The sequence below is a fragment of the Lichenostomus cassidix genome, chromosome 7 (assembly GCF_008360975.1).
Source record: "Lichenostomus cassidix isolate B80296 chromosome 7, HeHo_3.0, whole genome shotgun sequence".
NCBI classification, from domain to species: Eukaryota; Metazoa; Chordata; class Aves; order Passeriformes; family Meliphagidae; genus Lichenostomus; species Lichenostomus cassidix.
This window is the reverse complement of record NC_139488.1, coordinates 26,190,481-26,476,064: the sequence shown is the minus strand read 5'-3', so window position 1 is coordinate 26,476,064 and position 285,584 is coordinate 26,190,481. Positions and strand designations below refer to the sequence as shown.

Here is a 285,584-nt window from a genome sequence, read left to right as displayed (position 1 = left end):
AAAAGATGAACACATGACTGTGTGCAGGTAGAAAATCCTGGCTGAGGATGCATGGCCAGAGCATCCTGGGAAAGGAAGCCCAGTGGAAAGGCATGGAGACCACAGATGCAGAGCCAAGTGCGTGCTGCTGCACAGCTGTCCTGAGGACAGAAACACTGTCCCAGACAAAATTCTTCCAGAGCCGCCCACAGTTTCCCTTTTCCATCAGATTTACCTCATTTCACGGCAGTCTTTACAAGGCCACAGCCCATGTTTCTCCAGCAGCCATAGTTATTTACTGAAATGAAGGAAGAAGTGTATCCCCAAATGAAAACGGGATTAATTTGGTGATTGTTGAAATGATTGCTGGGGGAAAAAAGGAGAGTAATTCTTCTTTGTTTTTTCTCAAGCTTTGGCTCCCTTTTGGCTCTTCCAGTCCCTGCTGCTGGCTTTGTACTTTTCAATTCTCACACAGTTGAATTTTCCATCTAATTGTTGTCATGATTGTGGTCACCTGCTGGCCAGCTACACTAGCAAAGTAATTGAGAAAATGAACCTTTGGATTCTTGGAGACACCCACTGTAAAACAATGAAACAATTTTTCCTCTCTCACCAACACCACCACGTGGTGTCAATCTGTCACCTTTCAGGTTCTCATGCCCACAGGTGATGATCCTCTCCGTGAAAATGTCCTAAAAATTATATTTTAGCGCAAAGCACCTGAGCCCCAGTAGTGCGAAGAGCAGTCCCAGGAGCCCAAACTCAGAACCTGGGCGAAAGAGATGGACATGTTTGGCAGGACTTCGGGCTGTGAAGAACTAGCCTGACACTTTTAAAATGAAATTCTCGTGACATTACAGCACTGTGGAACTCAGAAAACCCCAAACCACTGGACTCTTGCTATATTCCTGACTAGTGGCCACCAATCTGTTTGAACAAAGACAAGAATATGTGTGGAGGTGATTCCAGGCTGAATAAGGGAATAAATATAAGACACATACATTAAAAAAGGAAATGAGGTATTATGCACCTGCTAAGCACAGGAAGAATGGTAAGAACTTAAGCACCATGGCATCACTCTGCCAGATGTGTGTTGTCTGCAGTGTCAATTTAGGGCGTATCACTAAGGGGAAGACAATTTTTAACTTGATTCTTTCTGTAGAGATTTATAGCTGAAGCCTGGATATGACATTAAGTAAAATATTAACAGGCCATTTTGATAGTCAGAAATACAAGACATTAAGCCCCATCCCAGCAGTGTCAAAGACACACCTCTGGGGTTCTTTCTCTGGGGTTTTTCTTGTCACCTTCAGCAGGGTACCAGATGGGTAGATGGCAAGGAGGCCTCCCATCAGTAAGTGTTGCAGAAGAAAATGATGGCCCTTAATTGAGAATGACACTTTTTAACCTACACATTTGACATTTTGGGAAGTCTTAAAAGGGAGCAAGTGCTGGAAATCCTCTTTCTGCCAAAGCTGGGAGAACATCCTGGGAGGTGCAATTGAGCCAGCAGGTGTTCCTGGGAGCTTTAGTTTCCCAGTTTGGGCCATGGTGGGATCAGGCTTGCCAGCACAGAGACATGGAGCCCTCCCTGCACCTGGTCAGGAGGCCTGGCTTTAGCAACCAAATCGTTCTCTTCCTCAGTGATTGCAGGAGAGGCAGTGCTGGGGTGGGAGCAGAGGACTCATCCATGGGAAGTGGTTGAAGAGCCTGAACTTGGGTGTTGTTAACTGCTAGTGTGCACTGAGCTTCTTGCTGGATTTTATTATTAAATCACAGAATTGTTTGATTGGAAGGGACCTTTAAATGTTTTCTAGTCCAACCCCTCTGCAATGAGCAGGGACATCACACAGATCAGGTTGCTCAGAGAATATTTCCAGGAATGGGCTTCCATCCCCTCCCTGGGCAACCTGTTCCAGTGTCTTACCACCCTCCTTGTAAAAACTTCTTCCTTATCACCAATATAATTGACCCTCTTTTCGTTTAAAACCATTACCCCTTGCCCTAGTGCAATGAGCCTTGCTAAAATGCTTGTCCTTTAAGTACTGAAAGCTGCAGTAAAGCTCCTTAAAGGTCTGTATCAGGTCTCACAGGATGAAAATCCCTATTGCTTTCCCCTTTTCCCGACTTCTCTGTTCTCTCTCATTTCACCAAGGTCTGGGCTGTACATGGTCCATGCCAGCTGTGATGCAAGTCTTTGCTGTTACAGCACTGGGAATGAAGCTAATGGCAGAGTTTGGGGAAGTTTTGTGATGGGAACATTTAGTCATGGTCTTTTTTAGTAAGGGATGCTCTATCTGCTCTTTCTGCTGTGTTCCTTAAGGGTCTGTGTGACTTGAGGTTTTGCCTATTTGGTTGTGTAAATGAGACAAATCCTGAGCAATTCAGAGCAAAAGTCATCTCATCTGAGCTGTCCAGGAGATAAAAATGGTCACACAGGCAAGCGATTTTCTGTCCCCAAATCGTAGAGCCAAATTCTTGGTATAGACAGCAGTATCACCTGCAGCTGTGAACTGTGCTGATCCCTCCCAGTGGGGCTCACCTGTGGGTCTATAAGGAATTGCCAGTCCAGTTCTGGTTGTGCAGTGCTTGGCATGGGTGGGAGCTGTAGAAGGATGCAATTATATCAATTACAGGCTGGTGATTTTGCATTCAATGAAGTAATTACTCTTGAAAACTGGCAGAATGGATAAAACTCGCTCCCAGCCTTAATATCAGGTTTCACCATCTTGCCAGAAAGTGTGATTGATGTCAACCTGTGATTGTGACAAAGACTATAAACTCACAGGCTCATAAAATAATTTAGTGTGGAAGGAATCTTCAAAAGTCATCTGGCCCAGACCTTGCTCAAAGTGGGGCTAGGCCAAAGGCTGCTTGGTGTTGTGTAGGGTCAGCAGGGGGAAGCCTGTGGCCCGTGCTAGCCAAGAAATCCAACCAGAGATTATAATATCCCATTCTTGCCTCAGATATTTTATGAATCACTAAGAAAAGTTTCTTGTCTTTCCAGTGTTGGATGGGAGAAAAGTAAAACAACATAGGTGTGCCAAGCCATAATTATCTTTCTGTTCATCCCTTAAAAATGTCTATTTAAAAATTAAATTGGGTTGTATTTATTTACTTAATAATTTTCCCCAGTGAATAGAAAGAATATATGACTTGGCAACCACTTTCTACCAAGTCAGGCAGTGATGTGATGATGTGTTTGCCAGCTGACATGTAGCTAGCCCCAGTGCAGCTGGACACTACAAACTCAAGGTTTTATTTGCTAACAGTCCTGCTGCACAGTGATGGGTGGGATTGGCAGTGTGAGGGGTCTGTTGGGATTTAAATTGGGGTGAAACTTCAATGGATGAGTTTTCCACACTGTGGATGCCACCCTGCTCCACGTGTGCTGTGGTGCAAGGCAGAGCAGTCTGCATTTTGAGCAGCTTGGGGAGCCTGTGCTGTGGATGCATTGAATCTCAAAACTGGGCTCTTGTGCAATTGGTTTTGTGTGCTGCAGATTCCCAGCTCTGTTTGCTTCTTCTGGTGTCTCTAGATATGAGAGGTTGTATTAGCAAAGAATGCACAATCAAGAGCAGAAATGGCTCTGGAGTTGGTGGATAAGAGATCCTTATCCTTAAGTTACAGTCTTGAAGTAAACAAAGATGCAAGCTCTTTCCAGTGCTTTTAAATTTGGATGGAGATGCTGCAACTGGCAAGGCTTTCTACCCTGAAACCAAGATGTCTTACAAGCCGTGCCTGGATCATGGGCTATAAGTATAAGAAGAATTACATGGTGCCTTCAGGCCTTTTCTTTGAGGAAAAGCATCATTTTGTTCCTTCAAAAAAGGGGGAAATACTAGAGGGTACTTGATGATTTTCCAAAATCATCTGAGTTGTGATCATTGGCTTCACATTGAGGAGCCCAGTTCTGAGAGCAACATTCAGATGAACGTGAGATACATACTAGAAAGGATTTGACCTTTGAAAGACTTAAAATGTGGGAAATGGCCTAATCTGACGATGATAAACTTCCTTCAAACAGTCGACCTGTGCCTGATACAGATTCTGAGAAAGACTTCTTTTGTTTTACAGCTGGTAATATTTTTCCTTTGAGTAATCTATATTTAGGGTGAAAATACTAGATCAAAACTGTATTTAGGTTTTGCCATCCAGAATTACTCCTGCCTCATTTTCAAAATGGGATATTCTGACATAGACTTTTTTTTCCTTGGCAAAGTATTATTTAATTAATCGTTCACCTCAGTAAATTAAGGGCAGCAAAGCAGGGTAGAACACCAATTGCTTAAGGTACATTTTTATTTATCAAGTTATTTAGCCTGTACACTGTGTTCTCACTGCTTTGAGCATACAAACTGTTTTCTGAACAGGTACCTGACACGATGGCTTGGCCACAAGACCCACAGAATTATGTTGGATAGATCTGGATGCATCCTGACTATGGCTGCAGCATCCCTGGGAGCAGCTCAGTTGAGATCTGTAGGGTTAATAGGAACTTTCTTAGGATTTAAGCCCAGCCCTTACTAACTAATCTGTTACATGTTTTATTTCTTTATATATCCATAATGGAGTGCCTTTGAAAGAGCTTAGAAAGGGCTGCCTGAGCATTTTGATATTCCAAAGAATCCATGGGTTGATGAAATACTTTCCAGAACAAATTATGACTGAGCTATAGGGTTGGTTTCTCTGCAAAGCTGCAAAAATGGATGAGGTATGTGTTGTCCTGCATCTGAAACACTTGGATATTTGTATCAGCTTCCTTGAGAGTCACTGGAACAACACTTAGAGACACTTCTGAAGAGAAAGCCCTGCTGTAGCAAATAGTGGGTGAAATTATTCTAGAGTACTCATGCTCATAGCAATTCTGTCTTTAGATCTATTGATCTTTCTTTGTGTGCGCTCCTTTTCCACCTAATTTGGCACAGTTCTCTTGCCAGTTGGTTACTGATATTACAATGTAGGGCTTGATAAGCACTTGCCAGCATTCAGAAACTTTCCATTCCCACACTTTACAAGCCCTGGCCATTTTTCAAACCTGTCATTTGAAGCTGTTTGAATCATGGAAGAACAATGACAAGTGAGGGAGAAAGTGTTACTACTGATATTTATCTGGGAGCCTCCTTTGGTGCAATTACCAGCAGGGGAGATAAAAAGTGTGGTTCAAAGGGTGTGTTTGGATGAAAGTCAAAAAACAGAGGTTAGTGCACTCTAAGAGAAGCTGGAGAGTGCTGGATCAGTACCAAGCAGTCACAGTATCACACTGTACAGACTGGGTCCTGCCTGATGGGAAAACGTAGCCAGGGACACCCCTGGGACAAGGAGCAGAGCCCTGTCTCCACCTGTTCCAGTGCCACTGGAGCTTCAGAGCTCAGAGGTGGGACTCCCTGCCCTGAGCAGGCAAGAGCAATATTTGATCTTGCTGCACAGGTAAGGTAGGAGCCATGGACAGTCATCAGCTGGTGCCCTGACATTTCCAGCCTGTGCCCTCCATGTCTTCAGAGACTTTGTGATCCTGTGAACTAGCAAGAGGCAAAATCCTCATGTAAGCGTAGTGAACCTGCTCTTCACTGTTTAGCTGATCAGAGTAAACCTTTCCTCCTCACTGGCCTTGAACCCTACCTGGGCTAGGGTGCTGTCTGGCCAGGCAGCCCCAGGAACTGATGTGTGTTAATGACCACTCACTGCACAGTTGTTGGTAAGACCAGAAAACGTTTGCTGAGTTGCCTCCTCTTGTACAGTGTTTCCATTCCCTGCTCTCCCTTTTATTCTTCTCTCAGCTTTTCTGTGTGTAATTTGCCCAATTCTTACTGCTGATCCTGCACTGCTTGTCTTTGGAGGACCTGTCTGTGCTTGGGGCTGGGCTCCCACACCAGGAGGTGTCTGGCTGCTGCACTGACCCAAAAAAGATTGCTGCCCTGCATTCCACTCCTGCCTGGGCTGTGGTGTGAGCCCTGTGCCAGTGTCTACTGGAGTGACAACTCCAGGTTAGAAATAAATGACTGGTTGTGACTTGGGAGAATTTCTCAATTTGATTAATCTCATAGCTACAACAATGGATATATTGGTCCAAGACTGTGTGTTTGAGGCAGCTGAGGAAAGAAAATGCACATTCAAGTATGAAAGTAGCAGTCTCAAATGAAAAGTGTGTCTTGTCCTCCTTCAGACAATACCAGAGAGGTCAGCAACAAAGTTGTGCTGCACCCTGGGGGTCTGGTTTTGTTTTTCAGTGGAGTGTGAACGAGGGGCCACATCTCCAACCTTTGTGAGTAACACCTGTGATGGTTTAACTTCACTCCCTTCCTACCACACTGAAACCACAGAGCTGTGGCTGCCCTCTTAGTCCCCTCACCTCATCTTATCTCATCTCCCAGGGTCTCTGGCACAGGTGGTGGCAAACCTGGATTGTGAGCTGGGTGAAGACTTGAAGAAAAATGTTTTAAGCAGGGTCAGTTCCTTAACACTTCCATCCCAGGCTGCTGAAGCCCCTCAGCAGGAAGAGCTGGGGTGCATGGCTTGGCTGTGCCCTGCAAAGGCCAAGGCTAACCCCAACTCTTTGCTGTTCCATAGAGAAGATGAGCATGGGTGCATCAAGTGGTTTGTGTATTTGACTGAGGTCCTCAGCCAGGGATGAGGCAATTAACTAGTAAAAAACCACAGGCCCATAGAGAAACAGAACAAAAGTCTATTGAGGGAGCAGCCAGCAGTGTGGATCCAGAGTTGTGTGTTGCTTGCTGCTGCAAGTACTGTGCAGCCCCAGCTCCTTACACTTGCACTTTAAAAAGCAATGCCAGTACCATAATTACTTGATATGGGCTACTATTTCATCACCCAGTGGAGCTCTCCCTGTTTCCATGCTTCTACTAAGTACAGTTCCTTAAAAGACAAACAAATTCATGGTCTCTTTTTTTCCCCTGGAGACAAAGCTGTAAAACAGCCAAAGCCCTCAGTGTCTCTCAATGATTTTGCTAGCGCTCTCAAAATGTCTAACTATGTAAAGTTTTGGGATTGCTCAAGCCAGGAAACCTGACACAGCTCTCATTTTTATCTGCAGCAAAAGACATTGTGTCATGGACTTTTAGGAATAAAGCTGCAGAACAGCTTGATGTGGGTTTTTCTGTTAACCAAAACAATATGTTAAAGTATTCAAGATGTGTCAGTTTATTGAAGTTCACAGTGTGTAGAAGTCTTCAGATGATCTACCTGCAATGACACATAAATGCCAGCACCACTAATTTTGCTTAGCTTCTGATGTGGAACTTCTTCCATAAGGTTTGAATCAGAAATGCTCTTTTAAGATGAGTTATGGCAGCCTGAAGACAGCATGACCACAGTGGAGACTTGGTGCATGTGCTGGTTGATCATCACAGGTAGCCCTGCTGTGGCAAAACTACTTTCACATGGGATTTAGCAGTGCACAAATACAAACTGGGAGATGTGGTGGCTTGGCAAAAGGGAAACAGTTGATGCACAGACCAAATCCTTACACTGCAGTATTTTTTAAAGTATTAACTGGGAAAAAACCTTAAACCCAGAGCGCCTGTCATTCTGCAGGGGAGCATGGAATGAATGAACTAGTTTGCTTTACACTGCTCACAGACCTTTTCAAACCCAAATGATGACTGCAGAATTGCAGAGGCAGAAATTCTTCTTTGGAAATTCAGAATATGGGCCGTGGTAGAGAAATTGTAGATTTTCAGAAGTAAAGGAAAAGGCTGCTAGTAACACTGGACTTGGAAAATTGTCTTTCAGAACTGAAGACTTTATCCTGTTTTGGTTTTTTGGTGGGTTGTTTGTTTGTTTGTTGGTTGTTTTTTTTTTTGTTTTTGGTTTTTTGCGGGTTTTTTGTTGAGGGTTTTTTTTTTTTTTTTAGTATGAGTATTGCTTGCTGAATGCATTTAATATTTTTCTGGAGGGCTAAGGAATGAGAATCGATAAGAGATAATTTTTTTCCTAGAACAATATCATCAATATTTCTGGTAAAGAAAAGAGTGGTTTGTAGGTAATTGGGGCAAAGTTTGTGTGTATAGACATAGTCTTTTGTTGTTATATTTAGAAAAAGTCAGCAGGTTTTCAGGCATGAAAGAACATTTCCAGCAATATTGTCTTCTCCTCACAGACAGTGCCTTGCCTCTGCCTTAGACCATCACAACCACTGCTGTTTTCTCAAAACATTCATTCTTTTGGTTGTCTTCAAGCATCACCCAAAACACTTCTTGTGTTTCCTGGAGCTCAAAATACAAACATTACCAACTTTGGCTTGTGTTCAGCCAATAATTCTGATAAGATTTCTCAGGAACCTTAACAGATCAAGTTAAAAGTAATTTCATTGACGCAGTTCTGTGGTATACTGAAATACATCAAGATGTCATTTATGGCATACTTGTTTTCTTACTTTGTCTCAATCCAAAGACATAAATAATTTTAATGGATTATTCATGGTGTTTTAAGAAAAAAAATGTTCTAATCATATGTTTTAAGTTTCTTTCACTTTTGGCTGCAAGGTCTGGAAATATTAAACCTACTAGACTCAAAAAGAAATGCACACAGAATGAAAATAACTGGAGGTAGAACTTTAAATATATTAAAGGGAATGAGGAGGGAGTAAATAACATATCAAGGTGAACTAGCCTGGGGATCACTGGCTTTAGGTCCTGGTTTATAGGTTTTATTTCTAGGAAGAGACAGACCTGAGGTCTACAAGTGAATGAACCCGAAACTGGGGCAACAAAAATCTATTTTGAAACCATCTCTAACAAAGATATAGAGCAACTGAAGAGATGGTTTTAAAATATCCATGGGGTTAGTAACAAAGAGGATAAGTGTGGCATTAGTCTCCTTGAAATGCTGTGAATTAGGAATGTGGATAATGATGGTTGGAAATGGAATTGCATATGAATTAGTCTGCTGGTGTGGGGGAACAGAACTATGGTGTTATACACACAATTACTAGCTCCTGAGTGGCTTCCAAATAATATTGGGAGATAATTGTCTGTACAGCTGGATCTTCTCTATATGCTTTCAAACCTCTCTGCAACCATGTGGAGAAGATTTTATTATATTTTGAATCTGGGTATCTTCAGAATATTCCAATACCTTCTGAGCTTAGAGAAAAACCCTAATTATTGCATAGCTCCAAAAACTCTGGACTGGAAACATTTGTACATCTCCATGGAAGGAATATAATTCTTAAAACCTGAACCAGGTGCTTAAGAAATGAGAGTGTTTCCACTCTTAAGGCCCTCTAGCAAAGCCCAAGACAAGATATTTTTCACTCTTTTTTCTTTTTCTTTTTTTAAAATATTTTTATTCCTGGGTGCACACTTAGTGATCTGCCTGTATTATCTGAGAGCTGTTGAAATGACTCTGAGAATCAGGTTGTTATTTTGGTGGTGGATGAAACAATACTATAACTGTCATGAGAATGTTGGGGATTTTTTGATTAATTATAGAGTGAACAAGGTAGTGGCTTACATGCTTTGAGCAATGACTGTCTTGGTGGTTTTTTTAGTAACTGTCATTTTTAATGTACTCTGCCATACACAGATCCCTTCCATTGTAAGCCTTGGTCTGATAAAACATGGCCTTATTATAAAATGATCTTTTTCTTTCACAACATCAAGCTCTTAAGAAGAGGAGAACATAGTGGTGACATGCAGAATGTAGCATTTTTTTCTTGGCAGGGGTGGGCATTTCATGTCCCAAAAATCAAATCAAGATTTATAACAAAACAAACGTGTTTTATTGAAATGAATGGGAGGCAGGAGCTGCTCAGGATGAGTAACATGCTTATAACAACCCTTGAACTTCTGTCTGACTGGATCTGCCCAGAGAAAATTTCTTTGACTCCATCAACACACACAAAAACTTTTGTAACTGCAGAAGCACCAGTCATGCCAAGCATGAGAGGCAAAAGGATGAGAGTGGAAGTGACTGTTGGTGAAAAGGAGGATACCTGGAATTTCATCTAGTACTGGGGAAGCTGCCTTGATATTTTTGGGTGTGAAAAGAAGAATATGCAGAAGATGCTGTGCTAAAGTACTATTTTTTCTAGTTGCTCTGATGAGGAGCCCTGGGAAGCCCCCTTTCTTTGGCTGGACCCAAATCTCCTCTAGAACTTGCTCCTTTCCTTTGTGCTACTGTAGAGAAAGCAGCTACTGTAGAAACAGCAAGGCTGAGCAGGAGGAAGGACACTGGAGCAAGAGCTGGAGGCTGATAGCTGCTTTGGGACCTTCTTGCAGGCTTTGGTTACTACATTTCTTCTTTCTTATTGATTGTTTTCTTTCTTTCTTTTCTTTTTTTGTCATATTCCCCCCAGCCTGTGTCAAACTTTCTTCAATTACAAATGCCAAGGGCTAGTTTGACATAGGCACTCCCATTACATTTTCAACTCCTAAGCATTGCAGCCCATCCGCAATCTACCTCAGGACAAGTCTGTTCCTTTTCCCATAATGGGCCAAACTTGATATAGTTTGGCCCATTATGGAAAGGGATTTTTGAGATTGCATTGTTAAGGTCTGGGCAGAGGTGCAAACAGAGCCAACCAAGCCATTGCAGAGCAGTGCTGCAGTGCTACCCTTGTCCCCTCCCCTCTTTTGAGAGCCCAGTGCCTGCTGTTTAGCTCCTACCAGCAAGTTTTTGCAGGACAGACCCTTTACACCTGACTGTGGTCTGATGTCCTCAATGCTCATGTGCTTGGCTGGTGGGATGCTCAGGGAACAGCATCTTCCTCCTTGCACTTCTGTAGAAAAGTTGCATTTCTGAAATGAAGTATGTTGTTTGCATGTCAAATGGCACGGGGCATTTTCACAGCTCTCCTGGCAGCCACAGGCTTGGCATATTGCAGGCTGAAGTGCTGCCAAGGGCAAGCATTTAGAAAAAAAATCCCTTGCAGGCAACTGCCAGGTCAATCAGAACTCCCCATTGTCTCTCTGAGACAAATGTTCTGATTAAATCTATTGTTGTTGGGCTTGATGGGACAAAGTGTTACTGAGTTACATCATAGCTATAATGTGGAAACTGGAACACAGCACAATTTATGGTGGAATGTTCCCTGGTATTGTTCAGAAATATCACCACAGAAGAAGTTTGTGGGAATGATTATTTGAAAGCTGCTGGTCTAACAGTGGCTTGAGCCCAGCTCCAGGGTGTCTAACTAGGCTCTGCTCCATAGCTTAAGTAAACTACTTAACCTCCCTGTTTCTGCTTTGCCCTTTATGAGCAGTGGTGTTAAAGTGTTTGTCTGCCTTCCTGCAAGGATTTGTTCATGTTTCCAGCTGGCTCTGGTTTATGCACCCGCGCTGGTGCTTTTGCCATGTGTGTTGGACTGGGGCTTTCTGTTCTTTCTGTCCAACCTGGTCATGGTGTTCTCATCACTTCAGCATCTCAGAGATGCCTTAGAGTGACTCTGGGTCCTGCCTGCTGGGGCTAGCATGGCACAGAGGACCTGGCATCCACCTCTCCCACGGTTTCCTCCTGCAGGTCTGCAGTCCAGCGCCATGGGAAGAGCACTGGGACTGCCTGGTCCTTAAGCAGTGCTGGCTTAAGGATGGCTTTCAGCACTGTTCAAAGACTGATTGGTTTTTAAACATGGAAAAGAAGCAAGCAAAGTGTTGGTTGTGCAAGAGGCAGCACTGATGAGTCCTCAAAAAAGCTACTGCAGGACATGAAAGAGGTGGGGATCAGACTGTCTTGTCTAGCCACCTTATGTGGCTTAATAAAAGACATATATATCCATGAGACACGTAGTGCAGGAGATTGCATCCAGATTTCATGGCTCCCATCCATCCTCACACAGACTGTGTGCTGCCTGGTTCCTGGTTGTCCTTAGCTAATGGGGCTTACTGAGGTGACAAAGCACATCAGATAACCTGAGCAACCTTAGGGTCATCAGCATTAAGTGGAATGCTAAAATTTGGAGAAGAAGTTCAACTGTCTCTTTTTCACTGACTGTTTTGTGTAGCAAACAACAAGGTTTGCATGAGCACCTTCTGACATTTGATAATGTCATCTCTGCAAAGTGTCATTGTGTGGGAGAGCAGGAGACAGACTGGACTAAAGGCACAGGAGACTTAGGAAAACAATTAACAGAGCATACGGGGTCCTAAATGAAGTCTGGGTGGGATTTAGCTGCTCAGGTTTACCATGACAATGGATCATGATGTCCTCTTATGTCTGTAATTCTTTGAAGATACTCTAGGCTCCCAAACTCTGAGGAAAATCTTTTCATGATGCCAAAAATTCTCAGCCTTTGATGACACTTCCTGACCTGGCTGTCACCTGCCCAGATGCCTTTCTCCCTCTTGTACAGTTTGGGGTGGAGGAGAAACAACACTTTCCTTTCCCTCATCTCAGCTTGTCTTTGCCTTTATCTTTTTTCTCTCTGTTTTTTGTTTTGCTTTACCTGGGTTTGGGGAGGGGAGTAAGTTATAAACAAACAAAAAAAAAATTGCAGCCTGTGGCATCAGCAGGCAGCTTTCATGTTGTGATCACCTGGGTTGTGTTGTCATAGTTTTGCTGGTGTTTTGGCCATAAACACACCACTCTCACTTAAGGCACAAAGACCATGCTGTAAGTTAATTTTGCTTGGCAGGATGCATTTAGAAAATAAAAGGTTTCTTTTTGTCACATGTGTTTAACGGAGAAGCTAATTAGAAAGGAATGTTAACATATGGCATTAACCACCAGTTGCAACATAACAGTAAAGCTAAATTTGGTAATAGTGAAGGGACATAAGCCAAGTACCCAGACCAGCAGACAATGGTTAGTGTTACCAAAAAGAGTTTGTCAATGATATCGAAACAAGTGGGAACAGCTCAGCTGGCAGCCTGAAGACTGACATTAGGATCAGAGGTGTAGACAGAAATTAAAAAATAAAATAAAGTGATGGAACTGTTTTGAAAAGGGATGACTGCATGGATTAGTTGCTCCATCAGTTGATGAAGTTAGAGTACCAGCTGGTGAAGCTGTACCAATGATTTTCACAAGCCATGACAACTTATGGGTTATGAGCTACAATGGAGAAAAGTGCTGAAAATGTGTGCAGTGCTGTGAGGAATGGATTCAAGATGATGTGAACTAGGAGTATGTGGTGTGTTCTCATCCCTGGAGGGGTAGAATAAAATAGTCTAAAACTGTTTTAGGAATGGCATCTCAACATAGTCACAAGGACACCACAAGAAATAACAAAATATTAATTGGAGACCTTCCAAAGGTGGAAAACTATGGACCCAGAAACTCTGCTTCTTTCAAAGAACAATGAAATTAGAGAAGTTCATAAAGACACTAGGAATGGGGAAAGGAAATTCTGCCAGCAGTGAACCTGATTGTGGGACCTAAGCACTGAAACTAAATATGATAACAATGTATAACGAAGCAAAACAATGATCTGGGTTATTCATGTGACAATATCTAGTGATGTGATTTTTTTCATTGATGAAAATCAAAGAGAGAAAGTGGCTCAATATACAGAAGGAATGAAGTCTTCCTGAGGGGGAAATAAGGGGGGAAATTTTGACATGTGCAAAGGAAATAAGATGCCTCCTGACATTAAGGAAGACATTAGTGGCTGATGAGAGGAATGAGATGAGAGAGAAACACACGCCAATTTTTTGACTTGGGAATGCAGACATTGCTTTTGGTGGATGAAAATATCTGCAGGGATGTGACAGTGTAATGCTGTTACCAAACATGTTGAATTAACTGGGTATTTTTCTCAAAATCCAGATTTGTTAAATGTCCATAAGTCCTATTTTTTATGAGATTTACTATATGTACTCTGCCTTTTCTAGAGGACATTTATTAGGCAGAGACTGTCAGTGCTCAGAACAAACATTTTCTTGAAGATGAATTTATGATATTTTGGATGGAGTCAGATGATATCTTTAGCTAAGCTGAGCAGGACTAAAGAGTCACTCCAGGCAGATGTCATTGAAAGAAACCCTCAGTATTCAGCAATGCAGCTCCACACAACTCTGCCTTCCAGAAAAATGCCATCTCCCTTGCCTGAGAAACTGAAGTACTTAAAATAGGCAGTGACTCTGGAACAGCATGGGACCAAAAGTAGTTTTACTGTGACTGCCAGATCCAGTGCCTGATCCTGCTGTGTCCCAAGGCCTGGCAGAGACAAGCTCTTGACATGCACAGTCTGGTTTTCCATGTCAAGAAATCTGGATGCATTGGCCTGGAGGAAGCTATGGTATTAGCCAGTAAAGAAAGATGGGCCAGGTCTCAGTAGATCAGGAAGTGATCAGTCCTGTGCTGTCTGGTGCCAAAATCATTCCAGGTAAAACAGCAAACTGTGCTCAGGACTCATCTTTAGCCCTCCAAAAGTCAAGTATCTTGTCTAATCTGGCAGTTTCATATACCACCATGGTCATCTCACATGGACTAATTACTCCAGCCAGCTTCAGGTCTCCACACCCATTTGAAGTGAATCCTATTGATATGCAGAAGGAGCCTATGTGACCAGCTTACACTAGGGGTTATCTTTTAAATCCTGAAGATGTAATTAGCTGAGCCCAGTACTCCCTGAGTGTATCCCTCTCTTTTCTGGAAGGTGGAGAATTGCCTCCAATCTTCTCTTGATGTCTGCCCCGTGCAGAGCTGGAGTTTCTCAGGCTTGGCTGGATCAGTGTGATGCTGTTGAAGTGGGAGCATTCCTGCAGCCTCCTTTCAGGCAGGTTTCTTGTTAAGCTTGATGTTACCTGTTTCTTATTATGTTTACAAATCTTGGTTTCCTTTGGTCCTGTATTCTGCCATTCCAGGCATTTTTATTTTCAGCTTTCTGTTTCAAAAAATGTCTGCAGGTTTTAATGGAACTGAAATGTACCCTAGAAGGGCTAAACATGCACCAGTGAAAATCCTTCTAGGAGTTATTTCATTATTTAAAAAATGTTTTGAAGTGTCTTGTTGGGTTGCTAGTGGTGAGGCTAAGCAGTTATTTGCCTAAGCAACACCTTAAGGTCTTTAAAACCCAACAGATCTGTAACCTATGTGACTGCCACCCCCATGTCAGATGAACTTTGTCCAGCAAAAAATACACCTGACACAAAATCATTGCTTGGGCTGTGTTGTCTCCAGTTCAAGGAAATGAAAATTAAAAATGCAGATTAATTTCTCACTCAGTTTAAAGAACTGCACACGAATTGAGCTAGGAAGGGTACCTTTTCTTATTCCACCAGCATCAAGATTTTGCCTGTTCTGCCAGCTTGACCAATGTTGCCCATTGGTCTGAATGTCCCAGTGAGTCCCTGATTTCTAACTTCAGTTAGTGATGTTCTTGTAAACATGCACACAGATGAGATTCTCCCTTGGAAAAAGTCCTGGCAGCAGGACTACTGCCAGGCTTTGGGTTAGTCTGTGATTAGAGGTTGCTGAAAATGTCTGGCATGACATTTCAGTTGAGTCACCACCCCGGAGGTATTTAAAAGCCATGAAGATGTGGTGATTAGGGACATGGTTCAGTGGTGGACTTGGCAGTGTTGGGTTAATGGTTGGACTCAGTGATCTTAGAGGTCTTTTCCATCCTAAATGACTGATTCAGTGATTCAGCTTGTCACTGCAGCCTGCTGTACTCCCTGCCTGCTGCAAGGTTCAGCCATGCCCACTGTGTGGCTAAGAGAGGCCACTGCTGTGAGCACCTAAACCAGCATGGTGTCACTCCTTTATCTTTCTGAGTATGTGGAAACTGTCTAGAGTGACAAGTGACTGCGGGTTTTGTGTGCCCAGCTAGAGACACGTCATCAGAAACTCTCATTTTTATCTTATGGTTATTTTAAAGTAGCAACATATAAATCCATGTGTCACCTGTAGAAAAGTCCCTGTGATTTAGCAGTAGGAGAGACCACAGACACACAAATGCATCAGGAGGGAAAGCTGCATCACCACAATGCCTGAACCCCTTGACTGGCACCTTCCTCCACCTCCAGCTTTGTGAGAGGTTGTCAGTGCTGAGGTGAGCTAAGGACACATTTACAAGCACTCATACCTTCATATATGGGTCATCTGAGATGCAGTTTATATGTGTGAAAGTATAGTAACCCTGGACTGATGGTAATCAGTATTATTGGCAAAAAGTATCTACTTATTGTCACTGTTGGGAGTAGCGTAGCATTAGAAGGATTTTCACAGCCACCCAGAGTAGTGTGTCAAGGATCATTTCCCCTTGGCTTTCCTTGTAAGAGACTGATTGCTGATAGAAAGGACATAAATTTCCACCTGTTTGAGCTGGTTGTAGCCAGTTTTCCATAAACACATTACAGTTTTGAAACCGAGGAATGCTCTTTAGAACAGATGGTGAGAGGGGAATGACATCCATTCAAACCAACACGGCTTAGGAGATTTTATGTATGTTTTTGCATAATGAACATAATGTATGCATCCGTGTGTGTGCTTACATATAGGTATTATTTTCACTTACATAATTCTCAGTAAATAATCTTGACTCATTTTTCAGCTGTCAAATACCTACAGAAATGTCAACCATGTTTTACTGCTGTCTTGGTCATTTTCTCAGTATTATATAGAGTTTTGTTCTTCTATTGAAAACATGGAAGTTATTAACACAAATACGATAATTGGAAGTTTATTGCTGTAAATCTTCTGTTTTACTTTTTAGAGATAGGACATACAATGTGCTGATGCTGACACTGTCTGGAAAATATTGTCTTCTTTCCTTTATCATAGTGCTTGTTTTACAATGGGCTGCCAATCAGTTTTTAAAAAGTTCAAAGCATTTATATTTGAAAATCAATATATTCAACAATATACAATCCCTATCAGAGCATTGACACCCTGTATGAAACACAGATCTCTTCTGTCCTAGTTTGAAGTCTTTAAACACCTGAGAATAGAATTTTATATGTGCAATGCTTGAAGAGACTCTAAGTTGTTCTGAGAAAACATGAATAATAATTGACTATAGAGCTGGCCAGTTGTGTTTTCAGACATGATTTGCACACATGTTCACTCACACTCCTCCAGGCTCCTCCTTACATGGGCTGTATAAGATAACATCAGTTTCCCCAGTAAACATGGTCTGCAGTTTGAGTTGTCAACTTTGCCCCACTAGCTACACTGCTGGCAGCAATTTTTACACTGAGGGACAAATACAAACCTAGCTGAAGGTTGGTGCTTCTGCAGAGTGTCTGGAGTAGCAAGGAACACTCTTGTTCTTGCAGGAGCTTCGAGAAAACCCTTCCCTGTAATAAGATCAGATCATCTTGTTCATATTAACAAGTTGTCAGTCTGGTTGTTGCTCCTGCTCATCTTTAATTTCTAATCTAGCTACAAGCTGTGAGTTATTTGATTTGATTCTTATGGCAGATCCAGGGAAAAAATGCAATGCCTTTAGGATCACTGTGTAGCCGAGAGTGAAAAAGTATGTCCAGTTTGGAAGTCTGCTTTTTATGAACTCCTCAGTGGTGACACGAAGTGCAAACTTGAAATCCCTGCCAGGGCAGTCTGAGAAATACAGATTTTATGAGATACTTAAGGAATTTGCAAACATTTTTGAGGGGAGAACCAACAGTTGTTTCAAATATATTTATCTAAGACCTAAAAAAATTGTTCTTGTGGTTTTGTGTTCTAATGTGGCTTGTGCTATAGACGTCCATAGTGATTTTAATAACTGATTCATTACCAGTAGTCCAAAGCTACTGACCAAAGTCATCTTTAGCAGGCATATAAGCTCTCAGAGTGCACTTCAATTACATTACACAAACAAGATACTACCATGTATGAGAGAGCTGTACAACTTGTATTTTTACTTCAGTTAAAATATAACCAAAACATAATCTTTTGTACATGGCTGTACAAAAGACTGAATCACGTGCAGCAGCACAGGTAGAGTGGCACTACCATAAAATTAAGTGATTGTTAAGGGATTTAAGATATGGTCCTTAAAGACTGAAAAAGGCACTTCTTCAAAACGAGGGCATATTAATCTTCACAGTTCTAGTAATTACATTTTATTATACTGTGTCATATTTTATTTTGCTGTGCTTTTTGTCACAGCCAAAGAAACTGTCATGTATTTGAAGTGTAGTTTTAAAGCGCCAATAGTGCTTTTGGAAGCTGGCTGCATTTCAGTGGTGGTGAAGTGTCAAGTATGTGACTAAAATTTCAGTAGATTTGTAGCTTCTAATTCTATCATTCAGTTCAGCTAGATTATGCTGCTTTTATCAGGAATAGATGAAATTGACACTGGCATAGAGCCTTCACCTCTAGAGCTTTTAAAAGAAATTTTAAAAAATGCATGGGCTTTGGGAGAAGCCTCTTTTTTACAGTAAGAGGTGTAAGAAACTCTCTGTCTTTCACTCACAGCAGGGCAGGCTGACTTTATCACCCTGAGTGGCAGCAGCAGCAGCAAGAGCTGCATGCCATTTCTTCTGGAAAGAGCAGCAACATGAAGGGTTTGCAGCCAGCTGAAGAGAGATGCTGGAACTTAAAAATGAAGTATAACATTTAATGGGAGGGTGATTAACTAAACTACTGTGGGATGGTGTTGATTATTTGCCTCTTGGTAACTACGGAATGAGGTCCTTGCTGAAAGGTATGTTTTAGTCATACCAAAGTACTATGTTGAGCAGAAGGCTTTTCAGTAAATAGAAAGAGAACTGACAAGCAATATGGTTCCTTCTGGCTTTAATGTCTCTGAATTATCAAGGTATTGCTGGTCATTGCAGCCACGCCATTTTTGAAGTTCAGTCTACCTTCCTACAGCATGCAGTCCCGGGAAAAGACCCAGTTAATCCTAGGCCAAATGCTCAAAGATTGATGTTTGATGTTTAATGTTTATTCTTTTCTGCTGCATTCAGCAGGTTTTATGCCATTGTATACTTCATCCCTCTTAAGAGGTCTTTGGTCCTTTCTGGGAAGGTAGGTGCATGTGTGTGTTTTGTGTTGTTTTTCCCCTCTTTTGGAGAGGGATATGCCTTTCAGTGAGGCTGGGGATACATGACAGAGACCCATGCTGAGCTCTCTATGAGACATCAGCCCTGTGCAAATATTGGGCTGAGTATTTGTCAAAATCTGAGTCTTTGGGTAATAGTGTTGCAAATGTACAGTATTTTGTGCTCCACCTCTTGGCAAACACACTCACTAATTGTCCATTTGGTAGAAAATCCTCATATGTGCTGGTAGGAAAAAATTAGACAGGAAAACCTTTTGCTCAATTCTCAGAACATGGGAAAGAAACAAGAACATGTGAAAAGTGTTTTGGAAACATTTGGATGAGTCGTGTATGAGTGTGCATTAATTCATTACAATGAAAACTGCATCAGCCTACTTTCTGGAATTTTGGGGTTTACATATGATGCCTCCATGGCTACAAGGATCTTGTGTTCTCCTCAGCTGACTGTAGACAAGTTGGTGAGGAGCACTAATGTCAGCAAAATGTAGCAATGCTCCCCAGTGCGTGGTCCTCTTTGTGTCTGGCCTCCCATCTTGGTGCTATGCTCTCTGTGCACATGTTCTCATGACCATCTCTGGTTCCTATCATGGGGTGGAAAACCTTCCCTCAGCAAAAAGGTCCTCCCTTGACTGTCTTCCTCCATCTCAGTTATTTGTTCCTGGATGAGTTATTGATCTGGTGCTGGTAGCCTTGGGCATTGTTTCTAAACAGCAGAGACAGAAGCTGCTTGGAAAAGCAGTGATGAAACCAGAATGATAATTGCTGTTAGTTATGAAGCATTTCTGCAATCTAAACCAGGCAGGGACCAGTGGGTGGCCAAGGCATGGCTGAGGGACAGAACTGGACTCAAGACTGAGAAGTTTGCTCATTTAAAGGTGAGTCAGGCATCTGTGCAGTGCAGATGGATTTTTGGCAACAGATGTCCATCCACAGACCTGTGTTTTCTTCAGCATGAGAGAAATGGGGTGGTTTTTGAACTTGCAAGCTGCAGTCTGCCTGAAAATGGTCCTTCTTGACCACTGCCACGGGGACAACCTCTCTCCCTCTGCCTTGGCTCTCTGTGAGCTGCTTTTCAGCAGCCTCTACAGCAATCCCCCTTCTGAAATTTATTAGAAGAAAAAAATTGCTAATAATGGAAATGACCTGTTCACCTCCAGATGCCTGCATGCAGGCTGTGTCAGGGAATTTCATGTCTTCCTTTCAGTAATGAAGTAAGCTGGCTATGGAGAGTTTTCTTTGCAGGACATCATTAAACAGCCCCCGTGCTGTGCTGGCCATTACACGTGTGCCCTTTTGCCCTGTGCTGGAACCAGCAAAAGGTGTGTTGGAAGGACATTATTCCTATAGATGAATCAATTCACTAACCCATTTTCTAGCAGCAGCATTAGGTTTCTCTGTTCCTTGTCACCCTGAAGCGCTGGGTGGATGCTGTCTGTGGCTGGGTGATGTCTCTGAAGCCAAAATGACCCAATGACCAGCCAAGAAGACTTTTGTCTCCAACGAATGTGTGCAAGAAGCTGCCTTGCCAGCACGCGCATGGACTGCTCAGAAGGTGTTGCATTAGAGCCTTTTCCTAATGAGCTGTGGGATCTGGGAGTTGTGCATTAGGCTAATCTTTCTAGGAATTTGACTTGAAAGCTCACCACATTTCCAAGTACAGGACATGCCCATGCAAACGAACAGTTGGGTGTCTAAACTCCTATTTGACTGTATTTTTCTAGATATTTATTTGCCCTTATTCTTGCAGGGTTTTTAAAAGTCCAGTATCATGTCAGATGTGCTGCATGCTGTAAAAAAACCAACTCATCAATCTCAATGGATTTTTGTTTGGCACTTATAGGTAAGGCCAGGAGACACAGCCCTTTTATAAGCATGCTGTCTGCTTTTACACACATATATAAGGACGCTGAGGCATGAGGTTTGCATTTGCTTTGCACTGACCCATGCCTTCGAGTGAACCAGCTGTACAAAATGCATAGCAATACTGTATTTTCCTGCTCTCCGTGACGGTAGGACTCCCCCAACCTGCTGTGGCTGGTCACCACCAGCCCTGTGCCCCAAATCCCTGGAGCTTGGGGCTTACATGCTAACAGGAGGAGCAGCCCCCTGCTGCAGAAGGACAGCCCATCTCCTGCCAAGCCTTGCTGTGGCAGCAGCATCACCTGGAGCCCATCCTATCCTCGCTGTCAGACTGTTTTTGCCATTCCAGCCCGTCAGTGTACCGCAGCCATCAACATAGACATTCCAGGGGGAAGTTGTGCAACTGGCCCTGCTTAATCATTAACTGGGACGTTCTAGCTGTTAAATTTTTTTATTTCTGTCTAGATTTTTGCAAGGGGAGACACTTGTTGGACAGGGCGGGCTGAAACGCACACAGAGATCTGGCGCTCAGACGTGCTCTGCCCTGTGTGCATGAAGCCGAGCAGTGCAAGGCTGGCCAGAATTGAAAGCACGGCTTGCAGTGACGAAGTGAAGCAAAACCGGCTGTTACTCATAAGGAGCTCTGGCTTTGCTGCCTCAAGGTCCTGGCTAGGAGCTGCTCCATGCTGTGCATTGCAAGTGTCAGCATGAGGAGCCTGCCTGTGCAAGGGGCAAAGCCAAGGCATGGGGGTGACCCAGAGCCAGGACTTGGGCACCTGCATGTGGAGAGTTGGGTTGTCAGGGCAAGAACCAAACCCCTGTCACAGTGGGAGGATCCCTGGAGGATCACCAGGGCTGGGGTGGTGTGGGGAGGGCTGGAGGGAGTGCAGATGGGGTTTTCTTTCTCCAACACGTGTGGTTTGTGGCTCTTGCACTGAGGCTCAGAGCTCTTTTAGGCAATTCTGAGCCAGTCCTAGCTCACTCCTGGCTAGACGTGGTTGGTGGGGAGCTGATCCCTTCCTCTGTCTTCATTGCCCACCTGGAGCTGCATTTTACTATTCAGCTGGGGCATATCTTGGTTTGAGTCAGTGTTTTGGCTACACTGATTGATTTCAGAAATTTGTGCATTTGAAGCACTGAAACAGCATGACTTGATTGGCAGAGAAGCAGTCTGAGTCCCTGCTCCTTTTGCATTGGATCTACTATGTCCCCCCTAAGCGCCCCTCTCTGATTCACTATCCCAGGGGATATTTTGGAAGGTGTGAGTGATAGCAGCTACAGCAGACAGCACTTCAGAGTGTTCTTTCATGTCTAGCTTGCAAGGTCCTGCAGAGGCACAAGAACGGAGGAGCAAAGGTGAGAGCTGTCCCTGGGGCAGAGCCAGGAGGAGGGAATCTGTGTTCCCATCTCTTCTTCCCTGCGCCATTACCCCTGGGACCAGGAGCAGTGCAGCAAGGTTAAAGCAACTTATTTTGCACCCAAAACACACTGAGCAAGGAATCAATCTAGCAAACAATCTCATGGTCCACAGAGAAATGCTTGAGCTGTGTTTGCTGTTGTTTGCAGCCGTGCTGCACCATGGCTTCCCAGTGAAGTCACTGAGCCCAGCTGGGTGTAACTGAGGGTGGTGCTCACATTGTCTGGGCTAAATGTCAGCAAGGAACAGCAACAGATGAACAAAATGGATTTCCAAGCATTTCCCTTCTTCTGGTTGCACAGAGCCCTCATTCTTGGACAGCTGAGGCAAAAAGACAAGAGCAAAGTTATTTTAGATAGGAAAGTACCTAAATGTTTTGCTCTTTGTGCATAGAAATAAACAGAAATGAGCTCTGGGTCTTGTAAACATCAACACCCAGTTTTGTGTATATAGCCCAGGTGCTAGGAAAGCTTGATGCATTCTAATTCCAGTTTGAGTTTAGGGGATAAACAGGATCCATTGCTCAGCCAATAGGGTTCCTGACCATGCTTCTGAGGCTGCCCCGTCAAGATTTCAGTGTTACCTGTGCTGATGTGATTATGCCTTCTTTTACATTGGGCAGAACCAGCTGGGCAAACTCAGAGCTGCCACTGAGACTGTTAGATGTGAGTGGTCACAGTGGACCATGACATGCTCCTGGATGCTTGTGTTGGGTGCCCAAATTTTCTTGGCTACTGCATCCACTTGTGTGACTAACACAGGTGATGATAGGAAAATGTTGAGAAAAGCCCATGGTTCTAAGCCTTCCCAAAGGATGTGACCCTGAATTTGGACCATGTATGAAAATTGAGACCTTCTTTTATTCTGATACAAGCTGGAAAATGTCCTGGGTATGGCACTGACTCTTCAGGGATAGTGTAGAGGGTCCTGGGCCGTGCTCTAAGGGGAGCTGCTGTCAGATGAAGGTCTGCTGTAAGAGAGGTCTCTGAGCAGTTAAAGACTGCACATTTACATTGAATGTTTTGCTAATGTTGGTCTTCCAAGAAACCAGTTGTAAAACTTGCTGCAGGACTGCTTCTGCAACTGTGTTGTCAGACAGCAACCCGAGCCTTGTGTCCAGGACAGGGCCTCATGAACTGCTGTCTAGGAAACTCTTCTGCACAAGGCAAAACCTTGGTTTCCTGTGCTTACTGTTCTGTCTTATTGTGAAACCTGTTCTAAAATATTGTTTGAACTAGATATGATTTGAAACAGATTTGAAACTTGCGATCCTTTTCATGATGCTCAGTTAGGATTTGATTTTTCAATTCTTGACTGAAATTTTATAACAGGGACCAATATATCCAAGTCAGTAGGGAAGGGGAAATTTGGTCTTAACCTGATCTACCAATAAGCATAGATACAGTTTCACTTTTAGAAAAGTATGTGAAACTGGATTTGGTTTATATTCTCTTTATATAGGGTTGAACTCTTCTGGTGTACATGGTGTACATAAACAGAAAGTGTATCAGCAGTGGGAAAGGAAATGGACAACTTTACTGTTTTCATGGACTGGTGTGGTTGTAGGCATACAACTTGCACATGTAGAGAACTGCAAAGCTGCAATTTCCTAGGCTGAGAGGTGATGTTGGTGAGTGTGCTTAAACTTGCAGTTGTCACATCTCTTGGGAGCCTGGCTGCCACACACTGTCGGGACTGTCAGGACTGCACTGTCTGCGCAGGACAACCCTGTGCCCAGTGCCTGCATTCTGCAGGACTCTTCTGCAGGACTCTTCTGCTCCCTTCTGGCCAAGTCTTGAAATCCAAACCAGAGAAGATTTTCTTCCCATCTCAGCTGGATATCAGGATTAATCTTAGAAGCTCTGTGGTCAACATTGTCCTTGATGCTGGTGGTACAGGAAATGAGGGGTGGGGATGAGTGTGCCCCATCATCAAGTAAGTGGAATCATCCATGGGTTTCATTTCTCTTTCCTTTTAACCCATAAATCTTCATGGTAACAAGTTTCTTTTAGAGACTTTTGAGGTCCTCAGAGGATATGTGCTTGAGTCACAGTTATGCAGTACTGCAGTTACTTATTGATTTCCCCTGCTTGGGGCTTGCTTTTAATGCTGATTCCTATTCCTGGTGACTGTATTCCTAACATTTAAACTCAGGGACTTCCTCACCAACCTACAGCGCAGACTCTGTGGTAATGGCACAGAACTGTCCTGTTTTTCTTCAGGGTAGCTGATTTTGGTGTAAAGACAGGTTCTGTCTCACAAGGGTTGAGAACTTTGGAAGTGGCAAAGTACTGCTCATTATACCTGAGTGCCTTGGTGCTTGTCTACAAGTCAATTTGCTTTTTCTGGACCAAAATTCACTATACTGTTGAATTAAATTAAAGCAAATTTAAAACCATGCCTGAATTGTGTTTGCAGGTGAAACTCTCACCTTAACCTCTTTTGCATATTGTTCAGCTGCTCTGAAAAGTTAAGACAAGTGGGATTAGTGTCCTCTTTGAGGGACAGGGAACTTGGACATAAAGACGCATGACTAAGTTCATATGAGGTTGTATGAGGAGCCAAGGCCACATAAGCAGCTTTATGTTCTCACTAGAGTCATTGACCCAGGCACAGGAATCCCCTAATTGATTGAGAAACAGGGCTGTACCACATTCAGACTCAGGATCTCTGCTTTGTGTGGCCACTGTCCCCACCAGTGGCTGGACCTGGTGGGGTGGCTTGTCGAGCAGACTGCAGGTGCTGCCATGGGTTCACACTGCACTGCTGCTCTGCTCTGGGGATACAATGAGCTAATCTTTCACAACTTAGCTCTGGCTGCAGTTCCCACGATGAAAAACTCAGCTTTATTTGTAATCAAAGTTCTAACCTGTGCAGCTGACAACCCCAAACAAAAGGCAGTTAAAAAAAAAGCCCAATGTTTGTTACCTAACATGTTTTAAAAACCCCATCATGTTTAACCTAAACATACTGCTCTTAGGGGGTGTGGCTCATGTCTTTAATAACTAAGATTTGACAATAGCAGGTAAATTAGCAGGTTGCAATATGGGAAACCTTTCTTAGAATGTCACATTGCCAGTCCTGTTGCAGGGTTGGGACCTCAGGTGTATTTTCCAAGAACCTACCTCTGCTGCGGACCAGCAATGGTTAGATATGTCCAAATCCAGTGGAGCTGTGCTGGCAAAAGTTCCTGTGTAAAAAGCAAGAGGGTAAAAAAAGCCTTTTGTTTGGATGAGTTGTATCACTCAGGCTAACCTGTCCCAGCATGAGGGCTTTTGCAAGCTGTCTGCACATGTGTCTTCATGCTGGTGCAGTTACATCGGAGAAATTTTTAGAATAGACTTGTCTTATCTTCCTGCAGACACTCATGTCTCCAGCTGTCCATGGCATAGAATATAAATGGGTTATTCATCATCATGGACCAGCTACTGTTAAACTTTCCTGGGATTTAAAATACCATCTCATTGTTTTTCTACCATCTTTCTGGCTGTTAATTGACTGCATTTTCATTTATGTGACTCTCTTCTGCTACACACATATAACCTATGTCAACATTTTTGTTATTTTTATTATGTGGGAAGTGCTCTCCCATCTTTTTCTTATTTTTATCTTCCTTCTCAGCCTTCTGCTAGCTTTCCTGTTTTTCATCTAACTTCCCACAGACTACTGCTGCAAAAGGTATGGCCCCTGGATCACCACTAAGAAAATCTGCTGATTTATGATGATATTGTTATATCATTAGATATAACAATCATTAGAAGTGCATTAATGCACTTCTTTTTCATTATTACTTCTCTCTGTCTATCTGTACCAAGCATGAGAGTCTTGTCTTTCAGACCTTGTTTGCTTTTTTCCCCCTTCATTACCTGCCTCCTGCCCCCGAGTCACCTGTGCTGGACATTTTCCAGCATCCTCAATGTCCTTCAGTTCTTCTCATGCACTTATAGGAGCCTGTGTACAGCAGAGCTCAATGGCAGGCTTTCAAAGGAGACTGTAAGAGGTAGAGAACAAAACCAGGTATTTTTTCTCCAAGGTCTATGTCTGTAAAAAATACTAATGTAAAGAACCAGTAAACTAGCAACAGCTAATAAGGGGCAGCACAGATGGAGTTAATGCACAGGTACTAGTTAGCATACCCATAGATTTTCACACTGCAAACTGGTGTTGGATTATATATGTTTCTGTTTATATTCTTGCCTAGTTCCTCCTTTATTTGCTACTCATTTTTATAAATTGTAAACTCTTTAAGGCAGAGGTTTTTGCATAACACCTGGCAATCTTGATGAAGTACTGAGGACACAGGTATTTAATAAAGATAGTATTGTTAAATAGAAATGAGTGTGCTGCTCATGACTCCATCTACAGCTTCAGGATGATTTCTTGATGAAAATCTCCTTGGAAGCTGAGGAAACTGAAGCGTCTTGGACTTGGCATGTGACACCAAGAATCTGCAAACCTTAAAGGCTCCATTGAGAGTAGGTTAAGAGATTAACTATGTTTTTGAATTTGTGGGCTTCATGCTGTGCAGCTGGCTTCTTGTGAGAACCTGGCACTGTTAATAACATGACATGCCTCAAGCCTTGTGAGTTCTGCCTAAGGTAGCCCCACAGCATGGGTTGTTTTTTGGTATAGATCCATTGGCTTCCATCATCAGAACTGGAAAGATGATACTTTTAAGGTTTGTTGTTCCTTCATACTGGAACTGCTAAGACTGGGACGATGCTAATTTTGAGTGCTACTCACCACTGAGTTTTTCAGTTTTCTTCCTGGGCTTCATATTGGCTCACTTTAGTTAAGAGGCAACAGGTGGAATATGAGAGGCTTGGTCTCACCCAGCGAGGTTCAGCAGCTGATATGCCAGCAGCACAGAGACATTAGAGAGCCCTGGAGGTTCATGAGCCCAGATCCCTGGGGATGCTGGGTCTTGCTGAAGGTCTGGGCAGAGATGTCTTCTTGCAGGGGCTGATTGTATCCAGGCAAGGCTAGCAGCAGATTGTCTTCTCCACGTACTGGAACACACTGCCTTTTAGTCTTGAGAAATTACAAGAAGAGAGTTTAACATGTGAGGCTTTTGCCATGTTGTTTAGATTCTGATGTATCCTATCCAAGATTTTAATGGAAAGCTTTCTTCTCCATTTCTATGGGCCAGATACTCAGCTGGTGTAAACGCAAATGCCATCGCTGCAGCGTTCTTTGACGCAAGGTTGGGGCTGAGCTCATGGTGGTGTTGTGTCTGGGAATATTTTTATCCTTTAGAGATATTTGCCCCCTCTCCCCCTCTGTCTCCTCAAGGATTCTTTCTTCTCAGTAAATGTGCTCCTCTGTCTGGAACATATGGGGAAAGTATTTTCTTCCATTTCTTCACCACTCAAAAACGGTCAAATCAATTTGGCTAAAATTAAAACCTTTTGGGTTGAATCTAAGCCTAGAAAACCTCATCTCCCAACGGAATCCTTAAAGAAATTTGTGAGCAATTTCCAAAAAGGATGGAGCTGTCTTGTAAAACACAGCTGGGGCAGAAACCAATTGGAAAAGCCCTTTGGTAGTAGTTACACCCATGTCTTCAAGTGTCCAAATCTCCCTTTGACTGTCACATGAGAAGAAATGGTGGCTGTTGACTTCTGCAGCTCTATACAATCAGCAGGGTAAACAATTCCAGTGACCAGTGCATGCCCTTCTCTACCTTGTTTTTCATCTGTGTGAGTCTTTTCACTTCTGCTTTTGGCTGGAAATGTAAATGACTAAGTATTTGGTACCAGACATTGCAGACTTCAGAAGGTCAAATAGCTTGGAAAAGCTTTTTAAGTTTTGGATTGTTTAACCAAATCCTTTGAGATTCACCCAAAATCATATAAAAAGCTGTCGTCCTTGTGGATGAAATAATGAAGGGCACACTGGTGAAACAGCAAAAATACTAATTTCTTACAGTAAAACTTAGTTGGTTTTGTCCTAATTAAGTGAATATTGTCCTGATAACTGTTCTTCCAACCTGGGTTTTTCTTCTTTATTGATATTGAATTGAATCAGATTAAGCTCTACCCTTGACTTGCACCAGTTACAGTAGTGGGTGAATCACTGCTAGTTTGATGAATTCAGTGTGGGAAAGAGCTAGTCTGTGGTTGTAGCCACGTGAAGAACCTTATCTGATTTGGGGTGGGTGATTAGGACTTCTTGTTCAGAGTGGCTCATCCAAGAAGAGAACCTATCCAAGGAATAAAAGTTGTTCACACCAAATAAACTTCCAGGCCCTGTAGCACGCCTGACATCAGTGCTATTATAGACACATTTCTAGCACCTTATGCTGAGGAAACAGGACCTGCGCCTTGTGTGAAATGTCTGCTTTATCACAGCATTAGTTTCTTACTAGATCTAGTGCCTTTGTTCTATGCACTAGCACAGGTAGGACTGAAGTCTGGTTAAATCTGATTTTTTTTATATTCCTTCAAAGTCTACCCAGAAAATGCACAGTCATTATGACTAGAACAATTCTAGTCATTATGACTAGAACAAGTGTAGCATATCTGGCAGACACTTATCTAAAGAACATTGCTTGAGGCTGAAACAAGTACTCTATATGACTGTCTCTGTCGTGGTAGAATTCCTGTCAGAATACCTAAATGATAACTTCTGGTGTTTAAACATCTGACTTTACCTTTTTCAGATGTCCTTGCCCTTTTTAGCACTGGGAGCACGTTATAGTATGGCCCAATTTTTGTCATCACGTACTGTAGCACATTCTACAGTGTTAGGCATGATACCATTACAAAAGAAGGAAAAGAAGAATAGCTTTTTAGTAAATCCTAGTTGTTCCTCTAAATCCCATTGTTCCAGAGTACACATATCTTGAAGGTTGGCTTTACAGAGAAGGGGAGACCCTCTGGAGGTTATCCTTGCCCTCTTAACACCCATGCCCTGCTTTGCACTCAGTATGTCTTTGCACTCAGGGTGTTGATGAAAATGTCACTATCACAGGTGCTGGATACTCTGAACCACCTCTTTGCTGCTAAAGAACAGTTATCTTCAGATAGATATCAGTGCCTTGAAAAGGAAACTTCTCTAGATTAACTGAGGGATATTTGAAATGGCTGTGGACTGGAAGACTGAAGGATATGGGTAGAGCAGGACCTGGAATCTGAAGTCTCTCTCACAGCTCTGAGAAGTGTCCTGTGGGATGTCTGAGCTCGAGTGCCTCAAGGCAATCCTCCTTTGCTGTACAAGCTGCGAGTGACCCGTGCCTGAGGCATCATCCAGGGCAGGCATCATCTCCTCCACCCAGGCACACAGAGCAGCTTCTTGTGCCCCCAGGCAAAGCCAGCTGGGCTTTCTACAGGTAAGCACAGGAGAGCAGGCAGAAGGCTGCACTGCTCAAACCTGCTCTTTCAAACCAGGACAAGCATGACCTCGCCTTCTCATCTTTCCCCATCTGTCAACCAGGAATTGTGATCATGACTTCCTTTATTAGATACTTCGACATACACTGAAGGGCTTTTTTTTTAGGAATCTGTCAGGATTCCTAACCATGCAGAATGATCTGCTGGTCTGACAGCAAAGAAAATACTGTAGGGGAACAAAAGGTTGATCTGTCTATTCAAAAGCTTGCAATCTTAGTAGAAAGTAGGCATTATGGATAGATATTTTGGGGCAAACATGGAATAGCTGTTGTAGATTAGGTAATGCACCACAGAAGTGTATGGTCAGATTCTTCCTGTCCTAGTTTCACCCAAAAATGTTGCTGAGTGCTGTATATGAAGACTTACCTATCCATTACATCCATTACATCCATTACACTAAAATTGAGAAAGAGATTCTTCAGGTCCTTGCTTCCTTACAGTAGCTTGTAGCCTTAGTGCTTCTCGGATCATTGTTTCTGCTCACGCTTGTTTTCATAATGCCTGAGAATACTGAATTTCTGTTACAAACCTTGCAAAGAAAAAGAATGCTATAAGATTTTTAGCACAGCAGACTGATAAGGACAGAAGCTCCTAACTTCAGTGTAAACATACTACAGAGCAACATAAAGATGTCCCTGAGGACAAAGATCTGAACAGAAGTTGGATGTCAAAAAGATTAGTGAAGGTCTGGTGTTTGTTGTCTTATGTCCATGCTGGTGATAAATAATCCTTGGTTGTGCTTGTTGGTATTAACTTGCATTTAGAAAATTCCCCAAATTCTGTCAAAACATTCTAGCAGCTTTTGGTGTAATGAACTAGTTCCTGAATTTTGTACTTGCTCCCTTAGCTCAGCTTTTTGTTGGCTGACCCTTTTAATCCTGGTGATGGAAGAGTAGAACCTAGGTTAGCTTTTTATTTACAAGAAAGCTAGAAAATGTTCTTGGTTCATTGTAATTTAGGAAAAAGGCAGGGCATTTTCAGAAAGCTGGAGCTAAAGGTGAGAAAATTTCGTCACCAAGGAGAGCTGTAGGTGACTCATCATCAACTTGAGTTAAACTGCAGAAGGTGGCCACAGTCCAGAACAGGGCTGGTTCCAGCCACTGTGTGAACTGTTGCTGGACTGTTCAGGAAGAGAGGGAGCAGAATTAGGCTCTCAGCTCTCTGGAGTGTGTCAGTTTTCTTTTACATGAAAGTTGAGGAATGATTCCTGCTAAGAATAATGGAAATGAACGTTGTCCCAAAATGTCCACACAGTTGAATCTTGGTTGCTTTAAGATCAAATCCTGCCTGGATTCAGTCCATGAACTTGAGCATGTGGTGGAGAAGGGAGGAGACAACTGTGTGCTCAGGGCATTCACAGAGTTTGCCATATGTCTGCAAAAGTGGGGAAAAAGCAGAATTCTGTTGCTGTCCTCACCTTTGCTTGATGCAAAATACCAGGAGTAAGAGATGGACTTGTATGCTTAAGCCAGCAGATGGTCTTGGGCAGTGCAGCAGCTTGTTCTTCAGCTCAGTTTGCATGACACTTGGATGGAAACATACCTCCAGAAAAAATCAAATTAAGCTTTCTGCAGGTGAGGACTTTGTGCAGGAATCCAGATGTGGGAATCCAGATGCCTGGAATTTTCCCTGCATGAGCCACTGAAGTTAGATGCATCCACCACAACTGAGGGATGAGCCATCTGCACATAGGCTCAAAGGGTTATTTAGTACCATGCTTGGCTCAGCAGGTCTGAAAATTAGTAGTCAATTTGGATTACATTTCACAATGATATTTAGGTTCCTAAACAGACATTTGTGTGCACTCATAGGAATTAGGATGTTAAATGCTTTCAAGATCACATTGTGAATCTGTGATGCAACTGTGTCATGAAAATAGGAGGTTTCTTTACCCCATTGAGCAATTTGATAGGATCAACCATATTAAGAATTTAGATACGTTGAGGGAAGGAGATAACAAGTGGAAGATTTCTCATGGCTCAACCAAAAGCATCCAAGAAGTCTCTGCCTCTCACCCTCTTGATGCACCCAGATGGCCACATAGTAAATGCACTGTAAAAGGCTGAGCCACAGCCTCCCTTTGCTGATCTCAGCAAGGTCTGGCTTGTTTGCTGTTTGTTCTGGATTTCCTCAGGCAGAGCCAGTGTGCACAGCTCTGCTTTTGACCACTGCTGTGAACTGAAGTCATGTGGGATGTTTCACTTGCTGAGCCATCTCCAAATCCCAAACTCCTAACAATGCTCTGGCTGCAAATCTCCATCAGACATGGGTTGTGCTGGTTGAGAGCACATATAGAACAGGGAGGCTACTGCCAAACACGATGCAGTCCCAAGGAATATACTGAACTTGGTTCGATAAAGAGATGATATTATTGGGTCTCATCAGTTAATACCAGTTGAGGACTTGGTCTCTGTTCTTCAGGGAAAGCTTTTATACTGCATGTGGCTGGCTGGGTCAAAGGAATGCCTCTCCTCTTTGAAGGTGTATGGGAATGAGATCAGTCTGTGCTGTGCAGGGTTTTTGGAGGTACCCACACTAGCCTGGAGCAGATGGGTACATCCATGTCTGTTAGAGCAACATCTTGCAGAGATGTTGCTCAGGTGCCTGGAGTGGCATGAGAAGCACAGTTAATTATACAGAGTTTAATTAAGGATGTGCTGTCTGCATGACATGCCAATTAGGGATGTGTGGTGTTCCCAGACTGGGAAAGACTTGCTGCTCTAACGACAACAGTTCTTGCATAAAAATAGGTTTGGCATATACTGAGAGCTACATACATGTGTCCATGACTGCTGAGTGAGATCTCCTGAGGGTTTGCGCTGCAGAGCTGGAATTTGCTCAGGTCTGGAGTCGTTTAGCTAAAATGAAGGGCATTAAGGGAAATTTGCACCTTTTGTCCCTAATCATTGCAAGGTTTCTTGCAAACTTCATAGTGAATTTCAGTGAAAACTCATACTCAGAATAAGCAGGTCATCCACACTCAGATGACAAGCTGCTTCCCTGGGCTTTTAGATCAGGAAGGCTCCTGCTGCCTTTATGGGCTTTGTTTAAATCTCAGATCCTCTGAAAGCAGCAAGCTTACGTTGAACCTTTGACTGCTGAACATGGTATTTACATCTGCTTACATCCACAGAAAGCTGCACATGCCTGCACTTACTCAGCCAGAGAAAGACCTGAAAAGCTCCATTCCATTCAAAGGACAGAGATTTGCCTTTCATTCCTCTGCTAGGAATTCTTAGTCAAATCCTATGGAAAACAGTCCTATCTGAGTAGTAAATCTCAGATGCTTCTGCATGTTTATTTTCTATTTCCATCTCAATGGCCTGAGTTCATTTTTAACCTTTGATTAGGGCAGCTATGTAGTGGAGGCAGGCTGGGTGGGGTATGTACTTTTTTTCCTTTCTGGCTATGCCTTTTTTTTTTTTTTTTTAAAGTCATCTAGCAAAAGAGCAGGGCAGATGGTGATACAAAGATTGGCTTTGCTTAGCAGTGCAAATAAGTGGTCCCTCCTTCTTCCTCTCCCTTTGATAGGTTAGACTGGAACCAACTGACCTGGTTCTGCCTGAGCCAGCTCCAGAGGGATGGTAAGAGCCAAGGGTAAAAACAGATTAAATACCTGCATGGTATTTCAACGTTGCAAACGACAATGTTTGCAGCAAAGCTCTGTAACAGTTTGGGTCAAATCAAGAGCAGTCTGTTCCCCATCTGACCAAAGGAATTGATTGTATTTTATGCAGTACTTGCTCTTTGATCTCTTTAATATAAAGGCTGAATTTCTGGCACTCATTCAACTTCAGGTGGGTTCCTGAAATGCAACCTGATTTCAATTCAGTGCAATAACTAGACATGGGTAACTGCCATGGAGTGATGCCTTTAAAATTTCTGCAGTTTGCATTTTGGGCCTTGTGCTGGGGGCCCAGATCTGCCTTTACGACAACTTCTTGCTACCTCTGGGTATGAAGAATTAAAATTGTTCTCTACCTGGAACATAGTGGTCTTGGCAAAATATGGGATCAGCAGACGTACAGATGGGCAGCGCCTCTTGTCTGCACTTCAGACAGGCTGCATGTCCAGCTTTTAGGAGCTGATATGGACCCTTTATGAAACAATAGTAAGGTTTCTGTAAGACCTATACAAACGAGGTACTTTGCCATTCTGTGACCACAGCTGTATGGAGAAATAACTTAGCACAGTAAAGCAATCACTTTAATGTTGTGTATTTTCCAAGGAAAGTCTGCACAGGGGATGGCTGATCCCCTGTCCAAAAGCTGCTCTCCAGTCTAATTCAGAGATAGCATTTCAGGGGCAGGATCTGGTCCTTAATCACAAATTTGCATGTCATCACTTCAGTCAAATTTTATCTCCAGTACCCTAAAAGCTGTTGGTAAATAACTTGAACCCCAAAACACATTTGGCCCAAAGACAAGCACCCTAAAATCAACCTGGTTCTCACTCTAGTGACTTAAGGTGCACAAGTGCCTGGGACCTGATTAGACACATCTGCATATTCTGAGGGAATTGGTGGATCAAGTGGCTAAGTCACCATCCATCTTATTTGAGATATTGTTTGGCAGTTGGTGAATTACCTTCAGGAGGTGTCTCATACAGTTGAAGCAAATGCTGGATGCAGCTTCAGAGGAGGAGGGTGTGACCAGAGCCTCTCTGATCAGCTCATAAAATCCAGCTTTGTGAAAAAGCCTTCTCCTAGCTACTGAATATCATTCAAGTAGTGCATTTTTCAGCTGTAAGTTCTCACATCAAAATATCCTTTTCAGCATGGACTCATCTTCCAATTCTCTTTTGGGTTTAACAAAATGTTTGGGTTTTCCCTGCTCCCTTAAAACAATTGTTTGTCAGTTTGGTGAAGTTCCCACTGACTGCAAAAGGGGAAACATAACTCTTTATTTTTAAAAAAGGAAAAAGGAAGATCCAAGGAACTACAAGCAAATGAGTTTCACCTCTCTTCCTGGCAAGATCATGAGGCAGATCCACCAGGAAACTCAGCCAAGGCACACGGAATGTAAGGAGGTGATTTGTGACAGCCAACATCGCTTTGCTAAGGATAAATCAGGCCTGACAAATGCAGTAGCCTCTTACAACAGGGTTACAGTGTTGGTGGGTAAGGGAAGAGCAAAAAGGTAACCTAAAAGATGTAATATAGGTAAAATGAAGTGAAAACTGCAGTTCATGCTGGTGCTGTGATATATTATGATGATGCTCAATTTGGAGCATCTCATGTGGTGTGATGCTGAGCTGGGAAAAGAGGCAGCATGAAAATATGGAAATTCTGACAGTCAGTAGCCCCTGTGGAAGAAATGCCATGTACAAACAGCTTTATTTGCAAGGCATGATGCTGTCACCAGTAACTTCAGGGCAACCATGACTATTAGGGTAGTAAAGTCTGGCAACTGAGTGGACCATTCTTTAACTCAGCTGACGAGTTAAAATAAAGTTTAGGAGTTATTACCTCTCTAATTGTTTCTAACAACATTTCTCTGTACCTCCCTTAACCTCCTGCACAGAAATGTACTCATTGCTCAGTATGATCTTTCATCTCTCCTTCTGAGCACAAATTGAAGTCAGGACCTTTGACATGATGAAAGGTGAGTGTACCTGTGACAGCCTTTTCTTCCACCTGCATTTTCCTGCTGGGCTCCCTTTATCTCCCATCATGGTAATGTGGTGTCTGGGAGAGGGTCTGCCAGACACATTCATTCTGTCCATAACTTGCTGGTCTCCAGCTCTCACTTGCTTGGATGTGTCACTATGACTTCCAGATGTTGTGACAGACCAAGTAAACTATGTCTTTTAGCCAGCTCATTCTGTAGGCAGACAAGATGGAGAAGGGTTTTACAAGATTTTTTTTCCAATGCTGACAGAGAAATCCTGTGTGCTGTAAAAATGCTTAGAAATCTCATTCCTAGTAAATTTTCTGAAGCAGCTGGAGGTTGGCTGGTAAAGCAAATATGCACACGTTCTTCTTTTAGTTCACTCATTTCTGATGCTTCTAGTACAGGTGTAGTTTTCCTGGCAGATGATTGAAGCTTTACATGTGGCACTGCTGAAAAGGAGCCTTTTTTGCTAGCCAGGCATGTACGGGAAATACATAGCTTTCTGGGATTTATTAAAAACACTGTTTTTAATAACTTATCTAGAGTGACTGGTGGGAAGAAAAAACCCTATAGTCACACAGAAGAAGATTCCAAACTGTCTGTGTTTGGGGGAAATAGGAGATTTATGTAGTAGTTAACGTGCAGCTGTTTCAGCAACTGTTGTGAAAAACAATGATGAGCTTCAGTCAAGATTCAGAAGACATCAAGCAAGTCCGCCCTAGTATTCAAGGCACAGCCATCAAATAACGTAAAAAGCACTGAAAGTCAGGAGAAAAGTCTTCTGATGGAGAGGTTTGAATTTCCCCAGACTCCTGCATGACTGCAGGGCAGGGATGCTGTGGAAGACCATTAGAGCTTGGATTTTACCCTTTGAGCAGCTGTGGTATTACAGTGACACAGAGCTTTCAAACTCAATTTCATGGGACCTAAGTCAAAAGATAAATTTATGGGGTAATCTCAGGGAGATAAATACATTTCCATATATAGATAAGTGGCTAGTTCATCCTGTGATGTAAATGAGCATATATCCATTATCTCAATGGCTGTAGATATATTCCAATGCAGTGACCTGGCACATAAGATTTAGAAATGTACAAAATCTGCTTCTCAACTCAAGAATGGCACCCATGAGACTCAACTGGCCTTATTTGGCTCTGCTGGTATTAACCCCATTAAGTACTTTGCATTTAATCTGTAAACAGCTTTTGGTCTTTCATCAGTTCCTTTGCCATACATGGATTTTAGCATGTGACCTTCACATCATTAAAACAATGATGCAAACAAGAATCAGAAGAAAGAGAGAACCCAGGGATTGAATAAAGCTTGAGTGCTGCAACCATTTTACTTACCTGGGTCTTTGGGGGAACACTAATCTGCACGAAAAAAGCAAAACTGTGCAAAGAACATCACATCAATATTTGTGCTCACATAAAAAGAGAATGTGTTTTTAATACTGGAAGAACTGTAAGACATGTGCCAGATTCTCAGCTGGAGTAACTGAGCACAACTACACAGATTTACATCAGCTGAAGATCTGCCCAGATGTTTGGAGATGGGTGGATGGAGAAATCTTCCAGTTAAATGTTATTTAGATTGACAGTTAATTCCCAAGCTCAATAGTTCTTCAAAGATGCAGAAATATCTTGTAAAAAATCCAGATATAATTGTCAAATCCCCATTATTTTCCATGGATCCCAGGAAATAGAAAGGATTGTAGGCTCATTCTGCAATCCTGTGGCTGAACTGTAAGCCTAGTGAAATACATATACCCAAATCTGCAGATGGGTTCTGAGAAGGATCCGTGGGCAGGTGTGGGTCAGGCAGAGCTTTCTGGAGAAATGCGCTTTTGTTGTGTCTTGTTAAATTCTGGAACATAATGTGCAGGGGGGAAGGGAGGCAGAGCAGGGTCAGACTGGAGATTGATTTGTCTAACTGGGCTGAGGGATAGGAAGGGCAAGGCAGAATCATCACCTCAGGGAAAGGGAGAGAGAGAAAAACATGCTCTGCTTGGCAATATCCTCAGGGGAGCCTCCTCAGCCTCGCTGAATGGGAAATCGCCTGCAACCCTGGGAAATACAAAGGGCAAATGGAAAGAGTTAGCACATACCATTGCTGCTCTGTGGAAATGTTTGCCAAGAAAAGCTTGAGATTGTGGTAAGGCACTGAAGTGACAGAAGTGTAAGATCAGATAAAAGATGAAGCCTTGACTCTCACAACTTCAGCATTTTTTATGTCCCCTTATCAGCTATAGCTGAATGAGGACAGCACATGTCCCTTGCTGGATGGTGTCCTGTGGAAGTACCACCCTATCTGCTTGCCTCACTTGTACCCATGTCTCTCGAGTGTTGTGGGTACTGTGCTTCTCTCTGGACAGTACCTGCTTTAGCAAATGTCACTCGTGGTGCCTTTGCCCTCGAACAAGACCAGATTCCCAACAGCAGGTGCCTCTCTGCTTCAGCTCTCGCTTCATCTGAGGTCTTCTGCAATTCTCAGGGTAAAATATGAGTTCTGGGACCTCTGTGAAGCAACAGGGCTTTCCCTGCTTGTAGAGAATAGAGAGAGGGATGTCACAGTCTGTAAAGTTGTAACTTACATGCCTTAGAAGCTTTTCAGAGTTCCAAAAGCCCTGGGAGAATGAAAACAAGTGATGGCTTTGAGCTGAGGGTGTACAGCCCCTTGCAAGCTTTGACTTGCCAGTTCATCTTCTTTTGGGTGAACATTTGGGCTGCACAGCACATCTGGCAGGAGAAAGCACCTAATGAAGACAGCAAAAGTCATCATATTCTTAACCAATTTAACTGGTATTTCCAGGAACAATAGCTGTCTTCAACAGATTGCAAAGACTTGTGCACGTGATGAATCATAAGGTTGTGCTTAGAGATGTCATAGCTGATTTTATGTGGTGCACCCAATAACTATATGCTTGCTGGAGGACTTCTCCTTGGCTTGTAGGCTTCACCTCTTGACCTCATTTTAAAGCAGAAGTTAAACTATAACTGAATTTCTGTGCAGGTTGGTACGAACGGAGCCTGAGGCGCTCTCTGCATTTTTCTCAATTAAAACAGAGAGTAGAAGCACTTTGGACAGTGGACCAAACCTCAGAGAGACGTGGTGTGGCCAGAAAAGCAGCTCTGCCTATGGATCTCATGGACTAGAGATAAGGACTCTGCTCCATAGGAACTGGGGTAGCCCTCCAAGGCCTTTTTATGTTGGATAGCTTTTACCTCAAGTGTGGTCAGGAATTAGTTTGTGTTTCCACATTTCCATAGTACTGATCCCAGTGAGAACACTGCCTGTGGAGGACTCCTAGGTTCTAGCAAAATATGTAGAATAAATATGTGTTTTAATGACACATGAATATTTGTATTAGGATACTGTGTATAGGGCCTGACAGAGCTGTTGAAGAGGAGGAAGAAAGAAAAGCACAGAAAGACACAGTGACTTTCGGGTGTAGTGCATAGCTCTGGGTTCCCCAATGTTACTTGCCCACAAATCCAGCCAATCTTCTCTTTTTGTTTGTTTGCAAGACAGACTTAATTACAAAAAAGAAATAAAAGGCTTTCTTCTGCACTGGCTTGCTGTGAGGTTTCTTTCTTAGTTGGAAACTGTGGTAAAGTGACAATACAGGTTTGTACTGCTCAAAGCACATTTGTTTTTTTCTATGGCCACAGCCTCAGAGCTTTTGAAAACACTATGTTAATATGTGGCACTGAGATATAATTTTGCTTTCACTCTTTAATTACACCTCTTCAAGCACAGAGCTAAGCCCATTAGTACCTGGCCCTCCTTCCTCTGCACACCTCTTGAAACAAACTTGTTCAAATGACGTGGCAAAACACTGCACGTTCCTCGGAATGCTGAAGACCTGTTTAGAGGGGTCACTTTGGTCCTCTGACATTGTGTGGCTGGAGGGAAGTTTTTTGAGGTCTTGGCTTGGTTCAGCAAACACACTGATCTTGGCAAGCCTTTTTCGTGATGGAGAGGCAGGGTGTGAGAAAACAATATTAGCATTTGCAGAATGGCTTTGCTGCTGCAAGCACCTGGGATATAATGCCATGCAAAGGGCTCCCCTCCCTGGGCTTCCCAGCTGGATCCTGACTCCCAGCACCCCCACGGTATTTTCCCCTGGTATTTTCTGTGGGTCTCCCACTGCATTTGGAGACCAAGTGACTGCAGTCAGACAGGGAGGCCTAGGTGCAAGAGGCACCTAAGCCTGCCCTTCCTTTTTTTTTTTCTTATGAGGCTATTGATACAGCAGCAAAAATTACACGGACAAATAACTTCATTTATTATGGGAGGGACAGTAGAAAATCCAAGCTGCATGTAAAGAATTGGTGGGGAAGGATTCTGCTCTGCTCAGAAATAGCATCTGCATTTGTGCTCCTTATTGAAATAACACTTCTTACTGGAATGCTGGCAGCTTAGCTCAGGCTCCAGTTCTTCCTTTACTTCTGCGTTACTGTTGGCTCTGATGTTAACCATGGGAAAGCCTGCCCAGCTGCTGGTAACAGTCAGAATGTCCTGAAGGATTTTGGAAAGCATCTGTGCTTTTCTTCACTGAAGCTTCTCAAATGGTTGTGCAGTGAGTGTCACACAGATGTCGTTCTGCAGCCAGCCTGGAGCAGTAGTTAACGCACAGACAGACGTATGCATTTCATGTGCTGTGTGCAGACATTCACCCTGCTGGTGTGCAGCCACCTCTGGGGATCTGGGATTGCAGTTGTTAGATGCTGTGCAGCAGTATTAGGTAACGTTAGGAGAGGAGGAGAAGTAAACAGAGCCCTGAAGTTTGTATGAGCATGTAGTAAACAACTGTTGGCAGTCATAGAATATCCTGAGTTGGAAGGATCATTGAGTCCAAGTACTGTTACCTAGGTCCTGTTCTGTGATCCTTACTGAATCTCTTTGAATTTACTGGTGGGTCTTTCCTCTTGGAAGCAGTCCCTAATCCCTCTTTCAGCTGGAGCAAAATTGTTTGTCTCTGTCTGACTGTTCTCCTTTAGGCTCTGTTCTCCTATTACTCAGCCACCCAGGCCATCCCTTTTCTTCTTCTGGTATTTCCAATGCTGTTTTCCTGCATTCAGAAGTCTGTGTCACCACCCCACAATTCCAGTAGTTCAGTTTTCACCTCTGGTTGCTCCCTTCCCTTTCTGACATTTGCATGTGGGCAAAGAATCAATCTGATCCAATGCGCCTGATGCAGCTGATGGGAAAGCTGAAGCCTCAGTGGTGTGTGTGGGGAGAGGAGGCAGGCTCAGAGCCTTGCTGGCATGTGGCTCTGTGTCCTTTTACCTTTGCAGTCACTCTGAGCTACAAGGTGAGCATGCATTTGGGAACAAGAACATATCTGGGCCAAAACTCTCCCAAAGCTTAAAGTACTCTGAGCTGTTTAGGCAGAGGTAAAAGAACAATGTTATTGGTAGTTTGGCCTTAGGCAGAAGGCACTGTTTATCTGGTTGTGTTTGTTTGGAAGTGGAAATTATATTCAGCTTTGGAAGTGCTCAAGAAAGTTTGCAATACTTAATGTGATTTTAGTGAGCTGGAAATCTGGTGATTATGCTGATTTATTGGGTGCAGGGGAGTTGATTCAGGAGTTAAAGGCACTGGCTCGTGTGGGCTCCTTCTGTCACTTGAAACTGGTTACATGTAGTTTTTCCTCATATAGATTTTTCCCAAAGAAACACTGAAATCAGTGAACAAATCCAACTTAGCATGTCAAAATTGAAGTGAAGATTCTTGGTTTCTCTGTCTTTCAGTTTTACCACCTGTAAAATGGTGCTTGGAAAGGTGCTTGGAAAATACTTTGATAACGCAATTTGAAAGTATGCTGATAAATGAATCATGTGTAATCCCTACCTGTCTTGCTTTGAAAAGCATATTGAGCCATGAAGAGCTGTCAACAAAGCACCTGTTGGGCAGGGGCAGGATGGACACATGGTCCCTGGACAGGGACCTCCATGTCCCTGGGAGGTGTTCTGGTGCCTTCTTTAGAATAAGTTGTCACAGGTACAACATTCCTGAAAGATCTCTCTGTTTTTGAGGAGCTGAGCATGGCTGATGGGCCAGGAGGAATATGGGTACTGCTTTCTGTCCAGGAGCACCCACTCCAAATGGGTGTGTTGGAGTGCACATTGATGGATTAGGAGAGTGCCATTCCTGCACTCCGAGGGGTAGAGCAGCCATGGCTCATTGCTGGGCGCTCCACCTCATTTTAATGTTTCTTGAGGTGAGTGCTTCACACCTATGTGGTGTTGTGTGCTCAGCTTGCTGGCCTCCAAACCTGATGCTCCTCCTGGGAAGTGACAGAGGGAAGTTTTTGTGCTTGCTCGTAGCAAGATTTCTTATCTTTCCTTATGTATTTCCTGTCTTATGTTTATAATTCTCTATCCTGGGCTTGCTTTCCTTCTTATGTTAGACTCTCTTTCTTTATATTGTATTACTCAACCATCCCCATCAGACCTTGCTTTTGCCTAAAGCCTTCCTGGATGTAAACCAGCACACCAGCACTCAGCAAGCCATTATTTAAGTTACACATTAATTCAAAGCTATAGTAGGGCTCCATTACTTGTCTGTAACAGATTACTTATAAATAGTAAAATATTTAGTGGTTTTGATTTTGTTACTCCAAATTACTTAAATTACTTAAAGAGAGACTGTACTAACAATCCATGACCAAAAGGAGTTAAAAATAGTTATAGGGAACTGATTTCTCCTCCTACCTGATGATGTGCCCAACTTAGATACTATTCTATCTTCAGTAAAGTGTTTAAATGACAAATTCTGCTTTCTTCAGACTTGTTTGTGCTGATTTCAGGTCAAGTAAGCAAACACACAGGACAAATCCAAATACGAAACCCTCCTACCTTGTCATGATCAGCCTCATGATTTTGTAAAAAAAGAATAAGCTTTTTTGCAGTTTTTCACAAAAAAAAAAAAAAAAAGAGAGAAAAGAAAAAGCAGAATAGTGCTACCACTGGGAGCTTGACACACCTTGAGCCCCCTTGTGAAACTGCAGTTTACCTTCATAAGTCACAGCTCTCAAGCAGTAAAGCTGTCATATTTTTCCTGTTTCCCAGTTCCTTATTTATAATGCAAACAGTCATCCTTTTGGGAACCTGACCTTTTCCAGCATTTGTGCTTGATTATAATTGAACTATTTGCATAGGAGACCAATTTTCATTCTCTGCTCTTGTGGCAGGTACACTGTGTTTTCTATTAAAGGCGTCGGTTTTCTGATTACTGAGGAAATTAGGAAGGTTTACAGACAATAATGCCATAAAACATGCAAAGTTCTTAAAAGTACAGCCTATTCTTTCATTTTATGGGCAGACCAGGATGTTAGAGGAGTCTTTCTCCAGTCTCCCAATCCCTGCCTGCTTGTTTACCAAAGTGATCAAAGTTCCCAGGCTCAAAGTTCTGCTTTGCATCTTGAGGCTTCTGTATGAAGGGTTTAAATGTCTGTTCCCTCAGGCTTCAGCCTTGCAAACTTAACAGGGGTTCAGGAGTTAAGCCGTGGAATTTCTGCATCATCTTGGTCAATTGTAGCAAAATGTTTCTGGGCCATGTGGGTTTGTTCTAGTTTGGCACAAATGGAAGAAATCCTGGGAAGGCTGGGCTTGAGTCAGCTGTGATGCATGGGCCCTTCTAGATCCTGTGCCAGCTCAGGCAGTGATCTGAACCAGCTGAGCTGGCAGAAAGGATAAGTTAAATATCAGGAGAAATCTGCCTGCAGAGCCTCTGTGTCAAGGTTTGGAGCACCAAGTGGTTTAGCCTTTATGACAGTGCATAGGAAGAGGTAGTGGTGGCCTAGGATGACCTCATGTGGCACACAAAAGTAGCATTGCAGAGTAAATCAGGCTGGAAAGACCTCAGGAGGTCTCTGATCCAGCTCCCTGCTGTAATGAGTGCTGCTTTTGGGTCAGGTTGCTCGGGACCTTGCAGGGAAGTGTGCTGGAAGTGCAGGGGTTGGATGCTTACAGCTTGTGGAAGTGGGCAAGGCACTGTGAGACTCCCACTCTGAGAGTCCAAAAGGTTCCAGGCTGTTTTCCTTCAAGAAACTTTTTTTAAGCTCTCTTTCTTGGTGAGTGGGAGCGGAACTGGGGTGCAAAGGGACTGCCTGTCCCAGGGCAGATGGTACTGGGATACAGCAGGGTAGAAATCTCAAAGGATGAGCTTTGTAGGACATTGTGCTGCCTTTACCCAGGACACAGCTGGACATTCTGTCACACCCCATGAAGGGCTCAGGTGCCTCTACCCACCTTGTCTTGCTGCCCATCCCCATGGTGGGGCAGCCAGCACTGAGTCCCTTGTGTGTCTTGCCTTGCGTTAAAGCCTGTTTTGCAGGATACAATGTCACACGACACCAAGTCATCTGGGGACAGTGTCGCCCAGGCCAGATCTCAGAGGGTGTTATGCTTTGATCTTCTTTTCCCCCCGAATGCAAGAAACCACAAAGACTTCAACTCCCTCAGAAATTGCCACGAGATGAAAATCCTGTGTAAGAACAATAGCTGCAACATGGTTAGAGCATGCTTTTATTTTTGTTCCTACGTGTTTTGTGCAGTGTTAAGCTGTGGCTATGCTCGTGGAGAAAACAACCAGTTCCCTACTGTTAGTGTGTGGCAGAAGCACTCCAGAGATGTGAAAGCAAGAAGGAGCCATTGCAGTCATATTTTGGTTTGCATGTGCCCTGAGCCAAAATCTTCTCCCATTTCAGCTGCCCTGAGCCATAAATTAGATGATAATTAGGATGGCCTGGACCTGGCCTGGAGAACAACTTCATCCAAACTTGCCAGGGTGTGTAGGGCTGCTGTGATGGCTCAGGGTGGGACCCAGCCCTGTGCTGAGGCTCTGAGGATGGTGTGATAGCTCAGCACAGTGTGCATGTAACTGCACTGCAGTTAGTGGAGAACCAGTGAGTTAAATCTAACAGCGTGCAGACAGCTTGTCTTTAAACGGGCTTCTTTTAAAAATGGTTTAGGTATGCCTATGTCAGATGCTGCGGTGTCAGCCAGGCCTGCCCCAGAAATTGAGTTTGCCACCCCTGAAAAATCCCACAGGAGGACACAGATCTGATCCATTGAGGATGTCAAATCCATCCACTCTCCACAGATGTTTTGTTCTGCTGGTTGATTGTCACTCTTACAGTTAAAAATTAAGCTAAGGAGGGCTGTGTGCGAGCATATTACACTTCAGTTATTGCTTTATTCTTCTGTAAAATTTCTCACAACCGAAGGCAATGGTGTGTTGAGCATGTGGTTGGGGGATGAATGAATCTGTTGCAAGGTCAGCCTGGCCTTGCTTGCCCTGGCACACTTGCATCAGTTGTTCTTTTCACTCCTTCCTGTGACCCAAACACCATCAAAGAGCACTCCATATCTATAAAACTTCAGTTAATTGTAATCACTTGCTTTGTGAAGGAGTTTTATAACCTACCAAAGCAACGTGTCTAAAGAAGCACCTCTGAGGACATTGGAACACCCACTGTGGCCACAACCAGAGCTCTTTGTTCAAGGGGCTCAGAGCTGGCAGACTCTAACTATGCCCAGGGGGCCATCCCCAGGAATCCCCAAATTCCCTAAGTAAGCTGTGGCTCTACCTTTTGGTTACAAGCCAAAGAACATTTCTGACCTCTGAAAGCTTTTGCAGGAGCTGTTAGGATGGTGGGGATTCCAAGGACTGCCAGGGGAAGGGGGGAGCTAGGGGCTAGGATGCTCCAGAGTCCATTTCCTTGGCAATTACCCAAATTCCCTGGAAAACGGTGTCTCCATAAGGTATGTAGACAAGGCTGAAGATGAACTCTGTGGTGGCAGTGGGGCTGGGAGCTGAACACCACATCCCAACCTCAGAGCATCTGTCTTTTCTGCAGAAACCAACTGGTTCTGCCCTCTGCCAGCCTCCTTTTGAAACAAACATTTTCCTTTCTTTCTTTGTGACAAGAAAGAAGAGCTTCGAAAGGCCACATTGAGCTGAAACTTCCTATCTCTCCTGAAACCCCAAAGGTCTCTTCCCGCAGCCGGAGCTGTAGCGGGTCCCACTCGCGGTCGCGCAGCTCCATCTGCTGTCGCTGGGCGCATCCCGGAGCGGGGCTGAGGGGGTTTTCCTCCCTGAGACGAGGATTAGCCTTAGATTTGCTTGCTCACCACAAGGGGCTTAAGGAATTGTGAATAAAGATTCTTACTTCGGTTCTGCAGCAGGCAGAAAGGTTTTAGGTCTGATTCAGCTGGAAAGAGAAGCCCAAGTATTGCTCCCAGCCTGCCAAGATCCCTCCCGGCCCCACAGCAGGTTTTGGTGGCACCGGCAGTTTGTGGCTCCGAGAAAGGCTGGAGGTAAGGAGGTCCAGGGCACCACCAGAACCTGCAGCTGGCTGGTTACTGCCCTGGGAATTTGCCTGGGACCCAGGGATGCAGCATCTGGTCCATCCTGTCTGGGAAACCCACCCACCTGACCCCTTTTCTTCATGCGTGGCCCCAAAAGAGGGGCAGCAGGGGCTGGTGTAGAGGCTGGAACTTCTCCTAGTTTGCAGTCTTGTAGTTTTTAGTCAAGTAAACAAATCGCATGATTGTCAGGGTGATGGGAGTGATAATTTGGGAACAACGTGGAATTTTTGTTTTCCTCTGAGAAAAGGCCAACAGTCTTTGTAGCTGTGAACTGGAAAATGCTAATGGATTTTTTTTTTTTAATTCCATTTTTTACAAGCCCTTCTCCCACCAGCCTTTCAGATCACTTCCCTGCTAGATAGTGGGAAAATTACAGTAGTCTGTTTAATTCCCTATCTTTATTATTCATTACTTGAAAAGGTAATGTTAAAAAAGATTACAAATATACCCTTTAAACTTAACCCTCTCCATGTTCTGATCCAGATTTTGGAGTTACAACTTCTTAAAATACAGAAGGCCATCCATGCACCTTTTCCACACATGCTGAATAACTTCCTCTGTGCCAGTGCCTTTTGACACCTGAGCTCTCTCTGTCTCTGATTCCTTCCACTAAATGGGACTAATACCCCTAATCTGAAGAGAGTTTTGTCAGGATGAAAAAACGCCTAAAAACTATGTGGAGCTGCTCAGTTTTCACAGTAAGGGCACTCCCTTTTGCAAGCAGCTAAAAAGCAGTTTGCTGAACACTGCTTTTGTGTGAGCTTTGTGAGCTATCACAAATGTCTTTGGACAGCTACCAGAAATTACTATGCCTTTATGTTGAGAGCAACATGGGCAGAAGATATTCATACCTTGTAGTCTGCCACTCCCCTGGCTAATGTTTCCTGGTTTTCCCTGTACTTCAAAAGCTTGCCTCCCTCCAAAGCTGTATTATCTCAGCTGCTCCAGATGTTGAGGGTAACATCTGCCCACTGCTCCTCTCCTCTCTCTGCAGGCTCTTACTAGAGAGCACCCCCAGCAACTCTCTGGCTGGAGGGTGACATGAATATAAAGGTTCTAAAGCCCTAAAATCTTTCCATCTCCTAAAGCCTCTGTCAGTTCTGCCAGAGGTTAAGCCAAGCACTAATCCTGCAGGAGCTTTGAAGGTTTTAAGAAAACCCCAAACACAAAGCTTCTCAGAAACTTGAGGAACGTGGGAGTTGTCTTTTGGGCAATTGGGCACTGAGGAGCAGCACTGCACTGGAGTATGTTGAGTGTTTGGACTTGGCTTCACCTACTCAAATGCTGAACAAATGCCAAAATTGTTTGGCCAGAGAGTCAGAGAGAGGAAAGACTCTTACAGCTCTCTCCTGCACACAGATTTAATGATAATGACCAGGCTTTCCTCTGTCCCACCCTAAGATTCATCAGGACAATGAGCTGATTGGTTACTCATATGGTCAAACAGTAGGGCTTGTCTCCTGAGTAACTCTATGCTAACCCCCACCAATGTGGAAGAAATCCAGATAGTCTTTCTATATAGCTCTTTCACCTTTTGAGGACATTTCATGTTGATGTTTTTCTTGGTGTAAAGTTAATTGTCTTGTGGCTAGTAACGCCATCTGACACTGGAAGAGCTGTTTTTGTTGTTGTTCCAAATTTACCTATTGACTTTTTTCAAGTCTGCAAATAAAACTGAAAGCTTAACAAGTTCCTCAAAACTGTGTGTCTGTGGGAATGTCACTGGACAGCCCCTCCGAGCCACTCGGCATGACCCTGCTCTCTGGCCTTTCACCCCCAGCAAGTCCTCAGTGTTTTGTCTCAAGAAATTATTTGACTAATGAAGGGAAACTTAGGCAGAAATCTGTTGGAAGGCAGCCTTTCCTCCAGCAAATGTCTCCAAAGGCCATGGCAAGGAGCAGATTTTAGTAGCTGGCAAAACAGGAATGTATGCCCTGACATCTGCGGCGGGAATGGGGTTGGGACTGGGTGCAGCTACTGAGTGGTGCTGTAGCACAAGTCGCTGTGGCCTTGTTGCTGGTTCACCTGGTGTGGTGAGACAGGAGGGAGCTGACCTCCATGTTTTGTCAAGAATGGGCAGCTTTAACAGCTGTTGAAGGCTCCAGCCCAGTACAACCCATACGGAGGCGAGCCTCTTTATTGTGCATCAGGAGGGGGATCAGTTACCAGCTGGACATCCTGGGAGATGCCCATGAGATCCACAAGGCTGCTGTGTCCATGAAGGTTTCCACCTCTGCCCATCTCTAGTGGGCAGGACATGAAGCCCACACACTAGTGAGAAAAGTTAAAAACTTTTTCATGGGAGTGCCAGCATGAAGTGACAAGGTGATTTGTCTCTAGTGCTGGAGATTCATCCTGATGGATGCATCAGGCAGACAGGTACAAGCACATCAGGGATGAAAGAAGTCAGGGACTTCTGGAGCCGTGTCTCTGCAGTTCTGGGATGCAAATCTAAGGCAGCATTTAAAAATTTCTTTTTGCATCCAGACAGCTTGCCTTCTCAGCTCATCAGCTGAAGGATTTTCTGGGTCACCATGGACTCTGCATGGCCCACACCACGAGGCCCTGAGTCACAGGAGTGCAGGTGTGCTGGTCCCAGAGACAGGAGGATGTGGTGGGGGATGAAGGGTAACATCGTTGGGACCTGCTCCCTGAAACTGGGTCACCTCCTGTGACAGTAGAAGTGACTCTCAGCACAGATGGCAGGTGGGACCTGGGAATGACCTTGCCTCATGGTCATTTTCTCTTGCAGAGGCTTAGTTGGTGCTCTGCACTGCAGGCAGTTGTTGGGTGATATGTGCAGCAGGTGCTGAGCTCACCATGGCCAGGTGGTTTCTGCAGCCATGGGGATATCTGGGAAAGCCACTTTTGCTTTCTGTCATAGTATCTCCCTCTCCATAGCAAAGAGGTGTCCTGCCACAGCTCATCCCACAGAGAAGGCAGGTCCCTTTCCCTTCTTCCGCTCTTTCTCTTCTTTTCAGACATCGTGTTCTTGGGAATGGCATCTCTCAGGAGATGAAGGGTTGACACAGCCTGTTCCACTTCTTAGTCATCAAATTCAGATTAGCACTTTGAAGGACAGAGAAAGCAAACCATCACTTATTGCACAGAGACAGCTGGAAATGCTGCAAGGGCCTTTTAAAACTCACCAATTTTACTTGTGTCTAGTTATTGCTGGGAAAAGCTCAGATAATACAAATAATGTAGGTGCTTATCTCATCCAGCCTTAGTGGGCCATTTAAATGCCTTAACTGAGCTTAAAAGTGATGCTGTTTTCTCTCTCTTGAAAATATATGTTTAATAGACATTACATTCATTTGAGAACTTTGCTGATTGACTCTAGGTAAAAATAAGCACCATCTTGGATAACATTGTTATGCCACATAAGCACCTTGCATAATTACCTTAGCCCCAACATATTTTTAATTATGTTAGAATTAGTGCAAAGAATTTTATCTGAGACTCATATAAATATTTTGTGGTCTCAATACTTTGATGTGCCTAGAAAGAGATTAATGTTTGCTTTGATAATTAGTCTGTTGCATGTGGCCAAAAATTCATTACAAACACAATTAATTAAGTTGTCAACAAACCTTTGGTCTCTGGCTGGTGAGAATAATTCAGTAATTTTGTTTGGCTTGATGGGGGATTTTGTTTTTATTGCTATCAACCCCAGCTGTCTTTGGGGGCCCATGGCACACTGAGATTTTCCAGGAGGCCACACAGAGCTAGACAGGATGTGGTGCACATGGTTCTGCCCCAGAGCTGTAGTACAAGGAAGAGGAATGAAGTTCCACCTGAACATGAGCAAGAACTTCCTTGAAGTGACAGAGCACTGGAACAGGTTGCCCAGAGTGTGGAATCTCCCTCACTGGAGGTATTCCAGAGCTGTCTGGGCACGATTCTGTGCCAGGTGCTCTGGGGTGGCCTTGCTTGGGCAGGGAGGTTGGAGCAGGTGACCTGCTGTGGTCCCCTCCAGCCTCACCTGCCCTGCAGGGTGCCACTCCAGATGTGGCATCATGGCTCTGTACCACAGGGCAGAGGTGAACATAGGCTCTTGTTCTGAGATTGGGGAAGCAAGGGACATTACTGCTTATCCCCAAAAAGTTATCTGGTCCTTCTGAGGGATGAGGAGCCCCAGCATCAGTCCTGCTACTTGGAGCTCATAAAAATAGTATAGAGAGCATGGGGAGATGGTCTGGAGCTTGCTTACTAACCATTCATATTATGGGTCCAGAGAGGGGCCAAATGCCTCCACATGCTCTGGGAAATACAGCTCATGTCATAACAAATCAACATCTTTTCCCCAAATAACCTTTCTCTGTTGCAGGAACTCTTAAGGGGGACTGTAGCCTGGCAGGATCTCTCTGTACCCCTGCAGCCCCCTGTCCCAATGCTGTGATTACAGCGGGAGTACAGACCTCTCTGGTGCCGAAAACCTCTTAGCACCATGCTCACACTTTGAGCTGGTGTGGCATCCCCCATCCTTTTTGCCTGAGAACTGCAGCTGCTGCTGGACTTGGACTCACGTAGGTGACAGAGAGCCCCAGGAAGAGTGTGGGTTTGGGGCATCACTCAAGGACCAAATATTGAGTACCTCCAAGTGACTCATTTCCATTTCAAAGAGCCAATTTGTTTTATCTGGCAATTAGCTTGCATCCTCTGTAGAAAATGACTCCATGAATACCACCGAGCTCCCAGCCAATCTCCCCTTTTAAATATATTTTAAGTGCATGATTAATACACTTTCCCAGCCCTTGTCTGGGACTGTGTGGGGAGGTCAGGGAGCAGGTGAATGAAAGAAAATGGCTTCACTCGGCATTGACTGGGCTATTAATCACTGCCCATTTTCTATAAATCATGGCAGATGGCAGAAACAGGCTGGTACTCATGGGAAATGACACACTGTGCATGACACGAATCACGGATCGCAGCAGACACTGGGAAAAGAAGAGGTTGCTCCTCACCCTGCTGTTCCCAGCAGAGGGAGGCCGTGGCACTACACCTACAACTCACCTCCACGGGACTGCTCTCCCCATTGGACTAAGAATGGATGGAAAAGTTTGCAGGAGCCCTGGAAAATTCACAGCATCACAGCTGGGCTGGATGGGCCTGTCTGGGGATGGCTCTGCTTCTCATCAGGCACAGAGGCAGTGGAGGGGAGGATTTGCTGCATGTGGGTAGTGAGGGTTGGGGAGGATGAGCCCTGAGAATCAGTGTCTTTTAGCCACTGTGATACTTTTAATCAGATCAACAATTAAAAATTTTGTTCCTGACTCTGAATGCTCATGATTGCTTTGCCTCAGAGAGATGCAGGTGGGGAAGGTGCAGGAGGAACTTAGACATAAAGTGAGGAGAAAGGATGCATCCTAAAATCAGCATGCATTTGGCAGCAGCATTCATCTGGGCATTTTCTGTGCTGTGGTATTAGAGGGATCCCCTTTTCATGCCTGGGAAATGCAGGCTCTTCCCTCCTGTGGTGGGTGACCTTCTAATACTGCCTTGCAATGTTGTGCGAATTGTGCTTCCCTGTATTTCTAGTGTATCTACAGGTGGTGGAAAGAAGCTATGTTGGTGGAAAGAAGCTATGTTTTTTAGGAGGATAGACAATACTATATGTATAGAGGAATGAAAAGATAATTTTATATGGAGGCTGTATGAAAAATAAGGCAAATACAATTTATGGGTGCTCGCCTCCTGCACATTGCCAGTCCCAGTGAAACCACTTGAAATAATTTCCTGCTGCATTTGGTATTTCTTCCACAGCAAATGGGATTTTTCCTGTCACCTCTTTTCTACCAGAGAGGCAGAGGGATGTGTTTTTCCCTCCTTTGATGCAAGGAGAGTTTATGTTGAGCCAATCAGTTTTGCTTTCCCATAGCCTTGCACTCCCCTGCTTACCCAGCCAGACCTGCAGCTGAATACCATTGATGTTGCTTGGCAAGGAGAGCAGCATCACTGCCCACAGCACCTCCTGCACAGCTCTCACCTCCAGTCCTGGTGCACAACAGCAACACCTCCTGTTTTGCTGGCAAAATAGTTGGAAGAGCAAGCTAGGCTGGCTGCCAGGGACTCCCAGTTAAGCTACCACCAGCAGGGAGAAAATGGTCCAGAGCAAGGAAAAACAGGATCATCTGCCCCAGGCCAGAGTCTGTCCTGTCAGGAGGGAAAAGGATGGACAAAGGTGGGGGGGATAGACATAGTAAGCAGATTAAAGACTTGTGAAGGACAGCTTGTGTCCATCGATGTGAAGGTTAATATGGAGAATGGCTCCCTGAGGGATGTGGTGAGTAGTGGAGTGGGAGGTGAGCATGTGCAGCTGGGTGTGGTTATCACAGGGCCTTGCAGATGCAGAAAGTGAGCAGCAAAGTACTCCTTGAAGCATGTCCCCAGAAAAGGAAAAATGGCCTCAAAGAAGCCAAAAGGCTGTGCCATGATGGGCTTGGAAGGCCCTTTCCAGTGGCAGTGTGCTTGGAGCTGAAAACTCTTTATATCTCCCAAGCCTAACCCTAGCCACTAATCCAGGGCAGCTTGTTGCTGGGGCTGAGGTGCCCACCCCTGTGGGGGATAGAGATCAGAAATATGTATGAGCAAAAATGTTGGAGCCTTGCCACAATTGCCTTTGCATGCGTTTTCCAGCACCAGTGTTCCTGGAGTTCAAGGTTTTTCAGATCTCTCAACCCTAATCCTAGGTGGAATCCTAACCCTTTTCCAAGTTCTTAACTCAAATCCAGCACCATTGGTTTCCAGATCAGAAAAGTGCAGGAGGAGAAATGCTGGGGCCTTGCCGCAATCGTCTTGGCACGCGCTTTTCCAGCACCAGTGTGCCTGGAGCTCGAGGCAATTTAGGATCTCTCAAGCCTAACCCTAGCTCCTGATGCACAGGGCAGCTTGTCGCTGGGGCCGAGATGCCCACCTCTGTGTGGGGTACAGATAAAAAAAGTGTACTAGCAAAAATGTTGGGGCCTTGCCACGATCATGTTGGCGCCTTGCCACGATCATGTTGGCATGCCTTTTCCACTGCCAGTGTGCCACTGAGCTCAAGGCTCTTTAGATCTCTCAACCCTAACCCTAGGCAGAACCCTAAAAGTAGCCCTAGTTCTTAACCCAAACCAAACACCATGGGTTTCCAGCTCAGAAAGGTGTTGGTGCAGAAAGGTTGGGGCCCTGAAGTGATGGCCTTGGCAGGCCCTTTCCATCACCCGTGTGCCTGGAGCTCAAGGCTCTTTAGATCTCTCAACCCTAACCCAAGCCCCTGACCCCCAGGCAGACCTGTTGCAGGGTCCAAGGCGCCAATCCCTGTGGGGGGGGTCCATATCAGAAAAGTCCAGGGGCAGCAACATTGCGGCCTTGCCGTGTTTGTCTTGACATGCCTTTTCCAGTGCCAGTGTTCCTGGCTGACAGAGGACTCAAGGCTGACACTCAAGATGGTGGCAGTCATCAACAGCTTTTTATCCCTCCGGTACTCTCTTTTATACCATTTCTTCTCATGCAAAACAGGTGCTCCTTATTACATTACAATTAGTTAGCAAATCATCCACAGGCACCTTTTCTAATTAGTCATACACGTCCCCATTCTCTGGTTCTTTCTCTCACAAAGTTGTTTATCCCTCTTGTCTAGGCACACAGCTGTAACTTATCCAGGTCTAGGCAGCCCAAAGCCTGTTCCTATCATCCCACATTGGACACTCGAGGCTCTTTAAAACCCTCAACCCTAAACTAGGTGGAACTCTAACCCTAGTACTTGGCCCAAACACAACACCATGGGTTCCCAGCTCAGAAAGATGTAGTAGAAGAAATTTTGGAGCCCAGTAACAATGGCTTTGGCTGACGCTTCCCAGAACCAGTGTGCCTGGAGGTCAAAGCTCTTTTCACCTCTCAACCCTATCCCTAGCACCTGATTTCCAGGGAAGGCCTTGCTGAGGCCGAGGAGCAAACCTATGCAGGAGGCACAGATCAGAAAAGTGTAGGACCAGCAATGCTGAGGCCTTGCTGTATTGGTCTAGGAACACCATTTCCAGCACCAGTGCTCCATGAGATAAAGGCTCATTACATATCTCAAACCTAAAACCAGCTGTAACCCTAACCCTAGCCTATTACCAGACCCAAAGACTTGGGATCTCCTAGGTATAAAGATGAAGGAACAGCACATTTGGGGCCTTGCTGTGTCGGGCTAGGCAGTCCCAAACCAGTGCCAGTGTGCCTGGAGCTCCAGGCTCTTTAGATCTCTCAGCCCTAACCCTAAGTGTAACCCTAACCCTAGCCCTAGTTAATTACTTGAGCCGAGTGCCTGTGTTCGCCAGCAGAGAAAGGTGGAGGAGCAGCCATGTTAGAGCCTTCTTGCAATGTTCTTCTACAGTTGGGAGGCTCTTTCCAGCGGCAGTGTGCCTGGAGCTCAAGGCTCTTTAGATCTCTTAACCCTAACCCTAGCCTGACCCCTAATCCTAGCCCTAGTTCTTTACACACAAACAACACCATGCATTTTCTGCTCAGAAAGATGTAATAGCAGCAATGCTGGGGCCCTCTTGCAATGGCCTTAGGAGACCCTTTCAAGCACCCTTGTTCCTTGAGCTCAACACTCTTTAAATCTGTCCAGCCTTACCCTAGTCCCTGGCACCCATACTATCTTGACCCTTAGCCTGAGTTACCTACCCTTGTGGAGGATCCAGATCAGAACAGTGTAGGGCCACCAACTTTGGGGCCTTGCCACAATCATCTTGGCATGCCTTTTCCAGAGCCAGTGTTCCTGATGCTCAAGGCTCTTTAGGTATCTCAACCCTAACCCTAGGCCTAACCCTACCCCTCACCCTAGTGCTCAACCCAAATCCAACACTATGGGTTTTCAGCTCAGAAACATGTAGGAGCAGCAATTTTGGGGTCCTGGTATAGCCTTTGCAGGCCTTTTCCAGTGCCAGTGTGTCTGGAGCTCCAGGCTCTTTAGGTCTCTCACCCCTAACCCTGGCCTCTTACCCTCAGTGCAGCTTGTTGCTGGGGCCGAGATGCCCACCCCTGTGGGGAGGTTCATCCATAAAGACAGCAAGTGGGAGATGTGAAGTAGAAGATATATGAGCTCAGGAGAGGAGAGATTAATATCTTGCAGTCAAGAAAGCTTTGCATTACAGCAGCAGAGGTGGGGTGATGGAGAGGATGTCATTGGGACTTCAAACAGCATCTGGGTGACTTCGGTTGTTGCTGAAGTCATCTTCCCCAGCCCAGGAGCTGCGTGGGGATGTCGCGTGGCTCCTGCTGCTCCTACCAACACAGCTGGATCACATGAGGAAGAGGGCTGGTCACCTCCACAGGCATCTGTGTGCAGATGTTTCCCACTGAGGGAAGAGTGGGAAACATAGTTTGAAAGGAAAGGGAAAATCGTAGCAGGAGCTGGAGAAAAACTGCTGTTGAAGGAAACCTTGCTCTTGGGCTCTCTATAGCAATGCAGGGTGAAACCTCATTTTTTTGGCATTGAGGCTCTTCCTTCCACTCAATGTTATTTAAACCGGATGTTTCTTACCCCAAACAAGCTGTGTTTGGCTGCGCTGGGCTCCTCAGTCGCTCCACGTTCCCACTGCCCTGGCTCTGGCTAGGCTGGAGAATCTGTAAGGAGATTTGGGGGGAGGGCTGGGTCCCCCACCCCTTCCTGATCCCCTCCCCAGCTCCCCCGCAGGCCTCACAGGAGCCTAATATTTGTGCATGTGTGTTTTAACACGGCATATGGTCTTCATTACACGCAGACTTCTCGCTTCCATAATTACACCATGATGGGAGTTCCTGTCAAAGCCATAAAGCAAATTCTCTTCCCCCTGCTGTGTCCCTCTGCCCCCATGGGCCCTCCCCATAAAACTCGCAGGGGTCTCCAGTTTGCAAGGAGAATCATCCCTCACTGGTCCCACCGTTAACCATTTGCCTCTTCCCATTCGGCAGCTGCTGGAGGGAATCCGAGCTTTCCCCATGGGCGCTTGCTTACCAGAAAAGGGAAGGTGTTGTCCAGATTTTGGCTGTGTGAGAAAGAGCACAGAGAGCCTAAACCATGCTGGGGAGATGGGGAGGCAAGCAGCAGCCTAAGCCAGTACCCTTGTTGCTCTCTCACCACCCTTGAAGCGTGCCAAACCCACCCACTGCCGAAATGTAAGCCCCTCTGGGTAGCGCATGGCAGCTGTTAAACAACATGCTGCAACACTACCCTACAGTTCAGGACAGGAAATGAAGGCAGCTGCATCTGTAGGGGGAATTTAAGTGCACAGACTGCAATTACCTGCTCTGGAGTTTGGCCAGAGCCCCGCTCCTCTGAGCATCGCCACGGGGCCAGACGCTGACGGCTGGTGCTCAGGTGCTGTGGGGTCAAGCACAGCTCCAGTGGCTGCTCAGGACCTTGTGGGTCATGCCCATACCTTGTCTGGGGTGGATGGGGGCAGGAAAACATAGAGAATTTATGCAAAAGAGGAAAATTCAGCTGTATTCTTTTTGTGTATGTGGGTGCTGCATTGAGAGGCATTGAGATGATGCAAATTCAGGTGCCCTTATACTTGGTGATTGATTGGAAAATAGGCTTGGAGAGTCTGCAATTGCACTAGAAATAGCAAGTAATGGAGGGGACAGCTTCTCCCAACCACGTCTTTCTGGCCCTTAAGCCAGAGTGCTGCAGAGAGTCAGAGAAGAAACCATTGCTGGGGCTGCTCTACCCTTTGGGCTGTTTGGGATGTCCCCAGTGGGTATGTGCTGCAAAGGGCTTACTCAGGATCACGCCAGAGATACCGCTCAGTGCTGTGCTCATCCTAGCAGGAAAAATTCTGTTTCCCACTAGGTGGTAGAGAAGAGCTTGGCTGAAAATCCTCCTGCTTCTCACAGCTGAGCAAAAGGAAAAGGCGGGGGGGGGTCATACAAAATTGCAAACCTCTGTTTTAACCAAGACTCTAGCAGACCCAAATATAGGAGGGGTGCCACTGCAGAGGGCTGGGGGACAGGTGGGGAGGGGACATTATCCTGAGCAGGGCATGGGAGCCAGCCAGCAAATACTGGGTCCTGCTCATCACCAGCTACTGTCATTTCTGCCAGGCACCAGTGGCACATTTATTTTGACATCTGTGGGTATTTTATGGCCCTTTACTGATTGGTCTTGGGGAATATGGCCTGAAATTGGCTGCATCTAATAAAAAGGAAGAGGAGAGCAGGGGAAGTGTTCATGCTGATTGCATCTACCGCATGCTAGTCCAGCATCACCACATCCTGTCACACAGCTGGTGAGCTTTGCCCACAAGCCTGCACTACCTGCATAGCTGTGACAGCACCTTTAGTGTTTTCCACTGATGTTACCTCCCTGTATCTCCCTGATTTTTCCCTCCCACAAGTCAAAAAACCTTTTGATTGACAGCAGTTTTAGCCAGATGCAGGAGTTATTCCAAGGTAGATTCATGCCCAGCCTGGACAGAGGGCCAAGAATGTTGGCAAGAGGAGCCCTGACACCTCAAGAATGTGGTTTCCTATTAAGATCTCCAGTCCTCCCAGCGACAGCCCAGGCTGGGATTCACAGCTGCCCCAGGTGGCTGGTGTGCCTGAGCTCCTTTCACACACCCTGGAAGATCAGAGGAGTGGCAGTGGCTTAAAGAAGTCACACCTGAAGGCAGGATCAAAAACACCTGGCTCTTGCTAGACAGGTGTTTATTCATCTGACCAATTCTTACATAGCTCTAATGAAGTAATTCTGCAGCTTCCCCCCAGTCTGCATTATCCTTACCAAGATTTTCTTGCTGTCTAACTTGACTGGTTTTTTTTTTTTTTTTTGCTGCACTTGATGCCCCTGACTTCTTGGCCAATACACCCTGGGCAGGAAAAGTGTTTTTGCTTTTGACTATAGTTTATTGCATATCTGAAGCCCACTCCCACACCTGCACTCAGACACCAATATTTCCTGATCTTACCTCTACCCCTTGCACATATTCTGTGTGTTCTTCCCCATTATCCAAATCTTCCTTGAGGTTCAGGCTCAGCAGATCCAGGCAAAGTGGTGAATCAATCGCAGATCAGCACCCAGGACACCTGACTGCTGCTAGACCAAAGACTGTCTTGAATCTTCAGTACTTGCTTGCCTTAGTTCATGCTTTCCAGGCTTCTTTGTGGGAGCTGGACCTCCAGTGAGAGGATGAGGCAGGGAGTGAGGCACTAGCCTCAGTATTCCGTGCTCTTCCCTGGCTCTAGCATATCATGTTTCACTTTAGGAATTTCTTTCACTATCTAAAATAATAGTTAAAAGGATGAAGGGTGTGTTAGTTTGAAAACAAACCAGTGGGAGATCACGAGTCAGGATTATAATTTAATAGGAAAATTAAAAATAAGTGCAATAATACAAGATAAAGCACTGACAAAGTCACACACAACCTGACACTCTGTTAGGGTGGTGGTAGCAGTCCAAATGAAGAAGTTCAGTTGACGCGATGATCCTGTGAAGGTCTGGTCTCTACCTGAAGGCCCAGTGGTAGTTCTTGTTCTCTGGGAACCCAGTAGACAGAGCTAACTTAGGCAGTTCCAAAGCCAGGTTAGATCCAGGTGGGAATGCTTGGCTCCTCCCTCCTGGGTGGAGCATCTCACAATAGGATAAATCCATGAGTCATGTGGTTAGTTCTTGATGGCCCACTGACTGTTATCGGGGTGAGTCATAGCAGGAGATAACAGCTAATGCCCCACAGCTGGTGGTAATAGAGTACTGAAATACATCTATATTGTAACCTAGGACAAAGGGTGACAGGTGCTGCAGACTGGGGGTGTGTCAGGATTCCATCACTTAGACATCCTGCCTGGGTTTATATTTGCACACCTCTGTAATTCAGAGGAGGGTAGAAGCACTGGGTATGTTTCTTTGAATTATCTCAAGTCTAGATGGATGAGCTGCATGTGATGGCATGAAATCAGGGACTCTGATTCTTCTAGGCAAACTGGATGAATAGAAGCTGTGAAGCTCAGCAGTCAGGGCTGGTCTCACCCTGGAGTGCTTGTGATCCCAGCATTGAACTAGGATGCACAACACTGGCTTATAACATTTTCCTGAGCATGCCAGTCTTGACTGGGATGCGGTTTGACAAAAGGTCTGACTCAGCTAAAAGTACCAGTGATGCCTTTCAATCTGAAGGTACTTCCAATAACTTTGGATGGTTCCTGCAGTTCTGAGGTGGTTGTTTTCATGGCATGAGGATTCGGAGGCAGTGGGTGCTGTGCTGAGTTGTCCCAAATACTTGCTTAAATAGAAATAGCTCACTTTTCTTCAGATAGGCTTATGATAATGGTAAACAATTCCCAATAGAGTCAGAGAAATGTTGGACCTGAATTTTAGGTGCTTTTTTGTCAGTTGAAGGAGGCCTGAGTACAGAATATTAAATTTCCCGAAGGGTCCCCTTTAAGAAATATGCATCTCATATGGTCCAGAAGGAAAATAAACATGCAGCATGATGCTGCAGATTGAACTAGGGGGCGTTCAGCTCCCAGCTGGCTTCAAAATTCTAGAATAGTGGCTGCCTCATGGGAAAAGGAGAGGTCCTGGAAGCCCCCATTGTCCTATGTTAACATATGATACCACAGTCCCTATGTGATGTGACCCTGGCCAGTGCATATTGTGCCAAAACACACTTAGTGAGATTTCCTCCCAGACAGACAGGGATAGAAGCCTTCAGGTTTGAAGGATGCTCAAGTGGAACGAGGGAGGATTATGTGCTTTATGAGTGGGATTATAGAACACAGGGGTCTCTAACCCTAACCCTGCAGGAGGTTTGTGCCAGGAGGTGCCTGCTGTGTTTGAGGGGGCTCAACGTGAGCTACCCTGAAGCCACAACAGAGCAAAGCAGAGGAGGGACACATTTGGCACCTGGTGGATGAGCCCCCTCAGACTGTGTGGCTCCAGGCTTTGCATTTGTGTCAAAGAGCAGAGAAGTCTGCAGCCACCAGACTCTGCCCACGATGAGAACTCTGCTTGGTTGGCAGTATGGGCTCCTTGGGGAATTCAGTAGGTTTCACTTCTTCTTGACTGCAGTTTTCACAATAGTTTCCAAGCCTCTTGCTCCTGGGAGCACTCCTATATGCCCACATGCTGACCAATCCCCTCTGGAGCACAGGGAAAGATTCATTTGTTCTGCTTTAACTTGAACCTCCAGATCTCCCTCGGACAGGAACAATATGGGATAAACAAACCTTGTGTTGGAACACACTCCTCCTCAGCACTACACTGACCTTCTAATTCACTTTTCTGTGGAGAATCTTGATGCACTTTGATTTTAATGCATTAATCTCCACAAGATCCTAGGGAAACTGTGAAATACTGCCTCTTCTCTCTCCCTCTTGTTTTTATGGATAGGGAACTGAGATCCTAAGTATCCCACAATCAACAAAATGTTGTCCAAAGTTTTTGTTTTGTACATTTTCAGAAAACCCAAGCAGAGAGGGGTATGTGTGCTATGGTGATGGATTGGATCAGAATTGACTGGAGTGAAGAGCTTGTGTTGGCCAGAGGATATTTTTCCTGCAAGGGAAGATCTGAGGCTCCCACTGGATTTTTCTCACCTCCCAGCCCAAACCAAAGGCGGTGTCCCCTGGAAATGGAAATCAGCAGGTGGGTGATTTTGAGGTGTCCTTCTGCTCTTGGTGCATTGCCAGCAGTTTGGAGGTTCCTGCTGCATGGCCTTGAAGCACCCAGCAGCCCTGCAAGCCCTGCCTGCTCTGGAAGAGTGGGACTTCTTTTCTTCCCTTCCGTGTTTTGGAGTGAGGTGCTTTCCAGACAGATGTAATATTGAGTGTCAATGTTGGTGGTAAGGGGGTGAGAGGAGACCCTCTATCACTGTGGGTGCTACCAGAACCCCCAAAAGGCTGAGAGCTTGGAAAGCACCTACATAGTCGATCAGTTCCCTGAATTATCTGTGCTTCATGAGCCTCCAGCTCATGAATCTTGGAAGGACGGACCCTCTCAGATTTGTGGTGTGTCCAGTCCCAGCTAGAAATACCACAAGAAAAGCCTCACTTGGGGAGAGCCCAGTTCTAAGCAGGAAAGGCAGAGTGATGTGAGAGTGAGAAGAAATCCAGATGTGGCCACTATCTGCTTTGTTTTACTCTGGGAAACCACGTTCTCTTTTGTGGGGTATAGTTTTGTCAAGCATCATTCTCAAGCATATCTAGCCCTTGTGTTTGCCAGCTATGATTGAGTCAGACCCACGTATCAAAGCTCTGTGTGTGTGCGTGCCTGCCTGTCCTCATGCCTGTGTGTGGAGACAGTTCCCAGCAGATCACTTTCTGCTGTTTTTCTGCTCACAGACTGAACACAGCTACTCACTCCCACATACAGACAGAGCTCTGGCTCACACAGCTGTCTTGGGAGAAGCACTGGCTTTTCTCCTCTTGGGCCAGTGTTGCATTTTTTAATCTCTTTACCAAGAAGTGCTTAAATATTTGAGTTTTTCAAAGTGAAGCAGTTTCTCCACCACCAAGTCTTTGTTTCCTTGCACAGTTCAGGAGGTTTTTTTGCAGTGTTACTGTGTTTGCAGTCCCAGCCCAGCCTAGGAAACATGCAGCATAGCTCAGTGCTGAGGAAAGTAACTCTTTGCTTTTATAATGGACTACTTGGTGTGAGTGACAGCTACCCAGGGGTGGGAGATATTTGCTGGGTTTTGGAGGGGTTGGTGATGAGCTCAGGCTCTGGAGGGATATCTTCAGGGAAGGAAAACATCCTGGACTTGCCAGGTAAATGCAAGCCTGAAGACAAGTTTGGGAAGCGCGTTGTGACCTCAACTGATGTTGGTTCTTGCAGTGCTCCTGTGTGAGCTTTGCTCTCCTTGGCTGTTCTGTGGGGTCACTGTGATGTCCAGGCTCTTGTGGTGCCAGGGAGCAGGACAACATTATACACACACCCACGAGCAGCCAAATCTTTATTAAACCTTGAAAAGATCATTAACCTCACTCAAATATTTGCTGTTTCTTAAGTTTAGGTAAGGGGTAGGTACCCTAAGGTGTTTGGCAGCTCACACTTACAATTAAAACTAATAATAACAGGAGCAACAAAATGGAACTGCTGGTCATAGCTCCCCCAGCCCTCACACACTTTTTTGAGTGCATGCAGTTGGCCCCAAATCAGTACTATTCCCCAGCAGAAACTTTCCAGCATTTATTCATCATGTAAAGAGTTGACAAGTGCCTCCAATTCTCTAGCCACCAATGCACTAATGAACATCTGCTAGTCTTTCTTGCAAGTTCAAGGACTTGGGCAGGGAGTAGACCAGGGACTGAATTTCTCTGTGTGTCTGAATAAGGTAAAAAGTGGATTTTATGAGGCAGAACCTTACTCCTTTGGTTCCTCATGCTTCTCACATAATGGCTTCCAAAGCCCAAACCCTTTGGTTAACAGCTGCTTCTGAGAAATGGGGCTTTGAGTGAAGAAGTGAATGTGTCTCAAGCTCTCAGAAAAACAAATAATAGAGGTATTTTTTAGTTTGTAAGTAATTTAAACTATTCTAAGTATCCTTTGCTGTTGATAGTCCTGGAGAGCTTGAAAACTTCTGGCAACCAGGGAAGATCCTGCTTTGCTACCTCTTGTTAGTGGAAATGTCAAAATTGCCCAGCAATATATGCAGTCAAATCAGCCATCAGATCCCACAATGAGTATCTCTGAGAGACAGCTGATTACTTCTCCAAAACTTGGGAATATTTGCTCTGGAGAACCATCAAATAGCAAGATCTGTCCTGTACGACAAAAATTGCTCTTGAGGTTCTGCACTGTCACTTTAGTCCTATCACTGTTTTATTGCTGGATGTTAGGTACAGGAAGAAAATTCAGCTTTGAGTTAACCCCTTGGATTAACATTAGGTACAAATAGTGGTGGCATTTAACTCAGTCTTCTAGAAAGTCATGTGTTTGTGTTTAATTATTTCTGTTCCTTCCTTCTGTACACCAGACTTTTAACTCTCCTATTTTGTGCCTTGTCACCCATTACCACCCAGCATGTTATTTCCCAGTGTGAAGCTGGGATGTGGAAATCACTGGACACAGGTAATCCTGCTCAAAGAAGTGTGTGCTACCTGGTGGGTGTTGCTCAGCCATGCAGAGAAACCTAAGAGCTCTGAAAAATAAGAAAGGTACATGTGATGTATTTAACCACTGAGGCATCTCCTTTAGGAGGTTACTGTCAGCCCTTTTCTCAGAAGCTGGAGCTGCCTGTAGGTGGCTGCTTACAGGTGCCTGTGCAGGGCAGTGGTGTCAGCATGAACCACTGTGCAGCACACAAATCATTTCTGATGAAAATTAAATACCCAAAAAAGAAATTCCCCTACCAATGGAGTGAGCAAATCATGCACAAATGACTAATAAATAGCACCGCAATCTCTCCTTAAGCTGTGATTTATCTGTCTGGAGACTTATTAAAGAAATGTTCCTGCTGTTTGCACAGTTTTTATGATGGCGCTGCTTTTTGACCCTCTCAAGTGTCAAAGCCTCTTTCCCTGCTCTGGCAGCCTCAGCAAAAGCCCCACAGCTCCCCTCCACTTGCAATGCCTGTGAGCAAGTGCACTCACACCTGACACCCTGGCCTTGCACTCTGCCAGCCTCAGAGGGCTGCTCTGTGCTGCAGTGAGATGCCCTTCTTGTGGTCTGGGTCGGTGAAGGAGCTTTCTGTGTTTTGTCTCTTCCTGATCAAGCACAGGACTCGAGGACATGGAAGGATGTGGAAGGAAGCTGAGCCGGGGAGGTTTAGGTTGGGTATTAGAAAAAACGTTGTTCACCTGGAGGGTGTTTGGGCACTGGAACAGGCTCCCCAGGGAAGTTGCCACAGCACCAAGCCTGACAGAGTTCAAGAAGTGTTTGGACAATGCTCTCAGGCACATGGTGGAATTCTTGAGATATCCTGTGCAGAGCCAGGAGTTGCACTCGATGATCCTGATGTATCCCTTCTAACTCAGCATATTCTATGGTTCTATGATTCCCTTTTCCTGGGTCGCTGCATCACTGCTGGGGCAGCAGCTTATGCAAGTGCTCCCTCCTTCTCCCAGGCAAAACTCACCCAAGTCTGTTTGGACCAGTGACATTTGGAATGTGAGTGGGTCAGGCTGTTTCAGGCAAAGCTGTGGGAGCAATAGCCTGGCTGTTCCTGCCCTCTGGTCTGTCAAGGTCTTTCTCTGCATTCTGCAGTGCACTCAGAAATACTGAGCTGAGGCCAGATAGAGGAAAACCTGAAGCACACGACTTTAAAAAGAAATACCTTTTCCTTTCTTTTACCTAAAATATGCAATTTGCATAGGTGGCTCATGAGTTCCAGCACATTTAGGGTCAGCAATACTTTGAGGTGCCAGGGTCTTGCTGACATTATTGGATGATGGGGCTACAAATCCCTACATGTCTTTTTGATGTGTGGGACATGACAGAAGCAGCTAAAGCTGTTCTGACTCAGCCCTCAAGCATTTCTGACATCTAAGTGTAGACACAGGCAATGTTGACTGGTCAGGAGTTTGTGTTGAATCTTTTCTCACTGGTGTCTGGGAAAAAAAAATCTTTAGCTGTCAATGAGGTTGATTTTCACTCTGACAATAGTTCATCCTGTAGAATAGATAGTTTTAGATGACATGTAAAATTGAGGTGTGATGTAATTTAGAGGCTCCTGCCCTCTTTATTTGATTCACATCCAGTGCATAAGCCCCCCTTTTAATAATTAAAACAGTGGAGTATTTAGAAAATCTCAGTACTCAGAGTAGGAAATGGGAGGGAGAAAAAGGCACTAGAGGTGTCAGCTTTCACTGCCCTTTGCAGTGCAGGACAGGGAATATTTGCACTCATGGATGCCTTGTCCCCCTTCCATTGGTCAGAATTGTCTCCAACCTCGAGCCCCCTGCATGGCACCAGCTGAATAAGCAAGTCCAGCTTCCCATCCTCCTCCTCTCTCCCCATGGCTGAAGGACCGTCCCAGGAACTTGCCATGTACATTGGCTTCCCAGATGTTCCCAGGTCTGCACACAGGAGCCACACTGCACGTTGGACTGTCACATTCCTGACAGCAGGTACATCTGCAGAGGCTGAAACCTAGTGACAGCAAAGCTAGGATCAGATAGATCCAGCAGAAATTAAGTTTATTTCATGAAAAAAATAATGCAGGAGATGCTCTTCAATAAAGTCAGCAAACTTTCTAGATCAGCTGTATTTACTTTTTAAAAAATATTGTTTCAAAATCATAACTGTCTCTGTTAGGACCTTTAGGAGTACCATCATCCTCCCAGCATCAGGTGGGCAGGAGCCAGGGCTGTTGGAAACCATCATCTGGGCTGTGATCTGTGCTCTGGCTGCCCAGCTGTGGTCATCAGCCCCCAGTCCCCATGGGGTCCTGCCCTGGGGCACAGCACACACGCTCATGCCCTGACAAATACATGCAGCTGAGAAAGGTTGGAAGTCTCCTGCTTAGTGCCTGCTGTCAGAAAATGCTGCACTGCTAAAATTGAGCCATCCCATGGGAGTGTGTCAATTCGGACAAACTTAAGTTTAGGGGAAAAATCAGAATAACTCATTTCAATAAATTCACAGCACTCAGCAGTCAGCTGTCAGAATGGCACATTTCAAATTTTCAGTCTCAAATGCCTTCTCTTTGGCACCACTGTGCATTAATGTATACCAGAGTACAAATTCTTACATGAAATAATGCAAAATGAATTACAAAACAGAATAATACTGTACAAACCTAGACTGGAATAGAAACATGGATTATTCGAAGTATGAAATGTACATTAAATATAAACATAATGGAATGGAAAACAAAAGAAATAATCCAAAATAGCAAACAAACACTTCAGTTTACCTGAAAGGAAGTGTTTCCAGAATATTGTTTTGCAAGGGATTGTTGATGAACTCAAATTTCATCTTTCCTATTCAACTTTTAGTCTTTTGTCAGAAATCCTAATTGGAGGGAAATACAGGGCAATAGATGCATGAATGTTTTTATAAACATACACAGATATTACTACGCTTTTATCCTGTCTCTTTCCTTCTTTTTCCTACAGTATCTGTCCCGTTCTGAAAACTGAAGCTGTTTTTCTTCCTGTGGCAGAGTTAATTACAAAGCAATTCATTGACCCAGTTATTCATAAGAGGTTTTGGTCATCCCATGGGTGAAGGCACTTCAAGTTCCTTTTTTTTTTTTCCTGCATGTCACAGCCAGGGCAATCACAGAAAATCTAATGGTAGCATCCGTTTGCCCAGGAAGGTGGGGAAGGTTGACCTCTGTCCATTTCTTTGCTTCTGGAGGACTTTGGTGATCCACAGTCTGTGATTTGGTCTCTGTGGATGTTGGTGAATCTGACCTGCACTGCAGGCACTGAATTCAGCTCTGGCATCCCTGCATGTGGGCAGTGTGTGTGGGGGGGAGGTGCGTGCAGCTACTGAGGTTTTGGAACTTTTTTGCAAGGCTTAAGAGACACATGTTACCGGTTTTTTGGCCTAACAAGAGGTAATACTAATGTAAACAAATGTTAAGGACGGCCAAACCCTGCATCCAGCAGGGACTCTCCTGCATTCCCACAGGTCAAGGGCAGGGTGTCTATTTGAAGGTGGATGTTTCCTAATGTGCAGTCGTTGGTAACCTAAAGCAGGTTTATGACAGAGCCAAGATCAGGCATTAATGCAATAGACTGGTAATTCAATCACTTTATAGAAGTTGATCTGTCCTTTTTATTACAATTATTGTCAGCCCGGGTGTTTCGTTCCATCACTGAAAATAAACATCATTTATCATACTTGTAAAGATTAGCCCCTGACAGCTCCAGCTCTGCTTTGCATAAATGTGTATTAATGTCGGCTCTGTCTGAAGTGGAGAGAGAAGTCTATATTTCACAAGAATGATTAGACAGTGTCACCACTGCTTTAAGTAATGTCTTATCATGACGGATAATCAAACTGTGAAAAAAAACAACAAAAAAAGGCAATTTATTGCATATGCATTTTTTGCTTTATTGGGCTGAGAAATAGCAATAGTTTTGCTACTGCATTCCTGAGGTTTGTAATGTCCAGGTTCTGGGCTGGTGATGCTTCCCTGGGTTTCAGGGGGCACATGGTGTTTCAGCTCATCAGCAGAGCTGGGACCTCCCTCTCTCTGCAAGACTGTCTTGAGCCTTCCCATTTGAAGACCCAGGAGTCAACTTTGCCAGACTTTGAATAGTCCGTGCCTTGGGCTCAGCTAAATTTGGAAAGTTTCAAGCTAAAATGATGATGACATTGGGTAAGAGTGAGATTAAGGGAAAGTATGATGCCCAGGCTAAAATATTCTTCCAGACATTTTCCAGAGAAGCTCCAGGGCTCTGGGGCCTTGGAGCAAGACCTCAACCGTTGGCATGTGCCAACCCTCAGGGCAGGGCTGCACTTTTGCTGCTCTCATCAAAATGTACCCACATTAACTGTAGGAAAAGAAAAATCTGTTTGTCAGTGTGTACTTTAGAGATGTTAGAGCTCAACAGCTGAACTCTGTGTGTTTGGGGTCTCAGCTGACAGGAGGGAGGGAGCGCTGTTCCAGTGACTGTGTCTCCTGGCAGTCACCATGGAGGATGTCTCCCTGGCATCCAGAATGAAGAATAGCTAAGGACATGAGATGAAGTCTCGTTCTCTGCCCGTTAAGCTAGGGCAATGCCAAGAACATTCCCTTGTCACCTGAATCATTCATTCTCTGTGAGAGAAATGCACATGGGTGCCGATGTCCATCACACACTGACTGTAAGTCAGCTCTCTGCTGCAGTGCACAAAACCAGCTCTGTGACTTTTGTGAAGAACGTCTGAGCTTGAGAAAAGTCCTTAACATCAGTATCAGGGTTGATACTGGGCCTAGTTTAATCAGTTTTATAAACTGAAGAAGTGAAACCAAACCCCATGTGTGTTTTCAGGTGCCATTTTTGTTTTGCTGAAGTTTGAGCAGTGCACTGAAAAGCCTGTGATTTCTGGGCATGACATCTGGGTTTTGCAAAAGGGTGATTTTGTAAGAGTATCTGCTTTCATTCTTGCTTGTTTTAAAAGGTTTTTTCCAAAGTTTATGCCTTCATGGGGGGAAAAAAGCACACAACAACTTGGAGGAATGGATCCTCAAAAGAAAATGTCAAATAAAACCTTTTATTTATAATCTTATAATTTCTAAGCCAGCCACCCTATTTTTGAAGGCTTGTGTTTGAGATCAGTGTTAATTGAAGATGACACCTTAAAATTAGCCCACTGTGGAGGTATCTCATTGAATTAGATCCTAAAGGAGTAGTAATACATTAAGTACCATATATGAAAAGAAGAAAACCTCTTCTCTGCATAGCTAATAGCTGCTTCTCCTATTAAAACTGAAGCATTTAAAGCACAGGAACTATACTGAGTGCTTATACTGCTATTTTCTCTCTCTCTTTTTTTTTTTTTCCTTTTAATGACAGCCTCAGTTTATTCCCTTTCAGCCTACAGTTACCTCCAGTTTTACTTCCTCTTCTCTGATTTGGTGCTGGTGGTGATACACAAAACACTGTGGCACAGCTTTCCGTTTGCTAAAGAACCCGAAACCGAAACTTCACTCTGGAATACAGCTGAAAAAAAAATAAAAAAAGCAAAAGTAGTGCAGGTGAAGGAGCCAGTTGGTGGTGGTGGAGGGAAGGAGTGGGTGAGGATGGCACTGGGGCCATTAGTGATTGAAGAAATGCTGGGTTTAGCCAGTGGTATTAGCAACCGGCACTTTTTAAAGTGCTAAAAGCTTTGGACGCAGATTACCATGCGCATATTTCAATTTCCTTTAAATCCAGGGAGATTTCCTCTTAAAGCACACACTCTCTCTCTCTCTGACTCTCTTTTTTTTTTATTTTTATTCAGCTAGATTGTGCTTGATGGGCACTGTTAACTGAATGCAGCATATTATATATTACTTCAATAAATCACCGACAGCCGAAGTATTCAATATCATGCAGAGCAGTAATCAGGGGAAGTCTTAATCACACTTTAAATGGTTTGGATTTATGCTCCACTTTCCACAGGCTACTGCCACTGCTGGAAAGGCACAGAGGCACAGCTCCGTGGTGGCCTGCCAGGACCTGGTCCAGCTGGTGCCAGGGGCTGGGAGCACAGCCAGGGTGCAGGGTGTGTGCCAGGGGTGCAGTGCTTGGGCCAGAGAGGATGAGCAGCCTCCAGAGCTATTCCTGGAGCTGTTTGTACCTATGCAGGGGTCTCTTTAGATTGCCTGGATATTTTGGTGTAAAGAGATGTTACTTGGACAATGGACACAGCTGCTCTTATTGCAGCAAGGTTGTACAGATGTGTGGCAAGTCTTGGCTTTGTTTTGACTGAAAAAATCTATTTTAACATGGACATTATTTTTAAAGAAATCATCAGATAAGAGCAAAACCAGCTGCTATATTCCTTTGCCTTTTGCATTACGTCTAGGAGATTTGAAATGCCTCCTGGATTTTTTTCAGGGAGTGGGAGAAGTAAAGAGGAAGGGCTGGCTTAAAAAATACTAAACAAGCCACAAACCCCCTTAAACATAATCTTTAATTTATAATTGGTGACCCACTGGGGCTTTCCATGAAAGTAAAACTTTCCATCCACGGGCTGTGGGCGCAAGGTCCTTGTGGGTCTCACGGAGGTGGGTGCCAAGTGTCAGCCCACCGGCAGCTGCCGGCAGAGGATGAGAACCTTCCTTCCCAGCACCGTCACATGCCCGACCTTCACCTTCACCCTTTCAACGATATACAGATGTGCAGTGATGTCATCTGTCTTGGCCACAGTGAGGAATCCCAGCAGAAAACAATAGCCCCTTTTGGGGGGAAGTTAATAATTTTGGTTAACCCCATGGCCTGGAGCACGGCACAGACGTGAGCGCGGCCACTGGCCATCAGCACTCGCTGGGGACAGGGACATCGCACTGCCGGGTGCGAGGTTAACAGGCTTGTTAAGCACATCTGGCTGGGAGAGCTCTGGGCACATTGTGAGCAGCTTTCCCAGCTCAGAAATACTTTGCAGGCCTCCTCAGCTGGAGAGAGTGAGTCTCCCTTCCACCCCAGCATTAAAAATAGTCACACAGCCTCCACCATAAATTACTGCTCTAGCAGTGGAAATTTGAACAAGACCCAAGCAGAGCGGAGATCTCGGTGCACCAGCTGAGATGGTTAAACAATAGCCCTGCACCCAGGGAACTCTCCTATAATGGTGGATTTAAGTTACAAGGAGCTGTGGTATCTGACTGTTTGGTTCATCCCCTCCACCCTTCGTTTTGTTTTTCATTCAATTCCATGTTGTTCATGTCTCTTAATAGGGCATCCTTCATTATCATTATCCCTAATAGTGGTTTATTGTATTAGTTACAGTTAATTTAAATGTTACCGAAGCATTGAAAACAGATTGCAGATGTTTTGAAACAGATGTTATTTTAATGTTAAAACAAAATCATGAATATTTATGGATCATTATTGCCTGGGTTGAATTAAGCTCTTTAAATAGTAATGTAGGGGTTTAATGTCTTTTGAAGGAAATGCTCCAAAAAAAGGTGAATGGAAAAACACTGTCATATAAAGATGTATAAATCATTTCTTCTGGCAACACTGAGTTTTTCCTTTATGAACAGTCAGAATTAATTACTGCTATATTACTAAACCAGGTACTGTTCTTGTTTTCTAGCTGAAGTTAACCTAAGACAGTTTTTTGAGCTCAGAAATATCTATTCAGCTCTCTATTTCGTAGTGAAGGGGCCCACCTGCTCCCTGCAAGCAGACCTAAAGTTGCAGGAATACTTTGAGGTGGAGTCATCAGTTTTAAAGGAAAATAAGGTGAAGATGACGCAAGCACTCAACTCACTTGGTGTCAGTCTTTCCTACAGAAACACAAAGAGGGTTTGTTAATGCCACATGCAGGCTGTCTCTGCTTGAGTCATTTTTCTTTCTTTATGGAGATGGAGTTAGTCTTTAAGGCAGCAGCTCAAAATGGCCTTTCATTCATTACAAAGTTATTTAGTTACGGGTAGGTAACTCTGAATGACATTTCTACATCTTGCACTTTATTAGTTGATCCTAGCTGCTAAATGACACAGAGAGATCAGCGTATTATGGCCAGGGAGTTCAGTTGTTTTGGCCAATTTTAGATGGGGTCCAACCCTCTAGAGAAGAAAATTTGCCTTTGAGATGGTGAACTCAAGAGGCATTGATGATGATTAACTCAAGAGGAAGGGGCTTAAGATAATACAGTGGAAATTTAAAAATAATAAGTCTGTAAACATAGGGAAGATTTCCTCCTCCACAGACCAGCAACACTTCCACTGCCTTAAGATGAGTCAAGTTCTGTTTAGAAGAGGAAGAGCCCAAGCATTTATTTTGTCAGCACTGAGTCGGGGAATGATGCTGGGATAGGAATAGTGTAGGCAAGGGGACATGCAGCCACAACCCATCTCACTGTACTTTGCTTGTGTCCACTGGGACTATGTGCTCTAACCTGCAGTATTCAGCATTTGTCCCTTTTTCTTTTCCATTTCCCCCTCCAAATTTATATTTTGGAGGGAAGCCCGAGTTGTCCTGAAGCTGGCAGAACTCCTTGTCTCCAGTCACAAAACCCCAGAGCAGATGGGCACAGGTTTTGGCTAACCACAGTGGCAGTTGTTGAGCATTAAGGTCTGTAATCTCATCCAGGAACATCTGAGCATTCCACTTCTCCCTCGGCTGAGGGGAGCGAGCATCTCCCGTGCTGCTCAGGCTGACATCCAGCACAGACATCTCACTGCTGCCACAGGGCAGGGGTTTGCCCCAGGGGTCCAGGACCTGCATGGCCAGGAAAGGAAGCAGGAATGTACCAGCTTTTCAGTGCCCAGTGTGAAGTAGGAATAGAGGTCACAGAAAAAAGTGCTGAAGAGCTGCACATTGCATCTTACTACTGACCTGAGTGAAGGCAAAGAACAGATGTGACTGGAAATGTCAGACTTTTTTTTGCTTTCCAGAAGTTGGTCAAGCAAATTTTCCATTGTGGTCTAATCTCTTGATTTAAAAGCCACACTAAGAAATCACATACATCCAAGTGAGGAGGTGTTCCTTCAACAACTTGGACTTGCACTTTCACTGCTTTCATGTCTTGAGGATCATGAAAAGTCTGGTACAGTACATTATATTCAGTAGACTGCCAGAAAGGGAGTTCATTTAGTTTGATGACAGATTAATACTGATTCACAAATTAATTTTGTCTCTTTGTATATCAAGGGTGTCCGCAACTTATTTAATTTGTAATAAATATAATTATAGAAATGAATGAGCTATCAAGATTTTTAAAGTATGATCCATCAATGTTGGCATGACTTGTAATCCTGGTCATTATAAATAAAATGGGTCTTTTGCAATATGGAATGCAATTTTCCCTGTAGTTTGTCTCATTATTTTCTGACATGTGGGTTAATATTAAATTACAATGCCTTAATTTTCAAATCAGGGCTCAATTTGTAAATAAGAGGTTAATAAATAACCTTTCCAGCTGGAGGCCTTGTTGTGACTTCATAAAAATAAACTTTTAAATGAGATGAAGCCTCGGTGGTACCCACATTGTCTCATCCGGTACACTGCAAAATGAAAAAAAGGATCTCTTATGGCTGCCAAACAAAACCTGTCCAAAGTCATGGTGCTTCCAACACATTCATATGGTCTTTTAAATGTCCCCCATAAATGGGCTGTACCCTGCCTTGCTCCATCTCCTGCTTCCTGACACATGGAGCCCATACTGAGCTGTGCTTTGTGTGTGACCTTGAGCACGCTGTGAAGGCTCCAGGGGGTTGGTGTCACACCTTGTGCTGTTCATCTTCGTGGTCCTTCAGTGGGTGCAGCTTGTCATTTCTGTCACAAAGCTCATACATACTCCTGCTTCTTTGTCTGCTTTCTGTTGCATTTCATGTGAGGTTTCAACGGGATATTAGGAAAAATTTCTTCCCTGAAAGGGTTGTGAAGCGTTGGAATGGGCGTCCCAGGAAAGTGGTGGAACCACCAACCCTGGAAGTGTTCAAAAACCATCTAGATGGGGTGCTTTGGGAAATGGTTTAGTGGTGGACTTGGCCATGTTAATTTAATGGTTGGACTTTATGATCTTTGAGGTCTTTTCTAATCTAAATGATTCTCTCATTCTCTGATGCTCATGGTTGTGTCTCTCGCTACAGCTTCCAGTGGATAGACTTTTCTCAACAGGTGCCTCATTCTTCACAGGAATTTTGTGTTCTGAGCTGGATTTCCACAGTTCCAGAGGCAGAAAGAAAGTTCTGACTTCTCCATTGAAGGCACACACCTGTGACTGGCATTGTTTGGGTCGTGGACCTAAACTAAGTTGGTTTGCTCTTTTCCCATTGCTGGTTGACCAGCTCAGACAAAGGCTATTTTCCTTGTAAAGGGGAAGTTTCCCCTGAGAGAAAAGTAACATATGCAAGTTTATAAATAAAAAAACCCAAACACTCAACCCCAAAACACGAGCTCCAAGACATGGTAGGAGAGCTCAAAAAACCGCAGCCCACTCTTAAAGGAAGCAGCAGCCTTCTCTGTGAGACAGAGGTTGAACCTAGTTTTGCCCATGAGACCTGTTGCTCTGTGCTTTCTTTAACTGTGAGAAAAGGTAGGCTTAAAATTTGTTGTCTTAAGAAAATATAAATTACCAAAGTACCCAGGTAATTTGAGGATCTTTTTTGCCTAATTGGAGTAGTTTTCTTTTACTCTGATAGAGAACACTGAGGCATGCATACAAGACCAAGTTTACAATTGCAAGCACCTGATGGTTCTCCTGCTATTTTTACTTTTAAAAAGTCTCTTTTTTTTCAGTAGTACTAAAGGTATATGAAATATCTTAAAAAAATAAATGTCTTCCTTGCTATCATTGGGGTTTATTCTGAGGGGACAAAACACCCTTTTTTTTTCACCAGTTGTGCTCACAAAAAAGCCATTTCTAAGCCCTGCTGAATCTGTTGGAACATCTGTGGGCCAGTACTTTGCCTGAAGGATTTTGTGTCAGCACTGAAATAAGGGCTGGGAAAGATGTTTTACCTCAGGTAATCTAATTGCAACACAGTGCAATATTTTCTGTGTTACCTGGAATTATTTTAAACACCATTAAAAATGTGGTTTTTCCTGTTAAAAGGAGGGATTATGCTAATCTAAAAGCCCCTTAGCCCCTTACTTTATTTCATGCCTTTTTCTTTTGTGAGATCTGCTCAACCCCAACTTTCTGCAAGTGGAAAAACTCTGTAGAAAGAGGAGGAGTGGAAAACAACTCCATGTGAGCTCCTTAGAGACTTGACTTTTTCTGATACTGATTCACCTCTGATGAAACCAGCCCAGCTCATTTCATACTGAATTTTTCTTTTTTTTAAAACTTAAATGACAGCTAAAACACTATTACAGAAATGCGCAGATAATAGTTTAGCTGAAAATCTTTTTGATGTCACTTTTTAACAAGACTACTTGAGAAGTCATGTCTCAGCCCCATGCTCTTGTAAATTCAAGGTTTAGATTTGGGGTGTTTAGGATAAAGTTGTAGATGTATTTTTAGTATGTGTTAAATTTTGGGAAAGCTTTTGAATGGGTTCAGATTTTAAATTTCCTTTATAATTTAGGCAAATGCAGACCATTTTTTGGAAGTGTTCAGTGACCACAAAGCTGGCTCTGGTTTCTAAGAAACGCTTCTCAAATACATTGGTGTCATTGGTGCTTTCAACACATAGACCACTGCTGATCCATTCAAAATGCTCCCACTTATTTCCAGTTAATGATGGAAATGCTGGGACCTATTTTTTTTTTCTTCCAATTAAGTAGAAGCCTTCACCTGGCTCAGTCCCAGTTCCTATTCCCTGAAAACATTTTTCACATTCTCTGACAAATCTCCTGACATTGCTAAGACAAGCGATCATTTCCTCAGAGCTCCTCAAGCAAGGTGAGACCTGTTTGGTTCTTGGACTGCTGCTAACAAGGGAAATTCACTGGCCTGCAGGATGTGATTAGGATCACCATGTGGAGCACCCTCCTCAGCTGGGGCTGGTGCTACAGGGTGTTCAGCCTTTTGGACTGCAGAGCAAAACCCATTTTCTCACCCCTCCTTAAGATCTCCCAGATATGGTTACGCCGCCCTCTTTCAGTGTGCCTGGAGTGATGTTTAATCCTCTGTGCATTTCATCGAATTTCACTTATCGTCATTATTGATGAGTGACACAGAGGTTAAACGATTCGCATCAAGACATTTTGCTCAGAAAAAAAAAAAAAAAGAATACATCAGTTTTCAGTCAGTGGAGATACTTTGCTCAGATGCCAATCAGATGGGTAAGTGCAGCAGGCAGGTACCTTCTCAGAGGGCTGCTTTGCCAGTTGGGAATGGGGCCCAATGAAGCCACCTGGAGATTATTACCATTCCTTGCTATACAGTAACAGTGGCAGAACGGGAGAAGCACATTTGTTTCTTGCAGCTTTGCCGAGCCGCAGCGCCTGGGAGTGCCTTTGCTCTGAGCTCTACAGCCAAGGGCAGGATGCTGGTGCTGCCAAAGGGTGGGGCAGGCCACCTACAGACTCCAGGCCTGGGGCCGGAGTGCCTTTCCAAGCTCGCTGTGAACCATCCCAGCTGTGTTCCTCTGCTGCTTCACTGCCACGGTTGCTTCCATCGGAGCAGGTGGCTGAAGTTCTCCAAGTGCTGCACAGCTGCAGTGCCACCAGGCACACCACCTTCTCAGGGCACGGCTGCTTGCACCACTGCTCAACCGAGTAGTGGGAAAAAGAGGTAATGGAGTAAAAAATGGTGCTCTTGCTCTGGAAGTCCTTTATGTGAAGCTCTACAGATCTAAATTCTTCAAAAATGGATCTCTCTTGCACCCTCATAAGTGTCACTTCTTTGTTTTGTTTTGTCATGTTTGCCAGTTACACCTCATGGCCTATGGAATTATACAAGTGGAAGACACACTGGGAGACACAAAGCAATGAAGAAAATTAGCCCTAATTTGTCCAGAGTTTGCCTTGCTGCTCTCTTCATTTCATTTGACCTATTTTAACCACTACCACACTGTAGCACAAACCTTGGTGCTTTGGCCAACATCCAGCTGTGAAATGTGTGCTCTTCTTCTGCATGATTCACTCTGCAGGTGTCAGGAAAGCTGTTCCTCATGTTCCTGAGTCAAAAAATGCGACTGTCTGTCTGTCAAAGCCTGGCAGAGAAGGTGTTTGTATGGGCAGAGCACTCCAGGGTCCTTCCCAAAGAGGAACAGAAAAGGCAGAGTGACAGGGGAGAGAGGGTACATTTGTGAAGGTTGTCTTCATCTGTACTCTTTCAGTGAATGGACAAAGGGAAAGGGAAAGGGAGAGTCCTTTAGAAGACATTCATGGACCAAGCTTCTGCTTCAAAGTCCTTCCTTAAACATCCTTTCTCTATGAAGACTATCCTGGGCTGTACTAAGTAAGAGTTAAGGCTAGACAGAGGAATGTAGATCAGATTTATGTAGCCCCATTCCCTGTTTCCTGGTGCAGGAGCTGCCTTCTGTGGTGTACTGCCATGCTTTCTGCTCCCTGCTGATACCACCCTACACATGATGGTAAATATGTGAGGGCAAAACAGCCTCTGACAGACAGAGGTATCAGCCACAGTTTGCTTTTTGGTAAGCCATTGACACTTGGAGAGATGTTTCCAGCAAGTGCACTGTAGTCGTGTGCAGCAGCTCTTCCAAAGGTGACAGCAGGCATGCCACCATGCCCCCTACATATCTGCCTGACAGGTCAGTGTGGGGAAAATGGAAATAGAGAGACAAAGGGACTCATGAAATCAATCAGAAGTGCTGGTGCAATTGGAGGAAGCTCCACTAGTTTCAAGCCCTCAGCATATGTGAAAACATCGCTTTGTTCTTTTTTTTAATTTTATTTTTACACCAAACATATTTAATATGGCCATTTCAAGTTTTACATGAAGCATAAATCAAAGAAAAATAAGTGTACTGGCCACAACATAGGTTGTTTTGTAGCTTCTAAATTTCTTAAGTGTTAGGTCATTTTGCTTACAAGTTAAATGGCTGTCTGCAAGAGGCCTTGGTTGGTCATAAATTGTCCTTCCAATAATATAAAACACACCATTTGTTTACAACACGTATGTGCTTCCAAGTAGATCCAACAGCTCGTAAAGAACAAGAGCCCCTATGTCATCCCTACAGAGACCACTGCAATAAAGAGCTATTGGAATGACTCTGTACTCAGTAAGTGCAATCAGATCCAGCAACAGTAGCTTTTATGGGCTTTTTTCTCCCCTCCAGGAAAACCTGAGATATTAGTGTGATATTAAAGAGCTGTGATGGTTTTACCCAGAGTGGGATCTTACCCTTCCTATGCTCCCGCTGGTTTTGGGAGTGGAGTGAGGTTAACACTCACCAAAGAAGGTCAGAATCAGACCTGTAAGGATGGTTTGTTTTCATAAGGGATATGATTGATTAAAAAGAAGGTTAATTGAATATTATGCAGCTGCCACAGTAGTATAAACTCCAAGCTCTGGCTTATAAACAACATTTGTTACAGAAGGATTATTACCCGCTTACAACTGGAGCAATGAGCCTTTCGTTCCCTGTTTATTCCAGGATGGCGAAGCAGTAAAAATGCACATGCTGGTACATGACCTCAGGTGGGCTCCTAGGAAATCTTAGCCCAGTTTAAGTAATAAATATGTTCTCACACAGGCAGAGGTGTGCCCTGATTGAACTCTGAAGTGAAACACCAGCTAAAAGCAGCATTTGATCTAGATTAGAAACCTACTTTAAGTGTTTGAAGTAGAAAAGCAGTAGGACCTGATCTGAGTCTCCAAAGCTTTTGTCAGTAGAAAATATCTGAACAATTTCCTTTTAATAATATGAGTGCATTTTTATTGTGACTTCTGTAGTTCTTGGACAGTACAAAGGGGTGTGATATTTATCCAGTGGATTTACAGACTAACAGGATCATTAACACATTCACTGACTCAACCTCAAATCATGCTGAGGGTGACCAGATTGGTGTAAGAGATCCACAGGAAGATAGGATTGACCTCACCCCACTGGAGAAGGCATCTAAGCTGGCTACCTGGGGTATCTCTGCAATCAATGTGGCACATGTCTTTCAGAGGAAAGTCTGCCCCATTCTGTGTCTAAAAAAGGAAAGATTAATTTCCCAGGAGTTGTGTGCCAATCTCTTGCCATGGACTTTGAAGGAACCCTGAAGATAGGGTGAGGGTTTGTCCCATATGTACCAGATTCTATGTACCTGATTCTGCCAGTCAGCTCCAGAGGGATCCTGCAGAGAGGAAAAGGGAGTGCATCCCCTTCAGTTGCTTCTCCATGAAACTGCTGGTTCATTTGCACCAAGTGTAATTCACTGATTTACTGGCCAACTGCTTTGCTCAACAGCTTTCATTCCAAACTCGCTGCTGTGCCCAGGAGAATCACCTGTAAACAGCCTCCTCACCCTCCCTTAAGGCTCTAGCCCTGTCCACATCAACCCACCTCTACAAAAACAAGTAGAAAATCAGCCTCTTGGGTAGCTGAGCTAAGTCTTGCTGCAGCCAAATCAAATCTTTTTCATCAACGGGCTGGGTAAGACTCTAACTAGATCACAACTGATGTATCTATCAGTTGCTCACCCAATAATTGCTTCCTGTGGCTAGCACAGGTCTTTCCCATGAGAATTCCTTTTGTGTTTTATAAATAAAGATAAAGTTTGGATGTTATTAAAAACAGTGTCCCAAGATCTGGACGGTGCAGGCCTGGCCAATCAGGCCTAGGGGCAGGTTTCTGACTGACCAATCTGGGTGACCTTTGAAAACTCTATATATATGATGAAATCAAAACAATAAAGGTCTTTTCTTTCTTGCCACTGAGAACTGCGTTCTTTACTCTGCTAGCGGCTCAACAGCAACAGCTTCCTATCACATACATAATGCACAGATTAATTTCTCCTTTCTCCAAACCCAATATTCAATTTGCCACTGTCATGGCCCATCACAGCTCTGCTGATCTGTCCTACTTCTGTCTCCCTTTGGACAACGACCAAGTCAGTCAACAAGGTATTTTTACCATAAATCTTATGGTTGACAAATTTGTCCAGCCCTTGCTCTGAGACCCTCTCCTCTTCTGTCCCTCCTGTACTGCCACTGTCCTTCAAATCACCTCTGCCAAGAGGCAGTGAAAGACAGCTGGGCAGCAGGACTGCCCTTGCAGCATGGACTGCCCTTGCTGCCTCTCTTTTTGCCTTCTCCATCTCATTGCTAAGTGGAAGGTCTTCAAGGCAAGACCATTCCACATCTGTGCAGTTTCACACACCTGCCCTACCAGCTCCTCACCAGCTGCTCCTAAGCGCCAGCAGAGTCCAGCTGACTGTGTTGGTGTGGTAATGACAGACCAAGACCAACCATCATTTGCCAATAAAAAGAAATAACAACAGACACAATTAATTATGAAAAAAATTACTTTTTAATGTACAAAATGTTTATATACAGGTTCAGCATGTTACCTCCATTCTTATGATGTAGAAAACAGCTAAAAATGTTCTTAAGATATAAATTTGACAGAACAATTCACCTACAGTACTTTTAGTAATGATGTCTTCTATACATAATATATACAGTGCTGGAAAGATTATTATAATACTTTTTCAGTAAATGAAGGAAGACCACCACTGGAAAGTCCAAAAAATCTCAAGTCATTGGAGATTTGGTTTTGCTTTTGTATTTGAACTTTTGCTAATGAGATATCTGTGAGGAGGGACTCAGCAGCCATCGTTGCCCTATGCAGCTGTTAAAAAAAAATCAGATTAGCAGTTGAAGGACACACGAAAGCCTGATCCATCTCAGCACAAGGGATGCCCAGTTGTACTCCAAGTGTCCAGGACAACATACAATGTCCTAAAACATCTACTGCCCTCTTTTCATAAATGCAAAGGCAAGGGCAAGGTCAGTAACTGCAGGAGACTATATACAGCAGACTATAAAACAATCCCTTTAAACACAACTTTCCCAGGAGACACAAATAAACAGCCAGGCACCTTGCTTTGCTTCCCTGTCCTCATGCACCCTGGACATCAGCAGGAGTCATTGAGGGGTGAAGGGCAGGGCTGAGAGCACCCTGTGTGCACCCTTTGCTTTTGGGATGAGGATGGATGAGACTGCAGGATGCTGAGCAGCTCCTCCCTGCACCAGCTGTACCAGGGCTACCTGGCAGCACAGCTGTACCAATCCACCACTGCCAAGCACATCTCCTGGCTGATATCACAGAGTTTGCCCAGAGGTAACACGTGGCATTGCCGTGTCAGCTCCTGGTCACACTGGGAAGAGTGATCCTGACATCAGTTTGTGCAAAAGGAAAGCAGAGACACCAGAAAGCACCTTTACAGAGCTGTCCTGGTCCCGTGCAGGGGACAGAGTCAGGTGCAAATGAGAACATCACACTGATATAATGGGAAGTTGGGAAGGAAAGAGTGAAGCTCTACAGATGCTTACTCAGTCCAGCTGTAAGAACCTGGGGGAGATGTCACACTTGCTCCCTGCCCTTCAACATATGGGGTACAAAGTATTTGAGGCTATGAGAGCAGGATGAGAAGAGTTGTCCTTGTCCAACGCAGTCTGTAGTTAAGCAAGGCCTCCTCCCAAGTATATGCACCCCACTGCTTCTACTCTTTTGTCTAATGACAGCAAAAATAAATAATGCAACTAAGATTAACTTCAGTGCCAGGTGGGACTGTCCTGGAAACAGCTGATCACTATGATGAGCCACCAGTTATATTCTGGTGGAGCATTTGGCTTTGGGAGGCCCTGCTCCTTCCATCTCTTCCCTAATGATGCTTCCAAGAGATTTTCACTGTCCAAGCTACTTTTCTGACTCAAATACCTGTTTTGAGACTATCTGTGTTTGGTGCTGCAGGTGCAGTCTTCTAGTGCAGGTGCTGCAGGCTGCAGGTGCAGAAAGCTAGTCAAATGAACAACCCAGGTTTACCGTGATATATTTTTTGGATACAGAAGTTTTTTCATGCTCTTGGACACGTTAATGTAGCGCTGGGTGCATGCCAACAAGCCTGCTTGTGGGGTAAGGTGTATTGGCTTATGCTTGGCCCCACATCAGTGCAGCCAGGTGCCTGCTGTGCACATGGAGCCCAGGCAGAGCCCTGCATTGAGCACAACACACTGATGGACCCTGGCAGATAAACCTGCTCCCCCTGTGCTGCCACAGTGCGCATTGGGCTGGAACGATCATGAAACTCTCTCCATCACCATCACTTGTTGATGTAAGCACCTCAGCATGGAGAACCCACCAGAGAGCCAAGCTGCTGCAAAACTGTACAGGGATACAGTAATGTGTGCTCCAGCACTCTGACATTAAAGATGCATGTGGGGCACTCGCAGAAAGTCACTGTGTTCAGAAGGTGCAAAGTTATGCATGTGTGTCAGTCTGCATGCCAGAGCCTTCCTGCCATGGGGGATTATTTCCCAGTGATTGCTGTTCCCAGGCTTCTGCTGCACTCTGCACATGATATAAACCACGTTGTAAACACATCTGATCAAAGTGTGCATTCACCTTTTATGTGTCTCATCAATGTGTCTTTCCAATGTTTTCTCAGAAACACCACTATGTTTTTATAAATGTACATTTTATATACGCTTCTGACAATACACTATATTTGATTTTTAAAGGAAGAGAGGCCTTGGCTACTTAACAAGAAAGCATGGTAAGGCACTTTGCTGAGAAGCCGTTTGGAATCATTGCTCTTTGCAAGGTACAAAGGTATTTACGGTATAAAACAATACTGCTGGCAGAAGGCTTGTTTGGAGACGTAACTAAACCCTACTCTCATCAGAGCAGAATACATAGTATGGCTTTTATTCTAACCAAAACTGCATCCTCCCATTTCTTTCTGGGGCAGGTTGAAAACAGATTTTTTTTTTGCAAATGTAACTAACGGAAAATGATGGGGAGGGCTATTTACAGGGCTTCCCAGAAGGGACGGTTTCATCTCTAATCACCCTCATGCTGTCTCCTAGCTTGGTGGTGATACTGTTCAGTGCTCTGGGAAACCAAGCCAAAAAAATAATACTAGAGGTGCACCCTTGCGGTACTGAACTGCCTGCATGTAGTTTACATAATTCTGTACACAGACTTTTTAAAATTTTCATTTTGAAATCCTTTAATGTATTTAACACTTATAAAAAACCCTACTCTATTGAAACAGATTATTTTTGAAAAGCACATTCATACAGCTGCTTCACGCAGAGGCCCTTGGATAGCACCAAGGCCTTGTGCTTTACCGTTACGACATCATGTTTAGAAATTTACTCTCTTCCGCCAGCGTGGTTAGCATGGAGCTCATATCACCTATTGCCATATTGCTTATCCCTGCGGGTATGGTGGGCAGTGTCAGAGAGTTTCGTGGAGTCGTCAGGCGAGAGGAGTTCTGGGAGAGGTTCTGCAGGATGCTGGGGCTCAGGGTTCCTGACATCAGGCTCGAATGGTCCCCATCGTCCATGATGGCATCAAAATCTATCTGGGGTGGCTCAAGACCTTGAGAGTCCACTGTGCTGGACACCTGGTTTGTTCCTGGGGAAGGCAGAGTGGCTGGCTTGCTGTTTTGTGTGCACTGCTGCTGCCTGACCCGACAGTCCGCGTGATTATCGAAGCCGCTGTTCTGTTCGTACATGTGGATTTGGCCGTAATAGTACATCAAGTTGTTGTCCCTTGTGCCGTCTGTGCACTGCTGGGCTGGTGCCAGCAACATATCATTGGTTCTTTTATGCATGGCCTCTGTCGTCTCCTGGCCTGGGCTGATGGTGTTTGCAGGATGGGGAGTTCTCATGTAGCCCAGCTGCTGGGCAGTGCGGAGCCCTCGAGGTCTGCTGCCTGGGTTTGGCTCTGGCGGAGGACGAGGCTGCATCATGCTGGGCGGATACCCCTGTGCAGCTGAACCCATCACGCTCTGCTGAGGCTCAAAACTGGGCTGATTGGAGGCCATGATGGGCTGTGGAAAGGTCTCCTGAGCCATGGGGAAGTTGAGGTGGCTTGGCTGAGATGAGTAGTTCTGCTGACTCGGTTCATGCATGACCTGTCCCAGCACTGTGCGCTCACTGTTGCTTCTGACCATCAAAGAAGGGTCCGTCACCATGTCCATTTGCTGAGGGTGAAGGTGGGGTCCGGACTTTGCTGCCATGTTGCTACAATTAGGAGAGATCTGATTTGGGTTGCTACTGACTGCACTGGGGCTCAGCATCTGATGAGGTTGGTTATATCCTGTGTGCACGCCCATATCAGGGTTCATGCTGGCACCTAGGCTCATGGGCTGCTGCCGCAGCTGCATGCAGTTTAGCCTCTGCCCATCCATGCCCACGTTTCTCTGCATAAAGTTCTGCTGTGTTACATTCATACTGTTGTCTGGCAGCTGCATCTGCTGCTGGTTGTAGTTCTGGTACTGACCAAAGTTCTGCTTCTGCTGGACTACTGCTAAGTTCCCTTGTGAAAACTGCTGCTTCGACTGATTGGACATGATATCAACTGTGCCTGAGCTGACTTCATTCCACTGGACAGGCATGTTATTTTTATTCATGTCTGAAGAAGTATCAAAACTCATGGAACACTCTGACATCATGGGTCCCAAGTGGCTCATGTTTGCTTCAGCCACCGCCATCCTGCGCTGGCTGGGCAAGGCTGCAGGCTGCAGCTTCCCACTTCCTTGGAAGTTCTGCATCTCATTGCTGTACCCCATGGAAGTGCTCTCGGCTGCTGTCCCATTGCTCTGGGATTTGATGTACTGTACTACATCATCTGGCAGCATAATGTCGTCGTCTCCAATGGGCGCGTCTGTCTCCCCAGACATGGCTTCCATGGCGATGTTTTCACTGATGCTCAGTGGTCGAGGCGAGTAGGCATGCCGGGGCAGGTTCCCATCTGAGCGCCCATAGCTCTGGAGACCAAAATTCCTCCTGTCTGTGTGGTGTGGAGGATGGAAGGGGTTCACACTGTTGGTGCTGTTGAAGCGGTGAACTCGTGGGAGAGCCTGGGGGTCTCCGGGAGGTCTCCTCACTGGGTCACTTGCCCGTCTCGTGCAGTTACCCTGCACCTCATGGGGAAATGCTGGAGCTGATGGGTAGCCATAGGTGTTACCATCGCTGCAACGCCTGGGGCCTGGTGGGAGGCGGATGGAGGGCAAGGTGGGGTCAGGTCCATCCATAAGTGAGATCCTGTTCTTCAGGGTCATCCTCTCCATGTTTGGCAGGGGGGTCGGAGGAGGGCCCCCTGTGGCAGCAGCATACTTGGCTTTCAGCCTGTAGTGCTGAGCTGGTGTGAGGTTCAGCAGACCCGGCATCCCGCTGCACTGGCTTGCCTCGCTCGACCGGCGAGAGGCATCCGTGGAAATTGGGTCGTAGGAGTCGGCAGAGCTTGTGTTATTGGGGCGGTGACCGAGATGCGAAGCCTCACTGGAACGGCGGCTGGAGAAGTATGGGGAGATCCCTGATGATCTGCGGCTGACGGTGTAGGCAGAGCTGACGGTGCTTGTTGTACTATCACGGCGCTCGTTGAGTTGGTTCAGCATTGTAACCTCGTTGACAGACAGCTCCATTATTCTGGGGTTAGGCAGCATAGCAGAAGAACCACCACTGTTTTCTAGAACAGAGCCTGAAAGAAAGGTTGCAGGGAAGGAAAAGGTTTAGTTAGATGAGAAATTTCACTTTGTAGTGCTCTTGGTGCCAGAATACGGACCCACAAAGCCACCCCCAAATATTTCATGGGAGTGATGGTGAGTTTAATTTGCTGCTAGTGAATTCAAAGCTTCATTTCTAGCTCTATGTTCATGCAAAGGGAGCAGGAAGTCTGGGGAGAGAAGTTAAGAAGTCTCTGCTGCAGAGTCTTTGTAAAGCCTCAGCTTCTGAGGAATTGTCTCCACAAGGGCTTCCCTCAGCAGGACAAAGGTAGGACTGGTGTGAACAGTCTCACAGGGACAGCACATAGCTGTGACAGCAGCTGCTCTCTGGGACAGATGCACAGCAGTCAGGGACAGCAGGCCAAGAGCCCAAAGGCTCTTCCAAGAGTAACCCAAGAAGCTCTGAGATCTAGTATAACCCAGGCACTATGCCTTGGGACATCCTGGTAAAGTTAGAGGATCTCAGAAGGATTCATAAAGATGCTTTTACCAAGAATGACCAGCCAGTGGGAAACTAGCATATGAAGCTGGAGGCAATAGCCAGGAGCTTCTGAAGTGACAAAAGGGCTGTCAGAGAAAGATTATGGAAGGAGGTCTTATCCGGATTACTGCTGTGCTCCAGTGGTCTCCCAGGAGGCACATTAGCCCTTAAGGATCTGTTACTGCTGGAAAGAATGCAAGCAGTCTTGCAGCTGTAACTGGGACAATGAGGACAGCTGTGTCTGGGCAAGTCCAGAAACAAGGATACCAACACCTCTGTCTCCTTTCAACGGTCTGTAGAACTGAGCACCTGGGTTTCTGTTGCACAGCACCAGATGGCTGTGATTACAACCAGGCTGTCCATTTTACCTGTCATCTTTATCTAGCAAAGCCTGACTCAGAGGCAGTAAGAAATTATCCTAATCCTGTAGGGCAGACTCTTGCTTATGAATCCAGAGTCAAACTCTGCAAGGTTCTTACAGCACATGGGCTTACCATTTCCTGAGATGGGAGGCAGCTTGGTGTTTCTGGCTTGTGGAGCTGGGCTCACCCATGAGCAGGAATCCTTAACTGTCTTGAGTTTCTCTTTCTTGAGCTGTTCAAGTCGTTGCATCGTCGTCATGTGTTTCCTTAGCTGCAGGCTGACTGCTGAGTTACCAGATGAGACCGTTGAGTCCACGACAGGAGCGTTGTCATCCAACGCTGTCAGATCTCCCAGACTTCCCCCGCTGTGCATGTTCATTTCTACTCCACTGTCATTGTTGTTGGTGCTGCCAAGGGGTGATGGCTCACTGCTGCATGACGACTGGCCACCAGGACTGGACTGACACATCTTGGGGAGGGAAAAGAGGAAAAAGAGTTGGGCAGGTGAAAGCATGGATGGAAAGAAATCAGGAGCCCAACATTCCCAGTGCTAGTCCTGGAGCCTAGGAGAGCTCCTAACTTAGGCTCTCCTCTTTTTTGTTACCCCTCCCTGCTGCAGGACCTCAGCTCTTCCAAAAGACAGGTGCCCCTTCCCTTTGAGAGGAGGTTGGGACAGCACCCCACAGCTGGAAAAACTATGGTGAGTCAACTGCAAGATGGGGAGAAACCAGATGCTCTTCCTCCAAAAGAAGAAGGACAGATGTTTCTCGAAGAAAAGCAGCACGTCACCTGGTTGTGCAAGGTATATTGCAGCAAACACTGGCTTATCTAACATGGGATCAAGGCCTAAGGATTTCAGACACAACGCATTTTTGTCTTTAAAATACCCTAACATATAATTAGGTTAGCTGACAAACTTCCCCACCAGATAAAAACCTGGTTCACTGCTTGCAAACTCCCACTTGCAGATAAGGCAGATAAGCACCATAAATATTTATTTTATTTACATTAGGAATGTAAACTACTCACATTGAGTAGTTTATTTGCAGCAGACACTATATGGTCTGAACTTGCTCTGCTGCTGCTACCAAAGAGGATGTTTGGCTTTTCTGCTCCAGGCCCATGCTCCAGAAAAAAATGGGAGTGCTGAAAAGGCAATGTACTCTGCCCTGGGCCAAGGTAGGAATGCAGGGTGCTGCAGTGTTTTTCTTTACTCCATAGCAGCCCCCCTAGGGCAGGGTTGACTGGCTCTGATTGCCCTTCAATCCAGATGATAGAGATTGCACTCCCAAGATTTAATAGCAAGTTGTAATGATGGGAGAAAGGTGGCAAAGCGAATCCTTGGGCACTGGATCCTCCCCCTTCCTGCACTCAAGCAAATCTCCCCTATGCCCCCCCACTGCCCTGCATACTTCCACTTCCACCCTGGGGGGGTTAAATGGAGACAGAGATCTGCAGGTGATCATGCTTTATATAGCTATTTTAATACAAAGGATTTCTTTGCTCACCTTAGTACCGACTGTCCTTAGGAAGGTAGAGTAAGGAAGGGTAGGTGGGAATAAAGAACAGGTTGTTAGGACAAAGACAGCAGTAACAAAAAAGACCATGTTAGTAAAAGAAGGAAGAGGGAAATGCAGAATACAGCACGAATTGCCAACATATCCCCCACTCCCATACCCCATCTTCCCTGCCTTCCCTCTTTGGGGACACAAATAAAAGACCCTAGGAGAGACTTTCCACCTGTTTCCATGGGTTTGTGGTTACACAAAAGGATGGGTCAAAACAAGGAGCCTGGGAATGATGGGAACCAGTGAGGCATCTCACCCCTCCCACCACCATGACCTTAACCAGGAAAGAGGAGTTGGATATGGACCCGCCAGATCAGATGCCACCTGTTAGATGTGCACAAGTGAAGTATGCAGTGCTAGAGAGGGACAGTGAAGAGAAACACATGACCCAGGGCCCTGCTGCCAGTGAGATGGCTTGGCTGGGAGCACAGAGTGCTAGGAAAACAACCCCCTACCTTCAGGAGAAACAGGGTGGGGAGCTGTAATTGTGTCAGTGTTTTCATAGGAAAAAATAAAACACATGGAGGAAGAGTATTGGAGAAAGGTCATTCTGTCCAATGGTTCTTGTACTCAGCTCTTGGCAGCACAGAACCAAGCCTCATCACAGTTAACTGTTCCTTTAGTCAATTAGAGACATTCTGGATGTGTAAATACTCATTTTTTTCCTGAATGAAGCATGCTGCTCATTAGTATTTTGTCCAACATCCCCTAACCCTTCTGAGAAAATCTTTGTCGCTCTAGGGCATGTTTTTCACGGGAATAGCAATCTTCTAGCCTGGATTCAAATCAAGAAAATATGTATTTTGGAGCTCAAAGTCTTTTCAGCTCTAGTGGGAAGTGTGGGGAATATGTGAACACTCCTTTGCAGGTGAAGGTCTTTTCCTCTGTATCCAGCCCATACCCTGTCCCTGATGCAGCAGACCAGAACTTTGGGTACAAAGGTGAAAAGAAATATCAGAAGGTAAAAGTGATCCGTGTGTTGCAATGCTTCATCTGGATGGGGTGGAAGAGGCTTGATGTGTTTACACCCATGACTACAGACAGCTCCTTAGTACCACTGACCACACTACTGCCGACTGTGGAGCTGCTGTAATGGCCAGAAAGCTGATAAATGGTCTTTGCTTCAGCTAGTGGCCACTCATGGAATTGTACAGCTTGATCATGGTTGAGTAACAGTCTGTACTCTGTGAGCCACAGCACTGCTCTCATGTTTATTCCTAGTTTCACTCCCCTGCCCCATTGTCCTGCTGCAATTTTCTATGGCAGCTGGGAGTCACGTATTGAATTTGTGTACTCCTGAGTAAGCTACTCTAGCTGATCTGGACTGATCAGGGAGGTGGGACTAGATGATCTCAAGAGGTCCCTGACAACCCCAGCAATTTTGTGCTTCTGTGTATGGTGGACAGGATCAAGGAATTGAACTTGCTTTACGATACTCAACAAAAATAAAACAGCTAGTTTTATCCCCACTGGCTTCATCAAACAGCAGCAGACTAGAAAGAAAAGGAATGAAGGGTGCAGGGAGGAGGAGAAAAGGGACTGCTTAAGCCAGGACCTTTGGTTCAAGAAGCATTCATCAATCTGTGCCCTGTGGTTGTGATTCAGTTTAAATTGGTGAGGTAGGTAGAGCTCATTTGACCACAGCACTCCTGGGTTTCACCCACTTTCACAACACAGGAATGCCAAGTTCAGCATGGGGCATCACATGGCCCCCATGACTACAAGTGCAGGAATTCATGATGCTGGGTAGGAAGGTGCAAAATGTACTGGACTGTGCCCTGACCTGCAGTTTCATTTCTGGACTTGAACTCTAGGGTTGAAGGGCACCTGCCCAGAGAGGTAAATGGCATACAAATGCTTCATACCCCTATTGCATCAGAGAAATCAGGAACAACATAATTTCTGCCAAAACCAACTGCTCTTACCACAGAGTTCTCCGTTTTTATTGTTTTGACTTGTAAGCAATCCTCCATGCTCCTTGTGGTGCTGTTGGCCTCAGGGCTCTCCTCTGAAACTTTGCTGCTCTGCTTGGCACTTGCCTCATTGTCCCCATTCTCCTTGAGTGGAGGTGGCCTTGGGTGAACATCATTGCGTTGCTTCTTCGTGACGTGAGCATCAGGCCCATGCACCGTCTTGACGTGTTTCCTGAGGGAACTGGGGTCTGTGTACCTCTTCGTGCAGCCAGGGATTTTACAGACGTAGGGTTTCTGTCAATACAAGCAAATCTTGGGTTATATTTAGAATAAGTCCAAATATTCCAGGTACAGTGTATGGGCCAAGAAAATACAATGAGCACAGCAGCAGGCAGCAGCAAAATGTGGAGCATCTGCTCCACAGGACTCTGTAAGACTGAAATATAGAAGATGTGATCTATGGACTGCTGCTGATCCACAGAGACTTGGCTGGTCATTTCATGTTGGCTAAACTTCTTGTTTTCAGTTTCTGGATCAAAATACAGCTACGAATTCATTAAATACTTTCCTAGTATTACTTTCCCATGTATGTATTTGCTTGGGTGGCCACAGGAATGTTTCCTGATTAAGGATGGGAGGGAGGTGATGTAGCGGACTGGGCATAACACATTCACTCTGCTAAGGTGGGGTCTACCCCAAGAAAATGTCTGAAACCTTTTGGCTGATGGAATTCCAGTGAATTCGAGCCAGACTGGATTCACCCTACTCAATCTATCATACCACTCCAACACCTGTCACCTTGAAATCTGTTATTGTGCAAAACAAACCACAGGCATGCAATGTTTTTTTCAGATGACAGCACTCTATCCCGAATTCATGAATCATTGATTGCCATAGGAAAACAAGGCTGAAGCCATGCTTCTGGAAACAGAAGTCAGCAAACAGATACTTTTATTCTTTTAACTTTTTTGTTTTATTGAGTCTCCAATTCCAAAGTGTATTAGCACTGCAGTTGTTTGAGCTGATGCTGCTGTGCTGCAAGCTCTGAATTCATCACAAGTTCTGCTTTCAGCCTCATGACTACTCTATGTATTTTTCTGCCAATGCACTAGGATATATTCATGAGAAAAAACAGACAGATGTTATTAGAAGGCTACCCAAAATGACCATTCCTAATATTTTTTTTTAAATCCATTTTGTAATTTTGTCCAGGAACTGAAGTGAAAAAATACAAAGGAGTATATATTCTTTGCAGAAAGCCAGCATAATCACAGGAAAAACACTGAAAGTCTGTTTTTTATTCAAAAGCATGCTTCCTGACTGATCCTGGCACATCACTCAAACCAGCTAAATCCATGTAACACCCCACTGAGGTAAATATTTAATAGATTTTAAATCTGGGTAAACTTAAGCACAAAAATTAAAATAGTTTGTATAAAAATATCATGCAACCTTTTGGACAAGGATTATAGAAATATTATTGCTGCTATTAAACCCCACTACAAAGAATAGAACCTCCACCACATGTGCTGAAAAAAAAAACCTATATGAACAGGTCAAAGATTTTTTATAAAGATCCTTTAGGCTCAACAGTTGTGATTTCTCAGACCCTAGCAATTAACATGATCACTGTTGCTTGGACAGCAGACACTCCATCAAAGGGGATTCAGTCATCCTCTCCATCAGGCTATACCCCCTGCAACTGAGCTGAGCACAACTGCAGTTTTGTTGGTGTGCCTTCATCCATCCCCTGGGTTACCCAGATTCTGATATCTAATGACATCTTCACCCTAGTGAAGTCAAGAGGTTAGATATCTCAGATGCCTCTCTCCGACTCTCATGCACATACAGGGTAATACTCATTAGGGTGGGAGGATCGGAGAACTCCCCAGGCACTGAGCAAAACTGGATTTATGCATTTTACCCTTGTTCAGCCTGAGTTGCTGAAAATGTCACTCTGAGTCTTTGGCTGGCCACGAACTCATGCCAACCCTCTGTGTATGCACTGGAGAGTGGTCACAGGATGAAAGCCATTTTTCCAGGTTTAATTTTGAAGGTATCCCCTGAAGGGATTCAAATAGTCACAGAAAGTTTCAAATGAAAGAGTGTGTATGACATTTCAACAATTAAACAAAAGCCAGTGTGGTAATATATCCCCAGCCCTGAACTTTAGCATGTTTGGATCATACACCTACATCCTGTGACACAATGATAGTGACAAATACAGAGAACCTGGAACTTCCCCCTTAGAGAAGACTTGGATGACTAACTCTGAAACTGATGTATTCCAAGTAAACACTGCAAGCAGAGGAAAATATTTAGAAGGTAGCTAGGAACCACAATAGAGTTACCAATGGGTAATGGGAAATATTCACAGCCACAAACTTCTGCTTTGCATTTGTGTGGTTTTATGAGCCAAGGTCTCAGTACTGTTTGCTAAGCCAGTGGTCATGGCCACAGCTGGACCCAGGACCCTTGCCTGGGCCTGCTGCCCAGTGTGATGAGCTTTGCCATGAGGGATGCCATCTGTTGTAAAGGAATGTGTTATATGTTCCTCAAAAAGAGGGTGTCAAACGGCCTTGAGAACCATTGTATGCAGCCTACAGATCTCCCACAAGTCTTGGGGTGTGTCTGTGCTGCATCAAGGAGAGTTGGACAGCAGTTCAGGAGTGAGCATGACTGCAATATATAAGATCATTTGGATAGTGGCAGTGCCTTGTAGTTTCTGTGGCAAGGGCAGCTGGTCTGGTACAAATTCTCCACTAGTGGCTGTGCTGTTCCTACACCTGAGAAGGCCTTGCTGTCCTTCAGGGGAAGCAGCTGCAGAGAATAAAGTCCCTATCTGTTATCTGAGTCCTTAATTTGTGTTGTTTGAAAGCAACTTGTGCCAAGTGTCAACATATTTAGATCAGGGTCCACCAGAGACTTGGAGCTGGATGCTCCTGTCCTACAGCCTCACCTTCTTGCACAAGGGGAACCCAAAAGATCAGACTTTCAGGTGTGTTCAAGCTCTGCTCAGATGAAGTGAGGAGTCATCCCAGATCCAGTGCAGCTCCTGATCTGGATCACTTGGGAATCTGAACCCATTGGAGAAATTACATTTACTAACATATTCAAAATGAAAATTCCACATGTAGGGACATGGGGCATTAGCTGGCTCAACAGATGGGAAACTGCCCTGCTTAGCAAAGTTGCTAGTAAAACTCCAGGAATCTGAGTTTAAGAGATCTACAGGCAAAAAAGTTGCTCACATACTGTCAGTGTGCACAGACTGGGCCGAGTGAGTCTATAGCCAGCACTAAAAGCTGTACCAGCAGTCCTGATCCATCCACATAAGAATCCTTAGGAATTGAAGAGACATGCAAATATTCTTTAAGGATGGGAAAAAATGCTGCAAAAATGTAAATCAATCAAGTGGCTTGATTGATTTATTCCTCTGAATGAGAATATGGAGAGCGGCTTAACACTGCAAAACTAAGATGTGGAAATATCAACAATGAAAGGGACACTGGATCCAGCACTGGAGGAAGGCAGATATAGCATCCAGGGCTGGAAAACGAGCAATTTCCAGCACCAAAAATGTGAGATTAAATCCCAACTGCCTACCTTTCAGGGGAAGAAGCTTTAACATAGAAAAATTATGTAGTCAAACACCACTTACTGGGAATGCAACATGCTGAGCAGACGAGAGGATGCAACCTATCTTTTTGGTCCCTCCTGGCCTTAGGGTTGGTGTAGCCTTAAAACAACCCCAAACTATCCAGCTTAAGTGTGGATATGGTTTGATTTTAACCTGTGTCTTGCTGGTGGAGACCAATCCTGATGTTTGGGCTCATACCCAAACCAATTCAAACAACACTGGGATCCTGATGGGATCGGGCCCATCTCAGCATCTTCTCAGCATGGAAGAGGATTCTAGAATTTGAGTCCTTATTCTAACTCAAACAGTTTCTCTGAAACCTACAGAGCTTTGGTTATCACTGACTGATACTATGCCAGAGATAAAAATACTCCCAACAAGCCCTTTGTAGACACAGCATCGCTTCAAAAGGCTGTCAACCGTGGCAACTGTGTTCCATTCTCCAATAGTCTATATTTAACTGTTGCAAATTAGGCTACAGACTGAATTCTTCATGGCTGAAAACACTATTAGAACTTTAGAGTGTTGTTTTTTCTTCCCCTGTCAGCTAATTAGTGGTAATATAAATTTCAATCGTCGGCCGTGGTTGATTGCAACAGACCATCACATGCGTTACAATAAAGGCAATTTCCTCTGCTCCCCAACTACTAATAGTGGGTCTTAATTATCCAAGGTTAACAAAGCATTGCATTGTGCTCTATCATTGTACATCAAACGATGGAGGGAGTGTTATTTCCAGAGCATCAGGATCCAGGGTAGCTGTTTTATTACTGCAAGTCTGCTCCACAGTAATATTAAACACCACTTGCATAACTGTACAATACTATCTGTGCTATTAAAAATTATAAATTTGGAAAACGCTTGTTTTAATTTCCAAAGTCGATTAAAAAGTTTGCATACTTTAACATCTGTTTATGATTTCAAACACAGCTTTCACAAATATAAAGCTAATGTGGTCTGGCTCACTAGCAAAATAAATCCCATTAAAAAATAAGATAAACCTCTCATTACAGTAGATTTCTTTTTACATGAGCCTAGTGTGTAAAGTGTATGTTTATTGTCAGCAAAATTTTAAAAAAAGCCCTCCATTGAGCTGTGGTGAGCCCAGGCTTACCTCATTGGAATGTGTCCTGTTCTGGTGCTTGGCTCTGTCCGAGGCATTGGAAAAGGCTTTATTGCAGCCTTCATGTTCACAGACATAAGGTTTTTCTCCAGTGTGGGACCTCAGGTGTGTCTTTAAGTTCTCCAGGCGGGAATAGGCTTTGGAGCAACCCTCAAACTAAAATAAAAAAAACACATGAGGAGTGATTAATTAACCAGAAAAATTTGATTTTCCCCCTGCCTAACCCCTTCTCATCTGTTTCTCATTCTTTCTTTTTTTCCCTTCATTTTAAAGGGCTTGTGTTTTAGGGAACAACATGCACTTTGTTGGGAGAATTTGCTTCCCTAGGCAGGCTGAGAGTTTCAACAGTGAGTCATATTTGAGGTGCTACTCCTTGTTGGGTACTCACCTGACATTTCAACAAGTGACTCTTTTTTTCCAGCAGGGTTAAACACCTCTCCACTCCTCCCAGAGCTCTCTTAGCCCCTCCTGCCACCCCTCTGCATCTAAAACACTCAGAGACAGGAGGCCCCCTCCTTCCCTCCTAGGGAACTGACAGCTTCTCCTCAGTCTGACCAGCCTTGCAACTTCACTAGCACTGGAAAGGGCAAACCATTCCCTAACACACAAACAGAAATCTAGCAAGCTTTAAAGCTTCCCAAATTACAGCTTGGGTCTACTCTTGGAGGATGCTGTGGTCAGGCTGTCTGACATTACCAGTTTAAAAAACAAGACTCTCAATCTTGAAGACAGATGGATTTTTGGATGACAAAACAGGCCAGGAACCTTCCTCCTGGAAGGAAACCAGCTGCCCACACAACGAGAAGGAGCAGCTTGGGAGACATGGTGAGGCTCCTGGTGATGTAAGTCCTGCCACCCTCCACTATGGCTGGGCTGCAGGCTTCTCCCTGCACCTGCCCTGTGTCAGCATGGCAGGATTTCACCTCAAACCAAGGAGCCTCTTAAGCACTCTTTGACAAAACACGTGGGAGGTTTTAAGAAATTGCAGCGAAATTCTGTATTGCCTGTTCAGCTGGAAGCATTGAGGTTATACTACTGAGGCTGTACTTCCTATACAAAAAACACCCTTTAAATTTCAACAAGCAGCCCCTCCTTCTATAATGTATGTGTTGTATTTTAGTCACATCACTTAAACGTGTCTGCAAGTTCAGTCCAGATGTGACAAGACTTCACATTGCTCTATTTGAGTCTTAGCCGGTGAAGAAACTGGCACCACAACAGGACTGGTCATTCTCAGTGTCTGATTCTCCCATTGGCAGCTGAGTGATTCCACACATCCAAAGGCCTGGGGAAATGTAGCTCCATGCAATGGCAATAGTAGCTGTCTCCTTCTGCTCCACCTGCACAGGACCTGGCTGACTGCTAGGGAAGGAGCAAACATGCAGCCCAGGAAACCTGTGAAGCATGTAGGCACAGGCTGATCCCATGTAACTTGGTTATGTTGGAAAAGAAGTAGGATTGCTTAAAACTCCCTTTAAGATCTAGCATAAGAATGGTGGACATAAGGCAGACTTGCTCTGCTCTTGAGATATCCACATCTCTTCAAGGACAGTAGGAGCATCCTGTAAGAGATGATTCTTCCACAGCTTTGTCAGGGTGGGATGGATCCAATTCGTCTTCCTCAGACAACTTTCATTAGCTCGTTTGTCCCACAGAACATGCCACAACTCTGAGGTAGCACAGTATATCTCTTTCTTCTCTTGCCCTGTACAAACAATCCTTTACAACTCAAGTTGCTTACAGTTATTGAAATACATCATTCCTCTTGCTGGAAAACAAAGGCAACTCAGCATGAGACAACTCATGTGTCCATTCTGGTTTTGCTGGATACTGACACAAAAATGCAGTTATTAAGAGCAAAAGTTCTAAGGCCACATTTTCAAAAAAGAGCTTCTCAGCAAAGCAGCCTGTGCATGTTCAAAGCAGTTGTTTCCACTCTTATGTGTGGATTTGATTAAGTCACTGGGAGTATCTGTTGAAATAATTGTTGACCAAATCCCAGGCTGCAATTGGGCTCATCTGTAGCTTTAAGTACACCACAAATGTCTTGTCTGAAACAAAGGTTGCTTTGAAACATCACTGCCAGACTTGGACAAGGAATGCTTTGCCACAGAAGGGCTCCGTCTGCAGAGCTGCCATTATCCCAGACAATTGGAAAGTGGTGGTTCTCCAGTTCAGGGACAGTTGCTGCAACATATTGCACATGGAAGGTCTGCAGTTCTCCAGGAGGCAGAGGATGACTTGAGACTCACACACAGCCTTGTCATTGCTCCAGTGTGACACAACTGAGGCTTGAAAGAGGCAGGATTGTGCAGCAGTGATTTTTCCTGCTCCACTGCTGTTTTTGTCTCCTGAGTCCCTCTACCTGCAAGGGCAGGCTAGACTTGCCCTCAGTGCTCACTTGGTATGCACCAACAATCAATATTTCTTGATACTTTTAAGGAAGATTGGTAAAGCACTAGACTGGGCAAAGTGCTTTAGAAGATTAAAACAAAGGACATGGCCCTGTGCCCCAGGGGAGCTTATGCTCTAAATTAAATGAACACAGGGCTGGAAGATTGATAAAGGAGTCATGCAGCAAGCAAATCATACGTATCCCAATATTTGTAAGCAAGAGCTGGGGCAGAGCCAGGGAAGGAGCAGGGCTGGAAGTGGCTAATGGAGCAGAAGAGGAGGAAGATATGGGAGGTGGGCTCAGACATTTGCTGAGCAGGATGAGACTCATCCCCTGACTCTGGGGAGAGAAACAGTGTAATGCTGACAGCAGAGGAGGTATGAAACACCGTCAGAAGGAGAAGGCAGAGAACAGAAGATACCAAAAGACAGGGAAGGAACTTTGGGAGGAAAAAGGGCTGAAGCATATGAAGAGGGAGATTGTAAACATCTCTCCCATCTGACCACAGCCAATGGACTCCACACCTCACTTCCCTCTTGTGCCTCTCACCAGGCAAACTTGGCTGCCCCACATCAGCCAGTGGTGTGGTGGGAGACTCCAAGTGTGAGGGCAGAAATAGGCTATAATGTCTTGAGGCTGAGGAGGAGGAGAGCCAAGCTCTTCCATGTGGTCAGTGACCCACAGGGCTGAGGTACAAAACAGTATCCCATGCTCTTCCTCAGGTAGTGTTTAACCCTAGACACAGTGCTGCTGGTATGCAGAAGGCCTGGGGACTGAGCTCCTCTTGAGGCTGGCTGGACCTCACCTCTGGATTAAGAGAGCAGAGGCAGGAGGTGTTGGCCTAGATTCCCAGGCTGGAAGGAGGCTTGTGTGCATGCTTGTGTCCGTGGGTGAGGGAATCTTGCAGTCTCAGCAGCCGTAGTGGGTGATGCCAAGTTAGACATGACCTGGGTTAGGCGGTTCCCCACAGTGTGGCATTACTGGATTTCTTAGATGTAGGCAACTAAACTGGCTGGATTTCCACCTTAAGTGACTTGTCCTGAGTTGCTTTGGATCTCTGTGGTAGATCTGAAATAATTTTTCCCAAGGAAATGCAGTTTTGCCCACTAACGCCTCGAGCACACTCTCGACCTCTTGTCCTGTCCCCAGGGTCTAACCTGCAAGTAGCTGTAACCCAGACACAGAAGACTGGACTGGCTCTGAGCTGGTGCCAGTGGCTGCCCTGGTAGAGCGCTACTTGAAGCCATGCCAGAGTCTGCAAACACATTTTTGTGACCACCCCAGCCCAGTGTCCCACTTGCCAAGTGACTCTGTGTGTCTCTGCCAGCTCACCGTGCACTTGTGTGGCTTCTCTCCTGTGTGCCTTCGCATGTGCACCACCAACATGTACTGAGCCTTGAAGGGCTTCTGCTCCCGTGTGCAATCCTGCCAGCGGCAGACAAACTCCTTCTTCTCCCCATGGATGTGATCATTGTTGATGTGCTGGGAGGAGAGAAAGGAAAAGCAGGTCACTCCTGGAAGAGCTGATGTCAGCAAATCACACAGGGTGCCCCGAAAGCCAGATGTTCCCTCCCCAATGCTTGTCAGGCACTGCAGCACCTGGGTGCCAGGTGCACAGATAACACCAGGGACATGGCACCCAGCACTGTGGTCTGGTGTGTTCTGCAGAGGAAGGTGTGCAACACCCAGCACACCAGGTCCAAAGCAGCTAAAAATGGGAGGTTTGCAAAAGCAATGGGGACCTATAGTGCCAGGGAGAAGGGAGTCCCCTCAGTGTGCCCCCAGCTGCTTGATGCCACTCTTGAGGGGGATCACAGAGTAATTTTTATCGCGGTTGAACCTTCCTGTGCTGCATTATACAGTTGAGACCCTTTCCTGGAGTGCTGCTGGAGGATGGTGGGCAGGAGGAGACAAACCTTGGTTGGATTTAATGATCTTAAAAGTCTTTTCCAGCCTATATGATCCTATGTTTCTAAGCCTGCTTGCACACCAGTTCCTTTGCCGGCCCCATGATATCCACCTGCCGTCCAGCGCTGGTGGCTGGCAGGAAATGACAGCATCTGTGAGCTATGCGCCAGGGAGAGCTCAGTTACTGCTAATTACTCTGGTCCATGAAATCCTGTGCTGGGGTGTTGAAAAGCCAGACCCAGAATGGTACCTTCATCCACGCTGGTAGAAAGAAGTGGGTCGTTTTTTCCCAGCGCAGGGCAGATGAAGCCCTGCCGAAAATAAACAGAGCCAGAGGCCAGCCCGTCGGCAGCGCCGTTCCCGCGGCGGCCTTGTCTCTCTGAATGGGGTCTCATTGCCAAAAATAATGCCTGTCCTCGCTCCTGTGTTTTCAGAAGACATTCACTGACAGGAAATCCTAAAATAAACCACTTTGGTTTTGGGTTTTGGCTTTTTTTTGTGCTGAGATTTTTTCCAGCCTCCGCCTTCATCCCCCCGGCCAAGGCCAGGCACACATGTTGCAGCTTGGGATGAGACTCTCTTGGGGCAGTGAGGCAGCATGAGGACACAAAACTAAATTCATTAGCCTTCACAGTCCCAGCCGAATGCAGTCTCAGTGTTCTGAGCCCTGTGGTCCAATCCTGGGGTCAAGGACCTGCTTGCTGGGGTCCCAGTTCTACCCAGGGACTAGAGGAGATGTGGGGGGCTCAGCTGGTCTCTCAGGCACCACAGGCATACACTGAGAGCCAAAGCTGTGTGCTGGGAGAGTCGGGGGAGGCTGGGTTTGGGAGAGGTTTCATATGGGTTTAGAGTTCTGCTGCCTACAGTTCTGGTTTTACAACACGGCATCAGTGTGAGATTTTAGCCTCAGATGGTGGAAATCTCATTAACCTCCCTGGAGATCTATGGACATGCTAAACCATGTCCACACCAGACTGGGGAGACATGTCTCCAGGCTCTGTTTGTGTGGGAGTCTAACTTGCTGTCAAGACTACACACAGCAATGCTGGGAGTGTGGAAGAGCACAGGCTTGCCCATTCGGTCTTGTTTGAGCCAGAGGAAGAACATTTATGGAAGGGGAACTGTAGTCCCCATTCAGGACTAATCAATCCCTGTCTGGGCAACATCTGCTTCCCATCACATGGTGTGGGAGGAGTTCCACAGCTCACCCAACTTCAGCTACAGCTCCTTAGCCCCTACCTGGCTGGAGGCTTTGCTTGGGCTTCTCTCGAATTGAGTGTGACTTTTGAGGTTGGGAGCAGCAGTGGTGCTTGCAAAAATATATCATCACCCCTGCTGCTCCCTGTTGGCATGCACTTCTCCCCCAAGCACACTATGTATGGGGAACAGACCCTGCTCACCCAGGTACTTTGCTCTGCACACAAACTAGAGTTTTTCCATGCATGGTGAGATGGCACCTTCTCAGAAGTTGGGCAACGACATCTGTATTTCATTTGCATGTGTATTTTGGGCATCCCAAATCCACAACCCCATGTTGCTAGTAATCACAGTATAGAAGACTGAATTTTTGTAACTTTCCAAATTTAGGCAAGTCTTGGGATATTTCATCAAATGTTTTTCTTTGGTTTTTTTTCTGGAAATAAATTGTGCTGAGCTGCCTGGTACTCTGCACTTTGCTCTGGGCAGAGTTAGTTTTTCTTACGTCTGAGAGGCAAACACACAAAAACTGCTGGACAAATGTGAGCCCAGCCCATCTGACAGGCATGCTGTGGTTTAACCCCAGAAAAGCAACGTCCCACGGCATGCAATGTGCAACCTATTAAGCACCTTATCACTCAACTGGCCTTGAACACCATTTCCAAATCTGTCTGTATTCAAGGACTTGATGCATTGAACCAGTGGCTTCTGGCAGAGGCAGGCAGGCACTAGCCTTAGATGGAAGAAGAGCATGTGCCCAAAATTGTAATTCAGAGTGTGGTGCCTCTGGACACTGTTTGTGTGCAGAACTTGGGCAAATGGTGACTGATGCCAATTTGGGGGCATCTAAACATATCTAAAATGAAGATACATACAAAATGGTGAGAGTAGACACAAGCCCTACATGTCTACTACATGAAGGGGGCTACATGTCAGTTGAACATGGGTGGCCCCTGGCAGGCTGGGAGCCCATCTGACACAAGCTGAAAAAGGTTAAAGGAAAAGGAGGAAGTAGCAGCTCCTGTTGCAAAATTTGCTCAATCCAAAACTCTGCTGCAAGCATCAGGGTTGTTGGGCTGGTGAACTGCCAGTAGATATGGGCTGGCTTTAAACAAATGGGGCTTGCACCACAGACCTAAAGTAAGGGCTGGGAGGGTGTTGGGCTGGGGGCAGGATGGGGCTTAGACACAGATCATGTCTGATTTCACAGGAACTTCCCTGAATATGAAGGATTTATTGACCCCAGAAGCCAAAGGAAACCAAACGGTGGATACCCAGATGAAGCAAAGCATACAAAAGGTTCTTGGAATTAATTAGAACTGAAAATCTGATTAATGACTTGGTTTGGGGATCCTTCAGAGAGCAGTTTTGACACTGGTTTGGGAACATCACTGTGATTATGGAAGCCCTGTTTCCCAAGTTTTAGAAAATCAACCCACTTTCAGTGTTTCAGACACTGGAGCATGTCTCCAAACTATTGAAGTGCTCTGTTTCTGTGGGAGGGATGTGCCGAACAGGTCAACAGCCTCTAAGTGATATGGCTCCACAGCTCATTAACAGCAGCATAAAAGGCTTTCCCAGCCTGAACTAGGACTGAGGACAGTGTGTATGATCCCTGACCCATAGCTGGGGTAGCTCTGTGGGAAGGCTCAGTGAATATGGCCAGAGAAGAGAGAAGGGCTCAGCCCCCTTCCCCATTTCCTGATCAGGTCCTCTGCACTGAGCCTTCTGTCATTGGGCCAGGCACAAGGGAGACTGAAAGTGCAGCCTCAGCAGCTGAGAAGGGAGCAATATCACATAATCTATGAGAGGCTTCTTTCAGCTGAACTCCTCAGGGAGCAGCGACCTGCTTTGGCAGTGTTTACACACCGTATCTCTGATTTGCACCTTTAGTAGCTCCCAGGGTGAGCTCTGGCTGTACAGCAGCTAGTGATAAAAAATGAGGACAAGTGCACAGAAACCCAAATTTATCGCTGGGGTTTCCTCCCAACCATTACTCACATGGACGAGCTGCTCTTGAGTGTCATATTCCTTTGTGCACCCTTCCCAGTGACAGTTGGTCTCATAAATAACCTCAGGCTCCTGTTTACATTCATCCTTATCAAGATCTTCTTTCAGGTCTGTCAGATGCTCCTGCAACACATAACGGTGCATTGTATAAGGTGAACTTCTTTCATCTGAATTCCTCCATCACTCATAGACTACAGGGCAAGTATCAACTGATCGCAAAACCATGCTCATTGTGGCTACATAACATCCATGATTACTGTGAAATAAAGAGCTACAGAGTTCTGGCAGAAGTAGATTGGAGCTAATGACAAGACATGAAACACCCCAAAACCATTACTGCAGCAGTGCCTGGATTCAGCTACGTTGTGGGCAGTCCCAGGAAAGGCTGGAGAAAGGAAAAAGCTAGCTTCTGACCTTTGGTTGTGTTCTTTGCTGGAGCAAAACAACTGATCTGGGCAGAGTGGAGAAACATGAGAGTGAAGAAACCACAGAGCAGTCAGAGCCTAGAGGTTACCACACTCATCTGACATGAGCTGGGGAGGGGTTCCTATTTTCTGCATCTTTCAGTAGAAGAGAAAATTATACCTAACCCTTACCCAAAGATTTATGCCTGCAGGATGCTCCACAGAGACAAAGTGATGAGCTCTCAAAGCACTTGTCTGAGAGGGGAATCTAGAAAGCTTGAGCAAGACCCAGTGAAGAGTAGGTTGCAGAACAGAGCTCCTTGGACTCTGGACTCATAAACGAGTTACTTTAGTGCTGGGCACACTGTGAGCTCTCTCCTTAACTTCTCTGTCTAGCCAGCCCCTCAGTGGTAAATGAAGCATAGAAGATTTTTGTTATGGCTGCTGTGAGGATTAAAGTATGGGCAACGACACAATAGTGTAACATACAACATAATTAGTACAACTCTGAGTAAGGACAACTGTCAGCTCTGCATGCATCTGACACCTGCACTACAGACAAGGCCATCAGCAGCTAGTACTGGCTTGGGAATTTAGCAAGAGATAACCCTGCGGGTTTTGACCCCCTCATTCCCTTTCCACCCAGCTACTACTGCTGCCTAGACCAAAGCATCCTGCCTTCAGGACACCTTCAGACAGGAGCATCTGGGGTGACTGACCACAGCAGATGCTGTTCCTCTCCACCTGATGCTCCAGTTGGACCCATATGTGTGTAGACACAAACTCAAACTGCCTCTGGCCTGCCCAACAGACCTATCTGGCTGCCATCTCCTTCCCCACCAACAGCTTCCCAATGCCTGCTGGGGAGCTGCAATGATTAACGACTTAATGGCATCATATGGCTTGGAAAACGAGACATGCTGTACCAAAGTTCAACAATTTTCATTAACTAGCTCATGACATATATGCCAGCAGTGACTTTTCAATTCAAAAGTTTAGATACTGAGAGGAAGAGATTTGTTTTAATTAGCTCTTAATTTAAAAAAAAAAAAGATATTACAAGGTGGCTCTTGGGACAGGAAACTGTAGTAATTTACAGAAAGACTTCTGGAGATTCAAACTGTATCAGAGCCCAGAGCAATAGTCTGAGAAAGTTCAAACAGCAGCTTCTTTTTCCTGCAATTCCTATTTGGTTGGCCTGTAAACTTTTTTTTTTTTTTTTGAATGCTTGATCCCATGCAAAATGCTGTCCCTGGACAACTGTAATTTTCTACTAAAAATCTTATTTTGCCAAAATTTTTACACTTTTCTGTTGGAAAAATGGATTTGTAACAATTTAATTTGATGAAAAGGACTGACTTGTTTAATTTCTATCTAGTTCAATGCTAATCTGTACTGGAGCTCTTGTGGCACTGTAGAAGTTCAGTAACTCAGGTCCCTCATGCCTGGTACTTCACTGTGTCCCATAAATCTTGTCTGATTGCATTTTTTACAGCACAAACTATCATGGGAGAAACTGTCTGGCCCAAACCACAACTCATGTGAGGTGTTTCAAATGCAGCATTTCCAAAACAAAAGATACACATTTTTGGGTATGGATGAACTTTATAGTCAGCAAAAAATGAATCAGTCAATTATTAACTGGATGTAACACAACTTTTCAGCACAGTCTCCTGAAGAAAAGGCATTTTTAAATTTAATTAATTCCTCTTGCTTATACCAAAGGTGACACCCACTATATTCAGCTTTTTAACCAGTTCTTGCCAAGAATGGGGAGTCTCTTACATGATACTTTCTAGTAATTTCCCAGTCAATACTGAAATGCTGCAAGATGTGGAACCTACATTTCCCTTGGGGCATTACTTCCCATACGGCCTCATTAGGAACTATTAGATGATCAGTGTGCATTTTCCTACTCCTAATTTCACCTTGCTATTCTAATCAAATCTCGCTGCACCACTTTAGAGTACTCCCCTGCTTCTTTCAGTGCTAATGTCAATGTTTTTAAGACCCAGTGGATGAAACTCTGGAGGAGGGCTGCAGGGGTGAGCCAGGCTGGTGCAATCCAAGCACTCTCAAGCTGGACGTACATGGCTTCTCATGGAGCAGTGAACAGAGGATGACAGCCATTGAGTAAGCAGCTGTCTGTCCCACAGCTCCTCCACTACACATGCTTTGAGAAAGCAAGTGATGGCTTTCAAATATTTTTTCATTTGCTGCAAGAAATAAACACATTGCCCTATTAGCCCAGGCGGTGGCCAGATTGGTTTTTTGGGGCATGTGATTTTGCAGCAGTGTGTAGATGCAGTCCTAAACTCAAAGCTCCAGAGAGGTGCCTCTTTGCCCTAATCGTGCTGACTACAGCATGTTTATCTTTCCCTGATATGCTATCTTCATCAATTTTACCAGCCCCCTGATGACTGCACACGTTGCTGTCCCCATGCATCATGCTGAGACCTGCTCCTGAACCAGGGCAGAAGGAGAAATTTGTCATCAACTCTTCCATTCGCTTGACAATAACACGGCCTAATATTTCATGAAAATGAAGTGCCCAGAGCACTCCTGATAGTTTACAGTTGTGATAAAGGACGGTCAGATGGATACTGTCAGCCATTAAACAGTTTGCAATCACAGAGCTCCAGAAAGAAAGCAAAGGCCTCTGGGCCCTTCTTGGTGTCAAATGTTGTGTCACCAGTGTAAAGGATGTTTCTAGGAGCAATTCCTTGTTGAATCAAGAAGTCGTCCTATTTTTGCAAGCTTTCTACCTACATGCAAGCTTCCTTCATAATCTATGTTTGCTCTGAGACACTAATACTGCTTGCTTTGCAGCACAGAAAACTCAGGCATCATTTTTACATTATTACACTTGATATATTTGCTCTCTCCTTTTTTTTCCTATTCACCAGCAACAGCAAGCTGAGTCCCAGCTACCCATAGAATGCTTCTCTCAGTCACTGTAGCTCTGCCCTGTACCTTCCTGGGCTTTGTGCTCCAAGAGACACCTGCCTGCCTGACAGATTTCGCTGCCTTGCTCCCAGCTGCAGCAAAAGATGCCAAGAGGATCATTCCCAAAGATGAGACCCAGCAGCTCTCTGCCTTGGCCCCCCACAACATGTCTCTCACCAGGAAGGTTACCTGTGTGTTTGGGGACACTGGGGGCAAGCCCTCAACTTCAGTCTTGACTTTGCTGCGCTTGTTAATTACTGGATTGACGGTGCTGCTCACGGCCGACTCGCTGCTCTGCTTGCTCTAGGAAAGAAAACCAGGCAAAAAATGGCACTGGGGTTTGTGATGACAGACAGACAGTGGTCCACTTCCTCATTAAAAATTAACCTAAAAATCAGTCAAGGTTGAGCTTCAGGACTGGCAGGGGACAGCGGGGTATGGGTCTGTTGGCCTGGGGCTCACATGAAAACCAGCCCATGGGGATTTGTGCAAGGCAGAGGAATGGGAGAGAGGGAAGAAGAACCAAGGGCAGGCCCAGCTTCTGCAGGCTCACCAGTGAGCTTGGCCTTGCCACTGCTACTCTGTTTCAGAGCAATCCAGTCCACGGCATAGCCATCAAAGCCTTATACAATGCCCACCCAAGCCATGGTTTTATTTCTCAATGTGACAAAATTATTTGTTGAGAAAATGGATTCCTGGGGGGAGCAGGGGGCTCTGGTTATATGTGAGGGCTCTGGCGTGCAGTGTCTATGAAAGACTATGTGTGTATTTTGAGAAACACTTAAAAAATGGGAACAGCTTCAGGAGAAAAAACATCCTATTGTATGTGAATAAAATTGGAACATTAACATTTTAAATACTCTTGCTAATTGCTCAAGATTGGTCCTGCAAAATATTAAACAGAGGCAGAGCTCCTACCAGCCACATTATTTTGGTAGCCAGTTTGTAAGAAGAAAACAAAACCAATCAATCAAACAACCTGCAATAACAAACAGAGTTTGCAGTGCAGCAGCCATGAGAAACCCTAAAACAATAAACTAGTCTTAAAAGTTCAGTATGATACAACTAAAACAACAATTTGAAATGGGCGTGACATATGGTGAAATAAGTCTTTGGGGAGAAAGCTAACTGCAATTTAGACTTTTAAGGAATGTAAGTGGAAAAGAAAAATTTTTAAGCATGTGCTAAGCCTATTCACTAACCCAGTGCATGTGGAGGGTTTGTGCGCACATATATATGTGCCTATGTGAGCTCACAGATATTTTTAAGAGTGTATTTAAGGTGTGGGATCTCATTCCTAGTTTTCAAAATCTGGCCCCTGGTTTTGCAAAATTTAGCAGTAAAAATCAACAGCAGGGACACATTGAGAGAGAATGTACTGAAAAAGAAAGAACAGTAAGTAAAATGTGAAGAGGTCCCAGATGGGATGCACTTACATGTTAAAGATTAAGACCATCACCATGGTTCACATGAGTACAAAAAAGGAAGGAGGGGTTTGTGAGGGAACTGAAGAAGCTTGGTTCACAGGTTTTTCTTATTTAGAAAAACACTACAACAACTGACTTCTCTCAATTTCAATAGGACATAATGCATTCAAGGAGATTTCCTGCCTGGGATGAACCTTGCATATCATGTTCAATACTTTGATGGACAAAGGCCTTTGGTTTCTGCACGGGTAGGTGCAAGGAAGGGAGATGGGAGCAAAATTTGGCTGTGACTAATTCAGAAACACTTGCCAGGAAAAAGAAAAAGCAACTTAAAGGGATAGCATGAGTAAAAAGAAAACTGTTAAAACTCCCACAGCCACCACAAAGGGAAGCCCTCATCCCACAGAGAATGTGCCTCCATTTCCATGGGTTCCATGCAGGATGGCTGTCCCTACCTGGCTGGAGTCAGAGATGCAGTTGCTGTTGCTGCTGCTCTGTGCTGGTGATGGGTTCACGGAGATGACAGCCATGTGCTGCCGTGGGGCGAAGGTTGGGGATGGCTGGATCAGGGGAGGAGTGTGTCCAAAGGCTGAGCCCAGGCCTCTCTGCTGGGTCAGGATCTGCTGGTATGTCACGGGGTTAAGCGGGTGGGGGAAGCTGAACGCTGGACTGCAGCAACAGGAGAAAGAGGAATGATGAAAAGTTATTTTAAACAGTATTTATCACATTAGCTAGTGACTGATTCACATTTGGCTTCTTGGAGACTGCAGGAACCAGGCTGCAATGCCCCAGCTAGATGCCTTCAATGCCAGGATAAGCCTGACTGCCTGCTTTACTGCAAAGTCACAATTTGTCTCGCACATGCTGCAGCAAACTTGTGAATCATTTTGACCCAAGCATTAGACTGATTGTGATTTCTTTGCTTCCTATGTAAAAAAGACCAACAAAAGCTGTTGGTAGGGAGTGCAGAAGAGGATGAGTCTTGGGCACATCTGGCTTTGCAGCCTCTAAGGCTCCTGGGTTTTCCCAGGCAGAGCTCTTTTGCAGACTTGCAGCTTTGGGGTTATGCTAACCTGGATATGAAAAACAAGCATCACCTGGCTCACCTGGCACAGATTACAGCAGGGATGAGTAAGTATCCACTTAACATAGTCCAAAACCATGCAATTTACTCTGCATTCAGGTGAGGGGAGTGCTGGCCCAGGGGACTGCTGAAGCGTGTCACCCTTCCTATGTAGGTCACTGGTTCATCTCCAATCTAGGTCAGCAGTGACCAGGAACACCACTCGCCCCTGGCTGCTTGGCAATAACTGGGGCAACAGGTCCGAGACAAGATGCAGCAGTGGAGAGCAGAAAAAACAAAGCTCTGCTTTTGGAGAAAAGGGGTTCACTCCCAGCAGCAAGTCCACTGGGCAGAGATAGAGAAGCAAAGGAGATGCTCTGTGGTAACTAGATGTGTGATGCATGAACGATAGATACTCAGCCCAAAAACTGATTATTTGCCACCTTCAAGAAGTGGGTGCCTGAACCTTTACCTTTGTGGTATTTTCTCTCACACCACTAAAACTGCCCAAAGTGTGAGTGCTCAGAGAAAGGGGCCATAATTAGAAACATGCTTAATTACCCATTTTAGAGAGAGGATTTCATTCCTGCCCCTAAGACACTGTTAAAATAACAAAAAAGTCTTTTCACCCCAAATTTCTGGCAGGTATCCTGTTATATACATAACCAATTTTACAAATCCTGACATTTAGGATATATTTTTAGAACACTGGGAAGGGCTTAAAATTCTTTATTATTAGCTGATTATTCCCTTGGAGGCTGAAAGTTGAACATTAGGTCAGTCCCTGGACTCCACTGATTCGTTTAAAATACCAGACATCACTCTTAAAATCTGAGTATAAGTTAAGATGCTGCAGATAAGTGCAGCTAATGACAACAGGTAAAAAGACTAAAGAAAAATATGATTACCAGATAGACAGTTGCAATTTGTTTAAGTCAGCCTTATGTTTGATTTTACAGTCAATTTCTAAATTATGCTGCTGCATGAAATAACTTACGTAATTAATGTTGCACTTACAAATAACAACATCTCTGTTTTCCCCCACAAGTTTTAAGCGTGCATAATCTTTATAACCCCTTGCTTCGCAACATCAGTGTTAACTAGATCTAACATTTTTAACAGTTAAGTAATAAAAAGAATAATAACATTGTGAAACTTGGGTGAAGCAATCACAGTAGGACTTGACAACAGTCAGCTGCCTAATGTAAGTGCTTTTTAATTAAGATTCGAACAAAACTTTACTCAAGGGTTTAGATTTGGTTTAAATATGCTTTTAGAATTAGGCTCTTCTATCCACCCAGGCAACATTTTTTCTAAGAATGTGGGCCAATAATTTGGAGAATACTATGGGGCAATTTCTTAAATCAGAGTGTTTCTTAACCAGTCCAACTGCTCACAATGAGCATTTTTTTAAGATAAATTTATTATCTGTTTCTGCTTGCAGGGAGGCATGATCAAACTGTAATTACTGGAAACACGATAGCCAATAACCCAAATCCAGCCAAAATAACCCCACCCCATATGCCACAAAATACCCTTCCACATGCAAAACCAGATGGGGGCTTTGATTTACTACACTACACAGCACTGATGTACAAAAGCAGAGGTTGCAAGGAGGGGGAAGGTCTCCCTTGCTGGAGGATCATCCCTCCTTCCTGGGGATGGTTCCTCAGCTGAACAGAGCTGATCCCAGAGCTTTACCTGATTGTCCCAGCAGATAAATGGCCGTAGGAGCCACTCGCCGCTGAACTGCTTCTGGAGTTGTTGATATACGCCACAAGAGAGTTTGGGGAGGTCCTGATCATTGTCTGGAGATCAATGCTGGCATCAGAGAGCGGGGAGATAGACAAGGCTCGTTTTCGGCTTAATCTTGGAGTCACCCGCGGGCTCGAGAACCGGGACACTGCAGGAAAGAGAGACTTTGTCAGACAAAACCAGTGGGCTGCTCCCTTCCTGCAGGCAGGCTGGAAGTGCTGGGAACTGCTACACTCATGGCTGCTGCGGGATGTTCAGGAGCCAGGAGCAGTGCAGGGACCAGCTGCCCTTTGATGGGAGGTTTCCTCTCTTCTGGGCGCTGAACAACAGGGGTCAGGCACCACCATGAGCGCCCGCTTGCTTCGCTGTCCTCAGGGGATACAGAATCCTGTCCATCACGCCCTTCAATAGGCACTAAATTAACTTAAAATTAAAGGGGAGAAGGCCCTGCAAGGTTTCCATGAGCACAGCCGTGCCCGTTGACTCGGTGTCAGGAGCGGCAGGCCAGGGGAGCTGCACGTCCAAGCTGGGGTGACCATTGCAATGGTGAGTGTGTGCCTGCGTGCAGGGGGAACGGAAACCAAAGGAGCATGAGCACAATGCTCACCATCCAATTAATGAAGGAGGCGAGGCTCCAGAAACTCTGAAAGTAAATTAAGAGTTTTAAGAAAACCAATTTGGCAGCTCAGGCACAAAGTTCAAGCTCTCCCCCTCTGAGGGGACCTGCCAGTGCCTGGACCCTATTAACAATTGTCAATCATTCAGGCATGAAGTAATTTCCAACCCTGCCAGGCCCATTTATGGATCTGCAATACATGACGGGTTACTACTGTACAAGTTTGGCATCCCTCAGTGTTTCAGCACTGCAAACTGGAACGACTGACTTCACCCAAAGGAAACTCTGCCCAGGCCTGACCCACCTGCAGATCTCTGGGGTGGCACAGACAGGAGTTGCAGATGGGCCATATCATTCCCCAGTACCAGGGTACCAGATCCAAACCCTGCCTGGAATGACTCATCCCTCCAAAGCGAGCAGTGCTTGGATTGTGTATTTAAAAAAAAAAAAAAAATTCTGAGGGTGAAATATAGCACTTGGCAATGGGTCCTGGTTGGTAATCCCTGCCATCCACTCAGGGGTGCAGGAGGGCTCAGCTGCTCCAGCTCCTTCCCTTGATGAGCACAGCAATGTATCACAACCTGACTTTTCCAGTGGTGGTCTCCTCAGAATGTGTCTTATGGGTATATCCTATTAAACACCATGAATAAAACACTAGACTTCCCAGACAGGCAATATGAGCTATTTTCCTCTAGCTGGTTGAAGGCACTGATTTTGATTGCATATCACCAAATACAAGCCTGGCACTTTGCAAGAGCTTGAACTTTCCATCCTGATGACACTGCAGGTATGTGAGAGGGTGAATGGGATGTAGAAGGAGGTAAAACATATCCTGCTGGTGTGATCAAGAAATTCTTTGATTTGTGTTGGCTCACAGAAGTCTGTGTCAACATTCCCCTGAGACCAGTGGCTGGGTTGCAGCATCCCAGTGTCCACATGACTCACCTGTGCACCAAAGTGGCTCTCTTATTACCATGCCTGGATGCTGTGTAATCCATGGGGTTTAGTACCACCATCCTCTTAGTCCCCATAATGACCCTCATTGCACAAGATAAATGACTTGCCCAACGTCCCACTGGAAATCCAAGGCTAAGCTGGTACTTGAACCAAGCACTCTTGTGGCTTTTGTCCTACACCTAGGAAGCTTCAAGAGTTGCTAGATGCAATGCCTTTATTGAAATACTGACAATATTGGGAATTTCTCCTAAAAATCAGACTGTTGCATTCATGTTGAACACATTGTTATAATATTTTGTATAACTACGTAGTGCCCTCACAGGGCAGTGGGATGCTAAAAAACATGACTCAAAGATCAGGCAGCAAACAGAAAGGGCAGCAGTCTATAAAAACCACCTTGTGAGTGTTAAAGCTATCCCATGATTTAGAGGGATTAGGCTCAAACTTCCCTAATGCTTGCAGCTGGAAGAGTCGAGCCCTGAGTGGCACTTCCCTGCAAGCTGGAAAAGATGCAGCCACTTTGTAGAGGCACTGTGAACAAAACCAAACTGAGCAAATTAACTTCCCTCACTCAGCAAAGGCCAGCTTTTGGGAAGTTAACCCAAAAGGCTGAAATGGAGAATTCCCAAACTGCACATCTGCTTCCTGAGATCTGAGGCTTCCAGAGCTCTGGACCAAACAACATGAAGGTTGCTTGGGTCCAGATCATAATGGTCCTCTGGCCATAAGGAATCTTGATTCAATACATGCACTGCAACCTGGAAAGACCTGGGTGCTGTTCCCAGTCCTCCCCAGCCACACCTCCTTGAGCAAGTCGCTGCTTCCTTCTGTGTCCCTATTTCCCAGTGTCATCCATTTAGATGAGCTCTTTTAGACAGGGCTTGTATTTTATTCTGTATATACTGCACCAAGTGTGATGGGGCCCCTTCTCAGATGAGTTGTCAGTGTTTCTGTCCTACAAATAATATGCGTCTTTCCAGATATAGATATTGTTTCCTGCATTTGCATTCCCACAGTCTCCTCCTTCTCTAACAGAAGGAAGCAGGCCAGATTTGACAGTCATATTTATCTCTGTTACTCCCACATCTCAAGGGAGATCTGTTTATTAATGTGCCACTTCCCTTGATAAATTACTAAATAGAAAGAAAAGCCTTGTACTCATTTCTCGCTGTTTCTTCACATGATTTATGCCCACAATGCTGGATCAGCCATTGGTTCCCATTAATTTGCACAGGAAAGACAACCCGATGTCCAACAGAAATCTGGGTTTTAGCAGTGCAGACAACGTGGGCACCCCTCCCTGCTGCACACAGGTATGTTGTTTTTTCCCCATGTAAAACTCTGCAGGAAGCTGTCAGATTTTCAAGCTCGCCTGGGAATTCTCCAGCCCAAAACCAGTAATATGCATTGCGTTAGTGTCCACTCTAATTTAGATCCTGCAAGTACTGTGGGCTATCTGAAATGTTTGATAGCAGACCCAATAGGTTGGGCTCATGCTTTACACAAAAGCCTCTTAGGTCTTGCAGGCTGCCACAGAAAGCTGTGACCTAAAATCGTGCTATGGATGAACAATTCCTCTCTTCTTAATGACAGCCTGCCCAAGGTGCCTGGGAAGAGAATTGTCTGGGAAACAGAAAAATAGTTTAAGCACACAAAGATGCTCACTAGTGCATTTAGGAAGATAGAATCTTTTCAAAATTGTTATTCAAAAGCAGATTAACAACACTGGGACCATTTTAAATAATAAAGTTTTCCTGACCCAAATGTCCTGATCTGAGGACATGGAGAACGAATGTTAAATGGTACCAGGCAGCAGCACTGGTCAGCATTTGTGTAGCTGTACACAGCAAGGTGTTCAACACAGGCTGACTGACGTCCACAGGGGCTCATAAGTGATGTCCTCTGCTGCCTGAGGTCCAGTATTGTTCCAAAAGAAAAACCACACACAACTTCTTCAGCAGGGACTGTGCCCAGAGAAGTAACTGAAGGCGGGATCCATTATTCAGACACACAGATGGAGAGCTTTGGGAACATTTATCACTAAAACTCCTCTCTCCTCAGCTCTTTCAAAATTGCTGACTTGTCAAAATGAACGGGGTTAGTTTAAAGAACTTTTTGATGTTTAGAAAATATGTTGGGGGAAGTTCCCAAAATGTCAGAGTACTCCCCTTCAACACTCTTAAAAGGAAAAAAAATTGGCATTTTTCTGTTGTTCTAAAAGTTGTTTTGTTCAAAAACCTAAAATCATCCTAGGTTAACATGAATTTGAAACAGTCACACATTGAAATAAAAGTAGAAAATTATTTCAAAATTTATTCCACTCCTCTACCAGTACTTCGGTTTTTTAAATTAATTTCTTTGTGCCTCTCTACCTCAGATGGAAATCTTTCTTACCTTCAGTTTTTTTCCATTGAATCCTACTGAGATAGTATGATAACGTCTTTTTTCTCAACCAGGTCCACAAAGAATTGATGGGCCAAAGCCCATGCAGCCAAACAAGGAAAAAAAACTTCACAAGACCTCTGTATTGCTGCCTCCTCTGGCATTTGATAGTTTTTCCAGCCAACTACCTTTTACAGCATCCCCAGGGTGGGTGGTGTCTATTCTGTACCTGCTACTTTGACGTCTCCTCTTGAAAGAACACCTATTAGAGGCAGCAGATGCTTTCCATGGACTTTGGAACATGGAATAACTATGAATTTAAAAGCTGACCTAGAGACACCCTTGTTTGAGGTATCTCATCTTTACTTTCAAACTAATTCTTTCCCACTTTGAAAACACAGAATGTTGATGCACCCATTTTTGGACATACTAACATCTTGGGTTTTATTTCTTAGGTGTATATTAAACAAATCAACTCTGAATTGATGAAATCTGATTTTCTTTTTGTGTTTTCAAAAGCTAAAGATACCTTCTAAGAGTTAAAACTGTTTCAAATTTCAAGCAACAACAAAAATATCCGTTGGTCTGAAACTTTTAAGCCAAAAGACTGTCCACTTCTCTCTCCAAATCAGGAGGAGAAGTGAGCTGGTGAATGAAAGGATAGAGCACAAAGCTTTGGGCATTGGTGGCAGCATTGTGGATGGCAGCTCATGAAGGACAACAAAAAACGTTCCATAGGCCTTTGACCCTGGTGTTTCTCCTTGAAAAAAAGTAAATTCCAGATACATTTTACAGTGTTTTAACTGTTGTGCACTTTTCCTTACCATTTCACACACAGATCCAGATACAGTGACTGTCACAGCCTCAGGTCTACATACTAGGGAATAAATATAACTCACGTTTTATGAAATCTTTCAAAGCTGCCTGGAGTAACTTTTCAGTAGAAAAAAACTGACATTACTGCAGCACTATCTTTGCAGGGTAAATGTAAATGCCACAGTTCACAACCAAAAGCCATTTCTTTCCTGGGGTGTGTGTGTTTAAATATCTCATTTCTAAACTAGCAAGAGTTCAAGGCTGAATTTCCAAGTGACATTGGCAGTGTCTGCCAAACATCCCAGCCTGGTCCCCCAGACAGCCCAGAGCCTGGAGAAAAGTCCAGGTTTCTTTGCTAGAAGGTACGAGTATCCTTGGCACTTTCCTGTGGTGCCTACTAATTATCACATCCACAAGTTGCTCAGGAACTGGGATACTCCTCCTGAATTTAGATTAATCCGTAACAGGTCAGTGATGACCAAATGGTCAGCTCTTACATGTAGCAGCTTGTAGACTGACTCCTGTGCCTGATCCCAGTGCTCAACAGCAGGATCAGATCCCGACTCATTGGGGAGCAGAGGTTCCTGCTCTGACCACTCCCTGTGGCTGTGGGCCATCAGAGGGATTTTACAAGAGGTGTTCTTTCTGGAGGGACAATTCAGACCTTATGTCACACTAGGAATAGCAGCAGCAAAGCCCTCCTGAAAGGAAATGCCAGGCACTCAGTGGGAGCTCCTTTGAGGCTCCTTCAGGGTAAGGAAATCTCAGGCAACTCTTTACAGACAAGCATGTTGCAGAGATCTCGACTGCACAGGGTCATCAGGGGAATCGACTCCCTAACAGACGAGCCTGTAAGGCACATGGGCTGCAGATGGCTCACACCCTGCCTGCCCCGTTCCTGCCTCATTGAAACCCAGCCAGAGCCACTGCTTTCCCTGCATCCCCTGGCCAAGACCCAGGATAAATACAGTGTTATCAAAACGGTCCCTCTTCCTCACCAGTCACCAAGAAAACTCCATCCTAAGTGTACAGAAATATGCCCCCCCCACTCCCATCAGCAAGTTAAATTCAAGGGCAGCATAAAGGATGGTCCCTTAATCGATAAGCAGCAATAAACTACCAACACTCCTCGTGTAACTAGTTCCTTATTCCCCTCTCTACTTCTGCAGAGGCAACACACCCCTTTTTCAGACTGTAGCAGATGCTGGACATTTGTTCTGGCACCAGACACTGTCCTGGGACCCTTCTTTCTTCCCTCCCCAGGCTGATCAACTTCGCAGTTCAAGGAATACTAATGCTTCTCTCAAATCCTTGCTGAAAGACAAGGCTGCATTCTTCTACTCCCAATCCACAAGGTAACTCTTTAGTTGACCCAACTTGCATATGTAAATTGAATTCTTTAGAAACCAGGATTCCAGACACAGCACTTATGGGGTGCTCTGGGACTTTTTCTCTCTTCTGCACATATTTTTCTGGGGAGGAAAACAGCACTTCTGGCTAGAAATGGGTGGGAAATTGTTTCCCATTCTCTGAACCTTTTCTGAGATTTCAGCAAGTTTCCATTCTATGCTGGGACAAAGAAAACAACAAAAAAATAGATCTTTGAGAGTTTTTAAGGAAGCGACTACAGGGCGCGCCGTCTGCCCAGAGTAGCCAACAGCTGGCTTGTTTGGGAAGTCATCTGTGATCCAGCACATCCAGCTTGCAAACCCAGGGCTGCTGGTCCCTCCAGCCCCAGGGGAAGGACTTCCTTCCTGGGTCACCACGAGGCTCAACTCTCTCCTTTTGTCCTGATGGAGCAGTTGCTCCACGTGAACCTGCCGGACAGAGTCCTGAGCTCACCTCTCCCGGCCACGTGCCTGCTGACTGCAGTCACTGCCAGCCCTGCTCCTTACCCTGATGGCCATTAAATCATTACCTTCAAGTAGAAAGGCTCCAACAGCACTGACTGAAAGAGGCTGGTAAAGCTGAATCACTGTTTGATTTGAGGAAATAAAGTCCTGCTTAATGATTTGTCCACATCCCAGGCAACTGTGCCAGCTGCTGGCCTGCTGGCTGTGCTGGGCTGAACAAAGCCTTTTCCCAGCTCAACTGCTGATTGTGAACCAAGACATTTGTGACTGCCTGGCTTAAGGCAGCACAAACCAGGGCAGGGATCTGCCCTCTAGCTCCAGAACAAGACAAAATGCAATGACAGCACTGCAAGGTCATCCCTGCTATTGGTAACTGTTGCACAAATACGTCTATATAGCCTTCCTGGCATGAGGGACTAGCTTGGACCTAACTTGCACTCAAGATGCTTTTTCCCCATTCCCTGACTCAGCATGGACAACCCAACCACACTCTCAATGCTGTGCAAAATAATGGATTTAAAGATCTCTAACTTCCCCCCTGGCCAAAAGAATCTTATTTCAAAGGTCTGGATATTGCTTCTAAAGCTGCCACTACTCCACTCACTGATCTCCTTTATCTTCTCTAGTGATGCAATGGCTCTGCTTTGTACAGCACTTAGAGTTCTGCTACGTACAGGGTTATAACAGGAGCAGTATCAAGTCAGCCTGGATAGACTCCTCTAGAGAGAAGATGGCACCTCCTGAAAGGTTGAGGGTAATCACAGGAACCCCTGTGCTTAGGGGAAAAAACAGCTGGAAGTACTAAACATGCTTAGAAAGCTGTAGCCATCTCCAGGGTCATCGTGTTCCCCACCTTTCCTGCCCCAGGGACTCTCTTGCGCAACCACTCCGTCACCTGGAATAAACCACCATGTAGCACTACATAGAAATGTAAAAGATTGTTTTGATCTCGTTAATAGAACCTCTAAATAGTACCAAATGTACCCCATCAGCAATGTTGGAAAGTGATTAACTTTTGATTTGAAAGTGTAGGCTTTCCAGAAAATGGGATTAAGCCTGGATTCAAACTCCGCTCTTGGATTTTGAGTCCCTGTTTGGATGAGGAAATGGAGCAGGAGAACTAACTGAAGGGTTGTTTAGTCTCCACTGGAACTGGCCTGAATACCCCAGCAGTCTGGTACATAAAACTTAAATCTGGTCTACTTTAGGGATTTAACTACTTCTAGCTGTACACTGAGAACCCAGCAGAGATGCAGCTCTGGGCAGCTCAGCTCAGTCACCATGTGAACACCCAGCAGACCTGGCACAGGGTTGGCACCAACAAGCTCCAGCTGACATTTATATCCTGTTATTTTTCGTGACCTTAGACAGGTGATGGAGTCAAAAACTGACAAAAACCATGAAGGCACTGAGAAACTCTCCAAGAAATGCAGTTACAGGAACCAGAAAGGCCCAGGTATATGTCTGTGGAAGAACTACCACAGCCAGTGTCTTCAGCTCCCATGGACCAACCTGCAGACATTTGGCAGTGATGGGACACTGAACAGGCCAGATTTAATACATGCATATCCCTTGCTTTTTCTTTTGCAGGTGCCAGTGTTATCACAGATGAATGGTGGTGCTGCATGTGGTTTAACAAGAGCTACCTGCATTTTCAGCAAACTAATTCTTGTAAAGTTTCCATGTTCCTCATCTCCCTGGGAAGAAAAGGGCTCTCTGAATGACAGATGCAGTGAGGTGATGACTCACTGGGGGTTTATGCATGCTACTGATATTCTTGTCTCAGAAAAACACCATAAGAGGATGCTTTATTATATTATCTGTTCAACTATTTACTTAGGCCCTGCTGATTTAAATTTTTGAAATAACTTTCTAAAAAGAGCAGGAGACACTGGCTTCTCATCCAGCATTTCAGAGCCATCCATTTTACACTCTGCCTTAATAACATACAATTCTCTCTTTTCTCCGGGTGATGGACAAACCCAGGCATGTGGACAAGAGACTGGTACTGGACCACTGCTCCTTTACACATTCTTAAAAAATACTGTCTCATGTCACATTCTCATACTGTTTGAAAGTTTCCATCTCATGCAGAACATGTGAGGGCCCAGAAAAGGCTTTCCAGTTAATCACCAAAAAAGCTTTTCCAAAAGATCATAATAAATGCTTGGTGAGCCCTGGCTGTGCAGTGAATCATGGTTATTAGCTTGGCTGCATGAAACCAAGACCTTTGATACATGATTCACTGTAGAGATGTTTTCAGGACAAGGCAAACAGTATGAGAGTCTTCCGCCAAGGAGACTATCTCATTACCTCAGATAAAGATTGATCTTCTGCAAACCAGAGGACGAGCATCTTGGTGTGCTGAGAGCCAGCCTGTACCACCATGAAAACAGTTGTGTTTGCTTCCCTCAGTGGCTGTTTATCTGACACTTCAGTGAGGCACTGCTGGTCAGAGATGGACTAATAAGGAGGCAAGGAGGAAGGAGTCTCGTTCATGAGCCCGAGGAGAACTTGGCAGGGCTGGTTTGCACCCATCTGCTATAACCACAGGCATTAACCCTTGGGAGGGAAGACAGAGCAGTCTTACTGACCAGCTGCTTTGTAGCAGAGAAGCCTGGGATATATTTGGAGTGTTAGAGGGCAGGATGGTACCAAGGAGAATGTGCTCTCTCCTTCAGACTGGGATCCAACGTCCAAATTAATTTAGGAATTGGCAGCACAAAATGACTGTTCAGGTAAAACTTCCACAGCAGCTGCAGATGAGAAACTGTTTTTCCATTAGAAATATCTGTAAGCTCCCATCACTGAACAGCCAGAACAGCTTTTATCATTCTAAACCAGTCACTTTATGAAGCAGCAAGACCACAAAGTCTTTCATCTTAAAAGCTCAACAACAGAAACTTTGAAGCAGTAATGAAGCGATGCAGATCTCCACTCCAAAAATCATAATGGTCCACAGGCAAATCCAAAGACATCCCAGGAAACAGAAGCCAAATCTGAAAGTTGAGCTGAGACTTCTTGCAGCAGAAATAATCCCCCAACCGCCCTCTGTAATATCTGTACAACCCCAGTTCTTGCAAGATGTAGCATGAAGCGAAACAAAAGACATTTCTAACAGCTCTGAAAATCATTTGGACCTCAGATATGCTTCCAGATAGACTCTACCCAGGGAAGCAAGTCAGGCCACAGGTGCGACTCAGCACCACAGTGCCTAACATGAATCTATTTCTTCCCCATTTAGCCAGAAGTGAGAGCTTTCTGGGTTAATAACACTCAATGCTATCACAAGTACCACATTCCTGCTTTTTTTATTTCCTTGCACGAAGTACTACTATATTGTTTCTACTGTGTCTCCCCATTCAGATATCTTCTCTCCTTGTGGACCTGAGAGGTCCCAACCAAGACGAGAAGTCCACTGTGCCTAGCATGGCTTTGCATGGACGTGGCCTGCCTTTGCCCCAGACAGCAAGTAAGCAAAACACAGTGTGGGATGGGGAATTGCAGATGGCACTTGACCCCCGGCACGCTCTGGTCACCCATGGTCAGTGCAGTGGGACAGCAGCAATGCCCAGCTTGCTGGACCAGCCCATCTCCTACCCACACTGAGGCCGTGCCATCCTCCCTCAGAGACCATGATGTACGTATTTTATATGTATCTACAGAAGGAGGTGACCTCTTAAGCCAAAAATTATAGTGCAGCACCCAAAAGTTCCTACAGGGCAGAGTGACCACATAGAGCAACCTCCACCTGGAGGGCAGTCCCATCCATCCACCCCAAAATTTCAGCCATGCCAGGAAGAACCCAAGCTGTTACTCACCATCAACAGGGCTAAGGTAATCGTGGAGGTGGGCTGTGCTGGCTGCTCCCCCACCCTGCATGAGGAGGTCCCCATAGGGGTTTGGGTGGCCGGCCATCAGCGTCATTTGGTGGTAGTAGTCAGCAGGGTTGGCTCCCGGTGGTGGCGGGGGCAGCCCAAAGAGGCCTCGTTCCTTCAGATGCTCATGAGCCACTGTTGGAGCCGCAGGCAAGGAGAGAAACATGGGGAGAAGTTTCCCACCACAATGTTAGACCTCGTAGCTGACGTTGGCAGCCCGTCTCCCCCTGCGCCCCCCGCCAGCCCAGCCGCACGGCTCCGTGTAGGGCGCGCGTGACGTGCGCTTGGGCGTGCTTCTGCGGACAAAGGAGACCAGGCTGGGGCCTCTGCATTCCTCCATTTCCGCAAATTTATAAACAATCTCTCGTTCCCCCTTCTAATAATCCTCCCGTTCGGACGCAGCCAGCACCCCTGGGAGGGGGGAGAGGGCCCAGGCTGCCGACAGCAGTAACCCTGTCAGCATTAACATCCCTGCCTATTAGGAAGGAAAGACAAATGCAGCCCAGTTCCCGATAGCAGCGTGAGGAAATTAAAGCCAAGGTCTAATGCATAGAGCTAGGTTTAGTGTCTGGCAGCATAAAACCATTTTGGCTGCCAAAGCCAATTACACTCACTTTCTCCCAGCTGTAATTTTTCAAACCTGCCTCCCCACCCGCTTGCCCCATTAACTTATTTACCACCACCTTAAACAAGGTGGGGGGGGGAAGGGGAAAAAATAAAAAAGAGGAAAAGAAAAGCAACCCAAAACACAATGCCTTTCTTCCATAGCTAACAATGAGACTGGTTGTGGAAGGAGAGGACAGAGTAGAACACACACACACACACACACACACCAGCCATCAGACCTCTCTGTGGCGGGTGCCTAAGAGTCCAGATGACGTTTTAGGGGAGGGAAGAAGACATTTGCATGTCCCCATCACTCTAGTGATGTTGTTTTAGGCAAACAAGATAGTTTTATGCTGCCAGACACTAATCCAGAGGCCTTGTTGCTCTCTGGTGCACTTTGCTTTGCAGTGTTGAAGGGCTGCTGGCCCCTGAAGCAGCTCTGGAGCCGAGGGATGTTGGGATTTGCTGGGCACACAGTGACCAGGTCCCCAAACCCCACCTATTCCCTGGGCACTGAGCCAGCCACCTGCAACCGTATAATGAAGCTCCTATGATGGAGTAAGGCATGCCTTACACCTTGCCAAGTGAAAGTAGTGTTGTGCATTTTCCCCTTTCCCTGTCGGACGTTTTTGTCCTCAGCTCCCCAGCACGGGCTCAGAGAGATGGGGCTCAGAGAGATGGGGCTCAGAGAGATGATCACCTCTGCCTGTAGCCAGCCTGTAGCCAGCCAGCCTGTAGCCAGCAACAGCTTCCACACATCTTCGCCTTCCCTGAAGGTTGCTGTGGGGCAGCTCAGGAGTAAGGAGGAAGAAAGTAAGGTCCCTTGCCTTTGCTCAGGAGCTACCCTGACCCCAGACACAGAGCCAACAGGGGACAACCCAGCTGGCATTGTCTCCTCTGCAATGTCAGTCCCAGCCAGGCCAGGCAGCCAGAACAACTCTGACCCTCTCTGGGGAAAGCTAGACTCCCAGCAGAGACATAAGAAGAGGGAAGCTCCTAAGAGAGAAAGAGAGCGCTGCAGAAAGGAACGTACTTTAAGCAAAATATTTATAATATGATCCAGCAGTAATAGCTATTCTCACGCTCTGCTTTCTCAGTGCGATGATGCAAAACAAATGTGTAGTTAAAGGGGAAAAAAAAACCAGAAAGAAAAAGAGACAACTCTCCCACTTCAGAGAGCAGCTGCAGAGCCTTTGCAGCTGTAAATCCCTGGGTTTTAGGGAATTTCAGTCCTGGTGAGCTACAAAATCACTGCAGTACCAGTAGCACAGTGTCTTACCGTCAGCGGGGCTGAGGCCCCTGGCAGCAGAGATGACGGAGAGCGTGGGGCTGCTGTGCACAGAGCGGAGGTAATGCTCCATGTGGGGTGCCACGTAGGGGTGTGGGGGGCTGAAGGGCGACTCGCCAGGCCCGGCAGGGTGTGGAGACAGGCGGATGAGGGAGATGTCCGAGATGACGGGGCTGCCGCTCAGAGGAGGAGGCCTGGGAAGGAAACAGAGACACACTGTCACTCACAGCCAAACGGGGCAGGCACAGCTGCCTGCCACCCTCCTCTGTACTGCCCCACCACATTCGTCCATTAAAGAGGAGCTCAAGCACTTAGTGGGAAAACCCTCCCTTCCTGGCGTATGCAGAGTCTGAAGTTCCCAAGCTTCCTGTGGACAAACATCGATATTGCGCGAAATATGTATTCATACATGGTGGCTCACCCCAACTAGGCTGCCATGGAAAGGAGCTCGAGCTGCTTTAGGCAGTGCCTGCACATAGAAGTGGCATGGAACACACCCTGTGCTAGACATCCCAGTCCATCTCCTTGCACAGGGAGGCTGGCCACGCAAAGATATTTGAGGCAAACCTGTGGTTTGCAAGCTCCTCACTGCTCCTGGATATCCAGATGTTTAGTACTGCCACGAGCAGAAAGCCCTGGAGCAGTCTGGGCAAGGATGGATATGGCGCAAGGGGAACTTATGGGATCTTGAGCTGTGCTTTTCTCAGCCCAGCATGCACGGTTTGGCCTGTGCCGGCACAGCAGCCCCACCTTCTGCGTCCATCACAGCCAGCACAAACCTCCTTGACAGGTTGGTGGTATGGTTCAGAGGGCAAAAGTTCACGTGAGGTTTTACTGCATGCTTTCTGGGGGCCACCTCTCTTAAATCCCTCAGATCTTCCTCAGGCTAAGTGCTACCTGTGAAAGAAGTCAGTAAATGCTGAGGGATTCAGCAGGTAACAAAAAAAGTCACATGCATGTTTTGGTGCTTAAGCAGTTTTTTGAAGGTTGAACAAGGATGGAAGAGAAAGTCTGCAGACTTCTCCCAGACACGTGCCCTACCATACCCTCCAGCCTCTGAGACAAACCACAGAGGGTGCAAAGGAGGAAAAGTTACTCACCCTGACCTGAGACACAAAAAATCTGAGCTAGACACTGAACGAGGCAGAGCTATCATTAGGCAAAACAAAAGAGCAAAATCTGCTTTGTATTAGCTCTCTCTGTACTCACAGACTGCTGGAAGCAGAGCTGGTGTTGACACACAGGTCACAGCAGGGACAGCATTTGTCCCTGGCTGGGTGCTCTGGCAAAACTGAGGGAGATGGATGTGCACCCCATGGGGCTGCACCCTGGCACAGAAGACAACAGGGATTTGGAGGTCAGGGATCTGCAATGTGGGCTGATCTCAGGGAGGGTATTACAAAGGTCCTTCCCTAAGACAATCCAAATATGCCATTAGTGAGTGCATGTACGATCAGTCTCTCCATGCACAGACAACCACAAACACGATGGTCTGAGCAGTTTAGACATGCCACCAGCACCTCAGGATCTCAGTCCCGCCCTGCCTTATCAACAGTTCAGGTGCACTTTAATTTATCTGTCATACTTGCATATCAACAAAACCACATAGAAATGTAATATAAGCTTTGCAGACTTATTCAGCAGTTTAACGAGCATGTTTGTCTTTGTTTGATCTTCCGTGTGTTTCTCTGTCTTTCTAATAAATTAGTAAACCTTGTGGCTTTTTGAACACTTTCTGCTGATGGGTAGTAAATTAAGTGCTTTCTGAAATATTTATAGCTCAAAGTACTTTCCTGTAGTAATACACTCTGTGGCTTGGTGGTGTGAAATACCAGGCAGTGAAACCCCATTAGACATAAAGGCCTTGTGGAGATGCATAGCCACCAAAACAGGCGCTCATCAAGCTCAGGGCAGGGTTTTGCCAGAGGAACACCCACCAGCATCGACCCTGTTTTCTTTCATGACACTGAAAGACAAACTAATGATGGCATGGCTATTCCAGACCTCATAACCTCCCCACCTGTGTTGCCATGGCCTTCCATTACCAAAATTATGGGGTGACCAAAGTCACTCTCCGGTGCCTCTTGCCATGACGTCAGCCGTGGCAGCGGCAGGCTCGGGAAGCTGCAGCCGAGGCCGCCGGGGCTGGTTTCTGTCGAGGCTGCTAATAAAGGCATCCGAGCACGGAGCCGACCAATTTATTTCTACCGGGGAGGAGGGAGAAGTGAATCAAAGTCTCTGTTCCAGATTTAGTTTCAATTCATTTCTAATAATCTCCACCGCCTCATCTGGAAAAAATGAAACAGGATTAAAAAAAATGATGTCATTAAGAAAACATCTGACTAATTTTTCTTCTGACGAAGACTTAATATAAGTGAGGGGCGATGTAAATTAAAAGCAGCCCCAATCTTCCCTGGGCCACAGAGCCTGCCTTAATACATAAGCCATGAAAGAAGTTTTCTTACATATACAATAAGTTCCCTCTTTCATCAGTACTCACAGCTTCTCCCAAAAGGGTTGTGAACTTCTTTGATGCAGTCTTGGAACTATGTATTACCAGGTTTATGAGCCTTCGGAGCCTCAGCTGATCAAACTGTGAGGCCGACATCTAAAATGCGTATAACAATATGAAGGGTTTGCTGTTCATTTTCTCTGTGCTAAATTGGGCAGAAATGCTGGAGTCCCTCAGAATAGGAAAACTCCACCCTGTACAAAGAGGTAACGCTGGGAAAAAGACCAAGAATTTCCCCAAAATGCATGCAGCTGGAAACCCAGCTGGTGTTTGAACATGAGGTTGGCCCTGAGCACAAAGACTGGGCTGGAGAGCAGGCAGCTCCTTATGGCTCTGCTTAAATCCTGTCCTTGCTCATTGTTCCATCTGTGAATTAGGACAGCCATACTCCCATCAAGGTCTAGCTCCTGTGAGCCCTCCCAGGCAGGAATCACCCCTCACTGTTGTACCCCCACAATTCTAGCAAAACAATATCCCACAGTGTAGCACATCACAAAACAACATGCCTTCCAGGACCTGCCTCAGCCAGGGGCATCTTCTGCTCCTAACTCCTCAAAAGTTTGATTTTTTTTCCACTTTTTCCCTAGTTGCATTATGTCTTATCTCGTCCCTAAGTCCCACATTAAGCCATTGCATTGGCATTGCAGCTACCCAGTGAGAGGCAGCTGTACCCCCACAGGCCTGCTCCTTGCAGAGGAGAACCATCACAGCCTGCTCTTTAGAGGCAGTGGATGAGATGAAGCAGTGCTGGGAGAAGGCATCTCTGTCCTCATGCCCAGCTCACATGCAGGGCTCTCCATGTCCATGCCCCAGACCCTGCAGTGGGATGATCTTCAGCTTGGTGTGGTGAACCAGCCCACGCAATGAAACCATGGTGCCAGAGCTGTGTTCCTCAGCCTATCCACAGAGCTCCCTGCCCAGACTTCTGCTATCCATATCACTCCCCACTTCCTTCCTGGATCCCACATGTAGCATGAGGAAAACACCCCAGCACCTGGGGGAGAGCTCCTGGCTTTGCTGAACACAATGCTGTAAAAGTGTCGCTGTCTGCAGTGGGATGAGGGATTTCATCTGACCACATATATATCTGGAGAAAGTGGGATTCTGGTTTTCAAATAGGCTAAGGGAATTGGGTGTCCAAACGCCATTAAATTTAATGTGAGCCAGGGGCCTGTTTTCCCCGCGGCTCCAGCGAGAAGCCCAGGCTCTATAATTAATGCTCAGGACTTGCAGAGCAATTTGCATTTCTGACGAAGCACGTGAGCCTGGGTTCATTTCCTCCCCCCACCCCAGGAGAGGCTTTTCCTCTGCTGCTCTTTAACAGAGGGAGACACTGAGGTGTGGGAGACATTCCCTGATGCCACCTAAGGGCTGCAGGGCCTTGTGGTGATGCTTGGGGGCATGCAAGCTGCTGAAGGCTTCACAGAGCAGGTCTTTACCAGTGCAGTGGATGATCCCTCTGGGAGAGCAGAAATCCTTGCACTGTTTACCTGGCCCTAGCTGCCTGCAGAGCAGAACGGTGGGGCAGTGGGAACACATGACAACGGAGAACCACAATCAGCAAAAGGAGAGATACCAGCATCTGAGACATGACACACATTGCCTGTGGGACACTGGGAGATTTCTGGTGGTTTCCCAGGAGCTGGTCACTCCTTAACAGTCCTTCACTGGGGAAAAGAGATCTGCTTAATTTTCCTGCCTCTTGGGTTTTGCTGAAAGCAGTGACAGTTTGCCTGAAGCTCTGCAATCTCATCCCAAAGTCTGGGGGAAGGCGCTGGTAGTTTCCTTTGAAAACCAAGGCAAAGAAACCTCAGCCTGTGGTTTTCAGTGAGGGAGTCCACCATGTTCCTGTGTGTGCTTCAGAATCTGGTGGGTGCTTGTTTCTGATACTGCTGCTGGATGCAGAGCCCAGAAAGAATCCTCGTGGGCCCACAGCAGAGGAGCAGCATCCTCTCTGAGGAACTGGCCTGGGCTCCTGTGTAGGGAAAACCTCAGGGACTGGAAAAATCAGTGCTGGCTGCTATGAACAGGGCCTTGGGGTGACTTTTTCCTGCCGTCCCTCTGTGGACACGCACCAGCATTCCCAAAATCTTGCATGGCAGAGATGTGGCAACATCTCGCTGCTGCTGTGAGTCTGCAGCCTCTGCAAGGGGCACTCAGCAATGAATGTAACAGTTAAAGAAGTTGCACATTTCTGAAATAATCTCCATCTATTAAATAAACCCCAGAAAAATGCAGACAATTACCAAGCACTAATGTTCCATGACTAGTCTAAATTAATACTTATGTGACAAATAAATCCATTCTGCAGAAAACAAAGGGCTGAATACCTTTCCATATGCTTAATGGAATATGGACACTTGAAGGCAATTGTTCTGCTCTACAATACAGAAGTGCATGGTTGCTAAAGAGACATGGAAGCAAGGAAGAGAACCACTCACAGGGAGGGGTATCATAGCCTGGTAGAGTTTTGCTATAAGAAAAAAGCTTTTAAAGCCAACAACCCCTTCTAAAGCCCACATTAAAATCCTTGCTTTTGTTTTGTTTTACATAAAACTTCCTAGCCTGTTTTCCAAGTCCTATGTACCCAGAACACCACCTTTGTCTGAAGGAGATGGAGGAGAGCCATACAGATGACTGAAAAATGACTGCTCTCATGGCAGACACTGTATGGATGGGATGCCAAAGCTGTATTCAACAGGAAACCTAAAGTGCCCCAGGATTCATGCTAAATGATTCAGTCTAAACAGCGCTCACCAGCCCCTCAGCTTCACCTCTGTTTATTTCTGATTTAAAGTCCCTTACAACAGGAAGGGCGAGAGGTCGCAACAGTTGCGCGGTACCCTGAGGATCAAACCCCGCGAGGTCCCTCAAAACAAGGTAACTTCCAGAGGTCAAACCCGGGCCACAACTATCAAATTCACATGGCATCTGATCGTTCACAAACATTTCCCTCCCTGCCGTCTTCTCAGCTCGGAGAGCAGAGGATGTGCTGAAGGAGCGCACGGAGCTGGGGAATCACTCGCGCTTCCCAGCTCTCCCAGCACCGCAACAAGTTGATAATTACCCGCTAAAGTGACCCGATGATCGAATATAAGGCTATCAACTTGCAGAGCCAGCCTATGTGTCCCTCTGCAAAGACATCGGGATGGGGACTCGAGAAACATCACTGCTAACTCCCAGCCCCCGCTCCATCGGGATGTACAGCACAAGTCATTTCCCCCCTCCCCGCCCCCCGTATCTTCTCAGCTCTAAAATAAGGTTAATAATTTCTTTTTCATGCTCACAAAGATGAATATACAGAAAATCAGAGCTACCTTTGCTAATTCAGCAGTTAATGCTCTCACTTATAAAATGTTACAGAGATTGTGAATCTGGACAAAAATTGTTACAGATTTTCTGCAGAAATTAAAAGGGGATGTTTCATGCAGTTTTTATTTTCTCTTTTCCCCTCAAATACGTCTTTGAGCATAAAAGAAAGCATATAAAATAAAAAATATTTATAACAATAGAATATCTATTTTAAAAGATATTTTAAACAAGTTCCCATTAGAGGGGTTTATGGGTGGAATTGGTTAATTCAGCATTGCAACAAGACTGTATGGCAAAACTAGATGTTTTTCTAAAAGATGGGCTTTAAGTGCACTGCAAGGTTTGGAGTTTTAATAGTCGGAAATAGTAATTTTTCCCACTGTAGAAATTAAAGAGGGCAATCCTGTGGCCAATGTTGCAGATGTCAGATCAGATAATTGTGGTAATTCCACTGGGCCTTAACAGACACAAATCTCTGAATATTACATCCCTTATTTGTGAAATTGTGGTTTGGGCAGCACTTTGAGAAGGATTTAGGTAGGCAGTATGAAAATCCCACTGTGCACCCACTGGCAGGGGTAGTTGTCATGCCTGAAGTCTAATCTTATACTAATGAATTCAAAGAAAACTCTGCCACTGATGGCAGGAGCAACAACAGGTATCCAACGTGACTCCTGTTTTTCATCTACACCGTAGCATAATCTAAGGCATGTATAATTTCTTTGCATGATTTTTTCTTGTCCCTTAGACTTAATGAGACCTCTAGCATATGAAGTCAATTTAAAATACTTGCTCCAGGTAAGAAAAAGAACTTTTTTTTTTGCTTCAAAAGTGAATAAAAAAGGTAAACATCTTTCATTTTTCCTTTTGAAAGACCATTCAATTTTCAAACATACCTGACTCCAATCCTATATTTAAAATATCTAAACCCACGAACACATCTAACATTCACCTAATGTGTATTATTTTTCAATTATGAAATCAAAAGTATTTTAGCTTAGAGCTTGAAACCGTTTTTCACCTAGGTTCCACCATAAGTTAACAATGTTTTTAAGCTCACAGGTTGTTGGCAGCCTCAGTGGGGATAGAGGCAACTTTTGGAGGGAGAGAAGTTTGGAGCGTGAGTACAGGAATTGGTTCTCAGATTAAAAACTCTCCTGACCACACACAGTTTCTTATTGCAGTTATGCTGCATTTACCACAACACAGGTCTAGTTTTGGCTGACATTTGTAGCCACAACTGCAACACAACAACAATAACAATATTTGCCTTTAAAATGGAAGAAAACCGCAAATTTTTATAAGTAAGGTTGCCCTCCATTATACAACACACAAAGACGCAAGACATCAAAGGTAGAAATTAGGGTTGATACGGGACCTTCAAACCCAAATCAAATTAGTGTCTTAGGGAGAGATCTTTGATTTAAGCTTAATAGTGGTGATTTTTTCTCAGATTGTTTTATACTTAATCAGCCACACAACCCACTGTGCAGACATATGTTCCCAAAGCACATCAAAGCAAGTAAACATTCTGTTTCAGATCCTAATATCCTTTTTTTATCCAATTATCTTACTTACATGATCTTTTAATTTAAGTTCTGAAAGCCCACCTTTTCACACAAGCTTTCCTTTAGGAATGGAGGTAGAAGGATGACCAGCTCAGTTCTTGTGAGATACTTGCCAAAAAAAGCTGCACAACGAATAAATCAAAGCACAGCAGATGAGGCTCTAAGATAGTTTCTTGAGAGATTAATGATGAAAGCCTTCAGAGAAGAAGCATATTTTAAGAAGGGGAACTTCAAGGAAGGTAGATGAGGGTGAGAGAAGGAAGAAAAGTGAAAGAAAAGGCATGAAGGAAAGCGTGGATAGAAGTGCAGGGGCCAGTGAAAGGCAGCGAACCTAAGGAGCAGCGCAAACCTGGAGGCATGTGAGCTCCAGGTTGAAACCACCAGGCATGAGAACTTGATTCCAGTAGCCACAAAATTTGAGAGTTGGGGTGTCAAAACGCTGCAGGCTCAGGGCAGGGAGGGGATGAAGGCTAGGCAGTGGCATGGTGGATTAAAGGAGCAAGCCAGGTGGGAATCAGTGGGGAAAAAAGATAGGGAGAGGTGTAGACATGGACCAGATCCTGATGGCAGCAGTGAGGGAGATCTGAGAGCAGTCAACACTGGTGTGGGGATGTGGGAAATGGGTGTTAGAGAGATGTGTCGGATGTGACACAGCCATTTCTCTGCATCTGATTGTTTTCCCTTGGGACACATGTTGAGGATATTAGCACTTTCAAGTGAATACTTTGCTTGTAGCTGTGAAGACATTGGGCTTGGGAAAACAAATGGAAGTGCATGTTTGTGGGGAAGAAATCTGAATTTTTGATCCCTGCCCAACGTCTTCTTCCTATGCTACTTTTGGGTGGAGGCTTCTCTCCCTTAAAAGGTTATAACATTCAAGTGCTACAGAAGGGTTTAGCATTTAAAAGACAATTCCTACGCTACTTTGGAAAAATCTGTTTCCATGTTATGCCAGCATTAACCCATTGAAGAAAGTGGCAGCAACACCACAGCAATGGGGCTCATGGAAGAGTCAGGCAAACTACTGAAAATGCTTATTCATTCATTACACTTTAAATCTGCCTTGGCTCCATACCTGTCATATCCCAGAAAAGCAAAAAAAGACCATTCCTCTTCATCATGACTGTAATACAATCAACTGGCTGCAGCATTACTCTAACCAGCGTTAACTAACAGAGTCTGTGTCTGACATCTATAATTTCATGTTAACAAATTAGGTAGACTCCTGCATTTCCTGGTACCTCGAATGCCCAAGAAGCTCATAACTTTTCTTTATATGCAAAATGTCAGGGAAAGGGCAAACAATGTTATGCCAGAAGACCATAGCCAAATCACTTGGTTGGAATGTGCTGTAAATCACAGGGTGAATGGAAAATGAATCTTTGTTCCAGGACAGCGACTTACAGCATTAATGTTTCTACTAATATGCTCCTTTTCTGTTGGGAATGTCCTCTTCCCATAATCCAAGGTCCTATAACTTAAATCCTATAGCTAAACAAGACACCAAGGAAGAAAAAACTACATCCAATTAATTACAAAACCCTGAAATTTCCTGCTTTTCTTTTCTAAAGTACAGGAGAAAACCACTGGTGTTCAAGCTTTGCAAAGATGACACACTTGCCCTAAACAGCAGTAAGCTGTTGTAACTAACTGGAAGTAACCAAAACCCATAGTTTACAGAGGGGAATATAACAAAATGGGAACAGGTACAGCACAGATCTCTACAAAGCCTTTCCAGACACAGCAGTCAGAGGAGCTCTGTCAGTACACAGAGGTGATTGTGATAGCTGCACAGAAATCCATCTCACACACTCACAGACACACGCCAGGCACTCTGCTGGTTTGCTGTGTGTGTACCTGCCTCTGGTGCATCACAGCACAAAGGAGTAAGAGAAGTGCCTTCCCATAATAACAAAGCTTTTGGTCGGGGCTCCCTGGGTTTTCTGCAGGAATTAATTTTACAGGCATTTGACACATTTTAAACAGCAACAGCACTCACAGTAACCTCCAAAGGGAAATATTCCTGAACAATATATAATAAATACATTGATTTCTAATAATAACCATCTGCCCTAAATCTTTTTGCTGACAGCTTTAGTTGGACCAAAGGCCCTTTTCACATCTACTTCATGACAGTTCCCATCACTACATAAAGACTTTGAAGTGCCCTAACGTGCAGTAAAATGCGAGATAACCTACCAAACTGTCAATATTTCTTCACTTCTAAAAGGAAATGCTAATGGCACTCAAAGAACTCAAGATGTAATGTAAGATCTGATCCAGCAGACTGGCTGATCTAACCAGCCTTTGCTTTGCAACGAGTATGCTGAAAAGCAAGCAATTATATGGTGAAGAGCAGAACTAGGTAAAAGTTTTTCACTGATATGACTGCAGGGAATAAACCCTTTTTATTCCAAACAAGATTTTCTCTTGGAAGTTTCTCTGGAGTTTTCTCTACAAAACAAGAATTAAAAGTAAATTAGCACTTCAACATTAATTTATTCTTTTTAACCTATCACTTTTTTTTTCCTTTCTATTTTTTTATCACTATAAAGAAAATGAACATGAATGAGAAATATATTTTTTTAAATCTGGACAACACTCTGCTAGAGTTTAATTTTCCATAGGGAAAAGCTGAGCACAAATAATTCGGAGAAAGCAGAGTGTCTCTCCAATTGCCTGCAACAAACAACTGGCATTTCTCTACCAGTTCTAGCCTGCAATGTTAAGAGTGAGAATGACTCTGTAGAAGGAAAAAGTAAAAGCAATGAACAGAAGCCCAGTCCTATGGTAAAACCTCAGCACTGCTCACTGCACTGCACAACTTGAACACACTTCAAAGGAGCCAGGATGCTTCCCCCACCCCCCAAATCATCATCTCGGGAAGAAAAGATGAGGTGTTTTATATCTCATCTGCCACGCAACCACACAAAAAGTCTCCCTTGCAAAACTCCTTTGCTCCCAGATCTGTTGGTGTCACTGACCACAGCTGCTCTACTATTCTTTCAGTTTTTCAACAGCGTAGGAAAATATAACACATTTATCAAGGAAGGAGTAGGGATCTGATGTTCCCCAGCTGTTTACTGCTGAAAGTTTACACTAGTGCTTTTCAACCTGTGGTTTGCAAAACCCTTGGGAATCACTAAAAACTCCTCTAGGGGCTGTGAAAGACAGCAAAAAAATCTCTGCGAGCTTCTTGTTATTCAGGCCAAATTCACTATACTGTGTTTAACAACTCTGCTAGAAAACTTTTAGGGGAGCCACAGACTGTACTATCTTGAAAACCCCTCACTGACCCTATGCTTCCCAAAATCAGTAAAAATTACATTCAGAACATTCTTAATCCCTGACCACTGCCACAATCCATTCTACATCCACCAACATCAGCTGGTGGAGGAGCAGGCACGTGTGATTTAGGGAACTTTGCTATGCCGGCGCAGAGGTAACCCCATCTCCTGTGTGAGCTGTGTACCTACAGCAATACCTCCTCCCCAGCACCATGCAACGGGAGACCTGCAGGCCTCATCTTTCATTCTCTTATCTCATGCAGCTATTCCTTATGCAGACACATTTCTGTATACAAATCCCATTATACTTGACCCTCAGTTCACCCTGTTTCCATTACAACGCTGTAGACTCAACCAGACTTGCTCCAGTGCCAACTCTGTGCTGTCATTCCTTGCGCAGAGTGGTAATAAAGAAATCACTGTTTTAAGCTGACAAAGAACAGATTTCTTACTAAGTAAACACTGATGTTTTGGTAGGGAAATTAAGTTATAAAATTGTGTCTACAAAGGGAGACCATACAGATGGAGTTTGTTAAGAGACAGCAATACAGTCAACAGTGGTTAATTCAATTGCCTGCTACTTATCAGATTTTTTTTTTAAAAAAAGGCTTATCCAGCTTTTGCAAATGCAAATGCAGAAAAGCATTTCAAAGAGCCGTTGTCATTGTAGCTGGAGAGTGATGTACACATGCACATGGCCTTTCCAGGCCAGAGAACCCATCCTGCGTATCTGCCGCGGCTGTGCTGGTGTCCAGCGGCTCTGGTGCTCACCAGCCCAGCAGGAGAGGAGACCTGAGCACAGACAGCTCATCACCACACCACCACCCTCCAGTGCATTCTGTCCTTGGGGCTGAGCTGTGGCCTCACTTCTCCTGGCCACCGCTCTCACCTGCCTCTCTGCCTGCATGGGGCCTCCCATCAATATCGGATACCCCAGATCTTCCTTCAGCTCAGCTAAAACCTGGGCACTTCAGCTGAGTGGAAGTAGGAAATTCAGTATGTCCAGCCCTTAGCTGACCCTTAAGTTATGCCAACCTGACCTCAAATGTCACATCTAATTCCCAAAAGCACCAGGTTGATGCCAAGTTGCTGAAGCTGTTTCTCTCTCAAATGCTGCAATGGCAGAGGCACAGCCACTCTTTACACTCCCCCTTCCAGGGAATTACAGCTGGGTTTGGGGTGCTGCCTGAAAAACAGGGTTTTTTTTACAGGATCACTGCTGGCAAAGGCCTACAGACTTCCTCCTCACACTAACAGTCCTGGTGACACCTTTACTGCTGATCCAGGGGCAGAAGCAGGAGGATCCTCATAACTCCACAACCTCAAAAATCACCCTGGCTGCATCTCACCAAACACCAGTTTATGTGGCTTTTAAGTGGTGAGAAGGATGAGACCCCCAGCACTGTTTCTACACACTCAAATTGTGCAGAGCTGAGGAAGAGATGGCTGCATGGTCAACTGCAGGTGCTCATCTCACAGGTTACAGCCACTCCTTTCCACAACAGCAGCCAGACTCTGTCTGAGATGGTACTCCAGGTAGTCTGAACACAACCTCAATGCAATGGGGACAGTTTAAAATGACCAAAGAGTTGTGAAGGGGTTTTTCAAAACATTTTACAAGAAGGATAGAGAACGTGATTTATCTTCTGCATAGGATAAAGTTCACTATGGGATTCAGCATGTAGCATGATGTAAAGTCTCAGCCAAGCCAAAAGGTGTTAACATTTTGTGCCCTTTAAATGAGGCAATTAGTCGGTGAAGCGAGATGTGCTTAGGTTGGAACTATGTAAATACACTCATTTTCTTAATATAAGGCAAAAATCTAAAAAAGAGATATTGCTGGGCAATTAAGTCACCAAGTATTGGTTCTATTTAAAATTCAAGAGAAGGGATATTAAACATACTCAAATTTTAATGAAAACATTTGCAGTAGTTTTAATAATTCAGCACAAAATGTTATTTAAACATTTCTCTCTGGTTTTGGAAAAGGCAAACACTGGGCCATTGTACTGTGGTCTGGAAACGAGAAATCAGAACTGCTCAGGTGCAGTGGATTTCTTTACCCATTTTAGACAACTCAGTGGTAAACAAACCAAGCCTGGAAATCAAAGCCATGGTGAAATCCCAGCAGTGAGGTTTTCCATGTGGTAGAAGGTTTTGAAAGTCCCATCAGTCACCTTTTTGCACCATCAAGCACCATTTGCAGCTCAAGTTGATTTCAGTGGGGTGCAAGCTCCTACATACATTCATTTTAGGAATACACTGCTGATGGGATTGCAGTAAGGAATTCTCCTGTCTTGGTGTTTACTTTGAAAATAGAACTTAAGATCCTCCACTTTGCATGTTTTGTTGTTTTTTTTTTTTTATTTAGTTGTATCAGCTGCTTGATTTGTTTAAGTAAGCAAAGGATGTAACAGGTAAAAATAATGTGGATTTTAAAAATATTTATGGTTTAAATAATCTATAGTGTTATTAGTAACCAAGGAAATTTAACTATCCAGATCTGAACTGTCAATATTCACATTTCCCTTTGTGCACAACACCTTACTCTACAGTAAAACTGTTCAAAAGCTAATGGCAATATGATTATTCTTACCCAGCATGCAGTACACATTTGGTACTCATGAAAACCATAGCAATTAATACAACCATTCATGCCTATTATAAAAGAGTTTCTAGACAATGAAGACAAGGTACAAAAATGTGCAGGCCATGTTCTAAGGTTAGTCAGAGACTATATGAGGGACAGAGCAAATACAATAAGTTGTAAGGACTTCTTGGTAGGAGATAAACTTGTAATTACAAAAGTCCCACATGAAAGCTCTCATTCTCCTGTTCAGTGAAGGAGAACAAAAGTTAGACAAGTAAAAAATTAACAACAAATGTGGCTCATGCTATTGCACCCATGGATTTTTACTGGCATATTTGTCAAGCTCTTCTAACACCTTCCAAGATGCCAGATTGCCTGGCTGCACCATGCCCATCTTCTACCTTCAGCTTTCAAGAACAGCTTCTAAAAGTCTACAGTTTCATTTTAATCATAGATTTTCTCCTGGATGCCAGCGGCTCTTTCAACTGAAACTCCAATGCAATTGGGGAGTGCAGACCACAATGCACTGTAGGATAGGAGATTACTTTCAGCCCAGCTTTCAGTGAGGATGATAACAGGAGGAGAAGACTAGATTGAGACGTTGCACTGATACATAAGGAAGACTCCACACACACAACACATGCACATACAAATCCTTACTGCACTGGAAGTTCATAGATTGCAGCAATTTTGCTGGTGAATGTGTGAACCACAAAATAGCCCTGCCTGGGAGAAAAGCACCACTGAACACAGAGCTGAAAGGGCTGGGTTTATGAAACACAAAGTAATGAAGTCAATCACAGCAGCCAGATCCTGGAAAAATTCCAGTTTGGCAACGTAGTTAAAAACCAAACAGAGGGATAGGAAACCACTGCATCTAGTGCAAGACTTTGGGAGGGAGCACAACTGCTCCTCAGCACAAGGCACCCCAAGGAATCTTCTGTCCCTCAATTTATGCCATTTACTCACTGAGTCATCTGGGAAAGGTGACTCACCCAATACGCTGCACCAGAGTGACATACCTGAAGCAATGTGACATCTCCATGAAAATCAAGCCCAAGTCTCTGCTCACCATCCATCCTTACCAGAAGCAGCCACATAATTCACCAGAAATGCAAACCCTGCTCTGCAGGGATCAAGCAAGGAGAAACCAGGCTGTCAGGATCCTGAGATCCAGGAGCACATCAGGGCTTGAAGGGACAGAAGGTACAGCTCACAGAGCTCCCACCTCCTTCACATTTGGCAGAAGCCATTTCTTAAACAAACAAACAAACAAACAACTCTTTGAAGAGATTCTTATTCTTGTGGTAACACTCATGCAGGCATTGATAGGATTCAAACCAGACGTGGTTGAGGGAAGTCTGGAGTCATACCAGGTTTAGATCTCGCATGCCAACAGAGGTCAAGACCTAGCCAAGCCTTGAGTAGACGACTTGCAAAGAAAATCCCAGGACACAGAGGAAGTGGTGTTGGTGGGAGAATGCTTTTCCCTCTGACTCACTAGGCAAGGCCAAGTGATGATGCTCTGGTGAGGAATATGAAGTGGTTGTCACTCTTATCCACTAAAGACCAAAAGTCCAGTGTATTTGTCCTCTGTAAAGATCCTCTGGAACTCTTAAAAGACATGACTTGTGAAATATGTAAGCTGGCTCGATTCCATCTTACAGTCTGGTCATCTCATGCCCTGAGTGAGGGTTTGAATTTCTCTGACCTAGCCTGAAAAATGCTTGGTTTATGTGTTTGTGTAAAATTTCTTTTCTAAAGATGGATAGAAATCTATTTGACTTTGGAAGTTTACTATTTTTTCAAGTGAATAACGTGGTTTGGGGTCTGCTGACATTGGTTTCACTATGACTATTTCTCTGTTTAGAGACTTCTGTTGGAAATAATATACCAACAGGTAGTAACTATTTAAGTATTCAAACATACTGGAGAAAACTTTGCAGATACTTCACTGTCCATCAGTTCCTAGCGATACTTTTTTGGAGAATCAGTTGGTCTGGAGGACTAGGAAAAAAGAGAAAAAGCTAGAAATTACTTCTATATGATTTCCCCCCTGGGAACCAACTGCAAAATACTTTCAGCTGGTCTACAGAAAATAGAATTATTCACCCTGACCTGATCCCTACAATATACCAAGAAGGTATATACTCTGATCCCCAAAAGATGTCATCACAAAATGGGTGCCTCATGATCAGGGTAAAACAGCAGCAAAGGCCTCATTTTGGTTACTCCTAGAGAACTGAAAACATCATTGGCTCCTTGAGGGTCTTTTCAAACAAACAGGACCAACACCATCTGACCTGGATGGTCATCAGTTGGTCAAAGCAGCACCTCAGACACTGCTAATTCCTTGAAATTGCTCTTCCGAGGAAGAAGAAACACATTTTGTTCACATAGTAACATGGCTAGACTGCTCCAAACTGGCCTGTTTTACACCAGTTCTGGGACCTCTGTGATGATGCTGGAGTCACAGCAGTGCTGTGTGCAAGTAACCACCACAGCTCTAGAGTCCCTCTTTACTAGACCTTGACTTATACTTTGCAAAAATTATCTAATGAATCATAACTGAAGTGAAGCCTTTCATGAGAATATCAGCAAATAATCCACTACTGTAACAGGTCTGAAGCCAACATCCAAGTCCATACTGGCACAAGAAAAAACTCTAATATGAAGTATTTTTACAGCACAAAAACACAAGCAAGATTTGGTAAACATTTCTGTTCTGTGGTTTCTTCAGATGAGCACCTCTCCTTAGGACAGCATATGAATATGCATTCAAGTTTCTCTAAAGTCAACAGACCTAAACAGGAGTTTCTAATTAAGCATATACTTACATGTATTCCTGAATAGGAAGAGGCTTAAAAACAGTTCTGTAGCCTAGAGCACTTTCTGTGTGACCCTCTGCATCATCATTTCTTTTCAAGTATCTTCTACAAATCTTCTACTTCTTGCTAGTCCTCATTAGATTGATCTTCCTTTAATTTACTGATTTGATGACTGAATGCATTAATTCCTTCACCACCCTATCATTCTACACTCTGCTTTCTGTCATCCACAATGCAGTTTTCTCTTGTAAAATATCATACTTCACTTGAGTGAGGATGAAAGACAGCCTATGAAATCAAGTGTTTTATCTCACAGTGAAGACAAATAGTCTCAAACAAGAATGTGCATGTAAGAACATCACCCTAATGCAGCTGTAAGCTTGCAACTTTCCTATTTTTAGTGTATTAACCACACTCTGTTAGACTTCCTCTACCAGTGGTACTTTGGGATGTGTGGTTACTCTGTGGGATCCTAAGAGGCTTTCAGATGAAGCATTCAATCAGCAGGCACCATGTCCAGAAGCTGGTTTGCAAATCAAAGCCATGTAAGTAATTCCATAACCAAGCTAGAAAGGCCACTTGCAAAGGTGCAAGAGGAGAAGTAAGACAAATTCTTCCCCAGGATGCTTTCACAGGATCAAAAAGAAAATATCTCAAAGGCCCTTACAGGATTTAAGAATACATATTTATTTCTCTGAAAGACTTAAACTCAAAAATCTGAATGTGACTGCTTTTTATACAGTCCAAACATATTTTTTCAGTCTTGCCTGAACCCAGGTGCTGTTATAAGTGGCTTCAGTTAATGTGTGCATAGCAGGGAGAGGTGTAAGAGAGAAATAAAATGAGTTGTGCAGGAAGAAATACCACTGCTGTGAGGAGGTTCCACCTGTGCAAAAGAGATACTGGCACACCACTACAGCCATAGAAGGGTGGTGGTGGAGGTGAACTCTCACATTTAATCTAACAGCATGTGCTCAGCAGCAGGGAAACCATGGTACAGGTCCTTCTGCTGCCCAGGGGGTGCAAAAGGACAGCTCCTACCAGGCTCTAGGGCACCCCTCCCCTCTCCCCCCTCTCAAGTATCTGCTTAAAAAAAATCATCAAAAGGCTCACATTCTCATGGTTCACTATCAGCTACCACAATCAATTATATCAAAAACCAACCCCACACGCCAATAAAGTGAGAGCAGGGAATGCAGTAAACTTGCTCTCGAAGTGGAGCCTGGCCAACTGATATCATCTAAACCCTGAATATGTTTTTTCCATAGCACATCCTCCCACGAGATTTGCCATGTGCATGCTTCTACAGCAGAGAGGAGACAAGGCAGAAAACATTCCCATCAGTCCTGCAGGAGCTGCATGGCCTGGCCATTCACACTGGGCTCCAAGTGTGCACAAGCCACCTCATTAACATGTCTGTGTTTCTTAACTCCACTCCAGCAACTTTATGAATTTTCAAGTACTTAACTCCTTTACTAGAACTGGCTTTAGTGTCTTGAGTTTCAATGGAGGTTGGAGTAGTTTGATCTTAACTAGGATCCAGCTTGTTTGCAAAACCCATTGAGCCTTTGCATTACCAGCACTTGACAAGCCAGCCCTAAGAGTCAACACTATATTGAAACCCACAACACCCACTTTCAAACGTTGTTAGCCAGACCCAGAACACTACGATTTATTATCTGAAATAACACGGGCACTTTTCAAAGTTTGACCCTTGAGAAATGCTCTACATTTCAGCTGTTAGCTGTCTATTTAATATCAGTGGTGGAACACAAAAGAACAGGAATCAAGAGTCTCCAAGGCAGAAAATTGTGTAAAATCGCAAATTCTCAAAATGGTCTGGCACACAGAAGGAAAACATACTTACGTGGTTTAGTGTCAAAGCCAGGGATCTAGAAAGCCCACTAAAACACACGCACTCCTGCGTGAGTGGTGCACACATCTGAGATTTGCCAGGGTAACAGCACCCAGTTCTGCCCTGTAGTTTGAGCAGATGTGTCTGCACGGTTTCAGCTGCACGCAGGGTATCCAGACCCACAGATCTGCCAAATGGGGTCCTTTTTTCATTAGTTTTTTTTTTTTTTAGCTTTCCCCCCAGCCATCTGGGTGGTCCAAGAATCAGACCCAAAATACCTAGGATCCCTTGAACCACATGTTCTAATCCCAGCAGAGTTGACTCAGTCCTTCATCCATCCAGGGTAAATTGACTTCTCTGCTCTTTGCTGCGTGGGGGGAGCTTTTGAATGAGATTTGAAAATTTCCACTCTGTAAGGACATAAAAAAATCCTACATTTTTCTTCCAGCATCACAAGCCAGCATTCCTGCCATTAGTTTTTATCTCTCAGCACCTTGTGTAATTTGCACCCCATGGCCACTGGTAGCTGGGAATCCAGATTACCCAGCACCTGAAAAGTGATGTGCCGCAGGCTTCATTCCACAAGCCAGTGGGATGGACAGGGTTTGTCCATTTATCTTCACACACGCTGGAAGGATTTCAGTGAAACAGTGAAAAAATTAGGAGGTTGAGTGGATTGATATTTGACTATATGCTGCAGGCTGCAGCCTGGCCAGTTCTCTAGAGCAGGGAGGAGGATATGACAACATGCAGCAAGTATCTGGAGGGACGTGTTACACAGGAAGTGTACTAGGAGCAGGAGGGTGAAATTCAGGGAGAGAAAAAAAAGGAGGGTGGACCAGGAAGGTTAACTGCATGAAGAGCTTTATATACTGAGAAAGGATTTGCTACAGGATGGAGTAAAAGTTCAACCAGGAGATACAAGACCAGGAAATACAAGGGGGAACCCACACACCCCTGCGCAGTACAAGAGAAAGTGCTACAGAGGAGCAGAACACCTCAACAGGTCTCAGTATCTCTTGTCTTCATGACCGCAAGAAGCTGGTGAGAGGTGAAATACCATCTAGAGAGGTGATTTATTTAGGATTAAGAAAAAGAAGAGGCCAGGAAGGGCAGTGCTCCCCATTTAGCTGAGAGAACTTGAGAAACAAATTCAGAACACTGGAGTTTGAAAGGGCAGGAAGTTGGCACTGAACATTTATCCATTTTCACAGATGCTGAAAGCAATAGAGAATGGGCAATCCTATTGAGATAGCTTCTGAAAGACACATGCTCTCTGTTTAGAAACTCTTTAGAAAGCAGCAGGAGAAGAGAGTTCAAATAAATTTTTTCCTAAAGCACAAGCTTAACAGTGGATAAGGTGGAGGCATGAAGTCACTTTTAATCTACTATAAAGTGAGGTAAGCAAAGGGATTATCAGTTAAGACTCACTGACATGAAGCTCTGAGAATGACATTTAAAAGCAATGGTGGATTAGAGAGTGACATCATATTAAATGAACACATGCCAGAGGTTTACATGAAAGACCTCAAAGATCATGCTTTTGTTCTCAATACTAAAACCTCTTAGCCATTTTTACACTTCTGGTGGTGATTAGGCTAAATTAGAGCTGCAGTTTTTCACAGCACCAGCAACTCGGTGGCTCAGACCTTCCCTAAGTGCGAGTGGGCAGAACTCCACCTGAGCTCACCCAGGCCCCTCACTCCAGCCCGATGTCACTGGCATTCAGCAGCTGGAGATGCAGCCCAAATGTTTCTAAGCCCAATCTGCATTTTATTGCATAAGTTTAGTGACTCTGAAACCATGCCCCTTCAGGTCCCTCTGGACTTCAGCTTTCGGTTATTCGAAGTACTCTGAAGGCTATTTAACCAAACATACATGACAAAACTATCCTGAATTTAAAGAGCAGCACAGATGTGTACATCTCTCTCATAATGGAATATGCTTGAAAAATTTTAACAAGATTCAAAAGAGAAAGCTGTGGGGATTTGTCTTCCATTGGTTTGGTTTTGGTTTTGTTTGTTTACCTGTTTGTTTTTTGTTTGGTTTCGGTTTGGTTTTTTGTAGAATAGTTTATGAGACTGCAAAAACCTACAGAAACATTCTACCCCGATCAGTGTTTTGAATTATGCCTTCCCCATTTTCTAAAGATCTGATCTTTAGATCTGTCCTTCAACTGATGCCAGAAGGTGCTAGTTGTGCACCTTCTCAGTTTCGGCACAGGTAGGTAGCGCTGTGTACTTCCTCCCTGGTGCCTGAAAACAAGCTACAAGACCAATCTGGGAACCCAAAGGAGTCTTTTTCTTAGCTCTCAAGATATCAAAAGGGTGAGAATTACTGTGACAATAATTTAGACATGAAGTACAGATGGAATTAAAGTAATTTTTCCAGCTCCCGGAACATGACAGCAGAAGCCTAGCATTTCATCTGTGGTCTCCTGGAGATGGATCAAGTGACCATCAAGTATTAATCCTGGTATTGACAGTCCCCCAAATCACCTCCTGTAGGTTACCAAAGAGCCACCTAAAAGCAACAGACTCCTGCTAATTACAGACCAGGGCGAGGTTTGAACCAGCCTCTTGGACGGGACCAGCCCCTGCAAACCACTGAAAACTGATTTTCTTAAATAAACAAAAGAAGCATGTGGGAAAGAAGGGGACAGAATAAATTGGATGTGGGAGCCCCCAAACCTGTTTCCCAAATGAGCAATGTATCTGTTTGGTGAAAGTCGTAAAACTTTGCAAAACACATAAGAAGGCCTCTCTGAGCAGCTGTTTGCTTTGACTCCGGAGGGAGCTCGCTCTGTCTCCTAAGCAGCACAGTACCATCAATCATGACCTGCCAAAGATTTTCTACTCCAGTAGCAAAGTAAATATGAAAACACACAGGTTTTATTGGTATGTATGCTCTGTGGCTCAGCCCAGCGGCATCTTTGTTGCAGGAATGACCATCACCAGTGGTGCCATCCTAAAGCATGTGACGGGATCCCAGCTGCAGCCCCGTGGGAGCAGTGCCCCATGGAGGAGAAACTGTAGGCACTTTATGCACACCTGATAATGCACAAAGGCAGCTCCAAGAGCTCACACTGCAAATAGCTCCTCTCCTCCAAGAAGTCATGAATCCCCCCAGGGTGGAAGGGATGACGGAGACACCCCAGTAGAAAATGGGGAGCACTGTCAGATAAGCCCTGGCAAGGCTCAGCTGAAGTGTGGTCAGAGCCACAGGGCAGTCAGAAAATTTCACTGCAAAACTCTCTGACACCCCTTCACTGCGTGTACTTGAAGCTAGACTTTTCAAAGGATTTCTATCTGGCAAAATTTATGGGGTTTTTCTGTGTTTTTGTAGAATGCGAACAGCAAAAGGCACATCTGTGACAATAACAAATTCCAACTCTAAAGCAAGAGACACTGGTGTTTCTAAAAGCGGTTATAAGATGATGATGATTATTATTTTTTGTACGGCTAAACAACATATTTTCCCTTAACCCCACTTGGCCTCCCTTGGCTGCATCTCACAAAAAACAACAAAGGCAAGAGAAAGCCAGACTGGAACAGATATTTAACATAGAAAATCTTGGGTTTGACATTTAATTTGGCAAATTTGTAAACACCTGAGACATAGTCTTTTTATGATGAAAAGTTTAACAGTCACCTCCTCTACCTGTGAATCACCCTGCCTAAACAGCTCAGGAAAATTGTAACCAGTCCTGAAAAGGTATTCTGTAATTTTTAACACAGTAGAAATGAAACAAACTTCAACAAGGCGGGGTAATAGGATCAGATAAAGAAAAAAGTGTAGGCTGGATATCAGGAAAAATCTGTAATATATTAAGATCTCAGGGAAATGGAGGAAGATCCTTGATTAAATGAGATAAAATCCCTACCCGAGGGAAATTAAGGGCAACTCCACATTATCATGGAGATGAAGTCTTCTCTATGTTTAGGTCTTTGGGACAATTCAGTCCCCATGAAAGCCATGGAATTTGTGATTATCAGCTCAGGGTTTGTTTTTTTCTTTTACTATTTTTATGTGTGGACAGAAGAGCAACAACAATATTTTGTTAATAAATAATGTCAGAACTGCATCCTAAAACAGCACCAGGATGTTGGTAGGAAAACAAGGCTGCTTTTGTTTGTTACAGTGCATAATGCCTGATGGGTTTTAACCACAGTTTAGGAGCTACTGTTAAAAAGCTTCTTGCTGAGTCAAGCCTAGGCATGCTGTTTACAAGGGTTAGCCCCGAAGGCTCTTTCACTGGCCGGGACTTTTAAGCTGAGCTAAGGAGTTTTTACTTATTTTTGTTGTGATTTAGAAAAAAAAAAAAAAGAAAAAAGGTAAGCATAGCTAAACACACTAAATAGTGGGGAGTGGAAGGAAGCTCTCTGCAGTCACTTCTCATATCTGCCAGCAGCTTTCCTCTGGAGTTAAGGGGTTGGTTTGGTAAAGCTGATGCTGAGTCCCCTTCGTTTAAAGCAGATGGAGTTACTGCAAAGACCAGACCCCAGTGGAGTAGGTTTTTGTGAAGAAACTTGCTAAAATACAAACTGCCCCTTTTGTTAGAAAAGGACCTGTGCTCATTTATGAAGTGAATTTCTCTGGTTCTGCTTTGAGCTTGCAGACATCTGTCTGATAACTTTTGCTCAAATAGTGCTGACATACAACCAACAGTGAAGAGTGAAATTCTGACAAATCAATAAAAGCCACATGCAGAAAATGCATGTAAGACCCACTACTGCTCTTCCACAGAGCCTGAGCCATCCTGTGCTCTGAAGAGAGGATCACAGAGAAAAACAGTATGTGGCTCTGTAATTTGATCCCATATCACCAGAATAATGCAAAACCTCTAAGTTTATTTTTCTGTCTTTTCTTAGCCTTTGAGTACTATAGTATTACTTACTGTTAAATGAATGTTACGTTGTGGAAGTATTGGCTCGTATAATTTATATGCCCAATACAATTTCTTTTACACATTCTGCTCTAATTCTACATTCCTGGAATTGATTTAATCCCAAATTCTGTTTCACTCCATTCTGCATTACATCCTTCACAGTGTCCACTGGATTCCAATTCTTCCTCTCCCTCCATCCTTTCCTTCCATCCACAGGCTCACAATCATCAGAATCCAGGATGATATCTTGAATCCACGATATCCCTGTTGGTTTTCACTGCAGAGAACTCAAGCATAATATGAATGAGATACTTAATTTTTCTAGACAAGTCAAGTAAGCACCAAGATTCTGTCAAATTGTTGTTAATGAAAAAAAAAAGATGTCCAAAAAATTAATCAGCAAATAAGTAAAATCAACAAAGGTTGTACAGAAAAGTGTGTTTTCCTGATGACTGGAGAAACACTAAAACAACCTGAAGAAAATCTCTAGAAGTAAACTTCAAGGAAACCCCAACATAATCTGCCTCTAGATATATGTAATAAATCCACCGTGATTCAGAAGAAGACTCAAGTCCTGAGAATTATTTGTTATGCTGCTTAACAAGAAAGCCACTGAGACACAAGGAATGACAACAGTGAGGAGAAATGCAGGAAGTCTTTCAGGCCCATCTTGGCACGCAGGTCCTTTATTACTCAAGTTTTCCACATTCCCATCTATGTTCCCAAGCAAAGGGTCCCACAGGTGGTTCTGCTCAAGAGAGCCTTGCAGATGAGTTCCCTCCAGTTGAGATAAAATAACGTATGTTCTCATTAGGCCGAATGCAAACAGTGATGAAGGGGAATGCACTGCCAGGTCACATCAAGCAATCAGGAAACAAACCTTTGACATAATGCAGCAGGCAGATAATAAGACCCCATAGTTAGCAACAAATGAGACTGCACTTAATTTGCTGTGCAATGTTCATGTAATTAGATAAATTTGGTACCGTCAAGACAGCAGACAGGTAGAATATAGCCTTGATGAATTGGGGGCTCTCTGTCAGGCACTGATCACATTAATCATAAAGCCAAAACTCAGTGACGCAATTTTTCTTCCAAACATTTGCCATAATTTTCTATCGTGAAAATATGCACATGCCCTTGGGTTTTTTTTACCGAGTTGTTTACTCTTGAAACAAGAAGGATTGATTTCTGCACCACCAGGATGGAGTACAGACTTCTAGAAGCTCATCTGTGCCAACAGAGTACACCACATGTAATGAATAAGAGCCATGCAGCTACTAAGCATGTTCTAGCCCAGGTCTACTATCATGTCTGGATGATCTCACATTGGACATCCTTCAGCATGGAGAGAGTGCTACGTTGGGACCTCCAGAGCAGAGACAGGAGGAGAAAAAAGACGAAAGAGAAGTAGAATAAAAAATTAGAGGCATAAAGGGCAAGACGTGATTTTAAGAAGTTGGCAGATAAAATTTGAAGAGAAAAAATGATTGAGATACTAACTCCACAGCTGCAGAGAATTTTCCCAATGTGGTTGTGCCATAGTGCAGGGTACTTGAAAACCAGCCAAACGGAAGCGGCATTCCTTCGACCCTAAAAAACCGCCACAGCCAAGAAGCACTTGGCTGCACAGCTTTGGTGCTTTTCCAGCCACAAAGGCACCTTTCAGTGCAGTGCCCAGGTAGTTTCAAAGAGGACTATGTTTCCTCTTTAAGACCTGCAACCAAGTTTTCTCTCCAGTACCTTGCAAATTGGTTTTGTGAGAGGACCTGCTGGGAACAAGAGGAATCCCAAAGAAGAAATGCAACAGGTATTTGCCAACAAGTCTACCCAAATACTATGCAAGACACTCTTGGTTTACTGGTAGACAAATGTGGTAACTGCTAACACAGCAGATTATTAATATTGGTGCAGATGACCTGAAACCTTACTTGCCAGCGCTGTACAATTGGCCAGGGTCTATCAGCAAGACAACCCCAATACAGTAAGATATGGGGGTTACTGGGGATATGATTCAGAGGTACATAGCATCAGCTGGCGAGCTCTCAGCTGCATTTTGTAGACCTTGCCTCATGACCCCACCACAGAAACTGCTGTGGAGCCCCAGGGTATATGCAGTGCACCCAAATCTCCTCATAAGGAGTGAACGGGAGCACCAACTGGGGCACACAAATAACCTGTGACAAGCATCAGGACATCTGCCAGCCTCTCTTCTAACCACTGTTTGAATATCACCCTTTTCAGTATGCGCTTTATTAGCCAGAGCTCTGGCTTATTAACTATCTCCCAGCAAGTTACTATTCTGTCTTTTTTTTCTACAGTTTTTGCATGTACTTGCATGAAAGAGCAAACTATTTCATGCAGCTTCCCAAATCCCCCCTGCTCCAATTCCCATGTTAGCAACCTGCTTTGTCATTTCCCCTTTGCACACAGCATGGAAGAAGCTGCTCTGCCCCTTTAAACAACCAGTCAAACTGACTGCCAGCCAAAAAGACAATGACTTTTTGGTAGGATCCAGGGTAATGCCCTATCACTTATTTCTTGCAGTATTTTGGAAGCAGAAGAAAGCCATGGTAGCTGTGGGGCTCCACAGATCTCCTGGCTGCTGCTGTGTGCATTACTTTCTTCCCAGGGACTGTTCCCTCACTCACACCTATCCAGAAGCATCACAGCTCCTCAAACAGCCCCTGCAAAGCTGGGTGAGCACTGGCCCTGGCCAGGCAGTGAGGCTGTAACAGGACTCCAGGGGATCAAACAGAGCTTTTTAAGTGATGAGCCCTAGCTGTTCTTCCCTTGTTCTTGCAAAATGTTTCTGGCTCCTACTGGTTCCCCTACACCAAGTACTCTGGAACCTGTCCCTTAGCCCATGCCTGAGCCCTGTGTTACAGCTGCAGGTTGAAGGATTTTGGGATGGCTGTGGGACTGCCAATGCCATCACGCTGCTCCTCACCTCTCACGGGGAAAGTGCATTTCAGGGACTAGAAGAAACACTTCCAGCCCCACGGTCACTAGAACCTCTGCTCACATCCCTGATGGCTCCATTTTCCTTGCCCTGATCAAAGTTTACAAGAGGTAAAAACAGATCTCTCTGTATCTCCTTCAAGACATCAAGAACTATTGAGCTGTCATGTCCTGGATGACGAGATTAACCGTGAACCCTCCTCTTGGGGTGTAGCCGCTGACCAGTCTCTGTGCTCGCTGCACATCAGCTGCCTTGGGAAGAGGAGGCTTTCATGAAAAGGTCACCACCAAAACCCAGAGTCCTGCCCCTCCAGAGTGGACATGGACACCCACATGAGGACCTGATTTATTACCACTTTTAGAAAATGACCACCAGCCCATTCGGGCTGTTGTCCAGTGAAATCAAACTGAATTAAGGCATTCCTGGCAGCCTTTTGCCACTCTCCCCACAACTGGCAGGCAGGGAGGAATGGTACACAAGATCTCCAAAGAGAGGGAGCAGTGCTGGTTCTTTGCCAAGATGGTGACAGAAATGACCCAGGCAAGGCATGATGTGAGAAACACGGCGGGTGTAAAAACACAAGTCAAGCCTGTTCCCGGGACCTGAGCTGAATAATGACAAAGAAGCCCTGTGCTCCCATCCTGCTGCTATAGGGCACTTCTACAGGCTTAACAGCGCTGTAAAGCACTCCTGCCAGGCAGGTCAGCATGGATGGGGACAATGAGGTGGAGGGTGGCCAGTAGGCCAGCTTGCCAGAAGGGCAGTAAGTCCCAGGGACTTTAGCAGTGGGATTTGGAATACTGCAGGTGGCTGACATTTTAGCAAGGCACAGGAGTGGAGGTGTAAGACTTACCCGTGGATAGCGTGGATAGAGTGAGGTTCGTAATGGTATCGTCCTTCCTGGTGGCGCATGTCAATTGGCAAAGGAGCGTGGAAGGCCGGAAAAATGTGCTGCGGCACTGTTATGGGGAATAGAAGAAAAAAAAAGGGACTTCAAAAACTTTTCCTTCCCTTTTAAAACAATTTCAAAGGCACTAAATCTCCATGAATTTCAGAGCAAGAGCAGTGCAAGACAAGGGGTCTTCATGATATCAGCGCTATCATACACCAGAGAAGTAGAATGAATAAATAATCAAAGTCATGCGGAAAAATCCTACATCTTCGACATAAAAGATCTCCAACAGGGTTTTTGACAAAGACAAGCAGCTAAGCGCTCTTTGAACTTGAGGAGATTATAGCAAGCACCAAGGAAAACTAGACTTGCAACGCAAATCAGACTCAACAGAGCCTGGTGGGATCCAGACCTGCATCGTCCCTCAAGCCTGGAGTGGCAGCAAACACTGTTCCTGAAGGTCTGTACACACAAGTTGGAAATATTTACCTAAAAATATAACAGCAAGAGCAGCGCTAAAGCAGAATGTCTAGGCAGTCAGAAGAGGCTCAGAAGTGCCTACTGCCAGGTTCTGAGAGAGGAGCTCAAATTGCTCTCACTTGTAATCACTTGAGGCCCTATTTTTTATTCATTTGAGAAGCTTGTTTCATCTTTGATGGAAAGATAAAGTGGTCTCAAAAGGCAGCGAACACCTACATTGACTTATTAAATCTACAGGTTTTAATATTTATTATTGACCCCAAAAGTTAACGGCGAGAATATTTGAGTGAGTTGAGCTGATGGAAAATTCATCAGGTTATTTCTCCTCACCACCCCCGACAACGCTGCCTGGCTGCCTGGGCCTTTCCTGCTAAAATTACAGAAGCTAAAGAAATACAATTAGCGGAGCCTCGATAGCGATACCGCACAACCTCAATAGCGATCCCATACAATCACCCTCTGACACGGCTCCGCGCATCTCCAAAGATGCCCCTTTCTACATTCAGGGCAGCCATCGGCTTAAAGATAAAATGCTGGTCTTGCTCTGCCTTTACAAACAGTCAGAAGTTCTTCATTAAAGATTACTTAATATTGTTGCAGGTTTTACCATTATTTCTCTGGCTTCTTGGCCTTTCTGTCTAACTGGAGACCAAAAGTAAAACAAAACCAACCTCCTAAGCGAGCATTTCAAAAACCCAGCCTGTGCTCAGTATTTCACTGTAACTTGCCTCCGTGACAGGTACCATCTCTCTGGAGACTGGGGAAGCACCATCCAAAACCAAAGTGTCACGGCTTGGGCCAAGTCTCTCGCTGTCGCTCAGCAAACTTCAGTGAACGCCAAAATCTTTTTCTATGAAAGACCTAAAATTCAGCCTTTTGCATCTGTGGCTCAAGCTGCACCAGAGCTACGCCGACGCTGTCCGGTGGGGCTGCGCTCCGCTCAGGTCCGTCGCGCAAAGCCTGTGTGTAATCCTCATATACGTCTTTCCCGGCATATCAGCGAGAGGATCTGTGGCTCCTACTCCCATTGCAACGCTCAATCCCTGAGCACAGTGCGGCACAGGCGCGTCAGCCAGGCTGCTGGGAGAGGTGAGAGACTACACAAAAACAACCCTCCTGCCAACTCTGCTGAAAGGCGTTAAGCTAAGGTAGTCGGGGTGGAAAGTATTTAAGGCTCCACAGCAGACTTGCTCTCCGTGCTCCAGCAAAGGGCTGGCACCTCACACTACCTGATACACTGGGAGCATTTTTGCAGCTCGCCTAATGTCAGGACACAGTAGAGTAACTGTTAACCACCTCCCCCGCTTCTGCCCCCCTCCCCTCCTCTCCCAAAAGCAGCTCAGGGAGAGAACGAGCTTGCATCCTTCAGGATTTGCTTTTGCAGGAGGAAGATTCACCCTTTAACCATTCTGGGTATGGATGATCTGTAACATAAGGACACTTGCAGGGAGTCTTCATTTTAAGAGGCAACCAGTGTTTTTCCAGGACAAATGCACCAGACTTTAGCTGTCACACCCCATCCCCTGCTCACACAGCACAGTAAAGCTTCTGGTCTCCCCAAACCAGGCTCAGCTCAAACTCCTGCCTGGGCTGGCAGACACCTAAAGCTACCGTCCTCTTCCCTGGGGACACTGCTGCCACAGCCTGTGGCTGCTGTGGGGACCAGAGGGAATCGGGCAAAGGATCTTTTACATCATCACATGCAAAGCACAGTCACAGAATCAACTGTCCCTGCACAGACATCCAATGTCAGACAACACAAACATCTCTTCCAGACTGAGCCCTTAGGCTGGGCTTCCTGTAGTGTTCACCCCATATTTATGCTATACAAATAAACCCAAAGTAGCAAGAACACTTCTGTGGTCCTGGGACCAACCCACAACCCTGCTGGCAGCATCCCTACAGGTGAAGATTAGCAACCTCCCAAAACAGGGTGGCCACTCTGGCTGTAATGGACAGGTCTGGGGTTGAGTTATACCCCGGAGTGCAGGAAAATGTAAGCTGACCTGGGCTGAAACTGTAATGGCAATTGTGGCTGAGTTTTAATGATATGGAAAGTCATCCTAATGGCCCTAGAGCAGTTTAATTTATTAATAATGCTAAAACTACTAAAACCAGGTCAAACTGAATATCTTAAAAGCCAAGCCAGCTATGTTTTATTTTGTAACTGTGCATTTCTACATGATTGATTGCTGAGATAATATTGGAAATTTCTGCGCTAAAAGAGTCTTTCCCTGTCATTCAGGAGAACTGGGAAACAGAAAACACGGGCTGTTTGCTGCCTGGCCTCCTTTCCTAGCTATCTGTTGGTATAAAATTGACATCTGAAGAGAATTTCTCCCTCCTCACACCTCTGATTATTAATGGGAGAAAAACTTCCATGAACTTCCTCCCTCCCACTGGCACACTTGGTTTGTTTTTAGCATTTCAATCTATGTGGCCCATGGGAAGGTCAGCAATGCCTATGCCTTGGGTACCTTTTTCACATCCCCATTTCCAACTCTACCACATGCCCTGTGCTTTGCTGCCACTAAGGCTGAGGGGAAGCTTTTTTTTTTTACATCCCTTTGCAACATTGCCCTTCATGACTTTGCCTCTGCTTCCCTTCCTGGGAGCACCAGCCAAGCCTACGGGCTTCAGTGGCTGGTGCTGTTCCTTTTTATTTTCTTCCAGGTGCTTGGTCAGAAATAATGAATGGTTTTATAGGCAATCAACTACCAATTCATAAACGTCAGCCTGGCTCTGCTTCTTGTTCCCACCCCTCCAGAAGAGGACTGTGAGCTGGCAGCAGGACAGCAACACACGCCGCCGTTAACAAAGATGGATGTTTTACACATAGGAGTTAAAAAGACAATTATATTCAATTACTTCAAGTAAGTTACGGTGATGTATTCCTGAATAGCCACGCGAAGGGCAATATGATGATTAGGGCAATGAATTTGCCAACTTTAATTTAATCAAGGCAATCTTTTGTTTAGCATTATCTGCTTTGCAGTGGCAGAGGATTTACCAAACCCAAGCAATCTTTGTAGATTTAACCACAAAGCTGCCCAATTAGAGCTAATGATGATTGTTTTACACATGAGGGAGTGAGATTTTAGTAGGAGGGCTGGGGAAAACTTTTCCCCAGGAAAAAGTTGGGCCATACCAAGCCATGCAGTACAATACTCTGAGGTGCAAAGGCATGACATGGCATCTCCAAAAGGCCCCAAGCACTGGAACCACAGACAAACATTTTCTCTGGTTCTTGCTGAAGGGAGAAAGCCAGAGAACATATCAAAAGCAGCACCCAAGGGGCAGGGACAATGAGAGAAGAGGGTGTTTTGCACAGAAACAACCCAGTTCTACACCAAGTCAGATGCTCCTAGCTCCCAGGGTGAAGCAGGGTGGGAAAGCACAAGGCACAGTCGGGAAGCCCCACCTTCCACCCCACCGGGGCTCCTGCAGGAATGTGTCTGCTCTGCCGCGCCATTTGATAAGGGGGAAGATGCTGCTACCTGTCCCCACTTGTCGGAGCCGATTTTCTGGCCAAGGTTTATGAGCAAGACATGGACCTCCCACTGCTGTGTTCTCATCCTTGTCTATTCAAAGGCCAGCCAACCCTCTGGCTTCAAAGAGAAAAGATATGAGGCAGAAATGCAGGTTTAAAGGGGATGTCCCTTTGCTGAAAATCCCAGTAATTGGGGAGGGAGGCATCAGAAACAGCTCTTATTTGACGATGATGCAGGCTTTTGATTATCTCTACAGATAAACTCAGACTGCATGTATGGGTTTGCATAGCAAGCAAAGAAGCTGTTTTCACATCACTCATAGCAGCACCTCTTTTTGAGCCCAAAAGTGAGAATTAGGATGGGTCAAACAAGCTTTTTCTATTCCAAATACTTCAGCTTACACATGCTTGCTAAAAATAAAAAAAAAAAAAAGAAGGAAAGAAATCAGACCCCACAGCACTGAAGTGGGTTTCATTTGCAGTTTGCTTTGACAAAAACAATTCAGAAAGCCCTTGGGAAAGGACTAGAAGAAGTTTCCACTTGCAGCGGGGGTGCTGCAGCAAGACTGGCTGGGAAGAGACCCTGAGAACCTGAGAAGCCCCACACATACCCGTGGTACCACATGGAATATACTGGGCTCCCCCTGCTTTATCTGAAGCATGTGTGAGTTGTGCAGGCACCCACATGGGCTAAAAAATATGCAGCTTTCTTATGGATGTCCAACAGTCTCCTGTGGGAATAAGCAGTCCAGCCTGTAAATAGGCTTCTTTGCCATCAGAAATAGTGCACAAATATTTTGTAATCAACAGTGAAAGTCATTCCAAAATGAGGAAAAAGTCTGGATAATTCAGTACCTGTTGTGCTTTTCTCAACAAGTTTGCAAAAAAAAAAAAAAAAACCATAAAAAATTAACGTCTTATAAAAGAGGAAACACAAATACTGATTTCTTGAGATGCCTTTTGGTTTTATTTCCTATGGAGTCAGTGATGCATGGGACACAGCTTTCATAAAGGGATCACAAGCTCCTTTGCAAAGACTAACAAAGCTTCACCTCTCTTTAGGAAGGGAAGAAAACGAGCATTTGAAACACAGTCCTGTTTTTTTACTTAAGAGGGGCTGAAACAGGGTAATGTAAAATAACTTGCACAAGTCTACACAGTCAAATAAGAGCAGGTTACCAATGAATCTGAATCACTGCAGGCAGAAACTGCAACTTTATCAGCTTTATCTCTAAAAGGCTTCAGAGCCCTGGGGTACTGGATTGATTTGCGTTAGTGGGAGAAAAACTTTTTCAGACAACAGCTTACATACTCCTGTCACTGCAGTGTCATTAGCAGTTGCGCACAAGCAACTGACACAGAAAAAAAAATGGGAAAGGGATGTCCCAGAGGATGCTCATGGGAGTTCACCAGTACTTCCACAGGTGAACTGAGGCATGCTGTCAGAGGCCAAATCCCTCTTACTGAGGAAGGTGGGATGCTGCGTGGTGTGACACAGCAGCTCACAACAACTTTTGCTTCTTTCTTTTTCTCCCAGGTCCAGCTTCTCTGAAAAAGATAATAATAAAACAACTGGTATCTGCAAAGGCCCTTCTTGCTGCCCACATTTTCTCCTAGATATCCAAATCTCACTCTCTTTCTCAAGAACAAGGTTAAGGTACAACAAACACGAAGTGTTCTTCTCTCAGTCATCTCCCAGGGAAGCCCAAAGCATCAAGTGAGAAAGAAATTTTAGGCAGCATTCATTTTTCATGTTACACTTTTTAAAGTCCCAATTTTACTCGTCCATGGTATACATTTAAAAGGTTGTATCTTGGTATCCAACAAGCACAGTGGCTGTGAAACAGTAAAGACAGGCCTGTGCTTTGTTCCCCAGCATTCCTGTGGCGATTTTCCTCACATCAGAGCTCTCCTGGAGCTGATGGGTTCTGAGCAACCCTGGACAATCTCAGCGTGCAAGCAGGGGAGGCAAAGCCAGCCCGAGTGACTGAGTGTGTGTGTGGCTACTTGACTCCCTTTGATAGTCCCTCCTGGGCGTTTCACTGTTGTATTTGGATGGCCGCCCCTCTGGCAAAGTGCTGCAGGACTGTAGGTGTCGGCAAGGGAGATGTTTTTGTGTTTGTGTGACGTCCCCAGAATAATGATCTAGCTGTTTAAGTGAGCTGAGCGAATGAATGAGCACAAGAAAAACATCTTCACTGAAAGCGCAGCCAAAGTTAATGCACCATTAATAATGGTCTGGGTGAATTATTGGAAGGGATAATAGGCCTGGGGTCAGGGAAGGTCCTAGACAAAGAACAGGGAAAATTGGGTCACAGAAACATGACAGAGCAGATCACGCTGATGCGTCTGTGGGATTCTCCCTGGATGAAGTCATATACCACCATGCAGAATATTAAGGGCTTTGCAGGGACAGCCATTCCCAGAGCCACCACTCAGATCAATATGGGGAGGAGCAGGAACAGACACACAAAGCTACAGTGATTGCCTCTTAGTCCCCCTTTGAGAGATCCACTTTAATGTTGTTTAGATACTTCGCAAAATACACCAACTGCGTGCCTCCCTCAAAAAGGGATACTTATGCAGTGGCTAATTACACCAATATGAGAATTTTCTAAGCAGTGAGAGGTGTCTGGGCAAGTATGTCCCTTCTGTGAATGGCAGCACCATGCACTTCACAAAAAACCATCTGAGGTACTTCAGCAGCTCTGCTTTTCCATCTCCAAAATTGCAACAAGAACTGCAACCCGTTCCACCCCCCCATCAGCTGCCTGTCTTCACGACACTAAATTACTGACTAACCTCGCTTTGTCAGAATTTCCCTTCTTTAAAACAGAGATAATAACACCTCCCTACCTCAGAGGTTTGGTTAATGTTTATACAGCACTTTAGAAATGATGTGGTAATTAAGTGCTCAGTATTATTATATCAACGTGTATAATGATTCCAGCAGACAGCACTATAAACAGGGCTGCACCATGCCTACTTTCCTTTTGTTTGGCTTGTTAGCATTTGGTTTGGTTTTCATACAGCATACTTCAATTATTACTGGTTAATTTTTCCGTTGTTTTATTACCTGCTCAGTGGCTTTGACAAAAATAAAAGAGGAACTACACAAGAAGAATAATAGGAAATATTCATTCTAGCCCACTGGGAACATTATAGCAAGGAGAAGCCAGAGGCAGGCTCCCACCAGCTCACCTGGGGAGACCTCTCTCCTGCCCCAGGCACTGCAGACCACTTTGAAATACATCCAGCCAGCTGCTGCCTTCCAAAGGGATGCAGAACCAGTTTTCTCCTAACAAAACTAATGCAGAAAGATGGTGGTAGCCTGATTTACAAGGTTATTTTTTTCCAGACAATGCATGTCAGGATGCTGGAGAAGGCAACATGCTTAGTTTAACAGCGGGTTGAGTACAACATCCCATCCAGGTAAGAAATAAAGATCACACAACCAACTTCTGTTGAGCAAACAGCTCAAGTAATGGTAAATACCCTGTAGGAGAGTTGGAAGGAGAAGGGGCCTTGCTGGGATGCAGACGTGTGAAAAGTAAACAAGAAATAATAAAAAATATCTTGCCCTTCAGCTATAAAATCACAAGGAAAAAAAAGGCCTTGAGAAAGAATTATATACTGACATCTCAAAGCACCTGCAGGACAGTGTCAGTGTGACTTCACACTCAGAGAAACTGAGGAGCAGAGGATAACATGAGAAGGCTTGTCTCTCCACTTCAGTAGTGCTGGAGCCCCTGCATGCACCTCACCACCACAGACAGACCCAGGAGCCATTGGCTTCCCTGCTCAGCTCCCTGCAGGCACACAGACTTTGGATGTGCATGTGGACACTTACCTGACACAAAATAAAGCCCATTCCTGGGGTTACCTGCACAATAAATGCCATTATAAAATCCATGAGAGACAGGAAATGTCCCCACCAGACATGGCAAATGGAAGGCTGTCCCTCTCTGGCATCCCAGAGGAAACCTTCTCAGATGCAATCACAACAACCATTGATCCTTTTGGGGATGCCCCAGAGGAGTTTATCCTCTTACAAAGGTTATTCTACTGCTTCTGCTCAGGTGGAAGAACCAAAACAATGTCTTTTGAAGATGCTGAAGGGTGCCCTTACACAGCCCCTGCCTAGGACACACGGCAGGTACAACCACAGCCCTGCTGGCCCTGCTGGCCATGCAGCCAGGAACATTTCAGCCCAGCCACTGCTCCTGCAGTCAGGCAGTGCTGCTGAGCCGTGGGCTATGTCCAAAAGCTGGGCAGGCAGGCAGGCAGGCAGCTGCTGAGCGAGCTGGCTCTTGCAGCAGGGATGGGGCGAGATTAGATCAGTGAGCTCTCCCTGCGGCCCCGTGGCCAACTCGAGGCAGCACTAAAGGAATTTGCTCATAAATTTCCTCCCCACCCCAAGAAGAAGACAGCACACTTAAATGAACTCAGGCCCTAATGGAAGTAGAATATTCTTGTTCGGCTCAACGTCTAAGCCATCCTGAAGCTCCTGGCAGCTGCACTCAACTCTCTCCCATGCACTGCCTGACCTTTGGTAAGGGCATTAAAACTGTCAGTCTTTTCCTGGGCAAAAGAGATGGAACCATTACAGTGAGGCTAAAAATGGCCTTTCCCTCTACATGGAAAGTTTAGATTAAAAATTGAAGAGTTCATTGACATTTTCTATAAGAACACAGAATTGTAGTTAAAAAATCAAAGCCTGAAATTCCTTTGTTGCTATCTACCATCTCTGAAACTCAGCATGAAGGGCTTTCCTGCCTCATCCACTGAAGGAACATGGACACCTGCTGCTGGCAGGAACATGAGGACACCAGGAATCTCTTCAACACACTCCCAAGCAGCAGCTGGCTTTGCAGCACCCTTCTGGTGTGACCCAAAATGGGGCACTTCACTTCTTGGTGAGAAAACAGCAATTTTCTGAAGACTGCTGACATGGGAAGTACTGAATTTGGTCTTGCAAATCAGGTTGTATCCAAAACTTTTGAAAATTTCAGAATGGTGTGGGGGGATGAATATATTCAGGTCTACAGAAGTATTTTCAAACATTCAGATAAGCATTTATGCATGAAGGCATTGCATTATCTATTATTCTACAAGAATTCCAGGGGTCTTCAGGTTACTGATAAATGGCAGCCTTAGGGGGACAACCCATTATTTTTTTAATACCTCTGGGAAGAGTAAATAAGATGAAAGCAGATCTCTCCTGCAGCCAGGAGGAACCCCACAAGCACAAGGAAGTCCCGCAGTGGGGTGCCCAAACACCAAATCTCTGACGGCTTTTCGAAGAGCAGTAATTAGAAAAGTCTCTTGATCAGCCTTGCTGCCACCAGCCACCTTCTTCAATCCCAAATAGCTGGAGTTGGGGGAAGCTTTAAGGCAGAACTGCTTTTCATCAGTTAATGTTTTCCAGGTACCTGCACCTTCTGTCAGAAGCAGCACAGAAGAGATTAAGATGGTTTAAGATCTATTATATTTTAGACTACAAGAACATGGAAGTGATGAAGTTGAAATGCCTTGACGTTATTTCAACAATATCTGCTGAAATGGGAAGTTTCTGAAAGAGACTGCTGAGCATTTGTACTTCCTGAAAAATTAAAAAAAAAAATGAAAACTGCCTTTCTCTGTTAAATAAGTACTGAATTCTTTGGGACACAATGAAATCTGAAACAGCAGCAGTGCACATATCCATTGCAAAGGAAACCTGCTCCACTCACATGTCGCTGCTGGAGAAGTAGCAGGATGCCAATCCCACCTGGGATGTGTGAATTCACCCCACCATACCTGATCAGGAGTTTCTATGTCCATGCTGAGCATTTCCAGAACAAGACTTTCCCATTAGTGCTAACTTCTTTTTTTTAGCTGGATGAGGCGATGACCACTGAATGGCAGAAAAGAAACCCAAAAGGAAAGGCCTAGTGCAGCTTATTAATTCCACAGGTGAGCTGCAAATGTTGAGAGTCTTGAAAATCACTTAATTGCCAGGCTGTCAGGCCAAGATGTGTTTTGAGGACGCTGCCAATCTGACAGTTATTAACAAACAAAGAGGCCACAAGCCCTGACTGCACCGAGTTCCTTGTTATTTCTACTCATGTGCCACCTCCCAACAGGAAGTACTTAATAAGAATAATAATATCCCGAAAGGCCAACCTACGGCAGTGCAATTAAAAAGCTTTTCTGTCTCACTTTGAGGGGAGAAAAAAAAAATGAGGGGGAAATTAAAATCAGACAGGAAATTCCACTAGAACAAGCTAGCTTATGTCCTAATAACACAGGATTGTGCCAACTCCTCCAAAAAGCAGAGGAGGGAAAGGAAAAAGAAAGGGGGGGAAAAAAGAAAGAAAAGAAAAAGAGAAAAGCAGCCCTCTAGACTGACTCAGATCTGAGGCTACATTGTGGTTCGGCTGTGGCTGCAATTCTAAAGGGAGAAAGGCAGCACGAACAAATAAAAGGCGGTTTGCTTTTTGAGCAAGTTGTAGTTATATGATGTAACTCTTGTATGAAAGCGTGGCCACTGCTGCTTTGTTGAGAAAAGACACAGCCTGATAAGCTCGAAGGACCAGATGGATCTTGGGGCTTGTTCTCCCAACAGCTGCTGCCAGAGAATGGCAAGAAGAAAAAGCAAAAACAAAAAAAAAGAAGAAAAATCCCAACCAGCAAGGAAGAAATCCCAGCACGTGAGGGACAGGCAGGGAGGTGGGGCAGACCAGATGGTGGTTCAGCTTGTGCCTGCCTGGACGGGCAGTAGGAGAAAAATCAGTTTGTCAAAAACTTCTCTGAAACTTATAGATCTCTCAAGAAAGGAGGGATCTTTTCACAACAGAAAAAAATACCCACAGTGTTAAGGTGAGAAGTTTTCTGACAACTGTTATCATCCTGCTTCCTGGGTATCCAGTATTCTGGATTCAGCAACCTCCTGCACCTCCAGCTGATCTAGCAATTTCCAAAAAAAGTGGGCCAAGAGGATTTACCCCTGACTGCTCTGGAACCGGGCCAATGCATGACAAACCTAGCCTGTTTCACACTAAAGCTAATTTCACAGTGGAAGCCACATCACTTCAAGATAGCTGGTGAAACAGGAGTGTGTGAACCTCAGCTAACTGCCTGGAGCACTCCCCAATAGCCCCTGTCTGTCCCACAGTCCCCAATACCTGGCACTGAGAGATGCCCCGAATCTGCAACAGGTTTCTCTTTCTGGGTATCCAAAGGGTAGAGAAATGCATTTGATGCATGTGCAAACATGGCCCTGACAGCAGTGCTGCCTCCTGTGGTAGTGATTCTGGGGAGCACAGGAACAGAGCCTGAGTCCATAGGCAGCTGAACATGTTGCTCAGTATGGCTCAGGTGCTCCTGGAACTTGATTTTACATCTGAGCAGTTTTCCTTCCAGACTTCCAAAGGAGGCTTGGAAGGGAACAAATTCCTTGGCTCCCTAAAGTGCCACTTCTTCCTAAAGTGCAACCTGCTTCAGGTTGCCTGTAATACAATGCTAAATTGCATATTGCCATTAGGTTGAGGCATTATGGGAGAAAGCACTAACTGGCCATTATGACCACGAGGCAGCAGGAGCAGCAAAAGACACTGCTGCCCTCAGTTGCATCCGACCTGACCAAGCCCAGGACCTCTGTTGTTGAAATGTAGAGAGACAGGGAAGTTCAACAACCTCGGACTGGAAACCACAAGACTGGTGGAGTATCAAAGGGCAAAGCAGTGAATGAAGACAGAGGGAGAGCACATCAGCTATCACACAGCACCTTCTGGACAACTCTCATCTGAGCAGCAATCTAGGAGAGCCCTGACCGTGCACCTTTCAATCACGAAAATAAAACTTTACTGAGGAGTGTCATCCCAAGCCACATTTCTAGGAGCAGAGCTACAGATGGAGATGTCTTTTAGCCTTCACACCCCCAGCCACGCATTCACACCCCTCCCCGGAGGTGGCACTGGCACTCACTCAATCACACACTGAGCCAGCTCAGGGAGTTCATCCAGTTGAAAACTAATCACCTAAAATTTTATTGCACTGGGGTTTGGCTGGATCAACTCCCTGAACCAGTTTACCATGAGATCGATGGTGAAGAAAAAGAAAAAGCCATCAGGTTGCTGTTCAGCAACTACTTCCAGCCCAGGCTGCCACTGAAGGCATTGGTCCTGACCTTCCTTGGCCACTTGTCCCCACAACACAGCACACCCCATTATGGTGGCCAGGTGTCTTTCTGTGACTGCAGGGCTGACTGGACTGAGGAGCACATCTCACTGAAAGATAACACACCCCTTCCCAGTGGCTGATGCTCACAGCCCAGCTTCCAGGTGCTGGTCCTTGGGGGCATGGCTGCTTCAACGTGTATGGAGTAGTTGGGCTGACTGGCCATTGCAAACTAAATACACTTCCCCAAATCCATCAGGCAGCACACTACGAGCTGTCTGCTCAACCAGCCAACGCAACTTGCATGAGCTGGAAAGCTGCCTTGCAGAAGAAAAACTCCCAAGCAGATGCCTCAATCCTGTGAAAGCTCAGGTGCCAATGCCAACAAGAAAGGGCACGCCAGCCCGCCCTGAGCACAGACCTACCTGAACGGTCTCTGCCACTGCAGGGCTGCCTGCTGCCATGGTGGGGACACCTGTACTGCCTCGTGCCACAAAGACTCGCTCAATCTTTCAGGACAAGGCTGTGCTTCAAATTCAGTGCTGGCATTTCGAGCCTCTCTAATCCAAACCACAGGAGTCAGTTTGCTTTCTTTATGCATATGCTCCTCCAGGCATTAAAACAAACTGAAATCAAACTGTTCCTATAGGCAATGGCTTGAAAAATTTCCCCTCGTATGAAAGGTCTGTTTATATAATCTGTAAAATTGAACAAATTGAGTCTGCAAAAAACCCATGCAGAGTCTGCTGTGCATTTTGACCAAACTTCTTTCTGGAAATGGAAGAAAAAGACGTCTGCTCCTCTCCTATTTGTGATAAAATTGCAGGGCTGGGTATTTTTCTTTCTTGCACTTATACCCAGGTGATAAGCATCGAGGTAGCCTTCAAAGAAGAGTTTTGGGAGCCTTCATGCTTCAGGACACCAGTCTCCAAAGCACTCCTAGTCGATAAAGACTGAGAGGATACTGCAATGAGCTGGCTTTTAACCAGGCATAAGGCAGTCTGCTGCTCTTAACTAAGCAGAAGGTCTGATGAGGAGAGGGGTGAGGAAGTTATCTGTTTTACCCAGCTGTGGTTTTGGTGCAGGCTAATAACTCCCATGTATCATCCTGCCTTCGTATGAAAATTTTCCGACTGGTATTAAAAATGGTCCCAGTGCAGTTTGCAGCAGATTCTCCGGGCAGCTCATGCAAAGTGCTGGTTGTTAGCATGCTGCTTGTGTAATGAGGGTGCTTAAGACTGTAAGGGGTCTCTGGAAGGTCCTGAAGAGTGATTGCAGTTCAGGAGACTCACCCACCTGGCAACACGCTGATTTATGGCCTGCTCAGTTAATAGCCCTGCTTAACACAGGAGTTTGTCGAGATTAAGTAATTGCCTGAAACAAAAAGTTTATTATCTTTAAGTCTCTGCTGATGAATGACTGGGTGTTGGAAGAATCATGTGAAAGATCATCTGTGATTCCCTCCCACTTTAAGGGGAGGAAAAAAAAAAAGAAAAAAATAATGAGGTTTTAAAAGACAAGCTCTTCCAAAAGGAGTTTGAAAGCTCGCAATGTACACTCAAACATGGTCGCAGTTCCAAGGAGGGGGTTTCACACCTAGGGTGCCATGTAATAAATAGCTCAAGTAATAACACAGTTCTGTGATGCATTTTCCCCAAGTACTGCAAGTGTTTTGTAAACATTAATTAATACCACCCCTTGAGAGATAACTGATCCTGTCACACAATAATAAGATCGGGAATAAACCAAGATGCAAAGCCTGTTTAGTATCCATACATCACAGTGGCCTTTTCCATCCTACAAAAATCTGGAAGTTTTCCAATCCAGAAAAGACTGCAGACAACTGCAAAGTTAAAAGACGTTGCATGCTAAATTCTGCTACAATTATTTCCCGTCTCCATTTCCAGATGCTTCAGCGAGGTTAATCGGCTTGATTAAGGTCACACACACACACACTGCCTCATGAAACTGAGATCCAAAGTGCACCAGAGCACAGCGCTTTGGGACTTGCCATGTTCCACCCCCACCCCAAGATGAGCTGCCTGCCTGCTGAGCATCCCTCGCAGTGGGGCTGGTGCTAGGAGATCACACGATCCAAACCTCTCCTCCTTCGTCCCCCGTTTCCTTTCCACCCACGAGTTTTCTCAGTTGGCACATGAGCACTGGAGTTTGGACACGAGGGGAGCAGGGCTGACAAGAAACGCCCATCTCCACTGCAGCCGCTAAGTAATGTTCCCACAGCCCCAGATGTCAGACACACTGTCCCTCCTCACAGCACTTCGAGGCTTTCCTGCAATAAAATGGGAATTGGCTCCAGCTTTTCCTAGCACTTCTCATATTACCTTTTAATCCAAATACATATGGTTCAGGGAACACTGAGAGACTTGCATGAAAGGATGTACACCAAGAGAATGCAAACCCTGGAAAAAAAGGGATTAGATCTGCAAGGCTCCCTTGGCCCCAAACATGTGCCCCCCCAACTCCCCAGCATATTAATCAAGAGTCTGATGAGATTCCTTTTGAAATCCCCCAAAAGATTTCTGAAGACTTCAGTGGCTTTTGGATCAGGCTACAAACTCAGAATAAATCATAAACTGGCTACATCTGCCAAGTTTATTTCTTTCTTTTCCAGGTTTCAGAACAAATCCATTTTACTGCTGGGAAAAAGAAGAATGAAATAACTGACAAGAGTTCAAATATCCTGTATCACTCCTCATATTAATTCAGCCAGTCAATCTATCCCATAACTTTGGGAAGTGAAGCAGATTACTTTGGCCAGATCAAACCACAAAACTGTGCTGCTTCATTTATGTGCAGTTTATTATTTAAGGCAACTTCTGCAAACCCCTTTTTCTTGGGTTAGAAGTGACAATGTGGAGGACTAAAGTTAAGCAGAGTCTTAAGCTGAACTACAATTAACCAAAATACATCTGCACTGAAAAAGTCTAATTATTTCCACAACTCCCTTAGCCCACAATTAATTTTGGAGAGTCTCTCTTATTAAAAAGTATCTAATCTTAAAGGATATACAAAAAGTAAACACTTAAAATGTGACCCAGATCCCTGGAACCTCATGTTTTGCATAAATTTGGTTGGGTTTTTATTAATTTGTGGTTAATGTATTACCCTTTTTTTTTTAAAACTTTATTTATCACTGATAGCAAATTCCCCATGCGTAAAAGACCTCATTACACTTCCAAGTTGGGTGATTCTGTAGCATGTCCTTCTATCAGTGAGGAGGAAACAGAGCTGTTTCCCCATTTTCAATTCAGAGCCTGGCTGATGTGTGCTGATAACTTCAAGATACCTTGAGAGATTTGCAAGATAGGGAACTTCCTATGGCAAACAGCTTCAGATATCATTTAGGGTTTAATTTATTCATTCATCATCTGCTGAAAGCAACACTAGCACTGGTTTTGAGTTGAAAAGCCACTGCATAATGGATATAGCATCTTACTGGACTTTTCTCTCATTTTCAGTGCCTTCAGAAAAAACAGCCAGACGTCATGACAGAAGAGGCTTGGGGAAGACCTTTGGATTTGCTCTGATCCACTGCTTGAAGCTCCATGTGCCATTTCAGGATGGGATCTACACAACCACTTGTGAACTGGGCCCACAAACTAGGGCAACAGCAGAAATGGGTATATTAAGCTCTTCAGAAATGCAGTAGTGGCAGATCAAAACATCTGTGAACACTGTGTTTTACTGACAACACACTTCTAACTTTGAAACAGGTTCTGCTATCAGGCTATTAGTACAAGCACTTTACTTTGAAGTATGTACTGTAATTCTTGCAATTTTACTCCCAGCTCTGGTATTCATTTGGCTCAGGTTACTTCTATAATTTATCTTCCCACTGGAAAAATTCAGCCTGTAATACACCCATCCAGAGTGGTACAAGTATATACACCCTCTTTCTGTGCCCCTCTTTTATCCTGCATGGTATTTTCAATAAGAAACTTTAAAGGAGAAAAATAAAATTAAAAAAAAAATACAAGAGGTTTTCAATCCCAGTGATGCTAGATCTCAGTTTTTCCCACGAGAAAATCACTTAGCACTTCTCTGACTTGAGGTGACTCATTGCTGTTCCCCTGCTGAGGCTCCGTGCTCCCCTCGCGGTGTTTAACCCAGGCACGTAACTCGCCCAGTGTGGTGGGTGTGTTGGCATTTGCTAATAGGCTTCCTGGGCTGTCACCTGCATGTGATGGCTGAGACAAAAGATTACGTGATGATTTCTGTTTACAGAGCAGTTATGATAAGCTGACATTTGCCTCTAGCTGTTGGGTTTGATAACTCAAATATGGCCTACATGAGCGCTCCTCTGAGCTGGCGACACTCTTGTTGAGAGTCGTTTTAGAGGAACTTTTCCACTCGTCCTCTTGAAAATTATAAGTTAATTTCTAATGCATGTGAATGAGGCTGCACTGACAGCTGAGGAAGTTGCAGTGCCTTAATCTCCACACTCATGTCATCACATGTCATGTCACCCATGCAACCTCGCTGGCAGTGGTCGGCGCTCTCGCTGAGGCTCAGTTTCCCAGCTCCCAGTCTGAGGAATATTTTTTCACCCAGTCCCACAAGTACAGGTATCAGTATAAACTGAGCATATCCCTCAGAGGGGGCATGCGCTGCCAGGGAGCATCTTGAGCAGCAAAGCTCCAGCAGATGCCTTTGAACACTTAAATGAGCACTTTCCCAGCACCAACCCCAATTTCACAACTCTTCACTTGCAAACAAACAGCCTGTGTGTGCTCAAAAGGAGAAGGGATCTGGGTCAGGGACTGGGGAGAAAAAGAAACCACATTGCAAGAAGAGCACCTTTGTTCTTCAGGGAACAACAGTGCCAGGTAGGCACCAGCACCCTGAAATATTGCTGGGATTGCTGAGGAAGAGGAAGGAAAGAAAGCATCCAGCTAAACTTATGTCACCATCAATTGGGCTGTCAAAGCCACAACTGGTGGAGGTCATGGTACACCTAACCACACTGTGGGTTCACAGGACCCTACTACCCTTCTCCAGGGATCGGGTGGTACTTGTCCTGACATGTTCACTTAGTAAAGAAAAAACAAGAGGTGGTAGAAATAGAGCAGGGGGAGCTGTGATGTGAAGGAAAGTGACAACAGCTCCCTTTCTAAACTGCTAATTGAATGCCAATGGCCAGAAATTACTATGGCTATGTTTAATTACTCACATTCATCCCTATGAGATTTTCAGTTACTTGGCTGGTCAGCAAATGCATTTGTGGGCACAACATCCAGATTACTGGGTTTTCTCCATTTCTCAGGATGCATTCTTCTCTGATCTTCTCTTGACTTTATCTCATCTAGTATCAAGGCAAGGCACATCCATAGCCCAAAAGAGTTGCCAAACACAGCTTTGACAGTACATACAAGTGGTAATTAACATTATTAAACTGTTGCAACCACAGCTCCCAGCCAAGAAGGGACTTCTAGAGTATAATCCAAATCACAGGTACTCCTATCACCTCCCTTGGCAAATGCCATGAAGTTGACATAGAACTGGGAAATGGAGGCAGACTGGTTCCTATGTTTTCCTCTGACTAAAATGACCGTGTGATCACATGAAAGAAATCTGTTAGCAGCTGGGCAAGTAAGGGAAGTTAATTGTTGTTCACCTTCAGCTACATGATATGTTTCTTTTTTTATGCATGTCTGCTCCTAAGAAACCCTTGATTTGTTATTTTTAAGTCAAGTTTTGCTACACTTATTTATGTCCTCTAATATCATAGTTTGCAAACACTTTCACTGACTTAAGGGAGCTCCAGCTGTGACAGGATGGCAGATGCAGGGTTTCAAAAACAGCTCACAATTCAGCGAAGTGATAGTGCATATCCTCATCTCCATCACAGTACAGCTATCCCTCTTTTCATATCCTGAACTTTCTGACAGCACAGTCCTGCAGAGACGGTGGGAAAGGCAGGAGCAGGTTTCCATCCACCCTTGTCAGGGACTCTCCTGTGCTCCAGCCCTCCACCCTAGGTCAAGAAGAAAAGACAATTCTGCTGCCCAACCTGGGACACTGGAGACTGAACCCATCATTGCTGGGAGCGTACTTGAGCTGTCAAGGAGGCAAAGGAGCAGAGATGATCTGCATTGAGAAACATCAGGACTGATCCCTCCCCATCCTAAGTAAAGTTCTGTGACTTGGACTCCCAGTGGAAACAAAATGATCATTTTTATCACCTCACATCATCCTGGGTCTATAGAGAACTGAAAGGCGAACACAGTGACTGCTAATATCTTTAGCCACATTTACTGAAACCTTTTGACACCAAGGCTATTTTTATTACCTAAGTGCACTCTGCCTGTATCAGAATGCAAGTTTTATTGCTTACAGTTCAGCCTTGCAAAAAGCCTTTTCCAATAACTATCTGGGGCAGAGATACGCCTTAAGGACATAGGGAGAGGCTACAGTACCTCCTAGCACAGCCTGGCACTAAGAGCAGCATCAGACATCCCACACATCACTACCCTCCCGCAGCCTTCACTCCCCTGCAGAGCTCTCTGTGCATTAGGGCTGCACCCAAAACCACCTGCCTTGGCCAGGCAGCTGGACATGCTGAAAGTGTACGCACAAACCAGGAATGAAACACAGCTCTACAAGTTTTGTTTGGCTTTTCAAAACAGCATAATAAGCAGATTTTACCACTTAGAAGTAGATGGTACATTCAGTCTCCTCCTCCTCCCAACCTCCTGACCAGAAGCTGCAATACCCAGCTGTGCCCAAGGACCTTTAAGCAGCCCCACCAGGTCAGACAAGCCTCATGGTGTCCCATCTCCAGCAGTGAGATGGGAGAGGGCCAGAAGACACCAACTCTAGAGTACTCCCCCCAGGCAATTTCTCACCTCAGGTCCTAAGCCAGAGATGTGCCTTCATATTTAATAACCTTCCAGAGGTTTCCCTTCAGAGGTGTGCCTCAGTTTCCCCAGCAGCAGAACAGAAAAAAAAAAAAAAAACCAACAAAAAGTCTGCCCTGGTTTTATAAGAATCTCTTAACAACAATACCACTGCCTGCAAATGGCTTCAAAAAAAGACCAGACGGAAAACTGTGCCTATGTATGTAAACCCCTTAATTTTTAAGTTCTCTTTCAATTACATCGGATTCCCTACCTGTCTATTCCTTTTTCCTGGAACTGCTGACTCTTTCAAATAGTAAAATGTATCCCAAGCAAATAAAAGTAGTCTAGAGTGATACAATCTTAGTGTATTACACCCTCAGAGCATTGCATGCAACACCTGTATTGAGAAATCAGGATCCTGAACAGATGCAGTCAGACTGCTCGCGGTGGGAGTTCAGAGACAAATAATTCAACCTTTCATCACTCTCTAATCCCAGGAAAGATATCAAGGTTAAACTACTGAGAAAAATATACGGAGTGTTAAGCAACACGGATCTCTCTCTCTCAAAAGGCATAATTAGCCTGGTAGCTATGGTCACCCAGCTCAAGAATTTGAACCTACAGTAATTTCTCCCTTCCCAAGATGCACAACCCAAGTAGGTGCATTCGCCGTCTGCAGCCACGGCGTGGGTTTGGTGTCAGCCGCTTGCTCTATAATTGGCTCTTTATTGTGAGTTACCACGAAAGGCTCCAGGCAGTCCCCACAGACCTTGCCCTTGATCTGGGTTAAGATACTTTGACCCATGATCCTTTATAATAAATGATATCCCCCTGTTAAAGAATGCTGCCTTCAACAATATAGGCCTGCCCTCAGGAAATGGGAAAGGAATTTTCCTATAAAGGAAGATTAACGAAATTCCACGCAAATTTCATGCATTTTGAATAATCATCTGAACCGTGACGAACCAGCTTCCCCTTGCAGGGATCCTGCTCCAAATCTTTGTAGTTCGAAGACAAATTTAGCTGTCTCCTTCTTGGCTGCAAATCGTGCTGTTTTTCTTGGACTTGGCATGTTAGGCTGAAAGTGGCGCCCAGGGCAGCTCATCCCTCAGGCTTGGCTGCCCAGCAGACAGAAAACATCACCCAGGCACCTGTGTACTTGTGTGCAAGGATAGCTGTAGTTTGAAGTTTATACACAGCCCAATATTCCCCATTGAGTTAGGATAAGCTCCAGTGCAGGGATCAAAGAGGATTTCTTCTTGTGCTGATACCCCCTCCTCCTTGGACCAGATGGTAAGAGAGACAGTGAAACTTTCTGTCCTGGTACTTTCCTCCTCTGTTTTTGAGAGCTCATGAAATTCTGGGTTTGGGACAGGGCTGTGCTCAGCAGCTGCACAACCTGCATTGATGACACCTGGCTGGGACAAAGCCACCCACCAGTTGTTCTCTCCCAAGCACCCTCCTCTAGGGCAGCTCTGAATGTCTTTCTCTCATTTTTTTTCTTTTTAATTAATTTCTGGCCTCTCTACTGTCTCCTTATAGATTATGACAATAGGTATCCCACTTTTCCATCTCTGGACTCCTTTCCAGCTCCTTCCTCTGTGATTTCCCAGCTCTGAGGGTGTCAGCATTCATCAGTTGCCCCATCAAAGCCCTTTTCTATCTCCTAGGGACATCACCACTGCTCTTGGGCTCATCTCCACCACCCTCAGGTATCCCAAAGCATTTCCTCTACCAGATGTGCTCCATTCCTCCCAATATCTTCTCCCTGATGGTCAAAGTTGTGTCTGCCTCAGCACTTTTGAGGTTCACTCCCTGGATTTTGAACCTTGAGCTGAAGTCCTCACCAAGGCATGGTATTCTCACATCCTCCTGCTAACCAGGGTCAAACCAAGAAGCAGCAAAGGAACGTTATCTACTTTTAAATTTTTGTTTCCTAGAGAAAACTGTTCATTTTAAGGGACATGGTTGTGTTAGTCAGACACAAGCAGTTTTTCCTAGAGTAGTGCGGGGTGATGGAATCCCACGGGACAATAGGAATTTTAAAGCGTTACATTTTTTTAAAAAGATGTAATAAAATTATAACAATTTTCACTGTTTCTCCACCAGTTTATATAGAAATATTTTCCCGATACTCATGAAAATGTCAGATGAGAAAATTTTCAGTTTACAAGAAGAGTCTTAGGAGTCTTTCAAATGCAGCAATGTTAATGAGACTGCAGCCACAAGGAGCAAAAGCACAGGAGAACAGTGTTGTAGTGTATATGTTAGCCCTCATGTGTGCTTGCAGAGAAGGAAGCAAATAGAATATTTTGCCAAGCTTCCGAAATGGTATGATGTTAGGACAAACTCCTGCACAGCTTTGCTTTACCTACTTGAATATAAAAAAATGCAAGCAATTATCAGTTGTCCTTACTACAGCTAAACTAAATGATATTCAAAAGCAAAGCTATTTTCCTAGCAATCAGCACCTCAACAAAAGACAGAGGGACAGTTGCTCTGAAAAGTATGGCATTTCCCTGATTCAAGTAAATAATTTATGAAATTGAGATCTTCTTTTAAATGAAGAAGTTTGGGAAAAGCGTATTGCAGTTAACAGCAAAGCAGACACCAGCACACTAACAGCCTGACATAAAGTCTATTGAAATCAATGGGAGTCTTTCCACCAACTTCATTGGGGTTTGGATCAAATCCTCCAGGAGAATAAGCTATTCTGCAATATCTATTATTACGCACTGTTTTGTCCTGGTAATTAGATGCCGGGAGAGCGCAGTGTGATTGTTTAAGGCACTGATCATTCACCCATGGAGACCCATGTTCAGAGCCTGGGTGGGTTGAACTCAGAGGGGCTGCAGATTCCCACTGGCGCCTGTCTGCATTCCCAGCCCCACTGCAGCTCCCAGGTAGACAGAACAGGAAAAGGCGAGAGAAAGTGAAGGTCAGGGCTGAGCTGGCAGAGATGTGGCGAACCCCTGCCCAAAAATACCTGGCTCCTGCCCTTCCTCCAACTCCTCAGTTTTCCCCATGCACCGTCACGCATGCATAATATTTTCAAAGAAGAAGTGGGCAGCCAGCAGGTCTCAGGTCTGCACAAAGCAGCTCTGTACAGCCCCAGGCATTTCACACAGAGCACTGAGCGTCATCAGCATTACTGACTATGCAGGGAACACGACTCCGTGTTTGCATCTTGTTTCTAAGGTAAAACATACTGATCCTTGGAGGATAGGTCTGAGAGAGGGACTGCAAGTCCCCTGCAGCCAAAATACAAACAGAAAGGGTAAACCATGCAGAAAGGACTCCCACCATGAAGCTGTACATTTTGTTCGCTATGCATACAGGACTCCATTAGCAGTCAACAAAAAGGACAGTACAGCCTGAATTCTCAGAGGAGACCAGCATCGCAGAGCTCTGCCTCGGTGATGATGCTCAATGCAGAAAGTGAGCAAACCTATGCTCATAAGATGGAAAAAAACCCAGGCAACTAAGGAAGTTCAGCAGGTTGTGGCTGGGATTAAGACAGCCCTACAGGTTGCTAGTTCACAGTGTCTTCCCATGGAAGACCTGCAAGCCACCAAGTAACACAGAGTAACACAGTAACACAGGCTGCAATGATCAAAGGCATTCCCATACACAGTTCAAAGCCCATCTGTGGCACTGCTTGTTGTAGGATGGTGCTTGCACTAAAAGGATGTAGCATTTCAGAAAATGACTACAAATTCACTGAAGAAAAATCCCATGATGCCATCTACAAATCACCTGGTCCTTGAACTGCAACATTTGCGAGACTGTGAGAACACCACTGGGAAGCTGCTTCCACACCTGGCCTGCTCCCCCTGCTCTGAAGCTGGAGTCAGAGGTAGACAGACCTTGACCTCGACCTAAGCTGCTGTGGCTGATCCTGAGCTAAGTTTCATGGATACCCCTCCCTGACACAGCCTGGCAGCACGTGGAAGGAGGGGGGAGGCTGGGAAGTGACCAGCCTGGTATCAAAAGCAATGCTTGCTAGAGTCAGGTCTTCCTCACCCCCAGTGTCTTTTGTGCGGCCAAACATAGGAGCTAACCTACGTCTTTCCATCAGTGGGGGAAAAGAACAGGTATGGAATATTTCCAGATGCCTGCAGTAACTGGGGGTCCTTCTCTTTTGCTATTTTGTGTGTTGAAGGGTGACCTCTTGCAATCCCCCAGCTCCCAGCTCCAAACCAGCTCTTGGTCTGGGAGCTGGCTCTTCTGCACCAGCAAGAGGCTAGACTTCAATCCCTGATACTTTGGCAGAGCTGATGGCCTCAGATGTGCCACCAGCTCAGATGCAGAGCAGTTATCATGCACCACACTCCAGCTATGATGCCTGGCTATCTCTCTGTCACTGCTGGGCCTCAAAATCCCAGGATACAAACTCTTGCCTTCACCACTCCCCACCTCAGATGCCGCAGGATTTACCTACAGATGGTGGAAGCAGTCTACAAGAATAATTAAAGCAACCAAATTAACTGAATGTGTTTGGATGGGCCTTGGTCACATCGGTGTGAAAATCCCCACACCAGCAGCAGACGAGGATGGATTCGATGGGGGGACCATGGGGCTTGGTGTGGAGCAGTGCTGTGGAAGTGAGCCCTGTGCAGCCCAAAGTGAGGCCTCCCTCCCTGCACTGCTCCGACATCTTAGAGATCTGCAAAAGCTATTTGCAGTGAGAGGCTTTCTTGTAAAACATAAATGAATACCAGCTGTCCGGACGGGCTCAGAGCTCAGCCTCCCTCCTTGGATGGGCTGTGGTCTCTGGGGAAGCCGGCTGGGCTGGCAGGATGTGCCTTGTCTCTCCATCCCAGGGAGACACACAGGCAGTGGCGTGGTGAAAGGGCGTCAGTGTTTTCCTCCTGAGGTGTCACTTGGTAAGCAAACTAACTGCTTTTTCCCTCAGAGGCGAAAATGTAGTTTTTTTTATCATCCCTGATTTTTTTTTCTTTTTTTTTAATACATATCTTTTTAACCTTGAAAATAAATCCCATTTTATGTTACCCAAGAAGAAAGTAAGAGCCTTCCTCACTGCCCCAGAGACCCACTTTGGATGCACTCACCCACTGTTCTGCTTCAAGCACAAGCACATTCCTGCCCTGACGCCGGGTTCCGGCAGGGTCTGCCTCTGCATATCCCAGGGCTCCAGCTGGGCTCCTCTGCCCATTTATTTTTTTTAAATTTACCTTGGAAATAATATTTCCTGGCAACATATTAATGCCCTTTTCAAGGCTCAAAAGAAAATCCAAACAGCAGTACAGACCAGAAGCCAAGTGCCTGAGCAGTGAGAGTGGTACCTGCTTTGTACCTAAATATTTATAACTTGCTAATACTGCCATTAATACTTAGTTTTATTTCACGTATGTGTTTTATCTGTTTAAATAGTTACTTGGCCTTCCCCACAATAAAACACCAGGGACTTTGGCCAGTGTTTCTCTCTTCTCACACTGACACAACAGACCTGACTTTGATTTGTAGGGTTTTTTTCACTGCATATGAACAAATGCAAACACACAAGAGACAGTAGCGTTTGCTCTTGCTGCTCCTCAAGACTTTCACAATTCCAGTATGGAGGGACACCAGGCTTTCCCAGCTTCCCAGTGGGGGAGAGCAAGGCCCATCCCTGTCAGGGACAGCATCCCAGTCTGCAGCAGCTCTGGGCACTGAGGTGACACAGCCACCTAAGCACATTGCAGTGAGCATGCAAGGGCAGTGCTCAGGTGCTGGCTTTAAGCATTTGCCTGCTGGGAATTTTAACCTCCAAAGTTACTTGCAGGTGTAAACGGCAGCATGCAACCCTCTAACCCCCATGTTGAGTGAGAGCTGAATCCTGATGGCACCTGAAGGTTTCAGCACAGGAAGGAATCAGAGCAAGACTGAAACAGGTCTGAATGGCTGGCTGCAATCAGCAGCCACAAGCCAACTTGAGCGAGTGTTGCTCTGGGGCAGAGCGTGGCCGTGTGTAATTTGGAGCTGGTACGATTGGTTTGGTGCATCTGCTAGCCAGGCCGGTGGTCCTGGGGGAGGCAGGAGGCCAGCAGCAAGTGCCCAGCCACAGCAGCAGCCTGCCAGCCCCAGAGGAGCTTCAGGGCTTGCTGCCACTTCCATCCCCTCGCAGCAGAGACCTCAACAACTCGCCTCACTTGTGTCCTCAAACCATGGTGAACTTGAGGTATCAGGAATGCTAATCGCTGCTCAGCTGAACATTTCCCCGTAATAACCTTTAATGACTCTGTAATTACTCTTTAAACCATTGACTTTGCAATCATTTTTTAATTCCCCTTTGCCACATCTCTCCCTGTGCTACCAAGCTGGAAGGCTGAACTGTAAGTGAATATTAGCCCGCTAAGGCGAGGGCTGTACCCTTGCAGCCGTGCCTAATGCAAGGGCTTTGAAAGAGTTTGGAGGGCAGGGGGAGGGGAGGGAGGAAACAAAAAGCACAGCAAGATTTTCCCCAAATTGGTTTCCCTCAAAACAAAGCCCTGCCACTTTGCTAAGCTGCTTTAGGGAACGTTTGGAAAAAGCAGGGATTCCTTAGCGACTTGCTCTGCTAACTCTGCAAATAGACTCCTGTGCTGTGAGCACTGATTTTCAGCTGAAACAAATATTAGAAACTACACAGTGATAATTCAGGGGGGAGGCAAGTCCCTCAGTGAATGAACTCAACTGAATCTACCCCACTGGAAACCAGTATTTCGGCGGAGGGGGGGGATACAGAAGCAGTAAAAGAAACTTGAGTGTCCAAGACTCAGCGTGAAGCCAGCACAAAGCAGGCAGGAACGGGCAATTTCTTTTCAAGCCTTCGCCTCCAGGAACAATGGCCCTATTGCAACCACCCTTTGCTTTTCTTCCCGTGATTAACATGCAGCCCATGTGGGAAGAATGGGAATTTATTCTGCAGTTGAGATTCCAGAGGTGCTATCGGGTCAGGTGGCTAATCGTTAAATCAAACTGCTGTCATCTTCATTCAGGTCCTGTCACCCGGGGCCACATTATTACTTGGATTTATGCAAAATAAACAGCTTTGCTAAACATTCCTCTAAAAGAGGGTCAAATAAAGAAGGGAAGGAGGAGATACACCACCGACATCAAGTAAATCCTGCATTCCCTCCTACCCCTGCTCCAGCTCTGTCCTGGACTGATTAGATGGGGATGGGGGAAGGAAGGTTTTCTTCGAGTTTTTAAGCTTTTGTTTTTATCAGCATGCCATTTTTCTCTTTTCTAATTCCACTCAAGGCTCCTTAGTGAGTACTGTTAACTTATTCTTGTCTGGGTCTGGCTAATTCAGTTTCTTTCTTGAACTACATAGACTTAGAATTCTCTATTTTCTATAGGTGAACTCAGCCATAAAAAATCTCTTATAACTCCTCCATAAAAGACAATCTCTCAGAGGTTTCCTTCAAGACCCATATACAGATGCTTAATGCAAGGCACTCAGAAGGAATGTTAATTGCAGTACTGCACATGCACATTTTTGGATCAATGCATTATTTGGAAATGCTGGACTTGCTGCTGTAACAGGTAGCTGGGAAGAGAAGGTCTGCTGAAATGTTCCCAGTTACTGATGGGCCAAGGCCTTGTGAGGGAGCAAATGTACTGACTAGCATGGAGTGTCAGATGGAAAACAGAGTGGGATTTCACAGCAAGAAGAGAAACAGCATCTCCATCCTCTCTTGCATCACTCTGCTTCCAGCTTGGCTTCAGAGCCCATTTTCAAGGACACACAAATGTATAGATCCAAATACTGGCTCATCCCAGTTCCTCCCACCACAAAGTACCACAGTTATGGACAATTCCTACAGACTGTCCCAGCATCATGCTCATAAGATACAAACTGCTGGCCAATCTGCACAGCAGCCTGATGTCCCAAAAATAGCCAGACAGAATGTATCACCGTGAATGCCAAAGAGCAGAAATATTGTCCTAGAAAAAGGAGCAGAATGATACCCATTTAAAGTGAGGCACTCTGCTGTTCCAGTTCCTTCAGACCAGCAGCAGTCCAAAAAAGAAAAGGAAAAAAACCCAAAACCAAAACACAACAAAATCAAAACACAAAAAAAGCCTAACCAAAAATCCCACCCTCATGATTAACATTCATCTGCCTTGAAAGCAACTTTTAAAATATGTTTTTGTTCTCTGTGGCTTGTTGATCCCCAGCAAAAAGTCAAAACTGGGATTAAAACCGAAGGGCTGTAGCCAGGAGACTGTCACTTCTAGTTTCTCTTCCCTCAAGGATTAAAAAGTTACTTTTAATTAATGTTGTTTCAAGATGTCAAGCCTGGTGTGGCTGCCCCCAGCGCTGTCTCCAAAGGCTGGTGAGCAAGGTGAGCATGCTTCAGGCTCTTCCCACAGCTCTCCCAATCTGCCTTTTGTGGCACATGCTCCCCCAAGCCGGCGCACATCTGGTTTGTGATGTGCCCCTGAAGCTGGGCAGGGTGCCCACATGGTGGGTCCAGCTTGGGTGGGTAAGGGCAGGTAAACTTCAGCTTTGAAATGCTCTCACACAGCCTGAGACGCTCGTGTGCAGGATGAGCTCTGGCATCTTTTACAAAAATATTTTCATTGCCTGAGCTCCCCGGGGGGAGGTATTGATCCTTCCCGAGCACCGAAAGCCTGTTTCATGTATGAAGAAATCCCCTCCTAGCCCAAACATCAAAACATCTAAGCGTGAGTCCAGATTTACAGAATTATGCTGGGTTATTCCTGGACTGTACACAAATTGGATGCTAAACACACACCAGGGCGTATGACTAACACATGTCGCTTCCTTCCTGCATGCTCTGGCAGCGAGTTCAATTGAAACAGGACTGTCTGAAAAATCCTGCCCCAAAAGGTCAGACACAGAGTGTCTCACTTCTTCTGATGTTTCACAGAGAATCTGGTATGAGGGAAAATTACGGCAAGCAAAAACTGGAGCACAAATGTGACCACAGCCCTGACCTCTGATTGAAAATGCCTCATTGCTAGTTCAACCACAGGCAGACAGACATGATTTAATCCAACTTTTTCACTCCCCTTGCTGCATGGAGCTTACTTGCACTTTTGCTGCTCCTCGGGGGTGTAAAATATTTTTTATCCACCCACGGTAGCCAAGGTACATATGCCACAACCACCAACTATGAATTTATTCAAGGTGTGCTTAGAAATTGGCGGGGCTATTAGAATGTGAAACAGTTTAAGATGCCCTGGAACATTTTTAAATCACGTGTCCAAGGAATCGTATATCTGTTGAGGCATTTTGGGAAGGAGATGGTGCCAAAAGTGCTGGGGAGCTCTCTAAACAAAGACTTGGGTGAAGTGGAAAGACCCCACTCCCCAGAAGGATGGCAAGGCCCAAATCTTGAACTGCACTTTGCACCACTAACTAAAAACTCAGTGCGTGGTGGATGGAGACCCCACTGCTTGCAGCCATGGCAGGTGCTGGGAATTCTGCCCTGTCACAGCTGTGCCAGCATCTCCCTGGCATGTAGGGCCACAGGGCTTTAAGGGGAAGGTGAACACCTGGTTCTGCCTCCATTGCTCCTGTACGTGACATGAGGAGCACCACTAGTGCTTCACAGATAAAAACTTGAATAATCTGGTCACCTTTCACTTTTGTATCACCTCCCCAGCAGAGGGATTGACAGGGAGAGCTATTGGAGCCACCCATTTCCCATCCTGTGCTAGCGGGAAGCAAAAAAGCTGAATCTCACCAAGTGCTTGGGAGAGGCAGGAATTAAAGCTAGACAGTGAATGGACAGGCTGAAAAGCACCAGCATGACGTTCTGGTGGCCCAAGAACAAGAGATTGAGTGCTCTGTGAGTAAAGGCCAATACAAAGTGCTTGCCATCAAAAACTTCCACAAAATTACATTTTTGCTCTATTTTGCAGCGATTGTAGATCACAGGAAATAAGCCATATAAATGTTCTCCTAGATAAGCCCATCCGTTTGTAAGCAACTGACAGTAAGCAGTCAGAAAGCAAATGACTACAATTAAAGCAAGCAAGCAAGCAAACCCCTCATTGTTCTGAGACAGGTGGCACAAGAGAACTTACCTCTGTGCATAGTATGGAAAGCAATGTTCATCAGCTTGGGATCATCTCCACTGAGCAGGAGGATGGAACCATGTGACCACTGTTTTAAAAAAGGGAAAAGAGGAGAGGGGGAGGGAAACCAGAGAGAGAGAGAGAAAGAGCACGATAGTGATCCCATTCATCTATAGATTGTTGAGGGTCGACATAATGAGTCTTGCAAACTGGACCAAGCAGCTCTGCAAGGCATTATTGCTAGTAAATAAATCACTTAGCAGGAGAAGAAAATGCATGTATAAATCTTCTGTGCTGGTAGCAGACATGTTTCACTAGCAACTACCTCCTGAATAACATGCCAAGAAAGCCAATAGAGAGAGTTTGTGAATGCATGTCCAAAGCTTCTTAGCAAACTGTCATATTGATCTAGCACAGCCTAAGGAAGCCTAAGAAGACTCAAGGAGTTTGGGCAAATGCTTGTATTAGTGTTCCTTTCCTCTTAAGAGTTTGCTGAGACGGCACTTCAGTGTTTCCCAAGTAGTGCACCTCCGACCCTGGCAATCCATCAAGTGAATGCAAATTGCGGACCAGACAAAACCAGGCAAACAGCAATGCTGCTTAATAATAATGTACTCCCAAAGAGAAGGACTTCCTCTACAATGATTGCTGTGTACACATTTAAACTAAACACCCAAACTTCTTATTAGCCTCATCATGATTTGTGTTTTTGTTCCCTTTGAAATGCTCCAAAGTAAATGGTACAAGTTTACTCAAGGCTAACCTCAAACAGTAGGCTTTCTGAACTGTGCAAACGAACAAAAGTTGGGCTATATATAGATGGCCCACATTTATTATAAGGCCCTTTTGAAAACCAACACCCAGCAAAGTAGACCTAAGGAGCAAGTTTGAAAAGAAAATAATCTCAGTAATCACCACTCTCTTCGCATTTGGCCTGACTGGCCCTAATTTGGTGGGGATTGTCCAGGACAATGCCCTGGGGCAGCTTCCCTAAAATCCATCTCCAGCCATGTAATTAGCAGGAGTCAGCTCAAGTCAGAAGAGCAGTTTCTCTTCTGATCTGCACAAGGTGTTCCTGCTGCCAATACCGTTTCTCAAAGCCTTTCACACTCAGGGGAAGAAAAAAACAAAGAAAAAAGAAAAAGGGTTCCAGAGTGCTTATGTATTCACTGCATGTTAAACACTGAAAGTGGTCCCAAGAGCATGGGGTAGCTCAAAATATCACAGATCCAGGGCTGACCTTCTGCCAAAGCACTTTTGATGCAGCTCTTAAGAAATGTGGTTATCACACTGTTTGTTTTGAACTCCTGTTAATGGATCGGGCAGACCTATACTGAAAAACTCACTAAATTATATTTAAGCTTGTTAATTTAACTCAAGAATTAATGAGTATATTCTAATGAGTTTTCCATTTGCTGCTTTTCACTTGTATTTGCAAAATCCCCTCTATGCAATGGAAGTTTCCCTATCTGTTATAATGGGAACATTCCCAAAGTATCTAAGTGCTTAGGTTTGGCTTGACTTGGACCATCACTACTAAATTTTTTAGATTAAAAAAGAAAAACACTGCCACACACATGCTCAGATTTGTCATGGGTTCGCAGGATATATGAACACACAGAAGGAGAAAAGAGTGTGTGCTGGCTGACACAGACTGGCTGTGGTGCCCCTTGTTGGAAGGGATCAAAATCACTTTTCCATGGAGTCAGGCCAAACCCACTTATGAGTCACTGCCTTCAAAGATCCATTGTAAAATGTGTGCAGAAGTCCTCTAAGGCCACTGAGTCTGGAGCTGCAATAGCAAGTTGCCTCTTGTAAAAAACCACACGTACCCTCAAAATGCACTAAAAATGATTCAGTAGATCAACTAATAAGCACACAGAGTCAGATTTCACTGCCCATATTCTCAGCCATTTGGAGCTTATTCTGGAGCACTCTGGAAATCTTCAGTGGTGAGCATTGATACTACAGTAAAGTGCCTGTAAAGTGGTGCCTGCTGGCACTTAGACACACGAAGGTACAAAAATACTGACTCCGATGCAAAGCAAGACTGCTGTGCTGCAGACACAGAACTGTCACTCTGTGGTGTCAGCCAAAGACAGGGTGAGGTACTGCACTGAAGCCTCTGTTTAAGCATAGTCTAGGTATGATTGCTCCATCCTGAGCATTCGGCCATACAAACTCACTGTAAGCATCACTGGAGCCAGACATCATGACGTTACTGCAGGAGCAATGCCAGAGCCAAGAAAAAGACAGAAATTTGGCTTCTTAAGACGATTAGAACTGACTCCCAAACAGCTGGGCCAAAAGCATCAGAGCTGATTATGAAATAACAGAGCTTTGCCCAAGCAGATGCTGATGGTGGGCTTCAACGTAATTTCTGCTCATCTTTCCATTATGAAAGGGAATTGGTAACTGAATGGTTACTTTGGGAAGTAAACACTATGCCAGCATAAACTATGACCAAAATGGCCATCATCCCTCAAGCATACCAACAGAGCAGAGGAAAGAAGAGAACAGCAATGGCTTTGCAACTGGCCCATACTTCAGTCAACTCCAGAGTTAGGAAGCTTCCTTGGAATGTGGCCACCAGTCTGGGCTACTCCAGAAAACACCTCAGTACATGAACTGGACCTGTGCTAGTGAGCAAGTTATTATGTTCTTAGTTGGGATGGGCCAACATTCTTCTGACCTTGACTTAAAGGGTGTAAATATGTTTACATCTCTTTGCTGAAGTGTCTGAATACCACAGCTCCCAAGCAGGAAACCATTGATGACTGGGTGTGTGCAAAATATAAAAAAACCTGTTTATGCCACACCATTCAGTACGACCAGGAGCACAGCATCCAAATTGTCTGGGAGAGTGCCTTTAGGGCAAGCCACACTCCAAATCTGTACCCTCTTAAGAGCAGGTTGAAGAGGGTGTAATGAGCCTCAGCACACTCACAGAATTATTTCAAGAGCATTTTAAGAGATTTTGAAAGCCCAGTTAAAAACCCTGTGCTGTTTTCAGACAGCTTGTGTTCCACGCGGCTGAAACAGTCAGCATCCATGCTTCAAGCCAGTGAACCTATAATCACAGATCCATAGATTGTTTTCTGCTGGAAGAAACCTTCAGAGACCAACTCACCCAGCACCCCTGCCATCTTTACTAGACCAGGTTGCACAAAGCCCCATCCAACCTGGCTTTGAATATTTCCAGTAATGGGGCATCCACAGCTGCTCCTGGCAACCTGTTCCAGTGCCTCACCACCCTCAGTAAAGTATTTCCTCCTAATGTTCATTCTAAACATACTCTCAGTTTAAAACCCCTGCACCCTGTCCTTGGCAGAAAGTCTTTCTCCATCTTTTTTGTAGGTCCCCTTTAAGTACTGAATGGCTGCAATGAGGTCTCCTCTGTTCAGCGTCTTTCTTCTGTAGGCTGAACAACCCCAGCCCTTTCAGCCTTCATAGGAGAGGTGCTCCAGCCCTCTGGCCACTTTTGTGGCCTCCACTGTGCTCTCTTGTGAAGGGAGCCCCATAGCTGGATGCAGCACTCCAGGTGGGGTCTTACAAAGGCAGAGTAGAGGGGCAGAATCACCTCTCTCAACCTGCTGGCCACGCTCTTGTTGTGCAGGCTTGGTCAAAAAGGGACAGAGGCCAAGGCTGTGATTTTCATTTGCGAGTTTGTCTCTGCTTACCTTGGGCCTGTTGAAAAAGCTCTGTCTGAACAATTAAACATTCTGGGCTTGAAGAGATTTCACAAATCTTCTGTGAGAGGGAGATTAAAATGTTTGCACAAATTAGAAACTAAATTCTATCTCTTCCCACATCTCTAAGTTTTAATTTTTGCAAACACACTAATGCATGGTTGCACTTAGGACTCACACAAATTAGATCTACAATACAAATTACAGTGCATTCTTTAAGAGTTAGTCTCTTTGTCAATGCAATCTAGCTGTTCTGTAACTAAGAGACAATCTCCTCCTTTTTCTTTCTCCCTCTTGTTTTGTTTTAGGTCACTGACTAGAAGTAATGCATGTGCAGAACTACCATAACAATTTCCTATACAACAGAGAAACCAAAGTCATAAACTGAATTAAAAACAAGGAAATAAACAAACAAAAAAAAAGAACCACGAAAGGGAAATGAAACAAAATTAATTTTACTGGTTTTGTGTTCAAGAACAGGCACTGAGTTTGGGAAGGACAGGACCTTAGTGTGGACCTCACTGAACTTAGTAAGAGAAGTGGGGGTATAAGAACTGAGACAGTGCAACAATGACATAAAAACCCAGGAAAGAGCAAGAATTCCTTCTGCTGAGTGATTCAGCTCTTCACATGGCACTTCCACACAAGTGGAACAACCTGTAACACCTTTCAGCAACAACCTGTAGCACCTTTCAGGTCTGAGCCAACAACCAACCTCACTTGGGTCTACAAAGCCATAGGCAAATTAATATTCTCACCGCTGCTGTTTATGTTCATATCTACTAAGCTACTGCTTCAGCTGCCCCTAAGGGAACCACCACTGCACTCAATGCTTTCCCATTTTTACAGTGATTGCAAAAATTCCCACTGAGCAGAGTCTGGACTGGGCAGATCCCTTTCCAGGTGCTTTTGGGGCTGCAGGTACCCAGCCACAGAGGGGGTACCTTTGCTGAGGGCAGCAGAAGCCATCTGCCTTCCCAGACTTCCCAGAGAAGTGCCCAGGAGTGTAGCAATGGTGTGGTGACTTAACCAGCAAAGAAAGAGGGTAGCTGTTCCAAGGGACACCTCCCCAACTCTGAAATTCAGCATCCTTGTTTTGGAGCAAGAGGTGACAAGTAAAACTGCAGAGCTGAGCACTGGAGGTTTGCCCCAGAGACAACTGAAACCCACAGTGATGCAGGAAATGGGATGGTCTTTGGAAATTCAACTAATGCAAAAGTTCATTTATACCACGAGAATATGAACAATGACTGAGCATCAGGAGTTACAGCTCAGTAAGGATTTCTGGGCTTGTCTCAGAAGAGCTAATCACGACAGAAGAAAAATCCACCTCACTTCACATATGCAAATTAAAGCTTACAAGAGCACATAACTCTCATTATATCTTCCAACACACATGCTGTGTATTTCTGCCAGCACCTGATGCTACGTTAAAGTGCATTCAGTTTCAAACTATCACTCTCTGGACTCCTACTACATGGCATGAGCAGATAAAGCATGCAATTAGGGTCAAATTTCTATCTGATGGCCACTGAAGATATTTTGTTTTGGAAGGGGGGGTGGGAGGGAAGAGTTTGGTTCAAAAACAATGTTTATTTTGAGCAGCCTGGGCAGAACTGCAAAGCATTTCAAGAGTAAAGAGTATTTTCTTTGTTAAAATTTTTAAGCAAGCCTCAGAGCAGTGAACTGATGAGAGGGTAACATTCCTCACTGCTAATTATAAGCAATGTATTAAATTTCGTTCAACAGTAAAGTAGCATAGAAACACAATGAAAAAGCTACAGCACAGCTAAAATACCCCAAGTTGTTAATGAAAAGTAGCTGAAATAACATACTGGTTTGGTCAAATCTATGAACATAAAAGATGCATTTATATTAGAGTGGCGCATGGAAAAAAAAAAGATGACGACAATACTATTTCTGTGGAATACTAAATGATTAAAGGCAATAAAGATTTCTGTGCAGCTGGGAGAAACTCCTTATGGTCTCAGCTCCTGCAAAGTGTATTGCCTGAACTCTGATAGAGTCTCTATACAAAGAAAAAAGGTCCCTGACAGCAAGGATTCTCCTAAGAATGTATACACACAAACTCCTGTTAATCAGGAAACCCCTAAAGATATACCCCTAGTTCAGTTAAACCAAACAACTGGCTCGGTCTCAGGGCTAAAAGTTACCTTTATTGTCATTTAAAAAGCACAGCAATTTGTAATGAGAAAATACTGATCTTTGAGAGGTGGATGCAAACAAAGATTAAGAGGCAGCCCTGGCCTCTGGAAGCCCGGGAGCTCAGAGGGATGTTAGGGGGATAAGTATTTCAGAGCAAAGTACAAAGGCAGCGCCGCTCATCTCGCCCACAATTCGGTCTCTGAATAAATGTTGCTGTTCTGTCTCGGAGACATGCTGATTTCTAGCTCCTGCTTAATGGGACGACTTGTTACTACTCAACAGGAATACTTATAACAGAGTTTTGCCCCTTGAGATTTGAACTATTCAAGTTTAGATAGATTTCAAGATGTAGTTTGTCATGTTCTTTGTCCTTAGGATACCACTCCTAGTTGGCACCCATAATCCATTAATACACAAGGCAGCAGCATGCAAATAAATAATTTCTGCCAATCTGAGACAGCTTTCAGGATGATTGTATATTAACAAGAAAAAGCTGCATTCATGTGCAGTGATAGGACTGTACTCCACAACTGTTTAAACCTCACAAATTCTCAGTAAGAAAATTCTTTTTCTTCTCTTTGTCTGCCAGAGAAATAGCAATAATGTTTTTTCCTTCCCAATTTGTCTGAAAGGTCTTTCCAGCTTGCCTTGGTAACTGGGACCACAATCCAAACTGTTCCCAATGCTCCTGTAGATCTAATATCACGCTGCAAATAGGTCCTAGTCCAATGCTTACTGAAGTCAACAGCTATAAACTGGAACACTAACAGCTTTCCAAGGCACTGCTGAAGCATGTATTCACAGAGCAATAACCTGGGGCCAAAAAAAGAGCTAAATTTAGGACTCCCAGCACTTCCCAGTAATTCTGTTCTCATCACCAAACAACTCCAAATCTTGTATAGGAAAACAGTAAAAGGTGACCCCTTTTTGTAATAAGGAAGAGCAAAGATGACACTGCAGCCATCAACAATCTGGAATTGCGAGCAACTGGCACACAGGGAAACACTGCAGCACTGCACCTGGCTGGGCACTGCCAAGAACTGGCTGCTCATGCTCAGTGGGAAAGCTCAGGACAAATGGGAGGGTACCACAGAACAAGAGGAACAGGCTGCTTGCATGGGCTACCCACACAGACCAAAGGCCAGTGTGAGTCTCCCATGCTGGAGGACACTGCCTGGTGAAGGCATCAGCTCCCCAGGCTTCCCACTATGCTGCCAGCATCCTTGGTTTCTCTCACCAAACATGTTCATCCTTCACTCCTTGACATGAACTGCTGTGAGCAACTTTGTTGCTATTTCCCAGTGCGGCTGTACCTTTTCGGGCTGTTGGCTACCCCAGCTGCAGTCCACTCCCAACAGAGGAGGAACAAAAGTACCCATACAGGCCCATCAGAAGTGGAAGTGCATTTAACTGTAAAATGATAGCTGCTTCACTGGAGCTTGGATTAGGGAGGTTATAATGTGCCTAATTACCCAGTTAGCTCCAGCATGTGTAAACATGGCTCACAAAAGTGTAATGTCAGATTTTCTTAGTCTCTTGTATGAATTTGGGATGCTTTTTTCTCTGCAGCTGCCAAAATGCTCGCTGTTGACAAACTAGTCTAAGTGCTACCAAAGCATCTTTCATAAGCTGACTGCGTACATCTGAACAGATACATTCCTCATTAATGTGCTATATTTCAAGCTAGAGAAAACAATGCATGTCAAGAGACTATAAACCACAAGTACAAATGATCCAGGTCACCTATGATGAATATAACCAATGTTACACGAAACATGACACATTGGGCTCTCTTCTTAGGGGAAAAAAAAAAGGAAAAGTAGAAGAGAAAAGATGCAGAAGGGCTCCACATTCTTATCAATTCTTCTCTTTTGAAATCTGTTGGAGCCAGGGAGATTTTCAGAATTTTCTTCCTTACTGTTTTGTACACAGGGTGCTTTCCCCTCCCACCAGACACCACCCGTCCTGCAGGAACATCAAAAGAAACCGAGTTTGAATCCAGATTAGTTTCTAAATCCAGGATTAAGCTGATGGCTAAACTAGAAAAAAGGGCTCAGTTTGGGAAGCAGAAGATCTGAATGTGGGGCTCTTGCCTGGTTGTCCATTTCTGCATCCTTGTGAGATGAAATTACATGAAACATGAGCTTTTTCTGGTGAGAGTCTGTTTTTCCCCAAACCAGAAAGTCAGAAGCTTGACCTTCAGTCCCTTCAGTCCCTCCCTAGCACAGATACCTCAGCTTCAGTGAGCTGCTTAAACCAAAACAGTTCACTAATTCTGCTGATTTAAAGTTCAATTAAATTATGCCCCTTGTTGAAGCAGACATGAGGTAGGATTTGATTCTGTGTGCTTTGCTCGATTCTGTACACTTTTCTGACTAGAGGTGCAATTTATAATTTCAATAAGTTTCCAGCTCACAGTAGATGCAGAAAGGTGCAAGTAAAAAAAACAAAACCAAAACCAAACAGTTCATGAATCACTATCATAGAAGGAATATATGACAAGCAATGCTCTCTGTATATTCATTAGCCCATACCTACTTTAGAAACTAAATCTTGAGAGATTTTATAATTTATGCCTTCATGCTCATCAAAACATTTTTTATAGCAATCACTTTTGTGACAGTTCCCCCCCTCCCTTCATTTGGAGCAAGCAGAGTTATGAACAGTCACACTACAAAAATACCTGCAAAGTAGCAGCTGCCCAGGAAAAGGCCTACATATAATATGACTGCTGATTTTTGAACTGCTATGCATGCTGTGTATGCCTGGAAACATAACAAATGTGCATGGCTTGGCTTGTAGCACCTAATTTGCAATAATATTGAAGTCCCCCACAATAACTCATTTACTCTTATAATAAATATATAAAAAAAGACAAATTGCTACATCGAACATGCATTTTCTTCACTGCAAGTAGCTGCTACCCCAGGGAGAAAGCCCTGTGCTGCTAACTAATAGTAAATCCTTTGGAAAATCATGTGTCATAATGATGGACAACCAGGGAAAGGGTATTAAATAGATTTAGAGGTTAGATACTCTAACAAGAACAAAAGAGGCCTTTTGCAAGCTAGTACCAATCAGAGCTGGCTCATTGGTATGATTAGCACCAAGTCCAAAGAAAGTTTCCATTACGAGACAAGACAAGAGGGAGAATTTAACCCAAAACCTTTCTAGGAAGAACTGTTTGGGATAGATCAAGTCCGCAAAATATTGAGTAACTTTTTGGCTCTCAGGAGACACCATGGTGTCTTCAAACTACATGTAGGCAGGGGTGATTCTGCTCCATCTGTAATTTTATCTATTGGCACATCATTAGACAAAGCACATCTGAGTCAGAATGCATTACGATTATATTATGCCAACAAAAAACTACAGACTGTCTGAAAATACATCTGATGGACAAAAAAAAGGTGCATTATCTAGAAGCTAAGGCAATGCAAGACCGCAACATTACTTGGCTTCATCTTTAGAAAACTATTAAATGCATAGATTTATCCACAAGGGTCATCTTTTTTGGCAGGAGTAAGCTCTGAATACCACTGTTCTGCAGAATTGTACAAACTGGAATGATCACGTCCTGATCTCAACTTCAGATCCAGACAGTATTTTGGCCTAAATTGATTTCCACCAGCACTTTCTAATTAGATTTGATACACTGGGGGTGTGGGAGCCTTAATTCATCATAAATGTCTTGAGTTTATTTCACACAGAAGCAAGGAACAGCCCAATCTTGATGGAAACAAAGGGAGAGAGTCTTTTAATTTGTATTTTTGAGGACTCACTGGTATCTTTCATATCTGCAGAACACCCAGCTGTTCCCCACATGGCTCCAAGTTTCTTCCTCCAAAACATTTTCTATTGTTTCTGATAATTCATCTCATAGTGATTTATCGCTATTTTGTGATCATTATCAGTTTACTATTTTGACCAATACACCATAAATCAAGAAGAAGAATGTTTAGTGGGACTTCATAGTGTAGCTTTCATTCATTACCTGCAAAGATTATAGCCATTTCATAAAAACCAATGTGAGAGAAAGAAGCTTATTGGCAAGGACCAGTGAAATTCATTTCATGCTTCAAAAGTTTGTGATTGGTCTGCTAAGAAAAAGACCCCTCAATTGTTGGAAATTGTTTTTTTCTTTTAAACCAGCAAATGCCCAAGACTGAGCTATGTCAATTGTTTGCCATACTTTCTACTCAAACGCAATGGAGGCCATTCCATATCTGTCCTTGTAAAACCCACTGTGCTTACTATTCATGAACTGCTGGAGAGACAGATACATAAAACACAGGCCCCCAATACATTACACTGCTCTGGAGAGTGTGGCACTCTGAAACGTAGCTCTGGGAAAGTCAACTGCACACTTGGCACGTTTCCTGCTCATGCAGGGGACAGTCATGAGGGAATGACACACAGACTACCCGTTTGGAAGTCAACTCAAGATTAAAACCCAAAACCTCCCCCACATCTTTTTGAAGAGAAAACTAAACTACATGGGACAAATTTCCTTCATTACTTTTTGTCATTCTTGAATGTCTGCTGTCCTTATTAATTCTAGGCTCTTCTCTGAACTGCTCAAAAACTTCTCAGGCTAGTCCAACACTGCTTTTTGATATCTCCTTTCCACTCACTTCTCACTAGATCTCAGAACACAAATGAGTGTTATAAATCATTGTCCTGTGCCCTGACATGATGGTCTGTTAACAATATCCATTCTCTAACTGGGTCAACCTTGTGCCTACTTTGTTTCTCCCAACAGGAAGACTCTTTGAGATTTTTTAAAACTTTGCACATGTCCTGCTGCTTGGACAAATCTATCTTTAGTAATCACAGGGTCTCAAAATCTAGCGATTACCTTCTCAGTCATTTCCACTGGAGCAGAATTGGTGAAGCTACAGCCCCACCAGGGAACTACTGGGTCCTCTGTTTGACTGAGTGGAACCACCTTCCTGTGCTCTGCCAGGAGGCAATGGGCACATCTGGGAGGAGAACACTGGCCTGGGACTGTTTCCAGGATGTGGTGCAGACAAGCCCATTTTGCTTTGGGGAGGAAAGCAATGTAGCTGTGTGGACATGGGCGGTGTTGTTAAATTGGACTGCAGGACCAGAGAAAATGTCCTGCCCTGATCTATTCAGCCACATGAATGCAACCAGGAAGAGTAAAGATAGGATCCATCTCTTGTATGTGTAACTTTTTGTTAGTTCCCTCTTATTTGTGGACAGAGTCTTCCAAAAGCAATTTTCCCAACCGTTTTAGAAATCCATCCTCATGATCAGATGAAGAACTCACTGGATGTGTATCTATAACTATGCCAGTGGCTTATATCTGGTTTATCATAGACCGTTGTGCTTTTGGGTCAGGTCAAGCTAACACATCTAACATGTCCTATCAAGAAACACAATTAATTATCAAATTACTAACCCAGCAAGACAAACGACAGAGGTGGTAGGGACTGAGCCTTGGCTTTCAAAAACCCAGAGCTGAGATTCCTGCTTGGTCAGCCACCTTCTCCTAAGAGAAGAAGCCTGGGTCCACTGCTGCATACAGATACAAAGAGTCTGAAAGGAGCCTAGAGTCTTGGACGTTTAACAGCATCAGCAGAAAGTCAGGGAATGGGAGACCTGCTCTCCAGCCCACCTCTGAATGTCATCTGACTTGGAGCTCCTCTGCAAGGGGGTCTTGCAGCACCAATGCACTGGGAGGTCTCATTAGTTGTATGTTGGGGATGTGCTTGGAGAACTGATACACAGAACTTTTAAAGTTCCTATTTTCCTTTTTGCCGAAGAGAATAGACTCAGCTGCCTCCTCTCCACATCCAAACTCCTAGGAACATGCATCAAACTTAGGTTGCACAGAATGCACAAACAAACACTGCTAATTTACACTTTAAGAGGCAGAAGAGAAACCTTTCCCTTCGACTTACCATTTGTTACTCAAATGCCTTTCTCCCTGTCACAGTTCCTGAGAGAAAGCTGCAGAACTGGAGCTGTGGAGCTCCTGCACAAGGCTTCTTGAAGTTGCATATGGACTGAACATCAAGTGGACGGCTGTGCACAAAGGTGTGGTTACCATGAATCATTTATTACCCCAGCTAAAGCTTTAGGAACAACATTCACTAATGTAAAAGATAACTTGACTCTGGGAATACTGCTGTCACTACAGCTGCATATTTTACAAGGAGAAAAGATTCCTTTAGGTCTGTTTGTTGCATTAACCCTTTCAAGCCTGTACTTCTACTGCAAGGACAGTTTGATCTTTTATTTTTCTTGCAAACAGAGAATAACAAACAGTACCCTGAGTTTTTATTTAAGTTTCTACATAGTACACCCAACCATTTCAAAATACTTGTGGGTCCTGAAAAAATGTTGGGAAAGAAAGCTCTCACCAAAGACAGGAGCAGCACATCTTTATTTCCATGTGTGCTCAGTTGTGCAGCTACCTCTAAAATATTTGAACCACACTGCATGATTATAAATAACAAGACTGGAAAACAGCATGTTCTGTCCTTTGCAGATCACCAGAACGTAACCTCAGCCAGAATTTATCTGAGGGCAAGTGTAAATGCAAAGCAGGAAAAATTTCCCTTATTCAACAAGAGCTATTAAATTAACGATCCTCCAAGATGCTCAGGAATATTTCCTCATTCAGTGTCAGTGTTTTGATGTAGAGAAGAAACCTGCATGCCCGTGGGTGAACCAGCATGGCACAGGGGGACACACCACACCTTTCCAGTGGGAGACTGCTCCCAAACACACAGAATTTACACTTTTCTATGTACAAAGAGCAACCAGATAACTTCCATCTGCATGACCTTCACTACAGATTATGAAGAGACAACTGCAACTGCATGACTCTGACAGCCTGCACCAAGATTAATGCTGAATGGTCACCTATTTCTGAAAAGAGCACAGAACTTACGAATTTAAACACATAATAAACAAAATGTAACAGGCAAGCTAAATGATGCCTATTATGCCTCTAGCTACAAATTTATGACTCTCCAAATGGCCAGATTATTGTCACAGACACTTCCAAAAGCCAGGATATTTACTTGCACTTCTTTGATCCATAGAAATGGCACAAAAAGTGTGAGAGAGGAGCCCCTCTTGCAGCTTTTCAGGACTTCTAGCAACAGAAGCACCAAAAATGGAATCAATTAAGTTTGTGCAAGGAGAAGAACCTATGCTGGGCTTTTAAAGCTGGCTTAAACACTCTTTAAACTGGGCTTAAATACTCCTTAAGTATTTAATCCTGTTTTCCAACATTCAACAGCTCTTGCTATCCAAATTCCTTCCCCCCAAGGAAGCATCTCACAGAGGCGTGTGTGATCAGTGAGGGAGAGGCTCACTGTAGGCACAGCCTGCCCATGTGGCCAGAGCTGGGAGCAGCCAGCAAAGGGCAGCAGCTGCAGGGCACAACCCAGCCTCTGCCTGTGCCCACCAAGAGGGGCTTCCTCTGGTGGTGTGGCTGGGGGGTCCTCAGAGTATGAGTCACCACTTCTACTCAAGGGAATTTAGATTTGCCCAGGGCAAGAGGGTCAGCTCCTATCAACCTCCCCAGCACTTGACACACCTCCTTCTGAACACAAATGGTTTCTTCTGACCACATGGGTTTTAATAAAAATACATATTTAACTTTTCTTTTTGCATGTACACGTGTGTATGTATGTGTGTATTTATATGCACACATATCACACATACATGTGACTCACACCACCAGCATGCAAGGAAGAACTGAAGGACACACAGGTATTTGCAACCATTTGCGAGAACATGATTTAATCCACCATGCCAACCTATCGCTCAAACAGGAACTCTGGAAGACTTGCTCAGCCACCAACCTGCCAGAAGATCAGGCCCTGAGTGACAGTATTGTTGAGCATCACTAAATACTCGTTTCTCCTGTGGGGCCACTTGTCATATGCTGGAACCTGTGGGTTTGGGTGGTGGGAAAGCAGAGCCGTGTGCTCACTCAGCACTGTGCAGCACAATGCCAGAGCAGCACTGATCAGCCACTTTGCTTGGGGCTAAACAGGAGAAGACCCACACTGGGGGTACCTCTTCATTGGCAGAGTCCCTCCCCTCCCCCTGCAGCCACACCGAGCTCATTCCACACATCTATAATGAATTAGGCTCCAACTCATTAATAAAAAATGACAAGCCATCATCTCATTGAATCTTCCACGCTGGTACGGCATGCAGATAAAACCCCCAGCTCTCTCTCCTCAATTCCTCTGTGGCCCAGCAGCTAATGAGACTACAAGATGGACAGGACAAAGTGAGCTGCAATTGCACAGAACTTAACTTGAGAGAGAAGGGGAAATAACCTTTTCATTAGAGTCATGAGACTTTAATTTTAATGCCTTTTTTACCCGTTTTTTCTTTTTCGCTCTATTCTAACAAAAAGGTAGGCTCAGAGGCCTTACTAGGGCCACCAACCAGGTCATTGAGCTGCAGACGTGTCGCAAGACACAAAGGAGTTGAGCTTTGCTATAGTAATGAGCTGTTCAGTACTTTAGATCCCAAGTCAACATGATTCCTAAGCGCAGGATTTCTAAGTATTAGCAATAATCAAATACTAGGAAGGTAAAATAAAATAAACAGACTGATGAGATTCACAGAAACGAAACTCTTCCCATAGAGTCTGCTGGTCACTTTGAGTCACAGACACTCAAGTCACTCCTGCTGACCTCCTCTCCATCTCCTGCACCTCTGACCCGTGGTTACGATGCTCACAAAGCCACAATTCAAATGTTCTGTGCTTCTAAGTGAGATAGAAAGTAATAAAGAGGGATCAACAAAAGGAAATGGTAAAACCAAATTGCGTTGTCTACTTGATATTAAGAACTACATCCAGCCACATCCTTATTTAATAAACTTGAGTTATACAGCGAAGAAAATACAAATTACAGATCACAATTTCACATTCACAGCACCAACTTTAGTCTGCATAGCATCCTTCGTGGAAACTGCAGCCCAAAATGTTTTACACAATTAGAGGGATGAATAACAGCAGAGAGAGGGAGAAAGACAGTCCCACAGCACGGGGAAGGGCAAGTTTCCAAATAAGACTTGGAAAGGGACAGGCAGCAAACAGGGAAGACCAGCAACAGTCTGATCATCTGGGGTTGCCTGGGAGGGGATCTGATGTGCCCCTGAATCAAACCCCCTTTTTAACACCTGGCCCCAAGATGTTTCCCCTTCTGTCTGACTTTGGTTTGAATCCCTTTAATTAGCACATGATAGAGACCTCTGTTACAGTGCTGTAGGTCTGTGGTTCAAACCCCACGGGTGGTTGCAAAGGAAACAGAAGTATCATTTTGGGGCATAGTGGAACTGGCATTTTCTATTAAGAAAACAAAGAAATTTCACTTTGGAAAATGATGAAAAAGAAGTCTTTCCTACTAGACAAACAGGAAGATTGGTCCAAAAACTCCAACAGAAATGTTGAAGTTTGGGCTGCTCAGACTACCTCGCATAAATTAATACAAGCTTTAATTACATAATCACACATCATTTTTGTCCCCAGTGTCTTTGTCTTAAACTTAAGGGAATCACTTCAGACTAGGGCATCTGAGAAGGTAAATAAGGGAAGACAGTCATTAGAGTGATACAAGCAGGAGATGCAGCACTGCACAAGCCATCAGGAGTAAAATATAGCTAAGTACTGGTGGGCGGCTGGGATTTTTAGCTCTAGGGTGATATATAACATTAGATCATAGTTATTTGTAATGTGATAGTGCTATGTAAAGCTGCAGTTAAAACCACCTCTGCTCTACTCTTTGCATGTGACGTGAGAAGATGACCCTGGTCCAAAAAGTCTGTAGTCTCAGCAGTTGTCAAAACAACACTGAGGGACAGGGTGGAGTAAAACCATGATAACGCTGAGGTAATGAGAACTAGTGCTAAAAAGCCATGGTTAAAACATGCTAGCTGCTCCCTGATTCCCAAGACCCCGGATCTGAGCTTAGTGATGCTACTGCTTGTTCAGTCCAGGCCAAATATATGGATGATTCAACAGGAAGGCCAGAAACTGTCAGCATCCCAAACATCTTCGGCCAGCCCACCCCTAAAGCAGGAATAATGAAGTCAGTTTTACAAAGAAAAGTTGTGCATCTGCCAGTTCTGACTGCAGACTGAACATTCCTGCACCACAACCAGACAACGGAGAATAAAAGAGCATCATGTTGTCCTGGGGTCAAGTAATAATTTCTTTCCCTCGTGTGCTGTAGACAGAGTGAAATTACGCTTGCTTTATGGAAAATATTTATTTGTTTGAATTAAAAAAAAAAAAATCCCAGACCCTTCACATTTAAATAAAAAAATTGCTTAGAATTAAGATAATTTCTTCAGGGGCTTTTTTTTTTTTTTTTGACTGTGAAGACTTAAGTTTTTCCAGTGTGCAGAAATGCTAAATTGACAGTGTGAACTATCCACGAAACTCCCTGTGGACTTCTTTCCCCCACCCCCAATAAAAAATACAATTTAAAGAGTATGAGCTTTCCCACAAAGCAGAAGGATGTCTTCAAAATGGAGAGGTTAAGCACTTAAAATGCAGGCTGAGTAACAATCCCATTTTAATTTCACACACACATACACACAACAGGGTGTCCTTGCACAGACATTTAAAAACCAGAGGCTATAAGCCAGTAAATACTTCACACCACGCACGGGCCAGTCTACCTTCTACCTACCTTTACTAGTTTTGTTGGGCTTTTTTCATCTGCAATTACAATTTGCAGCCAAAAGTAGTATCAATCAATAAATGTCCCCTGAACTTTGTCTTAAGGAATGTCTGACTACCTGTGGGCAAGCAGCTGCAGATGAATTCCTAACCCCAGAGCCCAGGACTAGCACCTGCCTCCCCAAATGAAGGGGACAAACCAAGGTGTAACGTCAAAAGCTGGGGCATAGGGATGTTTGTGTCCAGGACTCAAAACACAAGGGCAGTTTACGTAATTGGCAACTCAGATTAAAATGAGATTACACTCACTCTGATGTATATAAAAATATACCACATTTTTGCTGAAATAAGTTATTTGTGTCCACAGTGCTGCAAAGTCACTGCAGCTAAGATGGTTTATGTTTCAGGGCTCTCTGCGCTGTAAGGAAATGTCACATAGGGATGAAAATAGGAACATGAAGGGTGGGGGGTTCTGAAGTACTCAGTGCTAATTTAACTTGCTCTTCACTTCTTTCCTCTCCACCCCTTGATGTTCTTCATGACTTGCTGTCATTCTTTTCAAACAGCAGAAAAGTTGAACTGCTGCCACCTGCTTTAAGGAAATCCCAGCCCTAATGACACGTTCAAAACAACTGGAGTAGTTTGTGACAGAACATAACTCTTGAGGCCTAGTCCAGTGTTCAAATAAATAATAGATAGATAAATAAATACATAAATCACCGTTCTCTAAGCCTAAGCAGTCTGTACCATTCCTGCAGCTGACTGGGGCAGTGAGGGAAGCCCAGGCTGCTGTGAGCACAGGGATGCAGGCAGGACTGCACGATGGCCATTTCCAAGAGCTGCACTGTACCATACAGGAACTTATTGGAACAGTTTATTACTTTGGCCTTGACAATTACAAATGATGGTACATATCAAAGAATGCCAACATTTACATGAGGATTTGGAAGGCACAGGGACAAGCTTTCAGCACACACAGCAGCACTTCTGCAGGGTGGGAGAGGTGTGCAGTGGAGAAAGGAGAAGCGTGTCCACGGCCAGCTAATCTTTTTCAGGCAATTTACACCCAACATCAAATCCCACACTAGTGACACAAGAAGCAGGGGGGAAAAAAAGGAAAGAAAAAAACTAGGTGCATTTTGTACACAGCATTCCTGTGTTTCAGCCTCTTGGACTCACTTATTTCACGAAATCAAGTTATCTGAATCTTAATGTGTAGTACGGCAGGAATTCAAAGCCTCTTCTTTACCCACTAAACTTGATCTGAGGCTCAACTTGACAATGTCGATAAATATGTTGCGCTGCATTATTCATGCCCCTTCCCTTGCCTTCCTCCTTCCTCTGCCTGGCAAGCGGCAGCCGCCACTGGTACAAAGTTGTGAGCCGGGAGCAGAGAGACCTGCCCTGTATAAATACCTGCAATAAATAAAAGATAAACAAGATATGTTGCTTGGCGACATCCGCCTCTTCTCCTCTCTGTGCTGGGCTCTCAGCACAGCAGCCGCTCAGGGGGGCCTGGGGAGGGGGTTCACAGGCTCTGCAGCTGGAAGCCACCATGCTGGGGATTTGGCTGCAGCTGTATTAAATAAACCACTTGGATAACGACAGAAAACACCCCACACTAAAATATCTGAGAGCTGAAATTCTGCTGATGAGCGTCAGGAGATCAGTGGTTTACAATGTGAGCAGCATTCCTTCAGCTACTCATCATCATCGTAATCATCATTATAAATCTTGGCAACCAGCAAAAAACATCCATTGTTTCTATCCCTCACTTCTTTCCCCTCCAGATCTGCAGACTTAGTGACGAGGATATTTTGTTGTGGTTTAACCCCCAGTGATTTATCCAGGCAACGCAGGGGACTGCTTCAGATGAAGACACTTTGCTGCAGCAGTACATGAACAGCTGTACTTAGTGGCCAAATCTGGAGAATCAGTAACTTTCTTCTATTACATACTGCCAAATGGGCTGAAACTTTTAGTTTTTAAGTTCTTCCTCTGATGCCATGGTCTTAACCTTTCCAACCTTAAGTTTTCTCATTTGCACACCATCACCAGCATGCCCTAAATAGATTTGATGTGGTTTCAGGAAAGCTTCTGTGTGCAGCTTCACAGAAATAGTATCTCATCCAAGGTCTTTCTTCTACAACATACATCTTACTCCAAAAATGAAAACAATTAAGTCCCAAAGAAACTAGAACTGAGTCACATCTACACCATCACTGCACCTAGTCAGGGATCCACAAAGATTTCAGGCTGCTTGAAGAAGAAAAAAACATGAAAATATATATATAGAGACACTCAGAATTTCTGCAGGAGCAAACTTCCACGATGGTGACCATTGTCTGTCCCTGCAGAAACTGAGTCATCACAACATCTGACGCTTGAGGCTGCAAAACCAAGATGATGCCACATTACTGTTAAATGAAGCAGTATTGCCAGAGTCACACAAAAACCACACGGTGCTGGAAGGTAACAACACCCAGAATATACTGAGACATGGAAAAGGTTGACAAAAGCAGAGGTATCTTTAAAAGCTGCATCAAAGCACAGCCCTTAATGCAGTCTAGGAAGTGGTAAAAGCCTCAAGAGCAGCACTGTCCCACTGACAAGGTATTCATGTGTTCACCCCCTTGGAATTGCACACTTCTGCTGCATGACTGGAAGAAGCCAAAGGAAAAAGACTCCAGGAGTGACAGGATATTCCCTGTAGTCACTTTTAGTGGCTTAAAGATTCCCTCTACTGCATCTATTATGTTCTTGTAACTAATACTCCATGCAGCTGCCAATTCAATCCTTATTAAAATGAACTGTGTGTGTTCATTTCTTGTACGAACACTGGTGTCTGAATTCTGGGAACCAACTGAGCTTTGGGAGGCTCTGTGGCTTGGGGCAAAGAGCTCTTTTTTTAAAGAGCTTTGCCAAGTCAGGACTGAATGGTTTTCCCCACTTATAGCCTCCAGACCTTTATTATGCTTGGGCTTCAACATATACCCAGCTCCACCTCTGCCAGACCAAAGCTGTTACTTTGCTTCTGAGTCATAGCAAGCAGAAATACTTATCCTTCACTACATACCTAGCCTGGGATACACTCTCCTTCAGCTGATTCTGGTTTATAGGAAAAGAATGGAGTACGAGTCGCACAGATAAGCTGGTCTTCTTGCTCTGTACACACTCTGGTCTGCACCGTGACCTGGGGCACTGCAAGCCATGAAACTGGGGATCTTCAGGGCTAACAGCTCTTTACACCACTGACTGCTGTTTGCTCCCCAGCCCCTTGGTGCAAATGCATGGTTTTCATCCTTTTCTAGGGGAAGCTGCTTGTCTGTACCAAGCTAAAGTGTGGGAGCTTGGCCTTGGGACAGGGTAATTCTGCACAGGGCTGGTGTGGATTTTGCAGTCTGGGCTACTCAAGTTCAGCTGCTGCTGCTGTCTGAACAATCCATTTACATGCTAAACTCAGGGATCCACTGAACCTGGTGGTTGTTCAGTCATTAAATTTTTCTGTTCAGCTCATGCTCTTCTGGCCTAGTTTTTACCTGAAGCCCTGGTTTCTCTAAGTGAGAAAAGCTAGCTGGAACTGTCATACCTGTCAGCCACAGTGGCTGCCAGAGCCCTTGCCAGGAGGGACTACAAGGAAAGGATGTGTCTGCACCACAGAGCTTTGACCAAGACCTGCTTCATTCCCAAACACAGCAGTACTGGGATCTCTAGATGCTTGGCTCCAGGCCACTTCCTTATTAAATACAATTACAAAGTGGTGCTCTTACCACCAGTTGAAGTTTGTACTTGTTAGATCAGGAAAAAAAATTCACATATTGAAATGTTTCTCCTGATCTGACATGTACAAACATTATCTATGCACCCAAACACACGCACTCATAAATATACTGGCCTACAATAGATACTGTCTCCTCGATGTTCTGTCCTCAGAAACCTGAGGACTGCCCCCTTAAGTCATGTTTTATGTGGTCTAACAAACCATGAGAGATAATGATTGCAATAAATGCATCCTGCAGAGCCTGGAGAAGGTAAGGTGACATATGTGTGTATTAGGTATTTGTCAATATAGTCCTCAGAGCTGGCTGGGTAACCAGGAGCATGTGTCAAACCAGGGCACTTCCGGCCAGACACTAATGCTCTTCTCCCTGCAAAACATCATCCCATTCTGGGAGCACTCCTGCTATAAATCAATACAGGTATTCAGAGAGTAATTAGTCAGAGTAACAGAATCTGAGTGTCCTCCTTTATAAACACTAGCTAATTAATTTTCACAGTGTCTCTAAGGAGACAATGAAATACGATGACCATTATCTAAAATATATGACAAGAACATTACTATTATTAAATCCAGGGCTTGAAAAAGAATGGGAAGAGCCCCACCAAAGAGATATACACCAACATTTGACTGCCTCTACAGTTAAAATATTCTTTTAACAAAATTCTGAGATGAACATTTGTTTAACCAGTGCCAAGAATAACCTTAACCTCCGTAAAAAATTTTACTCTGTTGCAGTACATGAATTTTCTTTGCAGTCCTCAGCAGCCTCCTGTTCTTACCCTTCCCCCTGGGCACTTATTGTGGAAGGGGGGGATACTGGAATGGCCCTTGGAAGATTTCGAAAGCCTGTTGCGGTGTTCACGAGGCTTCCTCTGTACTACATAAAAGCCACATAAAACAGAGCATCAGTACCTCTGCGGCAAGGCTTGGCATCTCTCTGTGTTCTGAATCAACATAATTATTGAGAATCCATCTCTCTGCATGTAATTTCTTTATCCTGCTATTGTGTTGCAAAGAATGAAAACCATGAAGAGCTGATCATCCATGCTCCCTCCCTCACTTTTTTTATTTTTTTAAGTTAAAAAATTCCTGGTTGTGACAGAGGGAGTTGCAAAGCTGGAAGCTGTCAGCCTCAGAAAAAAACACAGTCAGAAGCAGTGGTGGCTGTTCAACTGCAACACTGAAGTCTCCACTCGAGAAAGTCAGCTGTAACACACCAATCACCACTGCCTGCAAACATAAGAGATTTTAGCATGTGGGTCCCCAGGGGAACACTTTGCCATAAGAAATTAGTGTGGACAGGACTTCAGGAAAAGTCATAAAACTCCTAAGCACATCTGTATGGATAACACCTTTGACAGTAAATAGTCAAGTTAAAGGATGGACTTGGGAAAGGGAGAAGTTTAAACACTCCACTGCTTCTGAAACAAGGTCTTGTCCATCTGCTTTTTTAAAGAGGCAGCTCAATATAGCAGGTAGAACTGCTGAACCATACTTTCCTAAGCCTTAGAAGAACCAGGAAAAGGAGGAAATTACATCCTGTGAAAAGTGAGTTGTATCATGGAGAGAAGACTAAGAGGAAATGATTGTTCAAAACATATAAATAAATAAATAAAGAGAAACAGAGATCTCACACTGGCAACTGCAAAAGTTCCTTCACAGCAAATCTTCTCCAATCATTTTCTTGTAATCACTGAAGGGAAGATTAACTCTTTATCAAAACAAATTTGTTATTCATAAAGAAATGTACCTGAATAGAATAACTGGCAAGTTGTATGTTTGCAATTACAATGAAAATCTCATGAGGCAACTTCTCTGGGGCAAACCAATTGGATGTTTAATCATAAAAAGTACTAACTATAAGTGTGTAAATGTCAACCACCTCAGTACATTCTGCCTTATCAAGAGCCATGCACATAAACAGTAGACTCTTTGCAAGACAAGTTTCTGTGCAGCCATGAAACACAAACGGTTACTATACAATCTCCCAGGGAAATCAGATTAATATAATAAAAATAGTTTCACATGTGCATGATACAGCATACAGATGCTGCTTATACAACATGAAGAGCCGTTACAGTATAACTCATCCATGATCATAATCGCTTCTTTCTTAAGTCCTGGAATCCCAAGCAGAAGTGCACATGTAACTGCACGTCTGCTTTTGCATATACAACTGCTGTCGCTGCAAGCATAAATTAAGTATGTATATTGCTACATAAAAATCTACTCAGTTACAGATGTGAATTTTTCTCAAACTCTTTCCAGTTTCTCCTGGGCTGGACTTCTGGCTTGGTGCTAACAGAGCTCCCTTTTACACTCTCCAGTTTTTTACTGCTTTCCCAGCATGTAAGAAGAAGGAAACGCCTATTCTTAACTGTGAGCAACTCTACAAAATTGCAAAGGTGAAGGGCAAAACTAGCCAGAACCTTATAGTATTTTTTACATTGACATCCCCATTCAGTCCAACTTGCTCAAAACTTCAAGGACATGCCTAAATATCACTGAACTCAGCAGGGACCACAGCAAAGTGCACTGGAAGCAAAGCTCTGACGCTCATGGGGTAGGGAATGCTATTTGGTGAAGAAGGGGCTTGGAACCCTGCAAGGAGAATCAGGAACACCTGCAGGCAGCAAAGCACAGCCCAGCCTCCTCTCTCAGACCAGTGGGAGGCTTTACCCTGCTCACCCCTGCTGGACATTGGGAATGGGGCTGCGAACGACTCTTCAAGCCACCGTGTAAAACCAGAAAGCTCCAGTTTCAGCTCAAATGTGTGGTGTCTGGGCAGCCTCCAAGGGGTGAAATGGGGCAATCTTTGGAGGAAGAGGGGCTGCTAAAGAGGAAAACAAACATGACCTTGAGGAACCCCACTAACACGAGAAACATTTCCCCATGATGAACTGAGAATACTTTCTGCCCCAATTTTAAGGCTGAAAGGGACTTGTAGAGAAGTGGTGCTTGCCCTATCTCTTGAAGCGTTCAAGGCCAGGCTGGATGGGGCTTTGAGCAACCTGGTCAAGTGGAAACTATCCCTGTCCATGGCAGGGGGGTTGGAACAAAGTGACTTTTAAGGTCCCTTTGAAACTAAACCATCCTATGATTCTTCTGGTTTCTTGGCTCCTCCTGGTCCTAGCAAGAGATGTGAACTATGCCTACAGCATGGAGCTGGACTGGTGGCCAGCACATGCACATATAGACACACAGGGCTTTAGCAAAATATTCTCAGTATTAAAAAAAAAGAAAAAAACCCAAAAAGAAAAAAAAAAAGAGCAGAATCAATCCCTTTATCCTTGACATTGTGTAAAAGAGGTGCACAGTACTGCTCATGTAATCGCACTTTTAAAGATCACCTACTGGATGGGCTGTCTAAAAAGGGAGAAGAACAAAGCAATCCATGCCTTTTAAGTAATGGAATGCTGAGGAATGGTGTTAAACAAAATTTGCTGATACATTCTTGCCAAAACTGCAATAATGATAAATGCACTATAAAGAATAAAATGTCTATTTGCAGGGCAGAAACAGAGAGATCTGTGCTCCGAATTCCACTGGAAGCTTTTGAAATCCCACCCTTAAATAGTATAGTCTGGTGCCAAATTTCACAAATCTGCTAGTAACTACTTGCAAAATTACTCCAGAATCAAACCAGCAAAAAGTTTTGCTACCCATGGGTGTTGATTGTAACCACATGCAATAAATACAAGAAAAATAAGAGTAACAAAGATTAGATTCATGTTTAAGTACTATTTTCTTAACACCCTCCCTCAACCAGTGTTATAGGAATATAAAGACCTCCTAACTTTCTAAGGTTCATTTTCAGGAGGCTTCTGCAAGGCCAGGATGTTCTTCCAGCATTCACCAGGTCTGAAATCTTATAGAAGAAGAATGTCCTCTCTGGAGGACATTTTCTTAACAACTATGTCAGTAAATGGACTTGTGAGTCCTTGGTTTTCTTCATGGATTTGCCAAAATAAGCTTTAACAAAGAGCAGCTTTTCTGCTTCTCACTTCTGTTTACGTGCAGAACATGAATACTTTTCTACCTCAAAGGACTTGATTTTCTAAATCACTTTGAAATCCTCAAAAGCTGCTATAAACCAGTTATCTTGACTGAGATCAGGGCAGAAAAAAGGGTATAGAAGGAACCCCACTGTGTGAGTTTGATAGGACCATGTGTGTGACCTCTGCAATGCTGCACAGGATTTAGTGTCTCAGGACATCACTCTCACAGAAGTCAGAGTCGCTGCCTGTCAGCAACATTAAATTGTTTGGATTTGATTCTGTTAAAGTAAAAACAGAAAGTGGAAAAAAATTAATTGCAGCAAAGCAATCAGATTAAAAATCATTTTCAACAACAGAAATAATATTTTAACAACTGGAGAATAACGGAAACCCACTTTGTAGCTTAACTGTATCAGTTCCATCTGTTATTTTAAGGGGTGAAGCCTGAACTGACAAATCTGTGTCACACAGAGGCCGGCAGGTTTGTGAACTCTATCGGGAGCTGCTTAAGAGTTGGTCTTAATCGTTTTCCAAGGCACAAAGCTGAGATCAACATGAATCTGTTTCCCACATTGTTTCCTCCCAACAGGGTTGGATTTCAGATTTGCCTGGATTAGAGTAAAGCCACCGGAATTCCCCACCTGGACATTAAGGTTGGAGGCCTTGATTTCAAAGACAAGTGGTATGCAGTAATTCCAACCTGGCCCCATGGGACTTCAACTTTCATTTCTAATCAGTGAATTGTCTTTGTGCAAAACGTTTTTTTTAAGAGGAGGAGAAGAGGAGAAATTTTATTACATATTCCCCTTTACTTCATAATTTTCTTTCAGAGCCAACATATTTTTAGCCTAAATACTAATGAATTAAAAGTAGTATCATTAGTTCACCTTTTCCAGAGAAATTAATAACAGGGCTGAGATTTTTAAATCCCATACTGTTCTTCTGCCTCACCCTGAATTTGCTCATGTGTTACTTTTTCGCATAATCGGCTTGGGCTCAGTGGCTGTGCCAAGCTGTGCTTTAGTCTCACAGCATGTTGTAACAGCAGTGACCAGGACCTGAACCATCTGCACCTTTATCCTACAAGTGCATTTACCCAAAGGAACAGTCCTACTTCAGCTCAAGAGCTGGAAAGGAAGAACGTCTGAGATTCTTAAAAACCTCTTAGTCTAAAGGGAAGAATGGGGCCCCTTTTCTGGCAATGCCAAAAATGTCATGGAACAGTTAAAATCTCTGCACAGATGCCTCTGTGTGCTCTTCCCCTTGAGATAACAGGACCAGGCTGGACCAGCCACCCCACATCCAATTTGCAAAGCCCTGTGGATGTCTTCACTTCCTTTCCTGATGGGATGGGTCTTGGCACCTTTCCTCCACACCCTGCTCCACCCTCCTGAAGCCCTGAGAACAAACCGATGCTTTGAGGAAAAAAAAAAAAAAAGAAAAAAGAAAAAAGGCTGCACCAACGGCTGCTTTTGCCGCTACACACAGGGACCCATCAAGACCTCTTGATAGGAGTATGTCCCACTGGAGGCAAGGACATGGTCTGGCAAAGTCCAAGGGTCTGTCTTGACAAACTCCAGCTCATCTCTTAAGTTTTATCCATTGAGCTCCAGCTTCCATTAGCTCCCCAAGAAGGTTTACCCAGACAAATATATTCCCCTGTTCTGCGCAGTCAGGTCCAATTCAACTTAATAGACTTTAGAGGAAGAGCTTTGATTTTGACTCCTACAAACACCTATTTCTATAAGAGAACCAGAAACAAAGGAAACACCAGCATTGGCATCACCCATGTGGCTGGGTGGATTTTTCAAATATTACTGACTTGCATCTGGAGGATGGAGATGGTTGGACAAGTCATCTCAGATGAGCCAGGATGAAATCTTTTCATTTTCTTCTGCTAAAGGCTGGGTGTTGCTGGCTGTCTCACAGGCAGAGGCAGCAGGGCTTGGGATAGCTGATGGAGTTACAACTTCCACAGCTGCCCCTGCCCCTGCTTTGCTCTGAATCAAATTATCTGTTATCAATCCACTCCTGGGACTTGACAATTTACAACAGGCATTTAAGGCATCACCCAGTTCCATTTGCCTTAACCATCACTCAAGTGCAGCACTTGAGAATGCTGATGACAGACAAGCCATGGTCCACTCATCAGCTGCCCCAAGCCACCCTAACCACAGCTTTCATTCACCTCAGACACTGTGAAGTACAGAGAGAGAAAAAGTGTAAAAACGTGGGCAATTCCCCCACATCGTCTCTCCATTTGCGATGTTCCAATGTAAGGTTGTCCATTTGCAGGTCAAGAAGCAATTCCTGAAGTCATCTTGAGAAAGCACCCATTTTCCTCCTTTGGTGAAAATACAGCAGTCCTGTTTCGTTTCCACAAAGGCAGTGAGACTTTAAACAACATGCAGGGCTGGATATTGTTACATACCAGTGTAATACTGAAATTTGGACAAAATCTCACATTCATATGGAAAAGAAGAACCACATCTCTAGATTTAGAACAATGACAGGAAACAAAAGCCACCAACCGCTCGCTCGTTCAGACAAGTCTGGTGTTTGCCTCGTTAGACTCAACCCTATGTGCCACACAACAGACTAGAAAACCAAAGTGCTAAATACATGATTAAAAAAAAATTAAAAATCTTTATGGCCTCTGCGTCATGTTGTCGGAAGGTTTTGTAGGAACGCATTTTTATCTGATAGCATGTGTTTTCAATACAGACATATTTGGGCCTGCATGTCGCTATTGTAGTGCTAACATTTACAAGCTTATTTGCTGAAGGCAATTTTTGAAGACATTCTGTCAGTGGCCAAGTTCAACTTCCATTGAAGTTAAGTGGAAGACTCCCACTGACCTCAATAGGAAGCAGCTCAGACAGTTAGGGCAGGATTTAGAGCTGCTAAAAATCATTGAAATGCTGCAAGTTGAGAACAAAATAGATAAGTCCAGGAGGAGAACATCACCATAAGAAACAACAGAATATCCATTAATAAATACATTAGGATGTGATACCATGGAATTTCCTCCCTGGCTGTGCCAGTGTATCAGATTTGCAGCCCATGCCACAGCTCACCATCAGCTGCTGCCAATGGGATCCTTTGTGGGTCTGTGCACAACTGCCTGTGCTCACTGAACCTGAATGGCACAGGGCAATTAAAGCAAAAAACTGAAGAAAGAAGGATGCTTTCATCAGTCCAGAGTGATCTTGCTGAAATTACAAGAATTATTCAGACTCCTGAAGTCAGGCATAGACAAAAGCACCTGAAGACTCCCACCTTTACTGTCTTCGTTCAGGTAATTATTTTCCTCTTGTTCAGCACAACTAAGAAAACTTTGTTTCATAGCTTCTAATATTACTGCCATGACTCTAACTGTACTTCCTTCATTTGAGTGGAGAAATAGCTTGAAAAAAAATCCTTGCAGACAGCTTTTTTTCTCGTCTTTTTCTTGTTATAAAGTCTACACTTGCTGCAATGGCACAAGGGATGGAAAAAGTATTTAATTAGTATTTCCAGAAATATCCTCGCCTAACCCATAATGAGGTCATGCCAGATCATAATCCTCCTCAAATACAAGAGACAAAGTGATTTCCTTTTCATACAACATCCTTTTTTGGGTGCAGCATCGATAGCTTTTCTGTGGTTTCAAAGGAAAAATAAAATTGAGTCAGTCTGAGTGGGGGAAGTCCAGAAACACCTAATACATCCTTCTGTGAGATGAATTCAGCAGGCCATACCTCAGTGAAGACATGGGTGGGATTTAATACAACCAGTAAGCTTTCTTTTAAAGAAAATAGAAGGGAAAAAAACCAAACCAAAACCACGGCTCCAATCACCGCATGCCCAACTGAACTCCTTTGAAGTGTCTGCTCAAATAATATTTCTCTTAAATCAGGGAGGGGTGTGTTTGGGCTACCTGTGTCTATTTGCCATTCCTGCCACCTGCCAGAACCAAGCCTGAGTTTTGGGTGGACCCTTGAAAACATGGAGCACTGTGGACACCACTAGGCTGGTGGCCCTGGGAGGGGCTACAGGAGCACTGGTGCTGCCAGGGCTTGGCTTGCACCAAGAGGTGCTGGCAGCAGGTGCAAAGACCAACTGAGATGAACCTTCTCATTGGAAGTCCTCCCGCCTCCCTTAGTGTTTCCAGCAACCAGAGCACTGCTGTGCTTTGAACACTCCAAAAGAAAAACTCATCCCTCAAATGGTCTTCCCTGGACAGGGAAGCTCAGGATACACTGATGTAGCCTGCTCTCCTGACAGCTTGCTCTCCTTACAATGCACTTCACTGGCTTTCATTCACTCCTTCCTGAAATGAGCCAAATAGCTTGTACATGGCAAAAATACTAACTTGGAGAAAAGCTTCCAATCTCATCTTGATGAAGACATCAATACTTGAAACCCCAATAGCTCCCTTAGTGGCTCATCCCAATAATTATTCAACTCCACTGTCACATTCAGGCAGGGAGCAGAGCTCAGGTAGATGCCCAGGTTTAGCTCGCAGCTGGCAATGGCTCATCAGCTTTTCCTCACTGGAATAAGGGGCCAGAGAGCAAAAGGCATTTTCCCTCCTTCAGTATTCCATAATTAAAATAAACCAGAAAGAGAACATTATCCGCTGTATTTGCCCTCTTCTACAAACACACCATGTGTTATTTCACTGAAGAAATCATGGGACAAAGCTGATTTACTGACCAGGCTCAGGAAGCCAGAGATTCTCCAACCCTCTCTCCCATCCCCCAAAGCTTATTGTTGAGTTCTTGGAACATCGAGTACAGAGTGTGAAATAATTTAATGGTGGGGGGATTTTCATCCTCTTTCTCTATCCCAATATGACTAAATTTATTGATTTTGGATTGCTGTAAATTATAATGTAATTATCCTGCTGCACAAGCAGCTTCCCATTCCAGAAATTAAAAAGCAATTCAGGTAAATGATCTTTAGTTATCATGGTGCATCCCTGCAGAACTCATTAAGCTGGGAGATTAGATGGCACACCAAAACTCTTACAGGGTGGGTGACATTGAAAACTATCTTGCCTGACAATACAGAACTTCCTTGGGATGATAACAGGCAAAACTGCTGGTGTGGTGCTTCTTTTTTCCTTTCCTGACAACTTTGAGATGCTATCAACTTGTACATCTCCCAGGATCTCTAATGCTCACTTACTGACCCTTTTCAAAAATAAACACCCCTCATTTGAGATGAGAATGCCATTAAATGGGGAAATTTAAGAAATGGACAACATTGCAAGGCCATCTGTAGAACATTGTCATTTGATCCCACTGGATCTCAGGTGGAAAAGCAGCTCATGTGAGTCAGAGTCAGCAACTACTTTTTGAGGTGGGTGACTGCCAACTGGCACAAAAGAAAGCTCACACCAGATTTCCAGACAGCTAAGGTGAATTTTCCAGCTTTCCCGAAAGAAAGCGCTATCTGATGGGATGGCTAAAAGATCTGATTTACTGTAGTCACAGAAGATATGTGCACTTTGCCAGCACAAGTGTTCTCAATCCCTTTGTCTTGCCCAAAGGTTATGTTTTGCCTCCCTAAATCTGCCTGCACTTGAGGCATTTTCCCCTTGCTGTTCTATACTGTTGTGATGGCAAAGCAGCCATCATCAGGCTTCACACCGACGGAGGCTACAGTCGTTGGCAGATGAAAGGATACGTGTGCGCATAGTTTGCACATCATTAAGTTCGCAAAATGCTTTGAGGATGAAATGTGCTACATAAATATAACAGGTTATTAAATTTCTTGGTGCCTGCAGTGGTCTTCGATGGATTGTGCCTAAACCTGCTACTGCTTTTAGCTTCCTGGGCTTTTTTTTTTACCTCCTTGCCCTAGAAGATTTTAAGTTTCTCCCTCCAGCCAAGGAGTCTTTCACACATTCTGGTGGCCCCATAGAGCTGCTGCAGAGACGTGGGGAGTCCCACTGGCTTTCAGCTGTGCGTGTACAGTCTCTGCTCATTTCCTCCAAAATCAGTGGCTGCCAGACTTGAAAGACCCCTCTTGCTCCCCCTGCTCTTCCCTAATACAGCCCTTAATTAATACTGAAGGCTGGTACCACTTTTGACTAGGACAGTGCAGATCCTTGGGATATTAGTCAAAAACCACAGAGATTTATGAACTCATCAGCGTGACCAGGGTACTCAGGAAAGAAGTGAAACCCTTCAATTTAAAATTCTCCTATATCATTAGAAATTTCAACTTCATCTACAAGTTCTTCACACTGTGGAAGTTCACTAGTTCTGTTATTTCACTTCTAGTAAGGACCACATCCTAATAGGGACATTTTTGCAGCATTCAGCTGAATTCCGAAGATATACGATGTACCCCGGTAGCCCTTTCTCCCATTAAAAACAACCTATTAATTCAGAGTCTCATGAAAGCCCAGATCATATCTGGTCTCTGTTTCTTACAGAGACAGCTCAGCAACCTCTCTCTCCCCACCTCGACAGCACCCAGTGCCACCATTACACAAGGCACTCCAGCAGGAGCATGGGACATCAGTGAAAATCTCTGTTCTTTTTTGGGATGCACACATACTTTTCAAATTTCCTAAAAGGAGAGATTTTTTGGTTTTGGCCCGGCATCTGAAACCACTCGCAGGCCACACACAAGTTACCGAGTAAGCAGACGACATCCTTTCCTTAAACCCTCATGGACACAAACAGATTCTGAAACCATGTAGTTCAACCACCTCAGCAAATTGTTTCCCTGGTGTGTTGGTGTTGGGAGCCCAGTGTCTGCCCTCCCTCCTCCTCCTCACCCCACCTTTTGCTGTTTACAGCAAGACAGACATGGGTGCTGGACTGAACCTGCTCCAGTTCTTTTATATAGATTTAGACCATATAATTTGATTGTGACCACAGGCAGTTTTATTGCCCTGATTTATACGTCGCCTTGCAGGGGTTTGGGGTTTTTTTCTCTTTATTTGGTAAGAAAGCAAAACTCACAGCAGTTCCTTCCCTGCTGCAGACTGAGGACAACCTATGGGATCTCCAAAGGGCTGCCACCCTCCCTCTGCCCTTGCTGTGGTCTCAGAGGGGAATACACACACTTTAGGAGCTGGCAGAAGCTTCTCCTCCAGCACAGATCCTCCCCGTGCCCCTCACTGCCTCACAGCACTTGGCTTGTCCTGCCCAAGAGAATGGTCCAAGTGACATCCAGGGTAATCAATGCTGCTGCTCCCCTTAACTGTGAGTGTGATACCCCGACAGAAACTCCATCGTCATTTCCTCTCTTGCCTGCTAACCCTCCCAGGAAAGTCACTAAAAGGCTTCTTTGATCAAGCCATCACTTTTACAATCCAAATAGCAGAGGATGAAAATCCAGGCAGCTCTGCCATGGAGCTAAGGGAGATGTGGCTGTCGGGCCAGGCATGTTGCTACCTACCATCTGCATTCCCAGGGCACACTAAATCTGGGATTTGTATTAGTATTCTCCAGCAGGCATCTGGCAGATATTAAATACCAGCCTCCCCAGAGAACTTGTTACCTCCTCATGCTTGACTGGGTGAATATAAGTGAGTGCCGTGCTTGTATCTGCTACCTGAAGAGGCTAGATGAAGTCTATCTGAAACATGCCAAGACCCCATATCTGTCATTACCATACCAATTTCCTGAATGAGAATCCTGCCTGTCTTTCATTTAATCTGTCTTCTCTCTCATTACGTGACCAGAACATGCTGTACTAACTACAAAGACAGGTCAGTGTGTGACTCAAAACCTAATTTCTGTTACTTACCTAAATGATTACTGCCTGGATGAACATGATGTTTTGGAATAAGAATAACAAAGCCCACCAATCGTTCTGCCCTGTCACTGGCATGTGAAGAACTAATTTTGCACTGGGCCATGGGCTTAGAGAAAAGGTTCATCAGAAATCCAGTCGTCTCACCTTGGTAACCTCATCTTCACAACAACATGTTTTTTTTTCCAGCTTCTCTACCTTTTCCTGCACCCAGCCAGTTTCTTCTTACACTTCTCAGAGTGCATAGTATTTCCTAACTTTTCCCTTTGCTACCAAGTTCTCCTCTTGAAGATCCCACAAAATGGTGTCTTTCAGTTCAAACCCTGCTGTTATATTCTTGTTTCTCACATCTCTGTATAGGAGCTGGTCAAAGGCCTTTGGATCCCCCTGCACAACTCAGCCCTCCTCCCACACAACTGCTCCAGGCTACTTCTGCAGCTCTGTACATCATTTTATCTGAGTAAAGCCTTTTGACCATAATCCACCATGTTTTCCATAAAGGACTCTCAGCTTCTCTCTACCACTCTGAGACCACTGGCACCTTGTGTGCCCTACCCCATCAAGCAATAATTTTGCAAAACTTTGAAGCAGAAATCGCATCCTCCTAGTTATGGGGTTCACACTGATCAAATACTCCTGGCATTTTCTTCTGCCTCACTCAGAAATGTAGTGATTGCCTGGAAAAACAATTTCAAAATTACAGGCAGAACTGTCACCAGAAAACTCGCAGGTGATACGAGCCACCACCCAGTTCATGGGTATTTAGAGGCAGATTGGGAGTGCTGGGCACACCTGCACCTTTTCTAAGTGTCTGGAGAGACAACATCCCTTCTTCATGGCATCTATAACCATGGCTTTCAAGGGCCGATTCCTTCTTCTCTTCTCGTGCCTTATTCAGCTGACATTGTCTTCAAATCCCCACTGGTTTGGGCCATCAGCCCTGTATCTTACAAAACACAAGGTTAAGTGAAGCAAATTCACGAGGACATTTCTATTCTGCCCTCAGGACTTAACTATGGGAAGGTTTTGAGGCTGGAAAAGAATAGTTTTTCATTTTGGTCACAGAAAGGAAGAATGAACTAAAACCACTGCAAATACAGGCACTGAGGAAAGGCCCTTTGGGCTGATACTTAGAGAAGCTCATTTCTATCCTCACTCAAGTGCTACAGAGGTTAAAGACCTGCTACAACCTGCCATAAAAGGCAAACCCCACATTAATAGGAAATGTGTTCCCCTCCCCCATTCCAAATGTATTTTTTATGAGTAAACATTTCTGTATTAAGACTTACTGTCTTCAAAGATCCCTTTTATGTCCCAAAGGTAACCATTTAAGTGTTCTTATAACAGCCGTTACTTATCTTTACAATGGGCAATGCACATGAACTCAGTGTCTGAGACTTTAATTTTGCTATATATTTTTTAGTAACTACATATAAATCCAGCCTGTTTCAAGTGTCAGTGACTCTTTGTGACCAAAAGATAGCCTTGGATCTTATTTCATCTGCAAAGACATTGTTCTGAGCGGAATTAAAAGCAGCACAAAAATTTGCAAAATTCTCAACCCTTTTAACTTGCTTGCAGAAGCGATGCAGAACACACAGAGCTCAGAAAAAGAGATGCAAATGTTTTTCACACATTCAGTCATCTCATATCTATTTTAAGAGTCGCTGCTCCAGCAGTTGAAACACAGGACCCTGCAGTAAAGATGTTTTAAGGACGTCTTTGTAACAGCACAGGAAAGTTCCTCTGGAGTTTTCAAAGGGAAAAAACTGCACCAAACAAGAGCACTGCCAGCTCCTCTGCAGCTGATTACAGTATTAGAGAGTGCATGTGCACAGCAGGCAAATGGGAAGGAAAGCTGAAAATAAGTTTCTCTCTAAAGCTGTCATCCCATGAGAGTGATTTTATCCTTCCATCACCTGGCACCCAACAGTCTAATTACAAAGGACTTTGCTAAGACCACTGTCTATTGCTAGACTGGGTGAAATACATGTCTCTTGGATGTCTGTTGCTTGGGTCAGGGTGAAATGCTGAAGCTCTCCATGGTTTCTGTAAACTCATCCAGGTGTGTCCAAAACTCCACCCAGGTACTTGGAGCTCACCCAGAGACTATGTATGTAGGAAACTGTTTTAAACTGAGAAAATGAATTTTCTCTTGTTTTGATCCAGAATATTTACACAGCTATTGAACAACATGATGTTCTCCAGCTGAGTTCCAAGTAAGATCACCTGAAAAGCTTTCTCACTTCAGAGAAAGCATGGCTCTTTGGAATACAGTCAATCTCTATATCCCCAAATGGTCTCTCCACTATAAATATTGAAAATACCTTCACTGTAAAAATTTAACCTTCTCTTCCCCAATCCTGCAAAACTGTTTTATTGTCCCCTTTGCACAGCAGCAGGGTGACACCTAAGACATATGAACAAGGTCACCTTTGTAAGGCAGCACCCAGGGACAGCAGCACCCTCTTGCAGGCAGTGGGGAGTAGGAAATGGCAACCTCCCCACAGTCTGACCCGTTAAGTGTTTCCGTGTGACTGATGCCATAAACATGCTAACCAGATGCTGATGGATGGGCCTGGAGGCCCAAAGAACAACCCGAGTTCATTATATAAATGAGGGAGCGAAGGGAAGTCAAGCAGCTTTACCAAAATCATGAAGGAAGTTTGGGACTTCATCAGGAACTGAAACTAATTTTCTCCAGGCTCAGTTCTGTGCCCTCACTGTAGGGAGCCACCAAAAAATTGGGTATCTTCACACAAGCAGCCTCTGGGAGTCGGATCAGCTTCCCACAACACATAATAACTCCTCTCGTTAAAACAGGACGTGCAAATCAATGCCTAAAGTCCTCACCTTTGTGTTTCTCTGGTTTTACTTTATAGTGTGGCTGTAAATGCCTCTGAAAGAACATCACCAGCTGTACCTGCAAACCGACTCAAACAGATTTAGCTTAACCTCAAGCCTCACTTGCAAGAAGGCACTTGCACACATTAACACAGGACACAGATATTCACAGCAGCCAGGATGTAGGAGAGGATTCTGCTTAATTCCCTCCATTACTGCTGGTCGACCCCACAAAGAGCAGCCACAAACCAGGGTGAGCCTCAGGTAGAAAAACTAAGTGAGAAAGATAATTTTATCAACTCACAAACAGAACAAGAACTTCATTTGGGAAAAATCTAAGTATTACCCTGGTCCCAGGGTCAGTGGTGCTGATCCTTTACCATTCTCTCTAGGCTCAGAGCATCTCATTAGGTGCATAAAGTATCTGCTTTTTTTAAACAATTAAACTGTTGTTGAAGCAGCACACACAGGGCCAGGAGCTTAGAGGCAGATACCTCCTCTATTGGATGGTTTTCTGGAATGTCAGACAGTGATCTTTTATATCAATACAAGTGAAGCCATCAAAACATCTACTTTAACTGTTTACTTAAGGATGCATCTGTTGCAAGCTGTGATTTTTTCTGAAAATCTGTCAGAGTCAGGAGCTGATCACTGTAAGAGAAGAGAACAGAATAGAACAGCTTTCTGGCTAAAATGGCACCCTTCAATCCCTGCAAATGTCACTGTATTTTAAAAATCAGATATTGATGGGAGTAAATATAAATATTTTGCTTACAATACTCCTGTTCTTATTTAAAATTTACTTACAATTGGAAGCATTTTCAGTGGGATGGTCTTAAAAAGATCTGGGATTCCAGGAGAAGGAAAGAGATATAAAAAAAGTGTGGAGAAAACCCCCACTGAGCCCTCTAACAAACTACAGAAAAGGCAGAATTTATTTCAGTCACGTTTGTGTGAAAACTTTTTTGTTTGTGTTCATGTGGGATCACACTTGATGTTTTTTAATTTATTTTCACTTTGGACTCAGCCTACATGCCTGAAGTTTTGCTCAGTTCTTTCCAGCAAGGTTTGCCTGACTTCAACCCAACACTGCTATGGGAGTCACAGAACATCCAGCGCAGGTCATTTTCCAACAAATGTAAAGTCACGAGTTTAATGTAATCTTGAAGAAGTTTGCATGAAAATACTATATCCCCTTCATTACTTCAAGAGCTAAATTTACAGTCTTGGCTGAGGTTTTATTCTCTGTCATTACCATTAAGATCAGAGAACTCATCCTGTCAAGCACAGTCCCCGCACAGAATTCTCAGGATATTGATTTATTTCAGAATTTAAGGTTTCTGCAATTTTTGTCTCACTTGGTTCTGGAAAAAAACTGTAACCCCTAACTGTGAGCCCACTGTGCTAGGTACTGGACAAAGGCACTGCTGAATTAGTTTAAATTCAGTAATATCCTGTTTGTGCTACTGAGCATTTTCATACCCTTATGCAACCAAAAGGAACGAAGCTGACTGCTGCATCGTGATGTTCTCAGAAGCTCCGGATGATGCATACACAACTTGTGTTCAGCTCTCCTGAAGGGAAAGAAACAACGCCTCCGTTTGGCAGATGAGCATGAGAATTTGAGTCATCTGACCATGATTACATGGCATATCATTGAGAGAGGAAGGGCTTGCTAGTGGATATGGTGAACCAAGGAACCTGGGCTAAGACCATCAATGTCCCATGTACACCAAATATGAACTTCTGAAGTCCCAGAGATAATCGCTTTTGATATCCCTCTGAAGCAGCTCAACCCATTTCAGCCACTTTGGCCTTGGAAAAAAAATCCTCTGTGCTCCCTGTCTGCAGAATGGGAGCAATGACATCTGCCTGTCTTGCTAGGATGTTCATGTGCAGACAGAGGCTAAAGAGTTGAGGCAGTGTTGGGGTTGCACAAAGCAAGGATTCCCCTCACAAGCCTTGGGCTCCCAGAAGCAACCAGACAGCACAATTCATCTTCTCTAATTATAAAAAATAATAAAAATAGAAGAACGGAGCTGGCTGTGTCCTCTCAGGCCTCTGCACCTCACTCATCACCACATGAAAACAGACCACCTGATTTCACGGGGGGCAGTTTAACAAGGTGAGGAACAATGCCAAATCCTCTTTTCACTCTGAGGCCTACGGATATCTTCCCAAGGCCATGCAGAAATTCTTTAGGAGGTGCTGAGAATACAAGCCCTGTTTCTTGGCGCTGGTATTGGATGCACAGCATTTCTAGGAACATTTTTCTTTGCCACTTGTCTGACCTCGGGAGCAGTCCCACTGCTCCGTGCAGGCAGCCATGGAACGCTCTGCCAAACTCTATCAATTATTTAGCGTCCAAAGGTAGACTTAATCTGTGTGATAAAAGGATGGATTTTATCTAAGGCTTGTTCCCCTTGAAGTGATTTACACAACTGGCCTCTCTAGTTGCTTCCCTTAACATAATTATTTACTTTTGCATTAATAGCTTTCCTCCACTTGGCTTATTTTTAGGAGCTTTTTGTAGCCTTGAGAATTTACTATGGTTTTTTTCCTTTGTCTTTTTAGTGGGGGTTTTAAATTTCCCATCTCTCTGAATGGGCTGTTAAAACACTAGTTTTGCCAATGCTGGTGTAAAGCAGGAGCAGCCCTGGCAAGCAACTCCCCTGGCTGTGTTGATGGCTGTGTTGAGTTTGCCTCTGTCTTGAGAAGCCATGGGGTGAGATTTTGGTTCAGAGCTGGCAGTTAGGGCTCCCAGACTACTCATCAGGCTATGGACTGATGAACATGAATGAAAGGCTTTAAAGCATGAATCCAGTCCCACCTTGGTTCCTTGCTTTAACCCCACTCTGCAATTTTGGCAAAGTTGGAAAGACTGGGATTTTTCCACCTAACATTAAATCAGGCATGAAGCCCTCAAGGGAGTAAAGCAGGCATCTGCACCATGTGATTCACCCCACCCTAATGCAAAAGCATCCCAAACTAGACACCTAACATTTACACAGCCAACTTTAGACAAAGTAACTCCCATCCTTGGTCCTCCCATGATTATGGCAGGCTCAAATGCCATGGTTAATGGATGGTGTTGGGAGAATTGATTTATAAGACCTGTGCAAATTCACAGATGTTCAGGCAAAAAGCTGCCAAAGATAGTAGAATTTCAAACTATGGGGGCATGCTGGCAGAGGAGACAATCCATTATCACCACTGGATTTTCCTCCTTGGCTATAAATGACCAATCCACAATAGGTAAGTTTAGCATCAGTTAAAAAGGTTGTATTTAGGTACCCTCTGAGGGGCACTGATGAAGTCTAAGCTGGGTCCACAGAAAAGAAGACAAATCAGTACTTGCCAGAATAAACTTTTGGAGCTTACAAAATAATAGATAAGCAGAAGCAATTATTATTGTAACTATTATTATTTATAATATAATACACTCACAAAATAAAAAGATCTTCTAGGTGGTACTTTATGGTTGGGGCCACCAGTGCCAGAACCAGCCTGTGAAGAATAATTTTTTCTATTATAAATTCATAAAAGCTTTTCAACTTGGCATGCAACCCTGTGGGGCATGGTTAGGGATGAGATAAAATTACTCTGTCTTCAAAAGTACCTTTGCCTCTGTAATGGGCTGAAATTATAGGAACTCTTGCTATAACAGTGTGGGGGAGCTCTATACAATTAGGGAATGCTGGCTGATGTTATGAATCATAGAATCGTTTAGGTTGGAAAAGACGCTTAAAATCATCTAGTCCAACCATAAAGCTGTTGTATCATCTAAGGGCTACAAAATGTGAACCAAAAAGTCTGCAAACGTTAATGGTTATCCACTCTGAGGTCACACCTTTGTCCACAGGGCTGGCTACCACAAAGAAAAAGCCAATAGAGAGGCTTGGGCAAGGAGTTTCCCCCACGAGGAAAAAAGAACCCAAGAAGTCAGACTCCAGTCACTCATTTAAACAACGCGAACAATCACCTGGCAAGGATGAGTATTGCTGACTCTTTTAAATAACAGACTAAGGAGACAGCACTGCAAGCCATGGATAGAGGAGAAAGGCCAGGCAGAATAAAGATGTGCTTTTGTAGCACAGTTTGTGGCAATCTTCATTATCAAAATTTTGCCACATATAGCTGAAGAACTAAACCTGCTGCTCTCAGAGTACTCTCTACGAGGTCCACACACCAGATACTGCTCATGAAACATAAAAATGGTGCAGCATGGCTTTAACTTCATCCACCTCTATGTAAATCCTTCTAAACCATTCCAAAGAGCAGGTGTCAGGTGACCAGCATAATTCAAAGCTGGCAAACTTGTCACTGTCCTTGATATCTCGTGACTGAGGAACATTCTCAGCACTGCACAGCCTGAGCATCTGAGACCTCCAGCTGCCCAAAGGGACATCAGTGGGTACACAAAAGAGACTGCAGGCAATCTGTCCACTCAGGAGGGCTACATACACTTTAAGACCCAACAGAATTAGTTTTATGAAAGGCTGGCAGAAACAGAGAAGAAATACAGGTCTTGATTGTGGTTGCTCTTGTGGCAGCATTGCACTAAAGCCCTACCCATGGTGGGGGCCACTGAACTCCATGCAGTAGATGCATGAGAAGAGACTGTGGCTATCAGGGGAATTTCTCAGTCTGATTTATGGGATTTTCCTATCACTCAGTTTTAACCACTTGCCCCCTTCCCCCCTGGAGCCAATCCCAGCTTTTCCCTTAAACACATCTCTCAGCATTTTAAGCTGTACACAGCAAAGCAGTGCAGAGCAGGAAAACTAAAAATGTGCTTGTACTGGTTATGTTCCCTTTCCTGGAAAATGTGAACTGAATGAAAAACATTCTTTAAGAAGATCCCTGCCCCTCCAGGGTGGACAGAGGAGATGACTTCATTTGGGCTGTGCTCATTCTAATTTGCCTGAGTCTCAGGCCACACAAACTATATATTTTTTCAGTGTGCTGAGGTCTGCTGGGATGCTGGCATTTCCTCCTCCTCATTTACATGGTCTTCCCATAATCTAGCACTAAGACAAGCTGAACTGCATAAGGACTCCCTGCCAATGCCACTTGGGGCTTGCTTACAGAAGACCTCTGGAGAGCAATGGGAGGTGCTCCCTGCCCTTCTCCTCTGCCTATGAAAGGCCTGAGTGTGCTACTTCTGCAGAACTAAGCATTCCTGCCAGCCCATAAATCAAGTGACCAAAATCCATCCCAATCTCTGATCCACTGCAGAAAAGCCCCATACTCTGCCTTTACAGCACACACAGGGCAAAGAGCTGCATTTCATCAACTGAAGCCTTAATATCAGAGGAGAGTCGTTACCTCCTGGAAAAAAAAAAAAGCACAGCCAGAGTCTCACTAGTTCTGCAGCTTGGCTTCCCCATGTTTACACCAAATGACTTGTTGAACTTCATTATATACAAAGTATTTCCATAGATCAGAGGCAGGGAGACCTGTGCAGCTAACATAAAATAAATTACCACACCGTGATAAATGGTTCTATTAGCAATCCAGATTGTTAAACTCAGATACAACAGGATGAAGGGAGCACTGCCCCATTCATTCTCCCTGCGGCAGATACTGAGTTGTAAATAGGTTATTTTGTGTGTAAATAACACATTAAAACTCAGCATTAGCCGTGTCTTTTGATAGAGAGGAAATTGTTCCAAATAAATAATTTCGGACAGGAATGTAAAATAAGCCAGATTTAATAGTGCATGCCTGCTGTAGCTGTGTTAAACATGACTAAAATGATAAACCCCAGAATATACTAATAGTAAACTATGCTCTGACATCAAAGTAATGAGGCTGTATTTTTACCCAGCTTTAGAAATGCTAAAATTAGTCTTGACAGAGCCAGACATCAGAAAAATGTTTCAAACATAAACACCATCAATTTGGGAACTTGGAGTTTGTGTCATGCAGAGGGTGGGGTGGAGAGGGAAAGGTGCATTGTGGGCCTTGTTAAAGTCGGGCAGTTAGCATTTCGGAGAAATTGTATTTAATTTTTATTACAAGATGAGAAACCCATCTTCCTAAATATCTCTGCCTTTGAAAGAGTGGCTCATTTAAATCTCCCCTACAGCCATGTGCCTGGGCTTCCTCATGGCTGTAGGTACAGAGGGCACATCAGTGCCAGCCTGGAGGACACAACCCAGCCTCACTCATGAGGTGCTGTGCACCAAACTCTCCTACCCTACACAGCACTATGGACTTTTGTATTCAGCAAAAGGGTTTTGTGAACTCAAAGTGTTACAAGTTGCCCTTCCGGAAGCAGAGACAGCAAAACTGAGAGCCTCTTCTGTAGATCTGACTTGTCTACAGCTCCTATATACTGTCATTATAAACAGTTTCCATCTCAGTCACACATGCACATGTGCCCCCACTGAAAGAGAAAAGAGGAGCTTTGACTCCTTGGCCAACATGATTTATGGAAAAATAGAAAATTAGGAGAGACTTCCCTGATGCCATATCTGTGAGGCCAATTTCTGAACATCTGATCAATGAGTTACTATAAAAAACTGTCTCAGAAGATGTCTAAAATGGCAGCTTCAGAGGCTAAAAATATGGGATGCAAATTCTTAGTACAAAAGGACTCTTCTCCACTGCCAGCATCAACAATATCGATCTCTTTTCCTACAGCCATAACTTAATTTGCTAGAGGCTGGAAACATTTGGGACAAATATCCAAAGCAAGGGAACTAGAAATGCAGACTGAACATATTATCTTATAATAATATAGTCTAAATAATAATATAATTAAATAGCTATTCTTCAATTATTTAACTAATATTCAGTTTATACCTTCAATTACCTTAATTATAAAAAATACTTTGTGAATCTATTAATTTCTACAAATGAAAAAGAAAACCTTATGATCTGGAAAACGTGCAAAACATGCTATGATGGCACTCCTTCTGTGTGACTCAGTAGAATAAAGGAGAAGAAATGTGTTGCAAATTACATTTGTTTGGCTCTGGAGAGCAGCATGGTGATTTGCAGCACTGGCTGAGCCTCACTGCCACTTTCTCATATGCTAGTACAAAGAGTAAAACCTCTGCAATAAATGAAACCAAGAGTTTGTCTTGTATGGGAATAAAGACTTGCTCATATGGCCCTAAAGCAGGGTGGGGAGCTCAGAGACCCACCCTTTAAAGCTGATCCTCTCCTCAAGCTGAACTTCCTAATTAATCTCCAAGCCTCGTTTGCTTTCTTCTGTGAAAATATGAGCATAAATACTTGTATTTCTGGCCTGTTATGAGTAATTACTCTAGTTTAGGGAATCAAACATGTTATATTAGCATGAATACCATGTAAGCAGAGTCTCATCTCTACCCAGTCTTTTTGTGATCACCTGCTAAATCACACCTTGCAGTTAACTGATGTTAGGAGACAACTTTGTATTAATTTTTCTACTTCCAAACACACGCACAAGCATGCTGCTCCCTTTCAAGGGCCTGTATTATGTCTAGCCAGAGTTCAAAGCAAAGCCCTTCCAACCACAAGAGCACATGCATCACCTGCAGAGTCCCAGGGCCAGCAGCTGACCACACTCTGCTCCACTGCTGCCCATTTTGGGTCATTTATGAGCGCTTTTCTTCACAGCATGACATAGACTTCACTCTTTACATCTCATTACACAACACTTTCATCACAGTTCTCCTGACATCTTCAAACAATCCTCAACTTACTTCTCCATTTCCTCCTAATAAAAGGAGAAATACTGAGCCCATAAATCATTTTTTCCCAAAGGTGAGAGCACACTGCTAACACAACATATTATAGTGGACGCTTAAAAACCAATTAGGTCTCCAGGGATGCCAAATGGGCTGATGGACACTCCACCTCGGGGCATCCTCATTTGTATCTCCGGAAATGTGACTGCTTCCTCAGTGGAGGAGGCACTCCCAAGGCAAGTGCCAAGTGGGGAGAAGGTGTTTATTCACAACAGCATGTCTGTGGGTTGTGAATTTTAGCACATGCTTGGACTATGTTGAGGCCAATCAACCCTTCATGTCTGCCAGTCATGGAGATGATACCTCAAGGGGGCTGCCTCAGTAGCTCCTATAGGCTATGCTTCTTCAGGGATCTGCTGGGGGATGCCAAACTTCTGCATGTTGCTGTCTCCTCTATTTCTGCTTCCTGGCAAGCCTTCCTTTCTACCACTTTGTGCAGTGCTCACAAGGAAAGTGGCTCAGATCCATCCAGGAGCACAGAACTCAGTGAAAGACTTTCTGGTTGCTTTTAAGAAAAAGTTTAGCAAACACATGAACTAATCTGATGGATTATAATCTAGCCACTCCTACCTTATTCTGTGCATCTGAATCTTCATAGGGTAATGTGAAAAAGAAACCTGAGTAACAAAGTTTATGAAAAAGAAGGAGAGAGAAAACAGATTTAAGCCCTTTTGGTTAGAAACTATCTTCAAAACTCAGGCAACAGAAAACTCAAAGTCTCCAGTAAAGCTAGTTAAGAAAGAGAGAAGCTCACAGAAGAGTTGTTCTGTTCTCCTGGGGTGATGAAAAACCACCCTGCAGTGAAGGAAAGGGAGGGGACAGGTTCATTTTGAGACAGACTGACTAGCAATAACATATATTCTAAAAAGGAAAAAAAAAAAAAGCTGCCTGCAAAGTTTACACAGCTGGGATGTCTCTTGTCACATCCAAAGTGGTGCAGCTCCTTTTAAGTTCATCTCCTTATACTCTGTCCAGAGAGGATACCCAGTCCCCAGCAAGGGCAGCTGTGGTGGCTCCCCAGTGGGCATAGCCTTGGTCACAGCTGTGCCACCGTGATGGGCCCTGGCACCACTTTGGAGATCCACCAGCACACATGTGCAGAGATGGGGATGTGTTTTGCCTGCCACAGCAAGCAGGAGGAGGCAGGAGCAACATCCCTGCACATTCACCTGCAGACCAGAGTTACAGCCACCAGAAATGGCTCCATGCCCACAGGTGTCCACAAGAGCTTCCCGTTCACTTCAACTGCAGCAAGACCAAAATCTTGCTGAACACACTGACTTGAACAGGAATGGCACAAATGGAGGGGCTTCTTTGTGAACATTCTTGCACTGGGTCTGGACATTCCCAAACTCCTCCCTAACCGTGAAATCCCAGCAGCAATGACTGCAGACTGTGCAGTCTGTTTAGCTCATTAGCAGGCTCAAAGCCGACACAGGACACCCCTTCCTGACCAGGATAATGAGGTGCTCGCCATCTCCAGCCAGCCTCACCAGCCATTCTTTAACTCCACCATGGAGGAGTGGACAGCACAGTGCTGCCCACACTACACAGCACCAGTCAGCTGCTTGCAAGCTTTGATAGGATTCCCCAAAAGCCGCCCCTCAACACCCATCCCCTCCTCTCCCCAGCCCAGTTCTCTGGGAGTGGTTGTGACCCATCACATTTAGATGCCATGCAGTGACACAGCTTCCAGTTCCTCTGACAGCCAAGAACCCCAATAAACTCAGCATGTTCACAGGAAGACAGATGCCACCATACTTATTAAATTCTTACAGTCTAATGAAAAACACCCCTGCTGCTTTCAAATTGTGGAAAACATAAAGTACCTCCTTGTGCCACTGCTGCTCCTGCTGCTGCTAAAGGAGTGGGTTTCTTCCCCGTCTCTGTAAAGCCATTCCCCTCCAGAACAGCGCCTTTCCCTTCTTTTTTCCCAGCAGCTGTTGAAGCAGAAGTTTCCATCTTAGACGGGCATCTTCCAGCTCAGGGACCCTACAGGACATAAAACAAAACCAGATTCTGGTCACCACTCACAAAACAAGTAAAATCACTCCATGAGGAGGCGGCCAGTGGTTTGGCAGAGTTCAAAAGCAAACGGCGAGCAGCAAAGAAATCCTGCGTTTCCAACTCCAGCAGTGCAGCCACTGCAGCAGCCACAGGCACAAAGAGCACAACCATGTAAAGGGATGGGTGTTCTCATAGACCTACAAAGATCAGGACCAAGAAACAAACTTTCCCCAGCTAAACTTGGGCTACACAGTAAAGTTTACAGGTCCAAAGGGTTTTCCAGGAGTACAGGATGGGTGAGACGCAAATATTTAGCACACATTAAGAGTGATTTGTCTATCCTATACATGACCTAGACCATCCTAAGAAAAACTCAGCTAAAATTTTCCAATAAAATACAGATAAACATATACTTAAAGTGGGGTTTTTTTCCTTTCCCACAGTGGGTGCTAATGCTGTGTGCTGGTTTGGAACCAATGTCATGATCAGAACTTTTCAGCAATGCTTACAGATAAGCCGCAGCAAGTCTGCCACTGCCCATCAAGTTCTCACTGGTGAGACTAACAGTGATCCCTCTCTCTTCCAAAAAAGCTCTTCTATACTGAGCAATTGCATCTGAAAATCAGCTACAGCTTTACACCCATTACTAACAGAGAAGTAAATGCCATGAAATGTCCACAAAACAAGAAGATACCAAAGTATAGATAACCTGGGTTTTTAAACTTCATTTGATGGAACATAGCAGCTCCTGAAATTTTTTGTCAGCTTGACCATTTGTTCCACATGATTCAAACTTAAATGGTCTCTCAAAAGCAAACATATGGGTATCCCAAATTTAGTGTAAAAACAGGGCTTATCTTAAATGAAGACATACTTTGTTTTTGAATGCAAATACTTTTGTTCCCCTCATTTTAACTTGTTTTATTTCACATGTCTCCACCTGACTTCAACTTGCATATAACCAGTACAGTCACCTGGCACTACCAGCCTCAGGCTGGTCTTGGGAAAACCCACTGCTAATTCCTCTTTCCTTTCTAATTTTAATGCAGATCTACAATTTTTCACATGCAAATTTTCAAATGCAAATTTTTCAGCTCCTGACATACTAGGGAGCACACTGGCTGCTTACCTCACTGGAATTAATGGGATCAGGCAAAAAACATCTGGCAAACCAAAAAACCTCTTTTTGTGTGCAGGTATTTTTATCGCCATTGTGCTAACTCAAAACTTCCCTCCCTTTGCTCTGGAGGACTGGCTGACTCCTGAACACCTTGGACTAAAAGGTTAACTCTCCTAAAAACTTTAAAGCACAAAGATTTCAGGTGCATGGTGGATGTGGAGGACTGTGACCACTGCCTGGGTTTTGGGGGAATGTCCCACCAAGCAGCTGTGGGCTGCAGCCTGAGCAGCTAATCCCAGGAGCCTTCAGGCGTGGCTGGCATTAATGGGACACCGGAGTGATGGATCTGCAGTCACAGTCTGCAGCTGTAAACTGTGAAGCTCACATTGGAAATGACAGGACCCACAATTACAGGCTTTACTGATGACACAAGGCTCCAGTGAATACTGAGGTGGCCCCTCAAGGTCCTGCCCCGGCATGTGCTGCGCTTGATGGCAAACATGGGATGGGTTCCTGGGGGCCAGGACTTTACAGTGGTTTAATCCAGGCATCAGGTTGGGTTACAGACCACGTATGAAATAAATACACCCGAACTGCAGGAGTATTTGACCTAGGTCTGACAGCCAGGGCTTCTGTTCGTTAAGTAAATAAACTTCAGAGGCTCTATTACTAACCCCCCACCTGTTTCTTCTTAGTCCCTCCTTTCAAGGCTTTGCACTTTTGTTTGAAACTAGATGCTGGCCCTCGCACCCTGACCCCCCTTCTCCGGGTACCCTGACCCTGGGGGCAGCCCCAGGGGTGAGGGAGCATCCTCAGGCACTGCAGAGCTCAGCAGCCAGAAAGGGGAAGGAAGGAATAGTAACAGGACTCGTTCTATGAAACATGCAGGTTAGAGACATGCTTTTTTTTTCCAGAGAGATGCCTGAAGCAAAATCTCTAAATCCCTGCCACAGACACCTCAGCAGGGACTCAGTTTTTCAGATGTGTCATTTATCCAACTGGAATGTGACAGGAGATCATGCCTGTATTTGAAAACCTGGTCTTTGCAGCTGTAATGCTCTCTTTTCAGATGAATTATGAATTAAAAAAAATTCAAGTGTTTGTATTAAGTGGTTGTATTAAACAGGTAAATCCTCAAATACAAGATTAGAAAAAAATAAATAATGCAACTACTCTAATCTCACAGGATTTAGGGTAATAAGTCTATAATTATTTTTGCTTTGTAAAGGTGCCTGGGGCAGAGCAGGCTGACTGTGAGGTTCTGAGCTTTTCCCCAAGTCAGCAGCAACCAAAAGTAATTTTCCTTTCACAGCACCCCACAGCCAGAGCTGATCATCCCAGCCCAGGAAGACACAAGCATCCTTCCTGCCAGACCCTGCTCTGCTCAGCACCTCTGCCCAAAGGTCGGGACAGAGACCACTGAGGAAAGGAGCTCCAGCACTGATTTCACACCCCACCTTCTGAGGTTTCACAGACAGTGGCCAGGAGCTGGTGACCAGCAGACTTCCCAGCGGTGCAGAGTGTGACCAGGACACAGCACTGGAACTCTGGAGATTTAGGTCCCCATCATGGATCTGCCACAGTCTCCTCAGTGTCCCTGGGCAAAAAGCTTAACTTCTCTCTTGCAGCCAGTTTCCACAGCTGTAAAATAGGAAATAGTACTTTGCCCTATTTGCAAAGTGCTTTGAGATCCTTTGAGGCACAAGGCTATGGAAGTGTTTTTATTACCAGTATAAGAAGATATATTGGGGGAGGCAGTCAATCCACACTATCCAAGAGCACAACATTCATTTTTTAAGCAATACATACTTTGCTTTCTGTTTGATGCTAAACTTTTTCCGCTGCTCTGTGCCACACAGAATTTATAAATTCAATGACAGATTAATCTTAGCAGTGAGCCATTTGGCATGAAAAAGGGTTTCACAGGGAGCCTGCTTTTTCCTGTAAAGAGCATGCATTTAGGAGCGACTATACGGAGAAAGACCCTATGCACTTATTCAAGCACAACTCTCTGCCCTCTGTCATTACTCAGAATTAGAAAACCAGAATGGATTACTCAGATTTTTCCTAAGGTTTGTAGCTTTCTCTGCAGGAGGAGGGCTGGGTAATTGATTTTGACACTAATACCAGCACTATTCATACGCCCTGTAATGTAATTCTGCAGTGACACTAAAAAGGCAGCCATCTGAGATCTGAACAAGGAAAGTGCTATATGATTTGCCCTAGACAATCCCAGCTATTTTAACAGCTGTGTTGTATATTAAAAGGGAGAAATCCCAACAGAATTAAAAACAACAAAGTCACATTTGCCTTTGAGGGAAAACAAGAAGCCGTAAACTTTCCTAATAAAACAATCCCTCCCACTAAGTGCTTGAGGAATGGTCAAAAGTGCTGTCTGAAAATGACTGTCTGTTTTGGAGGGTGTCAGCCTGAACAGGACTGCTAACAAACTTAGGAATGAACAGATACTCATCAGCAATACCCTCTGCACACCCTTTCTTTGAAAAGACATTTCCTTCTTTGGGATTGTTCTTTCATCAGGAAACCCCCTTCTCCTCTCCTAGACAGGGCAGAAAGCATATATATATTTTTTTTCTCTGTGAAAAATGAATGAACAACTTTGGCTCTTTCTGCTCAAAGACTAAGCAGCACCACAGGAGTGATCCTCTTTGGCAGAGGGCAGGCACCACCAGTGACAGTGTGACACAGGTCCAATCCTGAATGCCACCTTCAAGCCTAGCAGCCTCATGGTAGGGGCAGAAAGGGATTTCCAGAGTATGCTTCCAGAAGCCATCTCGCTTTGGGGAATATTTGGGGCTTTCTCAGACCAGTGGGTATTCTCTATTTGAGTTCATCTCTACCTGACCTTCCCCCATGCACAGCCCCAGCAGTGCTAGTGAGGTGCCATCACCTCCAAGGGACACGCTGGAGGTGTGCAGGCTGCTGAGACCAGCACCACAGCCAGGATGCAGCTCCACTGCTGCTGGCTCCTGGCAAGACTGATGGGAGCTGGGATAACCAAGGGCAACCCTTGCAGCTCTCGCCAGGTTTGTGCTCACACCCCCACAGGGAGACACTTAATCAATTCTGCCACATCACCCCCATGGAGGTATAATCCCAGGTTTGATAGCTTTTCCTGGCATGCTGCTTTAGTTAAGATAAACAAGGAGATACTCCCACCATCTCTTCTTTTGCAGTGGACTGTGTCATAGAGCTAAAGCCTTCTGAATACATGATCTACTTATGAAATTCAGTGTGAGCCAAGGGCTCTGAACATTGGCTTAATACAGTGGCTGCTGTGATCCTTTTCTGTCTCCCTGGGTTTGAGCCAAATTATGTTCTCAATTACAGGGAAGTAGCAGCAGTTAACCCGGTGAAGTCATAGGCTCTGTACCACAGCAAAACTTGACCCCTCTATTTTCTTTTATATCAGCAACAGCTTCGAATTACTAAAGAAAGTTTTTTCTGTCTAAATGCCATCACTAAATCTTGGGACTATCCAAGCATGCTGTCTGCTGCCGAAGGACCTACAAATGTTTACAGGATATCAATCTCAGGTAAAACCAGCATAAATATTAATTCAGAACTAATCACTTTTTAGGTCCTCCTGACACAAGGTTTCCCATCTTGACACTTCTTAGGAATGGTCTGCTTGGGCCAATCCTACAGGGTCGATTACACATGGAAATTAGAGCTCTACCCTGGGACAGTAGCTCTCTGTCTGAAGGCTGCTCCTGCTCCTTCCAGTCGAGAAACCTTCCATAGTGGGTCCCAACCAGCTTCTGGGAAGAAAGGAAGCAGAGACAAACCCATGCTGACAGAAGCAGTGTTAGGAGGGCACAGAGCTGCTCAGGGCTTATTCTATTTTTCTATCCCCTACCATGACTCCTGCTCAGAGAAGAGTAATATCAGGCTGCCAAAGGGAGGGAGGAGGGAGCTGTGCTAGCAGCAAACAGGACAGGAAGACACACAAGTTCTGCCCACCGACTCTCAAAGGTAAAGCTAATATTGCTGAGAAATCTGGGTGTTAACAAAGCTTCACCAAACAGTTCCAGCCTATAGCAGAAGTTGTATCACTCAAAAAAATGAAAAGGGAAAGAAAAGAGTAAGAGAGGGGGGGAAAAAAGAGACACAAAAACCCCCAGTAGAGTTGGCAACACTGCAATAGTTATACAGCTTCTGGAATGTACAAAGGCTGAAATCAGAGACTTAGCATCTCTTTTGAACTTCAAAAACAACAAGTCTCTTCAAATCACTCCGTTAATTGGCTCTAAATTAGAGTTCTAAGTTTAATGAACAAATCCTTCGCGTACGGCATGAAACGGATACGCTTCTAGATTAACTTCCTGATCAACACCATCTGCCATTTCCATATGGCAACAGCAGACCAAAAGCACGAGGAAGAAGCCGCTCTGCAATATTGTGAGGGGTCAAAGTGCACCCAGAACTGCCTGGTGCTTGGTAGGGTCTCTCTGTACTGTAATAACATCACCTCCAACCAGCTCCTGAAGTCCTGGGATATTCCAGGCATAATTCTGTCCAGGAAGGTAAAGAAAGGAAAAATGCAGGGTGGGAAGAAGGCATGAGGGAAGGAGGGATGTTTGCAAGGAGGACTGGATGGATGTGGAAAAAGCAGAAAGCTCCTGAAGATGGAGAAGAGCCTGGAAAACGAGAAATAAGGGGATAGAGGTATGACCTTAAAAACTTACTGAAGAATATGAGTAAATGAAGCACAGACAGAAATATAAATAGAGAAGAAGTAGAAGAGAAGTAGAGAAGTAGAGAATAGAGAAGTAGAAATAGAGAAGAGAAGCATGGAAAAGAGGAAGTAAGAGACTGCAGGCAGACCTGATTCCATGGGAGATGGAGATACATGCACTTCTGGGGCAGGGGATGGCACAAGGTCTCTAACGGCAGGGACAGGACAGGAAGGTAGAGCACAGAAGGAAGAGAGACACAGGGAAGAAAAGTGATATGGAAAGCTCTCTGATGGAAGAAATATGCCCTCTAACAGCTTCAAAGAATGCAGCCTCTTACAGCATACTCCATCGCTCTTTATCCATATACCTAAGACTTTATGTCTAGGCACAAAAAGAATCTACTGCTTCAGGAGGTGCTAGGTGTGTGAAAGGAAACCACCTCAGAGTCACGAGTGCTATCCCCCCTTACACCGACACTGACCACAGCAGCCTTCCACTTACATCAAACAAGGACAGTGGAGTTAGTGGTAGCACTCAGAAATTATCACCATATGGAAAGTCTGTAAATATTCAGCTACCTCCTCCAGAACCAGCCTTCAGCAGCTCCTAGAAGACCTTCCAGCAAGAGCCAGTCACTGATGGGTCCTAGACAGCAAGAGTGCAATGCCAGTGTCTGCAGAGGGGCACCCAGCCCTGGGCAGGGCTGACAGAGGTGGCACAGCACCTGTGGGAGAGGCACATCCTTCAGGAATGTCAACCAGAGGCCAGGCTATCCTAGGAGACTCCGTGGCACCAGATGACAACACTGAGGCCACTGTATTGCAACACAAATGATTTTTCCCTTTCTAAAGTCATTTACTTTCTGGGCTGCATTTATTGGAAAGGAGATGATGTTGAAGTGAGAAACTAACATTTCACCCAATTTTTGGGCTTAGCCTGGTTTTCCTATTTTTCACAGACACTAATGTCAGTTTAATATTGTTGCTTCATTACAAACAAGTCTGACTTATAAAGCAGCAGAAATTTGAATAGTTTCCCCATTTCAAGTATATTTTCAAGTTGCCAACCTTAGAGCCTTGAAAAAAATTATCTTTCAGATGCTGGGTTATAAACAATCACAATACATCATCAAAACATACGAACAGACATAAAAGCTCAAAGCCAGACACAGAATCAGCACTGGTCCATGCTGAGACATGCAGGCTGGGGTACCTGATTTTCCCTCCTTTCCCTCAGAACTTATCTTTGTTTCTTACTTTGGAAGAACTGAGAAGATGAAGGAGTGGGGGCTGGAGGGAAAAGCCTTTTGTGGTAGAACAGGAAAACAAAGTCATGCTTGTAATTTTACAAAACCAATCTTACTTGTCTTATCATGAGAAGATTTCCACTAAGCGAATTCCAACATGTGAAAAACCGTCAAAGAAGATAATCAAGACACTCCTGCATTCAGACTCTGCATTAACATGCTGCAAAAATATGGGAGGATGCCACCAGGTAAACAAAAATTGCTCAAAAGTGATGCATCACCATTTCAAGTGGTCCATGAATCTTCACTAGGGTTTTGTTTATTTGTTTGGTTTTGTTGCAAGAATGTGAGAATTGTGGCAAAGCATTGTCTAAGTTTGTGTTTCTGATGTAAATCCAATGAAGTTTTCAATTTCCTGTTACACAACTGTCTGGGTTTTTTCCAAAAACAAAACCAAAAAGATGAATACTACCTATGTGTGCACACATGCATCTAATGAAGAAGTATTGTTTAATTTTAGGAAATCTCTCAAAATAGAGAAAGAAAAAAAAGGAAAAAAGAAAATACAGAACAACAGAAAAAAACCCTTCATCAAGTCTTCATGCTCCAAGAAGAGCAGAAACTGCTAATAACTAACATGTCAGAGAAAACATCTGTGGTGCTTGTCAGCTGTACCAGGGTGGGTTAGAGTTAAACAGGGTGGGTTACAGACTGTATTAGGATCAGGGTGGAGGACCATTAAACTGTTTACAACAAAATTTGACTCTAATTGCAAATCAGTAATAACCTATTGACTTTTCATCAGGTTTATGAGTAAAAGATACTATGAAAGAAAACTGCACATACTGCAAGAAACTCTGATTCTGAACAGAAATGTTCATGCAGATTCCACAGAGAGAAGGATCAGTGCTGGAGACCTGGCTAATAGGACAAGAGCTGCCTTGAAACTGGATTCATGGGAGGTTTTGAGAAGTGAATGTTTTGTTGGCTGGATGGTGACTGAAGGAGAATCCTGTTAGGGTTTCACTTCCGTGCTGAAGTACTTTGGGCACTTTCAACTCTCATGAATGAAACCCCAAATACAAACCACATGCACTGAAGTTTAATGGGTTTGCTTTATGTAGGGACAGGATGAGTAATAGTGTCTTGTAGTGACTAGTCCATCCAGATGACACTGAACAGACTCCAAAGCTTGGATAAGAAACCCCTCATTTGGCTCAAGAAATGAAAATCTTTATTTTGAGCGATGAAAGATGAAGGACTGCATCCTTGCAAGAATCCCTATAGCAACTAGGTTCTTTCAGAACATGTTTCATTACAAAATTTTGGTTTATTTTTAAACATTCCAGTTCTGTTCATCAGCCTATTGAATTCTCCCTCCGGAGGCACATGTGTAAGTATGCAGAAGAGAAGCCTGGGAAGGAAACAAGAATGTAATTAAAAACAAAAAAGCAACACTTCAGTTGGCTCATTTTCCTCTGCTGAACACACACACCACACAAGCTGCTATTCCACACTTTATTCCACTCCACATACTGTCTTTATAAGACTACAGTTGCCAGCTGAAGGCAGGATGCAGACCACATAAAATGGTTGGCAGTTCATAAACTGAAGAATGGAGAAAAATTCACCCAGATGAGAATGGGAGAAGAGTTTCTCAGAGGAACACAGAGTATTTAGAGTTGGAAAGAACCCATGGAGGTCATCAATTAGCTTTATGCTCACAAGTAGAATTTGAAAACCCCAAAACTGTTGAAATATCTGATAATTGCTGTAGTAGGAGAGGTCAGAGCTATATGGGATGTACCCATGAACCACAACAAAGCCTAGTCTGCAAGGACACAAGCATGCCAGTGAAAAAAAATACAAGAATGACCAAGAATCCTTGCAAGGGATTTTACATGAGGGAGAATGAAATCAATACTTTGAAGAGTGTTCCATTTCTGTGAGCTGTGACTCAAGTTACAAGGCTATCCAGAAATTAACAGTTAAGTAAGTGATGAATGGCAGAGCCCCTAAGTTTTCAGTGCAGGTCCTTCTTCTACAGAGAAAAGAGACTGTACAATGTGGCTGGCTGTCATTTCAGTGGATGGGAATAAGTCTTTCAGGAGACAGGCTGAAGTATTCAGGAGGGTATTGAGCTAATGACAAAAGACAAGGGTGAAAATGAGCACTCATTTAGCCAGAAATCAAGATGTCAAGATTAAAATTAATCAAGGTACCAAGGGACTCAAAGAGAAGAGATTCCTTAATTGTGTAGACTCTTACACTACGAACATGAGTAATAAACAAGAAGTGGAATAGCTCCTTTAATACACAAATTAGTCCTGACCGGTATTACTGTATCTGGTGGAAACATTCATATGAACAGAGAGTTACAATCATTTTATGTATCAGGGACTGGAAACAAACACAGAGTCGTGAAGCCTGTCAGTGACAATGGCTGTTGACATGGTAAATGAAGATGATTGCTTTGTACCAGTGACACGCTCTCCATCCCTAGATGGCCTAGATAAAGATTATAGGTTCTAAAGCAACCACATATAAGGCCACACATCTGGAAAATAATTGATTAAAATGAAGACTGTGTGAGAAACACTGACTGGAAATTACTTGATGTTTATGGCGGGCAAACAGTGACTGAGAAGCTCTATGGAGGGTACCAATATTAAAATGATTAAAACAATATGTGTTTGTCTACACAGAATTTGGGAGGCTGTAATGCCTCTCTGCCTAACCCTGAACTGACTAGCAATGGAACGGTATTTCCAGTTCCGGTACCCAAAGTACAAGCAGAGGGATGAAAATTGCAAAGGCTCCTGTGCCACATGAGAAAAATTAAAGAAGAGAGGTAGTTGTAGGATGACTTGATCGGTAATTTTCATACATATACAATCGGCAAAAAATTTGTAACAACTGCTGTTTGACCCAGAGGTAAGGGACATGAAAATACTCTATGTATAAACAAATTATAGCTACCAGCTGCGAAAGCTAAGAGCTAGAAATTCAACTAAAGAAATTCAGATAAGAAACAAGGCTCCCAGTTTCAACAGAAGAGAGCACTAGATTCAGCCTGGTGCCAGACTCTCTAGCATGGCAGATCTGACATTTTGTTCAGATATTTTTCCAGAAGATCTGCTGTAGTCTAAGACCCATCATGGGACATGGGTGAGTTTAAGCACAGAAAAGTCCTCCGATGGTGTTAAAGAGAAAGTTAGACTAGATCAATGCCTTGATCCTCTGTGCACCTATGTATTGGGGTATTATTAATGGTTGATTTGCCATACCTGCACAGATCAAAACACCTGCATTTATAATTATTAGATTTTAGCATGCCTGTCTCTGTTGACAAGCAAACTAACTTCTACCTTCCAACTTCTCTATTTTTTCTTTTGTGATAAGGACTTAGGAAGACACTGATAAACTCTGGGTGTTTATGTCCTGCCAATGGCAATGTTGCAGAATATATATTCCTTCACTATGCAGTTATGTCTACTGTGCTCCAAGTATTTTGATTACTGAGGTAGATTATAAAACTGTTCACCAACAGAATTATCATGCAATCTTCACTGTGCAGCCTGTAAGAACTGACTTTGTTTCTTGATCTGGTAGGCAGCTGCCAGTATCAAAAAAGGAAAGAAACAACACTGTAATTTATTTCATTCTCTTATTAAAAAAGCTAAGCAGAAAACCTCTCTTCTCAACCCCACTAGTGGTGTCTCCACAGCCTAGAGAAGACGAAATACAAGGCGGTCTGGTCCTCCACAGCCTGGCAGTGTCTGCTTCACATACAAAACAAGCTGGGCTGACACGCCAGAGCATCTCATGTCTACAAAACTTACTGGAACAAAACATAGGCCAGCAGTGAACTTTTAGCAAATGTCAGCAGGTTGCTATGGCTCAGAGGAAAGGTTTAGGAACCATGTTGTGTGTAGGCAACTGTGCAGTTGAAGCAAGTGAAGCAGAAGAACTGTGTGTGGTGGTAGCCAGGCTAGGGACTGAGCACTGGAAACTGCATTTGCTGCTGTTGAGTCCCCACAGCTTTTCTGGCTGTACCAGACTTCAGGACACAGTGACTGATGTGGCCACTAGACACAAAAAAGATTCTTTTAACGATTTCATTACATAAGACTCAAATTATTAAGGTTAGCCTGAGAAGATTCTGTAAATATTGCCTCCTTATTTGCCTTCATTCCTTGATACCTTCTAATCTAAGACAAAATGCAAAGGATTCATATCAATTCTTCATGACAGAGGTCTTGTATAGGAGCATGTGTGTATACACACATACACATAGATCTGGTTTTAGTTATTTAGTTTCAACTAAATATATTAGTTATAACTAATATATAATTATTTACTAAAACAGTTATAATTCACCTTGCAGTTACTGTACATTATTTCTGTCGTATATTAAAGCAAATTATAATTACATTCTATATCTCTATCTTTTTGCTGCATGCAAACTTGTTGAGTTCTTCCCCAAGAAAAGAGTCAAAACAAGATAACTCTAACATCCCATCTACAACTCCCTCCCTGCTCCTAAAGTTTCATCTACTCTTTTCTCTAATCACCTCACTCTTCCACAACCATCTTCTAAACCATGTCACAGCCACTTTTCTTGCTCTCCTTGCTCTTTGTCTCTTTTCTTCTGCTCTTTTTCCTGGTCTGCCTTGGTCTGCCTCTCTCTAAACCCAAAATCCCACTTGTGTCTGCAACTCATTCCATTTTCCTTCTTGTTCACAGCTAAGCTGTATTCAAAGCCCAGTTGCCTCTGGGCTTTCTCTTCACTAAATCTTACCTACATTTTACTCACAGATTGACCTAGTTTGGACCTAATTCCCTCCAACCACACAGAAACTTCAGTCTGTCTCTCAAGTATCTCTCACAGCAGTCTGACCATGGTTAGAAGGTAGCAAAGGATGCCGAATGCTGCAGAAGTGGATAGCATCTTGTTTGTTATCACAGTTTGAAACCTGGGGTGGTCCTCAGATTCCTCCAACCTCACTGTAAGATTTTGCCTGTAGGCCACCTCTGACTCCTGCTTCTTCCTTCTGCACAATGTCTCAGAGTTTGGCACTTCCTTGAGCTTCCTGCCACTCACCTACACATCTGAACTCAAAACACCAGCCTCTAAGCCATTCATTTTCATTTACAGCAAGTTCCTTTACATCGGCTCTAATGAGTACAAAGCTGATTTCACAGCCATTCAGAATGTGGGAACAAAGAACATTTTCCTAGCTTGTCACTTTTTTCCTGTCACTTTGCTTTACATCCTTTGATGGCATGCTCTTTTGTTTTGCCTCAACCATTGTCTCCTCTTTCAAAGCCTGGTAAAGCCTACCACACTGTGCTTTCAATCTCATTGGCTTCAGGAAGACTTCAGCAAATGCATGTGCACTTGCTTCCATCAGGGCCTAAATATGTGTTCTTTGAGTGGGTTTGGTCATACAGGCTACAGATATCTGCCCACTCCCAGTCTCATTCACAGCTAGTTTTCACCACTGAAACTGCTAACTTGGGCTGCCTTCTGTTTTATTACAGCTCTCCAAGGAAAAAAATCAGATAGCCCCAGAAAATCAGGAACCAGTGAACACACCTGTTCCATTTTTAGAAGTTCTAGGGTTCCACAGTTTACTCTGTTTTTCCTCCTGTAAGGGAATTATCACTTGCATAACTCATTTATCACAACTCACTTGTCCCTCACAAAAAAAAAAAAAAAAAAAAAATTATACTTCTTATATCCCCTTGCTCTCTGCATAACACACAGTGTGTCAGGGTATCTTGACATTCAAAATTATACATCAGAAACACTGAAAACCTCTTCAAGTATTCATTTTAATTGCTATCATAACCTAGCACTTGACTAAAAAGACAGTTAGCTTTTTCTCTACTGAAGAAATTAAGTATCTACCCTTTCTCATCTCCACAGTCATCCTTTTGAGCCCAAACTTTCACAGAACTGAAGGCACAGGGATGAGGGACTTGCCACCAGCTATAGATGACCACACAATTTTTTGTCTCTAAACTGCCCACAGCTACCCAGCAATTGGTACCATTTTGTCCTCTTGGGCCTTTCCCAGCCTTTCATGTATTGTGAGACAGCTCAACATTCTGTTTTGGAGCCAGTATCTTCACCGCAAACTCAAGAGTTTTATAGCTTTATTGCTAACTTATAAATGTCAATTAAAAAGAAACAGAGAGAATATATCTTTTGAAAACAAAAATAGTTGGACATCCCCCAGTCATTAGTGGCATACGGAGAAAATAGTAGATGTCTTCCCTGAGCACTCTTGTAACCAAAGATTGGTCTTTATGTAGAGAATATGTTCAGGCAGATGCCTTCAGAGAAATAGACCTGAGGGATGTGCTGGGTTGGCTTTTCATTGCCGCAGCCCGCTGAGATTTTTAGAAAACAGGACCGGTAGCTGTGAACATTCCTTAATGTTTAGGCCTTCCCTTTTGCTGATCAGTGTAATGATCCAAGACAGCATCTTGGCTGTTGCCCTGCCCTTTGGCTGGGACCAGAACACAGCCACTCACACTGTGAGTCACGCAGAAAACTTACAGCTTTTACCAAACCTGTGCCCTTCTGGGTTCCAGCACAGCCACCCAAGGGCTCTGGCACTAAAGGCTTATTCCAGACCGTGAGAATTGGCAACCAAAGGAATGAACCGTCAGCAGCTCCAGCACCACATGCAAATTACAGTGCATGAGAGACCTCAAAGCAAACAACATTGTGTGTAAATAACTTCAGGGAAAACACACATAGGAAGAGATGTATTTGTCAGAAGAGTAAATGATTCCTGTCTCTTCAGGTGAAATGGAGCAGATCTCAGCTCCTAGAGCAGGCACACTTGGAAGAAACACACTGTTGTCCCATCCCACTGTGCTACCAAGACCTATGACCTGCCAAGAATTGTGACTCTATTACCAATAAGCACAAAAATAATTAACTGCAGTACCTGCTTAGGAAGAGAGTAGTAAGCTACAGCCTACCGAGAGATGCAATAAAATAAAGGTGCTAAAACGTTCCATTGCTTCTAAAAAATTTTCAATGCAGTTTCCTGGCTTACCTACCCCTGCCACTGTGCAACACTGCACAAAAAACCAAATAGACACCAAAATAGCACTAAATGTTGCCCAGTCTCTTTTACTGTTGTCACAGTTGAGGGGAAAATAAAGTGAAGTGACAATGAAAAGCTTTTATAATGCAATTTGGCTGCTGTGACAATTCATGAGGATAGACAGATGACCAGACAGCTTTTCATTTAAATCCATCTCAATACAGATGTAAATGGTTTTGGAGATATATATATATATATTGCAATATTTTCACTATAAAATGAATGAAAAAAACTTCAAGAAGATGCTGAAATTTATGTAATAATTATGATAGTTCAAATGTCCAACAAAAGACTTTCACTATACACACATTTAACATATTCAATCAAATATCCATTGGCTGAGATATTCCAAATGCCCAGCTGATCAGCCCTCTAGATCCACACCATCTTAACCTCCTCTGATCACAGCAGCACACAGTACAATTGCTTTTCATGCCATCCCTGGAAAACTTCTCTGTTGAGCCTTCCTGGAATGGAGTTGCATCATCCAACTCATTCTGCTCTGCAGCATCAATACTAATTCCCAGCATCCTTAATAAATGCAAGCACACACTTTCCCAGAGCTCTGTTCCCAGAGCAGCTTTACTTTGCTAATGACCAGAAAGGTGTGAAGATTTCTAAAGAGTTGTTCTATGCGAGTAGAGAAAATATGCACACCCAGGTACTTGCAGTCACTTTTCACAGCTAGTTTTGACTTTTACTGGTATTGGGTCCTCTGAGAGATTTAAGTCTTACCTGTGCCGCCCTCCCACGTTTATTTCTCTGACCCAGAAAATCCCTCTGCTGCAGCTTCCAGCTTAAACTTTCACCCCAGACAGGACCCTCACTGAGAAAAAAAAAAGGCTCTCCGATTCTTCAGTCATTCCCAAAGTTTCCAGATCTGTCAGTAAACCCCAGGGCTGATGCATCTCACCTTCAATAGCCAGCTTCTTTGTTCTGCAGAGGGAACATCACGACTGTACATCCCCACAGGAGAGGCTGGAAAAATTCTCCTCACAGCTGTCCTGAGAAATTTCTACCTGTTTTGTGTATGTTTGAAGTTTGGAGGTTGATGATGTACCTCTCTGCAAACACCAAAGTCATGCCATGATGCAGCAATGATGTATTCAAGCACAGACAGAATCCCCAAATTGTCACAGCACTGCCTAAGGACTGTCACGCCGCAACAGACAAATGGTCCCACTCATCCAACACCCTGTCTGACAGCAACCAGTGATGGATTCTTCAGACTAAAATACGAAAAGGTCATTTTCTTTGCCCAGTATTAGAGCAAGGTAGCAGAGGGCAAGGACTTTTTCAAGCTGGGGCAGCAGATGATCTCTTCGTGCTGTGTTAGGTGAAGTGAGAGGCTGGGGAGGTATCTGCAGAAGGTGTGAGCTTGTTCATTTGTAGGCAGAAAGTGCTTAGTGATTGTCAGATCAGAGATAATACTGGAGCACAAATTATTACTATTAGGGCTTCTCTAGATTTGAATACTGCAACCAGAAACACTATTACCTTATTGTAGAAATACCTTAATCTTTCCTAAAACTTGGAGAGCTACATGCTATTTTAGTAAATGCACCATAAACATACTTTCACTTCTGAAGTTAATCACAATTGCCTTACAGGAGATTAACACCATAAAGCACTTTCACAGCTGACGTGTCTTTAAAAAAAATCCCAGAGTTAAACTTGTATAAATAATGTAAGTGACAAGGAATATAATTATTAAATGTTGTCATTTTGGAAGAAAATTAATTAGCGATAGCTGTAGCTGTCTTGTGTCTATTTAAGCAGTGTGCATCTCAATTAAAATTTAATTGCAACAGATTCAGTCACAGCAGGGAAAAGTGATGGAAATGAAAAGCAGTCTGATCCTATATTGCCATCTACAAGAGAAAGCATAGTAGAAACTGTGGGGGAAGGGGAGGAGAGAGGCATGAAGGTAAGAAAGCAAACCCACAGAGCTGTGCTGCTGCACAGCCAGGATGCCCAGCTCCAGTGGGTGCTGTTTGTTTCCAAAGCAGGTGATTGCTATTGGATACCAGCACCAACAGGAGCAATACCAGCTGCTGTTGAAGGGCAATTGCTTCCCATCACAGCAGATGAACTCACATATGCACTGTGGTATGAGAAATAGCATTGTTCTCCACACCACTGTGCCCTCTGCTTTCACTGCCTCCTCGAAGTTATCCTGGGAAACCACTAAAGCAGGCCTGAGAGGGGCTTCCTTAAGGAAAAACCAGATGGATCTTGAAGAAAAAGCCCTTCTGAAGCTCTAAGTCACTAGAGGTAAAACATTTGGTTTGAGGAGGAATAGTCCCATTCAGGTGACTTGGAGAAGCAGTCAGTGTCCAGCGGCTCTGGATTATCTTCCCTGTCAAAGAGTGACCCAAGTATCACTTTCATTCACTTCTGGAGGATTTTGGATGTCCATGACAAAATGTTTTAAAGAAATTAGTACAGTCAGAAGACGTTAAGATACCTGGCTCATCTCAGCACATACAAGGTATTCCAGGGTGTCCCTAAAATACCAGCAGCTAATTCTCTACACTCTTTTGAAAATACTGTCTTATGCCTTAACCAAAGTATTGAAAACATAGCTTTTCCTTCAACATTCATTTCTCAAGATTCAAGTTATCTACAACCCACTTACTTAAATGAATAATTCCCATCTCAGAGAAAAATGAGTATTGCTGTAGGTGTGTGGGATGCAGATCATATTGAAGCAAAAAAATAAAAGGTGCAGAGTCCTGAGTTCATTTATGACAAGTATATAAAACAAGAACCAAAAATGAGATGCTCTGGTCTTAAAACTTCAGCTATTTATAAAATACTTGCTGAATATAACATCATTGAACTACATATATATTCCTGAAATACTTCTGTTAGGACTTATTCAGCTTCCAAATGAGAAAAACATATTTCCTCCAAATTCCCAGGGCACATTCTCAGTCAACCTGAAAACCAAGTTATATTGTTTCTGACATCGTAATTATAATGTAAATTTACAGTACTTGATCATTTTGTTGATGATGCTGAAGTCATAACAGAGGCAAACTCATTCTCCTACCAGTATACAATCCTGTCCAGTCATAAAAATTGTTGCTTTCTGCTATTAAAATTAGGGATAGCAACCTGCAATTCCTATTGAATATAGAGATAATGTTGAAAACAATCGCAGTTCTAAAAACAATACTGTCACAGTCTTATAATGCTACTAAGGTATAGCTATGGTATAGCCATGGTGACATTAAGATTTCATTGACATTTGGCAATCCTAATCTGGTTTTAGTTTAAATACAGTCAGTCTCACTGCAGTTTCATTATCAAAGTCTTCAAATAAAAGAGGAAATAAGCACACATACATGTTCTAATATAAGAGTCTGCAGTTATAACTCTACCAAAGCCAAATCTTTTCCAGTAGTGGCAAACAACATAACACTCCCTAGAAAATTCAGGCTGGGTGTTCATAAAAGTTTTCTCCAGGAAGGCCATGCAGTGTTTCACCAGGTCACCCCCAAGAGGCTGAGGCACCCCTTTCTAAAGGGTTTGCAAGACTCCACCAGACAAGCCACGACCAATTTAACCAAGCACTGGTGGCAGGCCCCACTGGGGCTGGAGCCAGGGGACAGAGAGCTACCCTCAGCTCTCTGTCACCTGAAATTTCTGGGATTCTGTGATTCTATATAAGTGGAGTGGAGAAATCTGAATGCTTTGGAAGATCATCCAGTTAGCTAAGGACTCACTGCTGCTGCTGCTTGAAATCTTCCCCATTAACCAGAGTGCCTACTCCACAGGGGACAGTCAGCAAACTACAGGGAAGCTGCCACATTCACCATTGTACCTTTTTGCTAAAACCAATCCCAGCTACACATGAAGTAATGTGAGAAAACCTGCATCAAAGGTGTTACTGATGACGAACAAGCTGCAACATGAATTTAAAATATTACTTCCTTCTTTAAAAACAAACAAAAAGATAACCCCCAAACTTTTCACTGTAGAAATATTTAACTTTCAAACAAGATGATCAGCAACTTCTTTCCTTCTGCAAAACATTCCAAACCTGGGGGGTGGGGAGGGGTGGGGGAGAAAAAAACAAACCCCTCAGCCTAATTTACAAAAGTCTGCAATATTTTTGTAAAGGATATCAGATGTTTTCTGTCTCAGCATAACTAAAGCCCAAAGAAAAGAGCCTGTTCACTGGCACGTACACTGATCTCACAGACCTAATGCAGAAAGCACATGCCTCTCTGGGTACAGCACTCACATATAGTTTACGTGTATGTTTCCCAAATGTTTTCAAATACACTGAATAACACAGCGTAATTTTTTTAATCTCTGCTCAGTTTTCTGCATATTAATATATAATTACATGCAGGCTTTCCTCTGCTGCTAAGTGGGACTTGAGGCAATTCTTTTTTCAAACACTTTTCAGCTCACTATAAAGCTAAATGCATATAACTTCAGATCCTGAATCTGACCGCTGAGCATACCTTTCATCACTTCGCATTATTTGGTCTTCATTTAGCTGTCACAAAACCATTTCCTTTCGTCTACAGATTAATTACAGCCCGGTGAGGTTTCAGCACAAATACCTTCGCCCATTGGAGCCTCTGCAAAGACACAGTGATTCATGCAGTATCTATGCCTTTGGAAGGGAAAATAAAGCTGAGGCAGGACATGCAAGCTGTGAGTGGATCCGATATCAAAAGAGCTGGAGCCTCCAGTGAACACCCAGCCATACCAACACAAATAAGTTTTTGCACGACTTGTGCAAGAGCCACAGCTAAACATGAACCACCGCTTCAGTTCAGCGCTAAGCTGATTTAGCTACACCATTCATTCATCCAGGACTAAAGATGACAAGGCAGGAAGCGTCACTCAGTCATGAATTATATGTGACACAAAAAAGCCACAGGTGTGGTTTGAGAGACTATGTGTGCAGCCGCCTCAGCCCTGGATTCCAGTTAATTGCTGTAAGTAACTATGGAAAATGGACAGTGGGAAACTCCGTAGAAATGCAGAGAGCAAAGCAGTCCAAGAACACTTTCCCACTTGTTCAAAGCAGCGAGATACATCCTTTAAACATGTGTCAACTGTATCTGATGACGACCATGTCAGTGTATTAGGTCTGGATGGTTAGATACAAAGGGCTCGATTCTCTGCGGTGCCAGAGCCGTGCTGGCAGCGAGCTGGCTGCTGCTGCTGCTGCCTTGCAGCTGCCTGTGAGCCACGAGCAGGGCTCTGCTCCTGCTCTCAGCTCGGCTCGGCACACACCCATGTGCTCTGGCAGCACACGGAGCACCCCATCATCACCCCGCTCCCGGGAGCCTCCCCTGCCGGCCCGGGATGGAGGGGTTTGCCCTGAACCACAGCCAGCCCTTCTGTCACTTTCTCCTTTGGGGCATGCTGAAAAGTTCCTCTCCTTTTAAAGCAGTAAGATTGGAGAAAGGGAAATAAATGCAAGGATTTTCACATATTAAGAGCTCAGATACACATGCTACATAAAGCAGAGCTTCTAACACGTGAAATGAGACAGAGTAGGTCCTGACTTCTGATCGGATCTGGACCAACTCTTGTGTGGTATTGACAAAGTCACCTCTTTGCCATGAAATCCTGGCAAAACCTTCCTGACGGTCCTCTCCTGCCAATTTCTTCCATTGCGCAAGCGGAGCTGTTTTACCAGCTGCTATGGGTGTGCATGAGGCCACTTGTGTGGCCTGTTTGGGAAATAAGAGCTAAGCAAGGGATTATGGATCCAGTTGAACTCATCCTTACAATCGCTGAGAGCTAAATATATCAGTGAAGTTGATGTTTTCTCACCTTTTCTCTTCAAGAGCAAAATACTCTTATTCTGGTGGCAAGTCAGCTCAGCTTCAATTTCCATCTCTCCCAGTGCTGATTTTGGGACAAAAATTTCTCTGTAAGAGCTCTTATCCTTACCTCACACTCTGACATATCAAGCTATTTTCTAAAAGACAATATATTAGATGCCCTGAAAAATCTTGCATCCATCTGATAAGACACACAGAGCACAGAGAACTCAAGACCAAAATTTGTTGCTTTCTCAGTGACATTCAGTATATTTTTTTTACCTTTTGGGGGGGAAGAGCTTTGTTCTTTGGTGTCAACCTATTCCCTCCCTCCAAGAGAAGTCCATCTGCTGCACAAGGACACCGTGGCTGTCAGGCAGGTACCCAGAAAGCTCCACCCAGCCACCAGGGACAATCCCAGCAGTATTCTGGCGTCAAAACCACACTGAACAGCTAGTCCTTTCCAGTGTGATATCCTTGCCAACAATAATCAACTGGTGTTTTGGAGAAATCAGCAAATGAGAGATGGTTTTTTTTTTGTCTGGCTTTAAATGGTACAAAATATCTGCAGCCCTCTTCAGTAACAAAGGACACAAAGAAGGGGGGGGATGTCCCATGTCTTTAGCTGGGTTTTTTTTTTTTTTCTGAATTTGGAAAGGTTCCTGGATCAAAGCTCAAAAAGCTGCAAGTTTGTGGAAGGCACATTAGCAATACTTAGTGAGGAAAAATTAGTGAACCGTGTAAGAAAGACAACCGACCCAAGCCAGAGGATGTAATCAACGGGCAAACTTCAGGAAGAACAATTCAGTTAGAGGAAGTATGCTGAGAGCCTTCAGACAATTCAACAGGAGCCACCCCGAACTCAAACCCAAGGCAGGTCACAGCGTGAAAAAGCACCAAGAAGACGAGATATATTTTAATTCATTAGATCATATTTTACAAGAAATGGAACCTCTAGGGAAGCCATTATTCTCATATAGATGTACTCCGGTGAAACAGACGAAAAAATACCTAGACTCCCTGATGCGAGAGGTCAAACAATTACAATTTCCTTAATTTCATATCCAGTTGGGAAATTAAACAACAGAACTATGAAAGCTTTACACTTCATTTTGAGGAAAGTGGCAATTTAAATTAATTTTTTTAATGTTATAAGAATCGATGACTGAGTAGAGGAGGGGGCTTTTCCCCAGTGACATTCCCCACCACCCTTTTTAAACAATCTTGCTCATTCAGTGGAAAAATAAATAAATAAATCAGGGAACACAAAGTCTTTCATAAAAGACCTATTCCTTCACAGACAAAGCACAAAATGTTGCTTCTCATGAAGCTGTTTCATTAATAGTTTTCTCCGCACAACTCAACAAGCTTTGTCCATAAAGTGCTTCCCGAAATTGGGAATATTAGTTTCTGGAAAGAAGCAGCATCCTTTCCTTGTGCTATAATATATAGGAACAGTTTATGGGAATGGAAAAGAAACAGAAGACCTGAGGTCCACCTAGGCTTGGGCTACATCTCTTCTCCACAACCCTAAGAGGTAAGTCATGGTTATGGCTTTTCTAATTCCTACAAAACTGGAAAAAAGTTCAAGGGCTTTATTGGTAAAGAACTCACCCAAGGGCAGGACCTTGGGTGACATGGTCCTGCCCTTTGACATGGCTACTTCGAAGCCTGAAGCAAGGTAGGTTCCCATGACACAGGATGGATGTGGACAAGAGAGATTGGGAGGGTACACCACAAAGCCCATGTGGTTTCTGCACTGGCTCCAGTCACAGCATTCCACAGAACCCTCTCATCAGAAAGAAGTTGCAGTTTGGGGTGACATGCTGCTCTCTCAGTGCCACCCAGCACTAAACCTGGCAGCAGCAGCCAGACCATAAAAGCCACAGCCAGGAAGAGTATGTCATTAATAGATAGCAAGCTAATGCTTGACACAGAGCAAACAGGCTTAGGATACCTAACTACAGGACAAAACCAGAAAAACACAACACAAACCAAAAAACACATTAGCACTTGTACAGAGACAGTGAAAATAAATAATCCGCTGGCCATTGGGGATAAAGATGAGAAATTTAATTGAAAACCTTTTTTAGTGTTTCACTAGTGAAAATATGTGAATTAGAGGGGGTGGTTTTTTGGCCAGAATTAACTCGTGGAAATCTGCTAGCAGGGTTCAATGGATACTGCTATCCTGAGGCTCAAGAGATTATTTTTTAAAACGTTACACCTAAAACCAGCAAGTCAACGGAACTTACATTACAGAGCTGCAAACTCTGGCACCCACATGTGACTTTGCAGACATTAAAGATTTTCTAATTAAAGACAAAACCATTTGCAAGACAGATGATTCCAGTTTACTGGCAAGCCCATTGGGAGACATGACTGACATGCAGAGAGCAGCTCATAGCCAGGCTAGGCCAGGACAGTCAGTCTGTGTCCCAAGATGTTCATGCAAACAGTAGGGAGAAAAGCAGCCCAGCCGGAAGCACTGAAAGCCAAAGTATTTTTTGTCTTGATGCTGTAGGCAATTGAAGAAAAGACAGCTGTACCTACAGTTATGAGGACGTAGAAACGTCCAGTCAGAAAAGGAAAAAACATCAGCCTGACATTTGCAGGCTGCAAAACTCTTGGTGTACATCTGCTCAGACCAGCCCCTGGGGACCAGCCCTCCTCCTGGAGCTGCTCAATGAGACATTCAGCTCCAGCTGCAGAATAATCTCAGTTACTGATAAGCAGGATCACACTGCAGAAGCAAGACTAAGCATGGATGACGTAGAGTGAAACCACTGTAAAACCAACTGATTAAAATAAATAAATTTAAAAAAAAAATCTAAGAAACGGTATTACTTAGGCTGTGTAGTAGCTGACATACAGGATTACCTTCACTGGCTTGGGAGGTCAATCAATGGATTTTTTTGCTGTGTTCTCCTGCACAAATTATCTTCAAATTTATGCCTCAACAGCCATCACAGATGCAGCCTGTGCCAGCAACCAAGGAGACAGCCTACACCAAACTGAGCCTAGGATGCTGTGAACTCATTGTCCTGCCTGCCCCCATCTTCCCTCCCATTCTCCTGTGCTCACATTAATGCAATCACAGGGTCAATCAGTTCAGGAACTGATCCAGCCAAAAACCATGATTCTGGGAGGCATTAAAAAAAATAAAGAAAGAAAAGAAGAGAAAAAAAGATCCATTTTCAGCATCTGAATGTGTATATTGTATGACCACATGAGTGCCAGAGGGGTGAAGATGGAAACAGGATTGTAACAGCTGGATCAGTTTAAATTGCCTTTGACCAACACCTTGCAGAGCAAAAATCCTAAACACATTCTCTCACAAGTAGCAGGGACAGGGGAATCCTGGTGCAAGTGGCCAGAAAAGTCCACGAATGAGGCTCCACAAAGCACCTTGGACAACTTTTCAGCCCCTCAAAGGCTGGCATTTGCACTGGGGGACTTGTGATGGTTTCCAGACTGGGCATGTGGGCTTCAAGTCCCATCCTTACAGCATTCCTGTGAATCTGCCACTGACCAAGAGCACTGCCCCAAGTACAGCGAGTCTGAAAATCATCTGCCTCCCAAGAGATGCCACCAGGCAGCAGCTGGAGAACAGCACCGTCAGGAGGAGATGTGCACAGCTCTAACTACTGTGCATTAACCTCTTCTCACAAGCTTTATTGTAACTATTTTTAAACCACTAATCACCGGGTTTAACAGAAAGTGCAAATGGATAGTGCCAGGGCCAGTCAGGCATTGCTTCATAGCTGCTCCTTTGGGGACCTTCTCCCCCTTGGCACAACAGCCCACTTGCTGCATTTCAGGCTGCAGTGCTGTAGTTCCCAAGGAAACTTCTGGGCTTTGAGAACCACAAAATTTAATTTTTTTGTTTAAAATATAAAGTTCATTAACACAAAATATTACAGCATCTGGCAGGGCCAGTTGAGGTTCTGGGTTGTTTTTACAGCCCAGTGAAAAAAATCCATGTCACCTAAACGCATCTCCAACATGTCAAGTTACACAAGCTGCAAAGTCTAATGACTAAACTGCTAAACAGCCACTTCTTTCCTCAGCCACTTTAAACTACCATCTCAGTCCAACTACCGTGATATATCGACATGATGGCCCTGCAGGCTGAGCCTCACCCTTTTTAACCCTGACCAAGCCCTGTATCAACAAATGAGTTTTACAGAGTTTTGTTTCTTCACCTGTGAAATGAGGAAATCTGTGCTTACTCGTCTTTGTTAATATTCTTTTGTTCATGTTTTGTAAATGGTCTCAGAGAGCATTTATCCCACTGAGGAGCCCTGTGCAAATTGTTTTTAAAGTTCCTGCAAAGTACACTGCGTAGGATCCATAAAACAACACTGCTTTTATCTCTCTCTCTGCATGCCGCTCTATCTCCCGCCTTAGCATAACAAAGAAGACGATGTTTAGGGGCATCAAAACAGATTTTTTGAGGGTAAAAGAACAACAGCCAGTGGCTAAATAAATGTATATGGAAGCGGAGTAATCAAAGCGGAGGAAATAGATTGGTGATGTCTCAAGTAAATCTCAAAGTTTTCCAAACTAAACATTCTTGGAAACTGATATTCTCACTCTCCTAAATCATTGCTCCATGGCTGGAAATCCTGCTTCCAGAAAAACATTTGGTGCTGTTTTTTGTGCAGAGAGGAATGTAAAGAATAAAAATCCTGCAGCCCCGTGTTTTTATTGTGGTTTCTACAAAGCTGCATTGCTGGAAAAACTCAATGGAAAGTGCAGCTTTCTGCGGATGGTGAGGAATTATTTTTTCCAGGCACACATGCAGAGGGTTTTGCTCGCAGGGCTGGGCAGAGCAGCTCCCCCCGGAACACAGGCAGGGTGTGAATGCGGAGTCAGCCACTCACCCACGCGCCGCTCGATTTCCTGGATTTAGTGAGTGGTCTTTGTTGGAGCTGAAAGGCTGCAGCTGGGATGGAGGATACAAGTTCACCAGGGGTTATTTAGCTCCAGACAGTCTTCATAAAAGCACAAGTAAGTCAGAGCAAACTTTCTTTTTTTTTTTTTTTCCTTTCCCCTCTTTTTTCCTCCCCCAAGCAATGAACTTCTGAACTCTGCTATTGCAAGTCGAGATATGACAGGACAGTAGAGGACTGCTAATTTGCATTTTGCTGATCTGCACAGCCCATAATTCACACAAACACACGCAGAGCAAACACGTTTCTCCATACTTCTCAGAAAAGATTTACTAGTGAAGCGTATGGCTGAGGTCTCCTATTACTTAGGCAGTTAAGTTTTCCAAAACACACAATACTTCTACTATATCTGAAAACAACTAATACTTTAAAGTGCTCCATATGCACCAAGTCCAGGAAGAAAACACATTAGGTGATGTATTATCCTTTCTTTTTTATTATGGACCTTTGCTTCATCACTAATGAGTGGAACTAAATCGCTCTTACAGCTGTGAGCAAATTCACACGGGACGAGTTTCATAAAAGGGAAAGCTCTAAAATAGTGAGATGGCAAAGCAGAAGGGGAACAACTCAGACACTTCTGGTTTATTGATCACCTGCTTGGGTACCACCATTAAGCTCCTATCCAAAGTGACCTTCCAAAGCAGATTCCCCAATGGAGTTCTGCTCCAGCAAGACTCCAACCCTTAATGGAACCATACAACTTTATCAGCAATATGCTACACATTGCATATACACCAAAATATGTGTAACAGAGGCCAGGAGCTCCTGCCACAAAAGGCTTCCCATGGAAAACATCAGGTTGTCTGCATTGGAAATGTCTGTGGCTGTGCATCAGTTTGAGGTAACTGCTCAGAACACTGCCTCTTTCCTCAGCAGCTGTCCAGGCAGACACTCAAACGCCCCAGCTTCTGTTCCCAGGAAACCTCACCTCATGGACTGCCTTTCTGCACCTGGGAGCCAGGCTGCCCATCCCAGGCTGCTGGCAGGAGCACAAAGCTTGTGAGAGCTCCATGAGTCCAAGCTCCACATGAAGCTTAAGCAAGGCTTGAAGCCCTCCTTCCCAGAGAGTCAGGAGCTGGGGCAGACAGCTGTTCTCTTTCATTTTGGAATAATCAGCTAAAACCATTTCTGGGGTTTTTGGTTTTGGTGGGGTTTTTTTTTGGTTTTGCCTTTTTTTTTTTTTTTTCCTTTTGCTTCCAGAGCAAAGAAATGTATGGAATTTCCTTTCTGTAAGACCCTTTTAAGAGCTCTGTTGGGAAACTGAATAAACTGAGTGAATTTTCCCAAAATATTTCCCAAAAGCAGAAATTACAGTTAGCACCAGCTCCAGTTTTATGACAATTCATTTCTTGTCAGATAACCAAATTTGAGATCCATCTTATCCTTGGCCAAGTCCTTTTCTAACTTTTTGTTGCTTCCCTTAGTCAAACACACAAACTTCCAAAGACTGAAGAATCCTGTAAGTGAACTGCCTGAAGAGAGGGTGGTGATTCATAACACAAGGGAAAATGTGTGATAAAGCAGAGGAGCTTATCCCAGCTGTTGAAAGGGATGTGTAGAAATCCATGCAAGATTAAAATGCTAGGTTTCCATTTTCTTCGGATATTCAAAGGGAGAGTTGCAATCTTTGCATCCTGCCAAACTGTAGCCCAACTGGAATGTGTGCAGTTGTTTTGACAAACTGCAGCTTACTAGAGAAAACTTAATTTTCACATCATAAACTTTCCTTAAGCTGGCTTCAGGCTTCATACTTTCAAAACCTCAGCTACAAAAATGTTATTCAAAATCAGGAAAGTTTAGGGACACCAGCACAATTCTGTGTCTGAACCACATCTCCAAAATCTAAAGCTTCGTTCTGCAGCTCTCAGTCATCCCAAGCAGCACTTAAGACATATGGTCTACCCAAGTCCCATGTTGCTTTCCACTGCATGTCACATATATATAATTAAACCCTTCTGGCTCAACACAAACTAGAGTTCAAGATCCAGTTTGATCACTACCAGCAGTTCTCTCCTCCTCTCCCTGCTCCCATACACACATGTCCCTACAACAGCTATGAGAATTTATGGGTGTAAACCCTAACAGAGGTAGACCAGTTCAGGGGTCCAGCACTGGTTTGTTGCTAATTATTTCACCTTTATTTCTACATTCCCAAGGGAGTTTTAGTCTAGTGAAAGACCTCAGCTCTGCAAGTCATTTGTGCTCCATTTGCTGTGAATGGAGCACATTAGACACCTCTGGGCTGGGGCTGTCCAGTCAGCCCAAGGCAGACCAGTACTGGGCTGTAGGACCTCATCACTGAGCTGCCAGGACACTGCTAAACCTGCCTTATCCCTTGCTTATCTGATGCCATCTCAGAGGTGCTGGAGCTGCACCCCACCCCACAGCACACACCAAGGGAACGCAGTCCCAGCACTGCCCTTTCCTCCAGGACTCAGGAGAGACGTGGAGGACACAGCTCAGAGTTACGGCCACTCAGTTTCCCATCTTGTCAGAGAAAAGTGACAAGAAATGATTCATCCAGAGTGGATGTACTGCAAAGACAGCTGATTTTCTGGACATCCTAATAAATCCTGGAAAATTCCTTCTGCATTAGAATACAGTGTCCTGAAATGCTGTCAGACCTTAAGCCACTTCTGCAGTGGGACGCAGGTGGGGACCGTGAAGCAATGGTCTAATTTCCAGAACAGAAGCCAAGGGTGCCCAATCTCAGACTATTATCAGGTGTCCTGATACCCCTGACTGTCCATCTGTGACTGAGCTTCTTAACACAAGCATCTGGTATAAAATATTCAAGCATTTCTGTAAAGCACTTTGAGATGTATGGCTGGAAAATACTTGTAAGTGTGTTGACGGAAATAAAAACTATCCCTTAGCCCTTCAGTCACTGCTAGATTTGTTGTGAAATGAGAATGCATCAGGGGAAAAACTTCCATCACCTATGGCTGGTGCTATCTCTTCCTCAGTTTTTTAAATTAATGTGCAAAGTAAGTGAATGAACTGTGTAGCTCTAAGCATAAGCTAGTTCATCCGTAACCTATGGCAGCTAACAATAAATAAAATACTAGGTTTTGCCAAGGAAAATAACTGTGAAAAGAAGCTGATATAAGGCTTTTCTTGGGAAAACAGAATACAAAAGTCACTGAGAACCATGTTAGAACCCAACACATCAGAAAGCAACAACAAACTCCAACAAGTTAGAGCACTTCCTATTCTAAGAGGTAAATAAAATAAACTTCTGTTGACACAATGCACCTTATGACAGAATTACTGCTCCATTGCTTATTTATTCCTTTTTAAACCCCAAACTTGGCTTCCAACAGATCTTGCGGAGAGACATCTTATTTATAGATAAACAAAAACAAGGTACTGTAAGTATATGCTGCATGTATAGAAGGCCTAAATCCACTCTTATGGAGTGCTGAAACTCAAAATCAGAGGTAACACATAGTTTTTACATGAAGTTACAAGGACACTGAACTGTATCACATCAGTGGCACTTGGAGTCCTGAAGCCATTAGCTGAACACAATTTCTCCTATCAAAAGTTTATATCTGTGCAGACCAAACTAAAGAGCTTTCTTTGAAAGCTGGAAGAGATTTTACTGAAAGCTAAATGAACATTATAAACATTTACTCTCGGAGGCCGCAGTGGTGGGCTGAGGAGCAGCACTTGCAGGAGATAAACACAAGGCAATAGTATGGGAGTAATGAAGGATAGAAGCCCTGGAAAATTACAAAAGGCAATAGAGAAACTGAGCAAATGCCCAGTAAAATTAGCTAAAAACTCTCCAACCTTTAAAAGCTGCTGAAGAAAACTAATAGTGTGTTTTAAGTCAAAATAATCTGATTCCATTGCCTGGCTTTCATGCACACACAATTATGTGTTTTCTCGCATGGTAGAAGAAAAAGAAGGGCATGCTCCTTGCACTTATGCTGACTTCCTCCCTCAGTTTTGGCTTCTCCTCATGTCCTGCCAGAAGGAGGGTTTGGGTGCTGATCTGTCCTTTTCAGGGGCAGTCAGCAAGACATCTGTTTCACAGTGGGAGGAGAGCGGGAAAGGCCACACACGCCTGAAACACTTTTGCAGTTACTATGGGGAAATGTAATGAGATAAACTACTGCTTTATTAATCAAACATCCACAGCAAATTAATCCTTTCACTGCACAAGCTGGCTCAAGATTTTTCATTGCCCTCAACAGATAAGGAGGGAGGGCAGCTTTTTCCTTTCTTATACTGATGAAAAAGTATGCTTACTGTGCCTTATAGTCTGCCACGCTGCACAGACTGGCTCTTGCAAGCCAGGGCCTCTGGGAGCTGAATTTCTGCTGCTCCTGGTGGGACTTCATGGCTCCCACCCTCTCCCTGGCCTTTCAGCTGAAGGTTATCAACTCAGACCAACAAGGCTGAGAATCTTCCAAATGCTCCAGATCATAATCCAGCCCTGCTACGATGGATTAGCTCTAAAATACCAGCCTGGGAACTGGGCGGTACAGACACGCCTGCAAGGGGATAAATGGCAAACAGGAAGCTGCAGGAACACATCAATCAAGTTTTCAAGGATGCTCCAAGACCTCCATCAATAAAGAAAGTGGCCTGGACTATTATGGACCCCAAAATTTGCTGCAGTTTATTCTGAGGTACCCTTTCCCCCAAGTCATTTCTCTCAGTTGCTCCAGGCTTAGCATTGCAAAGATGTCTTTCACTAGCAACGTTCAGAGAAGTTTGCAGCAACAACTAAAAGAAACTTAACCAGGTTTGCACTGTCCTCTTGAGGACTGTCTGCCTGGAAAGCCTGCCTTGTAAATGGGTTGGGCCCTAGTCTACTAATAGAGGTGCAGAAGTACCATCAATCAATCCCCAGGAAAAAAAAACTCCAACGATGTCTCCTGCAAATGCTGTTAGAGACCCCCAGTTGCATAATTAAAATTCCTTTTTAAAGTGGCTTCAGAAATAAGGTAGGGAGGATAATTGATACTCCCACACAGCAGTGAAACCAAACAATTTTTTAAAAATAATTCTGGAGTCATACTGACATAAATGATTTATTTCTGCTGAATGGAAACCACTTAGATTAAGGTGGCAAACTTGAGGTAGCTTAGTGGTTATGCTGCTCTCCTGAGACGATGGGGCCTGAGCATACATCCACTCTTGGTCTGGATGTGAAAAGTGGTTCGAAGCAAAGCTCTCCTCTCCAAAAGTGAGCTCTCACCACAGCCCTCAGTGACGGGAAGGGCTGCAATGAAGACACAATTGTTTTGACATTTCCCCACATAAAAAATTCCCTATGAAAAGCATCCACCAAATTAATCTAGTTCTGAGGAGACCAAAACTGCATTTTTCGGCAAGGAAAATATTCATCCCCATGCAGAGGAGAATGAAACCCTTCAGCAGTTCATTCTTCCCACAGACTGGGAGAGGATATAATTCAGAAATTTCCCCAAAGCATACGGACACAGACCTCTTCAGGGACAGCACAAGCAATACAAAACACATTTGAGAACAATTATAAAAGACACTTTCAGCTCTTGTCTCATTTATGCTCCAAGAATGCCAATGCTTTAAAGTTTTCTGTCCTCTCTCTTCAACAAAATAGCCAAGATGCCAGTGTGTGCTAAGTGCTACAGCTGCATTTGTTTCTCTATTTACATGAATCTGCTATCTTCCCAATGCTGAAGATAAACTACCATTTTAGTTGAGATACTCTTAACTTGATTTACGCAGCTAATTTACCTAATTTTCTAATTTAGCCCTTCTAAATAAGGAAAAGCAAAATGCATTCAAGAGTCACTCTTAAGCATAAAGAGTAGAGAAATGGAACTTTCCTCAGTTACTGTGGAGGACATTTTAAAATGACAGACAATGCAGTGTGTTCTGCCAGTAGGAAAGTGATCCTCTGACCTTAGTTTGCATTTCAAGTGAAATGAAAAGCAGAAGAAGAAATGGGAGTTTCTAAAGAAAAAGTTAAGGTGCAGTATTGTAGATTTATAAAAGATCATAGACCATGTGCATCAATGGGATCTTGTTTGTCCTGATTTCTTTGAAGCAAAGTGGGAGATTTCTTGGTGCAGAGCTGCAGCATAACTTTGATATGTATTCCAGAGACCGTAAGTGAACTAACCCCCAAAAAGTAATACTACAGCATCTGGATGGGAGAAGTGTGGGAGGTAAAAGGTCCTGATCAAAGAGCAGGTACTACTGATCTGGCCAAGCTTTTCTTGCCAGCGGGGCCATCTGGGCTGAGCTGTGGCTCAAGAGGTTGCTCACACCCCTTCTCTCACCTCCACCACCCCAACAGCAGGAGCTGTCACACCCAGACATAGTGCATGTGTGGAGAGGCACAGCAGCTTTGGTGTATGGTTTGCATGCCTCTGCATCAAATACATAAAACACAAAAGGTGTGATTGGAAACTGTCCTTAATAAAGACTCTGGAAAACTCTGGCTTCTTAAGCAAACAGGGTTGTGCCCTAAATAGTGAGCAACAGGACTACTGCTGGAAAAGCAGCCCATGGCTTAATATATCACACTGTCAAAAAGCTTCTCCCATTATTCAACTGAAATTTGCCTTCTCTTAAATTTCATCCCATTACTTCTAGTTACACCCCATTGTACCACTCTAAATAATTCTTCATAGCCTTGGTGTTTACACCCTTCAGATATTTGTAGATTTATATCTCAACCACCCCATTTGTCATCCTTTAGCCAAGTTATCTATATTCAGCTCTTTCGGTCTTCCCTTGTAAGTCAATCCCTCAAGCTCTCTTGTTACTTCTTTTTTCTCCTGAACTCTCTCCAATTTGTCAATCTCTGTTGTAATGGAGTGAAGCAGACCTGAATGCATTACACTTCCTGCAGTTACCAGTGCTATGTCCTCAGTCCCATCTGCTGCCTCAGCACAGGACAAGCAACCAAACTGTTTTTGGGGGGATCTGTTTAGGTTGCCAAAAGCAGCAGATTTGCAAGATCTTCATGCTCAGCTATTCATTCCTGAGGACCAATGTATCCCAATAGATGCTGCATCCCAGATGTCCACTCCTCCGGATTTTTCCCCTCCAGATAATCTAGGTGTTCTTCCTACCTGAATCCCATTTTGAAGTGCTGTGCTGCTTCTTGCATGCTCTCCACAAGTCACCTTCACCAAACACTGAGTCTCCCCGCCACACTGTGTCTAGACTCGAGGGTTTATTTCTCCATCCAGGATGCCATGATGGACAACTCCTTCACCATCTTTTCCACTAGTTTACCAGGTGCCATCACAGAGCATTTCTATGATTCACTGATTCTGTCAGAGACTTTCAATCCAGCAGGAAATGGGACACCAAACCTATGCACTGACAGGCATTATAAACCTCTGTGCTAAACCAAATACTCTGCCTTTAAAACAACCCAGATAATCACAGAAAACACAGTGCCATGCAGAACCCAGTGCAAAATGAAGCATAAACAGATGACATTCCTCCAACATATGCAAATCCATAAAGCCAGCGTTATTCTTCCCTGTCCTGTGAACATGTCCTGCTGCACAGCTCCGTCAACAAAACTGTCTGGACAAATCAGAGGAGAACTGCTGAAAACAGCTGGCAGGCTAAAACCACAACTGAATGGGTTCTCAGTTGTGCAAGCACAAACCTTGCAGCAGGACAAAGGCCCTGGAGAATAACCCTGGGAAGCAGAACTTGTGGCTGGGGAGGCGCTGAAGTCCCCTCCAGTGACAAGGGCAGACTCCTTGAAGGGAAATGAGCAAAAGCACAGATGATTTCAAACTGAAGAGCTGCCTTTCAGCTTTTCTGGCTACTGCTGGTCTACCTGGAAGGAGACCGAGTGCTTTTCTAGACTGTGCTCTGACCTGATCATCCCCAGTTTGAGAAGATATCCCATAAATCTACAGTTCAGACTTACAGCAGATGGGCACTCATTTCTCTTCAACACATTCACTCTGTCTCATATTAGCACCATGTCTTCACCACATGACTTTTGGAGAGAAAAACTATTTTGCATACCTATTAAAAATAGTCATTTCCCTCCCTAATTGTAACTTCCATTTAGCATCTAAAATCATCAGGTCACGGTGCTGTGGAAAACCACCAAATAAGAACTTAGACACACTCTATTATAGGCATGAATGATTCATTCTGCTTTTAAGATTACATATACACTCAAGTTATTATAAAGCTCAGCTTTGTACAATCAACAACAAAGCAAAAGTCTTCAAAAGCTGTGAAAGACATTGAGGTCCTGAAGCCACGTCAGAGACGCATTCAAAGCCAGGTGGGACTGATCAGCTCCAGTTCAAGGCCTCTCTCCCCACAGCAGAAAGCATGGTGGGGAAGGACAAAAGCTGACCCCTCCGGGAACAGCTAAAAAAAGCATCCAAAAAACACACAGCAAGCTCTGGCAAGAAGTTTGCATTTGCCATCACTTAAATTAACAGCAAAGGAATCCCCAGGAGGGAGGAAATTTGGACTCAGTCCAATGTGCAAGTGTGCTGTGTGAGGAGCAGTGGGGGGAAGAAAGAGCCACACACAATCACTGTGGTTTCAGAGGAAACCAACAGAAACTGCCAGCAACTCTGAACCCTTATAGAGGGCAGGAGGTTGGCTTGACTACATCAAAGGGTATCAGGACAGAAGTTTATTGCAGGTGATCTCAAACAGAATTGCCACTGTCAGTCATCAGTTTTCCATGAGCTGTCTTTAGAAAACAAAGACTTTTATATTAAAAAAAACCAACTCAACAAGTTACCCTAAAGTTTATCAAGACTTTATGAAAACTGAAACAATCAAAAATATCACAGTTGGCAGCATAACTAATATAACATTGGGAACAGTTCCCTTGCTGTCTTACGTGTTGAGTTGCTATCAATTCCTACACCACGTGCAGGTCATGCTGACTTCCAGAAGACTCAAATCCCAGTCAGCACTCATTTAACTTATGACGGAAAGGCTAGCTGCTCTACTCTTCCATAATAGCCTAAAGAGTTATGATGTATGCTGGATTAAGTCTTTCAAAAACACCTAAACAGATAGGGGTTTTTCCCCCCACAAAACTCATTATTTAGTTACGAAGTATTTCAGCTATGTAAATTTAACTTAAGCTAGTAAATCTAATAACATCTTTTTAAAAGCAATAAAGTGTTCAGAATTTAATCCTTTTAATTCACTGTTTATCCCCTTGGCACCTAGACTATTTTTATTCTAGTCACTTTTGCCATAATAAAACGTTAATAAAAGAGTGCAAATAATCAGACAAGTTGGAGAACTAACGAAGACTGGTTTCGTACAGGTTTGGTGTCTTACATCCCTTCTTTCCCCCAGAGTATTTTCCCAGCTGCCACCAGGTTGTCTGTCTGTACATCTGTCTCTTTGGGACTCTTTCATGTCCCTTATCTACACGTGAGCCAAGAGGCTGCCTGTGAGCTAAATGTGATTTTGTACCAGCCTGCAGGTCTAGCACAGGAGAGAGCTGGTAATTTCACATTCCAACCTCTTCTTCTGTTGGGGGATTGGTTCCTCCACTGAAGATCAATGAATTTAAGGCAAAGATCTCCCTTAAAAAAATTAGACCATGAAAGTTCTATGAACTTCCTGCATAATAATGCAATAGCTCTTCTAAGACAATCCATGCAGACATTGTTACCAACCAGAACTGTAATATATGCATGTCCCACAAATGCCCTGAAAGTAAGGTGATCTTTGCAGGTCACAGGAAGGGCTCTCACAGATAAGAAAAGGGCAGGGAAAGCATTGCTTTCTGAAAAGCCCCATGGGAAATAACCAAACTTACAACCAGTTCTTTTATAATTCAAGGGGATCAGGTTCAGGTAGCTTCTCATGTGCCACTATGACAGCATTACAAAGGAGAGGTCTGTCCCAACCATGCAAATCCCAAACGTGGTGGACATTTCCAGTTTACATCAATTATCTTGAACAGCCCCTGCCTATCTGTATGCAGACAAAGCACAGTGAAGCACAGTGTGTATTACTCATTGTCTGTGGAGGGCTGCAGGGTAAGTCACCATTCTGTTCCTGGACAAGCTCTGGATGGTTTCAAGGCATAGCTCCAGATCCAACACATTGGTACAAACAGGTCACAGGGGTCCACGTGAGAGGGAACTGGTAACACACAAGGCAGGAAGTGCCCTCCTGGTCACACCTGGTCTCACAAAGCAGTCACTCTCTAGCTCTTTGCCAAGAACCTGCAATTCAAAGAGCAGCCATGTGACCTTGGTGAGGGCCAGGAGATGATCATCTTCCTTCCCACAGACATAAGCCATACACTCAACTCAGGACACAGGAGTCACTCTCCCTTAGGCTGGTGGGCACTTGCCATGTTCCAGTACCATTACAACACAGCTGGTTGCTGAGTCCAGTTGAGCAGTTCCTTAGTAAACTTGAGGAACTGGTGAGGAAGGAGGTCCCAGTAAAGCAGGACCTGTCAAACTGATCTGTCAGAGACATGGCCTGCTGCAAACCCTGGACTTATGTGGGATGGTGCCAGGTTTCTTTCTGAACACAGTACACCTCATTCAAGCATCACACTCATAATTATACCTAAACATGAAATACAAACTTTCTGTTACTGTTTTCATAGAAAACCAATAAATCTTTCATTTCTACTGAAAACAGAATTACAAGCCCAACACACTCAAGACACAGGCTGTGATCCAGCCTTTCAATATGGATTCAAATCTAAGCTTTTGTGTAAAATAAGTGAGCAGACTCATTCAGTCTCCAGTACAACCAGTACACTTGCAGACTGGGACATCAGATGGCACACCCAGCACCTATGCTCATAGGCTGGTGGAAATACCACCTACAATTACATGGTGCAGCTGGATACTGTGCTTGCATAAATCCCACTCGTGGCAGTGTTATAAGAAAAAAAAAAACAACAGAAAAGGAAAAATAGAAGGAATACAAATGAAGTATGATGAATTTTCAGCAGAGGTCTAGCTAGCACATGTAGGTGTGATGCATGTATGATCCCTTCCACCATCTGGTCTTCCCAGCCCTATCCTTTATCCTAACATAACTCCCCAGCAGTTTCTTGCTTATCAGAGATGTGATCTGAAGTTCTGCCACTGGACCAACTCAACGCTCTTTTCTGCACAAACCCAAGTAGCAGCTTTCCAGAGTAGATTTTTTTTTTTGGTGCAGTGAACTTAATAGAGATGTCGAGCACAAGCGCTGGCTGCTTCCTACCCCTGCTGAAATCGGGAGCAGACCTCCCGCAGGAGGCAGCCCCAGGGAGCAGCTCTAATGCGAAGCAGCCTTTACTGCTCACGAGAGCCAAGCTGCTGCTGCCAACTTTTCTGCCACGTTCATCCTGGCACCGCAGATCAGGAGGAGGAGCGGCATCCCGTGGCCACACTGCCGGAGTGACACCCGGGTACCTGAGGTGTGGCTGGACTCTAACCTCCCATCTAAACAAAAGTTGGCCATAAGTGGGAAAGCTCCACTGCTGTGGTTTGGGGGGAGTGGCAAACAACATTTTAGAGGCAAATGCCCTGGGAGCCAATCTCGTCACTGGAGGAACCCAAGAGATCTGGATTAATTTGCCTTTTTGCTTTCAGTTTACTTCTTGCGACCTCACAGTAAACCGCTTAACCTTGTAGGCAATAAAGTGAGATGCCAGCATTTTCAGCTCATACTACTCACACTATGCTCTAATCCAGTTTGCATGTCCAGTCCTGTCATTAGCTGGAGGAAACATTAATCCAAGACAGTAGAAAAGAAGGAGTAAAAAATTGTTTCTGGAAATGCAATTATTCTAATGGCAAACTGTGGATGTTTGTTATCTAGACCCACAGCCGAGTTAAACTGAAACATATTATATTTCATGAAAAAAAAGTTTTAACCATATGTTTAGTCATTTGTGAGCTCTTGATCCTAACGCATAACATAAGCTGCAATATCAGTGTCAAAAGTGCCTGATTTAAAGCATAAGAGGCAGAGTTACATGAAGTCAAGTTAAAATCACTTCTGTAAGTTTGCAGGGAGAGACTTTCTCATGGAGTGACAGGTACAGGGGAACACATCCTGGGGTCTGCTCCGTATGGGGGGAAGAGGAAGGTTTTTTTCATTAAAAGTTTTTCTGTGAGATTGGCTAGGGGGAAGATGATATAGCTGGGGGGAAAGACTGAGACAGCTAAAGAATAACACATGGTATGCTTTCAAAACATACAGCAACATGTGACATTCGTCTGCAAGTCTGGCGCTGAGGAGCCTGTGGTCTGGCAGCAGGGAGAATTTCTGCTTTTTATTTCTTAAATCATTGCAGGCATTTGAACTAAACCCCCCACCTAATAGTCTGAGGGGAAGAACATAAAATCAAATTTTACGCACCGTACTTTCAGTCAGCCATTTTCTCAGCGGATTTTTATCCTCCAACTCAATTCCCACATCATTAAAGTGATGCTGTCTCTTTAAAACACAACGTGGTGCCGTGCCAAAGCCTGCAATAAGAATCACTGGCACCAAAACAGTCAAAGCACACAGCTTAATTCTCTACTTAATAAGACAATTAAAGAAGAGTATTTGGATACAGCAGTCTGCAAGTACCAACACAGAGCACTAATGTCTCCAAAGGCATGTTGATCTGAAAGCTTTATCAGAAAGCATCTGTCACAACCAGATGCCATCAACACCTGAGAAAAGTGGGAAATAAAGTGGGTTAATGTGGCTGTGATACACACAAAGGCTTGCACTGCCCAAGTCCCTGTTTGTGAGAATTTTAGAGGGTGCAAGATAAAGCGCCCTGATGTAAAAATGCTCCTAGATTAAAATAAATTAAAATATATGTATGCAGCTACCTCGGTTAAAAATAGTCTTGTGGAAATTACTCAAATTACAATGGAATTAAAAGTGCTTTGTATTTTGTGTATTCACTGCCATGATCACAGAATGGCTTATAGCAAGACAGTTTTTAAATACTGTTCTTTGACAGATGCTTTAATACACGTGGATGAATTGGGGTACAGAGACCAACATAGGCACCAATGATTGCTCATGTGGAGTCTCTCAACCATGTCTCCCTCTAAGTTTCCAATCAAATAATTCTCAGATGTCATCTACTAGCAGGCTTCATCCTGCAGAGCTGAACTAAAGCTAGAGAGAAAGATAGCAGCAGCAATATACGCACTAATTAGTCATTTGATTAGCTGGCAAGAAGACAAGGTCCTGCAGTTCCATGACCTAAAAATGCCACCGATGACCTTAAAACTCCATCTCAAGGGTGTCTGGAAATCTGTAACCTCCAGGGAGAGAGGGAGAGAAACGGGTGATGCCTAAACTGCATTAGCTCACATGAGATGTTGAAACAGCGCAGATGTTAAGCCAAGGATAGGTGTGACATTTGAAGCAATCAGCCAGCAAAAGAGCACCTGCAGCACTGCACTCTGTTTGAACTGCTGCACCAAGGACTCCCAATCCAGCCTACATGGGAGGTTTGTGGCACGAGTGGCTTAGCACACCCAGAAAGCACACCAGGACCACAGACCTCATCCTAGCAACCAACAACACAGGGAAAGAGAGGAAAAAAATAAACCAGAGAAAAAACCCAAACCCCAACTGCTCCTCCTGCGTTACAGCAGGGTTAACAGCCAGCCAGTCCCAGGTGGCAGCCCCTGGGCTGCACCACATCAGGAGAAGAGAGTGGCTGAGGAAAGGAGGGAGAAGTCACTTTGACAAAGACATCCTGAGTGGTTGCCTTCTTCACTTCCTCAGGAGGGTCCTACACTACACTGGAGATCCGATTCTGGTAAATCCCATGAACACACTAGATATTCCACATGCAGTGACAGGAGGAGGGAGTGGGGTGATGCCAGAAGGTCCCCTTAGGCTGCAAAGCTGCATCTTCAACAGCAAAGGAGGAAGACACTAAAATGACCAAAGTTAGGGGTCCCAAGTTGTTTTGTGCCTCCTTCCTTCAGCCTGACAGCTGGAGTATGTCATCACCTGATTGCACCCAAAGCACTAAAAGTTTCCAGCCTGATCTGAGGTAGTGCCTCCCTGGCAAGCCACCAACTGGTGCAGAGGAACCCAAAGTGACCAGAAATGGGCCAGCCCAGAATGGGCAGCAGAAAGCAACACCAGCTCATAGGCAGTGAGTTCCTCTCTACCAAGAAAGCCCATCTCATCTCCCACCTTCAACAGCTTGGACAGAGTCTGGCTCTTGGGTGCCTCTCTACCCTGAGAAGAGATTAAAGGAAACAAATGCATTGGCAAAGATCCCCCTGACATCTGCACCTTGGAAATGCCCTCTGGAAGAGGAGGATCCCTCACCTTGCACGCTCCTGGGAGAATGGTGCAACCTCCAGCAGCTGCCAGCACTGCCCCGTTTCATCCCCGTCCCCTCCACACAGATCCAGACCTGCCTTTCACCACCCACTTCCCCCACGTGCTTTGTCCCAGAGAGATGAACTAACCTCCTGCACCAGTGAATTTCTCAGAAGTCCAACACATAGTTTAAATTTTAGCAAGCCCTGCCAGAGGCCTTGGAGTAAAATGCAGGAATAGAAACATTTTCTCAAATAGAAAATGGAGTTTTAGAGTGCTGGAGCAGGAGCAGGGTCTGTAAATAGGTGCAAGCTTTTCTGAGGTAATTCAACCCCAAATTGCACAATATTTTTCCCCTCATTCTGCTTTCTCTGAAAAAAAAATGGGGGAAAGACCCAAACAACACACACAATAAATCAAAGATGAAAATATTTGCCATGGACATGGTTCAGTAACACATGTGCTGTGCTTAGCCCTGTGTTCCATCATAGATCTCAGAAGCAAAGAGCAAAGTTAAGAATACAGTTACTGCAGTTACAAAGAAATTTAAGATTTCCAAATCTGACTTATTGTGAATTGAAACAAAACCTTAAAATGTTGAAATTCTCCACAAAAGGAATTCTAAAACAATCAGTTGGAGTCCACTGGAAAAGCAATTATATTGCTACTGTATTTCCTACAATGGAATTATACTTTAAAATTCTAAACAGAAACTTACTTCAACACAAAGCCTGCAAAACAATGAATTGTTAATATTCTCAGAAAAATGTTCCATCTCTTTTTTCTTCTACTTTTTACGAAACTGACCTGGTTTTGTAGAAGATTTTAGTGTTGATGACGCCAGATATTGGAATATGACTCCATCAACGAGTCCTAGCCAGGAAATACCAAAGCTGAGGTTGCCAAAGCAACATAATTAACTTGATCACGGTACATACACTGTGTGCCACTTCCCAAATGGCCCTTTAACACCCAGCTAAATCCTTGGCTTGAATGGCACATCCAAATGAATTTCTCCTCTGAGTTCCTCAAGAACACAGAGCAAAAGGAGAAGTTGTCAAAATTACTTAAAGCCAAGTACCACTCTGCTCCCTGGCCAATGGTCCCCTGGGCTTGGAAAGGTCAAGGAGCAATTCTTGAGCCTACTCCCACAACAATGAACTGTAGCAATCACAGAAACATGTGGTCCTGTTGCGGGAGCAAATGCATTTTGTAATGATTCACTTTTAATTCACTGTTACCAAATTTAAGAGGTTTGATTCTTTTGTGGCATTATCAGTAAAATTACCACCACTTGGTCAGGGAGGCCTGAATGCTGGTGCTAAACCTTGAGTCTGGGGCCACAAACGTCAAAACCCGAATATGCTGTCACTAACTCAATGTGTACAATGTATCAAAAATAAGAATCTGTCTGTTCATTTGAAAAAAAAATAAAGAACAGTAGGAAACAGAAAAAAAACTGAGTGATGGGCTTTCAGCCTGTCATCAGACCACTGTGACCTCAATTTTTGAGAAGTAAAGTCAAAATCTATTCTTATCTTCAGAGATTCAAGATGTATTTACGTGTCAAACTTTTTCCCCCTTGTCCTTAGCCTTTGGGAAGCACACTAAAAATTATATCAAAGCTTGAAAACCCTGTGATCACATTCACATTCACCTTTGACCCAGGATGCCTACAGCTCTCACCAGCTCCTCGGCTCATCCTCACCACGCGGTGGAGGAGGCAGGTCTGGGAGCAAACTGCTCAGGATGCAATAAAGGCCACTTTGCATAGCAAAATCTTGCTGCCCTGCTCAAATTTCGAAGGCCAAAAAACTTTTCTTTGGCAGTTTTCTGCTCCTTTGTATCCATGAAGGATATTTTACCACCATGTTCCTTCTCCTTACATACAAATATTTGATTATTCTCTTTGAAATGTCTCTGTAACATCTGCAGGCATAGGATGCCGAATGCAAACACTGATTGATTCTTTCTTAGCCATCAAATGTGCTTACACAGCAGCTACACACAGCAAATGCACACAAATCTCACATTTCACGTTTTAAAATATGAACATGCTCTGTTATTTTTTTTACTCAAACATAATGAATGAGCTTAAATATTAGAACTTGAAATTATTAAGTAAATCATGGCACCTGTAAAGCTTTTATTTGCATAACATTAATTCATGATGGCATGTAGAACAAATTCATCACTCTCACTATATTGTAGTCTGATTTATGTTAGAATTGGAAAAAATAAAAATCTTGAGCACAAAATTATGTTGACAAGATGTACGTGCTCTTCGAAGCCCAAGATTTTTTTTCCTGAAGCATCAAAACAACTAAATTATGGGAAAGAGGGCTGGGAGAAAGCATCTTCAAAAATGAATAACATACTAACACCACACATACACACTCTCCAGTTATTAATGTCAAGCATGGTGAAGATACTCTAGAAAATCATTACCATTCATAGCTACTAACAGTCATTAAATTTCAATCAATTCAACTTAACACAAGTGTACTTCAGCAGCCCTTACAGTTCCTTACAGAGGTGGCTCAGAAAGTCCTGTCTGACTTATTGCGTTGTCCACAGCACAAAGGGGCATTGCTGAGGGTTGCTCTGAAAAGGAGCGATCTTGGTGTAGGGAACTGATGCTCTTTTAACACTGCTGCAATCAACAGACCTTGCTTTTTAAAGACCGTGTGATAAAAGGGCTCTAATAGAGCCCTGCAGGTGAGCATGGAGGGGAGCAATATACTGATTCTAGCTAGGAATGCCACTTTCCAAGCTGAAAAAAAAAAAAATAAAATGGTGAGATGTTTTCAAGGAGTTTTCAATGAATTTTAATGACAGAATCAAACTGCTTAACACAGTGCTATACTATTTCCAGGTGACCTGCTTGCTTCAATAGAATATAATCACTAAATATACAGGCCATTTAAACAAAACAGGATTTAACTTCCAGAGACTGGATAGTTAAAGCTCCTAGTGATGGATATGAGCCACAGTAGTATTACAGCATCTCCACTCTTCTGAACTGCATTTGTAACACGGGAAGTTTTTCCACTGCTGTTGCAGGAATTAAGCTGTGCAGCTGACCATCCCCTGCAGATTCTGTGAAGAACCAGCTGGTCCCCTGCTGGGAGTATTTGCCACCTCATGGCAGGGGTGATGGACTGTGACCACAGGGTGCTCATCTCTGAGGGGCTGGACCCACACTGGCTTCCACTGTGCAGCAGAGCATCCCAGAGGTGGTGTCTTCCTCTGGAGAGATTTCATTAGTTTCATCTGAATGAGTTATCTACACTGAAATCCTGCATTTCACCGGGAATAGAAGACTTTTTGTTATTCCCCCAGCCTCCAACAGAAGCTCAGATTTTCCCTGCAGGGTCCATTCTGCTGGGCACAAAGTCCTCTCTCTAGATTTACAGGCAGTTTAAGGTTGCAGGTGTGTACTCCTAAAGAAGGGAGAGTCACTTCATGCAAAGAAAAACAGATGCAGTCACAGATGTGCCATCACTGTAGCTGAAATTACAAAATCAAGTCCAGAGTCCTTTTTGTGGCTTTTAGCTTATTCCTCAGAAGTATCAGGATTGATGTTACTATTCATTAGGAGAGTATTTGGGACTATTCTACAGAACTCTGTGGTTTTCCTTCCCCTGGGATTTAGACTTAGCATTTAACATAGGGTAGCAGTAAAGTTCTTCAGAATCAAGAAACACCCAAGAAATCTCTCAGGCAGATATATGCTTCATTTTAACTCATTTCCCTAGACTTACAAGCTGCACTAAATGAAAAGAAATTAATGTTAAAAGGGGCGTTTATTGAAAAATCTTCCAGTGACAGGTTCAGAAAGTGCCAGAGTTCAAGTAAATCGTTCCATGGAAAATGTTAGCAAAGCTTAATCATACTGGAAGCCACATTTAATTACAGCTTTTTAAGTCCATCTGGGAAAAAAGAAGCGACTTAAATATGTCACCTGAGATGATCTAGATACTGAAACTATTTGTAAGTTAACAAAAGCATTTGCATCACAAAGCGCTCTGGGGCAGCACCACGGCAAAGCAGATGTGTAATGAACAAGGATCACAGCACCAAAACAATCAGGACTGTAAATAACTACTACTAATCTGCAATCATTTAAATTTGGATTTAATTGCTAGGCAGCAAATACATCTAATTCTTGAAGATGTAAATGCTCTGCGGAATACACATGTAAAGGTATTTAGTGACAGAAGCACCACAGTCAAGAATCCGAATGTCAGGAAGGCAGAGAAAAGCCAAGGAGCAGAGCTGGGGCTGCCATGAGTTCACAACTTTAAACAAACTTCTCCCTGGAAGAGAATTAATAATGTGGCCATCCCCACTGTACATACTGTAACTGCAGCAGGAGTGACACAATGAGGCACATGGGAGGCAAGAGGGTAGTGACTATAGAACAAAATTCAATCCAGTGGCTAATGAATAAAAAGTTCCTTTTATTTCTCAGTTGTTTTTGGTTCATTAAATTTTCCACAGATTTGCAGAGAAGAAAACGTGATCAATAAACCTTGACAAAAGTGAACATGTGAAAAAGGCGAGAGAAAGGCACAGGAAGATAAAAGTGATATCCCGATCACAGATTTCAGAGGCAGATGACCAGAGCTCTGGGCTGCTGAATAATCTGAATAGACCATCATTTCTTTACAGCCTTTTACTTTCTTTTCCCTGACTGTTGGAACTCTTCATTCAATACAATAGTAAATGCACTAAAACTTTTTTTCTTATGCTAATGGTCAAAATCGGGTGCTCACAGTTAAAACACACTTCCCACCAACTTGTTTTCTTTAAAAAAAAATAAAAAATTAACCTATTCAAGTTAAACTAAAATGTCAAAGACAGCTTAAGGCTTACTCTCACCATTCCTCAAAATTAATGGTTTTCTCCCCAGTAGATACAAAAAGAAAAGACTTGAATAAGGATAAAGCTGCAAGACTCTTTTCATATGAAAAAGAACACTTAGAAAGTAAAAAGAAATACATCCAGTACAAAGATCCTGGTACCTACAATTCTAATTTGTATTGTTTCCTCTTAGAATATTTATAATTGCAGAAATGTGACAGCCAATCGCAAATAATTGTGAAATGATGAGAAAAGATTCACCAGTGACTAATGTATTTGGGCAGTCATGCCCATGACACTATCAGAAACGTTTCCACTCATTACAATGGGAGCCCAAGGGAGCCTATTTTCAATTTTTTTCTAATTTGGGTGTCCACTTGCAGGCACCAAGGCCTCTTTTTCTGTAGTACTGAATATTCATAAATCCCAAACGATTTTTACAGCTCTGATCTTCTGAATTAAAGGACAACTTTCCTGTTCCCTTTGTGCAACACATTTCAGCTTTAGTGTATTTGGGTTCACTTTGTTTATAAGAAGTTAAAGGGTATGGGGTGTGGTTTTACAGTTGCCAAGAGGGAATGAAAAAAAGTTTGTGGCCTCTCCTGGACTACACACATCTAACATGTATTCACTCCCAACTGGAGCTGGTCTGTAGAAAATTTGACCTGATTACACACTATTTCCATTCCAGTCACTTGTTTGGAAGGGAAACCTGAGATCTTGCCTCTAGAACTATCAAGACTGCCCTACAAGATGGAATTCTCATTTGATTTACACCAAACACCAGTTAGTTGCTAGAAGATGCATATATATGGGATCTGCTGTATGCACAGGTTGAGAATTGTGCATATTCCATGCATACACAAAAATGTGTGTACATATATGTAGATATGCACAGGCACACATGTATTATCTGCCTTCTAATGCAACGCCTTCTTGCTGTCATTCATATGAGGATTTATTCTTTGCTGTTATTTTATTTAGTGTTGTATTAATTAATTCCCAAATGCCTCCTGTTGTTTTGGTTTTCTTTAAAAGGGTCCTGGCAACAGAGCTGAAGCAAACCCTAAATACCACTTAAAGCTTTGTGGCAAGTTGTCCAAATGTGCAACTGTTTAAAATATTTACCCAGGTACATAAGGGGGTTGTGCAGCTCTCAAACAATGCCCTGGAATCTTTCCCATCAGTAAGAAAGCGGACAAAAAGCAGAGACCGCTTAACCTCAATGCCTTAGCAGCAAGTGAGAAGTGCAAATATTGCATTTCTATAAAGCCTTAGAAGCCTCATAGAAATGGAGTGGCAACTAATTAGTTTGATGCTATAGTCACATCTAATGTTCCTAAGTAGCTTCTTTGAAAAAACTCACTGCCTTGAAATCCTTGGCCAGATTATTAAGTGGAGGCTTTGTGATGGGGCAATAGATAGGTGTTTGCTCCACAAATACATACAGATTTTGGTGACTGCTTACTGAATTCACTGCCTTCACTAATCTGCACTGGAAACTTCACTATGAACAGAGCACTTCTCAGAGTACAAAAGCATGAAGTATCTGTGTACCTTTCAGACTACAGGGCAAACAACTGGCTTACAGTAGGCCACCAAAAATAGGGGCAGACAGTTAACTAAGTGTCCTCTGTACTTGCAAACAGAGAATGAAAATAATGCAACGGCTATTAGGTCATATGCTCTACCCTATCCTTAAAAAAAAAAAAAAAAAATAGGGCCAGAGGACTGAAAAAAATCACTAGAAAAATCCAAACGCTCTCAATGGAAATAAAGTATCGGGATCATGAAAAACATATTTTCAAGACATGCAACACTGCAGCGATCACATAACCCTGTCTGTGTACAGCTGATCACACAGCCCCAGAGCCTGTGCAGTTTCTATACAACTGTGCCACTGAAAGGGAAGTTGTGGTATAAACCTGTAAGATCATTAGAATCACAGAAAACATAATCAAAAATGGTTCTTTGACATAAAAGTTTAAACTGGTTTTCAAAACAATGACAAAAACACTGCTCATTATATATATGCAGCCAGAAGGCTGTCTTTTCTAAATGTGCCTTCAGTGTGACATTTGGGAATGCAAGCTGCACGTCTGAGGTCAAGTTCTGTTCTCTTTTATGCAAGTATAACCTGGAGCAGCTTCAATAAAATTATGCTAGATTTATATTGACACATGCATCTAGTTCAAATTCTTCTATGGCTCTAATTTTTCTCTAATTGAATGACCTAACACAAACAGTATTTGTCCATCTGTATACATCCCCTTTGACACACTGGAAAAAAAAAAGGAAAGACATTGAAAGGAAGTTGGAAACAGTCCTCGAGATCTGTTTTCCTTTGAAGAACAGCAGTTGCATTTCTGGGCACTTCAAAGTCACATACTTTAAGCAATAACAACATTCAAGATTAAGTGAATCTCACCTCAACTTGCTTTAAAGATCAACTCTCTCACAAACATACACCAGAGGTTGGATATACACATACCCATAGATTAACAAGTTCATCTTCAGTGAATGAGGCACTTTTCAGTGCTACAGATAGGTCATGCTTTCAATCAAATGACAAATTTCCAAGAGTTGTTTACAGTGGAAAAGCCATAATGAATTTCATTCCCTTCTTAAAAGTTGTCAATTTTGCAATAACATTCAATATGACATTTTTATTGCAATTCAAAGTTTGACAGGTGTCAACATTTCCTGACATTCCAGCCAAAATACAAATTACCATATCCACCCAGCAGAAAAGTTGAACCAAACCAATTCACCAACTGTAGTTGCTGTATTCAGTAATAATCATGCATTTCAAACATCCCAGCAGCAAAAATAATTATTTAATTATTTAGCAAGATCCTCTTTTCCACATGAATGTAGTTTCTTTTCTAATGAAGTGTATTAGGCTTAGAACCAAAAAAAACCCGAAAAACCAAAACCAAATCCAAAAAGACCCCCAAAGTTTTTCTTAAAGCAAGGTAGCTAGAACAAACAGATAAAATCAGCAAATTTTATAACAAATCAGTCTATTCCACTTGTGTGTATTTTGAATTTCATGGCTTATTTACTTAACTTTTTTGGCACCAACTCCACAGAACATGCCAATACAATATTTGTTTAAATGCTGTTTTATGCATTTGACGCTAGTCAAACGCTTACTTTCGAATTCTTGTACATCCCAAGAGCCTCAGTTGCAAAGAAAAAAAAAAAAAAGAAGGGGATTGGCAGAAGGTGGACAAGGTTTTACAACTAGTACCCTTATCTGTGGCCGTAAAAATATAAACACGATACGCCAATAAAATGCTAATTTCTGTACGCACGAAGTTTTCCAGCACCTGGAGCTGTATGAAATGCGAGGGCAGCTATAGGAAGACACAAGTTTCGCTGGCCCGGGCGGCGGTGACCCCCAAGTGTGGACATTTGGTCCCCCGGGCCATGCAGCGTGGCCCGAGCCGAGTCCCGGCCCCGCGGAGGGGACACCACACCGCACCGCACCGCGCCCCCAGGCCGGCAAGTTTTGAAGCCCAGGCTGCAGGTTAGCTAAATGAATAAATAAATAAATAAGCCCGTAAACCTCGGCAAAGCCGGCAGCGGGACCACCGATAAATCATCCTAAGCCCCCGCGCTGGAAAAGTCAGGTTTCCCAGGAAATTATGGCAATCACTTGAGGCAGAATAGGCATCTAGATGAGCCCATCTCCCTCCCCTCCTCCCTGATTGTTTTAAAGCCACCGAGTCCGGGGGAAAAACTCTCAACTCTCTAAGTCCTTAATAGGATTGGAGTCCGGGTCTCTCCAAGCCGCTCCTCATCACACAGGGATCAAGTTGCAGCAGGGAATTTTTTAAATTCCTCAGCAAATATACTTGTCGAAAGATTGCCCCTCCCGGATGGGGGGATGACAAGGAGGAGAGGGGGCAACTTCATTTTTCTTCTGAAAAAAAAAGACAAACTCAGTGCTGGCTTTGGGGAGCCCTGCCGTCCTCCGGGACCCGGGGCGAAGCAGTCCCGGCAGCGGCCCGGGGCTGGGACTGTCACCGCAGCCCCCGGGAAAAACAATGGCCATGCAGGCACGGTCCCGGAGGAGACAGGACGGGAAAGGGGGCACACAGCGGACACCCGCATCCTCGCCGCTCACCTGCGAGCTCGGGGGGACACACGGGACGGGCCCCCCTCGGGCACCCGCTGCGAGGAGAGACCCTCAGCAAATTTGCAGCCTCCCTCACACACCCCCCACCGGCGCAGAGCAGCTCCGACCAAAGCGGGAGAAGAGAGGAAAAAAAAAAAAAAAGAATAAAAAGCACAATGAAAAGACACAATAAGCATCAACTTTACCCAAAAAGCGGAGCAGCAAGTTTTCAGCAGACGAGCCGTTGCCGCGGAGCAGCGCTGCTCCTCCGGACCCCCATCATAAACTTGGGGGAGGGGGGCGTGGGAGGGACTTTCCCTCCGTCCTTCCCTTTTGTGCCTCTCCCCCGCTCCGCTCCGCTCCGCTCCGCTCCTCGCCAAGAGCCGCCGCGGATCCCGGCGGTGGCGCGGTGTTCTCCCGGCTGCAGCCGCGGAGCAGCTCCGCGGAGGCGGGCAGGGAGGGAGGGAGGGCTGCGGAGGGCCGGGGGCGGCGTGCGGAGGTGCGGAGCGCTGCGGGGCAGCTCCTGCCGCCCATCCGCCCGGGCCGCCGGCGGGACACGGCGCGCACACCTACCCGTACTTTATATGTATAATAGGTATACATACACATGCATACACACGATGGATGAAGTTGAGCAGCCTGAAGGAAGACGCTGGAGCGCTTTCAAGCCCTGACAGAAGAGGAAAACTGGCTCTAGGGTCTGTTTTCTCTTCCACCCGCCCTTTAAGAAAAAAAGGGAACTCTAAACCTTCCCACCCTTTCGGCGCGGGAGCAGCGCACCGCTCCGGATCTTCTCTCTCCTCCCCCCGGCCCCTTTCATCCCGGATCGCCCCCTCGCCTCGGCGAACCGCACCATTTTGGGTGTGGGGCTTTCCGCGGGGCGCGGTGGGATCCGCTCGGCCAGCCCGGCCCCGCCGCACACCCCGCTCAGCTGGAGCGCATCTGCAACGCACCCACACAAATCCCCTTCCTCGGGGAAAGCCGCCCCCCTCCTCCCCAAACAGCAGAAGTTTGGCCTGTGCAGATTCGCTCGCGCAGAGCCGGGGATGGAGCTGGGGGTGGTTTTCCTCCAACTTTGGTGGTTGCATTTTCCCCGCGAGTTTGCGCGACTTTTTAAGCCCCCGCCCCGGCAAGGCTGGAGGCAGCAGAGCTCCGCGGAACGTCCTCACACACGGGCGGTTTTACGCGAACATTCGGGGGGAAAAAGCATTCATTAAAGACTCTTCCCTAAAAGCGATAAGCAACCTCACCGCAGCACGGTAATCCAGTTTAATCCTCGTGGTTTGGGACCGAAGCTACGAGGAGGGCAGAAAGAATCTCCAAAAAGTGTCCCGCTCCCACCCCGAATTTCTTTGCTTTTGCTCCGATCTACATTAAACAGTAGAACCAATGAGAAAAGCAGCAGCCTGAACTTGGACTTTGGCCAGGCTGGGCTTGTTATTTGATTTGTTTTGATTTCTTTGGCTATGGAATATATCAAAAGTTTAAAACACAACCAGATGCTGTTGGGAAGGGTCACAGCGCTGTACCCCAGAGCAAGCTCCAACTCGCAGTATCATCAGGGTATCTGACTCCGGCAGGATTATGGCCAGTGCCATGGCAACCGCATGCCACATCAGCCCCCAGCTTCACTTTCAGTCCCTTGGGCAGTGTTAACATTTGCCAGCGGATTTGCCCGACATGCAGCCCAGGTCTGGGCAAGTGGAAAATGAGCACAAACCACTCAGAAACCTTCTTCTTCTAGCCTGTGCAAAGCAACCTGGCTGGACCACTCCATACCACAGTTTTAATCCTAAAAACCAGTTACCAATTTGGGTGCCTTCTGTCTGAAAATTTGCACACATACTCTTTTTTAATCTTTTTTTTTTCTTTTTTTTCTTTTTTCTTTTTTCTTTTTTGGATGGCATTACAAGGCTGGTGTTTGAAGGTGACAACTGGCTCCCCATGCACTCCCAAATCCCACTTATGCCACTCAAGATAGCCTGGGGAGGATTGTGAGGCAACAGGTTATTTTGTCACCCACCAATATTGCAACTTTTTTTTTTGGTGAAAATCTAGCATTAATTTGCACTCACTGTTTTATCCAAAGAAATTCCTTCCTCTCTCCATGGTACACATGCAGTCTGTGCTGGCACAGCAGCACAACCTTACCCCATCTAAGTGGATAATTTTGTGCTGAGAGGAGTTTCATGGCACCTACTACTGATGAGCACCATGCAAGGGAGAGGGGGCTTTGGTTACCAAAAGTAGGATCACAGAACATCTTTGATCTCCAAAAAACAAAGCCCACTTTTATTCCCAGGTTACTTTACTGGGGAAAGATGACCCGGCAGCTTGGGAGATAGGTTAGAATAAGGGGGTTTTGGATGGATCAAAAAGACAAGCTGGCAAAACATTAGCACTAGATATGTCCTAAATTCTTGCTGCACAGTTATAAACATGTGTACATCCAGACTGTTGGCCAAGAACATACTTAAAATCAAAAGAAGGAAGAATTAAAGGATTAATTCAGAGTTATGTAAAGAAGGACAGTTTTCCCTTCTACAATTCTCACATGTCAATCCTTTAGAAGATGGAGATTTTTAAGCCTGAATGGAAACTCCTCCTTTTTGTCTGAAGGATGACGGCTGGCGACGGCTGGAGTTTTTTGAGAACTTTGAGTCGGCTTTTACATTATCTGCCTGCTGTAGCTCATCTATCCTTCCCTCTGCCGCTCTGCTCATTGAACTGCCCTCTCTTAATCTTCCATAGGTGTCCGAGATTAAATAGACGACAGAATGACTGACATTTGGTACACATAAAAGAACCAAAATATGAACAACGGGTCAAAGTGCAAACCTTCCCTCTGGTCTTCCCTCCTGCTCTTGTACAACTTGATAGGGATGAAACCAAGTAGGGATATAAAGATATGTGACAACGTGCACTTACTATATCTTGCTGAAGCACGATCGTGTGGATATAGAAGATACATTCCAAAATGTTCAGGACTGAGGAAAGAGAGTTTTTTAATCACAATTTAAAGAAAAAAAAAACAACCTCTCACAATGATAAAAGATTGACATACCACCAGGTCCAGGATTGCTAATCTGGGATCTGTCCCAGTTCTGTTAGGTCAATGGAAAGAATCTGGAAGTTAGACTAGTCTCAAAAGGCACAAATGTGGCTGTTAAAATGTTTGATACAGTTCTAAATGAGGACCGTAATTCTTTATTAAAGTACATCTTTAAAGAAAATTGTTGAAAAACCAACGGGGAATACTCCATTTTGTTCTGTTCATGTCTACAGAATTTATTTCTATAAATCTTCATAAATCCTTATGATAAATTAAAAGGCCCATTAGAGTATTCCAAAGGATAGTCACAGGTAGAAGCTACCAGAAAAAAAAAAATCACATTTAAATATGCTTCTCTTTTAGAATGTAGAAAATAATTACATATGGGATGATCATTTGGAGATAGAAGCCTAAAACCATGTTTCATGCAACTTGTATCTTTATGATGTCTGGTTTAAGTCCAAGTGGGAAGTAGTACATGATCAGTTCTGCCCTGATTTAAGCAGCTGTACCAGCTCTGGGGTCAATGAAGTTGCACTGAACCTGAATGCACCTCGTATCTATCGAATATAATTAATCACTAGGATATTTAATGAATTAACAATGTCATGTGCAGTGCTGGCTCAGAATTTTACTGAGAGAATGGGAACGATTTTTTGGCATGGTAAATTCCTTTCTTTTTTTGAAGTCGCCCTGTTACCTGGGGGAAATTGTAACTGTGGGTAGACAATGAGACAATACTCATTGAGATGATATGCAGCTCTGATTCTTATCTGCCTCCATGTATGTGTTTTCTCTTGTTTAAAGCTTCAGTGTTAAGTTTCTTGAGGCAGGTGCCATCTTCCTGCATTCTACATTTTGATTAAGCCTTATTTTACTTTTCCTCTCCAAAGCATACTAAAATTATAACTTCAATGCTAATTTCCTGATAGTTGGTCCTTTGGTTTTGGTTGTTTGATTGGTTTTGAGTTGGCTTGGGTTTGAAGGGGGGAGGGTGGGGTTTGGGAGGTTTTTTTCTGCATTGGAATGCTCTATTTTTGCCAGGTTTAATCTATATTGGACCATTAATATTGAACTAATGCCATAAACTCTTCTAAGGGTTTTCCGTGATTACGAAATGATACTTCAATGCTACATCAGCAAAGAAGGTGGTACTTTTATTCACTGCAAACTGGCCTGGAAGCCTGCCTGTCATTTCAGAGAGCATGCAAGATCTTATTCAACTTCAAATTGAAATGCACTGCTAGAAAAAGACCTTATTGACATGTCTATATACACTGAAATTACTGCTCATAAATGGTAAGCAAACCATTTGAATGGGCATTTACCGTGGAGTAGGGATCTACATGCCATCCTTATCTGTCTTAGCAGAAAGACAGAAACTTCTTCTAAATGCCCAGACCCTGTCATGTCTGCATGGTTTTCAAGAAGTGTTGCACTCGTGGCTGCTCTTGCCTGTTGTCACATGGTGAGAGGTCCCTTCTTGCTCAGGTCTGAAAAAGGAAGCACAGTTTGTTCTAAGACTGGCAACTCCGAGCTCAAACTACAGAAAGATATGAAATGCTCTGGGATAATTTATACTTCTCACAGTGTTTCCAGTTGCAGAAAATCAGCAGTGCATTGTGATTTCGAGGGGAAAGGAAAATAAGTGACGCTGCAGAAGCACTGCTCTTTGGCGTAGATGTGAAAACAAAATGCACAGCTTCAGAGGGATGGTCTTTTCTCATAAACCTTTGCAGTCTCTCATTCTTTATTGCTCTTCTCCCTGTCCCTCTAACTGCAGCCCCCTCTGCCAGCCAGGAGATGTGCTACAGGGCTCTGCCTGCCTGGGGGGTTGAGAAGGGAGCAGGACAGCACAGCAGCCTCGCAGGGCTCCTTTGGGCTTCATCTGTCCCCAGCAAAGTGCTTGATTTGATGAGGACCCAGAAAATAATTTTCTTGCCCAGGGTTGATTGGGTTACTCAATATCTGTTGTCTCCTTACAGGGAGGAGAAGAGAGCAGGGACAGGAATGCACAGTTGGGATATCTGTAAATGGCATTGTGTGAAGAACTGCAAACAACTGGAATTGGCAATGAACAGAAAGCAAAACTCGGACAATGATATGAAATCAATGAGATTTGCTGGAAGCTGTATTTATATTGCATAAGGGAAAACCAACAAGATAACTTTTCATTCTATTCCAGGAAGAGAAGATTTGTTCAGTTTTGCAGAAAAATAGAAATCCTTGCCAGTACAAAATGTCTAACCTGGTGCTGTACATGTTATACTATATTGCATATACACAGTGTATATATACTGATGAATAATTTGCACTGATTAGCCCTGATGTTGGACTGCTAAAATATTATCTACTGTGGCCAGCATCTGTAGTAAAAGTTTGTACTTTCCCCCAGCCAAAAAACTTTATCCATTTAAACTTTATATTTCCATAATCATTAATTAGGATCTCTAATGCTTATCTAATCCAAGGCCAGATTAAGAATCCTTGATAGAGCTGGAAAGGAAATCCCAATTCATAGACCCAAATTCCGGCTACCAGATAATGCTGTCTCACAAAGAGAGACTCTTTGCTAGAGCTCAGTCTGCTTTATTCTGCCCTGACTTTAACGGTATATGAAACATTCAAAATTATCTCATCTTATTTACTTTTGTAAATCACTTTTTCTAAGTCTTGTGGAGGAATTACAAATCTTCTAGATGTCATTTCAGCAAAAGCATGAACTGTTGTGCTAGTCTTAGTTTTAGGAGGCTGTAAAGGAGTAAAAGGATTACAAATAAGAATTTAACCATACCATTCACATATCAGAGTTCCTGTGTACTGAGGGCCCCTTTCTCCAGATAACATCTCCAGGAGTTGCAGAACAACAGCCAAAGTTGTATAAATACTAAGAATTTTGGAAAGGGCTCCAATTTTTCAGTACTCAGATTTTCAGAGGTAGCCTGCCTCCTTCGAAAATGAGTTGTCTGTGAGTTATCTCAAGTCAAGCATCCAAAATATCCATCCTTTACTGTAAATCTTGACTAACATATTGCAATGATGAGCAGAGAATGTGGACACAGATGTATGAAACTGCTGGCTGAACAGCATGAGGTGTCTGAAAACTCTATCAAGCCAATGTGAATTTCCACTACATTTGTTGAATAAATGAGTAACACAAACATCTGGAATCAGAAGGACCCCAAATCCCTAAATGATAGCCCTCTTATGTACTGCCCACAGAGGGCCAGCCTGATTTTGCTGAAGAGACAAGGAACATTTGCAATCATACCTAATATATTTCAAATTGGTTATATTGTTTATAGATTGCTTATGTCAAAACTGGTGAATTCTCTGGTGTGCTTTAGGATTTATGCATTCTAGTTCTTTGTAAGGTTTGTTCTTATTTGTTGCTACCTGCAAAAATATATATCTTGGCCCCAATTCACAGTGGAACAATGTTAGGTCATTATTCCTTGAATTGTTAGGCTGTAAAGAAGCAATTTCTCACTAACCTGTGACACAGGAAATTGTGATTCTGATGTCAGGTCATTGCTGGAGTTCCTTTTACAACAATCTGTTTTTCTGTCAGCAAATGACATTTATGTATTATTTCTAGAAAGTGTAGGCTTCAGTATTTTTGTATGTATACATTCAATATTTCTCTTCTGCCTCTTATTCTGCATAGCTGGGAGTTTTAATATATGATTCAACTGATAAATAAATATATTTTGATTGATAGTGCAAATACCTGGCAGCTGAAACTAGTGCTGTCTCAAAGTGCTTCTCAGAATAGTTGAGTTTCCTGCTTTTGTTTTCACTGTGATTTCTTTCATGAAGCATTGCAATGAATGATTAATGCTTGGATACCCCTTTTCTCTGGATTCGCAGCTGAACTTAATGTGTTACTTTGTGCTCTGCATGGAGGGAATACAACCCAAACTGCCACCGTGGCAAGATTCTAAACCCTATTTAATTGGGCTTGGTGTTAGGAACCACAATCACTCGTGAGCTCCAGAGCTTCCTCTGATGAGAATAAATATTTTTTACCAATACACTGCAGCCTAATGCAGTTGTTTCATTCTATTCATTTGAAATTGGGTAACATGTAAAACATTTGACAGATGACAGTGTGCATATGTTTTGCCAATAAATATGCATATTGACTACACAAGAAGTGGTTTACTGGCAGAATATGTTTTACATATACTTAGGGAACTGATGCTATAAAGTTACATATCCACAGAGACAAAAGTTATTTCCATTGAAACGCACACAGCATCAAACATTTCCACAGAATTAAATCACTTCTTTCTCTCTGTTACTGGTTTTTAGGATAATATTCACAGAAAGGGAGCTCTGTAGTAGTAATATGATTTCTTTCTTCCAGAAACATCCAAACATTTCCAAAACAGAGCCTAGATCCTGCTGGCTTTACCCACAGGAGGTGATCTGGGCATGTCTCATGGACTAAGCAGATGGGATAAAATCCTCAGTGGAAGGTAATATATACACGTAGCCATACACAAGATAAGCATGCACCATCTATACATTGGAATCACACTGCAATGTTAAGTGTCTTTCTCTTAAGTGCAGTAGCTATTTAATTATCCCAGACAATTTAGATCTGTTAATATATTTACAGAACAACGGCACCCGCAGAAGGTGACTAGCAAGAATCATATAAACTTCCACCCAAAGTCTGAAATTAATTTCTACCACCTCCTAACTATCCATTCATTTCAATCCATTGTTTCTGATGCACGGATTCAAATAAAGTTTTCCAAAACAGAACGAAAATTACAACACTTATACTAATAAACAAACCAAGGCGAAATAAATTCCATCCCTAAAGACTTCCAGAATTTGGAGAGAACAAATCCTAGAAAATATACTGTAGTAGCAATTTTACACACAAGAAGAGAGATTATGTTACTAATGTGTAGTTTATTAATCTTTGATTTCCTCGGAATGAACAATCAAATAATTATTTGGCATAAAACATGGAGGGAAAACCCCCATTATTTTATGTTGATATAAAAATGTGGGGTAAATCTGGTTCTTTGATAATATGACCTCTTAATAGGACAATTAATCTTCTACTACAACTGCAGATTTCTCAATTCCAGCTTGCAGAACTGATACAACATAGCCTAAATACTAAATGGAACATGGTGAGAATGACTCACCCAGGCAGCCCCAAGGAGAGCCAAGCTTCCCCCAGGCAGGAGCTTATGGCATGAACACATCCATACTGACCATGCAGATTGTAATCAATGCAAAGAACAACTTCAAAGATCATCTAAAGATGTTGACAAACACTGAATACAGCCCAGTAGTCCCAATTTATGAATATATTCCAAAAAGCAGAAAGAATACTGTTGAAAATCCTTCTGTCATTTGGTTGCCACACCCCTACACAGCAGTAGAGTCCCCCTGAACTGTGCTGGTAAATCCTGGGATCCTGGGGCATCCCAACAGTTTGTCACATCCTGAGACTTCTCTCAACACATTCTCCCCAGTGTCTGAAAATGGCAGTGTCCTGAAATGAACACACTTAACCCAGCCAACATTTTCTTACACCACTAAATTACACTTTCCCCTTCTGACCACAGAAGAATAAATTGTGGTAAAAGTAATCAGGTACACCCTGAAGGATTGTCCTTGCCCAGCCTTTTCCTCAGCTTTCACAGAACATCACAGCTGGTGTCTGAAGTGTGTGACACTTTTGAAGACTGGGACAAAAAGAGGGTGAATATACAAAATATTACAGCAGAGCACTTTCCACCAGCCTAGGTTAACACCATCTGCATTCTCCCAGGGGTGTTAGGCACAGCCCACCTCAGTTTCTTTCCAAATGCTGCCCAGGACAAAGTTAATTAATCAGGTTCTGGATGAGTCCAGAGACAAACACAAAGCAAACACAGAAAAAGGCTGGAGTTGATGTAACTTGAGACAGTGCACACCCTGTAGTCAAAAGGTAGAAAGCTCAAACTGTACTGTAGGAGAATAATTCAATCAAGGAGTGACGCAAGCAGGACCACGAGAAAGCCCACACCAAACAAACCCAGCAGTTCAGAAGACCACAGTGAGCCCTGGGCCTTGCATGGGTACAGTCCCTGAGGAAATGGGCTGTCCTGGATACCAGGCTTTCCTGGGAGCAAAGAGCTCTAGCCACAAATGTGGTTCAGGGATTGCACAATTTGCAACCAAGCTGGTGAGCTGTGGCCTCCTTCCCACCACCACCTTTGAAAAGAACTCCTGTGAACTTTAAAACACTCAGTTTGCACGAAGCAACTGGAGACAGATGAGCAGAAGGTAAGGCAGAGACTCAGAGCATTGATGTATAATTTTCTCACTGATTGTCACTGGAATCACTGAATAGTAGGAGGGAGGCTCACATGCTTCTAGTGCAGAGCCAACACTACAGTCACAGAAATCAAAGTCAAAGAGCAGCTTTAAACAACTCCAGTCAACACTGGTAACAGCTCAGCAAGGGGAGCTCAGCCTCGTGAAGCACAGCCAGCAAAGGGGAATGGTTTAGTGACATTCAGGAGGTCTGCATAGTGCTGTGGGGACTTTTACCGCAAAACATCTGGAAGAAGGCCTGGAAATGAGTTACTTTTTTTTTCATCCATTTTCCTAGGTTTGAATTAGCTGTCACATTTCCTTGACCACTTCAGTCTCCTGAAAGCGTGTCAATTTTTCTTCCTACAAAATGGTTTGTAAGATCTTTTGGAAAGAAACGGTCAGACACCCCACCTTGCACTTTATGTGAAGGATGTCCAAGCAAACATTGCCTTCTCACATCATGCTGGGCATTGTCTCAGTGCTGACCCAGCAGGAGGATTGCCATCAGCTGAGTCACCAAGACCGCTTCCTGCAGCTCCTCTGTGGTCCTTGAGGTATCCAACTCCAGAGCAGCACTGAACTTGTCTGACCTCACAGGGTTTTGGGAGCCCAGCACAAAGAAATTTCCGTGTGAGCTACTCTCTGAGGGACTCCTTTATTCATGCTGAGCTACATGGTTCCACTGCAATGGAGAAAAGGTTATAAAGAGAAGAAAGCACAGTAGGTATCTCCCTGTATGGAAATCACATTTGTGAAGATGATTTTACAGCACCCAGCACAGACATGCTTAAGCAGCAGCTCAGTTGTGGTGTAGTGCATGGGGAGAATACAAAACCCATGAGAGACAGATCTGATGGAGTGAGCTATGCACAAGCAGCAAGAAAATCCTCTGAAGCTTTCCATCCTGTGTTCTCTGTATATACCACATCTGCTCCAGAACGACAGAAGACTATTTTAAGCACAGTTTATGGAGTTCTTAAAAATGTTATTGGGACTATATTTTGTATCCCTTTGCCAGTAAAGCCAGATGACTGCACCATGAGCTAGATCTCCAGATGGTTTAAATCACGGGTCTTGCTCTAATTTGCTTCAGCAAAGGATCTGGCCCCATGAGTCTAACTGCACAAGGTAGATGAAGCTATAAAGAATGTGCCAAATGAGCTAAAATAGCTTTTCTAAAAATAAATACCACAACAGGACTTCCAGTGCTACACATAAGCATTAGATCTGTCAAAATATAGTTGCCAATCCCAGGCATTCAAAAATCATGAGTTGGACATAAGGTTGGCTTTAAAAAAGCCCACAAGATTAAAAAGAATCAAGCAAACAGTAATATCTATGTACATCTTTTGGTTTGTATTCTTGGTGGTTTTGAGTCTTCAGGACAAACCTTAGTCATTTTTTAAAGCTTTCTCTTGGTTTTGTTTTTTTTTTTTCTTCTTTCCTCTTTTCTTCCCTCTGGAAGCATCAGGGATAGAAACTTGCTGCTAAGAAAAGAATGTTAAAAAAAGAGAGAGAGGGAGAGAGAGAGAGAGAGAAAGATTCTCATGTAATTGCCTGACTCCAGAAACTAAGCTTTTAAGAAGAATATCATGAGACTCATGATAAAATCATGAGAGTTGGCAACACTATTAGTGAGCTGGAAATGATATAAAGCTCCCACTTCTGCAGTCTATGAAGTATTGGACTTTTAGTCACAAGCTTTTTATGCACAGAAAACCTGCCACTGCCATATAACTGGGCTTTTCATTGCCACGGTCTTCAGATTTCCATTAGATCAATTCAGATAGTTTCTAGGGACCTTCTGTTTGCATGCAGTCAAAAAATACTTGGAAAAAAAAGACTTGCAGCAAATTGCAGATGGACTCAAATGGGAGTGGGCTCAAAGCAGGCTGGGAGCCTGAAGGAAGGCTACATCTGGGGGAAATGAAGTATTTCCACACGGCTGTATTTGCTGGACTTGTACAGCTCTCTGAAGAGCCAAACCCTCCCCTGGAGATGGATCTGCAAATCCACCTTTTACACTGACAAACTAGTAGGATCCTGAGGCAGGGAAAGAATAAACAAACCCAGAGAACTGCTTTGGCAACTTGACAACTGCTTTTTGATAGCTAGTGACCCATCAGAATTATCCTGATTATTGTGTCCCATCAGCGCTAATCCACCATAACAGGAGTAATTCAAATTAGACGTGTGAAGAAGTGAGATCACCACTATCCAAGACATAGGCAGTTTGGGGCATCATTCCCCTTCTCAAAAAGAGATTGTGTGACCTTTATGTGTCTGATGCTGCCACAGACAACAGGTCAGTCCAGCTGTAACAGGCTCCAATAAACTCTGTGAAATGCCAAGGTCCTTACCCAGGTCACAGGAAAGTGGGAGATTGCTCCATGCCTTTGAAAACCTATTAGGAAGCATTGATCCTCTCAAATGGAAGTTTGAAAGACTTGCACTACAGTTAGGAAAACAGATACAGATAGGTGTGAGTACATTACACCTCTCTGGGATTGTTAAAAGGCCCCCACTGCTGAAGCAACAGCCCATGACAAAATTAACACATCCAGAAGTGTAATTTGTTATTTGCCTTTGTATGTAAAGCTCACACGTGTTCCTTCAGAAGTGAAATTTCAGGTGCCAGTGGCTGCTTTGTGGCTAATGGACCTAAAATCCCCAACACTGTTGGGGAAATCTGAGTTGCATTTTTAGCTGGAGAGACCTTGGCACTTGAACAGCTCATCTACTTCCTCAGCACAGACTGCAGGGCCAGGAGAGCACTATAGCCAACTTAGTCACTGGCAGGACTAAGAAGGAGAAGACCAGGACCAACTGTCATCAATGTTGCACCAAAGTAAAGCAGGAAAAAAATTCATTAAACTCAGTGAATGATGCTAGCACAAGCCCCAGCAGAGTTTCTTAAGACTATAAATAACAAATTCCAGGGGAGAAAATCTGGAGTGAAGATGATTTTACAGCTGAAGTGTCCTGTGAGTCAAGCTTATCTTTCAAGGGATCTGTAACAATTTATGACCTTGAGTGAAACAAGAACAATCTGGTAGTTACAGCAGAATTTGCTTTGAATTTTGAACCCAGAACTGGAACCTGGAGAACCTCATGTAAGCACAGGAGCATCAGGACTGCAGATCTTATTGCTGAGACTTTTCAAAGTCCTGGACCTGCCCAAATGAAAGGAGCTCATCACTTGAAAAGGGCACTGAAAAACTCTGGAATATGGAACTGGGAGAGTTATCAGCTCTTAGAAAGTATGTTCAATTCCTTTAGCACTGAGAGAAGAAAAAAACTGTTTTGTGTCATAGTGCTGGGCTTTTTGAAATGCCCTGTGTCCAGAAATCCCAGAGAGCAGCAACACACGTCCTAGAGCTGCATGAGAGTGGTTTGGCTAACACACTCGTTCCGGCAGAGCCCTGAAGGAGCTTTGTAGGTCCTGTGGAGATACAAAGTGCATCTGATGTATGCACATCATCTCGTAGGAACCATGTGTCCTGCTGTGTAGGTACTGAAATGTCAGACTGAGCTCAAGTAAGGTCCATCAATAAATAAACGAACTTGTTGAATTCTAAAAAATTGGTGAAGAGTACATTAGCATATCTACTCTGGTTTCAATGTATTCTTTGTACATGAAACAGTTCAACTACAAAGCTGGCAAGTAGACGATGCTCAATTAAGAAACCACAACGAGGATTTCAACTATGACAATCTGCCACCTAGTGGGAAAATAAAAATTCGCACCTTAACCAGGCACTGAGACGGCTGAAAAAGCTTTCTGAATCCTGGCAAGAGTGGAACGACCTATTTTAGAAAAGTGGGAGATGCATAGGCAAGGCTCTCCATAGATTAACAACCCTCGGTTGGCATTTTAACCTCCCAAGGGCAGTGCATCTGGCCATAAATGTATAACGTGTATATAACATTTGTTTATACCATATACGATGCTCATAAAATTACTTGTGCGTGTGTTTGCTCTTGTATATTTACAACAGAACCAGACAGAACTTCGTTAAAAGTCACCATGTAGGATCCCATCGATGTGATAACTGAGCACAGCCCAAGTCACCTTCTAGCTACCCAAAAACCAAAGTTCACACTAAAGCTAAAGAACACTGCACAGGTTTCAGAGCAGTCCTAAGATATGTTTACAGAGCCAAATTTCCCCATAAGATTCTGTATCATTCTGTTGGTGATTAGCATCCTGGGGAGCATACCACCAGTTTGAAGCACAGGAAATCTGATTCTCAGGATATCCCTGAAGACAGGAACTTTTTTGTGTGGGAGACATAGCTGGAGCTGTAGGAAGACATCCTTTTCAGAGCGAGCTGCTTAGGAGAGACAATCTATTAGGGTCAGCACTTCTCAAGAAGTGAGCAACTTTTTCTTTAGGGTAAATGTATTTGTGGAAGTTTATTGGTAACACTGGCTGTTTGTACCATGTGCATTTCTGGCATCTTCGGAATTAACTTTCAGTGGCTGCTGGCTAGCTTTTTGCTTTGCCTGATCATGTGAAAAAAAAGAGGCACCACCAAATCACTCTTCAATTCTCTTACACATCACCATCCAGGTAATTCCCTCCACTGTGGCCAGGGTATTCAGGAGGGAGCCCACATCTCATTGTCTGACTTTACGTCTAGTCAGATTTGATTAGTTTGTTTGCTACTATTGGTTTTCTACAGATGTGCAATTCCATGCTATGGGAAGATGTTTCTTTAATGACTGGCTCTTGTTTGTTTGTTTTCCTATGGACACAAAGACTTTTTTTAGTCTGAAGTTTCAGAGCGATTAGTTTACACAAAAATGTAATTGTTCTAAGTCCAACTCTGCCATCTCGTGGTAGCTATTAAAAGGTACGGTTTAACCTTTCATAACTCCTGGCAATAGTTCATTATACTGGATATAAAATATGTGTGCTGAAGACCCATAGGCTTATACCAGCCTTCCAGTAACTGAAGGAGGCCTACAAGAAAGCTGGAGTGAGACATTTTACAAGGTCATTGAGTGATAGGACCAGGGGCAATGGCATTAAACTGAAACAGGGCAGGTTTAGCTTAGATGTAAGGAAGATATTCTTCACTCTGAGTGTCATGAGACACTGGCACATGTTGCCCAGAGAAGTTGTGGATGCCCCATCTGTGGAAGTGTTCAAGGCCAGGTTGGATGGGGCCCTGAGCAAGCCGGTCTAGAAGAAGGTCCAAGGCATGGGGCTTGAAGCTAGATGGTCTTTGAGGTCCTTTCCATCCCAAACCATTCTATGATTTCCCCATTGTAAAGTATTTATAGTAAATATCGTCTTCTGCATTGCAAAGAATACCTCTATCCTTCAATGAGATAGGTTAAAAAGGGAATTACCTCTGAAGCTGTTTGCTTTACATTTTGTCTGGATAATGAAAGGCTGACATTTGTTTCACATTTGTGAGGAGCTGGCTTGTAGTCAGGTTTACTTCCTAGTTCTCATGCAATGGTTCCATGCTGCAGTGTTTGGATTATAAACAGGGGAGTATTTAAAGTCAGGCAATTACTTTTCCTCCTCACTGAGGTCTAGGTAGGAGCCAAGTTTTGAACAAAGCACTTCAGTCAATTATATGCAAAAATTATTATAAAGCAAAGAACCATTTAAACCTTTTTGGAAAACTGATCTTTGCACAGTGCCAAGACTCAACTCAAAGTAGTTTCCTCTCTGAAACCAGTGACCTAGCCTGTCTCCCACAGTGGGAACAGACACTTCAGAGGAAGGAGTAAGAAATCCTGCTTTCAAAGAGTGACTCATGTTGGTCTTTTCCTCCTTCCCTGTACAGGCAGCAGTTGGCGAGCCAGGGAAAACAAACACCTTGTTCTCACTGTGACGCTGCAGTCACACCTAGTGTAGCAACATGAACTTCCCTTCACCCTGTCTCGCCATTCAGGTCTCAAGTGATTCCCCTCCTGAAATGAGATCTTGACTTATTCACTATCTGAAAAGCCTTAGCTTGGTCTCTCCCACACCTTATAAAAGACTGAAGTGCTGATGGTCTGTGTGTTAAACAAAACCAGACTGGCAGGGAGTTGAGCTCCAGAATGGAGCAGAACACTGCCACGCTGAGCTCAGGGAAGTCTCCAGTCACAGCATTCAGGGTGGCTCAAGAGACCACCACCTTGCCAACCTTCACCACTAATGCATTTGCTGCATCTAATTTCATTTCTGCTGACACCATTAACACTGGCATGCACATCCTTTTCAGATGTAGCAAGGCACTGGATTTGGAGCTCTGGTTTGAAGCCAAATCAAATTATGTCAACCTTTTGAATATACAAACATAGATTGAAAGTTCTGGTGTGACCCTTCCCATTATCTTCTTTCCCCTCTCCCTTCTTCTACTGCAATAATTTCTGCATATAGAACTGCAAACTCATGGGCAAGCCTGTAGAAAATAAAAAGTGCCACAAATGGCTTGCAAATTAGTGCCTTACATCCAGCCAAGCTCATCTCCTACTTCCCAGTCACATCAAATTGTGATCTTTGTCCTCCCAGTTTCCTACCTGCTGCAGCAACGTGTCTCCTGCGGCACCTTGGAGGAGGCCAAGCTTGGCAGCTGAAGAAGCCAGATGTCAGGGTCTACAAAGAAAGTTTTCAGTAGTGGCAGCTGCTTGTCAGATCACGTTCCCCCGAAGGCTTATGTTTGGCTCTGACAGTGTATCTGTTGGTGGCCATGGCTGGTCTTCCTAAAAGTCATATGTGGGATCAGCTCCCAGTGGGAAACTCAAGTTTCTTCTCCTGAAAGGCAGTCTCCACTGATTTGCAGCTCTGAGAAAATGTTCCTTCTTTTTTTCTCATGTTCTCAGAAAGAGTTTA

The 285,584-nt window shown here is 44.1% G+C and overlaps 1 protein-coding gene across 3 annotated transcripts; it reads right to left on the bottom strand.

The window, feature by feature from the left end:
• Window positions 1–78,942: 78,942 nt before the first annotated feature.
• Window positions 78,943–270,695, bottom strand: GLI2 (GLI family zinc finger 2). 3 transcript variants are annotated; one of them, XM_085066915.1, is made up of 14 exons: window positions 270,615–270,695; window positions 220,972–221,134; window positions 147,414–147,519; window positions 120,750–120,952; window positions 118,808–118,999; window positions 108,309–108,510; window positions 106,000–106,213; window positions 104,307–104,420; window positions 100,759–100,890; window positions 96,985–97,134; window positions 93,249–93,413; window positions 88,507–88,788; window positions 85,146–85,482; window positions 78,943–84,145 (listed from the first exon to the last, which is right to left on the bottom strand). In XM_085066915.1, the coding sequence occupies exons 2-14, from the start codon at window positions 221,102–221,104 to the stop codon at window positions 81,789–81,791; spliced, it is 4,587 nt and encodes a 1,528-aa protein (XP_084923041.1). In that variant the 5' UTR covers window positions 221,105–221,134; window positions 270,615–270,695; the 3' UTR covers window positions 78,943–81,788. The 3 variants fall into 3 exon arrangements, with proteins under 3 accessions (XP_084923041.1, XP_084923040.1, XP_084923039.1); XM_085066914.1 differs by lacking the exon at window positions 270,615–270,695 and adding an exon at window positions 269,970–270,331; XM_085066913.1 differs by lacking the exon at window positions 270,615–270,695 and adding an exon at window positions 269,571–269,773.
• Window positions 270,696–285,584: the final 14,889 nt, after the last annotated feature.

What these genes read in the sequence shown, in the direction of transcription:
- GLI2 (XM_085066915.1), bottom strand. Translation starts at nt 221,104, where the DNA reads ATGGAAACTTCTGCTTCAACAGCTGCTGGGAAAAAAGAAGGGAAAGGC. An exon ending in GCATCTCTGACTCCAGCCAG is followed by an intron (nt 104,421 to 105,999) that starts GTAGGGACAGCC and finishes TTTCTTTCCTAG; the next exon opens with AGCAAGCAGAGCAGCGAGTC. An exon ending in CTCAAGAGCAGCTCGTCCAT is followed by an intron (nt 97,135 to 100,758) that starts GTGAGTAATGGT and finishes CTCTCCTCCCAG; the next exon opens with CACATCAACAATGATCACAT.